This window comes from Electrophorus electricus, chromosome 7 (assembly GCF_013358815.1).
Source record: "Electrophorus electricus isolate fEleEle1 chromosome 7, fEleEle1.pri, whole genome shotgun sequence".
NCBI lineage: Eukaryota > Metazoa > Chordata > Actinopteri > Gymnotiformes > Gymnotidae > Electrophorus > Electrophorus electricus.
This window is the reverse complement of record NC_049541.1, coordinates 12,694,800-12,912,299: the sequence shown is the minus strand read 5'-3', so window position 1 is coordinate 12,912,299 and position 217,500 is coordinate 12,694,800. Positions and strand designations below refer to the sequence as shown.

At 46.1% G+C, this 217,500-nt stretch overlaps 3 protein-coding genes across 11 annotated transcripts in view; 1 reads left to right on the top strand and 2 right to left on the bottom strand.

Moving 5' to 3' along the window:
* Positions 1 to 62,587: 62,587 nt before the first annotated feature.
* On the bottom strand, positions 62,588 to 149,364 carry tbc1d22a (TBC1 domain family, member 22a). Of its 3 annotated transcripts, XM_035528306.1 has the most exons (14): positions 149,171 to 149,364; positions 148,068 to 148,124; positions 146,392 to 146,822; positions 144,162 to 144,341; positions 133,618 to 133,688; positions 126,907 to 127,035; positions 125,199 to 125,261; positions 124,448 to 124,513; positions 121,376 to 121,490; positions 106,131 to 106,237; positions 95,084 to 95,159; positions 85,128 to 85,255; positions 74,199 to 74,294; positions 62,588 to 64,527 (listed from the first exon to the last, which is right to left on the bottom strand). In XM_035528306.1, the coding sequence occupies exons 1-14, from the start codon at positions 149,257 to 149,259 to the stop codon at positions 64,399 to 64,401; spliced, it is 1,737 nt and encodes a 578-aa protein (XP_035384199.1). In that variant the 5' UTR covers positions 149,260 to 149,364; the 3' UTR covers positions 62,588 to 64,398. The 3 variants fall into 3 exon arrangements, with proteins under 3 accessions (XP_035384199.1, XP_035384201.1, XP_035384200.1); XM_035528308.1 differs by lacking the exon at positions 124,448 to 124,513; XM_035528307.1 differs by lacking the exon at positions 125,199 to 125,261.
* A 2,278-nt stretch (positions 149,365 to 151,642) lies between these two features.
* Positions 151,643 to 169,607, top strand: cerk (ceramide kinase). 5 transcript variants are annotated; one of them, XM_027014579.2, is made up of 13 exons: positions 151,644 to 152,006; positions 157,797 to 157,928; positions 158,148 to 158,270; positions 159,047 to 159,172; positions 159,867 to 159,933; positions 160,219 to 160,364; positions 161,672 to 161,746; positions 162,142 to 162,294; positions 162,393 to 162,498; positions 162,736 to 162,806; positions 164,673 to 164,878; positions 165,921 to 166,150; positions 167,571 to 169,607. In XM_027014579.2, the coding sequence occupies exons 1-13, from the start codon at positions 151,841 to 151,843 to the stop codon at positions 167,656 to 167,658; spliced, it is 1,689 nt and encodes a 562-aa protein (XP_026870380.2). In that variant the 5' UTR covers positions 151,644 to 151,840; the 3' UTR covers positions 167,659 to 169,607. The 5 variants fall into 5 exon arrangements, with proteins under 5 accessions (XP_035384406.1, XP_026870380.2, XP_026870379.2 ...); XM_027014578.2 differs by having other exon boundaries at positions 157,794 to 157,928; XM_027014581.2 differs by having other exon boundaries at positions 151,645 to 151,991.
* A 27,252-nt stretch (positions 169,608 to 196,859) lies between these two features.
* Positions 196,860 to 217,500, bottom strand: part of gramd4a (GRAM domain containing 4a) — a 26,624-nt gene continuing 5,983 nt past the window's right edge. For 2 of the 3 annotated variants that reach the window (XM_027014573.2, XM_027014575.2), the window contains exons 3-20: positions 215,870 to 215,984; positions 206,069 to 206,189; positions 205,748 to 205,809; positions 205,281 to 205,416; positions 204,818 to 204,843; positions 204,602 to 204,693; positions 201,630 to 201,721; positions 201,149 to 201,197; positions 200,953 to 201,024; positions 200,715 to 200,758; positions 200,401 to 200,510; positions 199,520 to 199,674; positions 199,038 to 199,055; positions 198,193 to 198,337; positions 198,004 to 198,097; positions 197,581 to 197,671; positions 197,420 to 197,488; positions 196,860 to 197,097 (exon numbers count right to left, since the gene is read on the bottom strand). In XM_027014573.2, coding sequence (XP_026870374.2) covers positions 196,999 to 197,097; positions 197,420 to 197,488; positions 197,581 to 197,671; positions 198,004 to 198,097; positions 198,193 to 198,337; positions 199,038 to 199,055; positions 199,520 to 199,674; positions 200,401 to 200,510; positions 200,715 to 200,758; positions 200,953 to 201,024; positions 201,149 to 201,197; positions 201,630 to 201,721; positions 204,602 to 204,693; positions 204,818 to 204,843; positions 205,281 to 205,416; positions 205,748 to 205,809; positions 206,069 to 206,189; positions 215,870 to 215,984 — 1,590 coding nt within the window. In that variant the 3' untranslated portion in view covers positions 196,860 to 196,998. The remainder of the gene's footprint in view (positions 197,098 to 197,419; positions 197,489 to 197,580; positions 197,672 to 198,003; positions 198,098 to 198,192; positions 198,338 to 199,037; positions 199,056 to 199,519; positions 199,675 to 200,400; positions 200,511 to 200,714; positions 200,759 to 200,952; positions 201,025 to 201,148; positions 201,198 to 201,629; positions 201,722 to 204,601; positions 204,694 to 204,817; positions 204,844 to 205,280; positions 205,417 to 205,747; positions 205,810 to 206,068; positions 206,190 to 215,869; positions 215,985 to 217,500) is intronic. The other variant, XM_027014574.2, reaches the window with a different exon arrangement.

The window sequence follows — 217,500 nt, the reverse complement described above, 5'->3', positions numbered from 1 at the left end:
CACTGAAGCTTGACTTATTCCAGAAGCAGTCCTGCCTCAGTAACATGCCTCTCCATCCCTCCCAAGCTCATTCCCTTCCCATGTACTGACAGTCCTCCTCAGAGTTTGTGGCCCGTAGTTTGGCAGCTTCCAGGCAAGATGGCCAGTTTTCTGGTGACAGTAGCGATTCAGGATCATGGCAAAGCAGATTCACACTCGTCTCAGCCACTCCGGTGTCACGCCAGTCCAGAGGCCATCTCTCTTTCATTAAATGGGACAGTGCTACAGTTTGTTTCGTCACTGGTAGAATTTAGCACAAACTTGAACAACTGGGGGTTAATGGCCTTGCTCCAGGGTCCAAAAGTGGCAACAGTGGTCTAATAGCAGTTACCGTCTAATAATGGCAACCAACAGCTCAAATACAGTGGTGTTCTTAAATGTAGGCTGACGTGGTACCAGAATTCCAGAGTTCTGTACAGTTCAAATTCTGTTCATTTCTTTACATACTCAGTACGACTGTTGTATTCTTTCATTTCTGACTCCGGTATGTGCATTTGCATTGCGTACTGTCAGCACTCTGGCTGCAGACATCTTGTGATGTTGCCGATGTGTATGTCGCAGTGTCTCCTTTCTTTCTCTCAAACACAAAAGCACACGCGTACACGCACACACACACACACATATGCACGTACGCTTCTCCTGTGGGAAATTACAACAAGTGAGGGGCTGTCTTGCTGGACAAACACCATAAAATGTCAGTTATATATCCCCCCAGCTTAAGCACGGCGAGGGCCGGCGTTGATGTCTCCCCGGGGACAAAGCGCTCCTCTGGGACAGCCCGTCTCCGCAAACCTGCTGCTGGTCCCAGTAAGACACGCTTCTTCCTCACTTTCATCTACTCCTTCATTTACAGCATCACAGGTGCAGACACGCACACACACACACACACACACACACACACGCTGCCATTTCTATTTTCCCGCTCAAATGAGTGTAATCACATTCACTAGAGAGCCCCTTTACTTTTTCCATGAGATGTGTCCGCCCACTGGTAATTCTTGCAGCATGAAAAATGAATCAGCACAACTGTTCCATGGTATTACAATTATTTATGTATGAGAGGAAATAAAGAAGCCAAAACAATAAAGTATTTATGCTCCCACTTCTCTTCCTGATGCATGGAACAGTGATCTGTGTGGCACACCACCACACAAGAGCTGCGGAAAAAACTTCCGGGTGGGAAAGTGAATTAAGAAGCAGCTCACCTGCTTGAATTATAATAAATTATATATAGTGGATTCAATTAAATATTGCATTCATGTGTAGTGTCTAGTTGGTATGTTTACATGGAAGCTGGTAAAGCTTCCATTTAAATGTACTTCAATTTCAATGGCTTGGCACTGCAGGATACAGCCGTGTTAATACGGTCCTTATCCAAAAAGGCAATATTTATGCATGTTCATACACACACACACACACGCACACACACGTATGCAGCCCATTGCTACCTGGATGCGTTAAGATAATAAACTGACCTCCAGGAGGCACTTTCTGGGGGGCCGGACAGGGCGGGCAGGTGAACGGTCAAGCCGTGGTCGGGCCCATAACACAGCCCAGCGCCTGTGCCTCGGGAATACAGCGAGTGTAAGGCTGAGGGTAGGCGGAACTTTGCCATCTCCATCCTCTCGGTCGGCGCTCGGCCTGCAGACGGCGGTGCCTTCTGCTCACCATGCATCACCACTGAGCTTATGAGCAATGGTTTCAGGCAGGTGCTCAGACGTCGGCGGCTTTCGCATATACGCACACACATAATAAAGAGCTCCTTTTTAAAGAAGAGGAGGGCGAGAGAAGCAAAGACAATCACGTTGCGTAGTCAGGGTGCGTCTGAAAGAAAGCTGCAGCTCTCGCACGCGAACAGCGATGGCGAGCATAAAAATATTACTGCATTAAATCTTGCAAAAGTGTTAACCGAAAAAGGTGACGAAGACAGCGCACAGCTATATCACACTGTGTTACACACACACGCACCTACACGCATACACACACGCAAACACACCTTTCTCCAGTATTACGGCAGGCTTTAACGGGCGCTGTTTGAAAACGAGGTCATTACTGTGAATAATGAAGTGCTACAGGTGTTCAAGGTAAGTTGACCGTGCTGCTTTTACTCGCCAGGTATTGGTTATTCCTCTGCTGCAGAAGAACGAGGGGGCGAAAGATTGGGGGGGGGGGAAAGGGACGGAGAGAGATCCGATTACAACGCATGCGCACGGCCCTCGCTCAGCAGCTGGCGAGGAAGGTCGATGGCAGAAGCTTCGGAACGCCACACTGCCCGGTTTATGAGGTCAGAGGGCAACGGCGACGGAGCGCTCCTTGAAACACCATGTCTTTATGGAGTATGAAAAGTGTCAAAGCAGCCAGCGATACATTTTTAATCCTGTTAGTGTCTGTGCCAGGCGACCTTTAATGCTGCTAGATGCTTTGGAGCCTTGGCCATTTGAGCGTTTGCTATACTAAGCATGAGGCATCTTCTAAAGAGTTTAAGCCACAACAATACTGGATTTACCCCCTGCAGCCTAGACCGGACACTGGGTTTACAGGTAAAAGGATTTTGTGTGACACTTTATTTAGAGAGACCATTGCTGGGGAAAGATTTGTGAAGTACTGAGCATCGCCTCGATATTGCCAACATCAACAACCAAGAGATGAACCATGCAACGCATGTACCAAAGGGACCTGGTTCCAAGAATGGAGTAAGAATGAGAGTTCACATCCAATCATCCAATAAGGAGTTCAGGCTTTAAGCTTGGATGGGGAATATTCTATATCAATAAAGATTATTATTATTATTATTATTATTATTATTATTATTACTTTTTTTCTTGTGTTTGTGTAAATGTAAATGTATCTCTGCTGAGTAACAGGACGATTAGATGGTGACGCCTCATTGGCAATCCTTTGGTCACTGGATCACTGGATCACTACTGCAAGCATCTCTTAGGCTCCTCTTGGGCAGATGAGTTTAAAGTGTGTGAGTTTAAAATGGTAAATGGTATGAAGGTGCTACAAAAAGTAGAACTTATCTAGGACTGGGGTTATGTCTGGTGACCATAAAAGTCTTGGTTATCAGTCCTCCTGCTGTCATGGAACGCTCATCTCCCGCAAGTCACGTGGTTTGGCCCACCACGTGCAGTGGGAGGGTCATGTTCGTAGCCACACCTGCACACAGCTGTATTGTGTTAGTCTTTGGGTATTTAAACTCTTGTCATTGTGTGCAGTGTTGTCGGTTATTGTTGGCATAATGTGTTAATGTGAATGTTAAAGTGAATGTTAAATGTTTTTCTTGTCATTGTTAAATGTATCCGGGTTCATCGTGTTTGTTCAGTGTTAACCATGTTGCGTTCATTGTTTGTAATACATGTGAGTGCCGTTGTCTTTATGTTTCAATTAAACGTTCGTCCATGTCGAGGAAGTCTGTGCATCCTGCTCCACGTCCTGCGGCACCCGGGCCACCGCGTTACAGAACAACCGACCACCACAGGACGCCAGCTCCCGCGGCTAAAGAGACTTCCTAGCGGGAAGTGCGTAGGCACCCCTGCACTGCTGCCTGGATCCCAGGACATTGGGAAGAGGACCGCTACCGCTGTCCGTGTACTCTCCGGAAGCGGAGGGGAACACCCCCAGGAATTTCTTGGGGGGGCTACGACTATTGAGCCTGGTTCGAGGAGGACAGAGGGGCACCACACTGACCAGAAAGAGGGTGGTTGGGTGGAGCAATCGGGATCTCTGGAGGGCAGAGCTGAAGCCAGAGTCCCTTTCCTTCAGCGGACTGGCCAGTGAGACTGGAGGGGTCTGCCCAAAGCCCCGCAGGCAAACCGCCTCTGGGGTGCTCACAGAGCGGCAGGCGAGAGGACTGTTGGGGAGGGTAATACGTTCAGAACCGGGGCCGGGGTGGCCCCCCATTTAATCGCCTGGTTCTCAGTCTCTGGTGGATCCCTGCCTGGTACAAGCTGGTGTTGACCTCATCAACTGCTAACTGGTGGCTGGGTTGAATCAGGGTTTCGTTACTGTAAAGAGAAACTGAAGTTTTCAACGTAAGGATTAATTAATTCTCATCCTGCAAGTTTAATACACTGCCTGGCCAAAAACAAAACGTCACCACCTGGATTTAACTAAGCAAATAGGTAAGAGCCTCCCATTGGATAATTACTGCATGGGTGATTATGTTTCAGATGGCAACAAGTTATTTAACCATAACTGATGCAGTGAGTAGCTTCCAATTTGTTAAACAACCATGTCAAAAAACACATCCTGTGGTCGTGGAAAAGCTGTTAATCTGTTTCAGAAGGGTCAAATTATTGGCATGTATCAAGCAGAGAAAACATCTTAGGAGATTGCTGAAACTACTAAAATTGGGTTAAGAACTGTCCAACGCATTATTAAAAAGGGGAAGGACAGTGGGGAAGCATCTTCGAGGAAGGAATGTGGTCGGAAAAAAATCTTGAATGATTGTGAGATGCAATCACTTAAATGTGGTGTAATCAAATCATAGAAAAACAACAGTAGAAGTCAGGGATATGTTTAATAGTGAAAGCAAGAGCATTTCCACACGCATAAGGGAAGGGAACTCAAGGGATTGGGACTAAACAGCTGTGTAGCCTTAAGAAAACCACGTGTTAGTGAGGCTAACCGGCAAAAACGGCTTCAATTTGTTAGGGAGTGTAAAGATTGGACTCTGGAACAATGGAAGAAGGTCATGTGTTCCAGATTTGCCCTGTTCCAGAGTGATGGGCGCATTAGGGTAAGAAGAGAGGTGGCCAAAGTGATGCACCCATCATGCCTAGTGCCTACCGTACAAGCCTGTGGGGGCAGTGCTATGATCTGGGGTTGCTGCAGTTGGTCAGGTCTAGGTTCAGCAATGTTATGTGCCCAAAGAATGAGGTCAGCTGACTACCTGAATATACTAAATGACCAGGTTATTCCATCAACGGATTTTTTTTCCCTGATGGCACAGGCATATTCCAAGATGATAAGGCCAGGATTCATCGGGCTTAAATTGTGAAAGAGTGGTTCAAGGAGCATGAGACATCATTTTCACACATGGATTGGCCACTACAGAGTCCAGACCTGAACCCCATTGAGAGTCATTGGGATGTGCTGGAGAAGACTTTGCACAGTGGTCCAAATCTCCTATCATCAATACCAGATCTTGGGGAAAAATTAATGCGTGCTGTAATCAAAGCACACATTAATTAAGGCGGTTCAAAGACATATTAGAGTGCATGACCTTTTTTTTGGCCAGGCAGTGTATATTGTTTCTCTAATGCATGGAGATATATCAGCAATCTACATGGGGCCATTCAAAGTGAAACCAGGCTCTTTGTTTTTCTCCAGAGCACTGCAGCAGAATGATAAGAAATTTACGCTACAAGGACTATCACTCTGAAAAATCTTTCTGCCATATAACAATGAGTGTTATGCTGCCAAGCTTTTAGGAAACAAAGACTTGACAAAGTCTTTAATTAGGCTCTTCTCATGAACTCTATTGCAATGCATATCTTACCCTTAGCTAACCCTTATTCCTACATCTGTTTAAAACTAAAAGGACTGTCCCCAAAATCTATATTCATCTTTGTCTTTCCAATGCAATGTCAGAAGAAGAGAATCTGAAGATAACCACTCTAGAAGCCAATATGGGGGAGCCATGGGTCTCATATATCTGTTCAGCTTTTGACTGATGGCACCTCCTACTCCTGAAGTGGCCTCTCTGCTCTATTTCATGAGAGGTTGCAAAATCAAAACAGCCTACTTCTCTCTGTCTCTCTCTCTTTCTATCCCACACTCTCATACACTGTCCCCAGAGTGCAACCGAGCATCCCTTAGCAAGCTCTCTGGTGTGTTGTTGGTTGTCTCCCACTTATGCTGTCCCTGGTGTAAGGTGGATCCTATCGCGCATCAGCCTCAGACAACAGCTACACCGGCGAGCATAAGGGAGCTTATCATTCTCAACGCTCTTTGAAAGGAGGTCTCGCAACCTGGAGAACGTGAGCCTCAGCTCAGACCTATGTCTGCCAGCACCTGGGCACAGGCATGCAGGCATGGGCAAACATGGAAGCCTGGCTCGACTGAAACAGGAACTGGAGAGGTACACTGTTTCACAATCTGCCTTAGTACTTACAGAGAATTTGCTAGTACTGTTAACAAAACACATCCAAGGTTATAACAAAAAGCCTGTTTATTTATAGGCGCTGTCAATTCTCATATCGCACCGACCCTCAAAAAAAGAAAAGACATCCATCTTTTTTTTGTTGTTGTTGTATTAGAATTAGGAAAATGATGATAACTCTCCAAACAGTTAACCGAACACAATGATGTTTTATTCATGGCAGCAGTTCTCTCTGTTGTTCAGGGACGTGGGAGGCAAAGGTGGGAGGCAGATGCCTGAAGAGCATCTTAAAAAGAGAACTAAACTTCTTCAAACACTTCTATATCTTTTCTCTCTCCTTCTCTTCCTTCCTCTCTCCCTATGTCTGTCTTCCCATCTCTCTCTCTCTCTCTCTCTCTCTCTCTCTCTCTCTCTCTATCTCTCTCTCTCTCGCCGCATCTTGACGACCATACAAATATTTTTGAAAGAGACTTTAGCATGCTTTGCCTTTCTCTGTGACGGCTGGGTTAACAGGCTGAGGCATTTGACTGGATCATTGTGGATTAGTGGGGAGCAGCGAGATGTCTGCAGTGTGGGGAAGAGGGACATAGAGAAGGCTGGAGTTTGCGCTCAGCTCTCGTTGTTTAGAACTTATTCCCCGTTAAAGTCCTGTACAGCCAGTGGCTTAGGCAGGAGGCCGACACACTCGCCCTTTCACTCCCTCTGCAGTTCAGTGTGTGTGTGTGTGTGTGTGTGTGTGTGTGTGTGTGTGTGTGTGTGTGTGTGTGTGTGTGTGTGTATTCACAATTAGAGAGCCCTGTCCCCCTTTCAGTCTTTCTTTCAGCAGCTAATTAAAAGCCAGACGCTTGTTCATTTCCTGTGCCGTTGACAGTCAGAGCATCTTAAGAGGAGCACTACAGCCTCGCTGTGTACGGGTGAAAGCATTCTCACAGGTCTGCCGTGTTTAAGCGTGCCGACACTAAACTACCTTTCTGGCCATTATCGGCTGCTGCTGGAAACGTTTCGCTCTTGGCACCTTGATCCATTTTAGAGACGTGCAAGTACGCTGTCCATCTTCCAACAGCGGTTTTCCATGTTAAATAACTCTGACCTGGCACAGCAGGGTGCCAGGCTCTGAGTGCTCCAACAGACAACATGGGAGACATATTGTTCCCTGTTGTGGCTGTGAAGCACTGTTTACTTTGTACCGCAGTGCCAAAAACTGTCCGCTGGCTTGCCTGAGTGGGCGTTTTACGCACCAAACTGTCATTCACCTGGAGCTCTCAGTCCTGTTTGCTGCACGGCTCCTCTCTCTCTCTTTCTCTCTCTCTCTCTCTCTCTCTGCACACACACAAATTAGACAAGTGGTGTGTGTTCCCTCTCCCTTGGAAACTTCACACTCACAGCAAACCACAAATCTGCGGAGTGATAAAACGTTAGTTTCTTTATTTACCCGGCGTAAAGAGACAATGAAGGACAACGAGGAAGTCGGCTCGCCGCTTACGACGAGGCCGTTAACGCGAGGCTGTTCCCGTGGGCTCCGTCAGATCGATGATCGCTGCTTGCATGAGATGCGTTTGATTAATAGGCTGATTAGAAAGAAGAGTTGCCCGACGTCCCCGCTCGGGCGGCAGTAAATCTGCCATGAGGCATCCGTATATCTGCAGCAGAGAGAATGAGCTCGCTAAAAAGCCCTCTAATATACTCGTCCGCTTCCATATTCCAGAGGAAATGAGGAATCGCTGGGAGTCGCGATTTTTAAAGCCCGTGGACCGTGGAGGAGGAGGTCATGGTCGTAAAGTGCGATTCGAGGCTGTTGATTATATTTCTGGCTTAAATGACTTTGCAGAAAGAGAAATATTTCAGCCGTTTTGCAAATCGGGTCCATGGGAGCTCCGGTGCGACAAAACTCAAACCAGCTGCATCACATTCTGCGTATAAAATGCCCGGACTGAGACGAAAACTTAAATTATGATGTTTTAAACTCAAAACGAAACTGCAATGGCTTTATTTGGGGAGGTACTATCATTTAAATGATTACACATAATTTTTAAAAGTATCTTTTGTTCCTTTTTTTCACTGACCAAGGGCTCCCTCACTAAAATAGCAGCATTTTAGTAACAGACCTGATAAAGTCAACTATTAGCTAAGCAGCTCTAGACTTGAAGACCTTGTGGTGTATACTTGTGGTGTATACTATTGAGAACGACTATACTATATACTATACCATACTATACTATACTATACTATACTATTGAGAATTACTATATTATATATTATACCATACTATACTATACCATACTATACTATATTATACTATACTATTGAGAATAACTATATTATATACTATACCATACTATACTATACTATAGAGAATTACTATATTATATACTATACCGTACTATACTATATTATACTATTGAGCATGACTATACTATATACTATACTATACCATACTATGCTATACTATACTATACTATAGAGCATGACTATACTATATACTATACTGTACTATACTATACCATACTATACTATATTATACTATTGAGCATGACTATACTATATACTATACCATACTATACAATACTATTCTATTGAGCATGACTATACTATATACTATACCATACTATACTATATTATACTATTGAGCATGACTATACTATATGCTATTCCATACTATAATATACCATACTATACTATACTATACTATTGAGAACCACTATACTATATACTATACCATACTATACTATACTATTGAGTGTGACTATACTATATACTATACCATACTATGCTACACCATACTATACTATACTATATTATTGAGCATGACTATTCTATATACTATATCATACTATACTACACTATACTATACTATACTATTGAGTACGACTATACTATATACTATACCATACTATACTATAGAGAACAACAATACTATATACGATACCATACCATGCTATACTAGCGACCATGACTATACTATATACTATACCATACAATAATATATCATACTATTGAGAACCACTATACTACACACTACACTATACTATACTATACTATTGAGCATGACTACACTATATAGTATACTATACTATACTATACTATACTAATGAGCATGACTAAACTATATACAATACCATACTATACTATACCATACTATACTATTCTACTGAGCACGACTATACTATATACTATACTATACTCTACTACACCATACTATACTATACTATTGAGCACGACTATACTACATACTATACCATACTATGCTATACTATACTATTGAGCATGACTAGACTATATACTATATCATACTATTCTACACTATACTATACTACACCATACTATACTATTCTGTACTATTGTGCATGACTATACTATATGCTATACCATACTACACCATGCTATACTATACTACACCATACTATACTATACTAATGAGTATGACCAAACTATATACTATACCATACAATACTATACTATACTAGTGAGCATGACTATACTATATGCTATACCATACTATACCATACTGCACCATACTATACTATACTATACTATTGATCACGACTATACTATGCTACACCATACTATACTATATTATACTATACTATAATATACTATACTATTGAGCAAGACTTGTCACAACTCTGTATTAAGCTATATTACTTTTGGGTAAGGCATAACTGCAAAAAAAAATTAAATTGCACAATGAAAAAAGAGACATTTTAGGTCTTGCTAGACAGTAAAATTAATTTTAAAAGGCAATTCACTTTTCTATCCTAATCTGGCATAATGCTCTAACTCGCGTTGTCAAGAAATTAGGTTACTTGTGTTTCAATTGATCATTTTTACTTTAAGACTAAAAGTAACGCTGAAGTGTATGTCTATGGCTTTTCTACCCCCTTATATCGAAGGTAATTTGGGGTTAATTATAGATATAATTTATCAGGTACGAATCAGCTAGACAGATCCCTTACAAATTATATTACAGAGCCTCCACTTGTTTAACTAGTCGAACAGCGCTTAACGATACCAATGGTACTGCACAGCGTACAGTCACACCCCTGTTATTAGTACGTGCATCAGTCACTTAACACATTATTAATGGTATATTGTCTTGCTTTACTATGCACTATATATCAGCTCTGGTTGAGAATGTTGTACAATAATTCTCATCAAGGACCTTATCCTGTTGGATAGAATATTTTAGATCACATTATCTGATATACACTCATAAGGTACACTTAACATTTAACACCATCCTAAATGCTGTGGCATTTGTAAGATAAGGAAGAACAAGGGCCTTGTTATTGGCTGTATTGATCCTATAAGGGGGTTTCTATCAGTGGAAGCTTGAATATACATGATGGTGAACAGAGTGGTGGGCTTTTGTGGATTTATGAAGAGTACACGAAGACATGCCCAAGTCCCCAGAGACAGCCTCTTGACTATAAACAAATGAATGAATGCAATTTTATGCTGAAGCTAGAATTGTAAATAGGACTTTGATGATCACAAGTTATAGTAATCTTAAAATGGCTGAAATCTCTGTTCATCTGTCCTTTTCTATATCTTTCATGCATGAGCATGCACACACACACACACACACACACACACAATTAGTGTCAGTGTTTTACTGCACATTTGCCACCCTGTAATGTGAAGCTATTCTTCTTGTTTGTTTATGTTTTTGTTTTTAGAGTAGCGTGCCCATACTGACTCACTGCTACCACACTACTGGGTAAAGTAACATTTGTGCAAACCGCATGTCTAGAACTCATAATCACTTTGGACTTTGACAGCAGCTCCTGTTTTCTATAACTGCAGCATTTTCACGGCACTTTCCAAGCGCCCTCCTTTAAAATCTGCACTACTTCAGCTAATTTGAAGGGCTTGCTGCATTTATTGCTTTCTTGCATTCACTATAATGGCGCTCCATGCTCCATCACCACGTAATTAACGACAATCCAGCAAACACACACAGTATGCAGAAACAGCTGGTTTTTAATGGAAAGCTATTGGTTCTGTATTATATACAACATGCCGCTGCCTCTTGACTCGATTAGCCTTGAGGGGTCTTTGAAGAGAATTTGACAACAAAAAAAAAAGCAGAATCACATGATGAAAATGAGTATGCTTAATGCTGTTGATGACTACATTTTGCTCAATAATTTGAATAAAGACTGTAAAACAGTCAGCGCATAGGTGATGATGTCTGTGGTTAGTTCGAAGTTTATGGCGTGGATAAACTAAGGCTGCGGTTCTTTACCCAAATTCTCGAGGAGCTGCAGCCACACTTGAGTTTAGCTCAGTTCCAGGTCTTCACACACCTGAGTCGGGTAACTGTGGGCTGCAGAGTGCTTCCTTACCTGCCGGGGGAATTGTTGGGAGATGGAACAGTGTATGTGGGCTGGCTAGAGATGCCAGGATACTGGAGCGAATACCTCCAGGCTACCGTACAACAGAGCTGCCTGCATTAGGATTTAGGTCGCGTTCGCAGCAGTATCAAAATCCCTTTGGCTCCCTTTTACTCCATACCGATCTAATGTCATATCTCCCGACGCAGATGAGGAACAGCGGCTTGGAATAGCTCTTCACAGGACTGTGTCTGGTGAACTGGTGCATTCCTAAACATGATCTCTTCCAGTGAGAGTAGTATTTATACCAAGCAAAAGGAGACGCACTTCTGAATGGGACAAAAGCGACCTATCTTCACCGTCCTATTTCTCTCCATTAGGTGCTTGGTGAGACAGCGCCCATTTGGCAGAAAGTGAGTGTGGTTGTTGTGTGTGTGTGTGTATGTGTGTGTGAGGAGGCTGTCTCTCTGAAAGAGCAGTGTTTGCTGTGAGGATCATAAGAGACACAGTGACAGAGGAATGAATCTGACACACACACAGTTGGATTCCCCACGGCCTTGTCAACAGCAGGATTAGACCCTCAGTCTGCCAAGCATTTCATGGAACTTCTCAGAGAGAGAGAGAGAGAGAGAGAGAGAGAGAGAGAGAGAGAGAGGGAAAATGGAATGGACAAGACAAAGAATAGGGGAGATAAAGAGATACAGAACAAGGAAGCCAGAGAGAGAGGGGAAAAGATCAAGATGTGGGAGTGGATGCAGAGAGAGAGAGAGAGAGAGGCCCCTGGTCCTGTTTTGCTTTTTTCCGGAACAGGCGCGTGATGTGTTTGTGGCCAGCCGTCAGGGGACACGTGTCTCTTAAAGGCACCGTGACGCAGAGGCCACACACGCAATCTGATCCTGTCATCTGTAATTGGCTGTCACCCGCTGCCTTCCCAATGGCCCAATTGCTCTCCTTTTGCCTCTCACTCTGTCTCTTCTCTCTTCTCTCTTTCTCTCCTCCTCCTCCTCGCTCTCCATCTATATTTTTCTGTCTTTTTTATTTTATTTTCCACCTCTGCTGGAGACAGGGCAGAGTGGACACGTTTTTCTAGCCAATTTGAGCGGGATCCATCAGGCTGCTCTGTTCGGTGTCACTGCTTCGGCAAGGAGGAGGTGGGAGGGGGAAGAAACGATTCTCCGCTTGAAAGCGAAGGTCATGGCAACCTTGGAGATGGGCACTTTTTCAGAGCACCCAGCTCACCAGGCTGCAGGGAGAACAGGGGCCAAGCAGGCTATGCCCCCACCCCAACCTCCATACGGTCCCTCTCTCCATCTGCCTGTCTATAATGGATCACAAAGCACCATATGTGGCCCTAAGGTTCAACACAGGTTGCTGTGGAGCAAAAACTTGATTTCTTATCTCTGCCAAGATGTTTTAGAGACAGAGACATCTTAACAAAGATGGCTTTGACAAGGGGGTGCATATGCACAGACATTGCACAGCAGATTTCAAGGTATGAAGGATAAACTATAATATTCTATAATATTTCTATAACATTGACTAATATTGAATATAATATTAATAAAATGCAACATAACATGAGTCTGACAATAACTCATGAAAAGTTGTGTTAGGAAGCTTTGCTTTTATGAACGCATTTCATTTCGTAGGGAAAATATATATATTCACCAAACACGCTACCACCAGGCTATTACCCCAAAAAACGGTGTGTCCGCTACTATGAGGGTTGTCCTATAGATTCATATACAACTCTGAATAAAGAATAGGATACGTGCAATGTCGTTATTTGCATATTTATTTTCATAGGATCTTGGCAGATTCGATGCGGACTCGGGTTCCGTGGGCTCAGAACTTCCATCCGCGGGGAAACGCACGCGCGAAGGAGCATTACGCGCTTGGCTCAGATCTGACGAGCGCAAGAACATCTGCATGTTCTCACCCATAAGGCGCCGAGCACTAATTGCAATTTTAAGCCGTATGTTGTTTCACTTAATTCCCATCGTCAATAGTTGTTTTCCTTTTCCCAGCAGATGGTGATGTTCATCTCGAAGCTGTTCTTTTGGGTTTTTGGTTGATGGGAGTCACACTTTGGTGTGAGAGGTGCCGGATATCAATTTGAAAGAGTAAGAATTTCTCTCTGTCGCTTTCCGTTTGATTACTTGTTTGTCGGCATCTGTGGAAGCTGAATTCGACGTAAGGCGCGTGATGAAGGCGAAACTTGAAATGTTGCCTGATCGTTTCTGGTTTTATAATCGCATTAGTGCAGACCTCGAGGCATGTGCGGTTGGAAATTAGAGCGCATGTATACCGAGTAATAGATTTGTTACAAGGAGCTCAGCCTTTGATAATACCGTCTGCAGTACGTGGAATGAAAGATCACATTTTTCACGACGCAGCTGAAGTGAAGCGCAGCAAAGACAGACAGACTGAAGGGTGCGAATGCTCGCGGAACCCACGCGCACAGTGGAAAGCCATGGTTCCTCCAGAAGAAGGTCCGAGAGATCAGTGGACTAAACCACGTTAATCCATCTAATCCAGACTACTGAAGATCTCTCTTTCCTCCACCTTGATTAGTGAGGGCACAGCCAAACTCTCCAACGCATCAGTCTCCCTCGCACTATCTACCAACCGTGCGTCTGTTACTGTTCCTCCCTCCCTATTCACTCTCCCTCATTCTCTAGCTACCTCACTGTTGGAGTGTCACTCACACTTTTTCTGCCCCCCAGCTCTTACCTTGTGTGCTTTTGGAAGGCTAAGCATCTTTGTGTGCCTTATTCATATCAAAGACTTGGTCCAGATTTATTTCAAGCAGACTGCGCCCTAAATATAGCTAAAGTTGAATAATCACATTCTGGTGAAAATATCCAAAACAACTAGGTAAAGAGGCCAAGGGCCAAACAGATTAAAAGATCAAAGTGTAAACTATCATGTTAGTGCTCATAATTAATTTACTGACAACAAAAACATGAGGTAATAAAAAGCACTTTAAATTATTTTTTTCCCCATTTCTATAAAGAAGCCACAATCAGAACTCTCTCCCACACACTCACATAAAACAGACCGCAGAAATGCAGCTCCAGTTGGTGCTGACAATCTACAGGCATTAATGAGGACAGCAGAAGACCAGAGTGGAGGAGTACTCTTCTGAGATATGTGGCTCCAGCTCCATAGCCAAGGGCTGATTGGTTGACAACTTAGGGAGTGTCTGCTGAAGATCCAGGCTTGGCCCATGGAGGGCTGCACTAGCTGGAGGTCAGCCCTGGAGCTGCCCTGCCCGGTGCCAAGGGCCTCCTTCCTCGTCTGTTCTTTTATATTCTCCCTAGTAATCTGTCCATCCAGGCACCTTTCCCTCCATCTGTCTGTCTGTCTGTCTATCCATTCGCGCAAACAGACGGTGTGTGGGATCACACTCCTCCGGTCATCCTTCCGTCCCCTGATCTAGACTGACTCCTGTGAGAAATCTGTCAGGGAGACAGCGAGGGGCATGCCGCCAGCCCCGCGCCAAAGTAAAATCCTCAGTCCCCCTTAGTCCGCCCTTTGCTCCTCACTCCTCACAGCAGTGGCTCAAACGCGACCCCGCGCTCGAGGCCGAACGTGGGTTGAGGGACAGGGGCATCTTCGTCTCGGCTGATTATGAGAGTCGAGGCAAGTCACTCTCCACTCCTCCAGCAGTGAGCATACGAAGCATTAGGTCATTTACTTTTCCTGTGTTTAAAACTATCATGGTTTTACCGAGTCCTGGTGCGGGATGTACTGTGAACACTCAGCAATTGCAGGACAGTCATGCTGGAGCACATTTGCATCTAGTGGAAAAAACAAAACAAAACACGAGGTTTGAAGTCTGTTAATAGGAGCCAGTGTTCAAAAGCTTTTGGTCTTTGTAGATTCCAAGTTCCCCCTAGCCCCCTTCAACTGGAAATTTCACTCGTTAAGCCGAATGACGAGATATAGGTGCTTGCCAGCGGAGGCAGCCTGGGGCTGGCCCATAAACGCATCCCTCTAACGTGTGAGCGGGGAAGAGCTCCTGGGGGAGGGGGAGAGACGATCGATGGCTCATGCCCGGAACGGTCCCTGTTGGATTCTTGGCACAGCTGATTGCCGGTTTGTGAAGGGTGGTGACGGGCTGCGTGATGTTTCTAATGGCGTCTGGGCTTAATGAAAAACACAGTCAATCAGTCACTCAGTCAGTGATTCACGTGGTCACTCAGCAGGCCTCTTTTACAGCGAGCATCATATTTGGAGGAGGGGGATTGGGGGGTGTGGGGGTATTATGTACCTCTCAAGACCCAGAAGCCCCAGGCAGCCGCCAGACTTTCATCATCAGTTCAAACATGCTCGACTCCCACTTCCACAGATCAAACCGCCCAGATCAGTCTCATTGGATCAATGTCACACCTGTACATCTCCCTCTCTCTCTCAATCTCTCTCATTCTCTCTCTCTCTCTCTCTCTCTCTCTCTCTCTCTCTCTCTCTCTCTCTCTCTCTCTCCTGTGTCTGCTCATGCACGGACAGCCACTCTCAGAAGGGACAGTCTGCCAGCTCCCCTCCGCCTTCACATCCTGTCACATCCTGTTTCTTTCTTGTCTGATCAAAAAAGCAATCCGGCGTCCACCTACACGCCCCCGCCCTGGCGTACGGAGCCAGCCTACCGACCGGCACAGGAGCCAGAACTGACCCGGCTATTTGCATATGAACGCTCGCTCGCTCTCTCTCTCTCTCTCTCTCTCTCTCTCTCTCTCTCTCTCTCTCTCTCTCTCTCCCACTCCCTCTCTCTCTCACTCTCTCTCCTGCTCCCTCTCTCTCTCGCTCTCTCTCCTGCTCCCTCTCTCTAGTAGGCCCGGGAGGATGACTGTTTGCGCATTAGCTCTGGTGGAAGATGACGTAGGTGGCATCAGGTGAATTAATCCAGCGTGCCATTTTGAGCAGGGCAGACCAGGGGCACATCTGGGAGAAGCCTGGCATAGTCCTCAACGTTTGTGTTTGCATGGGTCTGCCAGATATAGAACACAGACTGGAGGTGTTAATGTAATCTCCATTTTCCACCTTACGCTATTAACGTAGATACACTCCATATTTCACTGGGAGGTTCTCTATGCCAGTAAAGGTGTTTAGTGTCAGAGGCCAGCTCACATATCCGCTTACCAGGTCATTTGTTATTTGCTAAGGAAGTTAATTTCTTATCTTTTCTCTCTTATTTTGTGGTGTAATCAGTCCTTTGTCTCTGACCAGCTGGTCTGTGGTGGGTTCAACACCTTGCTAGGCAGTGCCAGTAGGAAGCGTCTGTATGAATAATGATGTTTGGGGTTTGGATTGGATTTTTTTTTGGGGGGGGGGGGGTATTTGGTCTAGGTTTGTGGGTTGCATGTCTGTCTCACCAGTAGTCAGCTGGGCTCTCCTTGTCTAAGATAACAACCACTGCTACTGCGTAGAACTCTCTGACACTTTTAACAGCTCTGTATGAAAAGGAAGCAATTATCCCATTTTTACTCCATATGAGGCATGTAATGCTGTAATTCTGGATTGATGTAAACAATCGATTCGATATTGCAATGGCAACAGCTGCCAAACAGATCCAGACTGAAGGCAAAAATAATGTACATGATCGGATTGGATTCGCAGCATAACTTAACATCATCTGAGCATTCCAAATTATAACCATGTCTGTGTATAACCATGTCTGTTTAAGGTCTGTGTTAGATCCATAAATTATTGATGTGTTTGCACTGCCAGCTTATTTTCAGTTTTATTTTAAAGACAATCCACTGCTTCAAGAATTCATTGTGTTTGACCAAACGCAATTAATTTAGATTTAACTAATGCAATTTTAATAATGAATTATCAAAGTTATGAATAGTGAAAGGAGGTGTGCCTTAGGACATGTGGGATTAGTCCAAATGCCATTCCTGATTCTGTTAGGAACCAAATACATCAGGAGACATGAAAGTTCCCACAATCAACCTTTTGGTGCTTTGTGTTTTACTCGTTCATGTAACCATGTCAGTGTGATCCAAATGAAGAAAACAGTTCAGTCTAACATTACAGAGGCAGAGCACAACATGCACGCCATGTTTATCAATATTTCTGACTTCTTCTCATATAGGTTATCCATCATGTCCATTCCCAACGCATGGCTTCACCACGACGCTTTATAGTTGTACTGATTTTTTTTTCCCCGAGAAAAGATCACAGCATTGCTGGCGGTGTGATGAATGTCTAATTGACTTGATGAATGGGCGCGATGCAGGGAATCCATCAAAAAGGCCGCTGATTAAACACACCAGGTTATCGATTGTACCCTGGGAACGCCTCGTTAGAGCACAAACCAAAATCTGCTATGTTAATGCGTGCCAACGCCCACCAGTAATCACTGCAATTGTGCCCTTATGGACGAGCACGGCACCAACAGCGAGGGAAGAGCCATAATGTGCTCCGGGAGTATGAGCACTTACGTGAGGAGTCTCCACAGCGCTCAGATGTATGACTGAGAGCATGGTGGGATGCCCAGCTGAGCAGTGTGGGAGGACTGGCGAGAGAAGGGGAATAATGTGGCATGTGGTGGAAGGACCTGAGCCTTTCATCAGTCATGGTTAACCTGAGTGAAATTGTTCCTTCACTGAGTCTTTCCAGCTGGAAATGACTCATGTCATACCATCTGCTTTTAGTGATGGACATAAAACACTCCGGCAGTGTAATAATTCAGCTATTAAGTACCCTGGGCCTGTCTTACTGCCATGCAGTGTTCTAGATGTAATTGTCTACTTATGCCATGTTCAGTAGTCCCTTTAACAGAAAATAACTTGTTTCAGTTAAGACATCATGCCCATAATATTTCTGTATTTCAGCAAAAGGATTCAAAGAATAAATCCATATTTTACATGGCTACATTATCACGATGTGTTATTGAATAGTGTTATTGATAATATGCTATTTCTGTATCATCGTAATGTTAAATATATTCTGGTCATGAAGTATTACTGTGGAATTCCTATCCTGTGCTCTGCCTCAGCCTGGCGTGTCGTCATGTTCAGGAGTGTAGTCATGTCCAGGAGTGTAGTCATGACCAGGAGTGTCATCATGTCCAGAAGTGTAGTCATGTCCAGGAGTGTAGTCATGTCCAGGAGTGTCGTCATCTCCAGAAGTGTCGTCATGTCTAGGAGTGTAGTTATGTCCTGGAGTGTAGTCTTGTCCAGGAGTGTCGTTATGACCAGGAGTGTTGTCATGACCAGGAGTGTTGTCATGTCCAGGAGTGTAGTCCAGTGCTTTTTGGGTTCTTTCTCCTGATGATGCCTGAAAATTTCAGTTTAAAAGCAATTTCCAGAATCTGAGACCTTGAGACCCACTTATAATTGTACACTACCCAGATGGATAGAGTGCTGAAATAGCAGAAATACATAGTGGAATTCAAAAATGCATATTGAATTTGATAAATCTTGCATTCATCAAGCCGCACCACATTCACAAGGCTGTTTTTTTTGGTGGTGGTGGTGGGGGGGGGGGGGTTGTTTTTTTTGGGTGGGTTTTTTTTTTTTTATGTGCCATTTGTTCCTTGTTTGGTGAAAGGAACCCGACGACATCCCACTGTGTATGCCTGCCATTGTAATCAGGAGCACATTCACACTCCCTGATTGGTGCTATTGAAGCCTGTGCTTTGTGCAAACTTTGTTATTTGTGTTAGTTGCTATGACGCTTTTGAAGGATTTTCACACCTGCTTATGTACCTGGGAACAGCAGAGATCCTTCACACGCATTCACTCTCCTTTTACCGCTCCGGCTTTTTCCGCGGTGGCCGAGGTTCAGTTGCGCTAACAGCCGTGTGCCATCTTTTGGTTCGCTGTCTGCCAACGTGTGGCTGGCTCTTTGTTGTTGTTGTTGTTGTTGTTTGTGTTGTTTGTTGTTGTTTTGTTTTGTTTTTTCACTTTTCCTTAGTCCTCTTGCCGCACATCAAAGGAGCGCCGCAGCCGCGGTGGCGTACGGCGCCGCCTGCATGCGGGGCTGCTCTTCCTTTTTGTCCGAGTGCCTCTCCTTCAATGGCTACTAACGAATCTGACCTCCTGCCGGCAGGCCACACCTCCCCGGATTGTCTGTGCCGTGGCAATGGTTATCGAGTGATGACTCCCTACCAACCTCCCTCCTGCCTACCACATCGACCCACCTCAACGAGAGACGTGAAGGGCGACCTCTCCATTTCCCCCGGGTCTGACCTCCGACCCCGGAACTGACACATTCCGTTGTAGCAAAAAGTGAGATCACCACCTGTTAACTGCAGTTGTACCAGATCCTGCACTGGAAGATTTAACAAAAATAACAGTTTTAACCTTTTATTTTTTTAAATGACTGTGTCAATAATGGAGGACCTCAGGGAAAGCACAGGGAAGAGAAAGAAGCAATGAATATGTTAAAGTCTAGAGAAGGCGCAGGGCCACTGAGGAAAATGGAGCCCAACTGTTGGCAAGCTGATGACTCATTCCTTATAAGGAGCGCACCTAGACGAGGAGGTGCAGTCGGTATGAGACTGAGTCTCTTTTCATGGCCAAAAAGGTCTGATTTATTATACGCTGCATGTCTCAAAGCAGCGATGATTACCTCAACTTCATTTTAGATGCCAGGCCGAAATGTGTTAAACATACGAATCAAATATTTGCGTCCAAACTTAGCATGGTGGAGCATAAATATTTAGTGTGTTGTTGAATATTCATCAGTTCATCAGTGTCATGAAGAAGAAGAAGAAGAAGAAGAAGAAGAAGAAGAAGAAGAAGAAGAAGAACAAGAACAAGAACAAGAACAAGAACAAGAAGAAGAAGAAGAAACAATGCAAAATGCAAATGTTCCGCAACTATCAAAGGTAATTTAGGGACATGTTCTAGTAGTGCCCACAATCTACAGACAGCAAGTCAAAACACAGCGAGGAGTCCTTTGAACTTCTGTTCATACCAGTATTCAGTTGGCTTCAACTTTACAATGACGCCAGCATCTTTAGATACTGGCTGTGTCCAAACATCTCAGTAGTTTTAGTACAGAGGAGAAATATGTCCATACGAATTTCAGTGTGCTGTACATTGTTATGGATCAACCTGCCTGGAGGCATGAGGCATCGCTGGGTAGAGCCTTCCACCATGCTATTCATCCAGGTCAAAAATGCAGTGATTTTCTGCATTTTACAGGTGGTTGTTTTGCATTGCTGTTAAAACCTTTTAAATAATAACGAGAATGGTATGTACCAGCATTAATCGTAAATAACATAAATAACTCATTTGCTGATGTGCTTTGTCCTTATCAGAGACCTCAGTGCATTTTCATGCAGCACAGCAAAAACGTTCTGCTGCGCACATGTCTGCCCACAGAGACAAACGGACAGACACATGCACGGATTCCCCCTAACATCTATTTTGATCAGCTTGTTGTTTTTTTATATTAAATTCGCAGCCAGACACCCCAGCATGGGTCTTGCAGACCCCTCCATGTACACGCGCAAGCTTGATAAACGAGGCCCTTGGGCTATACTTGTCAGAAACTGCCATCTGAGAGTCCTGGCAGAGCAGGCGCACGGCTGCAACTTCAAAGCCAAGTCAGGCCCTGCAAATGTGTGCCGCTGTGCTGATTCCAGCAGCCTTATTACCATTACAGTGTGTTCGGCACAGTGGCATCGCCCGAGAAAAGGTTGCTCTCGATCCAGCATGAGCCGGAGCACGGCACGGGACGCCTAGCTGTGGAATATCTCCAATTCTCAAATGCTGAATTATGTATTTGTACTGAGGGCTCAATATACCAGATAAACATGGCGACTTTGATATTTGCATTATAGACTGTACGTCTCAGAAAGGCACAGGGCTCGCACACACTGATGCAAAGTTACTCTCTCTCCTTCTCCTTATCGGTCCCTCTGCCTTTCTCTCCCTCTTCTCTCTCTCTCGGTCCCTCCTTCTCTCTCCGGGCTCGGTGCCAGTTCTCCCCAGACTGCCCACCCCAACCACATGCACGTCTTGCGGTCTGAGACAGTGCGCTTCTGCCCAGCCCCACAGACCCCCTCCGGGGGAAACGCTTAGCCGATAATGAAGGACATCGTTTACAGACGAGTGACTCTGTGGTCAGCCGGGCTAGAGGCGGTGACCGGAGGAACAGCTGCACGGAGCCCAGAGCGGGCCAGAGGCTTGAGTAGGGCCAGAATACAGCAAGAGAAGGAAGTGTGTGTGTGTGTGTGTGTGCGTATGGTGACCAGTACCATCCTCTGGCCGTGCCGAGTGCTACAGTCTCATTAAACTCCAGTGCTCCCCATCCTCTGTAGCCAGCAGCTCTTGCGCATGACATGTTGATCTCATGCAAATCAGCAGCTCAGGAGAAGACGGAGACTGCCACAGTACACCGCCCCCCAACATCTCCGTGTGTGTGTGTTCGTCTGTATTGCCACGGCCTTTCGTGTTTCTCACCTGATCCTTGTTGTGTGTCATTTTCCGGAATGTTATCCAATCCTATGCGTGGTGTTGTTCACGTGCCGGTCCCTGTCACCATGCCTGTGCCGAGTACGTTGAATGTACCGGTCACTTTGTTGCCCATTGTGTCTGTGCCTGTCCCCGTTAGTGTGTGCGTCCCTGTGTCTGTCATCGTCCTGCTCCCTGTCCTACCCCGCACTGTCCTGCTCGCGCTGGCCCATGCCAGGGTGTCCAGTCCTCTTGCCTCACTGTTTGACGTTGGTCTCGGGGCCACAGCCCGATAGGCTGGCACGCTGGCAGTCACGCTGTTGGGCGGGGGCTCTGTCACGGTACACCCCCCCCCCCATGTCTCCGTGTGTGTGTGTGTGTGTGTGTGTGTGTGTTCATCTGTATTGCCATGTCCTCTTGTGTTTCTCACCTGATCCTTGTTGTGTGTCATTGTCGTGCATGTGTATAAGTCCTTTGTCTTATCATGGATGTTGTCGATGTTTGAAACCATAGCCTGTGAGCCCCGCATCCTGCTTAAGCCTCCGTGCGTCACAGTGACAAAGTCTTTCCCACTCCACTTATTAGCCCCGGCCTGCTACGCTCGGCAGCTGCGGCCTTGCAACGTTCCTCTCATCCCACCTCCTTTGTGCATCGCAGAACATTTTCCTTCATTTCCATCCATTCCTTTTAACGTCAGGAGATATTTGCCTCATTCCTGTCATTCCGTTCCAAGTCACCCGGCGCCGCTCTGGGTTGCGCCATATTGCAGATATGTTGCCAGAGCCATTATGGGGCGTTTGCTAGATGCGCAGATGACACACGGCAGCAGAAGTTTCACAGAAGCAGGTTTGGCCTCCATTAGCAATTTAGAAACTCAGCTCATGATGCTATTTGTGGTTGCTACTTGTCCTAAACTCCCTCCTGTCTCACCCGCCTGTCTGTCTGCCTGTCTGTCTGTCTGTCTGTCTGTCTGTCTGTCTGTCTGTCTCTCTCCTCGACTCTGTTTCTCTGTTGTTTTCTCTTTATTTCTCTCTCCCTTTCCATATCTTTCTCTTCCGTGTTCCTGTGGTGTGGCTCTCCAAAAGTCATCCTAATTAGTGTTTAATGCAGAACTCCCATCGGCAAGGTCACTGGCGCCTCTGTGGTGCGCTCTGTTGTCAGGACAACGGAAGAAATAATGAAAGGGCCCGTGCGTTCCCGTCACCGGTGGAAAAGCAGGCAGCGCGAAGCATTCCTGCGGCAGCACCACTCAGCCGTTATTAACGGCACTCGCTCAATTATGTGGCCCGATAACACAGTCCAGGATACCGCAGATTGAACCTCGCTCCGCTTCCAGACACCGCACCAGCTGAGTGTCCGGGAGCAGGAGCAGCGTTCCACGCCATCCTCAAAGCGCCACAGAGGAAGAGCAGACTCCCCTCGGCGTGCGGCTCTGCCACACCTCCCCGGTTGCCCCCACGTCTGCCTCGGCTCCTTCCTCGGCTAGTTCACCCGAACTTTCCCTTCAGGCTGAGCGTTGAGAGAGGAATGGGGAAAAAAGTGGAACTGAGGACAAACGAGAGAGAGCAAACCAAACCGGAGGCACTCGGGTCGCAAGCCCAGGCTGGCCCGGTGGTCCACAGAGCTCGAGCCATGCTGGCGATGAGCAGCGTAGATCGATAATTCCGCCCGCCTGCCTATTTGGAGGGGCAACCTGTTCACCCTTCTCTGTCCCCATGGACTGCCCAAGATCCCTAGAAGAAACAGGAAGACACTGGAGTGCAGCAAGCAAGGGACGAGGGCGCCACGGGGCCTGCATGGAAGTGCACCAGAGAGACAGCTGGGAAGGCACACTGGGAACCGGAGGAGAGGAACATTTTGGGCTGATTTTATACGTGTGCAGAAGAACATTTTCACCGCAGTTTAACACAGAACTGTATAGATTGACTTCCTTGATATTCTGAGAGTGCTTGAGAGCAAGCGAGAGGAAGAGGAAGGGAGAGAGAAAGAGGGAGAGAGCGAGAGGAAGAGGAAGAGAGGGAGAAAGAGGGAGAGAACGAGAGGAAGAGGAAGAGAGGGAGAAAGAGGGAGAGAGCAAGAGGAAGAGGAAGAGGAAGAGGGAGAAAGAGGGAGAGAACGAGAGGAAGAGGAAGAGAGGGAGAAAGAGGGAGAGAGCAAGAGGAAGAGGAAGAGAGGGAGAAAGAGGGAGAGAGCGAGAGGAAGGAGAGAGAAAGACCATGAGAGAACCCTCTTCCTCTCCTTTCCTGCTCAATGAATCCTTTATTCCAGTTAAAGATCCCATTATATTTTCAAACTGGGAAAATAACAATGTGGCAGCCACAGTGAGAAACTCCAAAACAGTAAAGGCTGCACCTCAAAGCACATGTCCCTCCCCAAACTCAGGAGCAGCTTGACAAAGATTAGACTGTCTAGAAAAAAATCTTAGTATACCTAATGTAAAACAAACAAACAAAAAAAAAAGAGGTCCATTTTCACATAATTATGGAATGGGCAGTTATTGAACTCCAATGCATAGAAGTATTTCCAGAACCTGTTTCTTCAGTTTTTCAAAGAACTGGGCCAGCTTGGGTCTTTTAAAGCTGGGCCAGCTTGGGTGTTTTAATTGCACAGCCACTTTGAGCAGATTAATCAGCTCCAGTGAAACAGAGAGATTGATTTTTCTCTTTGATATGTCATCTCCCAAACTTTTCCCAGCTATGGGTTTTCAGCACAGCAGGTCTCCTCATCTCCACCATCGCCGTTTGCTGTTCAACTCGGGGCTTTGGGAACCGTTTAGCGGCGAGAACCACGGTAGATGTTTGAGATCAGGCAGGCTGGTCCGCACAGCGTACCTAATTAAAGCGGAAGACGTCCCTGAGGATCATGGCCTACAAGTTGATTGAATGAAAACCAGAACTGTTTTTTTTTTTTCTTGTAGAGAATTCTGTAATGCGGAGAATAATGATGCACTATTTTATTATGCGTGACAGCAATAACAGTAAACTACATTTTCATAAAAAGCACATCCATGGTTTAAGATCAAAGTTTCCGTTAGCAGGTTGTTTTTACTAGGCAAATGGCAGGTACTGTAAATCAGCGTAAACACATGGAATTGCCTGAGATGACACCTTTGTGCTGAGCTCGCTCGCTCTCCCGCCGCACACCCACACTGTCTCAGCTCACTGCTAGTGTTTCCACTGCTCTTTTGCTCCTCTGGTCATTCACTCTGCGCCTCCTCACAGCACAGTGCAGGTGCAGGGCCACGATAATGAAGCAATCCTCAGCACACACACACACACACACACACACACACAACACAAACATGCCATGCATATACACACACATACACACACACACAGCATAAGCATGCAGGCATACACACACACACACATACACACACACACACAAAACACAAACACACAGACACACACTCACAAAACACAAACGTGCACGCATACACACACACACACACACACACACACACACACACAAACATGCACCCAGGTATACATGCACACAGACTGACTCAGCTCTTTTGAGAGTCTTCCATCCTACGAGTAGCGGTCACTGGCTCTGCCCCTCACCCACCTGCCCCCACACACATAATACAGGTGCGCACCATGCACAATTAGAGCGTTTTCCCTCGTTAATAAGAGTGGATGACTCCCCAGGGCAAAGAGCAGGAAGCAGCCAGGTGTTTATTTAGCCATGCAGAGTAAACAGCTCCCTGCTCCCCTGGTCCTCATGAATCTGCATAGATTTAGATGCATAGTGTATTGCAAGTTGCAATACAAGCGCCTTAGTACAGTACCTTATATATAGTGTAATTCCTACATGCTAAAATGTCAACAATGGGTGTTAGATAGGAGCGGACAGGCAGATATATTTGAACGTGTCATTCGAAAATATTTGGTTGCGTTTTTGTCCTGATGTACTGAGAGATCGGGATTGTCTCTTGCATCTCAATCTCACAGAAGACAGAGCAAGCTTTGCCAGAGAATGATGCAATATCCACGTCACTGTGAGGGAAGTGGAGCGCTGGTGTGATGGGAACACTGTGCAGTGTGTCTACACAGTGTACCTACTCATCTGAACCCCGTTCAGCACTAAACGCCTTGTTCTGCAGCTCCCCGTAATGATGACACCTTTACTGTACCTTTAGCCAATATGCACTGTTAAATCCAACAACCCACTCAGCGGTACTGCTGTAAAGCTTCAAGTGTAATAAAGGCTCAAGTAGTTTATACAACAGGAGCGCCATGATAGCATAAACAGATGACTCAAGGCAGTGGGTTTGCATAAATCATGGTAGGGAATACACTTTTTGGGGGGGTTTGTCAGAACAGGGCAGTGCCGGTCACACTTTATTGTAATCAGCTATCCTAATGGCATCTGTGTGCGAAGCAAATGCCTGCCAATATCTCCACTCAGGGTACGGCCATCTTGCTGAATCCTTCATCGCTCAGGATCTGATCTCAGGTTTCTCGTCTTCTCTCAGGAAGTGCTGGCGGGTCAGTTGGCCCAGGAGTCCGAGCGTATGCAGGCCCGTCGGGGTTCTGTGGCACTCAACTTGGCCTGCGGTGGGCATTAAACCTGCGCTGCTGACCCGGCTGCACGGCTCCGACCACGCCGCAGTGCACAGGCTGCCTAATTAAGGCCTGTGTATGCTATCTCTGTCTCTTAAAAGCACTTCCGCCTGCTTCCCCGCTCCCATGCCTGAAAGGTGGGCTGGTGTAATTGCCTTTCAGGAAACTGGAAATAGCCTGTATCTGTCCTGACAATCACGACTCTGGAGAGAGAGCCACTGACTGGAAAAAGGTTGCTTTAAATTGCAGGCTGCGCCGGCTTCTTTCAGGTGCGCGTTCCGTATCCACCCCCCGGGAAGGCTGGAGTCTGGAGGTGGTGAAAGTCCCACTACCCTTGCGGAACGCCGATGCGGCCGAGCGGTCTCCCAACCTCCGCGGGAGTGCGCCGGAGTCGCTCCGCGTCTCCTTTTGGGATCTAGATGCGACAGACTGCGTATCCATGTTTGCTACCGGATGAGTATTTCAGCGGTATGACCACTGCATCATAGCAGAGGTCGCGCCGCCGCACCGCCGCACGCGAACAGGGCAGCGCTAAAGAAGGGGGGACCAGAAAGGAGGCATGAAGCTCCATCACATCTCGCACTCGCACACGCCACCAGCGTTGCTGACGTTGTGTTGCTTAAAGTGTAGTGAGAAAAGTGAGCACCGGCCCTATAGTAGCTTTTTTGTGAAGCGGTTGCCAACCCGTGGGGTTTAAGAACAGTGCCATCTCACTTTCCACCGTTGGCAAATTACACAGTTCAGTGGACAGCCTGAACTCTAGCATGACGGATTATCAGAAAGTGCCCCATGTCAGTGAGCCACAAGATAATTGTACTGCCCTCCTGTAGCATTGTTTGAATAATTGGAGAGCATGGTGGCTATTCTACAGTATGGAAATATTTAAATGGAATATGTCACTTGGGATAAATCAAAAATGTAATTTCAAAGTCATACTAGGTGAATTAATACATTTGGTAATATGCTAGAAAGACCTGACACAAAGTGTTTGACCCAAAAAAATTGCTGAGGATGTGTGACCACTACACAAATAACTAGATGCAAGTCAATTGCTTTATTTTGTGTTTATAGACTGCTTGTGGGGTGTTGCTGATTGTATTTGAAATGAAAGCAAAAGATGTCATGAATGTCACTTCAAGGTTTTTTCATAACAGTTCATAACAGATTACAAATCCATATTAATCATTTCTGGTGAGAAAAGGTTTTATTAGCATTACCTCTGCAAGTATAGACAGTTATACCAAGCAGTGTATACTAATTTTCAGCTACTCAAAAAGTAAAGTCCTATCTTGACTTCCCATTGCCCAGTTGATTTTATTAAATAATTCTACCTGCTGGCATGGGCGCATTGCTAATTCCATGCAACTGTAATAAATTCCTGTGGCTTTTCCTTTAGGGATTTTGTTCTGTCTAAGCCTGAACCATCCCCCTCTGGTTATACCGCACATAACCTCAAATTACGTCTGCCCCATCTCCTTAGTAGTTTTGCCCTCAAACTGCTCCTCATGGAAAACTGTAAACGGTCTTTTATTAGAACAAGTGTGGGTCTAGCCAGCATCCATGCATCACATACACGTGCACCAGGAGCAGAATGAGTGCACGGGAGCCCATGCCAGTGACCCAAGCATCAGCTGTCCGCATGCTGGGCAGGCAAGTTGGAAAACGCGCTGCTGTCAATCAACGTGCCCTTCTGGGAGTGGACCTGTCAGTGCTCCGCCCATCGCCCCGCCCACAACCCCACATGTCCCACTCCCTCCTGCTGTTCCCCTCCGTCGACTGGCTAACCGCTTTGACCCATATCTGCCTTTCCTGGATGCAGCCCAGCTCTGCTGCCATCGGCCTAATTATGCCCATGAATTACCGTTGTCCGTGGTGCTGGGAGTGAAGCTGGTGTCTCCGAGCAGGAGCATGTGCCATTGGCACAGAGACAGGGAGACAGGGACTGGGATGAAGACTATAAATCCGTTCAGTGAGATGCTACATACATCACAGACTACGGAACAGACATTGCCAAAGCTGAGACAAACTCCAAGGACAGAGATACTGACCAACATGAAATAATTCACTGTAAATAGAAAATTCATTTATTGTAATAGATCATTTATTGTAATAGATCAGGGGTTTTTGGTTCCAAGACTTTTTTCACCCTTGCTATTGTAGGCAATGTTATTTCAGGCATAAAGTTTTCAAGCACTGGGTGATTTTAATATAGCAGCTCTTATCACGATTCCCATTGTAGATGGTCCTGTTGAGCTCAGTATGAAGGAGAGTGAGTAATCCTACATGACGTATGATCGCCATATTGAGGATGTTTTTATTATTAAAATCAGGTCCTTTTTCCACCTATAATTGATCATTACATACACAGCACTGTCAGATTCCTGATTAACCACCTACATGCCTCTCCGGATTAATAAAGAGTGTTTGAACCTTACATAAATCACCTTAACCCCATGCCAACACCAGTCCTGCACATACTGTAATGAGACGATAATCTCTTAAACAATTAATAACCTTGCCTTAGGCCCACATGATATGCCTCACTCTCTATTCCCTCTTTCTGAGGGCCGAATGTTATTGTAAGATGTGAATACTGGTGGGTGTAAATGGGATTTATTAGCTGGAGGTGGGGAAGGTACCGGTGTGCAGGGAGCGGCCGGAGGTTGGGTCATGTGGTACTGTGCACTCACCTCATCGGGGAAGCATCAGTCCTTTTTATCTCCTCCGGATTTATCATCTTCCTGTTTTGGCTTCAGTAATAACCCTCTGTCATCGCGACCACCATGATGGATCTGCGGGGTCTCTCCACAGCTGCCTTTAAGGGCTCGTGCCGTGCGTTCGGCATGGTTATGTTCAATAACAGTACATAAGGACAGGAATTTCGGTGGTGGCGGAGAGCATCCCCCAGAATACCGCCGTGCTCGGAGATCTCAGAGCTGAAATTAATACGTGGGACAGAAAAGTTGTGGCACAGCACGCCAAAATGGGTAAATGGGAGATGGCTGGCTCGGAACCAGCGAGGTGACATTAACCTTTCGAGCTCAGGAATAAACCCTGGTGTGCGGCGCGTTCAGAGGAAGAGTCAGCCCCCTGCAGCACGGGTTCTGTGTGTCCTCCTGGCCTAGATTACAGCTCGTGCTGCAAGCTGTGATTACACCAACCGCTGTCGGCATGCGGCCGTGCGTCTGGAGACTCTCCTCCCCAGCGTACACCCACCAGTTTCAATTCCAAAGCGCCGGAGTGTCGGAGTGCCGTAGCGCTGCGGCGTTAACCCACTGTCGGACGAGTAGATTATCCCGTTCCTCTCCCTGCCCGGCCCGACGGCAGATACCCGGTCACGGCGGGCCCTAGCACAAAACGGTTTGCGTCGGCTGGTTCGACGTGAGCGATCTGAAATGTATTTGCCGTGCCCACCTAAAGCCAGAGATTATTTGGCAGAGTCAAACAATGACGAAGGATCAAAGTGGGAGCCTGGCTCTTTGAGGGGCTCAGTCAATAATCACAGTCCGTGTGGAAATTCGACCAGGGAAGCCATTCAGTGTGATGGGTGGTCTGTGTACTCCAGCCACACAGAAAAGCTTCTAGACCGTTTAACAGTGAACGAATGAATGAACAAAAGGACAGAGGGATGGACAGACAGACGGATGGATAGTTAAGGGGCTTGTACACGAGGCAAAAGTTCTCAGTCTTATTTCGCTAAACACTTACAGATTATGAATGTATAATGAATGTATAAATGTTACTACATGGGGTAACCTAGTGAACCACTCTTCCAAAAGAGGGGGGAGGGAGCTACTGAAAAAAATGTCATCATGAAAAATGTTCTCATTGGTGAGTTTTTACATTTACAGGCCAAAAAATAGCCACACCCCTTGTCTTGCAGAGTGCTCAAAAAGTTTTGAAAACAATGGGTGAGGCTCACTTAAAACTGGGACTTGCAGACTATATTTACAGTATTTGGCAGTAGTGTGACAGCTCCCTGGAAATGAAATTGTTCTACCAGGTGATCTATAGGAATAACCTCACATGGTAGAATGTTGGAGTGATTTAATTATCTGTTACTGGTAGAATTTCTTATGTATTGATTCCCTATATTTTTATGGAGGAGAAACTAAAAAATCTTTCAGCGCAAAACACAGATGAACAATTGTCAGTTTTCCTAAGTCAATAAATGTCCAACTCCTTTATCCACTTGACATAAAAGCTATTATGTCCAACGTTTCCTGCATTTCGCTGTCTTTCTAGCCTGTTCTTGAAATTGAAGGTAAATTGAAATGGACATTTTTGAACTATCCAGCCATTCAATACAAAATGACCTAGAGTGCCTTTCCAAACATGAAGGCTAACAACATTTACCTGTTCCTTCATGTTGATGGATTGAAGCAAAACAAATGGACTATTTCCAGTGTGAGTGTGGTTCTGCTCATCAAACTACACTCGCTGACCACGTTTCAAAGAAACGCCTACTGTCAGAACACCTTCTTGGTGTCCGCTTAACAACTGTGCACAAGCTGTGTGAGCTAGTTCAACTTGCCTTCATCAATAGTCAGTTTCCGTACACAGGACTGCTGTTGGCTGTATATTTTTTGGGTGGTAAACTCTCTCAGCTCACGAGTGACACCTATATGTGAAAGAACCCCAACTAGTTTCTGCTTCAGAAATCGTGCATGGCTTTAGAAGGGTTACTCTCTATAAATGTGAGTGCATCAGTGAGGTAGGTGTGGCCACTGAGTGCATCTGTAAAGTAAGTGTTTAAGAGTGGTCAAGACACGTATGAGTTAAGCCACAGAGCTGTGATGTTCACAGAGATGCAGAGACAGGGAAGTGTGTGGATGCCGGCTGTCTCTCATGAAGATGGGCAAGTGTGTGGATGCTGGCTGTCTCTCGCGGAGACGGGGAGGTGTGTGGATGTCGGCTGTCTCCGGCGGAAGGGCGTTTGTGGATGTTGGCTGTGTCTCATGGAGGTGGGAAAGTGTGTGGATGTCGGCTGTGTCTCATGTATACAAGGCAGTGTGTGGACTCTCACAGAGACAGGGAAGTGTGTGGACTCCGGCTGTGGACTCTCACAGAGACAGGGAAGTGTGTGGACTCTCACAGAGACAGGGAAGTGTGTGGACTCCGGCTGTGGACTCTCACAGAGACAGGGAAGTGTGTGGACTCTCACAGAGACAGGGAAGTGTGTGGACTCCGGCTGTGGACTCTCACAGAGACAGGGAAGTGTGTGGACTCCGGCTGTGGACTCTCACAGAGACAGGGAAGTGTGTGGACTCTCACAGAGACAGGGAAGTGTGTGGACTCTCACAGAGACAGGGAAGTGTGTGGACTCTCACAGAGACAGGGAAGTGTGTGGACTCTCACAGAGACAGGGAAGTGTGTGGACTCCGGCTGTGGACTCTCACAGAGACAGGGAAGTGTGTGGACTCTCACAGAGACAGGGAAGTGTGTGGACTCCGGCTGTGTCTTGCTGTGCAGGCGTCAGCCTGCACAGGATGACTTAGGACCCAAACGTCTTGGTATCATCATGTGATGGCAGGTCTCAGCCTCATGACATGCTTGCCAAATTGAGCTGTCTGAGGCCCATGATTGCAGCTCCCACCACCCTCTGCCTACGACCTGGCTCAGTACTTTAGGGGCTCTCTCCCAAGTCTGCACCAGCCATTAGAAGGTCTAACAAAGGTTCTGCAGTCTCAGAATCCACCTTTCTAATACAGTTATGCACCATCATAAAGATCCCTTGCGTGCTTATATCTGCAGGCCTATGTGGTAACTGTGGTATTGCAAGAATCTGGTCTTTAAGACCCTAGCTCCTATCACCACCCTCCTGCTCAGTTGCCCCACCTCCAGCATCTTCCATATTTTGCATTAAATCCTCCTCAGACTTGTGCCGATTAAAGGGGTTCGGTGTGGGGGGTTTTTTATTGACCATCTGCAGAGTCGGATGTGTTTCACTGCGCCCAGTGTTTTTTTTAGCAGAAATATGTTACACGTGGCCCGTTTTAAGGGCTTTTTCTTGATATTACTTGAATCATGTGGGTTACACAAGACTCTCATTGTAGAGCCTGAGATATAAAAACATTTTAAAATTCCTTGTACCATTGGATTATTAGGTCACCAAGAGTGTCCCTCACCTGTCATCTAAAATGTATGAATAGATGAAGTGAACTATTATACATTCATGAGAATTCAAATGTGTCAAAACACACATGCACTCGTTAAATGTACACTTAAATGTCATATATATATTTATATATATATATATATATATATATATATATTTTTTTTTTTTGTAATAAGATTTGTCTAAGCCTTCACCTCTGTATCCAAAAAGAGATTTCAGGGAGGTCAAGATCAGCATACCCTTTACTCAACCATGCAGTCGGCAGAGCCATGCAGGAGAGGGAGGCGGAGCCTGGTGATAAACCTTCCCGCCACACATTCTTTCGGTTCGAGACCACCGGTCGCACTTGACATTACCCAGCATATCCCGTTATCAGAAACCGCACATCTCTGATCCATGACGGCTCTGTTATTTCGAGCTTGGAAAGCCAGCAAATGACCTTTCGGAAGCAGCAATTAACATAATAGTAATCCATCTGGTCATTAGTTGCGGATCTGCCGAAAAGCATACATTAGCCGCGGCACTGCGGCGACCTGGACTCATCAGCCGAAGGCCGGAAGGCAAGCGGGAGCAGTGTCAGACATCATCAGTGCAGCTTCCCACCTCAGGTTTAGCTGACAGCACGACTCCAAACCCCCTAGACTCCACAGGCAGATGCTCAAAAACACTCAAAAAAACCCTTAAGCACCTAAACTCCGGTATGCGTAATACACCTCTGAATGAGAGCTATGTGAGAAGATGGCTTCATTACACAAGTTATCCATCTATCCCAAACGTTTCATCCAGAGGAAACGGCGAATGCCGACTTAATAAACCACAGAAGCGGAATCCTCTTGTTCGACGCATTCACCAGACGTGTAGGGCGATTCGCCAGACACGCTGCTCCGTGTCCGTTGACAAGCGCTCTATCGTGCCGTCCCTCCACCCGGGGCTCCGGAGAAATAAGCAAGAGCGGGTCATCCCCCTACACCCCACACACACCACACGAGGGTCCGCCCTGCTCACAGCGGGTTGCCCTGGCTAGAGGATCTGCAGACAGAGGTGGGCTGGCCACGAGACGCTTTTAACATCCTTCGCAGAGAAATTGGATGCCAACAGCCATCGTGGGGAGCACTTCACATTTGGAGACAGTCTATTATGAGTTTAGAGTTAGCTGCTAAAGGCCTTGTATTGCTCACTTATACTCAACAGCCACTTCATTACATACATTTATTTATCAGGAATATCCCAGCAGAGTCCAGTTAGGGACTATGGTCCATCTGTTCTCATGCCCAGTTTGTGCTAGCCATCCACCAGCACTTCATCAATAGTCAGTTTCTGACCACAGGGCCTCTGCCGGACTGATATTTATACCAGAGCAACACCCACTACCGTTCCATTACTAAGTCGGCATCACTGCAGTGCATAGAACGGTCTTGCACCCAAATACAGAAGTGGTCCTGCAGTCAGGAGCCAGAGACACACAGAGTAGTGTTACAGTGCCTGCCAACAGATGGGAAACAGACTGTAAGTGTACACCTACATATAAGGCTTTTGTACCTAATAAGGCGGCTAGTGTGTGTAGGTGCCTGCTAGGTATTTCTAATAAAGTGGGTGGTGAGGTGAATTTGAGGGTAAGTTCTTAATATGGAACACAATCTTTTTTAGGCACAAACTGTTTTAAACTTGTATATCAAAATGGTAACCTGTATTCATTGGGTACCAATAATTTATTTCTAATTCAAGAAATATGCTCAGTTAATTTGTACAATGGATATAATAATGTATATAATATGCTAACATCCAGCTTTCAATGCATGCAGGCACATGCACACCACACCACACGACACACATACACACACACACACACACACACACACACGCACACACACACACACACACACACACACACACACACACACACACACACACACACTCACTCACACTTTGGTGCCTTTCCTCTAATGAGGTTAAAGGCGTTCTCACAGTGTTAGAATAACTGCATTAGAGACAGTCTTCTTATCTCTCTCTTAATAGCACCTAGGGAATTGAGCATATGGTCTTAACCTTAGTGTGTGTGTGTGTGTGTATGTGTGTGTGTGTGTGTGTGTGTGTGTGTGTGTGTGTGTGTGTGTGGTGGAAAAGATCCTGTGAAACTGGGAAGGCATCTGCTATAGGGATTATGTGTTTTGAAGATGCACATTGAGGCCTCAAGGGGGAAAAGAGCTTAAACATTGTGCCCTATTTTAATCTTTCATGAGTTTACATCTAATTATGTGGCGGGAAGCAACACAAGCATGCTAGGCTAGCTATTAGCTCTAGTGCCCTCAGAATGAAGCATTCTCACATACTGCCATATTCTTAAAGATATTTTCTCTCTAATACAAAATCTCGTAGACGGAATAAAACTCAGCAAACTCTTGAAGATAACTGGAAGTTGGCTTTTCAGCTTTGGTCACGATGGCACTGCCAGCCCCTAGGTAGAGACGGAATGACAAAGCCCCATTTATGAAACAGAGTCGCCCTGAACCACCGAATGAGCGCCGGCCAACGTGTTCGTTTTTATGGCGACTCTAAATCGGGCTGTTACGGAAAAATTTATCGCTCAATCCCGGTCCGCTCCGAAGTGTTACCGAGGTTAGACAATGGGGCGATAAAAGCGCGGCGAAATAATAATCTCACTGCGCCAAGGAACACGACCTGTAAAATGATTAGGAAAGAGAATGACAGAAATATTCTACAAGCTCCCGGAGCGTCTAGAAATTTACAGCTTTATTAGATTGGCCGTGTTGCCATCTGCGCGGGGCTGAAGATGACTCGAGGTGAACGGAGGGTAATGGGAAAACTTGAAATCTATTGGTCATATTTACTGAGGCTTGCAAAGGGGAGAAAGTGCTACAAGTGGTTTGTGTCTCTTAATGGATTTGGATTAATCCTGCCATTTCTATTAAACCACTGAAATCGTAATTTCAGGAACGGAGAAAGTGGGTGGTCAAGAGTGGTACAGCAAGCCACCTGAACGATGATTCGGGAAGAATTCAGATGGTCGTCTGTGTTTACATACATGTTTGATCAAACTGTTTGTATGTTTTTGCTTAATTGACATATGTCTACAAAGAGAGAGAGAGAGCGAGCGAGAGAGAGAGAGAGAGAGAGAGAGAGAGAGAGAGAGAGAGAGAGAGAGTGTGTGTGTGTGTGTGTGTGTGTGTGTGTGTGTGTGTGTGTGTGTGTGTGTGTGTGTGTGTGTGTGTGTGTGTGTGTGTGAGTGGATTGTGAGTATTGAAATTCGGCAGATGGTTTGTGTGTTATTTAGGTTGCATAAGGTCTTGCCCATAAAGGCATGATTAAGCCCTCTGAATCAGACTACTGTCTCCTTTTTCTAAAATCCGGTGGGGTGCTTTAACTTTAGCATACAACGTTATCTCATGCTTCTCAGCGAGCAATACCCTTGCGAGAACATGACCTAGCTTTGAGTATTCCCGCATACTTTCGCAAAGTTTTATAGAAACGCTTCCACACTTTCATCTGGGAGCTTCTGTATAGTCATATCACAGAGGGTTTTTATAATTACTCCATTATGAAGAATTAGCGGCACATGTGCCTCAGCGCGCGCATATATATATATATATATATATATATATATATATATATATATATGTGTGTGTGTGTGTGTGTGTGTGTGTGTGTGTGTGTGTGTGTGTGTGTGTGTGTGTGTGTGTATATATATGATTATATATGATTTATCCATTTATTGTTAACACCACATCTACAGATCCCAATATTTGATTCATTGTTATTAATGAGGAGATCAATAATTTGGACATTACTTATACAAGCATTTATGGCCCCTGTACTGATTATCTTTTTTTTTTTTTCAGACATTTTTTTACTCATATCTAGTTTATTAATTCAAAAATAATAACTGGAGGATAGTTTAATAGAGTAATGCAACCAACATTAAACAGACCAGGCACCACTGGCAGAGCAAGAACCTGCCATCCCACAAGCAGTAAAATGATACATGATTGATTTCGGTCTCACTGATAGCTGGCGTGAATATCATCCATCTACAAGAAAATATTTGTAGTTTTGTCGCCTTTACAACTCTTTCTCACATATTGACTTCTTTGTCACAAGTAATTCATTATCCTCAGATATTACAAACACCAAAATTCATCCATTAATTATTAGTGACCTCTGTCTTATCTCATTATAGGTAAATAGTCGGTTATATAAATCAAGTAAATGGTATTTTAATACATCCTTACTTAAAGATCTGGAATTTGACACTTTCTTGAAGAGCGAGTGGGCAGATGTCATGGAAATGAATGACACTCCAGATATTACTCCAACACTCCTGTGGGAAACAGCTAAAGTTGACAGCTAACAGCTAGATCTCGCATTCATCATTTTAAAAAAGACAGAAGAGCAAAAAATTTAGAAAAGATGAAACCCTTAGAAAAATTGCTGTTCACACACTACCAGGCTGTCTCACTACGACTGGTGATGCGCTCAGGATCGTCCTCATCCACTACTCGGACATAAGAGTCTCTGTGGAGGAGGGGACGGCAGTATTACGAGGATGCGAAGGCAGAAGCGGAATGCCTCCATTGGGTGTCTCTCTGTGGGTATCCCTCTGTGGGTGTCTCTCTTTGGGTGTCCCTCTATGGGTGTCCCTCTTTGGGTGTGTTCACCTGCGCTTGGCTGGGCAATATACCAGACTGGACTGCACAGTGGAGGCTGCAAGACTGTCACTGTTGCCTCAGTAAGACTTTTTGTGCCTAGATTTGTATGTAGATGTGTGTTGGAAGTCAGCATTTGTTGTGAACCTTTGAGAAGGTTACCTGAAGATAAGGTAGGTGGCACATAAAGTGTACACCAACAGTTTTCTTTTATTTTGGTGCAGGAAACTAATTGGTTTGTAAAACATGATGACCAAAACACAAAAGTTCAAATTATTAACTGCAGATGCGGTCAGGCTAGATATCTCAGTTAATGAGTAAGCATCAGTAAATCTGCTTTGAGCCCACAAAGGACTTGGCTTGGCTGGAACGCCTCCGAGGGAGAAGGACAGGGAAAGGCAAAAGACCCTTCTGATCAGACCTGATCAGAAGGGTGAGTTTAAAACAATCACCTGCGTTGTGGGGTGCCTGATTTATAGCACGCATATTACCAAGCTCCACCCCCTAATTTATCTGCAATAGGAATGAACACAAAATAAAGCACAATGTGTGTAGCAGGCCTGGGTGTAAAAAGGTTTTGGTTTTGGTTTGTTTCATTTTGCAGTATCAATTAGCTTCACTAAGCTTCATTCAGAAGGGCCTCTGGCTTCAACAGACACCCGGGAACATGCGTGTGCGTAAACAGTCCATGACCCTGTGCTTAAAGTAGCAGTTATAGTAGCACTGCCTAGTAGTACTGTTTAGTATCACTCTGTTGTAGTACTTTGCTGTAGTACTCCTTAGCAGCAACACATAGAAGTACTCCATAGTAGTATTCACAGCAGCACACAAATAAATGTCTCTTACTTGAATGCTGTAGTAGTAGTCCTAACTGTAACCCTATCTTTTTATCCTTTTCCACAACCACTGTCACAAAAATAAGCTGTAACCAGCACTGCAGGAGACAAAGCTCCAGCGCTTTGTTATTCTGACTCGAACAGGAGCCGTGCACGTGGACCCACTGTGTGTGTGAAAGCAATACTCAGTCTGGGGAATCTGGTGGCTTCTGCTATGGCACCCAGACCCCTACCAGCCTCTTACCCCTCCTACACTGCAGCCAGCCCTGCTGAGCCCTCCATCACACACGTCCACGTACAAGGAGCCCCTGCCCCTGGACTTTGTCTTGTCATACTCATATTCACCAGGGCTTCATTAAAATCCTTCAGGTCTCCATAGAGTCACGTGGAGCAGCCTAGCAACTCTGCTAAGAATGTCCTGCGGGACTCAGATTAGCCTGATGCTGTAGTTTTGTTTTTTTTATTTCAAAGAAATCTCTACTTCTCAAAAAAAACAAAAAACAATAATATAATAAAAGGTTATCTTTCTCTGCATACCTAATGTATCTACAGGTGGTCGTACTATTTTTGTACAACCTACTTGCCAAGAAGGAGTTTTAGCACGAAGGATTGTCAACATTTTTGTTTTAAATTCAAAGCATGTAAGGTACATCTCGTGCAGTGGACACAGTAAAGCCCTCGGTTGAAGGAGGCCCAGGTGATGCCTAATGTTAGGCGGGCTGATCCAGGATCAGTTCCCTCTGTCCAGAAGTCCATATTTGCATGAACGTGTAGGGCCAAAGTTCTTCACAGGTCAGCAGGGTAACTCTGGGAAGTCGGACCCATCGTAATGTTGAATCAGCTCTTGGGGTGTTCGAGACTGTGTTCAGTACTGGTGACTATGATTCGACTGAGACCTTTTGAATTGCCTTATTATGCATTTCTATAGGTCTTTTAGTGCTGGGCACTCTTTCTTCACAGACTGTCCATGCTATACACCTAGTCTACATACACCATATTTACATATCTATATTTCATACAGAGAGATCAAATTCCCACTGGGTTTGGGGATGGTGAGAGAGAGAGAGAGAGAGAGAGAGAGGGAGAGAGAGAGAGCTGAAGAGAGAGTGAACGCCAGCATGTCAGCAGCTGGTTTACTGTGTGAGGCAGCTGCAGTTTTTCATGCGTTTACTTCATGTTGTTTCCATGTGTGCTGATCATAATGCAGGGGCTCATTAATTTATTGACTCTTTAATGAGGACGTGGCTGAGTGGCAAAAGAACCAAGCGCATACGCCGTTCAAGGGCTACCATTGTCTCGCCCCAAATACAATAATATCCATATTAAAAGACACCACAGGCTCAGCGGTATCAATCCAGCATAAATGTTTTAGAGCTCTCAGATGAATAATTAAGAAGCAATAAATCATATCTGTATCAGCATAATGAGTGCAAAACTGTGACGTGCCATGTCTGCAGCCTCAAAGGGGCTCGGTGATGAACTTCTTGAGCGATGGGGTGCACAACTGTGGAGCACTAGCACGTGATTGGCTCTGGCTTAATTGACTCATGCTTATAGCGGACTGCACCGGGCCTGTCACCACCGGCCTCAGATGGTGAACCCGACTCGTTGGGGCTCGGCTATCGCGCCGTCTCCAGCTCTGCCTGCCGTTCTGTGCTCTGTGAACATGGAGGACTGGAGCTCATTGGCAGAGGACAGGAAAAATTCTGCTGGACACGCATTGCCAACAGAAACCTGGGGCCCTCAAGGTTACCATACACGATCCAAAAACATAAATGTATTCATGAGTAGATCTGAAGGTGCAACTGGAGTAAATATATATATATATATATATATATATATATATATATATATATATATATATATATATATAAAGAAACGGCTCTGTGTCTATTATTCATAAGGAACCTTCCACCTGACTTTGTTCATGCCATTACTGTAGCAGAGATAGCGAGTCTAATTTTTTGAAGTGTAACTCTTGAACTACGCTAGGTTGTGATCTTTCCAGTAATATTTTGCTCTAGTAAGTGAAAGTCTTGCTCCCATCGGGCATGCTCGTTATCTGATTGGGAACAGCCATAGAAGCAGGTGTGAGAAACTGACCGCTGATCAGCTGAAGCCAGACACATCTCTGCTTATGGCTTTTATTAACCTTTCCATGCATGTTGAAATAATGCAATGGGTGGTGGGGAACACAGGCTGGCATTTGTACTGGCCATAGCGGGACTTCTTTAAATGCCACAGCTAATGAAGCCATCAACTGTCGGCAGACAGGGCCTGTGACTCAGCTGACGGTGGACGGCTCATTCCGAGGGTGTGTGTGGGGTGGGATGGGCGGTCGAGCACCTAAAGGTTACTGAGGTCAAAGTATGATTGGCATAATGAACGCAAAAGGGGAAGCCTCTTGTCAAGCTGCTTTTGTAGACACTGTACTTGGTAACCACCGTGTTACCAGCAGCGTTACACATTTATGCTGCACGTAATGAACATTTCAGGAGCTCCTGTCCAAAGCAGCTAAAGAACTCCCTATTAAAATGTTAAATATATGGAATTATATGTCAAGTCTAACTATGTTATTATTCAGGTCATTATGATTGGGTGGCATCTCAGCACACAGTCCTCCTATACAAATATGCATTTGCTCAAATGGAAGATTTTTTTCAGGGGAGGAATCCGAGATCGATTCCTTTGGCTGCCCTTCCAGTCTGCCAATCAGAATGTAATTTCATATCTGTATGAAATATTGATCAGAGACCGGCCAGGAGCCAGGCCTTTGAGGCCATGCTTGGGTGCGTGTGTGTACTCCTCACCCACCAGCTCCCCTGCTGCCTTGGCAGATAGTAGTGCTTCCTTTGCTGCTAAGAACGCGGTCCTACCTTCAGCTGCTCTGGATGGGACGTTCTCCTTTCCCATAAAGCACCCACACACCGCTCTCATCCCCTGTGACCGGCCTTGGCTTGCCGAGACACAAAGGAGACACGGGAACCCGAATTGCCGTCAGCAGGGAGATGTCCAATGAGCCTCACACGAGCGCTAAATGCTAGCTGTGACATCACATGCTTTCTTTGCACTGTACTGACATGCAGCACGCGGCCTTGTTTTAATCCAGTCTGGGGTTTGGGGCGTTTCAGATATTTTCACTTCCAAGGTCCTCGGCTGCAGGCCCGAGCCATTTCTGGTTTTGGTCGACGCTTTGAAAACAACGTCGACATCATCATCAGTCACTGGCTCACATAGGTCAGAGCAGACGCGAGGATTCTTAAACCTGGAATGTGAAAATACCTGCGCCGTGCCCGCCAGACTGTGTTCCGCTTGTCCACACCCGTCAGAATCATTCCCCGCGGCGCTCGCCCTGGAGGCCGGACTGTTTGACTTGCTGAGATGCCAGCTATTAACCCTGGGGCTCGATGAGAGATATCTAGCCTGACTTCTTGCCCACATCGCTCAGACTGATCGGAGAACAGGTCCTGCTCACCCTCCGACGTCCACCCGACATCCTGAGGGGCATTTAAGCCGCTCTTTCTCTCCCCTATAAACCCACTAGGCTGTACTCTCGCAGACCGAGTTAGGACGAGTAGTGAGGCTTGTAGAGGCACGGCCTTTCAGGCAGGGGAGAGAAGGAGCGTAGCTGTAGTACTCCGTGGTAAGACAGAAGACTGGATTTAACACATGCACACATACACTATAAACACGCAAACACATACAGAAGGTGTGAGAGTCTCTCACATGTGTGCGCACATGTACAAACACAGCACGTACCCACTGAGAGACAAATCACATTTTAGATTTTCATCTTACATACACACTGCGTGCCTGAAAACACTACCTTGCTGTTCACACTCTATCATCTCACATTTCTCACCCAGCTGTAGGAGCAGAGGAGAAGGGAACAACACTGTGCCGTCTAAAGAGAAAGAAAGAAAGAAAGAAAGAAAGAAAGAAAGAAAGAAGTTAGTTAGTTTAGGAGATTTCTACCTGCTGTTTCTCACCAACCATGCTCCTACATCAACCACCTCCTGGGACACACCTCCTCAGAATGTGTCTTATATCAACTTTTCCACCCAATTACCTGCCAGAAACAGGGCTATTCAGCCAATTGATTGGCTGAATGATTAGATGTCATTAACTTGAAGTTCAGTTAATATATGGATAATTTTACACTTTAAATGACAATTAACAATATACTCATAATGGGATTATTAACATAATCCTTCCTTGCCAGCACACTTCGTTAGTACCACTATACAGTGAAGTGATAGACATTTACCTGCATGGTGCTAATTAGAGGAAGCAAATTTAGCCTGTGAGCTGTTACTCTCATCACAGGGACATGATGAAGCAGCATGCATGTCAGAGGTTTCTCCAGGTGTCTATCAAAGTCAGGGGGCCATCTTCCTACTGTGCCCTCCGTTGCCATGACAGTGATGGAACCTTCATGTGCATGAGTGTGTTTGAGAGTGAAACAGAAGATCAGGCCAAGTCAAACCCCCCCCCCGCCCAGTTTCCACACCCCCACCAGCTCCCACTCCCACCCTCAATTGAGTGACCCTCTGCCAGCGTCGCTGTGCTGTGTGTGCCCGACGCAGTTCGCCCGCCAGCTCCCTGCTATGCCACCGGCTCCTGTGCGCTACTAGTCCGAGCCCCGACCCCCATCCGGGTTCCATTACAGCCGGAAGCCAAAGGCTGAGTGCCGGCCTCTCACCTTTAATCACGGCGTACTGTTGCGGCCCTGGAAAGTGGCAGGGCAGGGCGACGCTCTTGATGAGGAGGGCGGCAAACGAGTGGCTGATAGCAGACATTTGAGGCTTGTGATGGATGGACTGTGGTTGGGTCAGCCAGAGGGCCTGATCCAAAGGTGGAAGGAAAGTGCGCCCTCTCCTGGCCTTCCAGAACCTTGTGACAGCCCACACTCAGCATAAGCTCTTTACACAATACTCACCTCCTCCCAGAGAACTGTTACTATGGAGTGAAGCAGCAGGCTCCAGTTCCCCCTATCTGTCACTCTCTTCTTCTCTCTCTCTCTCTTGCTCTCTCTCTCTCTTTCTAGAACAGTCGTGTTCCTTTTCAGTTGGACTGCCAGCCTTTCTCCTATAAAACTACTTCACAGATTCACAGAGACAGCTTCAGAACTTGTGTATGCATGTGTTGGTGTGAGCGCCTTTCTGTCCCGACCGAGATATAGATCCATAGGCAATAGGGCCTTTCACAATACACACGGTGAATCCTACAAGCTAATGTTCAAGTGAAACACATAACATGAGTCTTATTTCAAATATTGATCAAATCTCTGAGGGATGTTGTAATATATAAGCATTTATATATAAGCCCTGCTGGCTTTGTTAATTTTGACACAGCCAGGATACCGATATGTAGCCTGTCTGGTGTCAGCGGAGGCATTTGTGTATTTTTCTAAAAGGCTACTAATGATTCCTGTCCCTGTCCTCTTTGTGACCCAGCTAGAGGGCATGTTTGATTGTGTATCTGAGATCGCCACTAAGCAGCAGCTGCTGAGTGCACACTCACACACACATCCAGGTCTCAACCTTGGACATACGCAAAAATCAATGAAACAGCTTGGGTGAATTCTCAGAAAGGAAGATGAAACACACACACATCCCTGTCCTCTACTCTGCAAACACCAGCACGCACACACCCACACAAACACACACACACACACACACACACACACACACACACACACAGTCACAAACACCTGTGATCCAGACTTGTGTGCCTTGCCCCATTAGCTCTGTTGGTAATGAGGTGAAGCAGAGTCCTGCCAGGCGCACGCGTGTGTGTGTGTGTATGTGTGTGTGTGTGTGCACGTGGGAGGAGGAGGCACAGCCGATCACAGCCTTCTCCTCAGGAATGCTGGGAGCCAGGGCCAAGCCTGATCACTCCTCTCCTCAGCCAACGCGACGCCCTGTCCAGGGCCCCAGCTGAGATCACGTGCCTGGCTTCAAAGCAGCGGCAGTGGGCAGGCGCCCGAACTGTGCCCCCCGCCGCAGAGGCACACCCCAGGGGCTGTTATTAGCTTTCAAACCCACCGCATCCGTCCTCTGCAGGTATTACACAGCAAATATCACCCCCTATATCACCTTCCTTCTGCGCTGCTTTTCAAAGGAGAATTTTACTCCTCGGACAAGCATAGTATTCTTTCTACATTTTGTTTTCTTCTCAGTGTGTGAAAATAATGATAATTGAAGTAATTGAGATTTGTGCACACGACGTGTATTACAGTGCATAATGCCACTGTGCATCGGTGGGTAATAGGACAGCATTCTGCATGCTCTTTAAACCCTAATCCCAGTAATCTGGGCTGTGTGACTGGCATCAGTGCTATGTGGTGAAGCCACTTCCTCATTTCACCATTTCAGGGGAAAAGGATCCTTAACAGTAGAAGCAAAACTACTCAGAGTTTAAATGTTTACTCATTTAGTTTGGAATAACGATGGAGTAACATAATATGGCTATTATGTAATATTATACTATCCACTGTTACTTGTGTAACAGTGAAGCGGGGCACCTGTTAGAAACAGCCTAGCAGGGATAAATCCTCGCTGTCTTCAAACTAATAAAGACACCCGAATAATCCATCATATTATGGCCATCCACACTGTCTTAAGAAATGTCTTGAAGCTGATTATTTTGGACTTCTGTAGACCTAAGAATAATAGCACCACCTAAAACATCAAAAGAAAATGCAAATTGGCTAAGATGGGCTCACTTGATTTAGCCCCTAGCTGTAGACACACAATCTATCTGGCAAGTCTGTTTTGACATATTCTCCCATGATTAGATATCAATTTGGCAATTTTTTAGCCCACGTTGTCTAGCTCCACCTTCCTGCCATCAGCATTCAGTTCTGTCTGAAGTAGATATAAAAAGCATCACTATAAAATGTAGAAGGTAAAGAAAACACATAGAGCACAATAGCATAGCTGTGAGTACCTTCATAACACAAAGCCACTGTCTGTGGTTCTTCTTATCTAAGTGTATCTTAGTCTGTTCTGACCTAGGAAGAGCCACAGACTATTAGTCAGCTCGCTTCTATTTCTTAACAAAAAGCCCTTTTCCTTTGATTGACCTTTTATGAAAGACAATAGAAATTAAATAATATAAAAGTGTTTTTTTAAAGGCATGGCACTTGTGAACATTCCACTATGTTAAAAGCACATCTGTTTTTTTGTCAGAAAAAAAGTAGTTTATGTCAATAGGGCTTTATCCTAATAGTCATGTAAGATAACAAAAAATGAATAAATAACATAAAATATATAGAACACTGGCTTCATGCTAGCAATGCTTTGATGAATACAGCTTAATTAGAGAACAATAAAATAGAAAGTTATAATGAATGGTCTAGAACCGCCACTGTACTGGCATAACATATTATAGTTAGACTAAGAGATTTATTCAATATTAACCAACTTCAGTGTAACATTGTACTAACATAATATTACAGTAAAACTAATATATTTATTCAGTATTAACCACCTGTTATATCGAGCCCTCCCTCCTGTTCTTAGTGCAGTAATTTTAGTGCAGAAAAGTGTTTTTCTGTTGTTTTTCTTCAAATAGAATGCTCTATAATCTATAGCATGTTTCTGAGATATATTCCTTTTGAAGTCTGGGTTGTCCACTCCATAGCGGAGTGGGCCTGTGGAGATAAAAGAGGCCAGTTTGACGGAGAAGACACATGGAGGTTAATGACATTGAAATGTAGTTTCATAAACCCTATAAACCATGGAGAGCATGGATTATGGTCCAGTGTCAGTACATATGGTATGATATCTCAGGTTGTTGTGCAAGATGTGAAAAGATTTACAACTAGAAATTTGGTTTCAATGTCACACAGTTGGCTGTGTGCTAAATTTTAGAGGGTTACACAACAGAAGTAGTGGTTGGTTAGTGCGCAAAGCAAACTTTTACATATTTCATCATGTGAGAAATAAGTGATTATTTTATTTCGGGGAATTATTTTAAAAATGTATTGTTTTTACAACAGGTACAGCAGGTATAACAGGAACAGAAGTAGCTCAATGATATCTTCAGAAGTTCTCATGTCACGCCACTGCCATGCTCCCTTCAGTGGTTTCCGGTAGCATCAGACTTAAAACTTTGATGCTTGCCTACAAAGCCAAAAATGGACCAGCCCTTGCATACATGATTTCCGTGGTCAAAGCCAGATCCGTACCTCGAGTACTTCGAACCTCAAGTACAGCTCGACTTGAAACACCATGATTCAAGTCTCATGGAATCCAAGCATCTAGATTATGCTCTGGTGGAACAAACTTCTGCTGGCTGTCCAAACAGCAGAGTACCTTGCAGTCTTCAAATGCAGACTTAAGTCCATCTATTTGTGGATTATTTCAATGTCCACTGATCCTGCACCTACAGTAAGTTGAGTAACTGAAACTCTAGTACTTATTGTAGGGTATTGTTTATTGTACTTATTGTAGTCTGAGATAGATCACGGTTCATCCATCACAAGCCTCATATGAGTTTTGCACTTCTAGGCATCAGCATCGATCCCTGTATTTCTACAGTATTCTAGTTCATTGGTATCTTGGACTCTAACTGTACTGGCTAGGATGCATTATATGAGTAAATGAGAAAGCATTTTTGTAAGTTGCTCTGGGTAAAAGTGTCTGCCAATTGCTGTAAATGTAAATGTAAAAGATATCTTGTTTAAGAATGTTCCAAGGCTTTCTGTGGAGTAATATAACCTCAACAAAAATTACAAAACAACATCTCACAAAGGTCTCTCTCGGTAAAGGTCTCTCGCCCACCCTTTCTTTCTCTCTCCCGCTCTCTTCTTCTTGTAAAATACCTCGTTTATACATTCACTAAGTGTGCACTACCAGCATCAGAACCTGTGTGTGCACGTTTGTGCACAAGCATGTTTGTGCCCATTTGTGAATACCTGTTCTGTCATCTGCAAGCAACTGACCTTTAGAAAGACTGCCGATCAATACCATACCGGTTAGTACTAAAAGTAAACAAGGCAGTGGCTAACATGAGCTATTGCTGACAATTCTGTCCACGTTATTCTGTCCCGCTGATTTCTTGCCTATCAAAGGACCAAATACGATGGGATGATATTCTGCACACACCTCATCCCACATGCCAAAATACAGGATGTCCTTCAGCACATCCTTAATCCTTGGCCATGTGGTGTGGAGAGTTGCTCTCTGGAGTTTGTACATGTGTACTCTGGGGTTGACACGAGGAACATCCTCCATTATAGGCCGCTTATATTATATCCGGTTATAACCGTAATATAAGCCGTTATATTACTGTTTCTATGACCGACAGGCTCTGCAGGACACTCTGGTCTCCTGGGTGAGCCCCTTTGATGTTGTGACATTCATTGGGGGGGAGGAATAAGATCAACTGACGAGTGTTACCTTTTAGACATCACAGCCATGCACATATACAAACACACACAGACACACACACTTATAGTAGTCTCCCTTGCACACATGTATTCAAGTACCAGTGTAATCCCCTCTCACTGCATGCAGAGGCACACTTTGTTTCTGTCTTTCTGCACACCCAAAATAATCAAATTGCAAGCTAACACCAGTGACAGTTTATGACGATGACACGACAGTGCTGTCTGCCTCAGTCGGCTGTGAAACGAGAGCGGAGAGGCGTTGCCAGTCGTTTACAGCAGGCTGTCAGAAAAATGGGAGACGACTATTGCGTTACAATTTTCACTTCCCAACCAAAATCACCATAACAGCCACTTTAACTCCATCATGTTCTTCAAAGGAATTGAATTAGCTAATAACTACCATACAGAAATGTTTCTAGCAGTCAGTTCTGAGAGTGAAATTACTGGAAATTACATTGTTTGGTGCAGTCTACTGCAAGGCTAAAACAACACTGACCTGTACATGATTTTTTATTGCGACTCACAAAACTGAAAGTAAAAGGCAGAAATGAGCTAATTGCCATTACCCAGTGGCGGTCACCATGACAATGAACAGCATACATGATGTTTATCATGTATGTGATTGTTGCATTCCAAACAGCAGCCATAGAAGTCTCTGCCGGCCAGGTCAATGGCTTACAGGCCTAGTTGGAGATCTGTTTCCATACATCAGCTGCTTTCCCAGCACCCTCACCAAGACATCAGAAGCAGGAGTTCTGGGAGCAAGGGCCCCAAGCGTGCAGCCCTACCCCACGCTGTCTCCTCGTCCACTGTGCTTCAGCCCACACTTCACGTTAGACTCGCTGTGGACACCACGCAGAAGTTGCCTCGAGAGACATCTCCCGGGAGGCGTGCTATGCCATCAGATTGCGATTCAAGCTGCTAGCCGCGCTATTAAAGTTATTTAGCGCTGATCACGGGGTGCTCGGACAGCAGAGATCAGGAAGAACTGTTCAACTTGTCGATGGGTTTGGGAGTTTTTATTGTATGCTTTTAAGTGTTTTTTTTTTAGCCAGCAGCGGTCGCTCCTCAGGATGTCAGATCACCGCTTGACGACAGAACAAGTCGTGCTTGTCAGGGTCAGGAGGAGGTTCGTGGTGTCACCGCTGCAGTCACAAAAAGGCAGCCGCTTCTCAAAAGAGTCTAAGGAGAGCCATATGGTCCCAGAGGATGGAGCATGATTACCCCAGTCTGGGGGGTAATTAAGCCTGGATCACAAAGCTATTTTCTCTGTCTCAAATGATATTAAAAAGTAGTTTTTCTTTTCTACAGCAAACTTGTAATCCACGATGAAGTGAAAAAAAAATGTTTAGAGAGCCATTACTGTCAGACAAAATCATTCAAAACAAAAAATGATAGACAGTGAAGTTACCAACTGGTTTGGTATCATATGTGGATTTGTTTGTCCATCGTATTTCTGGAGGTTTTCTTCTACCAGACCACACAAGAGTATAGACCTACTCTTATTCAGTCTTGTGATTGGCTGTTGGGTTCATTTACTGCTGCATGTCTGACTATTACTAAAAGATGTAGTGGAGTCAGTTTGTGAGCTGAGAAAGACCTGCTGTGATTGAAACACACTGGCTCATAGCCATATGGAATAGCTTTCCAAAAATGTTTTCACTTTCTTCCATCCTGGGTTAATAAAATGCCAGAGTTTTTCGATAGAGCTTATTCAATCATCTGGCTCCTTTCTCATTTTACTACATTTGGCTGGTATCCATTTGTTTTTTTCTGCTTTATTTGCTGAAGACCACCTAGGGAACGTTTTCACCCCATTTCCTCATTCATTGCTTTACCATAAGGGCTCCCAGTGCTACCCAGCAAAACCAAGGTTGTGGATTCAATTCCAAGGGAGGACACATACGGATATGATTCCCAGTAAATCAATCTGGATAAGAGATAAATGCTGTAAATGTAAATATACCGTATACCAATTTTTCTTTTCCCGTGTTCTTGTGGGTTAGGGATAGCAACATGTCTCGACTCCATACATAAATGACCACAGACCTCAGAAAAGACTTATTTTTATATTTCCTTTTTAAAATTGCTAATCAGAAAGCCGTTGTTGATGCTCAGTAGTGGTGATAGTGGTTCAAAACAGCCCAACATTAGTTCACCAAATTTTGCGCATTGCATAACCATGAAGCTGCCAATATGCAAATATTGTTCCTTATGTGCTGAATCGTATAATTACCATGGCAACAAACCTCTGTGAGCACTTGCTCCTGTGCACTACCTCCCTGTGTGTTGGAGAAATGGACTTTTAAGAAGTGTAGGAGCAACAGCAATCTTTAAGTGTGTCAAAAATATCCATCAGCCACATTAAAAGCTGACGGGAGTGTGGAAGAGGTGCTTAGGGGAGGGTGTAGGGAGGAGGTTTGCTGTTGAGTGCCAGAAAGCAGAGTGTTATTTGAGAAGTGAGCTCTGCGAGAAGCAGGTTTAAACCTTCATTTCCCTCTCGGCGGCGAGCCCAGCTGGCATGAGCGCGTCGAGCGGCGCAGCAGCCCAGTGCTGGGCCCACGGTTCACCTCTGACCTTTTGTTGTCCCTTATCTACAGAAATGCACCCCTTTATTGACTGGGTGTTGCCCTTGACAAAAAAAAACAAAACAAAAAAAAACACCAGATGCGGCCACGAAAATGGCAGCGATGTTTACGACTGCACTGCGTTCATACGGGGCAGAACTGAGTTCCTCCATATTGGTGAAAACAGGATCTCGGGACTTCTCTTCGCCAAAGCGGACAAAGCGCAGCACGGCAGAAGGTCCCTTTCCACGGACCCGCTCCACAGGCCCGACTGGAGCAGCTGAGGAGGAGAGCAAACAGCACAGGATCGAGCCGCACAGTCCAGGTGCAGCCACCACACCAGGCCGGATCGGCCTCTCCCCTCCCGCAGACGGGGGTGCTTACCAGCAGGACTTCTTCCTTTTGCTGTTTTTTTTTGTCCATTTTTTTAGCTCATGTTTTAAACGCATAGATAAATAAATCTGGTCATTTGCAAATGTCTGTTCATCTGTTTGATAAGTTGGTCGGTTTGAGACAATAGATGTAACGCACGGCCCGAGTGTCAAAGGGCGTAGAGCAGGACGCACAGACTTCCTCGACTTTGTGAGACATTTATTGATATTTAACAGGGCACTCACACAGAACAAAACAGTGAACATAAACACATCTGAACAGTACTACGCAGAGTGAACGTTTAACACAGACTGGCTACACAAAGATGATGACATACGCATGCTACCTTAACAATGACCAACACACTGCACACAATGACAATATTTATATACATAATACATAAAGACGAACGAGGTGCAGGTGTGTGCAGGTGTGGTTACAAACAAAACAACCCTCTCACTGCACGTGGTGGGCCAAACCACGTGACTCACAGGAGGCGAGCGTTCCGTGACAATAGAACTATCCTTCATACTGCTAAATAAAGTATGTTGGGATTAAATCAAAGTACAAATTATGTCCATGTTGTGAAAAATGACATTTTTGAAAAGGCAATATATTTCAGTAATCTGGAAACAAATTAAACATTGCCTGCACTAGTATAAATGACTCAAGTTTGGAGTTGGGTTAGGGGTTAGTGTTATTCAGCTACAGTAGTACCTGTCAAGATAAAATATCATAATAACAAAAGACCATGAGTGAGAGATCTACTATGTAAATCGTTATGGCAGGTTGTTTGTGGGTGTGTTTGAGTTAGAGAGAGAGAGAGAGAGAGAGAGAGAGAGAGAGAGAGAGAGAGAGACAGACAGACAGACAGCAAGAATCCATCTTTGTATGGGATCTCTTCTTGAGTGTCTGTCTAAAGGATACTCAGGAATAAGACAAATCTTTAGAGATTCAACAAGTTTTCTTTAGATGAATGCTTAGGCTATGAAACAAGTGTCATTACTAGGCTCATTCCCACGCTACTTCCTGTTACCAAGGGCCATTTCAGTGGCATTAGCGATGTGGAGATATGCCCATAACACTTATAATGAAAATAAATGGCCTTTGCACGAAATCCATCAAGTTAAACCACAGTCATACAAATTGGCTTTAGGTTTTTGAGCTCACTTATCATAAAGGAACCAGCATTAGAATGAGTAAGGAACTACCATAAATATCACTAAGAGGGTCCTACATTATCTATTAGACCCATTAACTCGCGCTTAGTTCATTTCTGTCATTAGTGCTGGTGGGTCACGTCGCTGACATTCACATTCTCACATTATTCAGACTGCCATGACAAATAAACGAATCACCCAGGCAGCTGCGTTAGTATTCTCCATTCGTAGAGGTGTTTAGATGCCTTGATAGGCTCTTAATATGCGTTAATATCTTTAGAAGCCTGCTCTATTCAAAGCCCATAGCATTTTAGCAAAGGCCACGGAGGTCATATTAAATAGATTAGATTTCTGAAATCAAATCATTGATATTCAGAAGGGCTGGCGGCACTGTGTTCTCATTTGTCAAATTGATTATTGCTTTGAAAATAAGATGAACAAGTAAAAATGAAACATGAACAAAACAAAGCAAATGTGAGAAAATTAAAATGACTTAGGCCACTTTTATTAAGGAAATAACTGTGTTTCGGAACTAAATGTTGAACTTTCATTTAGGCGTGAGGCTCTCAGCTCTTTAGATGACAGTCTTTATTTAGTCGTGCTCTGTAGTAGGGAGTCTCCAGATGAGATGACACAGAACCACGCAGAACAATGCTGCATAAGCCCCCTGAGACAGCAGTTCTAAAACAGCTAAGAATCCAGGTTAGGCAATCATTCACATAATAAATAGAGAGAACGAGAGAGTAGAAAATCTCATGACTGCACTACAGGAGACTGATGATTCCTTCATGAATAACTGCTTTTTTTGTCAGACAGGGTCGGAGACTCTTCTACAAACCATTATGGCCATATTTTTTTGTTGAGTTACTTATTGTAACTATCAGTGAGGATACTTCCAGTGCTTGGACGTCTATTTAAGGTTTAGTTTTAGAGGGAGAAGTCATCTTTGGTTCCTGTGGCTCCAGGCTTGTAATACTCTCAATCCTTAGAATAAAAACCACTGACACATTTAATGTTTTCCAGAAACCTCCTCAGACATATTCTTTCCATTATATATATATATATATATATATATATATATATATATATATATATATATATATATATATATATATATATATATATATTGCGCTTCAACTATTTTTAATTATTCTTCTGGTAAAATGTATTGCTCATTCTTCTTTTTATAATGTGTATTCCTATGCAATAAATAAATAAATACAAATTTACATACCCTGCATGGGAATTAAACGAACTGCCTTCGAAGAAGACAGAAAAACAAATGGAACAATTGCATCTCATGATCCCTCACAAGGAGGCAAAGCCGCATGTTTTCATGGTGAGAACAATGAGCTTCAAGTGCCAGGGGCCCTGCTGAGAGGCAACTGTGCTACCATGGGGACAGACAGAGAATTCGCATCCCATAATAACGACTCATGCACCACCCACTTCAAAATGGGATCCAGAATGTTGGCTTATCTTCCAAGAAAGTATTTTAATGCTTTTCTGTGCATCACCACGGGGCATTAAGACAGTGGGTGTGGCCTCCTGATTAACTAAGAAAGTTATTGTCAGTCGTCACAAACACATACACAAACTCCTCTTCCAAGTGGTCTTTTCCTTCAAGCTTGGCCTGGGAGCTTAAGGGTCCTGTGTAGTATCTTAGCTGTTCCCAGGACTGCACTCTTTAGGTCAGAGATCTCAGCTGTTGTTCCTGGGATCTGCTGGAGCCGTTCTCCCTTTTTGGGGATGAGAGCCCCTAGTACTCCGATTACTACTGGAACCACTGTTGATTACTACTGGAACCATCTTTTCCAGTTTGGTGTAATATTACAGTGGTTCCAGTAGTTATATATATATATATATATATATATATATATATACATATATATATATATATATATATATATATATATATATATATATATATATATATATATATATATATATATATATATATATATATATATATATATATATATATGGAACTACAGTATCAAATGATTTTGATTTTTCCAGCATGAAGTTTTTTTTTTTTTTTTATTAAATTCTCAACAGACTCAACAGCTGCTGACAGCAGTTCTGTGATGACATGAAAGTGGCAACAGTTTTTGCTGGGGTAAGGTTCAAGAGCTCCTCAGTATCCTGAGATGCACCACATGGCCACGGGTGAAATGACTCTAGACCTCTAGATGCCTTTTTTCTCGACCTCTGGTGCCTTTGGTTTAGTCTACAATTCAGTAGTTGAGGTAATGGATATAGAGGCTGCGTCTTGTTACACTTCTTACTCCTCACTGTTGGTCATACCAACGGTGCTTTCATCTCATCTGACCGGCAGAAGGGTGGAGGGGGTCAATGACAGCAGTCCACAGGGGGACTCAAACCCAGTGGAACTGATTTGATCTACTAGATACCCCAGTGCTCCTCGTGTAGCGGTAGAGACTACAGCCCATCGAAGGTGCTGACCACAGGACCACTGTTGGCTCCTGATTTTTCAGTGTTAGATAACTCTGAATAAACCAATGACACTAACGCATGTAAAGAACCCCGCAACACGGTGATACCTGATCCCAGTACGGGATCGGTGTTTCTAATAAAGTGGGAGTTAAGCGTGATACTCTAGAGTACCAAAAATAGTTATGTTATGAAGAATGATTATGGAAGTGAATTAGACAGATATTACTGACAAAACCTTTAACATGTACCCTTCTGTCTCTGCACTCCCTTTATTCATTACATCTGAATGTGCGTGTGACAGAAGAGTGCTTTGGCTAGCCTATGACTCTCGTAGGGTCTGTGCATGGAGCCTTACATCTGCTCTCATATGTGCAGGGGTTCATCAGTCCACAAGCCTGAATGAAGAGCACTGCATGAGGGAAGGGGATATGTTCTCCAGTCAGACTGAGATGTGGCTGAAAGACAAGAAAGAAACGCAAAGCCTCACCCTCTAGAGTTCCATGGCGTGAATATTCTCAGCATTAATATCCTACTTATTAACAAGAGTGGAATACTTAATATATAGGTAATGACAGGACCATATGAAGTGGGAGTGGGCTTTGGCTGAAATGGTGCTGGAGTGTGGGAGAGAGGGATCTGTAGAAAGGAGAGGGACATCTAACGTGAGCCAGGGTGAGCTGCACAAAGACAGCACCTGCTAGACTCGTGCCACTAAATTACAGTGTGGAAATGTGCTCAGCATGCTCCCAGGAACCGGGATCTCCCACCTCCCATGACGTTATGGCAAACCTGCCTCTTCTAACTCTCACAAACAGGTCTATGCTGTAGAACCTTAATCTACTCACCATTTAATCTGTAATAATACAGAATAAGGATCATGCTATGAACGTATTTTGTTGTGCATGAGTAACAAGAATCTCCGAACAATGCACGGATATTAGACAAGACTCCCAAGACACTGAAATATGTCCCCTAAATTCCTAGCGTGATGGACAGCGGCAGGATGATGTCACAGCTGTCACCTGGTCCTCCTCGGTCGCTCTCCGCACGCCCACGCGCACAGGGTGCTGACCGTGACTCTGAGACTCGCGCCCGCAGACAAGCCCCAGCGCAGAGAGACGTCTTTATGGAGCCGCTAACGAATGCAAGAATCCATACCTCGCTACGGAGAGCTTTCATCAGTAGCGTCTGACATTTATTGCGACTCATGGGCGGAGCAGCGCGCTTTTAGAAGAGGCCGACAGGCTTTAAATCGATAGAGGCAGGAAGCGTCCTTTGCTTTTGACGCCAGGAGGTTCTTTACCGTGGCAACAGGTATGGCTTCTCTTAGGGGCAAAAAAACAAAAAAACACAACACACACACACATACACGCACACACACAATGCACACGCACAAAGCACACGCAGGCTAGCAATCTTGCAATCTGCTGACCGGTCACATCCTTCTCTGGGATCGATGAGACAATACAGGCAACGTACACACACTGTTGCTACAGCCAGGTCAACATATACACAGTGTATTTGCATAACAATTAAAAATTTGGCCCTATGTATCTTAGAGGGCTTTGTGTGAATGGACGTCTGCATTTCACATGAGCCCAGCTGGAAACACGAAGACTGCAAGAGTTCATTCAAAGACGATGATCTTGCCGTCTGTCAGTGAGAACTGGTTTTACACGTGTTAACCGTACAGAAGGTTGTTATTAAGTACATAGTTCACAGCATTATTGAATCTCTATAAATAAATAAATAAACAGATTAAGAAATACTCCGAAAACATGTTAATCATCGTCCAAAAATGCTAAACTTTTTTACAACATGCACTGAATTCCAAATGAGTGCGGATGAGCCCGTGCCCATCCTTGCTGTTGAAACAGCGCCTTCATCCTGCTCCGCTGATTGGAGTATTTATTAGATAAGTAGGTAACAGTCTACACAACAAACAAATCTAATTACATGGTGGCACTTAAGTCATGGCCGTGGCGGTAGCCTTACTTTTTCATACTGATTATTCAGTAAAATCACATCATTTATTTAAATCAGGGATTTTTAATCACTGGCTTTAATTTCCATTTATAATTTACTATAATCTAATTTTAGAAACACTCCGAGTCTCTGCAGTGAATCGTAATGATTTCCCAAGTCGCTGGATGCATCCTCACAATCTTCGGCCCAACACGGTATGATTACAAAATGGTTGTTTTTTGTTTTGTTTTTTTTCATTTCCGTTACGTATAGAGGCGTGAGTACAAAACCGCGATCCCGCGACACTGGTCGAGACCTTTCGCTGAGCTGAAGTTCGTCGTCCCGTATCGCGCGAACATGCATACCTATAAACCTTTTTTGGTTTATCACGAGCATAGTTTATTCCAGACGTTTCGCGCAGTGATGCATTACTTATTCATCAGCCCGTTAATTGTCTGGTGAGTTATTCTTGCTGAAAACGCAGCTCGTAGGAAGGGTTATGATGTGCTGGAGTAGTTACACAACTGACTCAGCGTTCAAAGAATACCAGAGACGTGATTTGGAAGACGGACATAAAATAATAAATCAAAGACGTTGGGGCATGTCTGCTGGGGAATTCTCCAATTCTTTGCAAGTTAGAGACTAGCCCTCTTCTGTAGATGAGAGACCCTAGATATATTCATGGAGTAGCACTGCCTTATTTTGTGTTTACAAGCTCAGAAGGCTTTGAATATTGCTCTTTGCAGAGGTTCACTGAATTTTTGACTGGATTTCACACAAGGTAGCACAGTGCTATGTATCATATATTCTGTATTTTCTGAGTCACTGGAGCTGCGCTGTGCAGCATTTCTGATGTGTATATCTGCTCCTTACTGATTCCGGATGTGTGAGGTCAGGAAAGGGGGCCGTTTCCGCCAGCCGTCACCCCGAGAAGGTTAGAAGAGCATTTTCTTTGCCTTCACATGGTCGGCATAAAAATAACCACCAGGCCTTAAAACCACACCACTCGTCCATAAAATCCAATTCCCAAACTGCTTCCTTGTGATCCAGGGGAGAGCGCATCGAGACTCCACTGTCTCAAGTAGGCTATTGGATCCAACAGGGAATGGCACCTGGTATCCCTGCCATTAATACCGCCCTCCCGCCTGCTTTGGGCAGTGCCATCGGACCTCAGCTGACCGCCTTAGAGAGCTGGTACGAATTTCCAACACCATCCCAGAAGCCATCAGATCAATACGCCAGCAATCCCCATTCTTAATCTCTGCGCAAACACAGCAAGCCATCTCCTAGCAAGAAGATAAACAGTCACAGCCCTACCGAGGGCAATAGATTTGTTTTTTTCTGTTTTATTTTGGTTTAGGGGTAAAAATACTCCTATCTTACACCACACCCCCAACCCATCCCCGCCACGCCATTTCTTCTCTCCCTGCACAACGCTTCTTAAAATGCGGTGCTCCAAAATGGGATGAATATTAATCATTTGTGCTAACGAGGCAGGATGCATAATAAGGACCGAGGGGGCCATGATTCGCGCAAAGCCTCCCAGGCCAACTGCGCCCAGCCTGGCTCGCTGAGCAGCCAAGAAGGGTGCCAGTGCCACCATGAAGTCACAGCAGGCAGGGTAGGGGCACAAGGGGTAGATTCAGGGCTCAGAGCAACGAGCTGGGCAGCAGTGTGCTGACAAACCCAATCAAGCACGCCAGAAAGCCTGCTGAAATCTGGGTTGGGCCCTGCTCTGTACTGGATTTGCTGTGGGTCTCTGCCCAGTTATGGCCAGCCATCTGCCTGACCTGCCAATACCGAGCACAACACAACACTCAGACCCACGGATGTTAAACCATTCTGTTCTTACGACTTTCCTGTATGTTTAAATATGGAAGCATTCAAAATGGGAGGCCTAGTATTCCGGTTCTGCAAGTTTGATGTATGACAAGATTAAGATCATAACTTGTTCAGACATTTAGCCCACTGTAGTGGCCTACTCCACATTTTCACTCTACCTCAGCACACCACACCTGAACTAAATCATAAAGAACACTAAATTCCTAGATGCAAGTGTGTATGTGTTTGTGTGTGTGTGTGGGGGGGGGGGGGGGTTGGGATAGAGAAACATGTTTACTGTCTGTGGGTCCCAGAGGACTAGGATGAGAAACGTTGCAGAGCTTGGTGATTGTTTTGCCCTGGGTTACTTTCAGCAAGGTTGTATAGGACTAAACTTTAATCAAGGAAGTTTACAGTGACCCATGATGAAGTGTCCCTAAAATGTCTACAGTAACAGTGGAGGAAAAGCAGAGCCTGTGTCATGTACCACTTCTTGTCTACTTGGTTTTTTTTCAGCCTGTTCAAGGTTTGACAAACAGTGACTTGAATAAACATTTCAGAATAAAAATTGTATTTTTTCTATTTCATGGGAGACATTTAATCGTAAAATGTAACATCATGTCATGAGCAGGGCCAAAGAGCAGAGCCTTATATGAATAAACCAAACTCCAAGAGGCCAAACCATTAAGGTGACACTTACCTGACTTCTCTTGCATCCATTAAAATAATCTGAATACACTGTACATTGAGGATTTGAGATCTTCAGTCATGCGTCCTAGAAATCCACAGGACAGGAGAACACAGGGAGCTGTAATCATACAAAACGATATGCATGCGGCTCGAGCTGCTATGGCCGGGGGGTTGGGGTGGGTGGGGCGTCTCAACCAAGGCACCGGCCGATGCGGCACACGCCCCTACTGGTGGTGGAGGTTCGAGCACACGTGGCGTGCCACGTCTCAATCACGATGGCGCAAGACACGGCCGCAGATGCCATCTGCCAGGCCATTGATATATGGCTCCACCGCCAGCAGAGGACACGCCGGCCAAGGACAAGGAACGGGATGGGGAGGGAGCCTGGAGAAATTGATCTGGAGTGCCGATGTTGGCATTTGTCATTCCGGAGGAAGCAACCTCCGTCTGCACATGGGGACTGTACACTGTTTGCCGGACTGCGCAACCTGCCACGCCACCGCTGTCAACAGATGCCTGCTCCCGACTCTATCTCTCTCAGGAGGTGGGGCGAGGGGTGCAGGTTATAAAGGAGCCGAAGAGAAACGCCAAGGAAGACTGCATCGCCATGCGAACAGCTGAACACACGGCCCAGCGGGGTCTTGCGCTGTGTCCTCAACGAACGAGGCACAGAGGCGAGCTAACAGCCATGACTCAAATGGACCCCTGCAGAGGATAATTCCACTTGTCTGAAAAGCTGTTCTCGACGTAGTGTTTTTATCAACTAATCTGGACTGACTTTAGCACAAATTACATAAATCACACGAAGCATAATTTGCGCTAAAGGTTACAGAATGTCTCTTGTCATCAAATCATCCTCGGGTATCAATCAAATACAATCTGCTAATAATACTGGTACAAACCGTGGTCACCTCAGACACTTCTCAAACACTCTGTGTCTAACTCTGACTGACCTGGAGTAGGTATGTCTGTCTGCATCCCCAGACACCCAGCACCAGTTTCTGGCCACGGATTTCATCAGTGATCTAGAAATCACATGGTAATTCCAAAAGGAATATATTGTAACACTAAAAGCAAATAAAAATGTATAGTCAAACAAAAGGTTTTCTTTCTTGTATTTTGTTTTTTGTTAAACCAAACCCAGCAGTTATGTAAAAAAAAAAGAAAAGCTAACAGTTACATGAAGGAGTTGGAACTCAAATTCTCCTTCATACAGCATGGAAGACTAAGCTAGCTCAGTGGGTAGCTAGCAAACAACCTGTAGTTGCTGAGGCAACCTCTAACCTACTTCAGACACATTTTAATTTATCCAAGTCATTCCAACTTAAATTTATGTTAGAAGCCTTGTTATTTATAGGTAGTATTTTTCTATCATTTACCAGCTATGGCAAAAATTCAGACAAGGTACTTTGGCTTTACAGTGCATAAACGTAATAGCTTGAATCAATTATAGCACTTTTGTAGATCAAGACAGTACAAATGATGGGAATTATTAGATTCCATCAGTTTAAACCACTGACAAATTATCTTGTTCCGGTCGTTTAACCTTTTTGAAATGCTGTATGCTTGGTGGTGCTCCTAACTCGCTGGTGTTTATACAAGTGCTGTTACACTCCATGACATTAGAGGGTGCTAGACTAAAACCAGAGCGCATCCAGAATGTGCAGGCCAGAAACTGGAGATCCACAAGTGCAGATGGTCTGTGGTTCTGTTAGTCTCAGCCACAGACAATCCGTCCACCCAGAGTCCAACATCAATAGTGCATTAACCCTGCCACACTGTTAGGATTGTGCTAGTTACATTCTGATTGGCTGTCAAGCTACCAAGGTATTCAAGTCATCTGACTTTGTTGGATGTGTTCCCCTTTCTGCCAATTATGGAAGATCAAGTGAAATACCTCAAAGACAAAAGCATCGCTGTGGCTTACATGTTGAAAAATGAAGCGACTGGCATTCACATTGCATCTGGTAACCATCACACTAAAAAGTGAAGTGCTACTGAACAACATTTACCATTTACCATGAACACCTTATTGGATAGACAATCTGTGTTTTCCAAGGAACTGTTGATGTCGTGACTCTGTTTTCAAGATTGCCTCCTTACAAACGCCATGCCAAAATAATAGGCACGTGAGTGGTCATTTTGTGTCAGTCGAATTTCCTTTTCCTGTAATAATAGGCAGTTCTGGCCGAAGACACCAGACTCTCCCAAGAGCGTCGGCCAGTGCGAGACTGGTTCTGCAAAACAAAGATAGTGGCTGGGAGCAAGAGCTTGTATAAGGTTAATGCAGGATTTATCTTCAATCTTAACAGTGTCTGTTATGTCCCAGATTAGTCCACTCGGTCAGCGGCGACAGTGCTTTGGCTTAATCAGATGACAGATGTATATTTTTAAAACAAGTCCAATTTTTAGGTTGCCAAAACCTAAGAATTATTTGAACTTTTGTGCGAGTTTAGTGTTTTTGTTTATTCCCTTGTGCATTCATTACCTTCATTAGGTTACCGAACAGGACAATTTCAAGAATAGAGTAACATCAGACAGCATCAGCACCCAGAGGTGTGGGAAAGAGAGGCAGACATTGGGCTGCAAGACGCAACAACTCAGTACTCAGTGCTCTGAGATTATTAGACCACCAGAACCAAGTTCTGCTCCAGGACTACGCAAAACAAAAGTCAGTATCTGCATTTGAAATATCTTGGTGTGCACAATGCGAATGCACATCATTAACCTTCTCTGCCACTGTTGCACTGGATTTCTTATAGGAGTCTTCCCTTCTCCATCATGGTAGGCACATTCCCATCCGTGTGTAGGATAGTGCACAGGGCTGACAGGGCCCTCGCTGACACCACTGACTGTGTGAGTGATAGAAAATGGCAAAGCACCCACGCATTCAGGGCCCAGAAGAGGCCCGCACGCTGTACACAAAACACATTGATTTATTACGCAGCAAGCATGATCACAAAAGGTTAAAATTAAGCAGTTTTTACTTGAGGGGGGAAAAAAAAGAATGAATTGGCGTTGATTTGAGAAGAAATCTCACTGGTAGAAGATGTCCGCATTCCTCTATGTACCGGCTATGTACAGTGGCAATAAACAAAATAATCAGAAGGAAATTTAGTTAGCAAATACACAGAAGATTGCTATTTGCCTTTGCTTTTCTTAAACGCCACAAGCCTCCACTTCTAAGAACGTGCACCCTCTGTGCGTGTATATTTTCCTGCAGTACCAAGTGCTGCTTTCCAGAGCTCTTTGTAAAGCCATATACCATTCCTTGTGTTTTTTCACCTCTGAGGAGCTTGGAGGATCCTGGAAACCCTGGGGAGATGTTCATACTTTTAATGAATTCAAATTGTCTGGGGCCTATACTGGATGTACGGTCTTACAAAGGACACAATTGCTCACACGTACAAGAGATACATGCAGATTCAGACGCTAAATGTCACATGTTCTACATGTGTAGATATATGTGTTCTACATATCACTACACCCAGAGCCACACGACACGTGTAGTGATATGTAGAACACGTGTCGTGTGGCTGTGGGTGTAGTGATATGTAGAACACGTGTCGTGTGGCTCTGGGTGTAGTGATATGTAGAACACGTGTCGTGTGGCTCTGGGTGTAGTGATATGTAGAACACGTGTCGTGTGGCTGTGGGTGTAGTGATATGTAGAACACGTGTCGTGTGGCTCTGGGTGTAGTGATATGTAGAACACGTGTCGTGTGGCTCTGGGTGTAGTGATATGTAGAACACGTGTCATGTGTGGCTCTGGGTGTAGTGATATGTAGAACACGTGTCGTGTGGCTCTGGGTGTAGTGATATGTAGAACACGTGTCATGTGTGGCTCTGGGTGTAGTGATATGTAGAACACGTGTCATGTGTGGCTCTGGGTGTAGTGATATGTAGAACGCGTGTCATGTGTGGCTCTGGGTGTAGTGATATGTAGAACGCGTGTCATGTGGCTCTGGGTGTAGTGATATGTAGAACACGTGTCATGTGGCTCTGGGTGTAGTGATATGTAGAACACGTGCAGGCCTGTTGCATGCTATGTTCAGTGGCACAGAGCAGACATGTAGAACACAAGAATGGTTTGGTCATATATAGCATTTATTTACACATTTCTTTCTATTTACAGATCTCTGAAAAGTCATTGTTCTGTACACATTTTAATTCAAGAACATTTGAGAAAAATTCTTACTCTCCTTTTGTTACACCCTGAAAATAAGCCTAGTCCTAGGTATCCAGGATTACCTGTCAAACACGACGCTCACCAGAAAGGCTGGGGAGAGGGGAAAAAAAACAAAACCACCTCAGCACTGGCAAAAGGAAGTAAAAACGCCGACGGAGCCGGAGAGGCAGCGAGCGAGAGCAACGAGCAGCGCGGTACGTGACGTTAGTCTTGTGTCAGGAAGATCAGACAGCGAGTCAGTTAGTGTGTTTAGACCCAGCGTGAGGCTCCTTCAGCAGTGAGGGCTCTCATCACCACCCAGGGCCCAGTGACGGTGGCACGCTCACCAGTTACAAGGAGGACTCCACCAGCCAACACCCCAGTTGAAAAGCTTCTGCTCCTTTTGTTCCAAAATCACTTTAAATTATCATTAAGTAAAATAAATATCTGGGATGGTATCCTCTATATCTGGTTAGGCACAACTTAATAGGTTTGTATAAACAATATATAAAACGGCAGGGGAGGGGGGTTAAAAAATCTAATTTAGTGAATACATTTTATACAAAACAGGAAAATAGACTTTGAGTGCATTTTTTGTCCTTTTCACAGATATTAATCACTTGTTAGAACTGGCACAGAAATGTAAAAGCTTGACAAAAGGATCGTACACGGCGCAAAGTTTGAATATTGCAAACACTTGCTTGGTTGAGAGCTGACTGCCCCAAAACACACTTACTACCCACAGTGCCATGCAGCAAATGTGGACGATTGTGCCATACAGGGATTTCAAATGACAGTCCATTAGGTAACTGAAAAAGCTAATTCATCGAAGCAACACAATTCTCTGCTCCAGTCACCTCTGACGGCATATGGCTGAGACAGTTCCTAGCACGATCGAAACAGCCGAATTAAGGCAAACTATAAAAAAATAAATAAATAAACAAACACAAGTGTTCAGGGAATGAACATCGTGGCTGTTATTCTAACATGGAGGCAGATGTGTCACCCACGTAACGCATTCCATCTCGCCGCCAATCCGAGCGGACTGGCTCCTGAGGTAGACCTAGGTTTAGATAAAGTGTTCTTTGATTCTACTTCCAGGGAGCGTTCTTATGCAGCTTTTGTGGCTGTCTGGAATACGTCTGCATTCTGTCGTCATGTCTGAGCTATGTGTCGTTATTGCCTTTAATGCTGTGAATGCCTGACCAGCGACGGAGTTTTGCAATGGAGACCATTGGATGCAGGAGCACGCTTGGAGCCGTCACGTGTCGTACAGCTGCTCTCTCAGCGCACACACACAGGCACGAAGTGTCAGTACTTATAACCTTATCTGGTGCGTAGTGTTTGTTTTTTTTTCTTCTCTCTAATAAACTGCTAAAACTGCATCAGCCTTCAGGAAATACCTTCGCTTGGAAACCTGGTGGTGGAGGGCTGAGATTTAAACAGCATCGGTGGGAAAAAGTTTGAATCTGTCAGTATGTTTTGAAGTGAAGCAAGAGTCTTTTCTTTGGGTTCGATATGACAGACGGGTGACGGCTGATGTCCGGAGTGCTCACGTTAGTAAGAACAAAGAAGGGACTGCAGGGACAGTAGGCAAGAGCTGTACACGGAATTCACACGCCACCTTAGACTCTAGGTGACCGAGGGGTACCAAGAGCCTCGGGCTGAGCTGGGGGTCTCAATGCAGTAGTCGTGCTGGGGAGGGAGTAGGGGCAGGCACTCCCAGCCTCATCTCTTGTAGTGGTTGGGTGCGTCTGCAAAGGCGAACTTCAGCCTGTAGGCTTCGGCCAGGAGCACACTCACCTCCTCGTTGCCCCAGTGCATGGTGGGAAGGTTCTGCAGCAAAATCATCAAGCCCTGTGACAGAAAATAGGGGAGCAGCAGCAGCCGGTTACAGGAGAGCGTGCACACATGCATGTACACACACACGGACAATGCGCACATGCGCGCGCGCGCGCACACACACACACACACACACACACACACACACACACACACACACACACACACACACACACACACACACACACACACACCCACCCACCCACCCACCCCTCACGAGCATCACAATGAGGATGACTACGTTGCCATGGGCAACCTCATGCCTGGCTTCCCTCTGCCGGGAGCTGGGACGCCGGTGTTTCCAGGGGCTGTTTATTTTATATTTCACCGGGGTCGAACCAGGCCATCCCAAAGCGCCCTCACCCTCCAGCCTCTTCACCCCGGCCCGCTCGCCTCCTACATTAGTTTAACTTTCAATCAGAGCCGTCTCGTCTTCCTCAATCTTGGAGCGCCGCCGCATACGTCAAGCTGCGTCCCGCATGTCTCCTTCGGGCCGCGCGGTCGGGACCCCGCCAGCAGAAGTCCATTTCTCTTAGGTATAGAGAGCCGAGCGTAATTCGGCTGCGTGCCCGACCCGGCCGGGATGCGAGCCCGCCAAAAGCCCCGAGTCAATGACTGCATTAGAGGAGCTTAGAGAGCAGGCGCTGCTTCAATCTCCCAGCCTAATTCACCTCTCCTGCCTGCTGTGATGAAGGGGAACCAGTCTGCTTAACACTCCATCAGACAGAGAGGCAGGGAGAGAAGGGGAGGGACAGGGATAAAGAGTAGATGATGGACAGACATGAGGTGGGGGGAAAAAAAAAACAAAAAAACTGCGACTGGCTAAATACTTCTGAAGCTCACGTGACACAGCGATACAATACTCTCTGTCCAATACACCAAGTATCAGCATAGCAACTATAGAGGGCATTCCTATGTAATAAATAGCTTCTCAATGAATATGGAGATTTCTAATTTAAACACACGGCAGATTTATGGTTAGACATGTCTCTTATGATGACCGATATGATGAAAAAAAAAGAACATGTTTAGACGCCGATTTCTCCGTATGGTTCTCACAATGGCCAGTGCCTGACAGACAACAACTGTAAGGTGGAGGCGGGGACATGGGGAGGTCAACACAGGCACAGTGATGGTGCTCCGAGGAGTTGGTGGGGAGGGTGGTGTCGAGGGAGTTGGGGAGGGTGATGCAGATAACCACCAAAAGAAACAAAACTAACAACCAACAACCAACACCCAACCCCCCCCATGGCCCAGCGTCTCAGAGCTCTGCGGCATGGCACAGATGAAGGCAGCGGGGTTCAGAATTCAGCCTGCATGACTCTAATCGGAATTCAGCCAGGCAGCAGAGCGGTTTTATCAGCGCTCACGCTCAAACGTGCCCTCAGACATATCGGCTCGCACAGGGAGAACAATGAGGTTTGTTCTTTAGGTTGTTTTTTTTTAAAGAAAAAAGAAAAAAAAGATAACATTAATGTTTACATTATGTAAATGTTTATTGGGATATCTAAACAGCTTTCCATTCAGTTCAGCTATTGGAAAAGAAAGCACATGCAACCAAATGACTTGGCAAATAAACAAACAATTAGAAAAACATACAAAAGAGGGGGAAATGATTCACTGCATGCTTTCCGGCAGTGTGCATGCACTGCATTATGAACAAAAAGACAAGGCCAGGGACACTCTTGGCTGTGGTCATCCCTGTCTTAACAAGTGCTCTGCACACAGAACCCTGCACATCCTCCCACATCAGTAGAGTGCACTGTATAGCCATTGTAACACTGACAGTGCGTTTAGTACGTTACACTACAGACTTCGGCAAAATAACTGCAAATACAGCACATGAAAATAGTGTGCAGATAAAATAACGGAGCGACCAGAAAAGGTTTATACTCCATACCTATAGTTTTCTATTGTAAAAACAAAAAGAAGTAATAATCAAAAATTAGTTTGGCATATTTCAAAGAAAGAAAACCTGTCTCAATAAAAGAATAAACACTGAAGTCTAGCTTCCAAGTGGGTTTTATATAATGTTCATAACTAGACTATCAATAAGGACTTCTGAATAAAAATAAACTAAACATAATGATAGTGCTCACCATTATATGCACTTTATGTAATTTTTTATTTTATATTTCCTGAACACAGAAATAGACCTCGTTAACAAAGACATGGGAGTGAAGTATACCATTATTATAATGGAGTGTGAAAGTGTTTTGTTCATTCCACATTATTTAAAGTGTAATAAACTCATATCTATAAGTCTACTGAGTTTATATACCCCATTCATTGTACATGAAATTAGCAACCTCGTTTGGATTAAATTCAATTAGTTTATCTATGGCTGGGTTACGTGGAGGTATTAAAACAGCTTAGTTAGGGCTACAACTATTGACAGACTCCATTCTCAGTATAATTAGCAGGTCCATGGAATTCAGCAGACAAACCATACAAACTGATTTTCTCTAAATCTACGTACTACAGTTTATCCAGTTAGGTTAGAGGTTTTTCTTTAGCTGCAGGCATTATTTCTATAGTGTATATTTGTGTTGTAGATATTAGTAGGTAAAGAAATGGAATTTGTTCCTAACAAAATACTTATAACTGAAGTTTGATGTTGTGCTAGAACAGATATTAAGGACTAAAGATGGTAAGAATTAAGAAGATACAAACATATATCTGTATCGAGCTTCAACATTTTCCCCAATTTTCACAGACATCCATTACTTATTATGCTTGTACACAAGAAACTCATCAACTACACATATAATGAGTCTATCCACATGATAGCCAAATCACATCACCTAATCAAGATGGTCATCATATTCCAGTTTACATCTAATAAGAAGATTAAGACATTAATTACTTGAAATGAGCCAAGCCAAATAATTGTACGAAGATGATTATATGATCTAATGATCTACATAACTCACCAGCATGACTAATAGATTGGGGACAGTTCATTTGATGTGCATTCTCAGGACATCTCTGTATAATGCAGATGAATAACAAGCTTACGGAAGCTAATGTGGTATAGTAACCCCATTAACATATGTATTCATCACACATATGTGCTGCTTTTAAATTTGTCCGGGCCCGTCCCAGAGAAAATATAGTCCATGCACGGTACATAGAAGAATGGCCATTCTTGAAAGTACACTAAATGGCAAAAAAATATATATATATTTTTTCGATGTGCTGTGAGGGCTGCCACACGCTGAGAATCTCCCCATCCCCTACCACAACGCCTCCCTACAGCTGGGTAACGAGGAGCTCTTAGAGTGCCCTAAACGATGGTGCGGCAGATGACAGCAGTCCTCTGATATCGCTCACGCTGCTCCTGCATATGTTACATAGCAGTGTGAGTACAATACACGGGGACAATACTTAATCAAGTCACGCTGTTAAAGTGAGCACCGGCTATAATTACTACAAAACACCCAAATAAGCAAAACAAGGCTCATTATCACAGTGTCAGCGTTGTGGTAATTTCCATAGTTTAATGGGGCCCGGCTGCCATCGTCGAGATCGGGGTTTTTCCACACAAGCAGGGTGGGACTGCGTGCGGAACGTTGCATACACGGCCACAACCGCGCTAGGGGTTGCCTTCAAAATCACCTTCTCTGTCACCACCATGAAGTGTGTTCTTAAAGCTCTCTTCTGTTTGTCTTATCTGGTGACTTGATTGATTTGTGTTCCCTAGCTGAAAGGTGTAGCCGGCGTGATTGGTCTGAACCGCAGTGGGTTCCCAGCTGAGCAGATAACGACCGGCTTGCAACTCAATTATGTGGCCCCTTCGTGCGGCTGCTGAACAGGGAGATGCCAGGTGATAAAGTGCCGTCGCCGAGGCCGACTCCCTAATGACTGCTAGTGTCAAGTTTCTGTGGGCAGGTTATGGTTTTTGGAAGGCCAAGAGTGATTAGCGCCGCCTCTGAGCTTCCTGAGTGAGTGCGCACACCGCCCAGGATTACCACGACGGATGACTTTTGGCCCCCTGGCTCCTTCTGGCTGGGCCCCAGTTGAATTTGCAGGAATCAATCAGCGGCTTGGGAACAGCGGCCCTTGTTCCGTCGAACGGCCCCGCCGCGGCCCTGCAGATCTGCGGCGCTCGATCCTCATGTTTTAAACACCAGCAGGACCAACGCGTGATTGATCGTGTGCTACTTCATAAACAGCTTCGCTTATAAAGGCTTTGGGGACAGACGAAGACACAGTGGGATTAGCCCAGGCTTTGGAGCGGGCCGAGATCATGGAGGTTTGTAATTACTGACAGGTTTGTGAAAGTTTGTTTGTTTCGTGCACGTATGAAGGATCTCTTCTACTGAGTGGAATTCTCCTACAACAGGAGCACTCCATCAGCAAACTGAGTTTAAGGCCGGGGGGGGGGGGTGCTCACTGTGGAACAAGCACAGCTAAAGGATAATCAATCGTTAGAAACACCTAAAATGAACATCCAGTTGCAGCCCAAGTTGGGACGAAACTGCAAGTTTCCTGATGAATGATATGGGCTTTCTATTCCTCAGGAGGGATTCAACCCATCCAATCTCTCATCTCATCTAACAGAGTCAACACTATAACTCAGTAACCGGTGCTCGGGGACGATGAGAGAAGCATGGCCATCCACGTTAATCTATGAAGAGCCTTTTAAAAATATCTCTTTGTAGTTTGGTAAATGTGTAGATTTAAATGAGCAACCTAACAATCTTTGTTCACATCAGATGTAATCATGAGAAAGAAAGCGGGAGGGGTGGGGGACAACATTCAAACCATGGCTAGATGTCAAAAACTTTAAATGACCTTTCAAAAGTATAAACAGGCCACTGTCAATTACATTCTGTTTAGGGCTGTTAAATGGTCAGTTAATCAAGACGGCTGACATTTAGACTGCCCATAGCGTGTGACAGACATTTAATTAAAGCTGTGTCATAACTTCAAGAGAAACAGATATAAGACTGTCATTGTTCTATTTATCCAAAACAAATGTCTATGTCAAGTAGGCCGTTAGAGTCTCCTCAAATCAATAGGCATTTAATGACAGCACTTTGCCACTTCATTCTTACCTAAAAGATCACCTAAAGATCACAAATCTATTATTGTTGTTTAAAATGTGACTGACAGACAATTTATAATTACTCCAAAGTCCAGAAATGCTCAAATAAGCTGAGGCACTGCATTAACCCCGACAGGAAGCTGGCTTTGACGATAAGTCACGTTGTCAATTTTATGGCAGCAAGTGAAAAATGTAAATCACCAGGGTGTTATGATCCATCGTGTTGTGGGAATGAGCTTAGATAATGGCCATCTGCAGCGACCGCCTTCTTTAAAAGTTGGCGCTCTGCTGGTACGGTGCGAGCGCAGACCTACCCTTTGGTTTAACCTACCACAACGTTTTAATTTGTCTTCAGCTAATTTCTTCAAATAAAACAATGCTGTAATTTACAGAACAACGTCAGTAACCACTAGCTATGTAATGGCACAGGGTGCATTAGCTGAGCGTGCTAAGCACCAAGTCAATCAGGCGTTGTGTCTTAGCCTCTCGGTGTTTCAACAACAAATTAAGAGCGTGCTTGCTCCCAGTCCTTCACTAAGACAGGGAATCCATTTAGTTTCGGCTGTTTGAACCACCTGAGGTGGAACAAGACAAAACATTAGTAGCTGAAAGCTGCTGGTTTTTAATTTAGCAACATAATGAATGGAACAGCCATGAAGTGCTGTCCCCCTCCCCCTCTCCCCCCTGTTTTTTCCTCTTTTCTTTTGGTTTCATTTTCATTCAATGAAACCATTGAAATGCAGCTTTTTGTAATGTATAAATACATGAGGCAAAAGTAAAAGAGATGGTGGAGAGTCCTCTCCTGAGATCTGTAGAAACAGAAATGAAGCAGACGGGCCAAACTGCCTACATTTACACATGTCAGTAAACCCCTGTATCAAAAGGAACAGGAAACAATATGCAAACTTCCTGACAGGTTGAGTCACCCTGCAATGCACTGCTGAACTAATGCTGAAGCACTGTGATTACTGCAAGAACACTCAGACCCCCAGCACAGCCCCCAGTAAGCGTAACCGCAGGCTGTGAATGTCTGCTCCTTATGAAGCAGGGTGAAAGGGTGTGTCATCGTAAGGCTGTAGGAGAACACATCCTATCAACATCCCAGTCATGCATGAGGCTGCTTTAATTAAAACCTGCATTCATAGATAATAATGGGAGTGTGTAACACTTACGTTCTCTGCCTGGGGGGAGAACAGAGATCCCAGCTATCTTAAACCTGAGCTTCAAAGGCTGCTTATGTAAGAGACCAGGCACAGTTCACATGATCTTAGACATGTGCACACACACGCGCACGCACACGCTTGTGACGTAATTCGACACGTTCCAGTTCTGCTGCAGACATTTAAATCAACCCATTAAAGCGCTAAAGTGGGAGATTGATTTCTCTCCCTCTTTCTCTCCCTCCATCCGTCCTCGTGTAAATGTGTTATCCTCGCCTCTCACTCGAGGGGGTGGCTCAGTCACAGGAGGCTCCTCTCAGGATCTGTCACTACATTAAAACTCCAAGGCACAACTGTGACCCAAAAATCTCCAAAGTAATAGAACGAGCCTTAGCCGTGTGTGTGTGTGTGTGTGTGTGTGTGTGTGTGTGTGTGCACGCGCGCTCGTGTCCGCATGTCTTCCTACTGCAACAGATGAGGGTCGTGGCCCCTGCCTCCTGGAGGAGGCTGCGAAGTAACACAGCACAGTAACTGATTTCGACATGGGAGGGAAGTGCGCCCCCTGGCAGGCAGGTTAGGTTAAGGGTAGGGGGCATACGGCATGTCAGGCGGCCCCCTTGACACGTGGAGCCTCGGACCAGCGAGAGTAGATAAAGAAGCCCTTGCGGTACAGATCAGCACACAGACACACGCTCACAGGTGTGACCCCTGCACCCCGCGTGCCATCACACTGTAACCCCAAACCTGCCAAACTGCCAAACAAGACAAAAAAATAAATAAATAAAAAATACTGAAACTTGTTTATCTGCAAATCAAAACAGAAACATCCAGCAAAGGAAAAGGGCGTGGGAGAGGGGAGGGTTCTCTGGCTGTTTCATTAGCTCCTCCAAACGCTTCCTCGTTATGCCATAAACAAACCCCTAATGGGAGCTCGTTTTCTGCATATTGCCCTCGCTAAATGCCAGCAGGATTTGACATTTGCCGATGCTCGGCCGTGGGGGTGACAGGATGGGTGGGGTGTCTGCGGCACACCTGCCGTATGCCCGCATGTCCCACCTGGGGGACGCGCCGCGCTCACCGTCCGATGCTCAGAGGTGCGTCAATCTCGCATTATTGAGCTGCGCTGGAGCGGGAACCGTCACAGCTTGGCTAAAACACAGCGCCATCGTACAGAGATGCGCGCCACCCCAGGTCCCCCCCTCAGAGGCATGATCAGTGGTGAGCGGGCAAGACAGATCGATGGGCAAAGACGCTCCTTTAATTAGGCTGACTGCACAGGTTGGGCGGGGCCGGCACAAACGACAGCATACGCGCAGCTCCACACTAAACTACTGCGCACTGACCCAGTGCGGCCACGGCGCACAGACACTCCCTCCAGAAAGATCTACTCTTGCATGCCTGTGTGTGTGTTTGTGTGTGTGTGTCCTGCCTTCTCTCTCTACTGCTCCACTGGTGCTCTTCCGTCCTCACCCGTGCTCATTAATTGGGTCAGACTTATTAGCCGACCTCCCGCTAAGAACAGAAGCCACTACAAGGGCTGGCACAAGCCCGGCTCAACGGAGCAAGAATTAACTTCAGCACCCTACAGTAATAACAGTACAGCATCGCTACATCATTAGAAAATGTTTTTACTTTCAAAGCGCGCTTGCGCCATTAAATTTTTTCTTTTATTTCCTCTACGAAGAGTAAAATCCCGTGGTTATGAAATCTCATGGCCACGGTTATGAAACACCTGGATTTAAACCATCTGCTAAATGGCTAAATGTGATGTGCGGGCTTAACGCACAAGACGCAGTGCTGATGACTGAAGGGACACACTAAGCCCACAAATCTAAAGCCTGGAAATGAAAAGTGTGTCATCCATTAACTTGTGGGGATGGAGCAGGACTCGCGCGGCCTACCGATGACAGGCATGCAGGCATACAGAGATGTATCCTATCCAAGTCGCATCCCTAGAGCCAGCGCTGCCCCCCCGGACGGCACACGTGTCTGACTTCACGCCGGGGGTGGGGGGCGCTCTGCTCAGCCCTGGCCTTTGCGGCATGTAATTACCGATACTAAAGAGGCGTCAAACTCGTAGACGTCCTCAGCCCAAAACTTCTGCATTAAGTTTTCCCAGACAGCGTGCACAGATTTATAGCCGCCCCTGAACGAGTTTCAAGAGTGCTTTAAAAAGAAAGCCCTGCTAACAATCCATTAGGGAAGCCTGAGCAAGTGAATGTAGATTAGTGAGCATCGGCAAGCAGGTCTCTTCTCCCAGGCTGCAGCGTGCTGTGTGCCACTGTACTACGCTGTGCTTTGCTGTCCTGTCCTATGGTTTGCTTTACTGTACAGTACACCGCTCACAGATCATTGTACACGAGGCCAGGAGGAGGGAAAGTGTGTGTGTGTGTGTGTGTGTGTGGGGGGGGGGGTGTCTCTGGTGGAGGACATGACGTACATGGAGGGCAGAGACAGATGTCCGTGGCCCATGACTCATGGGAGGCTGACAGAATGCCAAGCAGAGGCTGGATGACTGCTGGTGTGGAGGCAGAGGGGATCATACTGAATCAGTGGGCAATGTAAACACAATCAATCAACACCGGGAGGGAGGCGCAGAGTGGCGCAACATAAACCACGCCCCACTGATTCACCGCATATTCAACAGTCCGCATGCCACGCTCACACACAAACGTGTATACGTACACGCACGGGCGCACGCGCGCCCTCACGCATGCACATAAACGGAGGTTTGAATTCAATCTACAGAGGCGCTTAAGAGACCGGAGAGGAGAGGAGAGGAAACCGGGAAGAGTGGAGAGGGAAGAGGCAAAGAAAGACGAGTGTGGAGGAGGAAAAGGGAACGCACACATTTAACACAGAGCGCATGAAAACGCTTGCGTGCTTTAAAAAAAATAATACATCCAAGAGTTAATTAGAGGTTTAGTGTTAGAGTTGTGTGTTCAAGAACGAGAGCAGAGATCGAAATCAACCTAAACTGAAGTCAGAGGCAGCGAGCAGCTTCTCTGTGGACCTGGAGCAACCCTGAGGGACCGCTTCCAGAAATACACTTGCAGTCAAAAGGCACTTCTGAGAAGTGAAGTGTCTCTGCCCTTCACCACACTGCTTTAGCTAAATCTCATAGCTTCACTGACACAGAGAAAAGATGGAGAGAAGGGGGGGGGGGGGGCTGTGCTTGGAAGAGAGAGGGACAGAGAGGCGTGAGGGGACGACCACCCTAAGTGCTTGGTGCAAAGTCACCTTACAGCAGCTGCCATTGTCATCAGGCTAATGCAAGCGCAACGACCCGGCGACCCCCGGGAGCTAATGAGGATAGAGGGGCCCAAACGAGGACGCTTATTGCAGCTCTGGGACCACGGAGAGACACGGCAAAGACACCGCAGCATGCAGAACCAGACATAGCCCCCACCCGCTTCCGATCCCGCGCACACACACACACACACACACACACACACACACACACATCCCAATCTCACCTGGAAGTCCTTCTCCTCCAGGATCTCCTTCCTCCAGTGCACGAGGAAGGCAGCACACACGTACAGGTGGAAGTGGGAGAAGCCCTCCGGCTCGGCCTGTCGACAGAGGTGTACAATCATCAGCGTGCGAGGAAAACATTTCGCCCTTAACACGGGATTAATGACAGGATTAATGAGTGGGAGCCCTCGGAGAGGAATGAGTGCAGGGTTAGATAAACTGCCCCGCCCGCCACCACGCCCAACGCAGCACAGCTCAACCAGCTTCTACTCCCTTCAGCGTCAATGTGATTCACAGCCCTGCACAACATATCTGAAAATATGTGAGAAATAAAAATCATTTACATCCTCATATCTTAGGGCAATAACTCACTGTGTTCAGGGGAGGTCTGCCAAAGGCTTCCAGATATTATATATAGCCTATCGTGTTGCCCTTTATAATGAGAATGGCCTACAGTCTTATGCCAAGTCTTTTCCCTCATCATTTACTTATATATATATATTTTCTTGTGTGTGTGTGTGTGTGTGTGTGTGTGTGTGTGTATATATATATATTTCCCTTATATATTTATTCATTTATTTTGAAACTGCTTCCTGTAATATATGTCTCTAAAAATCCTAGCTAAAATGTTCCCAGCCCTTCCTGATGGTTAATACACAAAACCTTAAGTACTGTACCCTTATACTTAGTTAATCTTGTATCAAAAAAATGCTGTTAATGTTTGGAAAAGACACACCAACAACACATCAACAGTTTACTCAAATAATAAGCACACAGATATATAATGCTCATGTAAGTGTGTGTGTGTGTGTGTGTGTGTGTGTGTGTGGGGGGGGGGGGGTTGTTAGTTTTTTATAGACTACTATAAATTATAGTATGCCCAAGGACACTGTTGGTGTTCATCAGTGCAAGCAAAGCTATATGTAAAGTAATGAATGCACACCTCTGTGTGTGTGTGTGTGTGTGTGTGTGTGTGTGTGTGTGTGTGTAAGGAAACCATGTTACGGCTTCAAAAAAAATGAAGATAATCTCTTAGTGGGCATTTTGAACATGGACCTCAATGCTGCACTTTAAATGATTTTAAAATAGTTTAAAATGGAGAAAATTTGCAATAAATGTATTATAATAAGTGTCGAATTTTTTTGTTGAAACCCATCCTTAGAAATCACAAACATGCACCATATTTCAGCACAGACAGGGGCACACGGTCTTTCAGTGAACTGAGCAGGTACATGTTGCCGGTAACGGCAGAGAATAAACTCCGTAGGCAGCAATTGCTACTATAGTGCCTTTTTTTGGGGGGTAAATCAACAAATTAAGCTATTTGTGTGTTCGAGAATCCTTCCTCCACAGCAGTCCACCTTCACAGGCTGTGTGTGGGCCTGAAAGGGGGATGACAGTTCACCGTGCACAGAGATAACCCCTCCTGAACCGCACCGGGGGGAAAGATAATGCCCCTTATCTGCATATGTACATATCCCAGCACAAAAGCTTTGGCCAAAAAGGGCCACGTTTAAAAGGCACGCGCACACACACACGCACACACACACACACACAAATGCCTGCGCGCGCAAGCGTGCAGAGTTGATAACCAGCGCCGGGAGGGCATGAATGATTCAATCCAGCTCGGCAAGCAGTGCGCCGCACAAAGTTGCTCTGCTGTGCAAACGTGGGCAAACATAGGGCAGCGTGAGCAAACAGGGAACCGGCGGTGGCGACGGTGTTTAAAGCGCCCGGGGCCGGCGAGGGAGCCCCAGCAACACGGCTCCTCCAGCTGGCCGCACGGAGGAGAACCCGCCATCATCTCTCGCGCATGGCCACGGACAGGGCTTAACGAAAATCGATGGCACCGCTGTTTCCGCGCCGGTTAACGGGTGGGACGGCTCTTCCGCCTTCAAGGATAAACGTGAGGAACGGAGGCACTCCGGCGCGCAGGCCAGCGGCTTCGGAAGTGGCGCGTCGGCGTGCGTGGGTGCACGCGAGCAAGGGCAGGTAGCCAGCCTCGGCGCCGCCAGCTAAGTCCAGCACAATAACCCTGCAGCCGTCTTCCGGCGTCTTCCCCCCTCGTCAAAGTAAGCACACGGGCGTGAAATTCACTTAATTAGACACTCGACAGTCAAGTCCCGGCTGCACTGGCACCTGCACACATCCAGCTGCTGCGCCGCCACGCTCCAAACCTTTTCAAATGAAGACTACACGAGCCAGCAGTCAAATGCTTTGTTGGTGATATTATGTCCACACAGCTGACTGCAAGAGAACTCGGTTTCCAAAAACAGCCTGGCCACAGTTATCTACCACATGGTCAGGACTGGTGAGAATTCCCACTTTCAGAAGCATGGGGCAGACTTAGAATAGAATAAATAGATTGTGCATGAATAGAATGTGCACCCTAAGAACATTCTCCATCCAAACGGAAAAGGACGAGAAAGCTGTGAATAAACAAGATAACATGAAAGTCAAGGATGGAAACCAAGATGGGGGGGGCGAGAAGAAAAACAGAAAACCATCTCCAACAGGCCAATAGCAACGAGGCTCATAGCAACCTGCGGAGGAAAGGCGGCGCTCCATTTCTGGGAGAGAAAGAGGAGCAAGGCCTCACTGTCTCTCCTCATTGATCATGTTAATTATTTTCCCGTTTCCCCCTTGGGGGAGCCGTGCTGATTATGGGGACTTAATTAATGGAGACGGTGGAGGACGGCTGACACACTTCAGGTGGGACACAAGTAACCAGGACACACACACACACACACACACACACACACACACACACACACACACACACACACAATCAATTCAACCACATGCAGACCTATTGACTTTTATTTGTGTCATATCATACACAGTATGACGACCCAATACTGAAAACAGCAAGAGAGAAGTCTCTTTCTATGATAACACTCTCTTCATGGGGATGCACGCACACCCACCTCACACATCATTCCATTCAGCATATCCACCGCAGACCATTACGCGGACGTGAAACGAACCGTGCGACCACGGTGCGCCTCTCCCACAGAGGTTGGCCTTCGGCATGCATTTAGAGAAGCCCTTGCCGGGAGAGCGCCGGCGGTCAACGCGTCATCCCTGTGGCATTTCCATTTACCTGTAAGCCAGGGAGCACAGCAGGGTTGGCCCACAACGGCAAACCGCTGATGGGTGTGTGAGCCTGTAATGCTCCAGTGAGCAGAGCCCCGGTGAGTAAAAGCCTGTTCCATAAATCTTTGCTTCAAAACAGAAGACTCTCTAGAACAGCGAGGGAAAATCCGGAAGCTTCTTCTCTTCTTCTCCGCCTCTCTGAACTGTGGGGGATTAATGACAGCAGTGGCAGAGGTGTGTCGTGCACGCTGGGTTGTTGGCGGAGCACCGCCGGCGCGGCCACCGGCAGCCGCGTGGAGGGCCGCGGTCACCCGCTCCTGTCTCCGAGACACGGTGGCCAGCACCGGTCACATGGGAGCCTTAGCATATCAACAGAAAACAACTGCTTGCATTTATTTCTCGTCAAACCAAAGAAGATGAGGTGGGGAGCGTGAGGCTTGCCATGCGCAGACCCACACACAGACCCTCATACGCCAACACACCGGGACTAGAGAGGCAGAGAGGAGCTGACATGGGGCGGGAAAAAAAAAACCTTACCTACCTGCCTACCTAGCTATCCATCACTCCAAACAGAGGCAAAAAAAACCAACAACAACAGCTAGAGTGAAATGAATGAGAGAAAGAGACAGAGACAGAGGGAGAGAGAGGCTGAGCAGTTCTCTCTGAGTTATGGGCTGGGTGATGATTGCCTATTGGTGTAACCTCACGGCCTTAATCAGAGCAGCTGAGAGGATGGCTGTCTGAGGGTATCACACTGTGACACACACACGGCTGCAGAGCTTTATTACTTTATTAACTCTCTCTGCCTGGGAGATATGAGCCTCATGCTGTCACTGAGGATCGTCTTTGCTCTCCCGTTAGGACTCAGTGGCTGGGGCGCGCCTCGGTATGTCCAAGGGAGACACTATTTTATACCCGAAGTGTGTGCGTGCGTGCGTGTGTGTGTGTGTTCGGAGGATTCCAGTGCTGATTAATGCGCATGATGGAGGAGAGAAGGAGTGATCCAGCGCTGACTCGGGCCTGAACTTCTCACAGTGCAGCTACCTGACGCAACCACACCTGCCCAGGCCTTCATTTCTAAAGCTCCAACTTCGACGCAGTCCGCCCGAATTTCTAGGAACTCGGAGAGCTGCGACCACTTTTGGGCAACAGGCGCAGCGCCGCGTGCAGATGGAGCTTCAGTTTAGTGAGCTGCAGGCTCACAACCCATTTGGCTTGTCTGAGACGTGGCCAGGTTTTTTTGCTTGGTACCCCTGTATGAACCACTCTGAAGGTGAGGCGAGGTGACTGCACAATGCACTTTCATGCCAGGGTGGCGCGTTCATATCTTCAAAGTGGACAGGGAAGCACACGCTGAACCTTGGGGGAGAAGCGTTTTTCCAAGAGTTCAGCACAACAGCAGAATGAACGGGTACACACATACAGGCTTTTATGGAGCGTCGTAAAAATACTTCCACATACATTCCCCGCTACACGAGGTTATCTAATAATGAGCTCGTCACATGTATAAAAAACCTGAGCCACATGCAACAGCAGTTGGAAGTAAGTGGGCAACAGCTCTGTGAATTGTGTGAAGACCAGTTTAAACCTGAGAGACAATGTATTGTTCTCGTGTGGGTATTTTGTCCAATAGCATAGCCGCCTCCCTCCGCCTCCGAGCACACATGGCAGTCTGGCTCAGGGAAATAGCTGTGGCCCCCCGCAGACGGGACACTGCTCTTCCTTATGATTCTGTTTCAGTAATCCAGCAAGGAGAGACGTGGCAGGGGACACAGAGCTACAGGGCTGGGGAGCTCCTGTGGGTTTTTTACACAGAAAGTCGGGGCGGGTAGATGAAATATTGATGTTCCAGGGCCCATGCAGCTGACCCTGACCCTGCCTGCTGGGTATTGGATTTTCTGTGTCAGAAAACACAGGCTGGTCATTGAGGAAAGGGGGAAGGGGGTTGCTCAGCAGAATGGGTTTAGGGGGTTCGGGTCACGGCACCAGATCCCAACTGGGGCATCCGTGCCCTGTGGTGAGAGTGTGGATCAGGACTGGCGGAGAGGCACAGTTCTGACTCGCTGCGCTCAGATGACTTTTGTGTACAGTGCCTAAGCCAACACACTCGCACGCAGCACACATGCGCGCAACCCAGCAGCGCACTAACCCACACCCACACACACATCCACATATGAGTATAAAAACAATATCCACCTGACTTCATTTACATTCAAAGTGAAAGCCTAGCGGAACAAACTAGTGGGAAAAGGCTGAACCCAAAGCTCCTTTCCTCTGGGAAGCGCGGTGTGCAAAAGCTCTGTCCATCTTCTGCCTCATTAAAGCGGTGAGAGGCTCGAGTTTGTGGACATCTACTGCGCCACGTGGCGCCACCTAAGCGTGGAGGACCTCCCTTCCAGGAAAGGATGATGGGGAGGCATGAGCCCCGCCTACAGCGGTGTGACCGACTGTTCCAGCTAAAGCCGGCAGTGTGCTCCCCTGCGTCCCTGCTGCTTGCCGCTTGTCGCTATGGCCAGGCCAGAACCCCTCAGGTGTCAGAGGTTTCTCCAGCCCAGGACCTTAGCCGTGCACTCTAGCCCAGCCACGTGCGAGCTGCAAGTGACTCTCACAGGCCTCGGGCAAAAACTTTAGTTGGGACTGGAAAACAGAGAATATGGAAGAATGTGCACTCTGCAGCGCAAGGGAAAAATACCAGAACTCCCCCTAGAGGCCGACATGGTTGCAGTCCGTGAGGTAATGAGAGATACTTGGGACTTTTCTATCAATCACTGTGTCTGAGATGTATAGCACTTCAGCAGGAGTTTCTGGACACATCTATACACATTCCTCAAACTCATACTGGACAAGGAGAGGCACACAACACGCACGCACGCACGCAAACTGCTGCTGCTACATGAGCAAAAAGAGCCTGTCTGAGTTAGAGTACATTTATAAACCACTTAATGAATGTAAAAATAAAAATAAAATAGTGTTGCTTATAGAAAGCTCTAACTGACAGACACACACACAGAGAGAGAGAGCACTTTACTCAACAGGCTCAGCATTGACCATTTCAGGTTATGTAGTAACCTTGCTCACTTTGAGCAACAATACACATCTCCTCAATAACTGAGGGCCGCCGTGTTGATGAATACAGAGACCACAAAGGATCTCAGGCAAAACCCCACAAATCACTGGCTGGGTTACACATGGTGTCTTGTCAACATACCAAACTGGACTTCCTACATTAATTCAACAAACACATATTGAGGGGGAAAAGTAGCCTGAGGATATACTCCAGGCAGCAGAGAAACAGTGCTATCTACCCCTCCAATACAAAAACACGTCCTGGGAGGGCTAGATGAGCTTAACGCTTGGTGAGCGGAAGGGGGGGGGGGGGCATAAATCCAGGATCGGATTAGCTGGCTGGAGATTGCGTCGAAAGCTCAAATTAATGTGGCAAACCATTGTAATGGCACCCACGTGCACGCACGCACAGGTCATTTGCAAAACAAATAAACTGTGGAAGTGTACATAAATGAGAGGAGAGCAGGAGAGCGCACGGAGGTGCAGGGAAGCGGCGGGAGAGGCGTGTTTACACAGGGGGAGCGGGAATTAGGTACGCGTGCAAGCGTGACGGGGTGGCCTCCGTCTTTGATTAGCTGCGCCGACACGCACGCGCACTGTAGGGCTACGCGGCCGACCTCTTAGGAGATGCTGCATATGCCGCGAGTGTGCCGGTGTCGTTCAGCTCTGCCGTCCCGCCAGGCACATGCGCTCACGAAAAGCGCATCCCCCAATCACAAGCGGCAGACGGCAGAGGCGGCAGCTCCGACGGTACGGGGCGGAGGCGCCGAGCGGTTTTAGCCGTTTCCAAGTGAGGGGACGCCAAAGACGTACCTGCAGCTCTAACGAAGAGGACGCGTCAGATGCACAACCACGTCCTGCTCCTGCTGTGCTGACACAGAGCCACGGGACACCAAGGCAACGGCTCTTGGCACGTGAACCGAAATGCGGGACTCATTTTTGCATGTTTGATTAAAGAACTTCGCTCCTCCAATAAGGAAGCATTACTGAGGAGCGGAACTGGGGAAAATTTGCAGTAAACAGTTCAGGCGTCTATGAGAAAGAGAGTCATATTTAAAGAAACAAGGATGGTTTTAGGATAAATAGCCTTTGATGGACTCCTTGAAAACTAAAGCAAGGAGTTGCAAGCAGTTTGGCAACCAACGACGTGTCCTCTGCCCCCTCCCCGCTCAGTATTAAATGCATCAAGACTTCAGTTGCTATGGAGAACAGCCACGCAATTGAACTTTAAGCCTGTGTATCGATCCAATAATGGGAAGAGGCTTGGTGTTTCTAAAACCTGGGAGAGGGCATGAGCCAATGAAGTTTGGCAATATTTACGGTGCCATAGTGGGTCAAAGCCAACTACAGTATTCTGTCTTAACAAAAGCACGGAACCACACACTTACTCTCTCAATGTCAAAACAGTGGCTATAAGGGAGTTTTATATTCGTGGCCAATACTGGGCAGGAGACCAGATGCATCTTTGAATATCTCCAGGCTAAATGGCCTGGGAAAGTGCTTTAATTGGTGCAATTAAGTTGGTAATTAAATACTCTGATGGAGGAGACCCTGGAGAAGTGTACCATAATGAGCATAATTGGGCAGTGCTTCCATTTTGGAGATCCTTACATGTGTACTGTGGGGTAATCAGGTGGCCTTGACCAATGAGCAGTCATGCGCAATCAACTTGACGCTCTGGAGCCAAACGAGGCTGCGGCATGATCCGAGCCAGACATGCGGAGCAGGATGGAACCACAGGGAATAATCCAAACGGTGAGCATAATCTGGCCATCGAGTTCAGACCACGATTTGCCAAGGAGGAGGACGTGCTGAATTTGTGGCGAAAACTATATATGGCGAACAGGGTTTCCATAGGCCTACGTAATCCACTATCCTAACCTTGACATTACTCTCCTCCCCATCAATGCACTTGATCTGGATTAAGAAGTTGCGAAGTGCATCAGCTGCATAAAATCCTGCTTGTGACGAAATGTGTGAAGGAGTTGTGCGACTAAAGAAATACTTCAAGAAATGTGAACAAAATGGAAAGAGCAAGTATTTGAATTTGCAGAATATAGACGCATGGCCACCTTGTTAGAGAGTGGCCGAGCCTGCCTGTTTACAGCACAGAGTTGCACGAACTGGGCCACGGAGAGGAGCAGAACAAGCTTCAGAGAAGAACATGGAGAACACGCAGGAACACGAAGGAACACGCAGTACATGAGCAGGGCACCAACGAGCTGCACACATCCAGCTACCCAAAATGCATCTTCGGCTGCATGAAAAACTCCCGAGCCCAAGAGATACCTTCCGTGTATCCGGCGGACCATGAAATATTTAGCACAGAAACTTGCCTAATTCAGACCATCAAGATGTTTAAGGTGAGTTAGTGTGACACAGATTGTCAGAGTCGATGAGGGAGGCCAAGGCAGGGAGCAGTCACTGAATTCATATTTGGTTATGCATTAAATATGCATGGTATGAATTACATTCTATTCCTGAGCTCTGGTGAGGAATTCACAATGGGCTCCGAAAACCCAAAAGGTAATCCTTCGTGCTCAGTAAAAAGCACTGTGAAACTGTGAGAATAAGCAGCACTTTTTCCTCCATAATTCCTGGATAATAATGCTATCTGGACACAAATCTCCAGGTCTGCATTGAGAAAATATAAATTACATGCCATGGACGAGAAAAATGCACAGACTCATTAACTATATATGTAAGAAAAGGAAAGAATGTACAAACTTGCAGTACAATGATAACAGATTGCTATCTGAGTCTCATAACACTCTGACCAAACCCTCTGGCGCCCTTAGCCACTATGGCCAGCCCAGAGACAGCCGGGGTGGGGTTGGCTCGCTGTGGGCAGCAGCGCCCGGCAGCAGGGCACGGAGGGCCCTTTGCCACACACAGGAAGAAGGGGGCCGGCGTGCTGGAGGAGAGTCTGATGGGGGAACGAGAGGGCTTCCAAAGACGGACTTTCAGCAGAGTTAATAGCAGGGACCAGAGCCCCCCGCGCAACCGGAGCACGATCGTTAGCGGAAAGGTCAGGCATTCCGGAGCTTTCGTCCTGATTGCCATTCTCGGGCAGAGCGGGAGAGGCTGATTTAAAGGCCGCACCATCACTCCCTCGCCAGCACAAAGCCTCCCCAGCAGTAGCTTGTTAGCTCCTCCGTGTTCTTAGGGGGCTTGTGAGAGACCTAGAGAGGAGGCTCAGAACAGAAATGTGGCACTGTGATCATTTGCTACTGGGAGGTAGTAAATTCCCCCAGAGGCTTGAATGCATGTGTTAGGTGCTTGTGCTACAGCTGTTTTCAGTACTGCTCTTAACCTGAAGTTTGACTCTAGGTTTATATAGCCAACTTCATGACTCCACCCCCCCCAATCCTAAAACAATTAAAAAATAAAACAGTGGACCACATGTCTAGCCCTTCTTACTTACCTTTCTTGTCCTGTTTGGTCAGAGTGTTTGCCCTCCAAATTTAATATGATTTTTTTTTTTTTAAATCCAAGAGCTTGGGGTTGTACACAATTACATCCCATTCCAAAATCAAGTTAAATGAGTCATCAGAAGAGAGGAGGCCAAGCTCCCTCTAAATCAGTATAATGTCTATAATCCATCATTTCTCTGCTTTTTTCGTCCTTCCCTTCTCTACTAGGGAGAACAGGGGAATCAATAGTTTGCATTAAGTAATATCCTTCCATTATTGACTTGTGCTTGGCCTAACAAGTGAAGGTGTTTCTGTGGCAACCGCAACACAAATGAAGTAAATATGTCCACGCGATCAATGGCATGGCTAACGGTGTCATCGAGGGGTCGGTGACTCAGTGCGTCAAGTAAACAACAAACAAACACATACATAAATAAAGTGGGTAAACCGGGCGCGGGTAACCGACTGAAGTCCGGCTGGCGATAAGAGAGAGTGGCAAGGTGCTCGTCACCCTCTCCCTCATTCCCACTTGGGAACGGCGGTAGGACCGCCGGCAGCTTTCACGCCACTGCCAGGCCGCCATGAGAACAGGCTGAAACGAACTGCCAGCCCCTGCATGCCGCTTCAAATGACCCTGATGTATGTTGATTATTTGTTCTTGACCACACTTGATTATATATGATGGTGAAGTAGAGCCCAAAGTGCCTTACAAAAGTGCAAAATATTCAGAAAGCACTTTTTGTGCCAAGGACCACCTAATGCAACCTCAAAATGAAAATGCCCTGCAGAAGAATTTAATACTACTCATTATAAATAGAATGTAGCAGAGGTCAAAGTGTATTCACAAGCATGAAAATATTGAGAATAAAATTTTCACTGCAGGAACTCAGGACCTCTTAACATTGGGCTCCATCAACTGAAAGACCAGCCAAGCTGAACTAAACCAATGGGACAACCACTTCACCAATTCCAACATGCAGAGACTTACATGCCTCATCACACAATCGGAGCGCCCTGTGGTTTCTTGCATGAAACTAACGGTCTGTGTGTGTGTGGTGTGTACGCATGTGTACGACAGAGGGGCACACTTCCTTGCTTCTTCTGCATTCCTGTAATCCTGAGGGTGGAGCTAACTGGTAAGGGTACTAAGGGCGGGGTTACCTGGTAGGTGTCCCACAGTGACGCTGAGGGCGGGGTTACCTGGTAGGAGTGCCACAGTGACACTGAGGGCGGGGTTACCTGGTAGGAGTGCCACAGTGACACTGAGGGCGGGGTTACCTGGTAGGAGTGCCACAGTGACACTGAGGGCGGGGTTACCTGGTAGGAGTGCCACAGTGACACTGAGGGCGGGGTTACCTGGTAGGTGTCCCACAGGCGGATGGTACAGCGCAGTGGGAGCTCTCTCATCAGCAGGTTGTTCATCCAGCGGAAGGCGAACTGCAGGTACTCCACCTCATACTGCTGCATGTGTCGATGCACTGTCTCTAAACAAGGCAAAACACACACACACACACACACACACACACACACACACACACATGTTAATAAAGTCCAAGGCATAAACACACTTAGCTGGCCATAGTGGCGGGGGGCTGGTCAGAGTGTTATAAGACTCAGACAGCAATCTGTTATCATTGTACTGCAAGACATCATCAGGGTGTAGCACAAACTGAGCCGACTTCACATATTCATTATTAACGAAGCACCCATCTTGGGCCTGTCAGGCATCAAGCACAGGGCTTGGAGCGAGCGCGCCCGTGAAGATGGAGACAGGTACACATGCACGTGAAGGCATTCTTAGCCCCGCACACCTGGCAGCCTTGCGCGATTTCACACCTGTCTTCATGGCACAGTTTTCCTTCGAGCCGCTTCACACAAACAACTTATTGTCATTAACACTGAATACGCCGTGCTCGCAGATAAAAGCTGCTTACAGATTCAGTCCCACAGCAGAGCCAATGTACAGATACGCTCACCTGTCTGTTATGGCTGCTATAAATAATGAGCTAGTGTCAATGCCAATGTGTCAACACAAGACAGAGCAGGCATGGTTGGGGAAGGGTGTAAATAAATAAATTAATAAAAAAGATTACTAAATAAATGACCGCCAAAGCTTTCTGGCACACTTCGACAGCTGTGGGCTGGGAGAGAGAGCAAGAAAAAGTTGCTCACAGTGAACTCACAAGTGCAGAGGCCTGTGGCAGTAACGCCTGCCTGCGCTCACGAGCTCGTTCTCTTAGACATGTGCGGAAGAGCAAGCGCAGCCCGAGCTGGAGGAGGACAGGCCGGGGTCAGAGGTCGAGGAAAGACAAGTGAGGCGGCTGGTGCGTTTCTGCTGATCGGGGGACTTCTGCGTGACTTCTGCTCCCTCCCATCCATCCCATAATTACATCTGCACCGGTCTGCCGTTTCCAGGCCACGCGTGTCAGCCAGATACACTGGGGTGCAGGCACCCTCTCTCTCTCTCTCAGGGTGACCATCTTCCAGCCTGCCACCAGCACGCACCACTGGGGGTCAGCCACTGGAGAGGACACAAGCCGGCTAGCATGGCTTTGTTATGGTCTTAAAGGCAGACCAGACTTTACGGTGTGCATGATGCCACTGAATAGCTTTTTCTTATGGGACAGTTTTAGAGGGTTATTAAAACTGCAAGGTATTTTGGAGATAAAGACAGAGAGCCGTCACGCACGCGCACACACCCACACCCACACACTAATTCTGTCCACACTGACAGCTTAAGAAACACAGTCCAGCTGGTCTATACCACAGTATGTCCAGCACTTCTTCTTTGCCGCTCCAACCCCATGGCCGCGCACTCTTTCCACGTGTGTTTTTATGAGTGTACACTCTGCTAACTGCGTGCATGTGCTATGATGAATGGATTTCCGTATTAAATCTCTGGATGTGACAGTTGACAGTGCTCCTGCCTGCTTTTCCGTCTCTCTCAGGGCTGGGGGACAGACATTTGTCACTGTGGCAGGAAACTACTTTCAGCACTTGTTCAAAAGCCTTAAATCGCACACCACTCCCAAACGACGCGGTCGAAGTTTAGCGCAACACAGATATTTAATACCTCCGATTTAATCTGACATCAGCTCTGTTCCATTCAAAGCACTTGGTAAACAGGCCTCTGTATCCCCACTTACTCAACAGACTCCTTCCCAGTGGTCACTTTTCCAGGTGTTTTTTGTTTTTTTTTTCCTTTGAATAACTTTGAAGAGTTCAGTTAGTGCATGCACAACACTTATCCAAATGAAATTACACACTGATAAAGTGTCAAAGCTGAGAGTGCACTGTTCTGTCCTCTTTACAGAGGCACCACTACATGTCTCGCGACACTGAGAATGTTAATGTGCGCTCTCCAAGATAACTCGAGCCCCGTACGAGTAGTGCGTGCCGCGCCGTGCCTTCATTACCATAAATTTACCTTCGGCAATCTGCATGCTGATGAACACTGGTGAATTCATTCAAAGCGCGGGAGATAAGAGGAAACAAAGCGCTCTGCGGCGTGGCATTCGCCCGAGGAAGCCGCGGCGCTGTGTTCGTGAGCTATCGGAATCAGCCTCCGACTCTTGGTTGCGCTCTGCGTCCACGGTGGAGGCTGCACCTCCGGGAAGAGCTCCATCATGAAGCCCGAGGAAGAGGGGAGAAGATGGGAGGTCTACCCACAATCTATCGACGCACTCGTGAATTTGCAACAGAAAAGTAGACAGGAGCCAAAATCCTGTGAAAAGTCATCAGCCGTCAGTCCCATAAACGTGGCCGAGACATTGAACCGAAGCTCTAGTCTGAATCATGCTTAAGCAAGCAGAACCAGAGCAAATGCAGTAACTAAAAGCTCATGACCAACCCACCTACCACCAAAGCACAGCCATCAAATTTAACAGCCCTGCATGCAGACTAGCTGTACAGAGGTAGATACACTAAGAGAAGCACGTGTGTGAGAAGTCTCTGCACCGCAGTAGGTGACGATGCTCTGGGAGCGCTGGCCGCGCCTGTAAGAAAATCTCATTTAACAGAAGTGAAAAAGCAAAATTAGCCCAGAGGGAGCGGAATGACTTTGTCTTCCGTTATCCCGCACTCAGCTTCCACTGGTGAAGGTGAGTGTGACTGCTTGTTACAGCCCCCTTCCGTATTTATTCCCGCAGCCCCTAGCCGTGCTCGCCTTAATTGGGACCGCGCTTCCATCTTCGCCACGGTTCAACACGCACGGAGATGACAGGGGCAGCTGAGGGGCACGCCTGGTCTCACTAGGCACCTCCAGGTACCCGTGTCCCAGAACCTGACCACTGTCAGCCAATGCCAACACCCGCTTCCCAGGTGCCACCACCCGACACACCTGTCTCGCCCCAACCCTTGAAACAGATACACGGATGAATAAAATAAAAGATGCGGGCAAACGAGGCCCACGCTGCTTATGAGAGCCTGTAAAGGTGGGCAGCCACACGTTTTATTAAAGCTGAAGCCCAGAGCAGAAGGTAGGGCCAAAGACAGAGACTTGGAACAGGGAGCGCAGTTTCATTAAAGTGGCTACAGTCGGACAAGCTTATGAAAGAGCTGCAGGCACTTTCAAGAGGAGCGGAGAGATCATTAAAGCTTAAGATAGAGTCACCGGGAGGAAATTGGCAGGCGGATTAAAATGGCGCATTGGTGAGGAAAAATCAATATGGCCGTTTGAGCGGGTGATCCGGTGTGATCTCACCATCAGCCTTTCCCAGTTCCGCATGCAGGGAAGAAAGAAGGCGGAGTCGGGCAGAAGAGCAGGCCGCAGGGAGAGCTCGCCCAGGGGTGAGGGAGGGAAATCTAGATCAGTAAACAAGCCAGCAGTGGGTCACATATATCTGCAAGTTGAAACAGACTGCAGCCTGTCCACACAGAAAGAGAAAATGAGAAAGACGCAGCGTGTGTGCGTGTGTGTGAGCAAGCAATAGACCAGGTGTCCCCTCTTGGGCTGAAGATGTATACAGTACGTGGTAGCAGTACATCTGGTCAAAATGTCAAACTCATTTTGAACTGAATACATTTGTTCGGCTGGCTCACTAAGCTCTAAAGATTCACTTTGTCATCCCACTGCTCTTTCCAGACAGATTCCTTTCAGCTGAAGTACATCAGGAAGGTGCGATGCTGAACTCTTATACTGAAGCTGACGTTTCAGCCAAGGAGCCCACTGGCTCTTCACAGTTAATTATGACATATACGTTGAGCATAAGTTATGATATTCAGAACCTAGCAGAATACAGAACCTAGGCATAAAGACAACTCTATATATATATACACATACATACATACATACATACATACATACATACATACACACACACACACACACACACACACACACACACACACACACAGTGCGAAACCCGAAGAGGTTTTATACATACACACACACACACACACAGTGGTATTACAAAACCTCTTCAGGGTGCCTATTCTTTTTTCTGAACACTGTTTTGTAATATATAGCAGAGCCTGTGCTCAAAGTAAGTCATCACCAGTTGTAAAGGTAAGTACATTGTCTTCAGTGTAGGCAGGCCTGGCCTGTAGGCATGACCTGACAGGCTCAGTACAGCAAAGCCACAGAAAAAACGATTATGCTTGTGTCTCACTAAGAGTAGAACAGACACCTGTATGTTTGTGCCATGGGATTGGGCAATTCAATATATTTACATTTAGATTTGTCATTTAGCACTTTGATCCTAAGGAACTTACAATTCAACGACTTGCGGCCCAAGTACAATTTGAGCGAGTGAGAGTGAAGGGCCCTGATCGGGCTCCCACAGTGGCGACTGGGCAGTCGTGGGGTTTGAACCAGCAACCTTCTGATTACTAGTCGAGTCCCGCTTTCACTGCATCCAGAAACGAAATCAAACAAATAAAACATTTATCAACGAAATCAAATAAGTCTGAAAAAAAAAGAAAAAAAAGGAAAAGATATCCTTAACAATCCGGTCTGCCTGCCCAACCAGTCTGGCACCACTAGAGTGTGGACTATCACGTCTGGGTGAGCAAATCCGTACGACCCCTCCTCCGTTCCGTGTGACCTCTCCGCCGAGCTGAGGTTATTTTGCAGGAGCAGACGCAACGGGACGGCTCTCTAACCTCAGGAGGGCATGGAATCAAACACCTGCTGGAAATTCCTCCAGAGAGCTGCTCCCCGAGGCCATTCTACCTCCGACTGGGGCAGCACAAGCAGACTTTTAATTCTCTTCTTTTCTCTTTTTCTGCTTACTGTCAGCACCGAAACATGGGTCACCAATGCTGCTTTGCTAATTGCATTAGGGCAGGCAGGAATGCCAAGATCTGAAATGTAACTTCTGAATTATAGTAGTTTTAGTTTTTTGGGGCTTTTTTTTCAGGGTAGTGGGGGCGTGTTGTAAAGAAGTAGACATACACTCGGCATCACAAGCTCACTTACCACTCGCTGTGGACGAGACAGAATTCTCACAAACGTGCAGAACGTACCTTACAAAGGCAGAAATCAATCTCGAGCTGTATGGGCCCTGCTCAGAGAGACACAATTGGCTTGCATGGTAATCACTGTTATTTTGCAATAGCGAACCTGTTCAAGCATGTCAGAAACAAATTCAAACTTCACAGTTAGAAAACCACACAGCAGCACAGGGCTACTTTAATCAACTGATTATGTAGCATGATTTGTGTTTAGAATTGCATGTGAGTAGTGTGATTGGGCAATTACATATTCCTTTGCAAAGAACCAACACTGCCAAGGAACCATCACACCACACTTCTGCCAGAGCCTAACACTGGAAACCAGCCTACACTTTCAGAAGAGAAGAACGAGGATAAATGATGAATGGAAAGGAATCTCACCAAGAAGTGTAATATTTACAGAACCAAACACTACCAAATTTCAATAATAGTGGACTAGATAGTCTCATGCACGGAGCAAAAAACCGCTCCATCCTCCCCATTTTCATTCTGCTGCACTGCAAACCCTGATCGAGGTCTTCGCATGCAGGGGCAGGTGTTAGGTGGTGGGGCCGCAAAAAACTCCCTCGTCAGCATTCCAGCAGTCCATCTGTAGCCAAACAGCTGTGCGCGTGTTTGTGCATGCTCAGTATGAGAGGCGGAGCAGAGAGAGGGTCAGGGCCGGCTTGACGCTGGTCGTCACGGTGCTCAGCGAACACGCCCCCCCGTCACCTTGCTGAAGCGTGGCCATATGGTGGTGCCTGTCTAGGTCCACGGCCGGGCGCGTTCGAACATCGGGGACTTTCCAATGGCACAGGGGCCGAGACAGACGCCGGCCCCGCGACCTCGTTCCGGGCCTATGGCCCTGCGCCGCTACCAGTCCACACCCTTGTTCGAGCTGGAAGAACCGGATACAACAGGTGCTGCCGTGCTCCTGGGGAAAGGGCCCGAAGAACAAGGCTGTGGGCGTCTCTCTGGAACAGACCGGAGCAAGGAAATGGCGTGTGGGGTGGGTGCACAAGACCGACTCGCACCGAGTCCCATTACGGCACGGAGTGAGATGTGAAGTCTGATTAAAGTAGACAAGAGAGGCTGTTACAGTGCAGCAAGCTGAAAATAATGAGCAACTAATCCCTCAGTCTGATCAAGTTAAAAAGGCGGAGGAGGACTTGGCAGGCCGTCACCGCTCGATTGGTACGTAACTCGCGAAGCACATGTGGATGCTGGAAAAGACTTGCATTTCCATGCGATGGCCGCAGCACGCTCCGAATTCAGAGCGTTTCATCGCTATTGCCACCCTTCTGCTGAAAAGCGTTTCAGAGCCAACAACCTCATCCTGAACGCAAGAAAGACAAGAGAGATAATGGTTGACTTCGGAAAGACGCGTGCTGCACACATTCCTCTCTGTCTGAACAATGCAGTAGTGGAAATGGTCAGCAGCTTTAAATTCCTGGGGCTGCACGTCTCTAAGCACGTCCGTCGTCACAAAAAAGGCCCGTCGGAGACGTGACTTCCTAAGGAAGCTGAAGAGAGTGGAGGCGTGCAGCGATACGCTCCGCCGTCTCCAGGCGTGCAGGAGAGGACATCCTGGCCAGCTGCGTCACAGTGTGGTACAGCAGCTGGAAGGAAGCTCCGCAGTGAATAATGGAAACTGCCCGGGGCGTCACGGATACCCATCTCACAAACACAGGGGACAGCCACGTCAAAATGTGTCCGAAGAAAGCCAGCAGCGTCACGAAGGTTCCTCTCACAGACAGGCTATGTTCCCTTCAGGAAGGAGGCTTTTTAACATTAGAACATGCACCGGCAGATCCAGGAACAGCTTTTATCCACAGACCAGCACCGCAACCTGATCCGAATACTATCACTCTGCTGTATTTGCATATTCTAAGCTGTATTTGCACATTAATTATAATATGTTTACATCTGCAATTTAAAATGCTCATCAACTCTGCACGTCACTTCGCTCAGCTACTGTTCTGAGCATCAATATCTCATTATAGTCTAACTTTAAAATCTTTGGCTTTACTTCCGTTTACTTACATTTAAATATCTGTTTTTCTTCTTTGTGACTATATTCTAGGTTCATTTGTATTCCTATTTAAATCTGCACATATGCTATGATATTATTTAATTACAGGATTCTTCTTGCACGCGTACGTAGCACCTCATGAGTCAGAGCAGATTCCTCCTCACTCTTCTGGACATTTGTTACGCTGATGAACGACAATAACGAATCTCGGCTCCAAGAGGGCGAGCTGGGAAAGGAAGCGCAGGCCAAAGGCGGTGGAGCGTAGCTAACCCACTGGGTGGACCCTGGTTGCTATGTGAGGTGGCGCGCGGTGTGCTGACCCACAGGACTGAATCAACCAGGATGATTAACTGATGTGGACCAGAAATCCCCACCCAATTTGACTCGGTCAAATTAAATCTGATTGGGGTAAATTAAATAAAGCAGATAAACCAGACAGAATAGTAAATAAAGGAGATGGAAGAAAGTGAACACCACGTTGAGAGTTCAACTTCACAAGTACGCTTCTGGAATCTGGTAGGGAGACTGACATTAGTAATAAGTGGTAAGAAGAACTTCCTTAATAAAGAAATATTTGCACTGCCAAAAAATCTAACAAGTGAAAACATCTACTTTCAATATTTTAAATGTTCTCATTTTGAGACTGTTGTGAGAATATTAGATTATTTATCTTGTTTTAATTTTTTTATTAAATAATATCATCCCACTATATAATTTTTCCAGAAAAACCATCTGTCAGTATAATAATAATAATAGTAAACCTTTAGAAATAAGTTTTGAAATCTTTTCATTTTCTTTCAGAAGTCTCAAAATGAGAAATAGTAGATATTTATACAAAATTTCAGATGTTTTCACTTGAATAAACATTAGCAAATGTGGCTGGAAAGTGACTAAGACCAGATTAAAGAAAGACACGGACAATTTCAAGGTCTAATTTAGGTGTCTTTTTGATTGTGATTTTGTCTAATAATAACTGAAGAGCAAGTGCTGACGCTGAAGTTTGCCAAGGCGACGGCGGTGGTTAGTGCTCTGCTCCCCAGGTACACGGCTCCTTCACAAGGCTCTTTGGCTCCTATGAAGCTCCTATGAGCTTCAGCCCAGCTCGTCTCATCTAGAGCTTACGCATCACCACCGATTTCCTGTTTACACACGCAGGCAATGGAGGCTCCTCTTTTAGAGCCACACACAGAAAAAGAGTGGCAAAAAAAATATTAAAATAGTACCCTTCCCCCCCCCACCCCACATACATACACACACGCAGGAGTCACCCGCCATAACACATGCAGGGTCAGGGTTCCATCATTTAACAGTGACCGGGGCGGAGGCAGCTTTTAAATTGTCTGTAGGTCAAATATCAACTGTTCCCTTTGAGTGGTTCCTTTACAAAGCCCGCGCATATCCCATTTGAATACATAATACAAGACATTAGCCACTCCTGATTAGAGATAAATACAATAAATGTGACATGAGAAAGGCGGTGGGGCCTGACAACGTGAAGGTTATTCAAGCACCAGTGCCGATTCGAACGCCTGCCCAGATAATGCCTGTTCACACACGCATTAGTCCAGAGCTAATGTGATCATTTGAATGACAAAGCCTCTAGTTAGCTGGCTACATCAAGCAGCACAGCTGAGCTGTGTGAAAGGCACCGCTTAAACCTCAAGCAGCTTTCTGTGAAGATGATGACTTCAGACAAATGCATGCAGGCGTAACTGTACACATGTAGAGATGTAGTTTTGCTTTTCCTTGCGAAACCTGACAGCAAGTTTGTTTTATTTTTTTCCCTCCAGACGAAAGGCAAGCAAAACAAACAAACAATAAATAACTAAAATAAGAGAATAAGTTGGCTGAGAAAGCACACGTGACTGCAGGTGTTGTGGTGTGCTAGGGGACACCGAGCTGAGGGGTTAAAGGACGACGTGCACTTGTGGAATATTTCCACGTGTGAAGTCCTCTGTGTCCTTTCATTAGTAGTTTGGTCTGAAATATCTATACGACTTAATAATCAATCCAGTGCAGAGAAGAAACATGAACAGGAGCAGAAGCAAAAAAAAAAAAATAATAAAAAAAATAATAATAAAAAAAAAAAAAATCAAACCTGCACCAGAACCGGTAATTAAAATAAAGGAGCAGGAAGGAGATATGAAAGCAGCGAGCCAATAAACCGGGGGGGAAATCTCCTGCATAGATGCATATCATCACAGATGGAGAGATGAGGACAGAGGGGGAGACATTCACAGGGAGGACCAAACAAAACAGCACATAAACAAAAAACAACCAAAAAAAAGCCATCAGCAGTACTCTGCCTGCCTGCTTGGCAGAATTAAAGGCATCATTGAGCTTAATGCAGGCTGAAGACACAGGGGCTGGGTTCTGGAGCGCACAAGCGGGGCCCCCGTCTCACAGAAATGGCCATTGGATTCTGATTACGCCGGCCTAATAGAAAGTAATGAGAGGGGCTTTTGCTCTAGTGGCTCCTGCTCCTCCCCAGAGGGGCTGCCAAACTCTCCACAAAGGCCAAGCCACGCCGCCTACTGATTGGGTCCGACACTCGCTAAAGGAGGGCTGGGTAAGTGAGACAAGGACAGAGGGAGGGAAGGGGGAGGGGCTAAGAGAATGCGTCAGCGAGTGAGACCAAAAGAAAGGGAGGAGCCAGTGAATGAGTCAGCAATTGAGTGAGTGAGTCAGCGAGAGAGAGAGAGAGAGAGAGAGAGAGAATATAGAGCAGACAGAGCAGTTAAAGCAAATAAAGTGGGAGAGAAGAGTGGCTGGTCAGAAGCAGAGCAGCAGTAGCCGTATCGCTGGGAACAGCTCGGCTTAGGAGACAGACAGGGATGGAGGTGCCCACCATCGATCCGGCTGACCAGTTCCTCCAGGGCCTTCACTTTCCTCTGGATCCCCGGCTGGGCAAAAGTGTAGTTGTCCTAGGAGAGAACAGAGAGAGAAAATGCAGCTCAGGCCTGACTTGGCGGGCGGGCGCACGCACACACACACACCCACACCCACACACACCCCCACACACCCCATTATCAGTGCATCTGGCTTTCTCCGTTATGCGTCATGGCGCTATTGATGGATGTGGGTTTGCTGAATGACGTGTCCCCGTGGAGAGCTCATTTACAATACATCTGCATCACCACAATTAAAAGCCATTGATCAAGCAAAATGCCATCCATTAGCCGAGCTTGCATAATATTTTTATTCCTGAGGGACTTTTAAAATGTAATGGGGAGAGGGCTAAGAGACACCCAAAAACACACCCACACACACAAACACACACCCACATACACCAAGCACCTAACTGCAGTCAACAAAAAAACCCACACATGTACACATGCCCACATGCACCCCTGCTGCGAATGGGGAGTAAGGCTGCATGCTGGGAATAGTGGTCCCCGTAATTAAGTGATAATATTCATCACAGTCCCGTGGCCCACGGCGCCTTAATTACCACATTCATTTCAGGCGGCACCGATGGCTCTCATGACCAGACAGCCACTTAGAACTCCCGGCCGCAAGACCCGCACGATGCCGGGGGGGGTTGGGGGGGTGGGGTACGACAGCAAGTCGCAAGCTTATGGGCACGTCAGGCGGGGCTGCCGCTAACGGCATGCGCGCAGGCGCACGTGGGCACGTCTTGAGATACCTGCTGAGAAGCCACTCATCTACACTCCAGCGAGAAGTAGCACTGAGGTAGAACACACGGGAAGACCTAATAAGTGTGTGGGCAAGGGAGGAAGAGGTTGTGTGTAGTCTGCGTGTGTGTGTGTGTGTGTGTGTGTGTGTGTGTGTGTGTAAATAAAGTTTACTCAATAAAACAGTTCATCCGGAGGCTTTTCCATTAAGACAGACAGACATGTTTGTCTTACTCCTCTCACGCTGTCCTCTCACTCAGAGGTATTGGCATCCCAGCAGCCATGTGTCCAACAGTGTCTGACACTAAAATGACCAATGTTGCCCTCCTGAGAGAGCAAAATCGACAGGCAAATGGAAAGCCAGTAGCTTGGGAACGACTGACAGAGAGACAGGCTTCTTAATGGGAACATCTTGAGAGTAATTCCCCGGGATTAAGGCCTTTGTGAAGCAAATAACATCTACAGTGGCTTTTCCAATATAAAATATAAGTGAAAGCTTTCCAATGCATCAAGATCACATTAATACAATAATAATTTGGTCTTGGAACAAAATCACTTAAATCTATGATCAACTCAAACCCTTGCTAAGCTAGTCAAATAATTTGTTATTTGATTAACCTCAAGTGCCTTTGTGGGAGTCCTGTGGAAGATCAGGAATTTGTCTAGTAGTAATGGTTGGCAAAGGTCTTAACAGGCACTCAGAAAGATAAACTAATAATTCTGCTCACATCTGCCGCCTGAGCTACTGCAACAGGTGTTAAGAGCGCAGGCCTGACAAAGAGGCGCCCCCTCTGCTGCGTCTCAGACTTGCAAGGGCAGACAGTGCAGCTGTGTGTGTGTAGGTCCGTGTCCACATTTGACGAGGCTTCTGAAGGAAAAGGAAGCTTTAATGTGGCCTGGGAGCAGCTGAGGAGGCGAGCAGCCTGCGAGGCGAGAGAAGTCATTAACCGATAAACAATTTCAGCCGCTCGTCCTTCAGGCTCTGTTGTGCAGCCCTGCGCGCTCGTGCACGTCTGCGACGAATGCGCGAGTAGCTGGCCACCGGGCGCAGGGACGCTCCCCGGCCCCTCCCCTCCGCTGTGACCTCCAAACGGGCCTGGTAAGAGCTCTGGCGCCGGCGAGCAGAGGCAGATGGGCTGAGCTGCTGGCCGGGTGGTAGGACGAGGGCAGCGTATGTGGCCTACTTTCGCTGCTTCGCCTGGACGGCTGACCCTGGAGGACGCGTGCGCCTTGCTGAACTTTAACGCTAAAAGCCGGGCTAATCTATCTCAGCAGGAGTTGCCCACGTGCCGGTTAAAGTGCTAGGGCCATGTTGGGACAGGGAATTGAGACTCGAGTCGGTGGCACAATCAGGCCAGGTCCTGGTGTTCTGCAGTACATGCTGATCTGGGATCAGGCATTCTCCTTGTAGTGCTGCTCACCACTGCCGCGTGACGAAGATGAAAAACGGCCGGCTTTGACGCCGGAAATTCTAAACACAGTCAATGAGGCCTTGACCGTGAGGCCGTGACCTTGTCAGCGCGACTGATCATAGCCTATCGACTGGTAGATTTAAAATGTTATGGGTTAGCAGCGCAGGAAACAGCCCCCTCATTTGTGCCATGTTCTAGTTGGCCAATTACCTGTTAAGCAGAGGCTAGTGGTGGGGTCAGTCTTAAGCGTGCATTAAGTCTGCCCACAGGCTGCAGTAATTACACCTACATTATTAAAGCTTCTTAGCAGTAATGAAGTACCGCTGATCCCCGCGAGCCATAAACAAACCGAGGCTTCTGCAGCCACGCCAACTCAAGTCCGGCCCTGCGGGGGCATCCCGCGAGCCGTGACAGAGGAGTGAGGGGGGACCGGGGGCCACGTAGAGGGTCGGGGGCTCGCACCAGGCAGGCTGCTGCACGGCATTTTCTCTCTCCACGTCTTGTCGGGGATTCGTTCTAAGCCGCGGCTCAGGGACCGGGTTTCAGCTTCCCGACACCGCCCCCTCCCAGCGCCGCCTCGCTCCAGCCGAGAGGGAATCCGGGCGAGCAGGGGGGCCCTTTTCTCGCTGACGCCGCGGCCGCTCGCTAATCTCCCGCCCACTCTCAGCACAAAAGGGGCCAATTCCTTTACACCTGCGATGGAGGGGCAGAGGATGGAGGAGGACAAAAAGAGAGCTGGGCAGATCGACGGAGGACTATGACCTCTCCCGTGCACAAACGCGGACAATAAGTGAAGGAAAGGACCACTCTGATAACGACGGAGAAGTGAGGCGCACCGCAGGAGCAAACCAAAACAAGGTGATGACAAACCCGATAAAAAAACAAAAACAAACATTTTTTAAATGTGCGCACAAAAAGCTGCTCTCTGAATGACTCGGCTGGCAGAGGGGGGCTTTTATGCTGCCGCTACTGACAGCCCTCCATTGGTCCGGTCAGCCTCTCTCTCTCTCTCTCTACACCATTCTTCCAGGCAAGCCTTTTATCAGGCTTATAACCCAGAAATAACCCAGCCATTGACGGTGCGAAGAACCAGGATCATGAGCTTATCTCAGGAACATCTCAAAGTCACCGCGCACCGGGACACCGCAGTGCGCATGACTTTCATGCGTCGCTGTCTCCCCCTCCACACACACACCTTCTCTCTCTCTCTCTCTCTCTCTCTCTCTCTCTCTCTCTGATTCATTATGTGGCTTAGAGATCGAGAAAGCTTTCAGATATCTTAATGGGCTTTGAGAGATATCGGGGAGGGGAAAGGGAGTGCATGAGCATGGAACTCGAGTAGAAAGGACTTGCACCTTCAAGCCTGAAATGTATCAGCCTGAGAGACGCACGTGTGTTAGCGCGCACGTGTGTGTTTGTGTGTGTGAGAGAAAGAGAGAGAGACAGACAGACAGAGAGTAAAGGAGACTTAAGTTGCTGGGGTTTATGCAGTGGGGGGGGGGGGTGTTACAGCAGCAGGCGGCTCTATCAGACACATGATGTAGGAGCTCGGTGAGCTGAGACACAGGCGTACAGCTGTCAATAAAGGAGGGAGACGAGATGTCTGCAGCCAGGCAGAAAACACAGCCCTTCCTGTGCAGCACCCGCTCCCTCAACAGCCCCTGATTGGATATAATTGGCAGGGGGGCGCAGGGGTGAGATAGCCTCCTAAACAAAGACTGGCACCGCAGTGGGCAGAACACACACACACACACACACACACAGACAGAAGGGTAACAACTCTGAGTCATATTCTCCCAAAAGTGTGCGGCTAAAATGCGAGATAATAGCAGCCTCTTGCTTCAACAGCTGCTTGGAAAACAGCCTGGCCACACTCACCGCCCTGGCAGCCCACGGGATATGAGCACAATCACACACTGATTAAAGACTTGTGCGCGCACACACACACACACACACACACACACACACACAGGTTTAGAAAGAAAGAGAAGGTTACAGAGAGAAAGACAGAGTGAGACGGGAGCTAGCAGACAGGGTTGTGTGGGGTTAGCTGGGGCTCTGCGTCACGGAGCCGGCCTGGGCCTCCTCCCCAGCGCCCCGGGGCGAGGCACTTTCAGCAGGGACCTGCCCGTTTCCTCCCAGCCTTCAAGGGCAGGGCCATGCCTGTCCGCGCTCCAGCCCTCTATCCAGCCCGGGTGTCAGGGCTGAAACGCCAATCAATGCTAACTGGGTAATGGATGGAGGAAAAGACTCGCACGCCAGCGACTGAACGTGTGTCAAAGCGCTGAGCAGGCCCAGCCTCCGTCAATACACTGTTCCCACAGAGCAGGAGACCAATTGGCCGAATCCGATCGTTGGAGCCCGGGGCTGCGTCTGGTTCGATGTTTCCGATGAACGCATGCAAATATTTAACAGATGATCCGGGATCCTCCAGCTCCGTGAGCGGCTAATTTGTCCGTGTGCAGAGAGCTTTTCCGAAGGAGCAAAGAGAATGGCGTCACCGAACGTCTCGTTAAAACAGACGGGAAATCAAGAGACGAGACAGGCGGGTTCCCTGAAGGCCGGTCAGGCCACGGCACTGCGCTCTCAAACATCAAGCAAGGCGCTATACTCAATATGACGCAATACAGAAAACAGAGCTCTTAATGGGAAAGCAACTGCAAACAACATTTGCTCAATAATGACAATTTCACCAAACGAAAGATATATGTGCTTTTTTTCCTTTCCATTTATGTTAAATGCCACTTTTATATGTTCTGCTTCTGCCTTTGGAACAAACCCTCAGGAGCCATGAGGTAAATGGCTTCATTTCGTTTTCCCCACTTATTTAGCGCGCAGAGACGGACGGGGGGAGGGGGGTTTGGTGAGAGAGAGGCGGCGGGGTTGGGGTGGGGGGTCCGAGAAGGGGAGGGTGGGGAGGGGAAAATAGGCTAAATAAGCAAGTGGCTCATTAATATCACTGAAGGTGCATTTCCACTGACAAAGGGCCTCGAGAGGCACCTATTTATTTAGGAAATTAATAAAAGTGAGCGTTTGCCCCAGTGTAAATGCCATTTTCCGTCCACGGCGGCACATGGGCGCGCGGCTGTGCATGGAGAGGGAACACGCCGTGCTCCCTCTGACCTTGACTCTAATTGCGCGGCGGTCACCGGGGAGCGGCACGCTTCTCCCTATCGCTTTATAAACAATTTTAAAGGGGCTGCACCGCTCGCAGACCTTAATTAGTTCATGATCCTTGGGCTCACAGCCCTAAACCCCCCTCTGATCTGTGGGCTGATGGAGGAGCTGAGTACAAGAGTGTTAACCCTATGGGCAGCGCGGCGGGAGGGCAGTTCACGGGCTTCCCCCCACCCCACTGGCGTGCGCTTGTGAGGCCAGGGCCAGGACCCCCCCGAGCTTTAATTGCTGGGACCACGCAGACAGAGTGAGTGAGGTTCTCAAGCACGACGGGAACCGTCCTGGGGCGCCGCGGAGCCAACGAGCTTTGTACCAGTAATGATGGCGTGTGCGAGAAAGTATCGGATTGGTACTAGACGAGAGCTATCGACTCCGGCAGCGGAACGACACCTGGGTAATGGGAAAGCGTCCGAGCTACGGAGGCGGCCACGACGAGTCCGCCTCCACCCCTCAGGCACGTCGACGTGCGGTGAGGAGCTGCAGGCCGACAGCCAGGCGCCTCTGGGGCACGTGGGAGGGGGTGGGTGTGAACCAATAGAGTCCTACTGCAGGGCACCAGGGGGGACAGCTGATGGGAGAGCTGGAGCCGAACAGCAAGCCGTTGACAGCAGAGACGGCGCCCTTTCTGGGCCGGATTCCATGCCGGCCTGCCTGGCATTTGGATTCAGACGGGCCCGGCGCGGTCCTAGCCCAGGCAGCCAGCAGGAGGACTGGGAAGCTGGCACCACGCCGCTGAAGCCTGCTCTCGCCCAGCTCCACAGTCCCAAGCGCTAGGTCAGAGGGGCCATGTCCCTGTCAAGCGTGCGGGGCCGAACGGGGATAACGTCCCCTCCGCACCCCGCTCTAAATCCGGGTTAAGGTGACTGAGCCCCGAAGCCTCCTCCATCACAGACGCCACCCGCACTCTGCAGCCACAAATCCTCCCCCCCGCATACAATTAAATGAGCACGCCTCTGCTCATACATACACGGCAGACTGGTTTCTGATTAGTTTACAATATCACAATTTCATCTTAGTCTTCAAAAGGTAATACTACGGATTCCCAGCCTCTAAACATTAGACTGCTCCACGCTTTGCCAAGGGGTGGCAGATGTCATCTGTGGAATGATTTAGTCCAGCTGTATCTAGGAATGAGAAAAGCTGTGGCGTACAGCGGTGCAGGTCAGGTGCGTCCCCTAAGCAGCTCCGCGGAGGAATAATAAAGAAGCCTGGCACAATTGGTGACAGGGTAATTTGGGGGGAAAATAAGCACTTATGTGATTGTTTTTCTAGCCAAATGAAATGAACAGGGCAACCGTGCTATCAGTTTTGATATTTATCCTTGGAAAATGGATGGCTTAAGTGGTTTTTGTGTTGCTGAGCACATTATTAATCTAGGAGGCTGCTTATGGGGAACAGCACCGCACACACCCTGAAGTCAATTATGCCCAGAAGGCGTCTACGCCTATGATGTCATCTACGCCCACGATGTCTTCTGTGACCTGTGCTCCGTGATGTCAGGCCATGTCAGCTCATTTTCTCATTTGCAGAGAAGTCTGAACCAATTCAAAACTGTTCATCTGATCCACACAAGCGTAATGCCACCGCAGTCGGCAGTGGCAAGTCAAATCTTACAAAAGTTGCCCATACGTGTGACTTCATGTTTACATTTCAGATGTACAGTAGTTAGGATTTGTACATGGAGGTCTGAGAAAGGCAGCGTGCCTCTCTCTACCGAACAGAGGTCATTTCGGTGTTATATCCTAGATGTCCGGCAAGCTACAGTTCCCTTGACGTACTCTCAGAAAAGGCACTTCACCGGACTGGTCTGCTCGCACCACTGTGTTGCTGGGTTCAAATGAAGCTATTACTGGCAGACGGTGGAGTCCTTGATAGTCCCAGGCTGAGCAACCCTGCTCTATGCATGTATATAGAACCGCTGCAATTATTCAAGGCCGGTGTCATGGGGCGTGCTGCCGCTGACCCCGCACCGAGCCAAAGACGTCAAAGCAGGTTAGTGCTGGAGAACGGCAGTCGCGTGGAGCTGACATTCGGCGCGGTAACCTGGAGCAGTGGGGCCAGGCGGGAGGGCGAGGTGCGGCAATTATGAGCCGTGTTCTCCCCTGAGCCCAGCTGTCACGAGCGGAGCTTCACCTGACATGGGAGGTGTTTAACATCACTCAGCGTTAAGCTGGTCTCCGCGGCGACGGCCAGCATGCCACGCCGGCATGCTCGGACGGACACACAGGATCAGCTCACACCAGCTCGCTTCAATGCCCTACACCCCACTCACACTGCACCCAAATGCACACCAGCAACAGGACTAAGCAATTATAAGACATTTTAAACCATTTTAAGAAGTTTAAATCTCTGCTTTAGTCAAATTTCTACAATTTACATTTTATGTAAATGTGTTATGTAAATATGTTACATTTTATGTAAATTTTAAATATGGCAAAATCTTGCTTTTGTGCCATTTATGCAGAAGTATCAGAAAGGCCTGGTAAAAGGTCTGTGAGTGTTTTGATCAATGACTGCATCCACACAAATGCAGGTCAATCTTGAAGCACTCCATTTCAAGGGTTCACCAATGTGTGTTTAATAGACTGCGGCTAATATCATAATTGCGATATAAAGCCATATAACTGCAGTATATGCTGTAATGTAACGGTACTCCAGGACATTGTACAGTTTTGAGATGACAGCTTCTGTAGAATTCACACAAAAAGTGGCTCTTCTCCAAAAAGCTATTTCACAAATTTAGGACAATGCAAAACACGGCTTTTAGTCTTATGGGAATACATTTTTTTACCTTCCATTTATTAATTTCTTGCAATAAAAGGTGTCTCAGTTATTACCTTACAAATTACAAATGATGACGACTAGCAGAATGCTACATAATTAACGTCACAAAACCCCTTACAGATCTGGCTTTTTAAGACATACCTTTTTGGATTTTGCACAAATGTACAACGAATCCATTTCTCAAATGTCTCAATATATTCTCAAGGATTCCTTGTATTATTAATGGGAAATAGCTTAAAGATATTTCACAATGAGTCATGGAGCAGTATGGTACACTGAAATATGGACCCAGCAGTGAAGAACAGGGCAGTCTCCCAGAACGTGAGAGGTTTTACAGAAGTCTCTTTCTCCGAGAGGCACGTTATCTTACTCCTTTTTCTCGCGTTTGAGAGTTCTCAAAGTAATTTGCAAAACAAAAGGACTAAGAAATATGGCAGCAATCAATCTTCCTGTCATTGCTTCAGTAACTAAGGGTGAGGACAGAATTCTACAGCTACAGAATTCTCCTACAACCGAACACTGGAGACACAGAGGAGGCCGATAACATCAACCGGCTCACGTCCACCCGCCGAACACATGTGAACGTATAGCAGACGTGAGCCGCTCTGCTTTTGGCCCTGTGCTGGGCTGTGCGAGACGTCTGCTTTGCTCCCAGCTCCTCCTCCTCCTGCTCTCGTGCACGCTGTGCTATTCAAACGCGTTTGGGCCGACGTGCGAGTGCAGGCTCTCCGCCTCAGTGGTTCTGAGAGCGGGTGCAGTGCTGTCAATCAACATTCAGCACCCCCTACCCTCCCGCCCCGCCCCGCCGAGAATCCTGGGGACAGCGGGTTAAGATCTATAAATGCTGGTGTTTACGTCCGTCCTTGAGGAAGTGGGGTTTGGGAAGAGGGGGTGGATTAAGGAGGAGAGCATCTGAGTGGTGTTCACGCGTGTCTGTGTCTGTCATGTTGATAAAGGAGGATGAAGCCTTAACAGTAAAGACCAACTAAATAGGTTCAGCTGCAAACTCCAGAATTTTCTTTTTGGGGAAATTGTGCTGTGTAGGACAAGTCGGGCGTGCTCGCAAGCCCACACACCACCCCCCTGGCACCACCCACCTACACACCCTTAAAACCATACATACAACACACATGCTTTTTCATGCTGCTCTAGCCGCAGGGGCAGACATCTCAGATAATGGCTGTTGTAGTGAGTTTCTTGGCTTAACACACATTTCTCATCTCCTCACCTAAGGGGTGAGAATACAGATGGATTGGCTCCTGCCAAACCTAATGGATCAGCCCAGCTCTGGGCAAGTCCAAAGAGTGACACACACCCAAACAGACCCACACCAACACACACATCAGCGCCAGCATGAAATAAACAACATGGTCATATTGCAGTGATATAAGGTCTTCCTAACAACAGGCTATAACCTACACACTCAGCTTGACATTAACAAACCAGTGAAGGATAGCTGCAATAAACAAACACTAAAAAACATTTCTATTCATACAAGCCACTATTCATTACGACTTTCATGATTGCGTTATGTATTAACGTAGCCAAAGACAACAATTCTGTGTATAGAATATGCCTCTGAACATTGTGAAAGTGATAAATACATTCTATTTAATTTTATGCCTTGTAATTCTTTAGCGGTTCTCATGAACTGTTGCTGTTAGGGTTACACAAAGGACTGAAATCACACTGTCAAAGAGAGAAAATGAGACCACTTATAATGAACCTTTTGCTGAAAAAGTACTGAAGTTTGCGCACAAGAAAAATGACGAGTGATTGCAGGTGTTGAAACGCACGCTCTTGCACTCACACACATGCGCGGAGAAAAGGAACAGGCAACACTAACAACTTGTGAGCAAATGCTGCGTGCTATTAGCATTGAGTGTGTGAAGGTGTGAGGAAAACAATGAGCGGAGGAAGTCATTAGCGCCTATGAGAATCCGCTTTGTACACACAAATTACTGTAGTAATTAGAGACAAAGCAGCACAAAAGGGTCCTGGGCTCCGAGTGCATTTTAATCTACTGGCAGTGGAGAGAGGTGGTTCACCGAATACAAATGACCTCCAAGTGTGGGGGATTGTCATCTGGACTGTGTGTGTTTGTGTGTGTGTGCGCGCGCGCGTGTGTGTGTACATCTGTGAAAAAGAGGGAGGGAGAAAATGAGAAAGGGAGGCAGAAAGGGAGAAGATGAGAGTGAGAGAGAGAGTCCATTTCTCTCGCGCAACACTTCAACACCCAAGCGTAATTACACACTCTTTCATCAACGGGGGGAAAAACAAAAAAAACAAAACAAAAAAAACAAAACAACAACCAGACAAAACCCTTCAAAGTTGGCCACACGGGACTCTTCCACAGCCTTCTGGGTCACGGTGCTCAAAATACCAGACAGAGCCAACAGACAGGCCTGAGCAACTAGCTACCTCAGCGCCACACTCACGCCAGACAGCGAGCGCAGGTTCACACGTCACGTGGACGCAGCCAAAACGGCGCTGGTGTTTTTCACGGCCTTGAATCAATTAGAAACAAGAGAGGCAAACATTTCGCGGCGTTTTATACACCGCCAGGCCTTGTGGGTAAGGAGGCTGCTTCTGCCTGCGGTGCAGAGTGAGAATATTCATCATCGGCTTTATTCCTGGAGCGAGGGAGGGAGGGAGAGATAGAGAGGAAGAGAGAGAAAGAGAGAAAGGGACAGAACACCTTCACGCCTGGGACTCTCAGTGCACTGCTGCTGTGAGTAGAGAGGAAACACACACACACACACACACACACACAAAAAAGTGTGCGTCTCACCCAGCAGAGCGCCCTCTGTACGCACATTCACACAAACAGTGTGAATTTAAGTGGCCATCGGGGGGCGGGGGTGGGCTGTGGGGGGAATCAATTTACCTGAATGCCGTCCAGTAGCTTGCTCATGCACCAGAAGCTGTCAGCCTCGATGTTCCGCAGCACCTCCTCCTGCAAGCTGGAAACGTCGAAATTTTCCACCTCTTCCTCTGCAAAGGAGCCGAAAACAAAAGAGGTAGAGCGGAGGGAGAGAGGAAGAAAAAGAGAGAGAGAAAAATGAGTAAATGAGGGAACAAATAAGATGGGCAGAGAAACAGGGTGGGGTTTAACATAGGGTCCCACCACTGGATGGATGAAACACAGAGCCTCACGCTACATAATGTCGGGGTCGCACGTTTAATGGTGCAAAATGAAGAAGGCATCGCGCAGCATTTGAGAAGCATCTGGCCAAATCTTACCTACCACATTCTGCCAAGAAAAGAACATTTGGTCGCTTATGTTGAGCCTAAAAGGGACCCAAGCACGAGCAGTATTTATTGTCTGTTTACATCAGTTTACAGGAAAAGTAAATTAAATGTTGTCGTTACTTGTGAAGCTGTTCACACAACAGAGCGACAAGGTGTCAAGCATTAATGATTTCCTGACACACCGCTTAATTGGCTTTACCATAAAACCAAATCACAGACAGGTTACAGAGAAATAAATAAATAAGAGAGGTGTGGAACAGCATTCACACACATGACAGACAGAGGTGTTAGGAACAGCAGAAGTTGATTAATGCAATTAGCAGAGCTGTGCTCTGCATTCTCTTCTGATCTCCCGATGACGAGTAAACTGCAGCTCCAACACACAAGTCAGGTAAAACAGAGAACTGTGAGGGGCTCAGAAGTTCTCCCACACAGAGACGCACACCCATACAAGCACGTGCCCATACACACTTATTATGGCAGGGGCTGCCAGTACTGCTCTGTCTCCTTGGCAACGGCGACAGAAGCCCTAGGCTCTGACTCTGACGGGGCTGGAACGCTGGCGGGAGATGGAGATTTGGGAGCAGTGGGGGTGGGGGGGGTTTGTGGTGGGAGGAGCTGCCAGCGCTCCCGGTTCCAGAGTCGACGGTGATGCGGGTCTCGGATGCGTCACCCGGGGCCCAAGCGGCGAGGCTACAGCCTGGTGCGGGGGGTTCAGCTGAGGCTGCTCCCTGCCTCGTCTGCTGCTACGGAGGCGGCGTACGGCTGGAGCGCCTCTCCCCACGACGACGAGACGCTGACAGGCCTCCAGTTCTCGGAGAAAAGGTCATCCTCTGGGAGACACGCCTGAATCGCTTTCAAAAGTCATGTTTAGAGGAGCTCCAGGAAATCGCAGGCTGGGGAACTGACTTTTTATCACTTTTATATAAACATTTAAAAATGGAACATTTTCTTTGTTACAACAAAGGAGTAAAAGAACAGGGTGCACTGAGTTTCTCAAAGCTGCTTCCATTTGAACTCAACACTTCAGCCCAGCTAGCTGTGCCTTGTCTGGCAGCCTGGATCGCTGTGGGCCGGTAGGAAAGGATGCCAAAGACTTCCCACCTTTTAACAAATTAAAGACAATCATTTCTGCACCAACACGGAGGTGTCACTGTCAACTTACTGGAATGAACTAGGTGCTAAGACGAAACTAATTTTAGTCTACCTTGTGGGCCACTAAGCCAGAGTCTTAAACGGCCATCCTGGGAAATGTAATTAAAAATAATAGCCCTAACGGCAATAAGCACTGTTTAACGTTGACCATTCAGCAACAGCCTCTTGAGCTTGGAATCAAACCAGGCATAATAAGCTGGTGGAGATCCACGGCCCACCATGGCCCACTTCACTGGGGATGGTGGGTGGTACCCTCACTGCCTCAAAACACGGCTTTCGGCCTACTTCACCTGAACATAAATCACTAACCATACAGCTCGTCAATCTGGCAGCTAGTGCCACTGGAACTGCAGCCATACAGACTACGGCAGGACGGCTGTGCCCGCTCACTGACTTGGAGCACATTGCGATGCTGGTTCACCGGCTCCACAGTCTCTAGGTCTCCGTTACTATGCATTCAACAATCATGAAAGTGATGCTGTGAGAATCCTTCCTCTGCTGTTGCTACAGTGTGTAGTGCTGATTCTAAAAAGCCACGAGACTGCCGATTTTTCTTGTATACGTAGACACGTAATGACCAAGCGGCAGCCAGGATTTTCCCCTCACCCGCTGGACTCCTTTGACTCTTCCCCAACTCAAGTGCCCGTATCGGTTCCAGTACCTGGAGCCAACCAGGGGACTGGCTGCTCCAGCAGGCTGGGACCGTGTGTCTGGCTCACCTGTGTGTAGCTGCCCGCAAGGTCAGTTTTACAGGCAACTTCAACCTGCTCTCAAAATGCAGGAATATATTGAAGACTGATGTACTTTGACCAAACATAATTGAAATAGTTGCAACAAATCAGTCTTAAAGCGTGTCACCAGCGACAGCTACAAGCAGCAACCTTAAGGAATGAAGGAGCGTTTTGTAGGATCTTTCAACAGTGATCAATCTGATCTCACAACCTTATCCATCACCAGCCTAGACACACCACAGGTCTCCCGTTTGGGGAACTGCTGTCTAGGATTTTAATTGATTTTCACTGTTTTAATTACAGAAGGTTTTAATATTCTTACGGGTGCATCACAGATCCTACGACAACAGGTTTTGTAAGGCCAATAAAGGCCTTTGATCTCATGCTCATTAACAGTGCCATATCCTAGACCTGGTCACAGCACATGGTTAAGGCATCAAGAGCCACCAAATATTAGACAATGAAATTCTGATTCCTGTGTCTCCTCTGATATTTTAATCTGCTGTAAAAGTGGACTATTATTCCTGATTCCGCACTAACCTTTATAATTCTTGTGCACTCCATCCCTCCTTACACCCTCCTGGTGTGATAATCTGGATGAAAGCTTTAATTTTACATACATATAATGTGCTAATGCTGTTGCCACACTGGAAAGCAAGAAGAGTCAAAGCATTTTGGATGAATACAGTACAACTACTCTGAGAAAGACTGCAAAAAAAAAAAAAAAAAAAGATAAAAGCTAAATTCTTTTCGTGCACCTAAATTAACCAACTCTTTCCCCCTCACACCACACTTGTGTTCTTCTCAGCAGGAACATGAAATGAGTTTTGAAAAATATTTTAGCCTAGAAATTATTCAGACCTAATTAGAACACAGGTGAAACAGAACCAGTGAGGGAGATAGGCCGAAAGATCTGGAAATATAAGCCTTATTTTCCAGCACGTCAATTGAACTAACTGGGTGAGCCGAGACGCTGCTGCTTGCTGCCGTCAACCGCTGTTGGTGTGGGTGAAAGACGCTTTAAGATTGATGCGCTTCAGATGAGCGTCACTGAAATGCGAATGTTTGCAGCAACTCAGTCGTAAACGGATTCCTGCACTCGGAGGGCAGGGTGAAATAAAACTGATCTTGCGGGCAGCTAGGCTGACCTACACAGGCGAGCAAAACGCACAGGCCCAACCTGCTGGAGCAGCCGGACCCCTGGAGCCAGAATGGACACATGGTCTCATCACTCATCACTCTTGAGATCGTCTAACTGTACTCTTCACCTCCTACCTATTAACATTCTGAACATTCTTAATGACTTCAACATGAAATTTTCCAAAGTATGAAAAATTTTTACTCCTGTTTTATAACCACATAAAAGCTTCTCTCTTTCGATTTTCTGTTAATTGTGATCATTGATAATGTAGTGACCATCTAATGAAATGACCCGCACCTCACTGCTGTGACATTCTATAAAGTCTGTCACACTGTAGCCACTGCCAGCAGTGAGAAATATACACACACACTCATACACACACGCACGCACGCACACTCATACACACACGCACGCACACACACACACGCACGCACACACGCACGCACACACGCACGCACACACACTCACACTCAAGCTCACTCTCACACACACACACACACGCACGCACACACACACACACGCACGCGCACACACACGCACACTCACACACGCGCACACTCACACACGCGCACTCACACACGCACACACTCACACACGCACACACGCACACACGCACACACGCACACACTCACACACTCACACACGCACACACTCACACACGCACACACGCACACACACGCTCACGCACGCTCACGCACGCACACACACTCAAGCTCACTCTCGCACACACGCACACGCGCACACGCACACACACACTTCTGTGTCAGCTAGACATGGTTACTATAATACTCTCTTATCTGGCCTTCCAAAGAGCTCCATTACAGGTTTCCAAGTTCAGAGTGCTTATGTCAGAATCCTGACATTCAGCACAATGGGGGCTCAGACCACACTCTTAAATCCTTTCACTGGTTACCTGTATCTTTTGGAATTGCTTTAAAGATTCTTGGATGAAGTGTCTTTGTGGTATTTTCCCTTCTTTACTTGAAATGCACTGAAAAAAAAACTTGCCCTTCTCAACCTACCTGTAGTGAAACAGATACAATCCTGCAAGATCCTATCGATTATTAAACAGCAGTATGCCACACCGGGCTGAATGGGGGACCGGGGGGGGGGGGGGGGGGGGTGTCATCTTTTAGGTACTATGGATCCAAGTGCTGGATTGGCAACATTTTCAGAATGAGGGCTCTGAAACCCTCAGAGCTACTGACATACTTATCACTTTGTCAAAACTAGCTTTTATTAAGGATTTGTATTTTGTTAAATATTGTTTGTTCCTTACTCTACTTTCTCCCCACAATTAAACTTCTCTATGTTAACTTCTTTGTATTATTTCAGTGAATTTCAGTATTATGTAAATTATCACCATTCTTCCATCACCTTATGTTCAGGACTCAGGCCTGTGTATGCTAGTGGCATTATGGGTGTGTGTGTCTTAGGGCTGGCGTAAGGAACTACTGGCCTTTTTAAGTGGGAATGCTCAAACAGTCCAACATCTTAGCGCCTTAGCCCCTCCCTTACTCATCACAAAACATGAAGACAGAAAGGAGCTGGGCTTTCAGCACAAGCCAACAGCACCTCCTGTGGTAAGCAGGGGAATTGCAACATCATAGCATCATAACATTTTCAGGACTGGGACAAATACTCAGGGCTGGTGACAACAGCTTCAGTGGACCGCTCTGACGCCAGGTAGCACGGCCCATCCTCTCTCTCTTCTTACCACGCCCACAGAGCTGTTGTACTTCAAATGGACCACACAGACAAAGGGCTTAGACTTAGAATCAGAGAGCAAAGGCTGTTAACTGTGTCCCATAAGCACAGACCGCAGCATGAGTGGCTAGTGCACATCAACACGCGCTTCTCTGGTGTTCAACCTCCTGTCCCTGTGAGCTCACAATCACACCCTCTATCCAAATAGATCAGGACGGAAGCTGGCGGTTGCCAATGGAGACACATCAGCTGTATGAAGACAAGATGATGGAGTCGGTACATATAAAAACAGTAGAGGGGACAGCAGAGACAGAGTCTCCACACAACACGCGCACGCTCATCCACCTCTAGCCTACATCCTGCAGTCTTACTGAGACATGTGCAGGTGGACTATTATATCACAAGCACTCTAGGTATACTTCCATGTTTAAAAAATGTATAATGTAAAAAAAATTTGTATTATAAATAAATTTTTAATATATATATATATACATATATATATATATATATATATATATATATATATATATATATATATATATATATATATATTCATCCCCCCCCCCCCCATTTTCCTAGGAACAGAAAAATGGAAAGACTGAAACACACACCCATCATGCCCCCAGTAAGAGCTGGCAAAATGGCCCTGGGTTCTTCTTTCACACTTTCTACACGGAATAGAGTGCTAACCACTCGCTGAGCTACACCACCACATCTGTGCTTAACAAAATCGGTGCGTGAATGTCGGAACAACTCCACACCCGCTTAGCCAGGGAGTCTTGGCAACTGCATATGACACGACTCATGCGATCCAAGCTCTCCGATGGGGTCGCATGTGACGGGTACCTCGGTCCACGCTGACTGAGAGTGGCGTTTACGGGGCTTCGCCGTCCGGACGCTTGTACTCTTTGAAGCCCGAGCGGCGAAGGGTCTTGGCTTCTTTGAGAGACGTGTGCAGTATCGACCACAAGAGCCCAGCCCTGGTGCCACACAGCGCTGGGAAGACTAGCAGCGCAGAGGACATAACGCACACGAGGTGTAGCTAATCTGGTGTCACGCAGAGGGCTCACGTGGACCCGGACAATATGACTGACAGAGCGCCGACAGTAGTCTCATTTTTCCACTGGCACTGAATCTCCCAAGCACAAATTAAAACAGGACTTTATCACAACGCTGAATAGCTCTTATGATAAGATACAAAGCGTGAGTGAAGAACAAGCGCCCCTCTGTGCCGCTCTCTTGGATGAAGGGTTGGAAAGAAATACCACTGATTAACATGTGCTGAAAGACAAGACAGGGCTTAATTGCCATTGAGGACACTGAGAAACTTCCTGTGACAGGAAAAACAGTAACAGTCGACTTTGTCGCTGGTAGCGGGACTAAGCTCAGCTATGCCTACCATAAAAATTCGGGGGTAAAAATGATGACACCTTGACTTTTTGGCAGAAATCGAGCAAGCAAACATCAGAGATCTCAAGGATCAGCATTAGATGTATGGCGCCAAAAAAAAAAAAACAAAAAAAAAAAACCTCATCTTTCAGTGACAGACATTAGAAACTGCAGCTTTATGGGACCAACCGGGAGGATAACGATCATAGTATTATGTTGTAAAAAGCCGTTAAGTTTATTTAAGTTTATCAGGTATAAGTTTATCAGGGAGAATGCATGCGAACAGCCTAAGGACTTCCGAGAGACATCATAGATCACAAATGCTGGATCCATACATTATTTTATCTTTAAATCACCTACACAGTCTTCAAGAGGTTACAGTAATCCCAGAAGATACCCAAAACTGCCCATATCTAAAAGAGACAAATCAGGTGTATTTTAAAGAGCTTAGTGCTTACTCACTATATAATTAGTCAGTGATTTCCACACCCATGTCATCTGGACACAGTTTTTTTTTTCTGTTGTGTTCTCTAGATTTATTCTTGTCATTTCAGAATGCACTCCTCAATCCCAGAAGTGAAAAGTGCTGTCTCTAGAATTGACTGCGCTTAACCTTTCATATCCCTCAGACTGAGCAAATGCATTAGAATGCAAAATTCCATACAAGGCATTTGGCTCCCCGGCACTCAATGACGATGTTCATGAGTGGTGGGAAAATCAGCATGCAGAAAGTCCCGGCCACAGCCGCAGTGCCTGTGTGTGACATCGGAGGCTCTCAGCGCTGCTGGCGGCAGCGTGTGTGCACAGTGCACCACTGCATCACACGTACAGTCGAGCACAGAACGACAAATGCAGCAGAATCAAATACGGGGCTTGATGTGGTCAGTAAAAGAGATATTTCAGTGCTGTACATTAGTTTCTTAATGAAGGCATATTATTTTCTTTTCATGAGAGGATTTGATTGCAGAAAACAGGGTGTGTTTTGGTAGCAAACAACTACCAAATCAAAGCAATATTCACATTTTTGAGAAAATATATTTAATATATTTATTGCGCATGCTTCGGTTACTGGAAAATTGCCTTGTGCATGGCAGTGTAAGATACAAGTTCTTTTGTTGTATACTGACCCCACATGGTATCATCAACCAAGCCCAAGGTTGACAACTGTACTCGACTGCAGTACAGGTCGCATGAGCGATGGAAGGTGCCAGTGTGCTGAACGCAGCATGGCCGTATGTTTGGGGAGCGGTAATTGGGGGAGCGGAGGCCACTGGTGGTTTGAGGACAGCTCGTTTGGGCCGCAGCGCCACTGGGACACCTGGCCTGACCCGGGGGACACGCCGAGGCGTGCTGCTCCTCCGCTGTGTGTTAATTAGCACGTGCCGCGGGTGTCCTGCTTCTCAGAGTGGTATGTGCACGCGGCCCTCTGTGAGCATATATGCATGGGCGGAGCACGGCGCCATTCTTACCAGCAGACACACGCTGCGGTTTCAGCGAGCGCCCGAACGTCGCGGGCCCGGCCGAGGCGCGCGCGGGAACGAAAGCTGCCATCTCCATTACTGTTCTCTCGCCGCCTCGCCTTGTTGGCAACGTTCGAGAGTACGTCAAAGATAGGGAGTTAAGGAAAAAGACTGAAGATGTCCATACGGTGCAGATCCCTCCATCTGGAGCCAGGCTCCCAGCTCACTCCCACCACTTCTTCCTGCCGGCCTGCGGCCGCTTCCTGCATGCAGGGGCTTGTGGACAAGCTCACCGTGGCACGTGGGCGCGGCCAGCTGTGAGGACCTGGCACTGCTTTTGATGTCCAGCGCCACGCGGCCCCGCCGTATGCACTCTGTTGGCCAGGCCGCGGGGTGGAAAGGGGGGGGGGGGTGTGCAGGAAGGATGGGCCTCCTCGCCTTGCAGCACCCCAGAGAAGGATGCTGATGCACCCGGGTTCCTCCGGCAGCACCTTGCGCTCTTCCTCATGACGGACGCGAGTGACCGCCACAGTGGCTAACGAGTGGCGCGCCGGTTGTACAGAGGTGCAACTGGAAGTATGGATAATTAACACGGGAGGCGACTTACGCGGCAGAACAGCGAGAGCTACACGCGTAATTATAATGCAAGTGTGGAATCGCGTGAGACGGAAGGTACTGATCTGTCTTATAGAGATCATCGTGTGGAAGTAACGAATAAAGTGCCTCTGGCAGGGGTAGGAACGAACGGCTCCAGCGCTCTGAGAGTCAGACGCTCCGATCATTCAGGAAGAGCCCGCAAGGACTCCAATAAACGACACTTCCCGAGGAGGGGGTGATCATCAATTAAGGCAAGCTTACAGATTTTAATACACTTATGCCAGACATAATAGGCCTGGGTTTTCCAATGGGTAAAATAGAAATGAAATAAATGAATAAAATATTATTTTTGCACTGAACAACTGTTCTTGTGCGGTTTTACCACTGCGCCACACCAGTCGCCGGGCTTCAAATAGGAATGTGCTTTGCTTTTCGAACACATGGTCAACATCCAAAACCCAATCCTGCCTAGTTTTCTAATGCTCTAAACTTAATGTCAGCATGCATTAAACTGTACACAACTTAAGCAATTTATCAGGCAATGCAAACATGTTGAACATAATACCGGTGTTGGCATGGATAAGCCATGGATAATCGCCAAATTGGTGGCATGCTGTTCACAATTCAGCTATAGTCCAAGAAGTGGTAGAACTGGATGGGGGATGAAGTTCTGTTATGGCAACATAGTTTTCCATAATTTTTATGGCAACATAATTTTCCTTTAGGCCTCCACCCCAATTTAATTTAAATAATTTCAATTCATTTGTGTAATATTAAGTATCAAGCCTTTAATAATTATGAATGCTTTAAAACATATGGCCAGGCATTTTACACAAATCTCTTAATTAGGACGCTACTGATCATGATTAATACCAATAAATCACAAAGACCACAAACTAATCAATGCTGATTTATTATTTTTTTTAAACAAAAACATTTAATTTTGTGTTTTTGGCTTTTCAAACCCGCCTGCAGCTCCCACACTCACTCACACGGGGATAGCCGACAGTCCGGCAGTTCTTACACGCATCCAGATCATACCAGCATTGAGTCTTGAGCACTCAGACATCCACCACCAGACATGTGGAACAGGGAACTGGGGTACATAGAGGCAAGCTTTTAGGCCAGCCGGACACGCGAGCGTGACTACGTGCGTGCACACTCTGCCACTTCAGCAGTGGGTGAAAAGTCCATTCGGACCTCTCTCTGCCTCCGAGGACAGCCGCACTAATGGCCAGAGAGGAGACAAGAAAGTTTCCCAGACTGTGAAATATGAGCCTGGATCAGTCCATTAAGGAATTAATTTGCAGTTCTCAGCAGTTTGAGGGAAATCATTAGACTTACAGTAATGAGACATTAAGGGCACGGTCGCACAATTTAATTGCACTTTGCACCCTTGTAAATTGATAAATAATGTACAGAATATTTGGTACCGTAACGAATACATTTATGTGGGGCCGAGTACATGGCACGCCCTCGAACGTAATGAGCTCTACAATAAACAGACAAACTTTTTATTGCAGCAAACGGTGCTAAGACGAGCACGACACAACTCACTAGTGAAGATGAGCAGAGAGCAATTTCTCAAAGCAGAGATCTATGCAGAAATTCAATTTATAGCTTTTTATAGCTGAGTAATTAAACCAGATCCAAAAATATTCAATATTCTGCGATTACTCAGAGAAAACGAATGGCTTGGTGACAGCACAATTTCTATGAATTATTCTCTGCTCGAATGCATTTTACATTCAAAGACGAGGAAATGTATGCGTCATTTCGGATCGTGCATTCATCACGGGTCAGTGCAAAGATTTCAAACCATATTGCACATTTAGCCAGGATAATCATAATCATGAATAAGACGCAGGCAGGAACCTCATCAACAAAGCCTGAATAAAGCTAGAACAGGACTGGTAGGGAGGGGGGAGGGAGCTATAATCTATAGTCTTACTTCCAGGACATTTTTTGACTTTTAATGGCTGTTATTAAATTAGCCATTTTTTTTCCCCCTGACAGGCTGATAAGAGATAAAACACTTTGTCGGGTTTTCAACATCTTTACAGGCGCTGGGCGGCTCGCGCCTCTGCTAATCACACCTTTCAGCTGCGCGCGTCTCTGGCTCTTCAGGCGAGGCTGGGAGAGCGCAGGGCAGACGGCGCCGTTCGATGGGCAGCTCATGCAAAGAGGAGCGGGGGAGAAAAGGGAAAAAGGGAAAGCGCGCAAAAAAAAAAAAAAAAAAAAAAAAAAAAAAGCAAGCCGCCACACAATGCCGGGAGACCTGCCGAGGCAATCACTTAACAACTCGTTAGAGCAAATCAGGAGCGCTCATCAGAGCGGCAGTGAGACTGGCACCCGGCTCGCCTCTCCGGTCCGAAGGAATCCGAACAAACCCGTACTCATTAAAGGCTCGCCGATGTGTCACACACCACTAAGCATTCGATTCCCTGGTTGGGGGAGCCTGTGGCTCTTGGTCAGGGCACACTTCAGAGCGAAGAGTGCCGCCGATGAGGCGAGGCGAGGCGAGTCAGGACTGGGGGGGGGGGGGTCAAAGGGCAGGTTAGATTGGGTGTGGACTGCTGGCGGGGATGGAGGAGAGTGCGGGCAAACAGACGCTCATCCACTCCCGCGTCACCAGCTGTCTGCCGGTCTGCTGCTGCTCTGAGGGTGAGTGTGACAGAACTCCACGGGGCCTCTCATGCGGAGTGAGGAAGACATTCCAACAGATCTCAGTGAGGCTCCACTTCCTGCCTCCCCTCCCCTCATATCCCCCCTCTCCCTCCCCCCACCATCAATGATGCCTGATCACACTGACACAATTCCATATTCATGGATTTCAACTGGGTACATTATCTCAACACTTTCACATTAAGGGTGATTAGTGCATTTAGTCGGAGACGTTCAGTGCCAGGCTGAATAAAGCATTTCTTTCCCTGCTTGTGTACTCACTTCCTCGGCGCACGCTCGGCGTTGAGAACGTTCAACGAAGACACCGCCGCTTTAACGCTGTAATCTGTGTCCAGAAACTGGGACGTGGCTGGGTGGAACATGCGAAGCTAATCCCTTAACCGGTCATAAATCGCGCGGCCGTGCGCACTGAAATAAGAATTTCCGCACGCTGGGCAATAGCAATGCCGGACGTTTCTCGCATTTCCATCACCGTTTTAAACGCCGTCTGTCTCTTCCGCTGATCGGGTGTAGAAGACACGCTTAGGCAACCGGCACTACTTTAAAATGCTCAGTCAGCATAAGGGGACAAGCACTTGGATGACGAAGCGCGAGGCTCAGTGGTGCTGGCCGGGGAGCGAAGGCAAACGGTGTTGCGCTATAACTGGTGCCTGGAGAAGAAAGAGCTTCTCAGCCTTGCAAAAGCCGCGAGCGCGGGAGTTGTCAGGGCAACAAAGAAAGGTCTTGCACAAGCGGAGACGCTGAAAATAGCAGGCAGGCCTACAATGTGGCTACTCAACCCTGACTGACACCACAATTACTGGTCATCTTAACAACCAGCAGTTTTGGCCATTTGTCAGGACAAGTCCTGAGTCATCCATACAGCACTGGCGGCGCTGAAAGTAACAGCAACCGAGAAACATTTCGTTAATTATCCGTGCAAACCAGTGCTGATGACCAGTGACAGGCAGCGCCAAGCAACCGCGGCTCTCCTCTAGAGCTTCACACTGGGGGCATCCATACATCTGGACAGAGCAAATTACAATATAGATCTCCTCCCTGTTCAATACAGCGCCGCATTAAAAGGCAGCCCATATCGCTCCCTCAAACTCATCCCCTTTAATTATCAAGCTTTAATGTTGCCTAATGGGAAAATTGTTTTGGCCTGAATAATTGAAACAGGTTAAGGAAGATAGTAGAAAGCCTCTAAAATAAATAAATAAACCGCACAACCTATCGCAGGCGGAGGTGTGCGTGTGTGAATCGAAGGCCGCTTTTAATACAGGCCAACGCCGCAGATTAAGAATATCGACAAGAATAGACAAGAGATGCAGTTCAGTCTGGGCTCAGATTAAAGGAGGAATGAGCGATGACGCACGGCTGCGACTCGGAGGCAACGTCTGATGGTAGTGTCTGGTTTTAAGCAGGTCAGCCATAAATAACTCTTATTTGCATATGCAGCAGGAAGAGCCAATGCCAGGAAAGCTAGCCTCATCGGAATGGAAGAATAGAACAAATGGAAGGACCGTCCACAGGTGGATAAGAGCACGTCCCTCCACATCAGGACCGGGCTCAAAACCCACCCGCCACAAAGTCGGCAGAGGTGCGGTGCCGACAGACGTCGCGCTGTGCTGCCGCTTTGCTCAGGGCTGAGGAGAAACCAAGCGGCAAGCACGTGGTGTTCCGAAACCCCGCCGCCTCTGTTCAATTAAACTGGCAGTGGGCCTGCTGCGTACATATGCACACACACATAATCAGTGCACAAATTCTTAAGATTTATTATTCAAATATATTCCTAAAAGCACACTAATTAGCATACCTTTTTCTAATATTTGCCCAGTCTGCCACTGCTGTTGATAATGCACGGAAACTTTGTTTGTGAAGGCTTGAGTCAGCTGGCTTCTTTGAAAATCGTTCATTCCATATTTGGTGGAATACAAATATTGCTCATGTGGGTACTATGAGGAGGCACTGGAAGCTTTAGAAAGACTGAAAGGGCCTATAACAAAAATAATATGGAAATATTTTAATTTAATAATCTGCCACAGATTTAAGTTTACCTAAACATAAAAAACTATAAAAAAAAATCTCCGTGTACTTGTGACTTTCACAACAGGCCTCTACTGGGAGCGTGCAATCTGCATTCTTATCCTGCAGCCTTACAGCAGTGTGCAAACAGCAGGCCTAACTGGGCGGAAATTACATCCTGTCACCGTGCATTTTTCAAAACAGGGATTTTGAAGACGAGGCTCCGAGGACCGGTGGGAGCAGCACGGCAGCAGGAGTGCGCCGCTCCGCGGGCCTCTTCCTCCCTCTCTTCCTCGGCCCCAACTGAAGCATCCTGGAAGTGGAAGGCAGCCTTCGGCGTGCAGCTTGCTAGCCAACGTGCCGCGAGGCGCATGTCAGCGGGAAGGCGGGTGAGCGAGCAGTGCGCGACGTCCCTGGACGGGCACGGAACGAGCGTTTCGGTCAGAAAAAGAAAAACCAGGGAAATAAGAATGTACAAATTAAATAAATCAAAACACCAACTTCCACTGCACGAGAGGATGAGCGAGCCGCTCCCTTCACATCAGGAGGACTCTTTAGCCTTCAGTGGCTGGTGGGCTGTTCCCACCACTGGTGGAGGTGTGGCAGACATATTCTCCTCACAGTGAGAGTGCAGTGCAGGGGCTCGCTGGGCTTCCCGACTTTAACGGGGCCTCCAGGAGCCTCCAGTCTGCGTCAGAGCCGCCGTGGGACGGTGGGGCCGTGGCTTACGGAGCCCCGCGGAATTTCAAAGTTAGGACTTGTCAAGCGGAGTTGGGGTTCAGACCACCATATCCACTCTAATAGAACCTGTCTGTAGCAGACAGACAGACAGAAAAGGAGAGGAGTCACACCTCCCTGAGAGCATCCTTCATATTCAGACCTCTTTGGTCTCACTCACACACACACACACACACACACACACACACACACACACACACACACACACACACACACACACACACACACACACACACACACACACACACACACACACACACACACACACACACACACACACACGACAGATGAGGATCAGCTTTCAACCAAAGTCGTAATTAGATGTCTCATTCCACCACTCAGCGAACCTGTAGCACACAAGTGAGAGAGGGAGGAAAAGAAAATAGAAAACCCCGAAAACAAGCAGTACTTCAAAACCAACACGGAAGGTGTGGCGGCGGCGCGTTTGAAGGTTCCAGCCGCCTGGAGCTCTTTTGACGCTCATCAGTGCTCGAAGGCCTTGGAGAAAGCCGGCGCCGTGATCCTTTGATGATCAGACCAGCGTCTGAGAGAGCGGAGTCGGCAGCGCCAAGACACTACAGCGCACAAACAGCTGCTGCCCGTAGTGTCGCCCACGTCCGCCACATCCTGTCCCTCCAGCAAGTCGGACCCCTGGGATGGGGCACCTGCGGACCGGCTTATGGGCCTCACGTAAGCAGGGAGAACAGATCAAAAGACGCAAGTAGTGTGCACCTGCCCTGGTTAGCAGAGTGCTACCCTGCCCCAGTGCTACCCTGCCCCAGCACATCCGCTGCTACGGCGGGGGTTAGCTCATTAGTCTGTGCCCACTGCTGACCCCTGACTGTTATGCTACGCAGCTCTGGCACTGCGAAAGGCATGGATGAGTGAAGTCGTCCTCGGAGCGTTTTAGAACACAAACACTGGCATAAATTATATGCCGATTACCTTGATGGCATTATTCATCTTACTAACCCTGGGCGTGTGTTATACGTTGTGGCGGGAAGTTGTGGAGATTTACGGGTTACATCTTAGGTGCCTTTAAACGCTTTGCTTTCACTTCAGCCGCGTGACAGATCACACGCGCCCGCACTCTTTGAGCAGACTACTCACGGCTTGCTGCTTTTAAATCCAGCAAATCGATGAACTCCATGTGAGTTTACACACCAGTGGTACTGTAGGGGTCTGTCAAGTCCAACAACCATTACTAAAAGGCTTTTATGTGTCTAGAACTGTAAAACAGGAGGGGAAAAAAAAGGGACTGATGACTTACCAATGTACTCAAAGACGTATACCACGAAGAAGGGTGTGACGAGGTCATTGATGCCCTGCACGTAGCCGCTGGCTGGGTGCCGGATCGCCCAGATGAAGAGAATCCGCTCAAAAATCTGCGGAACAAGCAGGGGCCAATCAGAGCACTCGCTAACAAAGCGGTAGAGCCACAACGAACGAGTACACAATGCGTGACGGGGCTCCCGTGCGGCAAGGTCACCCGTTTGGCTGCTTTTAATTAAACGCATGGAGAGAATCGCACATAGCCAGCAATCAATTAAGAGAATCAATTAAGCTTTCAAGAGTAATTAGCATCATAACATTCCACGGAGCAGGCGGTGAAGGTGCGAGTGGGACGGAGCAGTGGGAACGCGGTACTGGAAGTTTGCATGCAGCGATTAGGAACGGTGGAGCTTGGCTACGAGGTCGAGAGTTGTCTGGAACGTCCGCCTTTGAAGCAAAGTTATCTTGTTTTTAATAAAGTGGAAGACATTAGGCAAAGTTTCCTCTATTTTTATCAGTATTTTACCACTTTTCTGTTTTATATTTTGTGAACATTCTCCCATCTGATGGATAAAAAGGTTTTTTTGCTTCTTGTTTTTGTGCAAATACCTCCATCTTCATTACAGTCAACATAGTAGGTGCTTTTTTTGTTGTTGTTTTACTGCACATGCTCAGATTTAAAAGGGGTTTGAAAGGCAAACGAAATCTCACTTAGTAAGGACCCCCTCTCATGTCTGAGACACCGAAGTGATGTGTGGTGCGAGTGGGAATCGTCAGACGTCCCCATACACGTCAACTCCCGCGTGAACATGCCACTCACGGCTGGCTGAGAAGGCCAGGGGATCAAGGCTGCGCGGTACCACAGCACAGCTCACTGTCTTATTCTGCTGCCTGTCATGTTCAAAGCTCTGTTTGTCAAAGGAGGGGGGGGTGTTAAAGAGGGAGGGGGAAGCGTGTTAACGCAAGTTGTTCCACAAGTCTGATGTCTCCTCTTCTCCTCCCTTTTCTCTCCATCTCTCCCTCCCTCCCTCTCTCCCTCGTTCTCACCCCCTCTTCCCCTCTGGGATTCATGGCCAGCTCTCACTCTCTTCCAGAAGCCCATCACAGACTGGAAATTAGACACTAAACCAGGCAGCAGAAATCAATGGCCAGCCAGAGTGTATTGAGGAGCCGAGATCGAATACATTATCCGTTTATTTGCTTAGCTGAGCGCCTCCTGCGGTGTGGAGCCCTTGGCCTTACGTGCCCGGTTTGCTTATCCCCACCGATGCTTTTTCTGCAACTTAGATTAAGCACTAATTCCTGTAAAGGGCAGGAAAGGAGAGGCGAGGCAGAGAGAAACTCGCTCGTGGCCATAACACATCGACCAAGCTCGGCGGGGCAAGCTCCAACGCAGAGGACGGCACCACCTGATGGCCAAGGTCACACGGCAGAGGGTGAGAACCTGCTTTGCGTCTCATTAGCTGGCCCGCCTTCTGTGCCGGAGTGGCAGGTCGCTCCGGACGCTAATGGAGAGTCTGGAGGGGCATCACGGTTGGAGCGCTGACTAGACAGGTGAAGAGGTCTCTTTAGCATGCCGGCCAGAGCGATGGTGTGGAAGAAAGGGAGCAGGTGTGAGCATGCAGGCTGCGGCCTCGACCCAATGGAGAGGTCACGGAGCAGTCCCATCACGGGCATCTGTGATGTTAGGAGTTAGTCCAATATAGGTGGGTAGTCACATGGGAGCTACCCACACGGTTTCCGGAAGAAAAACCTTCTGTCGCATGACGGAGTAGGAATAAAGAAACCTTTTCCTAACCAGCTGTTGGCCTACGTGAACGTGTGGAAATGTTCACAGATTCTATTTTCATGAACTGGGACAACAGAGGAAGTTGTTGCTTATCTAAGTTGATGCTTATCCATCTCTTGCCAAGAGGCCTAATGGCAGCACAGGGCCCCCAGAGTACAATAATCTTAAAACGGCTTTAAAAGGAGGCATTGATTCAAATACCTGTTCTGAGACATAAGCACTCATATTTAGTCCAGCAGACAAGTGCCGCTTGACAAAAAGTTATGCCAAAATGACATTTTTTGTGGCTATCAGAAGGATCTTTTCACCAATCTGAAGAGCCACAGGCATTAGTCCTGTCACTTAGTCTGACTGAATGATAGGAGCAATCAATACTGCTGAACTTTTCCACTTTGTTGCTATGGCTGCAGCCTCTTCTGTCACTAATGTTTTCTAGCATTGCGGCTAGGCTAACATTAATATTTAAATTATTCACTTGAGATGCATATGAGTTACCTCAGAGCATACGCGCTCTGTTCTGAGACTGCTGTTGGCAGCGCAGTACTAATTCCCAAAGGCACTCCCCATCTGCTGACCCTTTCAAACGCTGGCGACACTTGTCTGCTGGACGACGCACGAGCCTTAAGCAGCTCCTGTGTCTAAATAACACAGATCAGCTTATGTCGTCTATAAATTTTTCATGGTGGGTTACTTTTGCTGCATGGTAATGATGAGCTAGAGGCAGGCCTGGAGAGAGAAAAAAAAAAAGAGAGAGAGAGAGAATAAAGAAGACCGAGATGCAACGGAGCCAAAAACCAGGCAGCAAACCGAAAGAAGGTGGGAGAAAGATGGAGGAACGATGAGGAGAAGCAAGACGAGGAATCCGAAGAACCCGAGGCTGCCCGTGGTACTGGTTCAGCCGTCCTGCCACCAGATCCCGCCCACGGCGGCCACGCAGGGCGAGGTTCCCCCCCAAGCGGTGATGACGAGGGACGTGGAGTGCCGGCTCCGGTCTGACGCGCGTGAGAGCGAAACAGCCCACCTTCAGCTAGCTCCTTGGAAACACATCCCACGCGACAGCATGAAACGTGTGTACAGCACATTTAGTTTGAGCACTCTCCCTCATTAATGCAACGTGGCTCGCGACGGCTCGAGCGTGGCAGGGTGCGTGGACGCGCGTGGGCGAGTGCATGGCTGTGCCGGTAACGGAGAGGCCGGTTTAGCAGCAGGTCTGGCACTACAGGCGAGCGGGCGTAGGAGAGCGCGTAAAGGTGAGTGGACTGGGCTGTGTTGATGTCTCACCTCTTGTACAGAAGCTTGTTGGAAAAGAGGAATAAGGGGATTAGTTCTTGGTATGTCAATGTGAATCTGCAGGAAAGAGAGAAAAAAAGACAAAAAGGAGCACAAGCAGGTTAGGACGGATTCAGAACAGCCATTAAATAGAGAGAGAGAGAGAGAGAGAGAGAGGGAGGGAGGGAGTGAGGCTGGGAGCTGGTGGGAGACAGCAAGTCCAAGGCACTGGGCTCTCCGCAACTAACCACAGTGCAGAGTGGCTCCACCAGCTCTGTTCAACAGCTCACTGCTTGTGCACAACACGTCGGTACATAAGCAGGCTTATTGTACACTTATTTATTTTGAATTTATTCATTACTGGAATCTGAATTCCTCAAAATGGTAAATATGTATTTATGTATGTGGGTAAATATATATATATATATATTTTTTTTAAATATTACAAAAAATAAAAACAGCAAAACTCTGCTGAATATTCCAGAACAGCCAGCCCTGACCATTTCATACTGCTTTGACACGTGAACAAGCAGAAGAGACACTGTGTCCCCAACCTTTAGTTCCAGCCTGAGACTCAGAACCAGCCACAAGACCAGACAGACAGGCGAGACAGAGCGAGAGGAAGAGAGAGACAGCCACGAAAGACAGATGGCACTGAGCAGGTGATGACTGAGTGACATGCCGCAGGCTGACTGACGGGCGAGCTTGGGGCGAGGGGGCGGGCGGCTCTGCGCTGGTGTTGCCCCTCCATCCTGCCTCTTACCTCGGTCACTTTGGGCTGCAGCACTAAACTCTCCGGACTCATCCGGGGAATGTCAATGTGAATCTGACGACGCAGAAAGAGAAACACAGACCGCATGCATATACACAGAGATATGGGCACACTCGCTGGGAGACAAGGAGACAGGGGTGATGGGAGAAGAAATTCAAACACAGAGATGCAAACCTGCACAGCCAAATAAACAAACGCTCACAAACATGTATACAAGCACACATGTAAACTCACTCTCACACACAGACACAAATGGAAATTCACCATTCAATACTGCAATTGATAAAATACACCAGAGAAAACTGTCAGAAAAGTTCTGTAAATAAATAAATAAATAGATTTCACATATACATTTTCAATCTGAGTGTAATAACCAGGGAAGGCATGCTGGAGTCTGCCTTTTCTGCATATATAATTGATCTGGCACTACCAAAATTCAGAAACTACTACAGGGGATTTTCAGAGAAAGTTCAACACCAATTTTAGGGTTCGTTACTGAAACTTCTACGGCCATACTGCTTCTGTTATCAAGAGCATGGATGTCTGTGGCACTGATTCATGAATACTCCTGTGTTACTGTGTTACTGCGTTAACTGCGTTACTGTGTTTACTGCGTTACTGTGTTACTGGGAACACAGCCAAATGGACTAGCCTGCCACCACTCCCACCTGGCGAGAGAGCAGCCAATTGGCTTCCAGCAGCAGCACTCCTTGCCTCGCCCCCGTCACTAGGGCACCCTGGTGCAGAAAAATTAGCATACCAGGACATGGGGTGTTTGGGGGGGCTGGACTCCAATGCACAGTTTTGCTCCCATGTCTCTAACAAACACTTAAAAAAAAAAAAAAAAAAAAGAAAGAAAAAATGCTCACAAAACTGTGTAAATGTTTTTAGTTTGGTTGCCTAAATTTGATCTACTTTCCCCCTGATGTTGGGAAAGAGGAGGGCTTTAACTTCAAGTGGCCCGTGAACTCCCCTGCAGGGCGGAGTCCTGCCGTGACCCCGCCCACTGCAGGGTGAGCCCGCCCTTGTGTGCAGCGCACTCCCCGTGTGTCCATGCGGCGCGCGGAGGAGGCTTGGGTTTGGATCTCCAGCGCTGAGATGCGCGAGGGGTTCGATCCCGGCGTGTGTGGGTGAGGGTGGAACAGCGGAGATACGGAGGCGCGCCGCTGTTCTGCTGTCGGTATTAGGGTGATTTTCGGTTCATTGTGAAAGGCTGTGATTTTCCCGGGGAAGCAGCAGCAGCCTGTTCTAGAGTGTGAGAGTGTGTGCGTGCGCGCGTTTGTGTGTGTATGTGGAAGGAAGCAACTGAAAACATCACACTATAAAGTGAATGAATTTTCAGTTCAATAAAAAGGGGGACAAAAAAAAAATTAAATAAACAGATCGCTTACCAATAATAATGACACTCACAGAAGCTAAAATATGTTTAAGGTGAATTATTCTAAGGTGGCATATAGTTTAGGATCCTTATTTCACTACAGCACAACCAGTGAACCCCTAAACCAAGCAGCTTGCCTGTGTTAATCTATACACCGAGTACATGTAGGCGTGTTACAAAATCCTCAGAACCTGATTGTGCTTATAGGGGGAGTTTGGGATGCCTTCAGCCACCTGGCAACTCCTGTAGTAAAGGCTGGATGAGAGGCTGTGTGTGTGTGTGTGTGTGTACATATAACTAAGAGTGCAGGTGCAGCGTTACCTGTCTGTAGGTGTCCTGGTGATGTTCATCATTGCGGGAGTCGTAGTACTGCTCGATGAAGCCAAAGTACTCTTGCCTTTTCCTCTGCAGTGTGCTGGCTCTACGCTCTGCGTTGGCAGGCAGGTAGCCCTGAGCACAGCGACACACACACACACACACACACACACACACACACACACACACACACACACACTTTATAAGGTGAGCCAAAACGCCCTTCCTAATCAATCCACGATCGGACCACATTAGCCTCTGAAGTGTGTGCCGGCTACGTACTGCACCCATATTTGACTTGGGTCAACCACCCCCACGCCCACCCCATTTCCCACCCCTGCCCCCTCCTCCTACTCCAACTCCCAGCTCACTAAAGCATGCTCGGCTCGAGTGAGACAGCCAGCAAGAGGTGCGTGGCTCACACCTGGCTCAACACGCCTTAAAGAATCAGACTGAAGTAATGCAGAGCCTAGTACAGCTTTTTAAAACCAAGCATGGATTCAACTGAACCACCCAAAACACAGACAACAGTGTCAACAAAACTGGTACATTACCAAAAAGGAACAAGTCATTAAGCAATTTTAGTTTATTTTGGGAATCAAATTATAACTACAACAATAACATTACCCTAGTGTGGCTAATATCTATAAAAAGACAGATTACATAGTAGAGAGAAAACAGAGTCCAAATAATGTAACAGTAAAATATACAAAATATTCTGAAGAGTTCACTGTAAAACTAACATAAAAATAAAGGATGTCATATGGATCTCTTTTACTGACCTCATATGGCTTTTTCTTAAGCTAAAACTACTGTAAGAATTAAACTGCTGTGCAATGCTATTAGCTTGGTGCTAGAAAACACTGAAAATACTAACCAATATAAGATAAAGCAAATTAGTTGCTCAGCCATAAAGGGAATTCCAGATTTCAAGGATAAACATGGCTGTATAATGACACATACAATGGCCCTGTTGTAGGCTGCACTTATAGGCCTTGAGGGACATTAGGGTCAACACTATAAGTCTGCCCAAGAGGGATAACCACTAATGGGCACCACGGCAGTAATACTCACACCCAGATCAACACCACTGCTGAAGAATGACTGTAAAACACCAGAAAGCTCTGCTGCCCCAATACTGTTGTGTCCTCTCCATTCACAAATAGGGACGTGAACAGATTCATTGGCTAAACTATATAATGTAAATAACAAAATGAACAAAATAATGTGTCACTAATACCTTAGGATTAACTCACACCCCCCCAATGGAACATCCTAAATGATGGTTATTTATACCAGTTACACGTAATACTAGTCTCAAGAGTAACAGTCCCACATTTTGGTGCGGAGTGGGAGAAAGTTCCCTCTGTTCACTGTGCTGGTATCCATCAGCGATAAAAAAGCAAAACTCCCTTCCCACCCCCCATTCCTTTCTAACTGCATGGTAAGAGAGAGCACAGCAGATGTCTGCGCCCGAAAAAGAAAGTCTCTTGATAAAGTAATTGATTGCATGGAAATCCAGAGCCGTGGAAATCCATTTATCACGGGAGACGCTATCCTGCGTACCCATTTTTTAACTCCCCACATGCAGACAAGTTCTGCAACAAGATGTATGTGTGCCAAGCAGCAGCATTCATGGCAGGGGCATGGGTCATTAGCATATGTACATGTAATTAAGCCCAACTGAAAATGTATTATGTTGCGGTCTCAGATCTTTCAGGGTGCTCCCACAGTAGGAAAGAGCTACTGATTAACACTGGTGGCAGGGCTCTGAGGATGGGGGGGGGGGGGGGTTTAAGGTGAGTGCAGAACAATGGCTTTAATTGTATTTGCTCAAAGAGAAGGTGTGTGTGTGGGCAGAGCTGAGGCATGACTCCACCATCGTCCATCTCCAATTCTGCTAACAGATCCAACCTCCATCTACCACACCACGTTGTAGGAATCCCATGCGCCACACCGCGTTGATTATTTAGATGAGGAGTTTTAGATTTGCACTGGATCTAAAATGCAGGAGTGCAATGACTAAGGGGAGGGCCTAATACAGCTGGTGTATCCAATACAGCCGCAAAGTAATAAGGGACTTCATCGAGGGGACTGTTGTCTGGAGAGAGAAAACTACTCGGGGGGGGGGGGGGGGGGGCAAGCTTCCTGTCTGGAAGAAACAAACATTCATCTTGCATAACGTGTAAGGTAATAAGTGGATTTTTGACAGAGACGTTCACACATTTACATCAGGCTATTGTTAGACGCACTGAATTAAAATGTCAATCAGGTGCTCGGTGCTCACATGAGAACATGTTAGAAAAAGCACATACATGTAGGTGCACCCACTCACATCCATACACATCCCATATGTTCCACCATGTCTTCCTCATTCATATTCTTAGAATGAACATGCACCCAGTCCAACAGATGGTGACTTGTACAATATCTGTTGTTAAAAAAAACAAAAAAAACAATAGCTTTTAATATTTTTTTTTTATGTTTTTTTTTTTGTGTAGGAGCAGTCAAAAGCTTAAATGGCATACACGCACACACTGGTCTGAGATACAGTAAGGCAGGCCTTGGCTTTTCTGCTGCCTTGGAGTGTGAGGGAGCTGCCCTGCGCGGTCCTGCCCAGGTGCGAGGCTGCACGCAACAACAGGCGGGTAATAAATGTGCCATGTCTATGGCGAGACAGAGCCAGGACGCCGTGCACATTTCCCAGCAGGCCCGGCGGGCACCAGGAGGCCTGGGCGGCGGGCCCGCGTCCCAACAAGAGCCATGCCTGGGCCGCGGCTCTGCGCACGGCTCCTCTCGCAGCTGCTCCCGGACCGCGGGCCATTAGTCAAAGGCGTCAGCGCCATATTAGCGAAATGGAAAACAGTATTTAATCACCTGCACAGGACTGTCCTTTTATTTATTAAAGAGCGGCAGGCGCAGCGCAGAGTCTGGGTGGGAGAGGGTGAAGACCAGCTGAAGCCAGCACTGCAGTAAAATAACTGTGGAAGCCATTTGTGAACTATATGCCAAGAGAGCATTAAATCACACAAGGTCATTTTTTGATGCATTACTTGGTAACTTAGACCATTTGTATACAAATTTGTATACTTGTTTAGAAGTCGCATGCTTTAAAAAAAAAAAAAAAAAAAAAAAAAAAAAAAAGGCTTTGGTGAAATAAAATGGGCATTAAAACTACAGGTTTTTTACAGGATTTTTTTTGCCCTGATTATAGAGACAATTCACAATCAGAGTCTTGTCTCCTTGATCTAGTTTAATGTCACTCCCAGTACATCAAAAAGGAATGGACTGAGCAAAAATCACAGTGTCACAAAATCTGACTCAAGCCTGAAAGGTCTTGAAAAGTAAATGAAAACTGCAAGCATGAAAATTCAGCTCAGGAAGTGAACAAAGGAAAACAGCTAACAGGTGAGATGCATCTGTGAATTTAATCCTTTCGGTGTTGTTGGTACCACACCACGCCCACAGTGCCAGGAAACAGGTATCCTGATCACCCGCAACACAGCACATTTTTACATTAGTGTTTAATTAAATAAAAAAAATTAATCCAGCAGCCCATATTACCCATGTGAGAAAAGAATCGTCCCCTTAAAACTTAATAACCGGTTGATCTGACTTTAGCATTACCCAGCATCAAAAACAAACACTTTCTGTAAGTCTATCAGACTTTTACACTGTGAGACACTTTAGCAGCACACATCAACCAACTGCTTTCTGTAAGTCGATCACAGGTTTTCACACTGTGAGAGACTTGAGGCTGTTCATCTTTGCAGACCTGCTTGATTAGGTTCTACAGCATGAATGACACATTTCAGGTCCGGTCACAGCAGCTTTGCTGGGTTCAAGTCTGGAGTCCATCTTCACCACTCCAAAGCTTTCATTTCTATCTTGCCACTAGAATGTTCACTTGCTTTTGGGTTCTGGATCTTTGCATGGTTGCATAACTCAACTAAGGTTCAGTTTCAGCCCATGGACAGATGACCTCATGTTCACCCCAAGAATTCTGTGGTATAAAGCAGAATTCATTTTTCGTTCACAAATGGCAAGTCATCTAGGCCCTGACGCAGAAAAGCATTCCCATATCATCACATAACTACCACCATGTATGGTACTGTGGTACGTGGGCTGGTACAATGTTCTTTCTTTACTTACTAGCAGACAGAGCCAGCCAGCCAGCCAGCCAAGCAAACAGACCAGCAGATGGACTGATGTTATCATCTGCCTCAAACCAAACCGTTCCACACACACACACACACACAAACACACACACAAACACACACACAAACACACACACAAACACACACAAACACACACGTACAGGTATATATAATCTGCCTGTACATATTATGGATTGTTTGGTGCCATGTAGGCTTGGTTTTGTTGGGTTGTGTTTTATCTGACTGATTCATTTCACAGATTCATTCTGCTGTCACTGTGGTTTACCAGTATTTGAGAATAGCACAAAAACAAGTACTGAAGTCCATCCCCAAATGTAAAAACACAATTTTAAAATGGTACGAGTCAACGTCGTCGCAACTCTGGACACATCCTTAACCCGATACCTGAAGGGGAGTGTAATCTGTGGGAATCTGAGGATGTGTGGTAAATGTTGAGGATGTTGAGGCTATGGAAAGAGTGAGGCTTTCTCCCTGTTCTGGCTATAATGGCTGTATTTTTGCATACTGAAGGAGAGAGATCCTCTCCCCAGTCAAGGTTAATGGAACGTTTATGACAGGTCAACTCTGGCGGGGTGTGCAACTTCATCAGAGTCTTTTATTAGGTTCGAACCATCTTGTACTAAACAACCGAGCCAGCAGGTGCTCTTTGAAAAGTGCTCTGATCCAGCACACACCCTTGATAAAAGCCTCCAGAACCATGAGTGATTCACACTGCCAACACTAATCTCTCAGCAAAATTCTGCCAACTGCTAAATGCTGAACTACAGTAAACAGCCAATCCCATCCCCCGAGTCCCCAAGCCCCCCACCCTACCCCACCCACCACCCCCCATTCATTGCCCCTTCTGAAAATAGGCTTAAGGAATCAATTTCGGGAGTAAATGAAATCTTTATTTTCGAGCTGAACTGACAAAACAAAAATGATTTCTACTTAGGGGAGCGGGTTCCTGTGGGAGATGCGAGGGGGGAGTTTGTGTGCAGTCAGCAGGATGGGGAGAATTGATTGTGCATTAAAAGAACCGTTCAAACGGTGACGCCAACCTGAGCCGTTGTCACCTCACCCGAGCCCCTTGCGCCAACCATCGCTCTTGTTAAAGGACGATTTCCCGGGGTTTGAATTTGCTCCTTCACACACACACACACCCACACACACACACACACACACACACACACACCCACCCCTTCAGGTGGAGACATATAAATGAAGTCACATCATAAATGAACCGCACACTTTACCAAAGGTCCAATTGCGGCGATCGATGTGATTTGATTGAGTGGGACTACAGCCTTGGGTTTGAGTCAAAATGACAGATGAGCTAGCCATAGGCAAATGAAGGTCAGACAGGTGAATTGGATGTGTGTGTGTGTGTGTGTGTGTGTGTGTGTGTGTGTGTGTGTGTGTGTGTGTGTGGTCCACAGACCGCACATTGGCACGAGGGGAGGGCCAGAATATCAAATCTCTGCTTGGCTGTAGCTGCAAGCTGGCATCCCATCCATCAGCATGCCCATCACAGCGTGGTGCAGGGCACAGTGCCGCCCGACGGCCTGCCATGGGAGAGCCCCCTGGCATGAACCCGATTCCTCGCGCAGCCTTCATCAAGTTAGTGCTGTCCTGCGGGAGCCTTTATACCAATTACTGCCCAGCCACCCTACAGGAAGCAGCCTGGCCCCTCCTCCCGGCCTCCTTCAACACTTCACACAAACATTTGCTTCTACATCTCCTCGAGAGGCATTCAGCAAGAAGACTACATTCTCCCTTTTCTTACTGCCAACCAGAGCAGAGCTGTAACCGCTGACCAAGTCCTGAGACATAAGCCATGTGAGAGCGAAGTCTGCAGCCTGTGAAGGACATCTCAGTCATGCCACCCTTGCTGCCCCGTCTCTCATTCTGGCATCACTGAATGCACCACCTCAGACAGTGAGGTATAACTGACTGCTCGTCACACTTCTTCTGTCTGGCAGCGTGTCTTAAAGGTGATCGTTGACGCCGCACCTCAGATACCCCAACCAGGCTAAGCAACCACTGGACAGAGGAATCGGACATCTGCCCAGCTCTTTCAGAGATGCTGGGGTCGTGGCGGAAAGCAGGCGTTACGTAGCACCTTGGTCAGAGAGAGAAGAGGAACGAGCTTTTTGCTTGTTTGTTTTTAAGGCAGCTATCAAAGCAGCATGAACGTCACCGAGCAGAAAGAGCGATGGCTCTTTGGCAGCAGAGAGAGAAGCCGCTCTACTCCCAGTGTTCCACCCATTCAGGTACATCAGACGGCAGCGCCTGATCGGATCACTAACAGCATCTGAGAGACTGTAAACGAGGCCACAGCGCTAGTGGGCACGTGCGCATGGTCTCAGGATGCGCCTCTAAATCCATATGCCAAGGTGGGTTGTGTGGCTTGAATATCATGCTGTGGCCCAACAGAAACCTGGCCCCAGGCTGCAGACGCAGCACGTGGTAGAGGGAGATACTAGCAATCAGGAGGGAGTTGTTGGTTTGAGTGGAAGGAGAGAGAGGACCATTGGAAACAGTGAACTGGTCTACTTACTGACAGAAGCTTCCATGTGATGGGACGCACTTGCCGTGGAATTCCAGACCAGCTCAACTTCCGAAGCTCCTCTAAAGAGAAGAGGGGAAAAAAGAAAAACAAACACACGTGTATCATATCATATCCAAAGTTGCCAAGAAAGTTCATGGTGTCAAGCACATTTTGAACCCTTTCAAAACTAAAGTCCTCTAAGGGTGTGTTCATACTTGTAGTTCAGTTCCCGTGGTCTGAACCAAACAAGAAAATTATACATTGTTACATTTTAGTCACTTTAAAAAGTGATGTATGATACAGTCTATGGGCTTAATGCAATTATTATGGTTGTGTACACCTGGTGGTATTATTACTGCAAAAACAACAAGAAGTAGTAAAATGGATAAAATAGTAAAAACAGTGCCAGAAATTCCTCCGCTGCACATACCAGAGACGGTACACTGCAAAGATAAGACAACGTACATTTCTGATGCCTGTATCAAACCACAAGGGATAATGGGTTTTTTTTGGTTTCGATGCACGCTGTACTGTCATGGCACGTTTAGCTTTGCATACTGTGAAACGTTCTGTATTTGGTTTGTTTATATACCTTTGGTTCATATAGTGTTTATACTTCAAACAAACAGCACCAAAATTCATTTAGAAATGGACCGAGACCCACCTTCTCAGGCTGTCTGGGGCTGCTTATTCGGAGCATACCAGAGTTTGAAAGGAAGCGTTCACATTTACTCTAACTGAGCAATCGCACCAGGAGTTTTAATCGAACCAAAGCTACCAAGTCTGAACACAACCAAAATCTGAGCCAAAACACTGAATCGAGTATACCAGTTTTTAACAACTTAAAATTTTGGAAGAATAAGGAAGGTCCTTCACATCTATTTTTTTAACATCATAGGACAAGATTTGTCTTCTATGGAAGATGTGGAAACAAGCGACAGAAAAAAAAATCACCCGTGGAAAAATAAAACAGTGGCCATAACGAGGTCTCTAATGCTTGGCTGAATCTGTTAAAGGGCAGGGGGTTATAATTGCTGAAGATGTAAGGTCAAATGTTTCTGACCCACATCATCCCCCTGACCCAAGTCGTGGACAGAAGACATAAACCCTGTTTTGAGACACCTGGAGAATGAGAATGTGCATTTCAGCTTAATATCTGTAAAATAGCCAAGGTGCTGTAACACTGCACCAATAATTAAGGAAGATGGGGCAATTAATTACATTAACATTACTTCACCAAAACAAATTACTCCAATAGAGATGTATGGAGTAATGGAAATAAAAGGACTTTCATATCGGAGATAGTCGATCTTCACTCGGGGTGCCCGACAGGATGTTTCGGGGAGGAGCGTGCACAGCTGCGTTTTAGGTTCTAAAATGCAAATACTGGTTGCGAAAAATGCAAACATGGTCTCCTTCATTCACGCCTCATTCATTACTGCCAGTGGCAATTTATTTGCCAGGCCAACCAAAGGTCGACACTATTAACAGTCTTTCTGCTCTGCCCGAAAAAATCCTCGCAAACACGGCCTTGACTGCATCACTTGGATTTGTTTATTGCATTGTCTCACTCGTGCTCCCACAGCGAGACAACTCATTTGGGCTCAAATAAAAGAGCAGGGACAAATAGTTCTCTTTTGTTTACAAAAAAATATAACACGCATTTCTGACTTCATTTTCCCGCCCTGCTATTCAGCAAGGCTAACTGAAGATTGGTAGGCGAGTGTGGCACCTTGTTTAGCAGTAGAACACTTTACACTCTGAGCCATAACCAGATTCTGGAATTCTCCATCAATAACACAAGAAATATTTGGATATTGAAATTTGAGTACAGAGTGCATTTGCTGAAGAATGCAGCAGAAGATTAATTATCTTATAGCAGATGTAAACTCTGAACCACACAAATACAGTTTTTAATATATTTTAAATGGCATATAACTGATTATGCAAGCAAAAATCACAGAAATTGGCAATCAGTGAACAACAGATTTGGTCAGATTATATATGTATTGCAGACGTTTAGGAATTAAAATGAATCTTGATGAGCCAGAACAAAACTCGAGTTAGCATCCCCTGAGCCCAATCCATCACCAAAACAACAACAACAACAACAACAACAACAGAACTGTAGTATACCCTGAATAAAAGCTGGATCATTTAGAAACACATTATGAACTCGTTATACTGACCTGGTCTACAATATGGATATTCAATAATTTATAGAGAAAGCAGCCACTTCACATTAAATGTATTACTGTTGTCATTTTGGAGACATTAAAAAAGCATTTTTATACAAAATAGTTTTCCCCAAAAAGACAGTGAAGGCTCAGTATGAATGGCATGGCGTACTGAGCCAAGCTTTGTGTTACACTTTTAATGACGAGAGAACAATGGTTGCGTCAAGCATGCTGAAAATGTATTCCATTTCTTGCATTACAAGCACTAATCACCTCACCCTGCGCAGGTCTTTTGTGACCACAGAAATGGTCTGAATGAAAAAAGCTGCCATGCACAAGGCCCGCCGTTCAAAGCAGGCGGTTTAGATAAAAGATCTGTATCTGGAAGCGTCTCTTTTGGGGCCTGTGCAACAGCCTGCTTCGCTAAAGGACATGATGACAACAGCTCCAGTGACGCACAGTAAGCTAACAACTTTTCCTTTGCCACCGCTGACGCTCGGCATGGGAAATAAAACAGAGAGTCGCCGTGACGACGATCAGAAGCATGCCGCTGACTGCGAGCACAGCTGTAAGCGATATGAAGGCGCTATTCCCAGCCTAATGAGTACATCCCTGGTAATCCCAGCGTTGCGGAGGCAGGATGTCGGACAGCGACACTGGGCGGCCCCCTTAGAAGGGGAGGAACATGGCGGCGGTGGCCGTGGTCTCGCCGGGCGTCCTTTCGTCCCCTTGCCGTGACAGCAGCAGGGTGAACTGACACAGCGATGGGTGCCTTTAATGAGCAGCGCGGCGGCGGAACTTCAGAGGGAAGGAGCTCGATTCATTAAACGCGGAGCCACTCAGGGGTGCCTCTCCTCGGCTCGCACCTTTGAGCCCTCATTTGCGCTGTCAGCCGCAGAAATTAGCCAATGAATCTTCTGCCCTGGCGCTTAATTAAACTATCTGTTATATTGCCTCCACGTGGCATTAATCTCGCTGTGGGGGAGGGTGGCACGAAAAAACCCGCGCGTTGGCTCTCTGTCCCTCACTCGCCTTCGTCTCTCCCCCAGGAGACGGCGACCTCGAAAGCAGCCTCTGCTGCCCGGCCGGACGGACATGGCTGACAGGCATCTGTGGCAGCGCCGGGCCCCCGTGTGCAGGCCCCGGGACTGCCTGCGAGGGAAGCTACGCGCCAACTGCAGCCCGTCAACATGCTCGCTGGTGTTCCTTTCCCTCCAGAGACATGCGACATGCAGCTTTTTTTTTTTTTTTTTTTTTTTTTTTAAAGCTGTCGTTGGAAAGTATTCAAGTGCACATTTGTGTTCGTTCAAATCTGACAAATGTAATACCATGAATAAAGCATACGATAAATGGGACAAATCCCCAGTGATTATCCACGGCGTGATCCATTTGGTTTAATTTGTTTCTCGTAATTATCATATCTTAAAATTACCATACATTACCATCATGAGGTCAAGATTCCAGAAAGCACATATACTATAACCATAACATGAAATTGAGCCTCTGTTTGTTTGTATATAATAATAATTATAAAACAATGAAAATAATGTGGATGGTAGCAAAGAACTGCATTTTGCACAGGTGTTCTTACCAAAATTACCCACTGTCTCATTTTCAAGAATGCCTGATGATCCCACATATGAATTGTCTCTCAGACTAGAAATAAGTGAGCTGGTACTATTGTGTGCAAGAGAAGACTGGCAGATGGAAACGCAGGGAGAAGTGGGGGGGTCATTATTCTGTGGAAATAGAATAAGCAAAAGGCTAGACTGAGACAGTAATAACACCTGTTATTACCCCATTTGGGAGGCTTTCTGGCCCCTACATTAAATCTCACAGCAGCTCTCTTACATGTTGGAGGTGCTGTGCTTGACATGCGAAGCCCCATAAGGCACAGCTCAATGCAGAACTTCATGTATTCTTTATAAAGGGCAGTTGTGCGGGGGAAAAATTGCCTTCGGTGGATGAGACACAGCAGGCAGACTGGGATGCACCCCAGCGTCTGTGTTGGCATTATGCATTAGCTGTGGAGAGGTCCTCCGTGTTCACACCGTGCCTCTTCGGGGTGAGTGAACTACAGGGGCTTATCTGAGCGGAACCACGCAGGACGAGCGGGAGAGTGTGACGCGCCAGGTCCCTGGAAAATTGAGCGCGACTACAAAGGGACTGCAAAATCTCGCCATCTCCACACGACTTCCCAGAGAATGTCGATGCCAAGAACATTTAGATAAAAATCCAGAATGAGAAGTAGCATCTGATTCAAGGCTCTGGAGGCATGGGAAGAGACTAAAAGTGGGGGGAGGCATGAGCGCGCGCAAGAGAGAGAGGGGAGTAAAAGACAGACCTCATTTGTCAGGAGATCGGAGAGCTGTCAATCAAAGGCACTGTAGTGCTGCCGCGCTTCAACTAGAAAGGAAACAGTTGGCAGGGCAGAGCCGTGCAGTACTCAGACACTACTGAAACGCTAGAGAGAACTGAGGCGACTAGCTGATTCAGAGAGGAAGAGAGGAAAAAAAACAAAACATCAATAACCCAACAGGCAACCCCCATCTGTTAGCTAGCATACCAGAAGAAAACGGGACATTTGGGGACAGAGTCAGTTTTGTCCTCATAAAATAAACACATGGGCACAAACTGACTCCACAACCACAAAGTAATATTTTAATGACATGCAACCAGTCAATTCTTCAATAATGCGCTACTCTGTTATGTCACACTGCCAAGCATGGCATCCTATGAATGTAGGTACACGTGATCTCTGGCTGGGTAAAGGAACGTCATGGCTCTGAGGGAGAATAAGCCAACCCAACATTCAGCCCATCCCAAAGGAAACGTGCCGCTCACATTAATCAACACAGCCTTGCGGAGCAGTGAAGTTTGGGTTGGGCTCTAACCCTGGTGAAATGTAGTACTCAAGTCAAATAAAATAATGGGAGTCTTGTAAGAAGATACTTCTCTGTATTAGCTGATGCTGCTCGGGACGATGAAATATAGTCCAGGTGGCTGGGGAGAACATAGAAAGACCCTGTCACTTGCTCACAGCTTACACAGACTAACTGCCCTGCCTCGTTTAAGTGATTACATTATAAATTTGCCTATTTTTCCACACGGCTTGCGTCATTATCCCGATACGATCAAGCCATGTGACACTTTCATACAACTAAACAAAATATAAGTCTGGGTGTGGATAAACTTAGCTCTAAAAAACTTTTCCTCCATTTAGGGCCCAGAGGAGGATAGCTACAGAGTGAAATTTGTGACCGGAGGAGCACTGTGATGAAATTTAACGTGTTCCTGCACTGGTTTATGTGCTTATGCGTTGCTGTTGGTAGGATATCCTAGGATATAAGGAACGAAATCTGACAGGGATTAAAGTCTCTTCCTATAGGCACACCCACAGCTTACCACATTTATTTGGAAGTGTCTCAGTTACTGGGCCATGACTACTGTTCATAAGGAACAGGTCTAGCACAAGGCACTTTGCCAAAGGCATGAAGACTCTTATTAATACATACATGGGTAGGATTTGGGAGGCCTGACTAGCATTATAAGGTTGTAAAAAAATTAATAGAAAATCATAACTTTGCTACTTTTGCAGCCTCTGTTGAAAGAGGAAAAAAAAACTGGCTTTAAAAAGACAAACCACCCACTTCTTGTCAAACTCTTAAAAATATGACAAAAAGAAAAGGCAGAGTTACTGAAACAGACAGAGTGCGATTCAGAGAAGAGCGTTTGTAAACGCCAACTCAGTACGGACCATTTGGCTACGGTGGGCAACTTTCCTATTGCTAAAGCATCTCTCCATCTTCAGGGACATCATTCTCATTCTCAGTGTCTGTGGACCATCTGCAAAACCCCAAAAGAATGAACTTCTTCACTACTCAAATGGACATGTAAAGAAAAATGTTTTGATGAAATACTTCCAAGTGTGATTTAATATCATGCTACTTTTGACATCAAAGATAGTTCATAAAAATGACCAATAAAATTGCATCATTTTTCTTAAAACAACCAAAAGATGATTAGGATTAGATGAGGACATTAATACTGGGCCTCTGACTATGTCGTATTCAACTCAGCATCATAAATAACAGAGGACAAACACTTAAAGTTGCTTTCAAGATGTGCAGTATTAAACACCGCAGCTGCATGCCCTACTGTCCTTAGAGTAAGGGGATCAGCAAGTGCCCCTTGTCACTACCCAGCGAGGTCACAGGGGACCTGGCTCCGGCGACTCTCCGTCTGTGGGTTTGCGCCCCACGCTGCGCGGGGGACAGAGTAATTCGGTGCGCCAGGGCCCTCGCTGACCCTCCGCTTCATGCATATGCAATCCCATTAAGCACCAAACCACCCCAGCCACGCCAAGCAGCAGCAGGCTCCCCGGAGCAGCGCGCTCTGAGGTCCATGCGGCATTTTCACCATATACTTCCAGCAAGGCAAAGGAACCGATTTCCCTGCCCTGCTGTTATGCTGCGCGTGTTCCTCTATGATAGATAGAATGACAGTTTTATTGCCCGTTTCCAGATATTTGCCTTTGGTTTCATAATGGCCAAAGGTAACAAAAACCCACAAAACACCAGCAACAACAACAACAACAAAAAAAAATCATAAAACCCAAATGATCAATTACAATGAACTTTCATGTCTCAGTTTTGAGGCAGGAAAATGATGAGGCGACCCGGTGAGTGGATTTATGGAGCCTGAGTGAGTCGTAGGCAGCCAGCCGGGGCTCTTTCCAGGGAAATGCTGTTTGCTGGTATCTCTCAATTGGGCACACTCATTCGTTCCACTCCACACAAGACAAAGGAGGCCTTACAAACGCTGCCTTGACAATCCGTCAGATGTGGCCGAACTGCATCAAATTTAATCAGACCTTCGTTCACGACGCCTTGATGCTGTCTATTAACAGCACCATCGCAGGCATGGTAAGCCGATGCGACACTGGACTACTGCGTAACAGGATTGCCAGAAGTGCATAAGAAGCAGCAGGGAAAAGACTGGAGCAAAGCTACAGCTCCTGCCTGAAAGAGCCGGAGAGCAGGAGGGAGAGAAAAGGAAAGGAGACTAAAAGAATGAGAGAGTGAGAATATAATGGCAGTTATGTGGGGGGGGGGGGGGGATAAAAACCCCCAGCAAAGGACACTGCATCGCCATGGCAACAGCCAACACCATGGCGAAGTAATTGCTTCATGTGATTCTGAATCTCACTCCCTCGAAGTACCCCAAAAAAAAAAAAAAAGGGGGGTGGAAGCTGACCTTCTGGCTGGATCTGCTCCGAATCTGAGCACTGCCAGCGCCACGGCTACGCGATACTCTCATTAAAACCAGCGCAGGGGCAGAGTACAAAAACAAAAACGACCAGCCCGCTGCTGGGAGCAGGTCAAACGCATCAGCAGCGTGTGCTTCCCCGTGAAGAGCACCAGGCCCCATTCGCTTCGGAGTAAGACCACAGACGACAAGCGGCCTTTTCTCTGGGTGCGCCTGTGAACGTTTCCGAAAGGTCAAAAGAGTATCAGATTAAAAGTTGATAAAACACATACACACTAATAAAATATATACACGCATGTAAGTACAGTCATTCTATGACCGAAGGTTCAATACAAAGCTCAAAGGAGCCTGAATGAGATTTTAATCTATGCAAGCTTCCTGGTATTTTGCAGTCCTTTTTAAAATAAAGTCTAATAAAGTACACCACCGCTGAAGTTAGACAGCCATTTTTTTTTAAATGAGAACACCGATATAAATCAATCCTCCATAGTCTTATTTAAAAGTGCCATTAAATTATAATTTATTCATAACAGTAATTTATTCATAGGAAGTCCAACAAAGCCTTCTACTGATTCTCCCCCCACCCCACAAAACCTCTGAAGAGGTTCTCATGTTCCCTACTGTTTCCCACCACATATCACTGTTCTCTAGTGCACTCCATACTGCACAGCAGAGGGCAATGTCTCCCCCTGTTGAGCGACTGAGGAAACGCCAGCATTTCTCAAAGACCAGGGGATGGGGGGGGGGGGGTGTTGGCGTGTGATCAGTGTGCTGCTCAGATGCAGATTCCATGTCATGGAGAGGAGAACAGGACATCGACCTCCCTGAAAGGACAACAGGCTGATTTATCTTTGTCACTCCCCCCCCCACACACACACACACACACACACCTCTCGTGGTAATTATGTGCACGGGAATTAAGTTCATATTTCATCCTGGCTCCCCGCAACCAGCTCGTCAGTTTGACTATCTAATAATGCAACAACAACCAGATTAAGAAGGGGGCCCTGACAGCGGGGCAGGCCAAACGAGAGCTGGCAGCTGAATGGCCCGGAGGCCACCACTCATAAAGGCCCTCTACCCCTCCCGGCTCTGCCCTGCCCAGTCGTCGCTCCGCAGGGCCTGTCTGCTGATGGATGCGGGCAGCACGGTCCTTGACATGACGTCAGAATGCGGTTCCTTCCCATACAAATTGTCAAGCCGGAGCGCACAGGTTCTGCTCATGGTTACCTGTCGCCGTGGAAGCGCAGGCTAAGCCTAGCCATCCGCCAAGCTGCAAGAAACCAAGCACCCAACATTCTCCCATTCCCCAAGCCCGAGGCTTCCGAGATCAGAGGAAGGCTCCGGGGAGCTGGATAAAGGCGGCCGGCTCGGGTCACTCCTGCACAGGAACATCAGTTTGTCCTACCTCACCGATTACTGCTGCTGGAGATCTTCTACCAGGCCATGGGGAAAAGACAACTGCCAGAGGATGGCCTGGAAAAGCACAACCTCTTACCAACATGAGAGAACAGTTGGAAAAATTCCAGCACCAAGGATGTGTTTAATAATAAAAAGGTTTAAAAAAATTAAATAAATAAAAAAAATTTAAAAAAGCATAGGAACTCAAGAGATTATGTGCAAGCTATTCAAAATGCAAGTGTCATGCATTTTCACCTGAAACTCCATTCATTATCAATCTGTCTAAGAGTTTTATCCCCCAAAAATCTGACAGCTACAGCGGGAGAGGGGGGCGGAACAAAGCAGGAGTCCTTGAAACGTTCATGAAGTGGAAAAAGCTTCTGATGAGGGACGAAACCCGGGGTGACGGCACGCCGAGCTCCACAGAGCTACGGACACGTGCGCGCACACCTGAGGCTCGGCGACACCTCTCTGGGTGTGGTCACGGCAGGCCTTGGTGACACCACTGTTGTGGTGATTCCACTGATGATGGGAGGACCACATTGTTTGTCATCTGTGGCAAGCTCACTGTTTAAGTTACACATCATGAAACGCACCTCACGCGGCACTCCAACCCAAAGCTAAAAAGTGATCAAGCTTGCTTTTAGCCCGTTCAGAGTAGGCGAAATATAAGAGCATTGAATTATTAATGCAGAATTATGTTTGCATGCAGTCACTCAAATAATGATACTTTTTGCATTCTTGGTGTTATGTGACAATTCTGCATTCCAAGCAGGTCAAGCACTTTCAAATGTGTCCAAATCCTCCACTCAAGTCTAATATGTATTCTTGGGTACTTCTCTTAACCATTTCCTGTCATGATTAGAATATCCTTAAAAGCAGTCATGTATAATCATGTCCAATCTATAGCTCCAACCCAGTAATGCCATACAATGAGGAACAAAGAAGAGGAAATTGGTTCCTGAAGCATACTGAAATTAGGGTTCAGGAGCATGTGTCAGACCGGTGTTACCACATTACTAATGCACAGATTTTGCATGAACTAACACGCGCTCTTTTTTGGTGTGTGTGTGTGTGTGTGTGTGTGTGTGTGTGTGTGTGTGTGATGTGCAAACATTAGCCTCGAGCAAAGCTCTCTTCTCAGTTCATACATGAGAGCAGCAATACTGCTTGTTTTAATCAAGGGTCACGAAAACGGATGACGTCAATCAAGTCACTTGTTTCCAAACAAAATAGAGTGGCACCAACTTAGGAAGTTTCCATTTTGTCTTGGACAACAATGTAGCCAGGACATCTTTACATAGCAGACTTTAACTGTGGAAGTGCCTGCATGGCTCGTTTTACAAGCGAGCAGTGTTTTCCTGGGAGAGTGAGTCAGACTGCTTTTAGTGCATCGCGCCTTACTCTGAAAAGCCTGATTCATAGCACTTGTCCTGGCTCATCAGCACTCTGTGGTTACTTGATTCAGTGGAACAAAAATGACTGACTTATTATGAACGCACCAGTCACACTCGGCAGCGCAGTTTTTAATCCAGACCAACTGCAGCTGGACCACGGTGCCACTGAGTCACGTCTGCAGGTGCCTGTGCTCGTCTAGACAGCATCACTTATCGATGTGTTACCAACATGGTACAAACATGTCGCTGAGTGTTATGTTCATAAGAAATAACGAGCTGCCCTTCAGCCGAAACCGAATAACCAGCTTACCGAGGTCGGTGTTCGGCCCTGCCAGCAGCTGCCTGAACTTGTCCAGTCTGAAAGCTTCCCTCTCCGTCATGGCCGGGGTTCCTGATGTGTTCTGGTCAGCCATGCGTGCCACAAGCGGGATGACGGGCCGGTGTGGGAGCGACTGCTGCCTCTGGAGGGCTGCCCTCTCCTCCGCCAGGACTGCAGAGGGGGCAGGAAAAGAGAGCCCCAGCGGTAGCGAGCGTTAACCACCACGCAGCACACGGCACACACACACGATGACAGAGGCAGCGGCAGCTCTCAGCACGCAGCACGTCCTGGGACGCTGCGTGCCGCTGGCAGCTACAGCATGGGGGGGGGGGGGGGGGGTTACATTAACATCACCTTGGAGAGAAAAAATAATAATAATAATAATCTCTGGGTCACTTTGCAGGATCTTAAGTGAGGGTATGACCACATTTAAAATCTTCATATATTCCACAAGGTCACAACCACTGCTACCTTCGTGGAGGAGGGAGCAGGAGTGTCACAAACCTTATTACTGCTGTGGTTAGCACCACCAGAATATCATAAAAGGCATGAATCTCCCAGTCAAGCACATTCCATTCATGCACTGAAATTATTTAATCTGATGTACAGTTAAACTGGCCCACTTAAAAAGGGTAAGGTCAGACACGACCTGCTCTCAATCTCCTTCACCAGGAGGCGTCGTAGCCAGGAGGCATTCTATACCGCTCTCTTTTAAGTGCTATGCACTGCCAGCTCCATTTTATCATATTTCAGATGAACACATAAGATGGCAACAGATTAGACATGGTGCTTCTAAGACAGCCATTTCTGAAGACTGCTTTTAAATCTTGGTGAAGACAAAAAGTACATCGGCCATCTTTCTATCGCTTCAGATGCAGACGCAGATGCAATGATTCCATTCCATTGATTTGCTCATAAATTACAAAACCCGACTGCTCAAATACTCTTTCAGTGCAACTGTGCGTGTGGCTTAGATAACATTTGATCATATCATCTTGAATTAATACACCTGGCAGCCTATGCTGACGAACCTGAAATGCTCTGAACAAGAGCCAGAGGTGAAAAGCCACTTTATAATGAACATGAGCAACATCGTAGAGAAGCATTTAGTCTAGAACTCTCAATAAACAGCTTCAAGGCATCAGATACTATGAATGATGATTATTTAACATTAAGTATTATAGTATAAACACTGAACCAATGCAGACAGACACCCTCAGTAAACACCTGCAGTGAGGACACACACTGCTACACTGCTCTCACAAATGGAACACAATAGGCTCCCGCAAGGTCATTAAATGTGCACAAGTACCGCTGGATAACAAATCTCATGACGAAACCCTGAATCGCTGACGATGACAAGAACATCAACATGGTTTCATGAGATCATCATCGGCGGCCTGGTGAGAACAGACCAAACACACAGGAAGTCTGCTCCTGCAGCTATCTGTCACCAGACAAACACAGCTGTCGTGAACTACGGGCGTGAGCATGCAGATTAAAGCAGTTGGAGAGGGAGAGGTGGTTCTCTGCCATGGTGTGCACGTGTGTGTTTTTGTGTGTATGACAGACAGCACAACAAACGCAAGCAACAGACTGCCCTGAACTTCACTGCAAGTGGATAAGTGTCTGAGCCGTAGAGTGTGTCTCTATTACAATAACAGAGCAGCAGGTGTTCTTTCATGCGTTTAGCAGGCCTGGGGTTCTTCCTGCTGCCACACACACTAGCTGAACATGCCTCAATGAGGACTCTGAGATAGCGCTCTGGGCTAAAACATTCACAGTCCATTAGATTTAAATAACCACTTGAAATATGCTCCGACACAATATGGGTAAAACATAACCTAAAAAACAAGGATAATTCAAGAAATACACTCCTCTACCCCTTCCAGCAGTTTCACCTGAACCACAGTAAATGCAAATTATCTAGAAAGTCATTAGAACTACTGCTGAGAAGAAAACAATCAGAGGATTTCAATTCTTTTTATATTAAGATGAAGACAAATTCTAAGCTTGGATAAAGAACATTTTAGTGTGTTGTTACTCCATAAGAACAAATACGGTAGCTATATTAATTTTAATTTACATGTATAGAAAATCAGTGAAATGAAATCTAATAAAACTACATGCAGGTTATTGAACTTAGAAAAACTGCACATAAAACTGTAGAAGCATGTTAAGAGAGATAAAAGATGATGAAGTGCTGGTGATGGTTACTGACCCTTTGGGGAGCCAATAGGCGCTTCGCTGTGGGACTTTACCAGCCGACTGTCACTGTGGGGGAGGCGCTCAAAGCTGAAGGACAGCTCCGCAGTCGTCTCCGCCGCCTCCTCTTCTTCTTCTTCTTCCCCCCGCTCATCTACATCCTCCTCACGTGCCTCCTCTTCCTCCTTCTCTTCGGGCTTGAGCATGTCATCCTGCCGCTGCTGCCTCTGCTCCTGGAGCTTGCTGTGGTTCTCTATGACCTTATTGGCCGTCTCCATGACGACCTCAATGTTCAGGTTCTGGGCAGCCATGGCCAGGAGCTCGTCATCATCGTCACCCACGTCCCAGGCGTCGCTGGTGATGCTCTCGAACTCCTGGAAGGTCGTGGCTTTCTTCGGCTTGCCTGGCGTGCTCATTGAGGGAGGCTTGTTTCCAGCTTTGATCAAACTGTGTGAGAGGGATTGGGAGACTGTCATGTTTCCACTTACACAAAAAAAGCAAAAATAAATTGCTGAGGTCGGGGGGTATGGTGTGGCTCATAAGCTAGAAGTATATCAAAGCTAAATCAAAAACATTCACGCAAACTCTAAACTAACAGTCTGCAAGTTTTCAGGCTTTGGTCTTTCATATATGAGTATTTTTCATCAGTCTGACTCATGCTTGTCAACAACTAGTTTTTCATGGTAAACTGACTGCTGACCTGTTAATAACTAATCACAAGACAAAAAAAAACTCAAGTCATTTATTCATGAAAAGTACCATTTACAAATTTAATCAACATATTCACATGTTCCTTTACCAGTACACAACATGCTTGTTTCACAGTAGTATAACATTCAAAAATTTATGACATCAGCTGAAGAAACCGTATTTCAACTCAACGCCTTCAGGCCAAGACTAACCAAATTAATACTAATCAGACAGTTCATGTCACAGCACCTCAGGGTCTACTGATGTTTAATGTCTGAAAACAAAGACCTTTTTAAATGTAAACCACTGTGGGTCCTGCAATAATTAACCTATTACTGAACTGCTTAAAATCACATATAACAATCTTAGTTTAAACAAGTTCTTTTGTGAAATAGTGGTGAACAATAATGTACCACGTCCACAGGATGTACAATATCACTCAAGTACTTGTTGGACAGTCAAACTACACAAACCAGTTTCTCAGGATAACCCATGGTAGCCAATATGATTTCCAGCACCATCAACAAAACATCAAGTAAGATTACACTAGCATGTGGTTTGCATTCATTTCATGCTCAACAAATCATCCAGTGTCCAATCTTGTCCTGTGAATGGAAGGGGTGGGGTGAATGTACAGTCAACCTACAAGACACCACTCCCCTTAACTGTAATGCTTCAGAATGTTTATTCATGGTACCAGCATTTACATATATTGGGTTTGCGTGTACTGTATCTTTGTATGGCATGAGGGAATGACTCCCTAAAATTACTAAAGGACACTGCATAGTTTCTTAATAAATATTCCTTGCCCAAATTAAGATCAAGAGGTAATGGGACTTTTGTTTGTCTTAGATTCAAATTTTTTTCCTTCAAGTTAAATGAATTATTTAGGGATTCAGCCAGAGACTATGCAATAGCCTAGTGTCATCCACTGCTCAGTCCATCTTTCATCCAAGAGACAACAAAACGTCTTTCAAGAGCTTCAAATGCATGTGCACTTACTTAGCATGTAGGAGAGGATCAAAAGGAGGATGCTGGGCTCCATAAACATGTTGTATACTGCAAATGCAAGAGAATTAACACAGCCAATATTAGAATATTCGGCATAAACTTCAACCGGTTGTAAAATGAATCATTTGAAAATGTTACACGTATTAAACAGGCCTATGCATTAACCAAAAGAAATGAAGAAAAACACTGTACATAACATTTGGAATATTTGAGGCCAATTCTAGTTACAAAAACTTACTTTTTAATCACTTTATTCCTTGATTTGCAAAACCCTGCACTTACTACCATGCAAATGAGACTATTAAAAGATAATGACGTATGTCTGACATGATATAAGTAAACAGATAATTTTCCACAATAATAACATTTTATAATATGAACATATACAGATGATTTGGAGCAGCTGAGGTGACAAAACAGCTAGTTAGCCAAGCAGCTACTTCCTCCTCTAGCTAAAGTTGGCTGCTTAGCCATCTAGTTTCCACATTCTACGTAACTATATGATTGTCCCCAATCTACTATTCCGAAGCCTGGGAATCAACACAGAAAAAAAGGATTTGAGGTTTCTTGTTAATGAAGTGTAATGTACATGCGTGTACCAGAACCAACGGCCTTCCAGGTAGCCAGACCTACACCAACTAATACCGATACTAGCGAAACACACTACACTTTGACATGCCGAAGACAGCTTTGGAGCCTTAAGTGCCTGCAGCACTGCAGACAAATACACATTACTAAGTTGTTTAGCCAACTAAGGGGTATAAGTGTACCCTGAAAAAGAAACAAACAAACAGTCATTTGACAAGTTAGTTGGGCTAGCTGCTCAGCTAGCTTCAGTATGTGTTTGGGCTAGCAGGCCAACTGAACAGGAGTTAAGCGTTTATGGTAAAAGAAGGGACTTACAAAAACTCCAGTCTAACAGCTAGCTAACCTTGCCCTTCACACGATTCATCTTAACGAACAAAACCAGCATTATCTCCCCAGCAGCGAGGACAAGCTCGCCAGCGAGGGGCTGGAGCATCTTAGCTAAGATAAGCTACGATATGCTACGCTAGCTGACTCGAGCAGCTAGTTCACGTTAACACGTCACTTACCTGCCGGGAACCTTCGCCGTGTTCCTTTTCCAGAATTGTTTTTTACCGCCGTCGCTCGACATTTTTTTGTCCTCTGTACAGTAGGTCATCAATAACGTGCAGGTTGCAGGTAATGTGTCGTCAGAATAATGTACAGTGTGTTTATTTACACCTCAGTTTGTCTTCGCAAACTCAGAAAGCCGCCATGTTTGACGCTGCCCACGCTAAGCAAGCAATGGTCTGATTGGTTAGACCGAGAGATGCCAGTGATTGTCCAATCAGAAGTGAGTATTGCTGTGTGTCCTTTGCTGCGCTGCCAGTATAAACTGCAGTTTCATTAAAGATTTCGCCAGACATAAGTCATGACCAAACTTGTTATTTTACATTTTAGTAGTTTTTTTAAGATAATATCAGATACAAAAGATCTAACACTACTGACACCCATCTTGACCTGCATTGCCATGAAAGTAACTCACTGATAAGCTGCTGTCAGATGGCGTGCGTGTTTAAACATGATAAAGAGTTACGACATGACAGTATATGACTATATGAGTATTAACCATTGTGGTGTGATTCCAACAACGTTTGAAGTCTATAATTACATATCCTGTTTTTTTATTCACATTTGTTAATGTATTTTTGTGCAGTTATGTGGGCAGGCTCATCAATGTTCAATATGAATGTTGATGTCCCATATGCATTCATTAGGTCTGACATATAAATATACCTCTACCCAAAGTCATTTCAAGCATATATGAATTATATAAAAAGTGGTCATCGATGTTGTCTGACAAGTGAACATATATTAAAATAGGACATTTCCCTTAATTATGCATCCTTACAAGTAAGCCCTCTCAAGCAAGACTTTATGTCTTTATTTATTAAGTCTTTATTTGAACAAAATGTATTTATATCAGCTGTGACTAGGACCCCTGCATTGTACATTCAAGATAGAGAAGATCATTTTAATTTTAAGTGTAGGCCTAATTTTAAATTACTGTAAATAAATAGATAAACTAATTAAATCCTGGCTATTTGATGTCTGGAACATTTTTATAACATTTGTTGACTGACACTTATATTTTTTCTTACATTTTCATTTGTCTATGTTTGCCAAGGCAATTTGTGATACCTACAGTGCAAGCCAAGTGTTCAGTCCATTTACACAACCTATCAAATGGAACTACAAATGGTAAATGCACATGCATACATCTCCATTATGTCATTATGTCTCTGCAGTTTCTTCTTGGGTTATAGATGTATGTTTTTATGTATACATCACAGTTACAGTATACTTTTGTAAAGATCTGTTGTATTTGTAGTATTAAATTGTTTTGTGTATTGCACAAACATAGCGCAGTGTTATGAAACATTACTGCACATATTGAATCTAGGAATCTAAAGACCTAGTCAGAAATGTCAGTGTTTAATTCTCTAATCTCTACCAACTACATCAAATCAATCACAAGACAGTTTTCTCACATCTCAGGAAATATAGCTAGAATCAAAGGTGTAATGCTCCAACAAGACCTAGAGAAACATGCTTTTACCTCCAGCAGAGTTGACTATTGTAATGATCTTTGGACTTCCATTCAGCATCTACATATTATTCAGAACGTTGCTGTGAGAGTTTTAACCAGGAAAGAGAGATCAGAGCATATTACACCAGTTCTAAAGGTTCTACACATGGCTTCCAGGTAGCAGCAGAATTTACTTTAAAGCACTACTACAAGCCTATAAATTACTGAATGATTTGCGTTATAAACCCAGTAGGCCTATAAACCCAGGTATAACTCTTAGATACATGAACACAGGTCAGCTCGTAGAGTCTAGAATTCAAACCAAACACGGTGAAGCAACATTTAGTTCTTAACCTACACGTAATTGGAACCAAATCCCAAACGCAGCAATTTTTAAATCCAGGTTAAAATATTGTGGCAGCACTTTATTATTTTATTATTACACGTTAGACTTTTTCATTCATCTTATTATTTCATTTTTATATTTTCCATCCTAAGGTAAAAAAAATCTCCGGATTCACTCTTTATGTTTGTATAACGCACTTTGAGTTCTCACTGTATATGACAAATTTGCATCGCCTTTTTTTGGTGGAGGATGGTCCAAACGTGTAACTGGCGATCTCAAACACCTTGGTCCAATTCCACATATTTGGAGCACAAGTAGCCTCAATACTCCATTTACACACTTAATCCCAAATATTCTTAACACTGCATTTGCTCTGGACGACATGGTAGGACATTCCGACAAGGGGAAATCGTGAGCACGTAACCCACGTTAACTGTAACTATGATAAATTGCAACATACATGCTTCGAATTTATCGGCACTAATAGTGGATAAAACGTCAAAAAAAAAAAAAAAAAAGAAAAAAAAAAAAAAAAAAAAGAAGAAGAAGTGTAAAATTGTCCTTCTCACTTATTCATGGAGTCGCCGCGCTCGGCGACCACGTCGCTCCTCCCGTAATAGGCTTACGTGATGACGCAATTTCTCTCGAGCTCACCCTCCTTTATTTTTTACTTCAGGGAAGAAGAAACCGCTATGCAAACTGAACAAGGGGAAAGTCGAGCACTGGGACGCGGCGTCTTTACAAATCCGGAGGACGGCAGTTTGAGTATGCCACGCGAATAACTGCTCTCTAACTGGGTCGCGGCTGACACGTTCTCGCGCGGACATGGAGACGCAGCCGCGAGCGTTGTGCTCGCAGCTCACTTCCCAACACGGGCTCTGCGACGTTACCCTGACCGGCGCTTTTCTCTCGTGGAAGGAGGCAGAGACCTGCAGAAGACGAGCCGCGGGCCACGCTTACGACCCCCGGAAGGCTGGTGCGTTTAAAAAAGGTGTGAGGTTGGGTGGCGAAGTTGCTCGCGCGGTGGTGAACCTAGACACGGCGCCTTTGTTACAGGCTCGCGTCTAGGACGCGGGGGGCCGGGGGCCTTCTCGTTGGGGGCTACTCTAAGGGCGATGTCGGACGTGTGCTTTTATGAGCTTGGTCTTATTGACATGAGCTTTGAGGGAAAAGAGCATACGTGCTGTTTCTTTTGATACTGGCCGATTTGAACGTGTGGGTGCCATGCAAAAGCTAAAGGAAAGGCCGCGTGCGCACGCAGCCTATTGATGTGCCGGGGAGAGTATCAGCCACAACTGTCTGAATAAAATCTAACAAAACCAGCTGAATAATGCACACCAGCGAGAAAAGAACTTGGAATTATAGCGTTCAACAGGTTTTGACAGTTGAATGTCAAAAACTATAGCAGGCTTACATAAGAATGTGATGACTGTTATCAGATTGTAAAAGGGTTTGGAGGTGAACATGCTGACTTCATAGCAAAGAGAGTAGCTCAGAGACAAAGGCATTCATTAGAGATTCATTTGCATACCCGTGATCAGTGTTCTTGATGGACTGTGCACCTTAGTCATGTGTTATTTCATTTACTGACTGCTCTAAAAATTAAGCTAGGTGTGATCGGGGATCTTTAACTTTTACCCTCCAGAGTTTCCAGAATTACCTGCCTTTTACTTTGAGTTGTTAATCAGTTATACAGAAGGCCAGTAGACAACACGCATTCCTCTGTAGCCCCGCCACGGCTGGGGGGGACCTCAGTATTCAGTTCTGTTTGGGACCTACATTGCTATTAAGGATTTCCCATTCGAAGTGTACACAGTTAATTACTTTGAAGTTAAACAATATCTCAACCCTGTTTCACATGATGCACCACAAGGACAAGAATTTACTTTGGAAGAGGTCAGTGTCTGTGTATGGTGTGTTTGTTTGTGTGTGTGTACTGGAGAAGCACCAACAGACCCCTCATATGCTTCCAACACTACAGCTTGATCTTAAGTGCATATGATGCACAAGATACTGTAGATCTGCTTCAGCGGTATGAGGTTAAATTCCAAAAGAAAAAAATATATAACTCGGTTAATTAAATCAGTCAGTTAGAGAGTCTATTTGTGTAATTGATTTAAAAACAGAAAAGAGAAAATGTCACCATGTTGTGGCTTCTGTGTAGTCTCTTGTAAAAAGACACAAAGCCCAGATGCAGTATCAAAAAATGAATATTTTGTAACCATCAATAATGGGATGCCCTTTATATGAATTGGCAGCATAGTTTTGTATAACTTTGCTACTTGTGGTTGTTTGGACCCACACCACTGCTGTTTAGCTTGCATTTTCATGAAGACTTCATTTGTAAGACAACATTGTTCACATTTCTATGTCTGCAATGTGAACTTTAGCATATAGTCACAGGACCAGACTGCATTTGAATCCATTTGCCTTTTGTTTTTGGTCTTAGTCATGACTCACTATGAGAATAAAAGGAATTGTTGGAATGTGTGCATGTGAAAGTTTGTTTCCAGTTAAACGTGGTTTCATTAAAGAAATCTAATAACACATTCCAGTTGGTGTCCAACAGCTGGTGTAGAACAGAGTGGCCTTTAATAGCAGACTACACTCTTGAACACTGGTCTTTATCTAGCAGTCTAAACAGATCTTTTCGCAAGGGCTGTGGTACTTTTTGGTTTTAAGTTTCCTTCCTGAGCTGGATACTGTAGAAGTCCAGCCCTTTGCAAAATTACTTAGAAACTCGCATGCTCTGTCTGCTCAGAAGTCGCAGAGTGGTGTAAAACGAACAATTTCTGATGTGCCGTATTTTTGAGAAATATTCTGTGGAAATGAATAGTGATATCAGGCTGATACAGTGTAGCCTTTATAGATAGTAGATATCGGAGGTACTTTTTGTGACCTTCCTTCTGTAGGGGCAGTGGGACCCTTTGCCACGCTTCTTGCGCTCGGGTAACGTTTATGAGGAGAAACTGTGCCGTCATGAATAGTTGATCATTCTGTATTGTACTCCTCTAGTAACCAGAGCCTTTTGTGTTCACATGGACATATGGACATCAAGCTTTCCCATTATGGCAGGCAGCTTTTTGCATAGACTGTAGAGGAGATTCCAGTCCCTGTGTTCCCTTGGCTTCATTTCCATTTTCACACAGACAACATGGTAGGAAAGACGCCCCTCCTAAGCCATGGAGGGTTTTTTTTGTTGTTGTTTGTTTGTTTGTTTGTTTGTTTGAGCTTAATTTAATCCCTCTGCCTGCCTTGAACTAGCCAATGCCATTCTGAGTCATGTCTGTGTTGACAACCCGGTGCTGTGTTCGCGTGGCCTGACCACTATGGAATCTATCTGTGCGTCTCGTGCATTGAGCTCCTTTACACGTTAAGCAGGGAGAGTTACACAAAAGATAGTATTTATGAAGGGTCACTTCACGCTAATCCCCTGTTTGGGGAAGGCTAAAGCTGTGGGACAAACAGAGAGCATGTGGTTGGGAGGGAAGGTCACTGTGTTATGTAAGCATCAGCGGTGGGCCCGCCCCTTCTGTGCGCAACTGTGTGCCTCTGAGGCACCTGCTCGAGCCTGTGTTTCCCCGGTGACGGCTGTCCAGAAAGCCCGGGCTTCTGTTTCGCCACGAAACCGCAGCCTCCGGCTGTAGCCGCCAAGGGAGCCGCCGTGTTTTCAAACCACCATCGCAGACGAAGGGCTCCTGTTGCTGAATCTGTTAGATGTCTTGTGGTGTCCAGTTTCTGGATACCAGGAGCTGCTGTGAAAATATCCAGTAACGCAGTGTCCGTTGCCATCTGTCATGATGCTGTCAACATGGCATTAAAGTCGTAGCTCATATTCTGTAAAAGGAAAAAGTGTAAAATGGACAAGAAGTTGGACTTAAATTGCTGATGGTGATTGAACCCCTCAGTTTATTCGGCACTACCTGGAAAGCGATGCAGAGTTTACTTCCCCTGATCAGAGATGGGTGATGGGCACTTTGGGCACCAGTGCCAAATTGCTCCCGTTACTCCACATGCCCTACAGCTAAAGCTAAGGATGATGTAATCTCACAAGTCATCAGACATTACTAGTTTTTATACATAATGTTTCTAACCTTATTTCTACTTTTTACACAAGTATGACTGTAACAGTGCTGATCATTAGTCACTCCTACATGTAGGTACTTTAACTAGAATGAAAAAAAATAAGTGAGCAGGACTGCTGACCATGAGAGACCATGGGGGTTACTGTGGCCTTGTTCCAAAGGGCACGAGTGGCCCAAATACTTTTAATTTGTTATAGCCTTTTCATTAAATTTGCCATCACTACTAAAGCTATTAACAAAATGTCCATGTCTCTTTGTCTTTAAACTAGCGTTGCTCCAGAGTAACTTTTGAAAAACTTTTAGAAAAGTTTTACAAGGTTCTTTATTTCTTGGCTAATCATTTCTCTAAAGTAGATGCTGCCTCAACATACGATTTGCTTTTGTCTTAAAGGCTATTTTTGGGCACTGGGAAGTTTGTTGATGCCGCGAGGCTGACGACAGCAGCGTACACGGCTAATTGCGAGGCAATTAAAACAAACAGGTTCTGCATCTTCCTCCACGCCCGCATGGCAGGGAGCGAAATGTTTTGTTTGGGGCGACTTTGGACGCCAGTGAGCTATTTTTCTTAACCTCTCCCAATCAGTGGAGGCAGGGAGGAGGCGGGTGAGTGAGCCGGAGGCGGCACACGTCTTAGGCGCTTACGGCACAGCACACCTCTGTAGCCATTAAAGGCAATTCAAAGCCATATGCTGGACGTTCTATATGAGTCATTTTAATATTCTTTACCATAAAGTGAAGAATCTGCAAACCACAAAAAAGTCTCCCCTCATTAAAAAGCACTTAACAGTATATAAAAATGGATGTTTCCTGCTGGCGATTGTCTTAAGTTACATCTCCAAATTTGGGTAAAACCATTTTACGGTCAAGCGCCCCTGACAGGGTCGTCCAGCTGGAGTTGACTTTACACGCAGACCGCACTGATGGGCAGCAGTCAGAGTAATGGAATAGCCAAGGTCCCTTGGAATGTCGACTATTGTTTTGTGACATTTCCGTCAACCTAGTTTAATGGCCTTGTTTGTGATGATCCTGTTTCATTGACTCAAGTAGCCCTAACTTCAAACTAGCACTCATAGAAAAAAGAACAAAGAAATGATCAACAATAATCTTTCAGGTTTATGAAAGCAGTTCTAAATTTGAATTTATTTCTTAAATGAAGCCTGTATGCTAGTACTAGCAAACTGAATTAAAAGGCAGGGTGAAGAGGATTCAAAAAGATACTTCTCTATGACTATATTTATAAAGCTACATAAATGTATGTGTTTATGTATTGGTCTACTGCTCCTTGCTCTTTGCCATTAGACCCCTGCAACTCCTCTAGAATGCAGCTGCAACACTTGTTTGTCTCCCTCTAGCTACATTCCCTTCACTGACTGTAGTGGCTCACATAAGATATAACACAGTGACACTGGCCTACAAAGCCAAACTGGACCAGCTCCCAAGTACCTAAAGGCACATATCAAACTTGGCTCAGCTCCACGTTCCTGTCGAGCCTCTAGTATAGCTAACCTCGAACCTCCTTCCCTCGAGACACAGCAGAGACGAGCATCTCTTCTCTGTCCTGGCACCCAGGTGCTAGAAAGAGCTTTCCCTGGCTGTCCATGCAGCTGGGATACTGGCCGTGTTCAATGAAAGGCTGAAGACTCGCCTCTTGACCGATTCGCTGAGTGCTGAACAAAAAGAAACTCGAGAGCAAATAGAATCCCTTTACTGACACTTTTTTTTCCTGCTTTGCCCAGGGCATTGGACTCGGTTTTCTTAAAAGTAACCCATTACGCCAGCATGAGGAAGCATTTTTGATAAAGACTACATCATTGTTCTGTAAGTAACTGGACAAGGCTGTCTGCCCAGTGCTGTTATAGTTTGTATTTTCTGACTGAAATGGTAGAACCACTGCTTCCCCCCCCCACAGGCTTAAAAAAAAGATGCTTTTCATGTAGACATTTCAGTATAGCATCATGTTCCAGTCACTAGATATGATGCTGAATACAGTGGACAAACTGAAAAGAATAGGTCAGAGCTTAAAAACATCTGCAGTGGCGAGGCAAAAAACACCAAAAACCTTGTCTTGTTCTTATGTTTGTTCAGCAGTAAAACAAGACGCTTAAACTTGCGGCACCTGCACGAGCTCAGACCCACGTTTTGGTTTGTTTTGTCATACCATGATGGTTGCTTTAGCACACTAACATGACACACTATTCTTGAGATTATAGATGGGGGAGGGGTGAGAGTCATCTTAGCATAAGTTCTTCTTCCTTATTTCTGTTCTCTTTAAGCTGGCTAAGCTCATTGGCTCTCGCAGTAAGAGCCTCTGTGTAAGAACCCTGCCTGATGTATAGCTCGGGGCCTCAGGGTGACATTCAAGAGACCTCCAAGAGGGATAGCCGCTTGAATGAGACGTAGACGGTAATTAATATTGTGCAGTGTCACAGCGCAAGAGGCAATAAGAGAGGAGCCCATTTCAGCAAGCATGGGCCAATCTACAGGAAAGGAAGACTAATATTTGTGACTTTCGTTTCCATTTGAGAGAACAGCGCTCATCGTTCAGGAACTTGCCCAAGCCTTGCCCAATGCCTGCCACCTTATCTCTCCCTTTATGGTCATCATATCATTAAAGTTCACAAACAACTCTTGCTCTTCCGTTGTGAAATGTCAATGTTACTGCAGGTTAATAACCGCCGGATGCTTTATTTCAGCAGGCGGCCGATGCGTGCCCCTGTGCGAGATCGTAGCCGTCCAGGAGACGGAGGGGGAGGACCCCGGCGCAGACACGGGGGAACGGCGGAGTGCTCCTCGGAGCCCAGCTGAATGTAACCAGCATGCCTTCACAGGTACGCAAGCGTCCTAGAAAGCCAGCAGTCACGCTCACGCTCTCATTTCATCAGGGGGTTAAAGCCCTAACTGGTAAGGGAGCTGCCTAGCTTGAGTTTCATCGGCCCGGGTAGAGCAAGCTCGGGTGACGCGGGCCATGCGAGTTGCCTTTCCCTGGGTTCTCCAGTAGGCACGTTTCCAGCATAATTGCATTACCTTCTCTGCCCTTCTGACTGCAGTGTCCTACGTGGAGAGGGGCAGGAAGCACCGCTGGCAGTGCAGTGAAGTCACCTTCCGTTGCACAGAGAGCAGACTGTGTCTGCAGTGGCTCCAAGCCATCAAGGAGCAGCTCGCACTCCTGAGTATGTCCTTAAATGCACTTCTGGAACCGTCCTTGCATGTTTATTAAAAGTATCACTATTAGGGAAGCCGTGTGTGTATATGTATGTGTGTGTGTGTGTGTGTGTGTGTGTGTGTGTGTGTGTGCTTTTCATTTAATTACTCTGTCCTAATAATGCAGCTTTAAATACGTTTGTTGTATTAAGTGTTGCACTGGTTCATTGATGCCTTCAAGGATAATTTAATGGCTGTCTTAGTCTGGGTTACACTAAAAATCTTCATTAATACATAAGTCATACATTCATTAACACTTGTTGACATATTTCTCCAGTTACAATGTCCTAGGCTAAGATTTGAGAATGAATTACCTGTTTACAACAACGGCACACAAGAATGCCTGTAATATGTGTGAATTGAATGCAGAAGGAATATTGGGTTTGAGAAATGGGGAATTAAAGGGTAAAGTGAGGGTCAACCTCTGAGGAGAACTGACGTTTGGATAAACAATGTCATTTTCTCTTGCACACTATTTGTAAAGTAGAGACTAAGCAATAAAGCTCTTTCTAGTCTTCATTAATTCAGAATTAAGGTGCAGTTTAGTCAGGTTTCATTTGCAAAGGTGGCCCTCAGTGTCTTGGTTCCTGCTGCAGTTTTTAGAGCTTTATTCAAACTTGTCAAATGCGATAAGGTTTGTTTGCCCGTGAAAACTCCGCGAGGTTGTAGGCGATCAGAAAATGCAATGGTTGCATAAATTAAAAAGCTGTTGTTTCATAACGACCCCTCATCTCTCTGCCTGCAGCTACTCGCCCCAAGCGCTTGCTGGTCTACATAAATCCCTATGGAGGAAAACAGCGCGGGAAAAGGATTTATGAGCAGAAAGTGGCTCCAATCTTCTGCCGCGCCTCCATTTCCACCGACGTGATCGGTGAGCACCCATCAGCCGCCCACGTTAACATTTAAATAACAAATGCACCGCAAACAAACCTTTACTGGCAAATAGCCGCATTTTAGTTACAGGTCGATCCGTCACCCAAGGTCGTGATAAGACCTCTATTAGTTAATAAACAGGGGGCAATTCTTCATCAGGTTTTTTTTCTGCGATGGCCGAGGGCTGGACCCAGGCGGGGGGTGGAACATTGGCAGCACATGGTCATATTTAACTGCACAAGAGCCAGTGCCTGTCCAGCACTAACTTAAAGGTATTTGTTTCTGCTTGGCTCCATCGCGATGCCTGGACGAAAGCCACTCAAACGGCTTCATTAGGGAAGACGAGCGAGCTGCCTGACGGACTCTTTAATAAGCTCCACATATCTCCTTTGCCATATGGCGTCGTCGTCACCGTCCGCGAGAAGCCCTCCGCCGGCCATCCGTTTCAAGGGCATCCCCACGTGTTGCCGTCTGCTGTCAGCCCCGACAGGCTGAGCCTTGTAATGAAAGGCGCTCCAGAAATGTTTGCTCCGTGGCTGCGGCTTATCGTCTCGTGCGGTGTGATCGATCGTCTCCGTCAGGCCTCTGGCAGAACAGCGTTTTTACTAGCAGATGGAGATAATCATGTGCCCCCAACCCCCACCCTCTCCACCCCAGGAGCACTCACCGTGGCTTTGTCTGTATTTCCATAGTGACTGAGCGCGCAAATCACGCCAGGGACCACTTGAAGACGGAGGCCGACCTACAGAAGTATGATGGGTGAGTGGGAGCTAGCGGGGACCATGGCGGGCACACCACTCCTAATTCACGCGGCGAGGCGCTCACCCTCCCCACAGCAAAGGCTAGATGAGCTTTGACAGCGTAGAATGGCCATCAAGGCCCGGCTAGGGGGGGCCACGCACCTCAGGCTGGAGTCTTCCGGCACCAGCTTTTGTTTCGGTGCGTCATGGCGTAGCAGCTTCCGCGAGAGTAAGCGCAGTCCCAGAGCAGCTCTCCTTCCGCCCAGAGAGGAGCACTCACACTCCGTTTCTGTCTAATCGCCAGGATTGTCTGCGTCGGAGGAGACGGCATGTTCAGTGAGGTCATGCACGGCCTGATCTCCCGGACGCAGCGCGACACCGGCGCGGACCAGAACTGCTCTGGCGAGACTCTAGTGGAGTGCAGCTTGCGTGTCGGGATCATTCCTGCAGGTGAGCGCAGCCCACCCCTCACACATCTGCTTCCAGAAGTGGGGAAGCATGTCTGCAGACTCCAGCTCTGTCTCTCACACACCCCTGGCTCTGACAGCGTGTCCAGGGGGCCTGAAGTATCCATCACTTGCCCCGTTCCGCTGAGTGGCCACACGGTGCATGACATTTGCCACGTCATCATACAGTCCACAGCTGTGACATGCATTACCCCGCCAGGGTCTCATGCAAGCGACTGATCACAGTTCTGCTGGCGGGATGAGGAACAGCCTCTTGTCTACACACTGCACACGGAAGCACTTGCGGTCCTTCTTGTATACATTACATATATTAGTAATATATTGGTGAGCCTAGTCAAGTTTTGGTAAAGATTCAATGAACGAAACCAGAAATGTAACATTATGAACTGGGAAACTGGAAATCAGTGAAGCCACAAACTTCGTTAATGGCTCACAGCTTCTCATAATGTATATAAGTATATTCCAGGTTACATCGATGAGATGAGAGCAAAAAGCTCCTTACTGGGGGTGTAAAGTTCTTGCTCTAGATCAGAATTCTGCCTACGGAGCACCACATCTCAACGTGAACTACCAGTCTAGAGAGCACTTATTGTCACGCTGCTTTCTGTTCCCATTGGATTCAGTTAATTGGGTGGATCTTTAACAAAGGGGTTCCTATAATAATCTCAGTGAGGTAAATGGGTAGTTAAGAGGAATTCAAACAAATGAAATGGCATGAAATTCAGGAATTTATTGTTTAGATGGGTTTATCTGTTCAGGTCATTGTGTCTGCTAGAACTGTGCATTTTGTCCCTTAAGGAACAAAAAGTGGAAGGCTGAAACAACCAGCTAGGTGTTCATACAGATGGTGCTAGCTGTGTGCTTACCTCTACTCTCACTGGGTTATTTCTATTGTGAGGCAGGAGAATTTTATTACAAAGCAAGGCACAGCAAGGGGGTGGGGTGGGGGGGGCAGAGTCATCTGAAATCTCATCTCTGGAAACAGCAGTGCCTCGCTGCTAAAGGTGCTTTCCTTCACGCCTCTGTGAGTCAGTTAAAAATGTGTGCAGCATGGAGACAGGAAAATGACCACCCATGCTGCTTCCGCTAATATTTGGTTAAAAAAAAACTTTCCCAACAGCTCAGTTTTTCCAGCTTCACAGCAGTGCAAAGCAGAATTACAAGAGACAAGGAACGCGAGTCAGATTTTCCTAGTTTGACCCTCAAACGGAGCTCGTTCAGTGAGATGGTTATTTTAGAGTTGCTGTAATGCACTGATACCCTGACCCATGACGTGCGTGTGCGCTACAGGTTCTACCGACTGCGTATGCTATGCTACGGTAGGCTCCAATGACCCCGTGACCTCCGCTCTGCATATCGTTGTGGGTGAGTAGGCACACGAGCCCAAAACACCCTGATACTTTTAAAAAATACTTGTTTGCTTTTTTCCGTTTAAACCACATTACGTTACCCCAAGCTCTATTAATAGATGATTAGGGCCTAACTGAGTATAAATGAGCTGTATGCTAGAGGACTGGGCCACAGACCATACATATACCCCCATATTCAGTACAGCCGTAGGATGGAGGACTCTGTGTACTTGTCAAGGGATGTCATTCATGTTTTGCTGCCCAACAACAAATGCTCTAGGAAACCACAACACTCATTGGTACAAAAACAAGGGAACGCCTGCCACCCAACAGAGCCGGCAGGCGTGCTCTTATAAAACGCGTAATGGCTCGAAGGACACTTCCGAGGCCTACGGGCTGTGATTTCCACAGGTGATTCCCAGCCGATGGATGTCTGCTCCATTCGCGCCGATGACACCTTCCTCCGCTATTCCGTCTCGCTGCTTGGGTATGGTTTCTATGGCGACATGCTGACGGACAGCGAGAGGAAGCGCTGGATGGGACCGGCTCGCTATGACCTCTCCGGTCAGTAAAACCCCCACCAGCAAGTCCACGTATTGGGACAGAAATGGAAACGAAGGGGAGACCCGCATTTAAACGTAGTTTTCGTGTTTTGTGACCAGGTGTTAAAACGTTTCTGTCGCATCGCTACTATGAGGGGACCGTCTCCTTTCTTCTTGCTGACAGCAACGTCGGAACTCCCAGAGACAAACTGCAGTGCCGATCTGGGTGAGAACCCGCACCTCTTCTCATTTACGCACAGTTAATTTTCCAGTGTTTATCAGTCACGGCGAGACCCATCTAACGATCACCGTTTTACGGCCGTTGTCTCAGTCGAACAAATCCACCGCGTGGGGTATCCCCTGTGTTTGCTTTAGCAGCGAGGCAAGTAAGCTGTGAAGCTCCAGGTTGTTTTCCTGTGTGCCTCCGAGACGAGGCCTGATGGGTAATGTCTTCTGTCATTAGGTGTAATATCTGCCAGCAGCCCTCGGCGGACAAGAGGCTGTGCGGGAAGGAGGACCGCGCCTTGGATGGCGGTGAGGAGCCGTGGCCCGCAGACACACGCCGCACACTAACACGTATCTGAGCCTGTAGGGCAGGGTTCCTGAGCGGTCCCGCGCATCCGCCCGCAGCGGGGAGACTAAGTGGGTTCTCCAGTCCTAACGTTTTCCCCGTCTTGCCGAGAAGTGCTGTTTACAGAGTCGGGCACAGACCTCCCTCTTTCTAATTGCCACTTCCTGGGCATTTTCTCAAGGTTGAGCAGACTCTCTAGCAGGACCAAATGACTGGGAGGTAGGAGTTTTGTATGTATGTATGTTTTGGGGAAAGTTAAGTGTCCTTAATCAGTAATATGCCACCACAGCCATGCAGGGCGAGCACGTTCCAATTTACTACCCTTTACTGCACCTCCTTCTTTCTGTTTGCTTTGGGTTTGGAGTGGAGCTCTGCAGTTGCCACTTTGGCACAGGGGAGAGTGCTAATGAGCTTCCTAGAAGGGAAGTGTGCCATTTGAAAGGCTGCAAATGAACACAAGCCAAAGGTCTCTTTTGTCATTTTGTGTATTTAAGTGTCTAATCAGTGATTTCCAATTAAAATGTATTGGCTTTTCGTATCTCCAGAGACACGCTAACATTGGCAGATCTCTCCCGTGCACAATGTTTATGACTCAGAACAACGGGAGACCTCATTTTGCATTTTATCACTGCAGATCACACAGCAGTCTATTTGAATGGCGTTCATTAAAAAGATATTTCCTGTTTGGTCACGTACAATGAATCCATTTGGCTCAATGTGTATGTCTCTTGGTGGTAAATAGTTAGTCAAACTGGAGGGCAGGTTACCCAGACTAAGACTAGTCCTCAATCTAAATTGAAGCAGTAAACCACAGTCTGGAATCCAGCCCATAAAGCTAGTTGAATAAAATAGGTTCTACTGTTGAATCATTTGAAATGGATTCTGTGGTCTAGGTATATCCCTTTTGATGGACTTCTACATCATTAAAATATCTTGGCACCCACATCCCTTTGGACCCTTAATAAATTCTATAAACTTAATAATTTCCCTGTTCTTAAAACCACTTCAGACAACCTTGATAAGTTGATAGAATGAATTACCACCCTGAACCAGGCCGTACATCTACCACTTTGATCTCTATTCCGCCGAGTCTTCTTCCTCTTTGCCCTGATTCCAGTTATCCTCGAAAGCACTTACTGTTTGACCGTTTTGACAAACTCTTGAGTAAATTCACCTTGAAAACCAAACCTTCATGATATAAACTGCAGTCGCTGCAGAGGCTAAACAAGCAGGCAGCCTTAATGCCTCATATTTCTTTTTTTACTGCACATCTTTTCAACTGCAACACTGGATGGATATGGATCCCAGGATAACAGCAGTTATTGAACAAACGTCATGCCTCCCCTTAGACTTAGCAGATCATCTCTCTGTTAAAAATAGAAAATCACTTCAGGGCTAACAGAACCCATATATTAGTGGTATTGAGACATGGAGGCACGCTAATAAATTATTCTATACAATCCCTCTCTGGTTTGACAGACACTAGTTTTGGAAATCCATCTTCTAGAGTCCCTGGCATGAAAACAAAAACTCATTTAAAATATATATTTCACAATTTGCCATTAGTGCTATTAATGCAATTGCAGATTAAATGAGTTTTCTTTTACGCAATATTACAGCGGTAATGAAGGGAATTATTTCGAATAAGCGCATCTCCGTTTAGTTCTGAACTCCCATCACTGCCCAGAGAAAGCTCAACATCCCTGTTAAAAACCTCGACTCCTCTTGGGTGTGTTTTGAGGAAGGGTAGATAATTCACGCCACTCGTCAGGAAGAAACAAAGACGCATCAAGAAGCTGAGCACACAACTCCCCTGTTGTGTGTTTCAGAGGCAAAAGGGGCGTGGCAGGTGATCCGGGGCAAGTTCCTGGCCATCAACGCGGCGTGCATGAGCTGTGCGTGCCCCCGCAGTCCCAAAGGCCTGTCGCCCTCCGCCCACCTGGCCAACGGCACCGTCGACCTCATCCTGGTGCACAAGTGCTCGCGCCTGGACTTCTTCCGCCACCTGCTGCGCCACACCAACAAGGACGACCAGGTGACGTAACTCTGTGGCTCGGCTCGCAGCGCGCCTGCCGAAAAGCAAAGGGCTCCCTGCCACCAGCATGCCAAATCATAGGTTACTTGATTTATTCAAGTAAGCAGCAGAATGGGAGCCTTCTACCGTTTATATTACTGTTATCCAGTAAAACCAGGAGCCCTTATCACCAAGCCATGGTCTCTAAGAAGACCAAATGACCGCAAGCATCTGATGTATACACCACAAATCCGGCAAGGTAGAAATAGTAGATGTATCTTTGGGGTAATGGAGTGGAGCTGTCTGTCCGCTTGCCTCATGGGGAGGCCGGTGGCTCATCGTGGTTCTGTTTCGTCAGGGAGCTCTCTCTCCTGGGTGCTTTGCATCATGGATGATTCACCGCACCCAGAGAGGGCGAGAGATCTCGCTGGATGACCCAGCTGCTTTTGGGCAGGCTTCACCGTTACGCTAGGCAAAAGCTCCCTGCCTCGTTAGCTACGTTTTTAGCGTCCAAACTCACCACAAAGGACCCGACAATCGGAGACAGGTGTTGGTGGAGCAATGAACTCCGCAGAGTGTGTGGAAAAAGCCACCCTCCAAATACTTGTCATGTCAAAGTCGTGCCTCTCGTCCAACCTTTCATTTTATAAACACATGCTTTAGAAAATACATGCTTTAATGTTCTAGTGCTCCAGCGGGGCCGATTAACTCTGACGGTTGAATCGCGCCTTTGGACTGCTTTAGCTCCGAATCCGTGGATATCAGCCCAGGCAAAGGCAAGATGTAGCACTCTTCAGAGGCCATTAAAGCAATATCAATATTAAGAGACTACTAAATATATTCATTGTGCATTGCGCCTTGCTTAAATACAAAGTTGGCAGGTCTTTAAAGCTTCATAAAGCAGTATGGTAGAGCTCATAAAGCACAATCTGGACGAAATTGCTGCCACTTGCTTCAGCTGAATGAAAAGCCCTGGAGTAGAACTGGGCACAGAGAAGTGATGAGTGTGTCTCCTCCCTCCAACTCTCCTCCCTCCTCCCTTGTGCCCTTCTCCGTACTGCAGTTCGACCACCCCTTTGTGGAGGTGTACCGAGTGCGGCAGTTCCGCTTCACACCCCGGTGCCAGGAGACGGCGTCGGAGCTGGAGCTGGAGCTGAGGGAAGGCGACGGCGTCGGGCGCGCTCGCTTCTTCAGCCAGATTTGCAGGAAACACCCAGCATGTGGCTGCATGCCCACCCACAGCTGCTGGAACTGCGACGGCGAGATCCTGCCACACGCCGGCATTGAAGTCAGGTACGGCGCGGCCCACCGAGACCGCAGCCGGTGGCGGGTTTAGCATTGCGCGGTCACCGAGCAGCCCTGCGCTCATGCATATTTCATGGACCCCATACATCACCATATACAGTGGGACATGTTTTTCAGCAACGAGGAACAAAATTGTACCCTTGTCGGTATAATCGGATCCGGTATATATTGATCCGCAGGAAAGAAAAAGGCGTTTCCGTCGCGAAAATGGACCAGTGACCGGGTCCGTTTCCAGACGGGCTACACAGCCACAGTGCTGTGAAAAATCCCCATTGTATTCCCAGAGAGTGGGACTGCATTTGCTTATCACAGGGAAATCTTTATGTAGCATGATGGCTCTCCTGAATGCACCATTTATTTCATGCTCCATTTTTCCTGTTCCAGTGATGCATAGCTGTCTAATGTCCTCTAATTTAATGGCCTTTCCACGGTTAAGAGCTTACTCCCTTTTAATTAAAATAGCAGGCCATTCATTTACTGCATTTTCCTCTCCAGTAATTGTTCTTCAAGCGAGTCAGCAAATGAACTGTGGAGATGGATGGTGGTACAGCAGCCAAAAGGGAGCAGGGGGTTGGATTAGGTCTCACCTGAGTGCTAGGAACACCTCAGGAACATCCAGTGGCATTACAGCAAATTAAACTCTAAATCCTCACCCACAACGTGGAGTGTCTACATGCAAGGTTTGCTGTGCCCGACCCTGCCGGACTATTCCCACGAATTGCCAATAAGTGCTCTGGCGACTCCAAAATATGTTCATAGGAAATCTTTCACTTTTCTGCGGCAGCTTGTTTTACCTCCTCGCTCTGCTGAAGAGATTTCAGATCTGGTTAGTGTGATATGAATTGAAAACAAGCTCCATATAGGCTGTAATTTATCTTGGCCACAGAGCTGCAGCAATCCCAGATCAATTATGCAGAACTCCCCACTTGCAAGAGAAACAATGTCAGACATTTGCCTGTAGTTAAAACCAGCCTAATAAATTATTCTTTGTTGAGCATATGAAATTGGGCTTTTAAAGAACTATGCATACACAGTGTGAATGGAAGACCACTACAGGTAGTTTATATCTACATTTTTAGTTGGCATGTTCTCAATTGACTAACGGTGATTCAGCAGTGCAGAGCCAGTTTGACTTCAATATTCAGTATCCTTTCAGCAGTCTGAACAACTTCATTCCTTTCATTAACAATTTCTTGTTGCCAGAATGATTTCAGGGTTGTAAATAACTTTTTGTGGACACCACAAGGCCAACTTGGTCCCCTCCAGTGATGCGCACTACAGCCGTCTCTAGCATTTCTCATTTAAAAAAATTTTCTTCTTCTCGTTTATTCACTTATCAGTGTACTTAAATGTAATGTACTGATGCCCACCATATGATCTGACAGTTCTCTGCTCTCTGTCTTTCTAGAGTGCACTGCCAGTTGATCAAGCTGTTTGCAAGAGGAATCGAAGAGCAGACAGTCTTTGACGACCCGTACACACTTTGTGCAATATAGATTCCCCTGTCAATCGCTAAAAGAAAGGGGGAGGGCCCACACTCTTACAGGACCATGATGTCACATATGGGAGTTTGGATTAAGTAGATAATGTACCACATGCTGTTAGATCTGTCTACAGTCTTCATACAGCGAATCCTTTACTTAATGAAATACATTTCCATTACTAGTAACTAGCTTTCACTGGCAGCTCCGTTTTACAGTCGCCGAGGCACGAATGTGTCGACTCTGGATCATGCTTCCACCCAATTTTGACTTTGCTGTTTTGGTTAGGTATCAGTGTTGTTGTACTTAAGAGTTTTCTTAAGCGATTTCTCATCTACAGGGGTGACCAGGTTGTTGGTGACTTTTTTTTTTTTTTTTCTCCTCTTGCTTTGTCCAACATCTTCCAGAAAGGCCATTGACATTCGAGACTCTCTCACTTTGTCTTCCTCCAAAGTCAAGCTGGTCTTGATGCCTTTGATGGTAGCATTCATTTTATTCCATATTTTGAAAATGACTCTGAAGTTCTAATTAGGATTTTTTTTGTGGTTGCTTTTCTTGAAATGAAGGACACGAGTACCCAATCATAGCATTATTATACTCGACATTTAGTTATGATATTTTTGGCTGAATTTATGTTTTGGCTTTCATAAGCATGAAGTGTTGAGCTGCAGTCTCACTGGCACAGTGTAGCCTATAAAGATCTATAACTATTCTTTAATGGTCAGTATAGCCTGTAACTTGAAATCCCATTCACATTATGCCCTGGAACTTCATTACTTATGAACTCCAGTTCCACTCCAAATATCAGCTGACTTGCCATGTCCTCATCGTGGTTGGCATAGTTGTTGGGCCCTTAATCATCTGCAGTGTTCTGGGCTAAACCACAAGGGTGGAGTGTCCCTGTACAAGCCGCCGTGACCCAGCAGAGCGCCAGTGTCTTTGGAGCTGTCTGAGGAGACCTTAACTGAATGTAGAAGAAAAAACGTCCTCGACGTGGTCCTGCTGTGCGCCAACCGTTCAGGAGCTGCGCTTTTGTATTTCTTGTGTGAGGGTCGTCTTCCTCTCTCATTGTACACCTGGTATGATGAAGCAGCCTCGGGCCCTCTTGTTCTCGCCGCTTCAGCTGAAGGTTTAATGTGTGTGATCGGAGGCTGTGGTGTTCCTTCAGTGCCAGGGGACTTTCAAGCAGGCCATGACTTAGTGAAATTCCCCTCCTGTCTAAAGTGCATCTGCTGCTGTTTGTGGCTTTCCGAGAATCCGAGGCAGAGCTGCGACCGTATTGGCAGCCTCCTCTGAGGCACACCCTCAGTCTCTTGAGGAAGAGCTTCGAAATCATCCTCCTCCTCATCCCCAACCCCACCCCTCATGCATTTCAAGTGAGGAGGTGCTGCTGTGCTGTATGATGACACTGGCAGTCAATGATGGTCCATGAATTGCCCAAAGGGTGTTTGTCTGTGTGGAATTACCTTCATCTCAACCCCACGAACAGCAGCCATCTGACAGCCGCTGTGTTTGGCACCTCCGGTTCAGGGCCAGTCAAACACTTACATGGCCATATGCATCATCCGCTGTGACAACAGTCCACACGCTCCAGTGCTACAGACGCCTGCGGCACCATGCGGTCCTGCCCCCGGCCCAGCCCCGCTCTGTCCACACCTGAGGCGGAATTCAAATTCCTCCTCAGCCCCCTCGTAAATATCACTGCCGCCGCCTCTTCACTGCCCCACAGCTGGTAGCAGCTACGTGCAGACAGCAACTGCAGGCAGGCAGGCAAGATAACCCTCCCCCAGATATGCTGTTTAGATCAATTTAGCTGGCAGTTGTTATTGAGAACAGTGCATTCATCTTGCAGGCTTCAAGATGATATGGAATGATGTATGACCTGAGATGTTACAAAGTTGATGTGTACTGGTTCAAAAAATTTTTTTTATTTTAAGTCCTAAATAAAGTTTAAGAAACAATGATGTGCTGTGGTGACTCTTTTTGTGATTTCGAGCCATAGCTGTGTCAAGCTTAGGCAAATAAAAGAAGTGCATAAGGTACATCAGTGGGAAGAGCCTTGGTGGTGTTTTTCTCTAGTAAAAACCGGTCAGTCTTACCTGAAGTGCTGATAATGGGTGTCTCCTTGAGACTCGACAAGATTGATGGAGCAAGAGGCAGCTGGAGAAAAAGGTTTAAAGTAGCACCGCTGGGAAAGTTCAAAAGATATTCTAGGAAATTCCGTTTCAAGCTTCACTAATATAAAGGTTCCTGCTTTAGTACTCCATGCTTGGAGCCAAGGTCATTTGTCTGGGAGGAATGAGCAACAGTTCACCCGTAGCTCAGCAGGGCTGTTGGCACACAGCCAGAGGTTCTGCTGCCCCTGGCAACCTTCCCTCAGAGAAGGTCTGCCCCCGCACAAGGCACTTAACCCCAAGGTGTTTCAGGGGAGCAGAGACATCTCATCTACCCCTGAACCCAGCAATGCAGTCTTGGGGAAGGCAGGAATTTGAGAACAGCCTACCGTGATGAAATAAAGGTTAAATGAGATTTTTATGATCTTTTATATACCGGGCCTACTGGTACATTCTTCTGGGAGCAATTAACTGGTGTTAGGGCCTTTCTAATCTTACCCATCTGTCAAATTTTCATTTGTATTCCTGGAGTCAAGCACGATTAAGAGCTAAAAACAAGATAACGGCTTGTATCTGTGGTTCTGTCTCCATGGGGTACTTATCTGAACCACCAGTTTTTAATCACCGCAACACAGATCGGTAGATATCACAAGGGCCATGTTTTCTTTTCTATTTAAGAACATTGTAGTGCGTATCGCGAGCTATCGGTGTGATCTCCTCCCCCTTTGTAGTGGGCATGCAACACAGCGCGGTCCTCGCGTTGGTGGGGAATGCAGTCTTCAATTTCACTGAGCTTTACATGGGATGCTGTTACGAATTTGCTCCTTGAAAGCACTCCATGTTTCTGTGTTATCTTTAAGAGCCTTCAATAATACTGAATGCTCCTCAAAGCCCATTCTCCTGATAAATGTGGGCTGCCGCAAAATGGACGAATGAGGCAACTCCTGGTTTAATGGGCTTATTACAAAAAAATGACTGCAGGGGAGAAATAAATTCCTCCCTCCACCACGCTGCTCCCCAACTCCTGAGACGGGGGCGATCTTCTGCTTCTTATCCTCCATCTCGCTTTCTGTTTCCATACGAGCCATACGTTAGGCCTGCTATCTGGGCAGGCACGGCAGTGAAGTCAGGTCATTTTCCCATCCACCGTCCGCCGAGTAAATTCCATTTCCTCCCCTCCTCGCCACGTACTTATTGATTCATTCGGCAGCTTGTGTGTGGCGTCCCGCTGAGGCCGGTCCTCTCATTCCCGGGCCTCTTTTTCCCTACCAAGAGATTACAGAGACGGAGCAAACAAACAAACTGTCGTTGAGCGCTCGAGTAAACCGTTCGGAGGCGACTCGTGAATGTGAGTACAGCAATGTCTTCACCCTGCACTGTAAACCAGCTGACTAAGATTGCATTCTCTCTCTCTCTCTCTGTCTCTCTCTCTCCACCTGGCCACACATCCTGAGCTCCAGGTGCTCTCCTCATCCCTCCAGCCGCTGCTGCAGTTCTAGCACTGGGACAGGCTATGAACAGCCAAGGCTCCATGGGTGACTTAAGTCTCCATTTCAAATTAATACCAGTGAAAAGGGGGACATTTAAAGCCATGTACTGAAAAATGCCATCAATCAGGGACTTGAGATGCCAACAGTCATCAAAACAAAAAGGACGAAACAACGAAAAGGTGTGACGAACCGGAATGAACCCCGGCCCAGAGGAGCGGTCGTTGCACTCCGCACCCTGCAGTATTGATTGGTAAGTTTACCAACTTTTCAGAAGTACAATTTACAACTCGGCACTGTCATATCAAGGCTAATGTTTTCTGGCCCAACTATGCTGGGGCATAACAAAGCAAGAGAGAAGAGAGGTGCAGTCCATTCCTGCCAAGCGCTATTGACTGCACTCAGCTTATTTTCCTCTCCTTTTGCCTGCCATTCCTTGCTCTCACGGGCCTGCCGCAGCAGATCTTGTGACGGCTTCATCTTCGCACGACGCGCGACCCGTCGGCTCCGCTGGCTTCTGAGCGAAACCCGGTGCTTAATCGTGCCCCTGCTACAGCAATCAATAGACCGGATGCTACTGGGAACATAAAAGACAAATGGGGTAAAACGGAAGCAGCATTACAAGAGAACACGCGTTAATGACCCGTGACCTGAACCGGCACGTACATTTTTAGTCCAATTCAGTGTTTTTCTCTCAAGGCTTTGCCCATTAAATATCTATGTATCCAATGCGCATACAAGAACTAGTCATAGGTGACCCGTCAATACTCTGACATTTTGAAAATGAGTCGTTTGCCTTTCACCAAACCGCTGTTCAGTTGCTGGTCTTTGGACGCAGGGACCCGTTCAATACAAAAGACCCATATGATTACTACCAGCCTAACGGAGTCGTGTTACCAAAGCCATGGCTGTCCACCACGCCGGCCCTTTTGGAGGTTGAACGTGAAGGATTAAAGGCGCCGATTTTTATCCCCGCTTGCTCAATCCGAAAGAGACAGAGATAAAAAGGACTATTACTTTTTCCGTGTCCAATTCTAGCGGCGTGACAAAGCCGGCCTCCAAGTTATTGCATCTCTAATGGTGCTTAAAGTAATTACACTTTGCAATGTTTCTCTTTCTCTCCCCTTTAGTGAGCCCTTCAGAAGCGCTCTCGCGTCCAGTGCCCACGCTGCCATTCCCTGCTAAATGATGCCATTAACCATATTGCGTTTGCTAACTCTCCTGCTACCCAAATGAGATTCGGTTCACTGGGAGTTTAATTGACTGAAAACAAGGTTTGTTTAAAAATGGCACATCTGGAGTAAACTTCGTCAGCAACGCGTGGCGCACATTGGACACGCACAGAACGGTCGCGCAAGTAATGCGTTTGTTTGGCCATGTGATTACAGATTAATAGATATGTAAATAAATTTTTAATCCATTTTTACTTTTCAAATAATATCCATAATAATATTTATGGAATGAGTTATCAAATGCAGCCATACTTCATATCTAATGAAACTGTCTGATACAGAGAAGTAGAAAAGTATATAGAATGTTACTAACATGTTACTGTTAGTATATAGAATGTTAATAAAATGTTACTAAATGTAGTTTTGTGTGGTAATCAAATATATTTTCAAGTAGCGATGGTGCCTGAGTCTCTTACATGTCAAGCCTACAACTGAACTCATCTACCCAGGAAACTAATAACTACCTCTATATGCATTTTGTAAAGTCAAAACCAACCACATTTTATTGCCAGGCGAACAGAACACATGCTCAGTATGGAGATCGTGATCAGTTCCCTGGCTGGCTAAGCTCCCACTGAGAGCTCCACATCTTCATACCGCAGAGTTGCGTTTGCTCGCCAGTCCTGTACCGCTCTCTCTCTCCCACTTCAAAGAGCAACCACTGCTACTGCTCTCTTATTAAAGCGCAGCTCAGTCTCTCATCTTCACAGTGGGCCCAGAATGACGGAGGGAGTGTAAGGCCTTGAGCATGGAGCCAGGTCCACACCCTGCTCCTTTTTGCTGCGCAGTAGACTAGCACTGTCTCCCTTTCCTAGAGATGGGGGGGGGGGGGGGGGCCATGAACGTGTCCATGAATCTATTGTTCCAATCTGTTAAACCTGTTTGCCGCGGAAGAGACACCGTAAACCGGTCCTACGGCTCCCCCATGTGGTGATTCGCTATTTCTTCACGGTCTGCACAGTTTACTCCCACCCCCACCTCCCTCCCCAGTTCTACAAGCCTGGAGCCTTTCCATTTGCCGAACCTATTAAAACAAGCAAACACTCAATCAAGTCTCCAAATACTGCGCAGGCAGAGGAGAGGAAATGTAACTATGGGTCCGACTGTCAGATGAGCTGGTGAAAGGCAGCAGCCTCCGCACAGCCAGGTTTCTGTTGGTTCCGCTCCAGCCGTGGAACTTGTTTAACACTCGTCTTTACGTATCTCTAGGCATCAAGCCACCGAGCTACGGTAGCCAGTGGCTGTCCATTCCCATGTAAGCTTTTCCTGGGGAAGTCCACTGCAGGGTACAGCTGTTGAATGTATCCTTTTGTCTTTTAACTGCCATTGGAGGGAAAGATCTTTCTGATGCCAGGATCCACTGCCATTTTGGCACTTGGCAGTCCTGGCTGCCCTCCGTGCTCTTGTTATTTCAGCCAGCACACTTGGTGCCTGACGCAGCCAGTGGACTGAGTAATGGATAAAGCCTGCTGGTATATTTCATTCAATAGATTTACATTTGCTACTGGTGTGACCTGCTCTCGCTTTATAGTCCATTTCCTTCTAATTTATTCTATACATCCAAGCTAAAGCAGTGGGCCAGTCAAGCCAGAGAGGGGTGGTAATGACCACATTGATCATGACAGACTCCAGTGGGATGGCCCACTTCAAGGCCAGCTAAGAGAGGAACATGCATGCCCCCTCGTCCAATCAAAAATCCATCTTGCCTTTCCTCCTTTGCCCCTCAGCCAATCAAAAGCACATCATCTTTGCTTTCTCACAGTAAAGACACAATCAAAAGCGCATCTCCTTCCTGTCTGTCAGGTGCACTGCCTAATCTGTCCCCACAACCTTGGCTCAGCCAATGAGGAGTTTGTGCAATAAGGCACATTTGTCATCATCCGCCTGGCAACAGACAGGAGACTACACACCACCCCTGGATAGCAGTGCAAAGGTCATCCTCCCATTCTCTCGGCCTTGGCTGGAGAAATTACAGTGCATATGTTACGGACTTATGACAGAGCATTGTTCTATTAAAATGCCCTCAAATTTATGGAACAAACAGCTGTGTCTCTCACTAAAAGCACTGCAATAATTCACGCCATCGGCCTGTGTGTGTGGGGGGGGGGGGAGGAGTCTGATGGTTTCCAGCCACTGACAGTTGAATTCACACATTTAGTGGCTGCGAAGTCAAACATGGCCCTGTGTCGAGATCTGTCACTGGAAAGGTTGCAAAAGGTGTCAGGCAAACAAGGAGAACACAATTTTCTGCTCAGTGTGTGTATGTTCGTTTGTGCATGTGTATGTGTGTGTGTGTGTATGTAAGAGGCTCAAACCACTAAGCAATCAGAATCGCTACAGACCCCAGAGAGGCCCTTGTGACTACCATTACCACAAGCATATATATGATTACAGGCTCCAACTTCTTTTTTTTTTAAAAAAAAGCTTTTATTGGCTTTCAGACATACTGGTCGCAGCAAGCCTCTCCCAACAGGAAGGAAATGGTGCATGCGCCAGTGCATTTACTGTTGTTCCCTCTGGAGCCCAGCAGATGATCCCCCCATGAACTGCAACAGCAGGCAGGCAGCGTAGGCCCTGGGTCCAATAGCCTACACAAGCTCACTGCAAGCTTACAAACAGAAGCTGACACCATCATTTACTAACCGCAGTATTAAGGATTCATGGCCAGTGTGGCTGCAGTCGACTAATGCATTTGTTTTTGTTTGTTTGTTTGCTGTCAAAGTTGGCTGCTAGTACTATCCAATCAGATGGGCCACTAAAGTACACATGGCTGGTCACCTATGATGGCACCATTAGGGTTTGTAGTAACAGAATACATGTAACACCATTACATAGGGTATAAAACTATACCGTTGCAGTTACAGAAAACATGAAGTGCATTCTGGAGTATTTACATAATTCCCACATATTGGGATGTATTGTATCTGTGACTGGATGTATTGTATTGTATTTGTGACTGGATGTATTGCATCTGTGACTGGATGTATTGTATTGTATTGTATTGTATTGTATTTGTGACTGGATGTATTGTATCTGTGACTGGATGCATTGTATTTGTGATTGGATGTATTGTATTTGTGAGATCTTTCTGGTGCACTGCATGCCCAGGAGTTAGCACAGTTCTTAGGCCTTGTGAGTGACAGGGACCCTACAAAAGGCTGTACTGTTGGGATCCAATGTGACATCTTTTCACAGGGCCCAAAATCCCTGGCAGCTCACCTGTCCTCAGCAAATCTTTAAAACAGACGTGTCCATGATCTGTCACAGAAGTGGGTTTAGGCAGCATATCCCAACAAAGTGGCACAGGTTCAGTATGAAGAACTTTGTTCTCACTGATGCCAAAACTAACTATAGGCCTGTCTGGGATGTTTACAGTCATGGGCCTGCCTATTTGACAGGAGTGTAGGGACAGGACTTCCTGCATCAAAGGGCTTTCTCAGCCACGCTGGACTGCTGGGGACGAGACGTGTTTATACAGACCAATCGTACATGTCCTGACTTGTTCATGAGCCTGCAGAGAGAAATTATAAGAACTTGTGGGACAGTCCATGTCAACTGCTGGTGTCTTATTTATAAGATGGTGTCTTATTTATAACCTTAATTTCTACAGTTGTAATGTTGGCGGCCATGCTCTTTAGAAGGAAATGTGTTAAAAAAAAGTAATACAAAGATAACAGAAAGTAATCAGATTACATTATTTTAGTATAACAATCCTTTGGATTAGGTTACAGTTACATTTTAACTGGTAATCAGTAATATATAACGAAATACACTTTTAAAATAAACCTCCCTGCCCAGCTTCTCCAGTGTCAGGTATGTGATGCACTCTCCAGTCTCCAGAGACAGAGTGCATTACACTCAAAGGGCAAGAGTGACACGATGACACACGGCACGGCCTGCGTCCACGCTAATCACTTCGCAAAGCCGGTGATTAGCACATCACTCACAGTGTGCAGCCATGACATGACACCGTGGTGCGCACTGAATCCTGTAAGGTGTGATGATAAGTCTAACACAGGGGCCAGTGGTCTCTGAGTCATTGCCTCTGTGTGTCCGTCCATCATCATTAACCACGCCGAAAAAGAGCATCCTGGATTCATGCTCATTAAAAAAGAACAGAAAAGAAAGAAACACTGTAGACTAAATGGTTATTGATTGCAAACACTAAAAGTTGCCATGATCAATAATTGGAGATCGTTTCTGCTTTTTTTTTTTTTTTGTAACGAGGAGCTGTTCACATCGATCCACCCAACCTAGAACAATTAACTACCATATTTGTGCTTTCTGATACTATAGTCACATGAGTATCAAAAAAATAAAAACCAAGCTAAAAAATATTTCCTAATGTATTTAGTTTTGAATAAGCATTTTAGCCATATTGAGTGTTAAGCAAAATGAATGCAAAAGAAGCGTAGGCTACAGCAGGTGCAGGTACAGTCGACCAACTCTCTGGGAAAGAAGAGAATAAAGGAACGAAGGTGTGGATAATGGAGTAAAGGAGTAACATATCCAGGAACTATCTTAAAATTAGTCAGAGCCCAAATCCAGCTCAGAGCGGGAATGATTTCACAACAAAGTTATCAACACAGAAATCACTGGTTGTAGGAACTAAGCTCATAACACTTCCCTCCTTTTTTCTCCTTCATTACGTTTAAAATGACTCTCTAACTCTCATCTAGGATTTTTCAAAATCCCTTTATGTTTATTTGTTTTTCTTTGCTTCTTGTTTATCATCTAGAGCCGCGTATGTGTCTTTCTTTAGCCCTCCGCTCCCCTGTCCCCTTGTGAAGGTGCGAAACACAAAAGGATGCATCTGCTATTTGCGGCACAAACAACACTCCTCGCGTGTTCGCACGTCGCTGCTTTGGCCCTCACCACAGATATGCGAGTCACAGCAAATATGTTCACAAGGGCGGGTTCGAGTCCATTAAACCCCATTCTAGCCTGCGGTACCAAGCCTCGTGAGCGCACTCACATCAAGGCAAAATGTGACGTGGAATGCAGAAGCCTACCCATCTTTATTTGTACAAACTTACAAAGGCTGCTTCTCTCTCTTCTTATGCGTCAAGTGCCTGGCACAATAAACCGACACTAAATGAGATTTGTACCTTTGTGATTTTCAAGTACTTCCATGGCGCACAAAAGGTTCCCCCTATCAGCGTGCCACAGTCAGTCTATTGAGGCTGAAATGGCTCCTCTGTCTTGCGAACACACACAAGACTGACTAGAAGCAGACAGAGCTCTATTCAGACACAGGGGGTCTGTAGTGAGCTGATCTCATTCTGCCCGGTGTCAAGGGGCAGGACTACTAAGAGCAGCGCAGAATAAATGAAAGCAGAGTCAAAGCAGCTGTTAATTACTGATGTGACTGCTCCATAGAGTTCTGTCTCACTCCCCCCCCCCCCATCCCTTTATGTGTCACTTACTCCCGTCGTTCCTAACTGCAGATTCCCAAGGTGAAGGCTCCCGTAATGAAGGGGCAACGATGAAAAGCAGGTGGGCGAGCTCGGGGGCCAAAGAGATGAGATGAGATGAGATGAAACGAGACGAGACTCGCGCAAATTCAATGGCAGACTTGTCAATGCATCGATGCCGAGCACATGGAGGTGGACAGCTTGACCCGTCCACGTCCCACGGGGTCAGTTGTCAATGATCTGAAGTGGAAGCCTCTGTTATTTTCTTCCTTGAAGGTGGGGGTCTTCTCAAAACAACCTAAACATGAAGGTAATTACAGGTTACTCCCACCGTGACGCCCGTTTCTTGTGTACGGGAGTCTGAACTTTAATGCACAGGGCAGCGCCATTCAAACTCCTTAATGATATTCCACAGCTAATGCACAGCACACTCAAGAAGCCGGGGGAGAGGCCAGATTCTGGGGATACCATCTCCTTAACAGCTGACAGCACAAGCTAAACTGGCCCCAGATAAGACCCTCACTGGTCAGTAGGATGTGGCTGGGTCTCCTTCACCGGATGGCATTGCTTTTGTTCCAGGGCTCCTGCAGCTGCTCAATGGAGGCCTGGAACACTGCCTGCTGGGAAGCAAGCAGCATGGTGTCTTCATGCTTAGTAGCTTAGAGGCTGAGGTGCTTGACTAGTAATCAGAATGTTGCCAGTTCAAGCCCCACTGCTACCACTGTTGGGCCCCTGAGCAAGGCCCTTAACCCTCAGTTGTATTTGTGATTGGCTTGTAGTGGGGAAGGAGCTCCAGTCCAGACTTGGGAAATCTCAGAAAACTGGTCATTAGAATAATGAAACAATGTGGTGAGGGTGTGACGTGCACTGTGAAACCTGGTGCAACTGCTTGAACACAGCCTTTCACAAGGTAATGAGTATTGTTTGCATCATTTAATTCTGAATCTGCAGTGGACAGACTTGATTTGTGGAGTGCTGTGAATGTCAGCATTAAGCTTGCCTTTACTATTGTTATATGTTCATAAAATGACTATCATGAGCATTAAGTCAAGCAGGCTGCAGTAGTAACGTTTTTCTTTGGCTTGTTTCATTCGTAATAAGTATTGCTGAAGAATTCAGATCTCTTGTTTCGAATGCAGTTGGAAAGTAAGGAATAGCACTCAGATGGAAGGCTCCTCAAAGACATGTCTTCCAGCTGGTCTGTGGAAAGCAAAAGCAAATCTCCATAGTTGCTCCCGGTCCACGGGCAGCTGAATGGAGGCTGGGAACTAGGTGTGTTTACAGTGCCGTGTGAAGGCTCATGTGGGCAGACTGGGCAGCAGATGTCTCCTCTCTGCTCCCGTGGCTCCAGGCGGAGGGACAAGCAGGTCGTAACTGAACGACGGCTTGTGGAATGGCGCAGCAGCGTTGAAACAAGAATCCGACATGACGTACGGACGCGAAGCTTCGGAGCGTGGCGGGTGAGCGGCCGTGGCGCATGGGCAGCCTGCCCCGGGCTTGTTTTGGCTCCATGGTTACCAACAAAGTAACCATGATTTCCTCGAAGACAAAATCATTAGGCTGTTAGCCTAGAATCCATCTTGATTTTGGTCCTCTCTTTGTAATGGAAAGAAAAGAAGGAAAGAAAGCCCGTGTAAATAAGCCCCAGGGCGGGCTGCAGGCGACCCAGGTCTGCTCAGGGCCGGGCGCTGCCGGGCTGAGCCTGCACTCTCAGGACCATGGTGGGAATGGGAGCTGACTGGTGGCCAATTGTGATTTATGTCGGCCGTACTTTGCGGCGCAGAGCCTGGGCACAAGATGGATACGGGCCGCAAGCACAGGAGACAATCGGATTATGGCACGCGCCTCCTTTTCATCTTCATTCCACTGCACCGTGGCAACGGTGAAAACGACCCCCTCACGTTGTCAAGAGACAGCAATGGCAGAGGCCCCATAACCGGCCTCTCGTCAGGGTATTCTCGTCAGGGTAATTCCTCAGGACTAGCAGTTACTCCCTCTTACTGCTGGATAAAAACACTCCAGCTATCTTGATTAGCTCGCTGAGGTCTGGGCTTTGATCATGGCTGAGTGGCAAACATTTGTCTGCCGATGCCACAAACATTCTCCCTCTCCACCGTGCTTTTATCCACAGTTGCTTTCATTGCGGGCTGAGAGTTAAGTAAACAAAGGCTGCTCAGAGAAAAGACAAGCCCTTAACCCATTCTAAATATTACACACTCCACACTGCCTTGGTTTCCACTTCAAGCGCATGTAAGAGAAACTATAATTAAAATGCAGAACCGGATGTCGCTCCGTCACACGGCTGCGTGGCTGAATTAGACCGTACCAATCTGATTTCACTCCATTCTCTTCCTGCTCAAAATCGGTTCCTGGCTTTCCCATGCCGTATCTTAGCTCATGCTGGCAACACTGGAAATGTCATGGGGCAGCTGTAGCCACACGTGCACACACCGCCGGCATACTCCTGGCACCTCCGTATTCTGCCCCAGCACTTTGCCGATGTTGTTGTGGTTGTTTTTGTTTGTTGGTCCCAATGAACAATGATGGTCACTTCTTTCCATTACATTAATTCCCAGCTCCATGTAGCAGCCTTGGCTCTACCAGGCCCTGGTCGCATGGCTCCATACACTCTGTTGGACACACCACATTTGCTTCCAGTACATTAATCTCCCAAAAGCCTTTAGAATAGCGATACCACTGCCAGCCATGCGATACCTGTGCCAGGGAGGTGAGCTGCAGTACATTGCACGTGGAGGAACGACAGTTCAGCTCACAATCAATGTCTGTGTGTTCGTGCATGTGTGTGTGTGTGTGTGTGTGAGAGTGTTTTTGGATCTCTAAAGGACCACAGTGCGATAGTCGTAAGAGGAGAGCGCGAATGGAAAAGAGAAATAAATTAATATAATTGGTGCTATTTGAGAGGACAAGGGTACTATAGGCTATAATCATCATCCCGGAAAACTGCCTTTTTATAACCCGGCTTAACAAAGGAGATTGCTCCTAATTGACGATAATATTCTTCCCACTTAAGGCCTCCAATTACTTGGAAGTGCCTGAAAGCTTAAACTATAGTGTTATGACATGATTATGCTTCACATGGGCTGGCAGCCTGGCCTGTGGGGCTATCCTGGAGGATCACAGAATGATTACTTTAAACAAGCAGGACAAATGAAACCCGAGTCTTATTTTTTAGAAATTGAAGGTGGGAGAAGATCTCAACATGCGTGTTCTCTAGGAGTCACACACGGGTACACGGAGTAGTGTCACACCTTCAATGGCCTGTTTCCTGGACGTGGATGAAGATTACCTTGAACTACCTTGAACCTCCATCAAAAAACATTTTTATTATTTTTAGTCTAGGATCAGGCTTAACTTGGGTCTAGAAAACTCACCCTAAATATGACTCAGCAACTCTTTATCCCTGAATGGTGGCATGTATTTGAACCAGACAGGATATCTGAATCAAACTGTCCTTTTCCTGTTCCTGCTATTCTGAATAGCCATTACTGTCAGGCAGCACCTTGTCATCATCTCCTCCACCTGGACACTAATGACTATGAATACCAATGACTGGAACAAATCTCCAATATCGATAAGAAGGCAACAGGTCTATCCAGAGGGCAAGTTTACAAGCGCAGAAGGAAAAGTGAAAGTGGCAGTTTGAAAGCGAGGGACAGCATCGGTGCCCTCCTCCTACTGGCACAGTCAGGGCACTGGGAGAGATGAGAGATGTTCTGTCAGGTTTACAACGCGCAGCACTCGAGAGTGCAGTGCTGGACTGTGGAATAAAGCAGCGTCACCATATGGCCTGAGTGCCTCACTCTCTCTTCCTGGCACCCGGGGAGATGCATGTCAGCCGAGCGGGAGGCCTGCGGTGAGAGATAAAGTTCAACAGCAGTTGGAGCAGCGATCTAGCGACTCCGGCCAAGTCCGTCAGCCCTCTGGAAAGCCACAAGGCCATGCTCCTTCTCTGCCTTTCCCGCTTCCTGAGTGTCAGCCTAGCCGCTACACCGACCTTCCTAATAAGCCTTCGCCAGTTGACGTGGAGATTCATGAGCAGACAGCACGCAAACGGAGAGAGAACGAACGAACAAACAAGAGCCTGCATCTGGCTTGCCAGACGCTCGCCAGCCTCCGACCACACTCCCGATGACAGGCGCTCTCAGTGGGCCTTTTCCAGCTCTGGCTCCCTCCACCCAGGATGTGTGTGTGCCTGCTGCCGAGCCAGAGAGCCGCGTCCGCTCCGGCTCCTGCTGGGCCGCAGAAGCAGGGAGCTGCCGCACAGGCCTGGACGCAGAGGCCTAATGAGCCAGGCAAGCCTGCCCCTTAACAGTGGTGCTTGCACAGCATGGGAGGCGTGAGACGCGCCACTCCCTCACTCACGTGACTTGGCATGGCAGCGAAAGCACAGTCCGTCGTGCCGGAGCCTTGCGGGCCGGGAACACGCAGCTCTGTACGGCTGCTGTTCGGCGGTCCAAGAGTGCCGCACGGTGGCCACCTGAAAAACTGCAGGAGCCGATACCGGTCTCGGCTTATTTACGGAAGCTGCAGGGCGACCCCACCTTGACGTGGAACCAATGGAGGTTGGACGATGCAGGACTGTGATGGTTGGTGCGTTACATGATGCATTACTGTTTAGGTTATGGACAGTATAGAATAAAAGTCTCAGTCCAAAGTCCGAATAGACATAACCCTATCAAAGATATTATCCCGAAATGTACTAGCACACAAAATTTTCCTTTCTAAACTTTCTTCGCAGCCTCAGTGCACCTTTTTCGTAATATTTAAATATTTAAAATTGTGCTGAATTGTTTTTATTTTATTTATGTAGATAACATCTTTTTTGCTTTGCTGGTAGTGTGCTTGACTCCTCAACAACTCGGCTATAAATATCATCTCAGCATTCAGCTGTAAAAACATGGGCGCCAGACAACTGCGTTCCCATCTCCGGAAAATTATCAAGCTATTTTACGGATGATCTGCAACGTCATTGCATATGCTTTATTTAAGCCTGAGTCGACTACAAACAGGCTTAAACGTCCCCATGATAATACAACAACAAACACCGGAATTACTTAATACCGGCATTACTTAAAAATGTATTCGACCGTGAGTTAGTGTAATTAAGTTTATTTACGGCCACTAACACAATGCCATTACCGCCCAGCGAATAACCGGTGATGGGTGAAACATATCTGATGCAGTTTCAGCATGGTCTCCAATTCCCGAGCTGTAGCTCTGTTGTAACCCGCTGCTGGCGATAGCAATCACACCCAGAGAGAGGAATCTCAGCCCTGGTCCTCTCCTGCGCGTCTTTTAAACCGTGATTTTAAAAAAGCTATCCTTTTCCGAAGGCTGCGGAGCAGCAGGGAGGCATCCACGCTAGTGGAACTAAACGAGCGTTACGCTGGCCAGGGAGCGGCGTTGCACTGGAGGGGGGAAAGTAAGCAGACGGTGTGACGCCTCCAGATGGCAGGAGCCCGGTGAACCAGAGCGGGGGAAAACTGTTCAATCAAGACCAACAACGGTTGCGGTCCCACACCTCCCAAACACAAATGAACTTAGGCTGAAGAGCAACGCGCCATACGTGTCTTGCACCCACGCACACAAAACAGAAATATACTTAGACAGCAGCCCTCTGTTACATTTTTGAAAAATTGCTCAACATGTGCATATACAGGCATGTGTGATAGCTATGTACATGCTATCATATTCATTGTAATGCTACCTGCACATAATGCCCCGGCCTTCAGTTCACTCTGATTATATTCTAATCATGGTTATACACTGCCTGGCCAAAAAAAAAAAGAGGTCACACACGCTAATATTTCATTGGACCGTCTTTAGCTTTGATTACGGCACGCATTCGCTGTGGCATCGTTTCCACAAGCTTCTGCAATGTCACAACATTTATTTCTGTCCAGAGTTGCATTCATTTTTCCTCAAGATCTTGTATTGATGATGGAAGATTTGGACCACTGCACAAAATCTTCTCTAGCACATCCCAAAGATTCTCAATGGGGTTCAGGTCTGGACTCTGTGGTGGCCAATCCGTGTGTGAAAATGATGCCCGATGAATCCTGGCATTGTCATCTTGGAATATGCCATCAGGGAAGAAAAAATCCATTAATGGAATAACCTAGTCATTCCGTATATTCAGGTAGTCAGCTGACCTCATTCTTTGGGCACATAACATTGTTGAACCTAGACCTGACCAACTGCAGCAACCCCAGATCATAGCACTGCCCCCACAAGCTTGTATGGTTTTCACTAGGCATGATGGGTGCATCACTTCAGCCACGTCTCTTCTTACCCTGATGCAGCCCTCACTCTGGAACAGGGTAAATCTGGACTCATCAGATCACATGACCTTCTTCCATTGCTCCAGAGTCCAATCTTTATGCTCCCTAGCAAACTAAAGCCATTTTTGCCAGTTAGTCTCACTGACAAGTGGGTTTCTTAAAGCTACACAGCTGTTTAGTCCCAATCCTTTGAGTTCCCTTCACATTGTGCGTGTGGAAATGCTCTTACTTTCACTATTAAACATATCCGAGTTCTACTGTTGTTTTTCTACAATTTGATTTCACGACGTTTAAGTGATCGCCGATCATTCAAGATTTTTTTCCAACCACATTCCTTCCTCGAAGATGCTTCCCCACTGTCCTTCAACTTTTTAATAATGCGTTGGACAGTTCTTAACCCAATTTTAGTAGTTCCAGCAATCTCCTAAGATGTTTTTTCTGCTTGATGCATGCCAATAATTTGACCATTCTGAAACAGATTAACATCTTTTCCACGACCACAGGATGTGTCTTTCAACATGGTTGTTTAGCAAATGAGAAGCTACTCACTGCATCAGTTATGGTTAAATAACTTATTGCCAGCTGAAACATAATCACCCATGCAGTAATTATCCAATGGGAGACTCTTGTCTATTTGCTTAGGTAAATCCAGGTGGTGACCTTTATCTTTGGCCAGGTAGTGTATGTTGTCTGGAGTCTAGAAAGAACATCAAATGAGGCCTAAAATTAAAGAATTAAAATGTTCTTTCATTGACATTTGCAGCATTCACACAAATCAAAGTCACTCAGTTAACACTATTTCCCAAGGTAAGATCTGTTGCTTTACGTGCAACATTGTTAGGCTGTGGTATTTTGATGAATTCCTCCCAATTAATCTTGTTCCCTTCGTCTGTACTGTACCCTGGCCAAAAATTATAACTAGTTTCTCTGCAGTGCTGAGGAGCCACTAAAGCCACCGAGTCAATGAATCCGTTAAGCAAAGTTTAACAGCCATTTACTCCAAGGAGTCTGAATTCTGATCTTTGATGAACTGTTTCCACTGTATAAACGAATGCACACGAACGCTAGAGACTGAATACAAGCCCGCTTCATTATTCAAAAGCAAAGAGACCTCCGGGCACCCAAAAAAATCCAGCGAGTCCAGTGGCAAACATTGGCGGAGAAAGCGGGTCTCCTCCCCGGGGGGGACTGTACTAAGCTCAGACATGGGCCGAGTCTGACAAAAATGATTTTAAAAATCAAGGAGAAGAGGCGAAAGCGCGTCGCATCGCCCGCGGACGCTATTAGACCCTAGACGCCTCGCTTGCGTGTCGCTTGCAGCCCGGGGCAGAGGCGACGGGCGGCGTGCACCCCGTCTTCGGCCTCGCTCCGGTGGAGAGCGGACACCCGAGGCTCTGAATGACACTGTCTTCACTTAGCCAGGAGCGGCGAGAGCACACCTTATTTCACCCGACACCATTTAAAAAGGTTGCTCATTAGCATGGCGTAAGTGGAGAGCACCTTCATGGTGTTACAATTACATTTACCTTGGCCCCGCGAGCACAACTGAGGCAAGAGAATCATCCGAACGAAATTAAGCTCCTTTCATGGGCCTCTTATTAATATATGACAATGCACAACAACCTTACACCACAGAATACGGCTGGGTAATTAAATTAGCGTCGTACGGACACGGTAAATCTAGCCGGGGTGCAGAAACCGCAGAGGGAGGAAATCAAGTCGAGCAGCTATTGGAAGAGCGTGCGTCTGTCTGTCTCTGTCTCTGTCTCTCTCTCTCTCTCTCTCTCTCTCTCTCTCTCTCTCTCTCTCTCTCTCTCTCTCTCTCTCTCTCTCTCTCTCTCTCTCTCTTTTAATAAGAGAAGAAGCGTGAACAGTAAAATGATTAAAACATCTCACAATCATCTCTCACAGGAATAAATCTGAGTGACACGGGTGTCGCCTACAAGCACAAAGAAGCGGCACGACGGCGCGAAAGTTACAATACAGAGGCTGCAAGGGCATTCTTATATGCGGACTTTTACACTTAACCAGTTAGTCACGGAAAGCACTCCAACCGTAGGGCTTGTAGTCTTATCTAAAGGCATCACTGGACACCTGGCCAAAAAACTTTTAAAAATAAATAAATAAAAAACAATTCCATTGTCCCTTTGACCCATCACTTAATTCCTGCATTCCCCTGCCTGTCAGATGCTGACACAAACCTGCCTCCAAAAAGAATTCATTTATAAACTCTTCCAGCCTGCTCTGACATGCCTTCCTAAACCACAAACATATAATAAAGGCCTTCTCTGTCTGGGTGACAGTGGGAATTAAAAGCAATGGCAGTCCACAAGGCCTTGTCCAGATCAAACGTGTCTCGCTGGTGACAGCAGATAACAGTATACCTTTTTTATTATCAAGCCAAAAAATCTCAGAACAAAGACAATGACATCACAGAAGCAGCAGTACAAGAAAGTCTGTAAATGATCTTCAGGTGCAAAGAAAAACAATCAGAACTCCACAGAACAGGAATGCATGAATTTAGATTAGCTATGCTTACATCTCCAGTGAACATCCTATCTGGACCAAAGTAAGCTACCTTTTAGATTAGATAAGGGTCGGTCAGCCAAAGTACTCTATGATGCAGCACACAAGTTCCAGCTAACTGCTAAGCAGATTGTTCAATAACGTGTAAAGATTTCTCTGATTACACTCCATTTAATGAGAACTTTATCATTTTTTTTACTGTTTTTGTTAAGCAAGCTTTCATTTTGTCTTGTTACTATGTTCTACATTGCTTGACATGAAGAATACTTGTTTAAATACAAATCATTGTATAACATCAGTAAACCCAACATTATTATTATTATTATTATTATTATTATTATTATTATTATTATTGCAAGGGGTGGGGGCAAAATAAATATTAAGTAGCAAGTGGTCTTCAGCCAAGAAGAAACAAATAGCTGAAGGACATGAGGTGTCCAACTGGTGCTGTGGTGGTTTTACCAGACAGGGGCTCTATTAAACACAAGAATGAAAATCTCAGATGGAGTAAGTGAGTGTAACAATACAGCGGGAGATTATACAGTTAATAACTGCATTGTAATTAAATGATCTGACAGCCAACGTATCCGTACTTGTTGAGCGAGGGTAGTAGCTCCGGCTGGCTATCCGAGAGGAAATTAGGAGCTATCTGAGCGCTCCTTTATTTAAACTCAAACATCTGTCGATTAGAGCCGAATGCTCCCTCTTCCCGAAAGCGCGGGCACAACATCATTAAAACCGCGCAGCCGTCACCCCCGCGCGCGCCGGTGCGCCAGGCATGGCGGGTAAACAGAGCTCGCGCTCATTAGCGGTTGACAATCAGACAGGCTCAGTTTAACGCCAACATCAAAACAAACAAACAAACAACAACAAAAAAAACCCGTGAAAGCCATAGAATGTATTCCCCCGGAGGGACGGCTGAAATCATTTTGAAAGCTTTTGGGGGACGAACTGACGGCGAGGAAAAAAAGGAGGAAGAAATTCTGTTATTCGTGAGGAGACGAGGAAGATTTGGGCTGGGCAGCCATCATAATGTTGAGTGAGAGTAAGACTGTTATCATAAAACCATGGCAGATGTGTTGTACTTTATAACCACTGTCGGTTTCTGTATTCGAAACTGTGGGGCGTTTCTTCCCCTTGGAGATGAGTGGAATACTAATGGGCGCCCGGATCAGGCTGGAGGCCAGTTGTGCATACGAAGGTGGGGCAGTGTTCTGATCTACACGGCACACCAGTCATCTACACCAGAGGACATGCTGGGACACGGGGCTTGCTCAGGTCCAAGCCAAGCCATCCCCACCCTCGGGTGAATGCAGTACACTGTGTGTGTGTGTGTGTGTAGAGGGGATGGGGGTGTTTGTCGTTTACAGTGAGAGGCTCCAAGGATGGGGGAAACTAAACTGTTCACTGTGGAAATGTACACAGCAACCCATAGGGGAAAACACAAAAGGGAGTCTTCGTCAGATATTCAGGACCAATCGTGCAGGTCCTCGTCTTCTTGCTGTCTGACGGTTGTGACATTTCTCTCCGATGGCATCTCTCAGTGGAATACACTCTGGATCTGTGGATCTGTTACCTAGCAATAACATAGCGAGTTCCAGGGATTTTAATTTTTTCATGTTGCTATTAGTACATTATGCTGCATTCTTTAAAGGACACACTACACCTATATGAAGGTAGCTTGTTCTTACATACATAAGAAGTATGAGTGGTGAAACAAACTATAGCATCCATGTTGGATGCCATTAGCTTAAAATGGAAATCCTGGAACAAATAATAGCTTTCTTTTTTTGGGGTGTGTGTGTGTGTGTGTGTGAGTGTGTGGTGGGAAGTAGTTGGGGGGATGGATTAAACACAACTGCCATTTCTTAAATGGAATAAACTAAATGACATGCATTTTTAAGTATCACAGACGTGACAGTAGATGACTGAACTAGACTTTTTGAATATATTACCATTCAATTAACAGGAGGCTGGGGACCCTGTTTTAATTGGTCTTAATTGGGCTCCTGAATGTCAGCTGTTAACTGCATGAAGTTCCTACTGCCAGTCACCATTCTAAAATCATCCCCCCTCTGGGAAACCCACAGAAATGTACATTACTCTGTTTCTGTTTCAGTCTTGGTGAAAGGCATAGAGATGATCTTACTACTCATTCATAAAAACCTACAAATTCAGTATGCACATCATCTAATAAATACGTACATCACTCTGGATAAGATTGTCTGCCAAATGCTGATAATTTCTTTTTTTTTTTGGGGGGGGGGGGGGGGGGGGGGCACCATTTGAAAATACAAGCTGCCCTTCACATTATGAGAGCATTTCATGACAAGTGGGCCAATAGAAATGGTCCAAAATTACTTGGAGTAAAATACTGTGGGTCCACTGGCAAATGGTAAGTTAAGAATGTTTCTTTCTCTGTATAGTTCCATTTTAAGAAATGCAAGATTTCCTTATAACAATGGCAATCTGTAACTTACCCTATGGAATTTTTTTGACCTCTCTTCAGCACAGACACCTGGGAAAGCCAGGTGGGCTTAGATACACTGAATAAAACATTTACAGTCAAACCTTTCAGAATAGAAACTTGGGGGTGGGGGCATGCATGTTTGGTGTTGATAAATGTAAAGCCTACTAGTTTGAAGGTAATGGTTGGCAAGCTGTGCGGAACACGCTTATGCTAATGACAGATAGCATTCGTGCTCCGAGGTCAACTTACATAAGGCAATAGTTGATTTGTATGTTGGTGGGTGTACTCCCCCTGATAAATATTCTCTTCAGCACAGAGGCAGCAGTCAATGTTGAGAGAGTGATGAGTCTGGGTCACGTCCCTTTGCGGCCACTCTGCTCCCAACATTTTGCCCATAAAATATGGGCACTTCATGAAGTGTCAAGTGTGTGACGTGGCTGGCTAACGGCGAAGCTGGGTCACCCTGGCACACACCGCGGTCCTCATTGCTCAGCGTCCCGGCATTAATATGGGCTTCCGTAGAAGCTGCCCTGGACTGTAGGCCCAAGCCATGAGTTCTCTCTCTCTCCCCACCATATCGGCTCTTACCCTCTCTTGCCTCCAGCTCTTGCCCCTACCTTCCTCTCTTTCTTCCCCGTCACTCTCCCGTGTTGGACAATGACACACACCCCTGAACATTTACAAACTGCCCTGTCAAAAGAGGCAGAGGAGGGGGGCTCCTCCCATCCCATCCCACCAATGTCTATCAGCGTGACTAAAAATACCCTACTCTTCATCACTCTCCATCTGATTGTGTTAATTACAAAGTCCAACATCTGCTCATCCCCAGAGGATCAGGTCAGCAGTGTTTGGAGAACCGTGCTTGTAGTACAGAGAACTGCAGCTGTAGTGCAGAGACCCGTGGTTTTAGTATGGAGAACTGCAGCCATAGTGTGGACTCTCAGCACAGTTCCTGTCTACAGGGTGCCATTAACTTAGCCACACGCCCCAGCTCTGTTGATGTCGGAACCATCTAGGTTGAAGCCTAGGAGGGATAGCAGTGTCCAATGGCATCACCGGATCTGTCGTACAGTGCAGTATGTAATTGGACATGACAAGATTTTGATGGGCTTCAGATAAATCTGGGACAATGAGGCTAGCATGCTGTCAGCACTAGTTTGAGAGTATTTACAGCTGTGGCTCATAAAGGAATAAGCTTTTAAGATATGCCCATTTCAGGAGTTTATTTTGTGGACTGGTATGACCCTAGAAAAAAGGATCAGTGTGCTACTGCTATTGGGGATATGACCTCCCCCCACCGTCCATTTTTTTGACTAACAATGAACATTTTTTCCCAGTTAGCGGACCTCCTCAGACGACACAAACAGCCACCAAATTTACACTATTATGTTCCTCTTACTTGCCAGTACTGCCCGTTTGTCCTGGCCCATGTAACTGGCACTGTCCCTTGTGCATAATGTTCTGTATTGTATTTCTTGTATTTCCTGCTTGTTCTGCACTCTTCGCTCTGCTGGGTTGTGCATTCATACTTTGTAATCCTGTGCACTGTGCTGCTGTAGTTGAGTTGCACCATGGACCAGAAGGAACAACCAAAGATGAAAAAGGCAATGATCCCTATATAGTTTAAACTCGAAGGCAAGATGTTTTTACAATTTCAAATCCAAAATGGTGAGGTACAGAGACAAAAACAACAAAAACACTCACTCTGCCCAGCTCTGTTTTAAACTGTCTTTTTGTGATGGAACTCTCCATTTCCTGCATCCCATAGAGTGATGTTTATTTAAATTTCAAAATAGTTTCATCTTGACATTTACATTCCATATGTACAAGACAAAAGCATAAGCAAGTACTGCATATAAGCAAGTACTAAGCAAAATCCAACTTCCAGCGAGTAATTACCATCTTTCATTTTGAGACAAATGAGGAGAGAACCTCAATTCTGAATGGGGGGAGACATTTAGTCTTTTCCTGCTTTAATTGGATTTTTTTTTCTTCTCAAAACAGACATTTTTGTCATTTTCTTCATGTTAAGTATTCCTTGTTGAATTTTGGTTTGGAACAAAGGTTAGCTGGTTAAAACAGACCATTTTAATTAAGTTTTGGTGTTGAGGATTAAACAGGAGAAATACTAAGAGCTGTATGTTTCAGGATCCAGTCTTGTGCTCTCTGCTAAGGGGCAAGCTCTATATGCGCGTGTGTGCATGTGTGTGTGTGTGTGTGTGTGTGTAATAGTGTCATGGTAAAATCTTATATGGGACTTATTACCTTACACTGTGGGCAACTGACCACTCTGAGTTCTCATCATAGATGTAGGCTCATCTTTAAGACACTGTCATACCTGCTTGCTACTGCATCATGTAGCACTCGTCATGTATTTAATCAGAGTTCCACATTTCCAGCAGCGATATTGCTTTACCAACGCGCTGGCAAGCTCACCGAGGTATTTCATCATCCTGTCACACTGTCCAACTGAAACACGTCAAAATTCACTTATGAGCTATGGGATTGTACACAAGCCATACTTTTTTTTTTTTTTTTTGCCGGTGCTGAACACACTTGTGGTATAAGATGACTGAAGTGTTGCGGTGTGACCCAGGCCGAAGACACATGCGAGGGTTTACTAAATTGCAATGACTGAGAAGAGGGGGGTGTTATATTTGCAACAAACTAAGCAGCGCTCTGTGAAGGATATAAAGTAAGCAGACTTTCATAATGTGCACTAAAAGCTTTTGAGGTTGGAAGGCACTTGACCTGTGCCCTTGGTCTAAATAAAAGCATGATTATACACACCACAGAGCCTTTTAAAATGCTGACAGTGTTGGGAAATATAATAAAACAACTTAGCCCTATGCAGGGCCAATTTTCCCTTAGTGTTCCCTGTTTGAGACTGGCTCTGTTTTTTTCATGACACACCAGTGCCCCCTAATGGTAGCACAGTGGACTAGAGATGACTGAGCATTTCTTAAAGGCCACAGGTATGTACAGAATTAGCAGAGCAGACTTCAGGTTGCTTCATATGAAGACTTTGCTATAGTAACTTTGCTTCAGCACCAACGTGAGCATTACAAAGATTATATAGTGGTTAAAGTCTATATTTCACAGAGTATTGATTGCATAATGTCTATATTTTAAGAACATTGGAGTGACAGAGTGAAGAATTTGAATAATCAAGGTTATAGCCGTTGTTTAAATATGGCTGTATATAAGTTATAACATAATTATTAAGAAAAATAATTAAGAAAAAGGCCTCTTGCACTCACTGTCAAGCGAGGGTTTTGGGAGGACCTCTAGCGTTCATATCTTGAATTGAAGCTGGGAGTACTTCATGTGCAATAGCACAAGGAAAAAAAACTGGGAAGTTTGCTAGCTTACATAATGGCAATTGGCTACAAATGATCTAAACCAAATGAGACAGGATTGACCTTCACATGTGGTTTCCTTCACATAGCCAATTCAATTGTTTGATCGGTTCCACTGAAGACTAGGACTTGTTTGTACTACTGTAATAATTAAACTGAATGATAATAGGGGCATGTGACCCTGCGTTTACATGTTCAGTTTGACAAAAGTGGTTGGGCCTCTAGAAGTATTAACGAAGAAAACTGGACTTAAATAACTTAAATAACTTTGTATTATTACATTTTTCCAAAAGTACAAAGTTTCCAAATGGTTTCTCTTTAATTACTTAATTTACTTTTTAAATATTAATAAATTTACTTGATTGCAATATTGCATGTCAAAACATTAATTCTATTTTTATACATTGGAAGAGTACAAAAGAAGTGAAAAAAAATCCATTATGCTGTGCTGTTTGACAGTGGATCATTAGCAATAATTAAATTACTTCTGTCTTTATTAGCATTCTTATTTATGATTAAAAGAGCATCATAATTTTTTAGAACAATAAGGCTTTTCCATCCCTTATGTGTAACAGTACCCTCATGGCATTTTTTGTTTTACCTAAATAGAATAAATGTAATAGAATAAAATGTACTTTTTTCAATGTATATAATTAAAAAAGAAAGATTATGTTTTGCTGCCAGAGAGATGTATTGGCTTTTCTATGAGAGGGGTCAAAAGAGCCAGTAAGTAAATATGGGTGATGTGAGGGAAAGACTGAAATCATGAAAATATAACTTAAATGTAATATTTCCTACATAAATGTAAAAGAACGTCAAAAATACTTTAAATTTCATTTATTCTAGTTTTAAAAAATGTACATCATATGATTTTACATTAGACAATGGTCTCTTTGAAAACAACACTCTGATTCTAATATTACAGCGTTAAATTTAATATAAATTCCATTTTAGTAATTTGTTTTCATACACCAGCAACATGTGACAATAACAATAATAATAATAATAATAATAATAATAATAATAACAACAACAACAACACAAATTAACATCTGATGTAATTGTCTGTAAATGTCACTTTTTGCTTCAGAACATGGTGTAAGAAAAGTATGAAAAATAGTTAGTGAACATTTACACACGGTTAGAACAAATACATCAGTTAACATCTATATTCAAATACTATACCAGAGCTAGGCAGACAGTTGAAGAGACGCGACAGTCAATGCTCATCCAATAATAAGACCTACAGCTCAACATGACTTTTAGAAGTAACTATTGATTTTCAAAATACATAATACAGTCACTTTCTGAAATTAATTTTGTGTCAAATTGAGAGTTTTGTCTTTGACTCCACAAGGTGGAAAGGAGCATGTGTTATGTGACCTCTCCAAGCTGCCCTGGAAAATGACAATCACACTGAAAAGATATCAACCCAGTTTTCATTCCCCCAGCAAGTGCTCTGGGATCAAACTGGTCCACCCAAACCAAGCCTTTCTATAAACATTACAGTTTTAGACAGACTGTGGCCAATAGGAGAAGAAGGAAAAAAACAACAAAAAAAAGCCCCAACAATTTGGCAAAACTAGTGGTCACAATACATTCTGTGCCTCTTTAGTGCAGCTGTAAGATACCTCAAATGCCCTATTACAACTGACCACAAGGGGTCACCTCAAAAACACAGGAAGGAGGCGCTCAACTGGCCCTGTTGTGTTTAGTTCCAACCATAATCTACTAGACCTGATCTGAATAATCAAAGCCTTTAGCAGTGTCTGAATATTCAAAACTACTGTGCTGGAGCCACACTCTGCAGGCTGGTAGATCTCCAGGTTCAGAAGTTGGAAGCAACTATCTTGGGACAACCTTCAGTCGTATTCATACAGTATTCATCTTCTGTATGCAATGCAAAAGGTATTAACGTATTTGGGAGTCACAATATTTAATGCCTATGTCAAAACAGCTATCTGATGTTCAATCAGCTGGCTGATGGTTAATCCTGCTGTCTGAATGGCAGCAGGCTGGCTAGGACATTTAGAGCAAATTACCCATTTCACTTTACAATGAGGATAAAAAAGAGCTAAGGGAGTTACCCTGTAACATCACCTGTAACCCTATAATCTTTGGAATATCTTTATTACCATCATTAACACCTTACTTGTTTACTTACTATGGATAATTGAATCAACAACTGAATCCAGGTTTTACTATATTTATACATTTCATAGAGTTTTATACAACTTTAATACAATGTGAACCATTATGACAGATCCAGAGAAAATAGCATTTTTAGTATAAAACATCATTTTCCACTGAAGAAGAATTTTAAATGCGGGACAATATTTGATTTGACAATCTGGTCCGACATTTGCCCAGATGGTCATGTTCCTTCGTATTTCCCATCCCAAGGCTCTCCAAATTCAAACCAAGTCACTTAGTTACAGTCTGGCACGTTTGATTCTTAATCAGTTCAGCCATATGAATTGTGTGAGTGAGCACTGGATGAACATCTAAATGGTTTGTCGACTCTTTTTTCCAACTCGTCAGACACTGCAGCTGAACTGGTTTTGGAAGAAAACAGTCATTGTACCGGGGACGTCCAAGGGCAAGTGCATGGAGCAGTGTCAGAAGAAGCCTGTGTATTTCATACTTCCCTGCATCTTTTCTCTGAAATAGCTATTAGAATAGTAACACAAACTGATTTGTAGACTGACGAGACCTGGCAGATGTAGAGCAGAGATTTTAATGTTAAATCCCCCCCAAGACCTAAAGACCAGCTTTCAATCAGTGACGGTGCTATTCCAACCAGAAAACGTGTGCATATGCTTCTGCAGAAGGTGCAGCTAAATTCAGGAACACAAAGTGCTTATTCTCAACAACGCAGACTCTTGTGTAACCTCGTCAGATGTGCAGTGGCAGGCGTTTCCCCATAGAAGTGTGTTGTAAATGCAAAGCTCGGTCAAGCCAGACGGAGATGAGACCTCCCACAATCATGTGACATAACGCAGTCTGCAGCGTGAAGGATCCACATCACAGTGACAGAGTAACATGTAATGCAGGTAGAGCAGTATTTAGACTGAACATGGGAAGCTTCTTTCCAAAGCATCTCTAGAATACTCCAGGTGTTTCCCCACAAGGCAAGTGCCTCTCCCATCTAGGCTAACTGAATATGGTCACTGTCGAAGGGTGTAAACATTCTAAACACGGTTATTCTTGCCCAAGGTCCCCAATATACTTTATTCATAGAGTAACTGCAAATGGAGGACCAGCTGACAATTTAATTAGAAACATTAGTCAACTTTGGAGAGACCATCAGTCTTAGAATTAGGCTAATCTAAAGTAAATTTTAAGTTCTTAGTTACAAACGTCCTTTCCCCTAGTAAAAGAGCAGTCCCACAAACAACTGGTACTTTGCATAGCGTGTCATACTTTTGTAATGGCATACTGTAGGCTTACATGCATCATACTTCTTTGACATTAGAACAAATTATATTGCAATTAAAGAGGTACAACTAGTTCCCATTGTTCTTCAACAAATGAATGGAAACAAAGTAATCTCACAAAAACAGTGCAATGTGTTGTACCTTGATACTTCCTCAAACTACTTTATGTTGGAATTACACACCCCTACAACTAAGTAAAATGATTATGAAACCACTTTTAGTTTTGTAATGTTAGCTCAGTTAGCGTACTTAAGATTTAAAATCTGGGATAAAGACCTTATAAATTGTGGTTTAGTCTTTAGAACAGATTCACTTGGTATACAATTCCACCTAAGATTCAATCAAGAGATCAACTGATCAATCAATCATTCATTCAATCGAATATCAATCATTCCACTGGCTGTTATAAAAATATATTTAAAATAAAGGCATTTAAAACATTTCACATGTGAAACTACAGAGTTTCTCCAACTACAATGCTGTGTAGCAGGAGGAATCAAATTTTGATGCAAAAAAGACATCTCAAGCACACTGTTGGTCAAATTTGAACTGAATGAGTTGGTGTGCATTTGTGTGCGCATGTGTGTATGTCCGTAGGAGTGTGCAGCAATGTAAACAAATGCAAAAAAAAAGGCTTCACGTCATCATTAATATGCATTTGCGGTACTCTAGATTAGCCCTGCCTCAACAGAGAAGGAGAAGGGGGAAAAAAAATAATAATCAGAATTCCAGAGGGGAAAAAAGTTGAGTTTGGAAACTCCCTAGAATACAACACTGCGCAGTCAAGCGGGCCAGGAGATCCAGCCCCCAAGCCCTCAGCCACGAAGCGTCAGTTAAAAACCATTGGTGTCCCATCCCACCCGCCCACCCGCCGGAATGTGCAAACATCTTCGCCAATCATTGGTGCAAGTTTTCTGCCCGTCAAATGAGATTTTCTAACCAGCCAACGTGAAAAAAAGGTGCGTTTCTGCCACGCCCATGATCCCTGCCTACCCCCGTGCAGCTTGGCAGGGCTTAAGTCTCAGGGCTGCCTGTGGTCACAATCTTCATGTACTGCGTGAAGATTGCCTCGAAGGCTTCGTCTCTGTGGATCATAGCACCGAAGACCAAGGGCTGGTAGATCAGACAGAAAGACACGTGGAAATCAAACAGGTGATGAAGGAGGTGAATAATTTCAAATCATTCACTGAATCATTTGAGAGCAAATCTTTGGTACAGGTTCAGTCCTGGGAGGTTCACAACACTATAAGGTTCAGTGCTTTTTCGCAAAACAAGGTTCAACTTGTCCCAGCTAATTCAGCCTGTTAATGAGCAAGCCCTACCGTTAGCTGAGGCAGACGTGTTAGTGCTTGGAAAACACAAGGCTGTAGTGCTGAGCTGTGGAGCTGACCTGATGCAGGCTAATATTACCTTCATGGGAGGAACTATAACTTACCTTCTGTGTTGAGGGTGTGGCAATGGAGATTCCCATCCCAGACCCAGGCAAAACTGATAACACTTTATACTGTGGAAAACAAAAATTTAACACAAAATTAAGCTCTGCTTTGGCCTCTAAAAGGATCTGAACTGAGAAAGCAAATAAATGTCCTCAGCTACCTTCTGGATATCTGTGATGTCTACTAGTTTAATGACTTTGTTCTTCTTGGAGGAGCTCGATCTGGAACTGGAGCTCTCAAAACACAAGTGGCTGAGAAACACACAAACTTGAACTTAAAGAACATTAAGGCAAGAGTATGAAGGCATGTAACTAATTGCTGAATTTAATATTAATTTGATATCAGCTGTAGGAGCACTAAGACCCAAAATAAAGTTTAAAAGTTTTATGTAAAAATTAATGACTGCAAAAGAAATAGTTAAGAAAAATCCTAGTTTTCAAATGATTAATTAATTCAAAGCTCAAGGAAGCTATGTGGCTGGTTAAGGGTGTGTTCTGTTTGTATTTGTGTGTGTGTGTGTGTGTGTGTGTGTGTGTGTGTGTGTGTGTGTGTGTGTGCTTGTGTGTGTGGAGAAGCTTCTTACTTCTCAGTAACATAGAGGACACCGTTGCGAATGTAATCAGTGGGCATCTTCCGGTCCCGATTTATCAAGCAGCACCTCCATCCATTTTCACACACTGCAGAGACGCAAAACACCCACATTTCACCACAGATGGAACCTACTGGGGGGCATGCACATAACTAACATATGGGCACGGTGGGTGGGGCGCACCAGCCAGGGGCCTCTCTGTTTCTGGCAGGCTGAAGATCTCGTGGAAGACGCCTCTCTTGGGGTTGTGCGAACGGCTGCTCTCCTCCTCCCTGCCTGCGCCAGAGGGTATAGCTGCCAGGCTGCCCCGCGATACCACCGGCTGGATCTGTTCACAAAGTGGAAGGGCTTTCAGCTACCAACCCACCCCTCGTCCCCTCGCTGGGGCCGCCGCGCCTGCAATGCCCTCTGCTCTCCGGTGAGAGCTTTAAAAATAAAATAAAAAAATTTTCAAAAATCAACCCCACCCAAACCGGCATCTTCCACAGGCTCCTAATTCAGCTGGGTACCTGAGACGACATGGCCGCATCCCAAATGTTAGTGTGTTTAGTAACGGTGTGAATTCATGCGGGAGAGTCTAGGTCATGCAGTACAGCATTGGTCCGCTGGCACACTCATTATGACCGTTAGGCTGGGTCCTGATGACAGAACAGCCCTGGGTGTGGGCGAGTGGCCCTTCACTACAACAGACAACAGGCTCATCTCCCTGCAACATCTAAAAGGGACATTAACTACTCGAAAGCAGGGAGGCACTAAAGGGACAGCAGATCACCGCCAAGGCCGACACATTAGTGGCTAAAAGTCACAGCAGACGCTTCTGCGGCTCTACAGGAAACTACTCACTTCACCTGCTAAATAATGGGCTTGTGAATTAGCTTCCTGTGCCTTAAAGCACATATACCCATAAGTGCACAGGCACCAGTCATTCTCTCCATACACACACACACGTGGACATAGAGAATAAGGTGAGTTGGTGGCATGACTGACACACACACAGCCAGGGGAGGGGGGCACACCAGAGTCCATACCTTTGCACACCAAGACAGCTAAGAGAGAAAGACGGAGAAAGAGAAAGAAAAGAGCAGGCGTGACAAGCAAGCGGCACCCATTCACAGGACATCGTCATCTCGGACGCACACACGGTGTTGTATACACACTCATGGATGCGTGCATACACTTATTATATAATGCACAGACACAGACACACATTGTATATGGACAGACGCATACAGAAACAGTCAAATACACACTAATGCATGCAAATGTAGATGCACATTACATACAGAGAAACAGACCCAAGCATTCATTATAAAAAGAGATATACTAATTTGAATTCTCTCACACAGAAACACACAGTCAAATGCGTCACACCTTAAAACGCATTCACAGTCACGAACTTGCTAACTGCACAACTATGTAAAGTAAACACCGCCGAACTAACGCCAACATTCCACTTCCGAACTTCCTCCGCTGGCCTGTGAGCACGTGCATGCGTTCAGATGGGCCGTACCCGTCTGGACACGGCGGTGCTGGTGCGCTCCTTCAGCTGAGGGTCCGTGGGCAGGCTCTTCCACACCATGTATGGCGTGTCATACTTGTCTCGCAGCTTGGGGCAGCTCTTGAACAGGAAGTCGATGATGAAGAACTTGATGCCGGCATACAGCCCTGGAGCATGAGGGAGAGAAACGTAACGCAACGTGCAAAACGGGCATCATCGTAGCAAACACTTTACGTGGTGGCTCTTGACCCGTCACGCGCTTGACCAAAAGGCACATCACTCAGCTATGATCACACACAAACTCTAAGGACCCTGCAGCACATTGGCTGGGCCACTGTCCAGTTAAAAATAGCAATCGTGTGACTTCCAGGTTATGACACCCAGGGGAACAGCTGAGGTGCTCCATGTGTGTGTGTGTGTGTGTGTGTGTGTGTGTCTGTGGTTTGCTCATATTAACGGGGCATATGAGTCAGCTTGTCAGCGGGTGTTTGCCCACCAGATACTTTATTGGAAACACCCACACTGTACCCACATGCTGGTGGCTTTATTAGGTGAACCTGTCTCCTCTCTTATCTTTAGCATGATTTAGGCAATGTGGAATTCAACATAGCAATAACACTGAGGGTATCAACATGGTAGGCTGTTGAGTGGTTACAGGGTCAGCAGACACAGCGGTGTGGCTGGGGTTTTTAGACGTGCGACTCTGCTAGGCTGAGTGGACCACCATCCAGAAATATCTACATACCAGTGAACTCTGACATAGAGCTGAAACAAGATGTGAATGACAACAGATGGGATATTTAATCTAATACACTGGCTATAAGTGTCATTGGATGTGTGTGTATGACCAAGTGCGTGCGTGTGTGTGTGTACACTCTAGTGCATAAGCTCACCAATAATAAAGCCCATAAGCTTGTAGGGCAGAACACAGGATGAGATGAAGGCCACCCACAACGCAATGTACAGCTTCTGGGTTATCTCAGGCTGCACCCACATGAACAGACTGTGCACACACGCGCACACACACGCGCACATACGCACGCACACACGCACGCACAGTAAAGCACACCCATTAACTTTTCCATCTCCATATGCAAGTAAAGGATTCGAATTTTGTAGACATGTTTCCTATACATATTTCCCACCCATTATGTTAATATTAGAACAGCAGATTTCTGTTCATAGTCCACAGCAAGAGGTCACTTACTTTTTTATTTTCTCTAAAACATCTGCCATCTTTCCAAAAAGATTCTATGGAAATTCAAAAACATGCATGAATGTCATAGAACAAAATCTTCGGACCACTTAAGGGCAAATTTTATCTAAATATAAAAAGTCTTTTGATAGATATAGGAGTGATCCTTTAAGAAATTACAGTTACACGCACAGGCATTCTAACTGAACAATTAGACAATTCATTCATAATTGAGGAAATAATAAGAAACCTGGGCTTTCTGTGCAACATCGAGCACTAACTGGAACTTCTCTGATACGGTCAGGTCTTCTTTCGGAGGCTCCTAAATAGAGACGTGAAGGGAAACCAAGAGGAAAGTAGAAATCAAAGCCCCACACAAACGTGTCACTTCCTGCACACACATGCACAAGTGTGCAGACCACGGAGTGATGGAAGCGAACACCTACCACAGGTTCAGAAACTTCAGGCACAATACTCCACTGAATTCTCCACCCTCTGTAGGAGAGGCAGAAATGATGATGGGTTTCAAACATGTACTACAACACGCACTTTCAGAAAGCAATACCAAACACCACACGGAAACAAGCGTCCCACAGCATCCACCCCCCCCCCCCCTCCCCGAACTGCCTGCTATCTATCTCTGGATTAAATGCTTCGGCAGAGATGGTAACCATGGCCACCAGCACGCCTCCTTGTCTCTTCCTCACCTGCACTCTGACTTTTTTCACTAGGCTCCTTCTGCACCCTGCAGCATTACTGTATGTCCAATATGTCTACATTCATATTAACACCACCAGCCCAGAGGAGATGACACACATGCGTAATAAGACTGAAATGGCATTGTCATCATTAATCATTATCCACGCCGGCTGGCGTAGGAAAGGCAACGTGAAATAGCAGGACCCAAATAGATTTGGTCCTCATTACCTTGCAATGAGGTAATTCAAAGACAACCTCAGAATGGCTAAGAAGAGAAACATTGGGATGGCCCAGCCATGCCATGCAGCATTCATGTAGACCTATGGAAGAAACACACACACACACACACACACACACACACACACACACACACACACACACACACACACACACACACACACACACACACACAAAATCCTGTACCTATAGATTAAAATAGTTACAAAACATCAAATGAAATAATCTACACTGTAATGCCACATATAATTTACAAATTTCATTTTGCCACCACTGCAAAATGACCATGTGAGTAAACACATACACAAAGACAGATGACTGGTGCAGGCAGGAGCTACTGGTGGCCCATGCTGTAAACGCACAAGTGGGACATTAATAGCATAGTGTGTTTTACTAGCTAATACTTCTAACCCAATGCACCTTCTGGCATGGGGAAGTAACCACAAGTGATGCTTCAACTAGATTTCACTCATTCAGTTCCGTAATATAAGAAGAATTTTTTTTATATTTTTATGTAAAAGTAATAGAAAAAAATCTACAAATGTAGTTTAGAAAAACTGCCTAGAAAATACTAACTCATTGTATTGACTTATATATAAACCAATCAGGCATAACATTAAAACCACAGAGAGGTGAAGTGAATAACATTGATTATCTCCTTACAGCAGCACCTGTCGGGTGGGGGGGGGGGGGGGGGGGGGGGTCAGTCCTTGAATGTATTGGAAGCAGGAAAAGCAGGCAAGGTTAAGGATCTGAGAGACGCGACACGGCTCAGACTGCGCTGGAGCATCTCCAAAATGGCAGCTCACGTGGTGTGTTCCCGCTACGCAGTGCTCACCACCTACTAAAAGTGGTCCAAGGAAGGACAAGCAATGAACTGGACAGGGCCATGAGCCCTTGCGGCTCACGGATACACATGGGGAGTGAAGGCTAACCCATCTGGTCTGATCCCACAGAAGACCTACTGTAGCTCAAATAGTTCGAAAAGCACCGTGCACCACAGCTTGCTATGTACGGGGCTGTGTAGCCACAGACCAGTCCGAGTGCTCATGCTGAGCTCTGTCCAATGCTAAAAGTGCCGGCAGTGGTCATGAGAGAATCACAACTGGACCATGTAGCAACGGAGGAAGGAGGCCTGGTCTGAAAAATTATGCTTTCCTTTACAGCATGTGGCAATCCGGGTGCATGTGCGATGCCTACCTGGGCAACAGATAGCATCAGCAAGCACTGTAGGAAAGACACTAGCCAGCGGAGGGAGGAAGTGTGAGGCTCTGGGGAATGTACTGCCGGGAATCCTTTGGTCCTGGCATTCATGTTGATGTTATGTTGATGCATACCACCTAGCCAAACCCTTCCTGGCAACCGTATTCCATAATGGCAGTGGCCTCTTTTAGCAGGATAATGCACCCTGCCACACTCCTCAGGAACTATTCAGGAATGGTTTGAGGAACAAGATGTTGACTTGGCTTCCAAATTCTCCAGATCTCTTGCAGCTTACAAGACTGAATTTGCTAATGTTTGGTGCCAGATACCACAGAACACATGTTGAGATCTCAAAGAGTTCATGCCTCAACAGGTCAGAGCTGTTTTGGCAGCACGAGGGGGACCTACACAATGTTAGGTGGTTTTAATGTTATGACTGACGTGCGTGCGTGTGTGTGTGTATGTATAAATAAAAGAAGAGCCATTCTGTCCTTAGTTCATGCTAAATAACACCCCTTGCTGGGGACCTTTAGCTTGCCAGCTTTTGTATTTCCTTTGCAAAGCAGGAAGTAGTCCTGTTCATTACTCCAGCACTCACGCTTTGATACATGGAATTAATCTCCTGCAATCTCATTTGTTTATGCCATTGAAGGCATCATCTGTAAGTGATTAAAGTAATCTGGGATTTATACAATTTCCATAAACATGAACTACAAATACTCATAATACTTTAATCTTATTCATGTTGAGATACACCATGTACGACTGTTTCCATGTTCACTATTGTTAGTTTAGGCTCTATTTTCTGCCTCTACTCATGCTACAGGAGTAAAACCCTTTAAATGCAATTTTTAAATGTGTATTTATATATGTAACCTGCAGTCCACATAGCCTCAAAATGGTTATTTTTACAATACAATATTAAGTTGGTCCCACAGGGTTCATAAGCAGTGGTGCACTGTACTCAGCATGCTTTAGCTCTATTGACGTCAAGTATGGTGTATTCTTTTTTTAGTATTATTCTATTTGGTTCATTCGGCGTGTGCATGCATGGCTCAGTAAAGCACAGGAGCTTGGAGGCTACGTACAGACTCTCCTGTTCTCTCTTGAAGGGAGATTGGCTTACTGTTTAATGCTTACACACACACACACACACACACACACACACACACACACACACACACACACACACACACACACACACACACACACACACACACACACACACACACACACACACACACACACACACACAGTACAAGAGTGCAATGCTAGGTACAGGGAAAATACGCACACACCCAGAGTCATGGGCCACCTTTACACCTGCTCATTCATACCAATCACAGCAGCAGATCACATAAAAGACCTTCACTTCCTGTTCACCTCGTACTTCAGAATGGGGAACAGGTGTGCGGGGAGTGACTCTGGCTGTGGCATTATGCTCAGTGATTGACTGCCTGGTTTAAGCATTTGACAAACTGCTCAAGTCCTGGGATTCACACACACACACGCGCGCGCACGCACGCACGTGCACGCACACGCACGTGCACACTTCTCTCTAGAGATGTAAGTACATCCAGTGAGGGGCATTTGTGTGGGCAGAAATACAAACAAACAAACAAACACACAACATGTGTATGAATATATATTTGGAAAAAGCGAGAAAGGAAAAAATAAAAAGAGAAAAGAAAAACATGAGAGGGAGAGAGAAAAACTGTTTTGACCAAAGGGAAGGAAATGGAGGTGAGATCAGCACTCACAATAAAGGCAATCGCTGACGTGTACACGGAGTGCCAGTCGGATAAGGCTGACAGGTTCCTCATGAAGTTTGTTACAGGTCTGGCGCCACGCTCTGCGCACACACACGCACACCCTTTTAACAATATGGCTTATTATGTATATTGACAACCATTAATAATGTTGTCAAAAATTTTAAACACAAAAGTTTAATAACAGAAACTCCAAAGGTGACTCACTAAGTCGTCTCATGTTTTCTGTTAACCTGAAACAGAGAAAAAGAGAGATTTCTTACAATATATATCTGCACTGATCTTCTGATAAGCAATTAGTGGTGGGCAAACCCTGATTAATCAATGATGATTTTATGACTCAACCGCACACACACGCACTCCCCTTCATACTCTTCATTGCAAGGTTACCCTCCTATAGATCTTCTCAAATTCTAAAAGCAAATCCAGTGAGTATGTGAATTTCATTTCGCTGATTTGATAAACCCAGAGTTCCACAATCAGCAAGGTCATCCCATCAGCACAAGCCCAACCAGAAGGCCATAGTAGCAATGTAATTGCATCTGTGGCCCAATAGGGGGAGTGAGCATTTAAAAAAAATTGATAACTTTTTCTCAAATTCAAGAACATATAATCAACCAATCAGAGGACATGCAGAACACCTGTAGCCCCTCCCTGTGCTCCATCTTACCGCTTAGCACTGAGAGGCTCCTCTGGTTCTATGGTGTTCTCCTCCGGCTGAAAGCGGAAGTCCTCAATGTAAACACCAAAGCGCTCATAGAGCCACTTCTGCAACCGGGAGCACAGCGTCTCCTTCCGCTGCTTGTCTGGGGGGTTGACAGACAGACAGACAGACAACTCCATGTGAGAGAGAGCAACAGAGAGATGGAGAGAGACTGATCTGCGTAATTCAGAGCACAAACTCAAGCTCTATTAACCTAATTTACTCGGTGTGTGTGCGTGTGTGAGTAAAACTAGATCCTCTGGCCTAGATAGACTCATCTATAAATGTAGACTGCTCCCTGAAAATAACACGCTTTGATGGTGCTTGAAACACTGTGCAACCATGGATGGAAACACCGAGCGATCCTGGACAGAAACACAGAGATCCTGGACTGTGCCTCATTAACAGGTCAGCTGAGGGTCATGCTCCATTACCTGTGCCATTGGCCGACGGTGACTGCTGTTTACGGGACGGCTGGGGAGGAGAGTCCTCTAACCTGATGCAGACAGAAACAAAACCGTGTCACACATCAAGTTATGCTCCTGGCATATTTATTCACAGTAACAGACTTTTTCATTTAAAAAGTGGCCTTCATTCAAAAGGCATGGGAGAGGACTGGTCATGTTTCACGAAAGTACTGATTCCTCACTACAATACAAGAATTACAATATGAATTATTGAGAAAATGTGAAAGACGACCCACTTGTTGAGGTGTGAATGGCACTGGCACCACCCACCATATCCATGGCGCATACCTGGACTTAAGCGCCTCATTCATCTTCAGCTCCAGGTCCAGCCTGCGTGCACGCTCCTTCTCCAGCTCCTGCTTCAGCGAGTCCACGCTGGTCTCCTCTCGCAGCTTCCTCAGCTCCTCCTCTGCAGAACACGAGGACCAGGTTAACATCTCGGACAGGCAGGAAGAGGCGTACAGAGGGGCGTGGGCTTAAGGGAACACCGGGGAGGCCCTGCTCTCCCCCACAATCCCCCTCTGCTTCATGGGATGGACGAGGACAAGCCGCACCTCTTTTCAGACACCCGCTGAGACACCAGGGGTCTCCCTCCCAGCCCAGCGTCACTTTCTATGTCGGCTGTTCCAGTGCTCCTTCTCCAGTTGTACCAAGCTTTATAAATATTTAAGCGTTGAAGCTAGTTCCCTCCGCACAAGCATCAAAGGGGGAGAGCGGAATGCGAGCCTGAGTCCCATCACCACCAGTTACCGACAACAAAGGACCGGTAACGTTGGCCTGCACACCCTGAGGGGGGGCCAGTCATTAGTCCATATGTGCTAGCAGGAGCGTCGGCAGTGGTGATGAGAGGTGGACAGTGGGGCGTCACTGAGGTGCCTTCACCCTCTCAGCCGGAAAACTCTGCACTCCTCGGACATTCAGGCAGCACTGAGCACCTGCCAGAGCCCTTAGTCAGACTGGCTGGACGGCCTGGCAGCGTGCATTTACTGCGCTGTCCAAACAAACAAAAATACGACAGGCCTGAATCTGGACCGCTGATGAGTCATCAAGTGACAGAAAGGCGCAATGACGAAAAGATCTAATACTCACTGAAAGTAACTCCAGTGTGCAAGACAGAGCTTGGGGAGGATATTCAGAAACCCAGCTACAACAGAGAGCCCATGAGTGCATCTAATCGATCAGTCACAGGAGCATTTACGGCCTTTAGCTGATGCTTTTTTCCAGAACAACTTACAGTTATGACTGAGTACAACTTGAGCAATTGAGGATTAAGGGTCTTGCTCAGGGGCCCACTGGGGCTTGAACCAGCAACCTTCCGATTACAAGTCAAGTATCTTAACCACTGAGCTACCACTGCTCACCTCTGGCTTGCTGGTGGTCGCACTCCATCACTATACGCCGGTGGCGTGTGTAGCAGGCAGCGTCTGCAACCACCCGTGTGTCCAGCAGGAAATGCATCCTGACTTTCTAAGCAGTATTCTGGGCAGCCTGCACATAAAGCCCACACCACCACCCTCCACTGCCTTCCAACGGGTCCCGCCAGTCCTGCCTGAAGGCGAGCTGTTCTGGAGCATCCCGGAACTCCTCGTCTTTCCTCCACATTATCTTGCAGGATGCAAATGAAAAGGGCTAACTGAATTATTCATGTGTTTGCTAGATCTGTTTGTATAAGCCTTTGTGTTGCAGATATACAGCGTGGGCACATATGCAAGCACACATGCATGTGCAGACACATATACATGCAGGCGCACGCACACAGGCGCATACAAACACATGAGCACACAATAGGAGAGCGCTATGAATAACAAGAACAGCGTCTCTCATAATAGCTGAGCGATGTGAAGCTGCCCCAGGCTGTGATGCTGAAAATGAAATTAAAAATAAATGAGGCACAGGTACTGGAACACAAGTGTGCGCACGCGCACGCGCACGCACACACACACACACACACACACACACACACACCTTTCCATAGCCCTCTTAGCTACTGTGTCTCTTAAAGGGTTCCCCATTTTAACTGATAGGAGTCAACAACATGGACAAATAACAAAATGGGAGCAATCTGTAGCACGGCACCATTAGCCTGGAGAGTCACGGTGCTGCTCTCCGGGCTAACGGCACCGTTAGCTTCTAGAGGCACGGCACCGTTAGCTGGGAAAGCTGTTTCTGCTGGCCCACTCCGCATTCAAGCAGCCTCCAAAAGGCCGCCAGCACATGGCACACAAGCTCAGAACTGCGAATCATCAGGAGAGAGCTCAAGTCCAATCAGGATGCTCCTCTGTCAAAGCGGAACAATACGCACTTCGACCGCCATCGACCCACTCCACAGAAATTCAACTGAAAGAACAGCTTGACATGGGACAGAAACGGGAAGTCAAAAACTCTGGAAGCGCAGGGTCACTTTTGTAAAACCTGATCAGAGGCACTGCCGTTACCTACAGCATTTATCCAGTCGGTTAAGAGGACAAAGCAGTATTAATGTCTGCCTCGCACACATACACGGTGCTGGCACATATCACATATCTGCCCCTAACAGGCTGCCATAGCTTGCACTGTGCATTGTCACTGGCATCCACACATTCTGAGTGCCATGGCCTTTCATAAGTGATGTGGTCTCCACCAAAGGGCAAATGTTTTGCTGTATGTGTTAAATGTGTATATACAAATGCAAGTTGCAGTTCAGTTCATATACAAGTTATAAGTCCAAGGTACTGCAGCCTATATGGCACAGCTACAGAGTATCGATAAAGCAGCCAGTAAAAGTAGCAGTTATTGGCTGTGCTTAGGTTCAAACCAGGTCACTCATAAAAGCCAAAAATGTGTGGGTTACAAGACATGCTAGCCTGCGGTTACAGCTATAGAGCGCATATGCTTAGTGAAGTACTATCTGACGACATCACACTTTTATTGGGGCATCAGCTGTAGAGAGACAGACAAAGTGATGCATCTTCCTGCCTCCAAAATCTCTGTGGGTACACATGCACACAGAATCCAAACAGATTGACCGTTAGTGTAGATTCTGTACACAATACTCACACACGACCCACCACAAGGCCACCATGTTCACAAAATGAGCTGTGTGCAGACTTTAAAAGAACATTTTCTTCCTGTGTGCAGCTTATATATAATTCACGCATGCCAGATTTCTCATCCAACTTTGACTTAGATTGTAGTTGCAGGACTGAGCAGAAGATTAGTACAGATCAATATGAACACACACACACACACACACACACACACACACGTCTCCACCTGTTAGACCTCATCAAAGATTCAGCACCTCTCTGTGTGCACTCTCTATTCCCCCGCCTCATGCGCACACACACACACACACACACTCCAGCTTGCCCAGTTTCCACTCTGCAAAGTCATTCATTATATTTTTCTCCTTTTGCCTGCAGCCCGTCCCCCTCGCCAGTCTGTTAATACCAACATAATTCTCTCTCCCTCTTTCTTCTCTCTCTCCCCCTATAATGACTCCTACCGGTAATGGCCTGTTGCTGGGCCAGTGGGCCTCTGTGCTTTATGGAAACACACACACTCAGGCTGGAATATGCTCATTGTTAGTAGCTCCGCCTCGAGAGCTGACATCACTCACTGCTGCTGCCCGGAGACTCCTGGCTGGCAAAAATCACCACTGCCCTTCAGCGGTGTGGTCTAAGGTCTTACGCGTTGCTCTGACCACCGTCAACCTAAACCGAAAATAAACGCCTCGTGAAGCTTCGCTGGCTGGAAAACGGTGTCTAGATGAGGTCAAACACCCGTAACACCGCTGTGACCACCATCACACACAGCAGTGCCACGCCCAGCAATCCCAGACATCAGCTAGTCAACAGTGGTCCTGTGGTCAGAAACAGGCCACTGATGGATGGCTTGGGCGTGGTTTATATTCTAGGCATGGCAGCAGATGAGCTGCAGTCTGTGACTATGCCTATAAAACAGAAGCCTTCCTAATGTTCAGTGGATGTTGGTGCACTCTTTTCATTAAACAAACATTCTTCACACATGTAAGTTCATATTGGACTGATCTAAAAGCAGGTCAGCTTTTCTGAACCCTAACTGTAAGCATGACGTTGGTGCAACCATAAAACTGTACTCAGACAAGCACAGAGACAGCAGGAATGTTCATTTGATTGTACTTAGAGTTTTAAAAACAGCCCAAGAACTTTTACATTTATGGAATCTGCTAAATGCCATAAATGTAAAATAGGACATTTTACCCAAGTATGAATGAAATAAGCTTTCAGAACATGACTGATCTTAAAACAATGATTTCACCGATTTGTTGGGCCAAAAAAACAAACAAAAAAACCCCAGAAAAAACCCTTGTTTCTGTAAAATAGCTGCAACGTGTTTTTTTTGTTTGTTTGTTTGTTTGTGTGTGTGTTGTGTGTCGTGTGCGAGAGACACATAATGTGCCCAGAAGCATGCTCAGAAGGTAAGATCACAATCCATGGCTATAGAATTGGGCAAGTATGGTGATTGGAGAAAATATACAATGATGCGTTCTAACTTTTTAAAAACTTTCAATTATTCCAGCAAAATACACCACACACTGAACAACCAATTCTTAACTGCTTCTATACCAACAAAAATCTTTTGAGGTTCATTCTGGGTCAAACTCTGTTTCAGTTCCCTGTTTTAACATCATGAAACAGTATTCATAGCCAAAAAAGCTGATTAACCTCACCATCCCTCACACGTGTATGCACCACATGAATATGGATCCAACTTCTTTAGTACTTAATGTATTGTTCCATTTTCACCAAAAGCAGTTAGTCACGAATAAACTCTGCAAATGATAACAGCTTTACGATCCAAGGGATCATCTTAATGCCAATGGTGTAGCTGAACACTTACTAAGGTCGAGGTTGCTCTTATGGATGTTGGTTTTGTCAGTAGTAATATCGCAGAGAACCTCTACGTCAAGGTCTACAGCATCCATCGTGACTCTGACTCAAGCGAGCCCCTCTCTGTATGGGGCTGTAACTCTATACTCCAGTGTTTATTGTCGAATTATTGTTCAAGTCCACATATACTGCCTCAAAAATCACCCCATACACTGTTTAAGTGTCCCTTTGTTTGAGATCCAGCCCAGGGCCTAACATGCAGCTTTGAGGCACTCCAAGTAGTGTTAGCTGTGAAAAAGTGCTAAAATGGCTGAGGACAAAAGGTGGATGTTTGTGAGAAGCACAAGTATGAACACAGACTTGCGTGAGCCAGCGGAGAGCTTCCGGGTGCCTTAATGCACGGTCATCTACTTTGGGTTTAAGGACAAAGTAGAACAGTACTATGTACGATTCGTTCTTGAACAAAGGTGTTTAAACAAAGGAGAAGGAGTTGGTGTGTGCTGAAAGCACCTTTTGCAGCACATTCTGGACGGTATTTATATCTGAAATCGTATCATGGACATTAAAGCCCAAAGCAGTAAGCTATGCCCAACGAGGCAGCAAAGTGAACAAGTCTGAATTTACATAAATGGAACCTGTGTGAGAGGACAGTTTTAAAAGGTGTGAAACAAATGACAGATGAGGAAGACCATGCTTGCTGGACCAACAGATTGCTGGCCTGCAATGTGAGGCTGAGGCACACTGACAAGGAGCAAAATGGAACTCATTTCTCAATAAAATGGATTTGGAAGACACAACAGAGTGATGTGGATACTGGCTCATACATTAGCAGAGTACAATCAGATTGAAAGATGTGACGATTATTAAAACAATAAAACTTCATTTGCTCCTCAAAAGAAACAAACAAACGTGAACAATTTGGACTACAAAAAAACTACAGTCATGAGAACTGGTTTTCTGACCTAAAAAAAGGACGCACTCCAACAATACTATTTTAGTCCTGTTTCAGTTGTAAAACTGTTACAAGGAGTGCACATAGCATTGAGTTAGCCAAGAGCTAAAATTGTGCAGGCCCATGGCACCTTAAGCCACTTCAAATTCAAGATTGTCTGCAGTCTATGACCTTGTTACATGAACACATATTTTACACAGAAAAGTTACACAAAAAAACACACATGCAAACTCAAAAGAGCCGCAGTACAGTACAGTTCTGTGTTTTACCTGCTCATACAACGTTATGCATAGGACGGCCTTTTGATGGCATTCCATTTTTGTAAAGGGTCATAGCTTTCTAATCAGGTAATAATATTTCAATGTCACAATTTATCAAAAGATACAAAATTTTGAAAGACAGTCAAAAACACATTTGCAGCCAAAACTATGCAGCCTCTTCTCCAGCATCCTGTTTCAAAGCCACTTCCTGCTTTTCCCTCAGCTGTGAGGATCCAATCACGACTTCCTGCAGCTCAGAGTGCACAAAACCACAGTGATGCATGTCTAAAAGTCCCCTCAACAACCACGCAAAGCCTGCCAGTGTTCTGAATATGTTCAAGTGTACGTGCTTCTGGAGCCCAATGCCAGGCTGTAGAATTACTATACAATAACTTAACCCCTAACTTGAGGCGATCTACAGTTAACACTATAATAGTCATTGTGTTAGACATATTGGGACAGATTTAGTGTGGATCTGTAGCCCCTGATGTCTAGCTTTGAGCTGGAAACATGGACGGCTGGGTTTGGTGGCATTTTAGGAACACGCAGGGTGCGTTGTCGCTCTGTAAAGTGATGTGCCAGTGCTCACAACGGCACCCACCTCATCCCGCACACACAGAGTTCTATGAAGCGACTTTCGGCTTTCAACCCCACAATGGGCTTTTGCACAGCTAGGCTCCTGTGGCCAGCCTCCTGCCTACAGAATGGTGCTGTTGCATGGTAACCTGACTGAAAGCACAGAGGAAGAGAATGCGGGGGTGCAGTAAATAAAGGGAAAAAAAGTCCTTCACGGTTCACCAGACCCTCAATACACAGGATATTCCAGAGGAAGCATTTGGAGAAGAGCAGTAATGTGTAGCCAATAAGTGCAGCTTACTGCACGTCAAGCCACCATCCTCGATGTCGGACTCAAATCAGTGTTTATCTCGCGCTTGATAGTAATAAAGTCAGTCTCTCCCCACTCCTATTTAACTGTGACACATCAGGGCCAATGTAACACTCAAATGGCTACAGATTTTGCACTGGTGTGTTCCCACTTTAAATGCTTCTGAGCCCACGTCTTATTGCCCGTGTCCCTAAAGGCCTTTCTAACAGGCATCCTGTGGGTCGGGCGTGCCTTAACAAAGCTACTCGGTCCCGAGCTACTTTCTTTCCTTCTTGATCTTGTTCATATTAACAGAGTTCTGTTCTAATATTTGCTGAAGAGAATAAGCAAACTAGAGAAGTGGGGAAAGTGCTCGTCAGGTTTAAGGAGGGGTCTGAAGAGGAGATCCCCACAGCTGTGGCTGGCTGCTAGTGGTGAAGAACACAGTAGAATAAGCCGACAGCAACCTACGGTTTGACCCCATAAAATACATCCTGCTTCTGTGTCCCTGGAACACAGTCATCTGTGAGCAGGAGCCTGAGAGCAAAACTGGCCGTGCGCTCAGGGAGGGAGGCGTGGCATAGTCTCCCTCCATCAGAAGGGGGGCGCTGAGCGATATCCTCCGAGCGTGTTACATCACCCCGAAACCCCCCCCCCCCCAAACACTACATGAGCTGCTGCTGCTGGAAAAGAGACTGATTGGCTGCGTGCGCCTCCGAGGAAGCATGTGACTGCCCTCAAGGAATGGAAGCTGGTGTGACAGGTAGGAATTCGCTATGACTAAAACAGTGAGGAAAATATGGTAAAAACTGCTGATATACATCATACATGTGTGTAAGGGTCTGGCAGTTTTTTTGGAAATCAGCTTCAGATGGGTTCTTCCCTTTCTTTAGTGTTAAATTACCTGAAATTACCTGAAAAAGACAACTGGAAGCTTGAATTTGTGTGTGTGTGTGTGTGTGTGTGTGTGTGTGTGTGTGTGTGTGTGTGTGTGTGTGTGTGTGTGAGAGAGAGTGTGGTAAGGAGAGGAGTAAGAAGCTGGCGTCAGGGATACTAATCACATTTCTAAGGCCTTTCTGGCAATGAACTGCGCATGCGCACACACATACACACACACAAATTCCTGGCTCAGGGCTCACAGTACATCCTGGCTTTGAGCACAATCATGTCAGGTAGACCACAGTCTGCTCCTCCAAGCACCAGGAGTTCATGCCCACAGGTGCCCACGGACCCAATGAACCCCCCTCCCTCCCAGAGCCAAGGCAGAATGATACACGTGTAAGTGCCGTGAGCAGAGGAAGCCGGTTGAGCTTCAAAAGCCATTCCCAAAGCTTTTTGAATTTTCACACACAATCTGCATGATCTGGAGCTGTTTACCCAGTCATATCTACAGAGTCATAAAGCCAGAATTACGATGGCAGTCGCACGCTGTACACCCACGATGTTTACAGCTGCCCCAAAAGCACAGGACCACACTCCAGAGTCCAGGATGATGTGGTGTCCCCATCCGTGCAGGGGGCAGACTGGCACACACTGATATTTAAAAGGTACGCGCACACACACAGTTGGGCTGCAGTCCCACTACTGACATTCAAATTCCATCATCAATAACAAAGCGTTTTGTCTGCTAATCTACTTAAGGATTTACTGGTAAAATGTGTAAGACTTTCAGGAGATAGCACAGAAAAACCTGGACCAGCAGCTTAATCATGTTCTTTTAAATGAAAGTCACAATTTACTCTTCATGTGATAACAGTTTTCCTTATTATGCTACATTTTTACTGTACACTTACTATAACCTTCAGTCACACAGACAATAAAGCTGGTGACAGGGGTGTATACAGTACAGATGCTAACCTTGGCCAGAGAGAGAGAGAGAGAGAGAAAGAGAGAGAGAGAGATTGTGAGTGAGTGAGTGAGTGAGTGCGTGCACAAGAGTGTGTGTATAAGAATCGGAGAGAGTGTGTGAGTGAGAGAGGGAGGGATCCTAATCTGAATACCATTTTCCCATTTTCATCTCATTCCCTTATTAACCAAGTAAGTAATTAAACCCACAGAGTGCTTTTATGCCATTATTAAAGGCCGTTCCCACTCTACATCACGTAGGGGTTTAAGCATCTAACGAACTAACCCAGGCTCTCAGATGCCATGAGCCGCTGTATTGGATGCGTGTATGGTCATGTGCTACTAAGCTGACTATGTTAACAAACAGAGGACAAAGGCTCAAGACTGGTCCATACCAAAGATTTCCAATCACTCCTGTCCACAGTTACAATCAAAAGGAGACAGAAAGCATACATGTACACAGACACACACACGCTGGCCCCAACAGCTCAGTGCTGATGGCGTGAGATAAAAAGGGTCTGCCCCAAATAACAACAATCTCTGATTAACCCAGTCACACATGCCCTTTAGCAGGCAAAATCAGTGAGGTCACCCAACAACAACAGGGATGATCGATAATCACTAACCAACCTTTCCCCTCACACACAAGCACACTCAGCACATTCACAGTAACCACTGCACCTTGGTACTCTTTAAAAAGACCTTCATTCAAAAAAATGCAATTCTGATTCTGAATGTTGGAAAAAAAAGATCCGTACAGAGCCCCCACGAAGTTACAGAACAAGTGGAGCCAAGCAGCCTGGTCAAAGGGTGGCCGACGCAGGTAGGCACTGGCCAAAGGCTGGCCGACACAGGCAGACACTGGCCAAAGGCTGGCTGATGCAGAGCCTCCACACCAGATAAAATGAATAATGATTTGATTTGATTATGTGAACTCCCAGGATTCATTTAAACAGCCAGAGAATGTTCATCTGGATTATCGGAGATATCCCTACCTTAATTGCCAACAGTAATATCATAGTAATTAAAAATATTCTATTAGGCAGCCCTTGTAAGAAACAGGCATTGTGCTCCCTTACGCCACCTGACCCACATTTGCGTGGTTGCCATAACAGGTTAAAGCATCATCTATGTCAGGTGGATGTCTGTACAAGCTTAGCTGTCATTCATAGACATATCAGCGTTCAATACAGCTAATGGTTAGAGTCCATTTAACACGGGAAACGAGAACACCACGCATACTTGTGCGGTGTTACACAGCTCACTTCTCACAGCTAACAAGGGAAGAAGAGAAGAGATGTCCCAGTCGGTACTCACGCAAGAAGTGCTTCTCCAGTAAGGCGATTTCCAGATGACCCTTAACCTCATTGAGACGCTCTGAATCGCTCCTTAGGTCCTGCAAGGCAGCCATGTTGAGAGCCCCAGATCCAGCCTGACCAAAACACAGACACAGATACAAGGTTACAGGCTAATAACACTCTCTCTCTCGCACACACACAAAAGAATCCTACTATACTTGCTATGCAATCTGTGAACGAAGGGTCTAATCTACTAGACAAGCGAGCAGTCCAGCAAACAGAATGCCTTCTAGCAATGCACACGCTCGACCCGACTCCACACACGCACACACACACACACACAAGTAAGGGTGCATGAATGGGAATGTGGAGTGAGAGAGAGACCTGTCTCAGCAAAAGAGAGTTTTCCGCTGTGTGCATGTGTGTGTGCGCGCGTGTGAGAGAGAGAGAGAACTAGTAGTAAGGCTGTTGTGATGATGTGATTTAGTGAAGAAAGAAGCAGAAAAATGGAGAAGAGGTATCTCTTTAAGAGGCCACTCTCTCTCTGTCTCTCTCTCTCTCACTCACATACACACACACACACACTGCTGCAAATGCCTCTCCCTGCAGTAGCCTGCCTCATTCACACACTGCGGCATATCTTAATCCATTTTGCTGTCTGTTGAACTGGCGAGACACACACACCCCCACCCAGCCACCCACACACACACACACTCCCATTAAAATCTGAGAATATACATAAAGAGAGAAAATGGGTACAAGGAAAGAGAGCATGCATGTGGGATAAAGAGAAAATTGGGGTGAGATCAAGAAGGAGAGAGAGAACAGGTACACACTCAGTTCTCTTTGTGTACAAGTGTGTAATAAACAGCCGGAAAGGCCAAATTCCAAAAGGAAGCCTCCGAGATCCACAGGAGGACAGAGACGGCGTCGCCCAGAGGCATCCCACAAGCCCCTCCCCAGTTCAGCATCCCGGAGTCGTGTGTGAGCCTCACCAACATGGCCGCACCACGCTGGCAACGGCAGCGTCAGGTTAGCGCGTCCCTCTTCTGCTGTTAACAAACATCGACGTCATGAGCTTGCTCCATTCTTGCAAGAATTACAGTACACGTAGTGCACGCGTCACGAACGTACTCCACACTTCACAGTGGGCGCGTGCTACCCAGTGCAGGTGTGCCAGAGTAACCCAGCAGTCCAGCTGTGCACAAACAGAAGTATGCAGCTGTGGGTCTGGGATGTCTTAACGCCCTATGAATGAAAAGCGGTAGCAGCAAGGGTGCATTTGCATGAGAGAGAGAGAGAGAGAGAGAGAGAGAGAGAGAGAGAGAGGGAACACAACAGTGTGCTGCATGCGCATCTGAGACAGTGAGACTGGGGGAGGCAGGAAGAGAGGGAGAACATTTGGAGAGATGAAGGAGAAGGAAAAAGAGTGACAGAGAGAAACCGTGTGTGAGAGAGAGAGACCGAGCAAGGCTATTCCAATTGAGGTGCGGAGAGAAGCTGTGACTCACACTGTCTCAAGAGCGAGTTGCTGCTGTTCAGAAAATCTGTCCTAAGCCTGTCGCACGTCAGACAAAAATATCCCAGCGCCCACACACCGACTGTCTGGACCGGGGAGGTGGACGCCAGGGGTGGGGGGTAGGAGTTGTG

Bases quoted from the DNA above. Each gene is read 5' to 3' on its own strand.
- tbc1d22a (XM_035528306.1), bottom strand. From the start codon at position 149,259: ATGACCTACTGTACAGAGGACAAAAAAATGTCGAGCGACGGCGGTAAA. The intron at 85,256-95,083 runs GTGGGCACCTCC...TGCCTTGTTTAG, and splicing joins ACTGGTCAGCCGGATCGATG to AGACAGTGCATCGACACATG. The intron at 74,295-85,127 runs GTAACCCCGCCC...CTCTGTCGACAG, and splicing joins GCCTGTGGGACACCTACCAG to GCCGAGCCGGAGGGCTTCTC.
- cerk (XM_027014578.2), top strand. From the start codon at position 151,841: ATGGAGACGCAGCCGCGAGCGTTGTGCTCGCAGCTCACTTCCCAACAC. The intron at 157,929-158,147 runs GTACGCAAGCGT...TTCTGACTGCAG, and splicing joins TAACCAGCATGCCTTCACAG to TGTCCTACGTGGAGAGGGGC. The intron at 166,151-167,570 runs GTACGGCGCGGC...CTGTCTTTCTAG, and splicing joins CACGCCGGCATTGAAGTCAG to AGTGCACTGCCAGTTGATCA.